This window comes from Giraffa tippelskirchi, chromosome 6 (assembly GCF_054371585.1).
Source record: "Giraffa tippelskirchi isolate mGirTip1 chromosome 6, T2T-mGirTip1v1.2.pri, whole genome shotgun sequence".
NCBI classification, from domain to species: domain Eukaryota; kingdom Metazoa; phylum Chordata; class Mammalia; order Artiodactyla; family Giraffidae; genus Giraffa; species Giraffa tippelskirchi.
Window position 1 is genome coordinate 166,311,839 of NC_137280.1, and position 272,326 is coordinate 166,584,164.

The 272,326-nt window shown below is 40.0% G+C and overlaps 4 protein-coding genes, 3 long non-coding RNA genes and 1 pseudogene across 12 annotated transcripts; 6 read left to right on the plus strand and 2 right to left on the minus strand.

Annotated features, from left to right (window-relative positions):
* The first annotated feature begins 630 nt into the window (after positions 1 to 630).
* Positions 631 to 43,463, plus strand: ERAP2 (endoplasmic reticulum aminopeptidase 2). Of its 2 annotated transcripts, XR_014056248.1 has the most exons (19): positions 631 to 658; positions 2,671 to 3,358; positions 7,587 to 7,725; positions 11,260 to 11,394; positions 13,415 to 13,535; positions 18,315 to 18,469; positions 21,379 to 21,492; positions 22,571 to 22,702; positions 22,920 to 23,051; positions 25,473 to 25,541; positions 26,565 to 26,740; positions 29,237 to 29,316; positions 30,309 to 30,492; positions 34,616 to 34,772; positions 35,258 to 35,442; positions 38,283 to 38,444; positions 38,949 to 39,089; positions 41,356 to 41,437; positions 42,128 to 43,463. XR_014056248.1 is itself a non-coding variant. In XM_081498845.1 (18 exons), exons 2-18 carry the CDS (start codon positions 2,748 to 2,750, stop codon positions 42,269 to 42,271), a joined length of 2,850 nt encoding a protein of 949 aa, XP_081354971.1. In that variant the 5' UTR covers positions 631 to 658; positions 2,671 to 2,747; the 3' UTR covers positions 42,272 to 43,463. The 2 variants fall into 2 exon arrangements, 1 of the variants encoding a protein (XP_081354971.1); XM_081498845.1 differs by lacking the exon at positions 25,473 to 25,541.
* Positions 43,464 to 44,883: 1,420 nt separating this feature from the next.
* On the plus strand, positions 44,884 to 47,670 carry LOC145509624 (uncharacterized). Its single transcript, XR_014056249.1, has 2 exons — positions 44,884 to 46,130; positions 46,829 to 47,670. It is a non-coding gene; the product is annotated as an uncharacterized LOC145509624 (long non-coding RNA).
* Positions 47,671 to 55,725: 8,055 nt separating this feature from the next.
* Positions 55,726 to 153,037, plus strand: LNPEP (leucyl and cystinyl aminopeptidase). 4 transcript variants are annotated; one of them, XM_081498848.1, is made up of 18 exons: positions 55,726 to 56,568; positions 99,745 to 100,585; positions 105,128 to 105,266; positions 106,792 to 106,923; positions 116,535 to 116,655; positions 117,346 to 117,500; positions 119,132 to 119,245; positions 120,841 to 120,975; positions 127,223 to 127,354; positions 129,847 to 130,007; positions 131,582 to 131,670; positions 138,133 to 138,316; positions 138,997 to 139,153; positions 144,478 to 144,662; positions 146,632 to 146,793; positions 148,555 to 148,695; positions 149,566 to 149,647; positions 150,220 to 153,037. In XM_081498848.1, the coding sequence occupies exons 2-18, from the start codon at positions 99,768 to 99,770 to the stop codon at positions 150,349 to 150,351; spliced, it is 3,039 nt and encodes a 1,012-aa protein (XP_081354974.1). In that variant the 5' UTR covers positions 55,726 to 56,568; positions 99,745 to 99,767; the 3' UTR covers positions 150,352 to 153,037. The 4 variants fall into 4 exon arrangements, with proteins under 4 accessions (XP_081354974.1, XP_081354976.1, XP_081354972.1 ...); XM_081498850.1 differs by lacking the exon at positions 55,726 to 56,568 and adding an exon at positions 57,064 to 58,101; XM_081498846.1 differs by lacking the exon at positions 55,726 to 56,568 and adding an exon at positions 57,064 to 57,173.
* A 13,708-nt stretch (positions 153,038 to 166,745) lies between these two features.
* Positions 166,746 to 167,554, minus strand: LOC145510939 (FUN14 domain-containing protein 1 pseudogene; annotated as a pseudogene).
* Positions 167,555 to 185,786: 18,232 nt separating this feature from the next.
* Positions 185,787 to 207,367, plus strand: LOC145509626 (2'-5'-oligoadenylate synthase 1-like). Of its 2 annotated transcripts, XM_081498852.1 has the most exons (9): positions 185,787 to 185,969; positions 186,756 to 186,942; positions 189,408 to 189,598; positions 192,001 to 192,161; positions 197,154 to 197,278; positions 201,969 to 202,158; positions 205,525 to 205,734; positions 206,432 to 206,593; positions 207,280 to 207,367. In XM_081498852.1, exons 1-8 carry the CDS (start codon positions 185,811 to 185,813, stop codon positions 206,586 to 206,588), a joined length of 1,380 nt encoding a protein of 459 aa, XP_081354978.1. In that variant the 5' UTR covers positions 185,787 to 185,810; the 3' UTR covers positions 206,589 to 206,593; positions 207,280 to 207,367. The 2 variants fall into 2 exon arrangements, with proteins under 2 accessions (XP_081354978.1, XP_081354977.1); XM_081498851.1 differs by lacking the exon at positions 207,280 to 207,367 and having other exon boundaries at positions 206,432 to 206,761.
* Positions 207,368 to 214,650: 7,283 nt separating this feature from the next.
* LIX1 (limb and CNS expressed 1) lies at positions 214,651 to 266,831 on the minus strand. The gene is made up of 6 exons (XM_081498853.1): positions 266,480 to 266,831; positions 245,752 to 245,915; positions 230,133 to 230,273; positions 226,985 to 227,080; positions 218,039 to 218,116; positions 214,651 to 215,814 (listed from the first exon to the last, which is right to left on the minus strand). The coding sequence occupies exons 1-6, from the start codon at positions 266,559 to 266,561 to the stop codon at positions 215,527 to 215,529; spliced, it is 849 nt and encodes a 282-aa protein (XP_081354979.1). The 5' UTR covers positions 266,562 to 266,831; the 3' UTR covers positions 214,651 to 215,526.
* Positions 222,192 to 236,633, plus strand: LOC145509628 (uncharacterized). The gene is made up of 5 exons (XR_014056250.1): positions 222,192 to 222,617; positions 223,387 to 223,556; positions 232,347 to 232,512; positions 233,216 to 233,516; positions 233,854 to 236,633. It is a non-coding gene; the product is annotated as an uncharacterized LOC145509628 (long non-coding RNA).
* LOC145509629 (uncharacterized) lies at positions 260,730 to 261,262 on the plus strand. Its single transcript, XR_014056251.1, has 2 exons — positions 260,730 to 260,771; positions 261,134 to 261,262. It is a non-coding gene; the product is annotated as an uncharacterized LOC145509629 (long non-coding RNA).
* Positions 266,832 to 272,326: the final 5,495 nt, after the last annotated feature.

Here is a 272,326-nt window from a genome sequence, read left to right on the forward strand (position 1 = left end):
TTTTCCAAGTGGATGGACAAAGGTCAGATTTCACAGTGATATGGTGTGGAGAAATTAACTGAGAACAGAGTCAGTCCGGCTCTCCTGCCGCACGCTCTCACGGCCTCATACCTTATATCCTGTAAACAGCAATACTGCTGACCTTGGTAGCACTGGGCCTGCGTGCCTCTTTGGCCACGGGCCACTTCTGTCTGTCTTAGTATATCAACATTCTTTGAAGACTCGCTGTTGCTGTTGCTACTGCTGCCGCCCGGAGAAAATAAACATGTGTGCGCTCCCCACAGCTCCTGAGTCTTCTTCAAACGTCCCCAGTCATGCCTTATCTACCCCGCGTTCAGTGAACAGTGTGAGTGGCAAGACATACGGACACACCACAGGGAGGAATTCAACACTGTGTCTTAAAATAACCCAGCATCAGAACAAAACAAAACTAGGTTCTGAAGGTTTTACACCTGGGGACACAGGACTGGGGGAGATAAAACAGCAGGAGCAGCAGCCACTGGGATGCTGGAGTCCTACCTGGCCTTCCTGTGGTCTGACTTTTACTCTGAAGCAGCTTGCTCATTGCAGTTATGCAAAGTTTTGAATCCTGCCGGAACAGAAAGTGAAAGCAGAAATAAGTTCCCCTCCATTCAAATCTGCAACGACGTGGATTGAGGTAACACAGCAACATTTCTCTTGAATCTGTCTTAAAATCCTCATCTTTCAGTGAGAATAATGACCTGAACTGAAGGTATAAAGCTTCTGTATTGAGGAGCTCTTGTAATCTAAGCCGGGGATAAGGTGGATGTATCTGGTACTACTGTTTTAGAACGAATGTGTAGTTAGGATGAGATTTAAGAGTCCATTTGACTGACTCACTCTCTCTTGGAGATTCTCTTAGCTTTTCCCAAATGTTTGCTGCAGTTCTTGGATCTTCTATCTCCAGGTATTTTGTTCAATGCAGCAAAGCGCCATATAAGGGAAACTTCACTGACAAACGGGCCAAGAGCTGTATTTCAGCCCTGATTCGGCTTCAGACTTCCTGTTTGATTCTAGGAGAGACAGTCACCCTCAGTTTCTTTATCTGGACACTGAGATCTCTTACTAGCCAGCCTTTAAAATTCTTACCAGTTCTAAAGTTAAAGGCCACATGAGTAAATATTGAGGCCTTTCTCTCTTCTCTTACCAAAAAAGAAACATATAAATCTATATACTTTTCCTTTGGTGTGTCTGCTACACGTGGGCGAGAGGCCCCATAATTTAGGCCAGAGAATGTGTTATGATAATCACGATAACTTAATGTTTAACATTCATTACATGCTTTGTTTGCTAGTTGCTGTGCTGTACCAAATTCTTCATGTGAATTATTTCACTTAATTCTTCCAATGTTAGTGTAAATCATTACACTATTTTACAGGTGAGGAAACTGATGCTAAAAAAAATCAGAAAATTTGCCCAAGATCATTCAGCATAAGTACGATGATGCTAGAATTGGAAATCTCGCACTCTGATTCCCAGGCCTGGGACCTAACAAACAAGTTATTTCAACTTTTTAAATCATCAGAAATTCAAGCTAATTGACCAGTTATGGTTTTATGTATCAGAGGCCCTTGAAACATTGGGATTTGGTAGCGATAATTTAATGCTTGTCTAAAAAAGAGGGGATAAGTGTTGTTATTCAACCATATTTAACCATTATTTTCTTTGCTTCTTCAATAATATTTGTTGATCTGCATTAATATTGCAAATTGCAGTAACTCTTTAGACAATTAATTCAAGAGAATATGTTACTGATTTGAAAAAAGGAAATGGAAAGAGAGCCATTCATGGGTTTAAGGTGAGGCAGGGAGGAGGTAAACAGAGGCAGATGGCAGGGTGGGTGTCAGAACTGAATACCTAAAATACAACGTATATTGTTTGTCCTTATTTTATGTGTTTTGTAGTGTTACCCTTCTAATGAGAAGAAATTGCCTTAGTTTTATTTACAGAGGCAGTGAGTTCAATTTGATCTGTGTTTTCAAAGGTAGCCTGTGATGAAGACCAAAGTAACTTAACATTAGTTAATAACTTAGTAATTAGCTAATAACTTAATAATCAGTTTGATTATTATAAATCAAAGCTTATTTCCATGGCTTTTTGATATATTGGAAATAAACTGAAATAAAAGCTTAGCTTTAACAGCATTCTGTATACCAGCAACTATAGAACAGGGCCATTCAGCCAACAGTATTTATCAAAAGAGGTGAACTTCAATGCCATTAATAATAGTAATATCTAGTATCCCAAGAATATTGAATATTCTTCGTGACTTATTAAGACGAAATAGAGACACCTATGCAGTTTACTTTCAGATGTCCAGATACACTCATGAAATGATGTGGGCAAATGTTAAAAACGTTCAGCATGCAATGAATTTACACACCTACCATCTCTTCATTGCACAGAAATGCAGAGGGGATTCCACAGATGCGATTTTAAGGCAGAGTCTTATCATTTGAGTTCTAAAAATGTTTATTTGTAATAACCAGATGATAGCTCACTTTCTACTTTATTTTGTGGAGATTTGGCCTCATTATGACAAAGTAGATTTTCCCCTTTCACATATATCCTTTTGTTGTTTTAAGGTTTTATTTATGAGTTGAAATGTTTTTATTTTCATGCTATACATGTTTTTTTTTTTCTTTCTAGATTTAATCTGTTTATTGAAACATATTGTTCGGATCCTGAGTGACCTAAGTGGAGCCAACACAGTGCTCTAGAGAACTATGAGATTTAGCCTGAACATTCGTCTTCCTGATTTAGTATTCTATTCCTCTGTCATGGCTAATTCATGCAGAAAACTAATATTTAATATTTACATAGGATTTTACTGCTCAGTAGTCATCATGCCCCAAATATGTATTTGTTCTCAGTTCACAAGTTCACCTATTGATCAGTTCAATAAGGACCCTGAGGCTTTTCCAGTAGCCACCAATGGGGAAATATTTCCTTGGCATGAGCTAAGGCTCCCCACTGTGGTCATTCCCCTCCACTATGACCTTCTCATTCACCCAAATCTCACCTCCCTGGACTTCGTTGCATCTGAGAAGATTGAAGTCTTGGTTCGAGATGCTACCCAGTTCATCGTCTTGCACAGCAAAGATCTTGAAATATTAAATGCCTCTCTTCAGTCAGAGGAGGATGTGAGATACAGGAAACCAGGGGAAAGGCTAACTGTTTTGAGTTATCCTGCTCATCAGCAAATTGCCCTGCTGGTTCCAGAGAAACTTAGAGCTGACCTGAGATACTCCGTGGCTATTGACTTCCAGGCCAAGCTAGCTGATGGTTTTGAAGGCTTTTATAAAAGCACGTACAGAACTCTTGGTGGTGAAACAAGGTAAGCGGTAGCTCCAGTTATTCATCGTCTTTTGTAATACTTTCCTTACGGGTTATGTCTCTACCAGGAGCATGCTTTAGTAATCATTTATGAAAAGTCAAAAAAACCTGGGAAACTCAGAAGGAGAAGCTCTGCCATTCCTAAAGTAAATCACAATAAAGATGAAAAGACAGAATGCAGAGGCATAAATTGCTAGAGGGAAAATAACCAAGAGGAAAGGCCAGTATATGACTATGACAAGATTGACATGCTTCTCTGCTAGGGGAAATGATCAGTGTAGAGAGAGCTAAAGTATGGAAGTCTTCTCAAAGGAGGTGAGCCTTTATCTGAGACCAAAAGGAAATATGCATAAGATTTGGGTTGGGAGGGAGGAAGTGAGATCATGTACTTTGCCCAGAAACAACATAACTCAGATCCAGGAGGCAGGGACAATTCAGTTTGGAGAACAGAGAAATATGATCTATTCCATCAGCTCATACTGAGCACATGCTATGTGCCAGGCACCATTCCAGGCACTGAGTGTATAGTAGTGAGATATAGACTAGGAGTTTGGAATAATTCAGCTGAGTGGTCAGAGAAGTTCTTGCTATGGAGGAAGTATATTTAAACTGAGATCTGAACTTTTTTTTTTAAAGGAGACAATCCTGAAGACACCTTAAGTGCACAGTGTTCCCAGGAAAGGCATCAGCAAGTGCAAAGTCTGTAAGGTGGGAGTAATTGAGAGATGAAGGCCAGCGTGAGGGAGAGAAGTAGAGGAGAGAGAGGTCAGATCAGGTAGAGACTTAGAGCCTCTTATTTTAGGCTTCGACTCAGGGACCATGGGAAGTCACTGTGGAGTTCTGATATGATGTATGCTTTATGAAGATAACATGTATGTTGATGGTAGATTATAGGGAGGAAAATGTAGAAGCAAACTGGTCTTTCAGGAGGTCATTGCAGTTGTTCAGGTCATAAAGGATGTTGGTTTGGACTGGCTGGTAGTGCTGCTTATGAAATAATTGAATTTGGCATTTGTTCCGAAGGGTAAAACAGAATTTGCTGACACTGGTTATGTAAGGCAAGAGGAATCAAGGATGCTTCACAGGGGGGATGACTGGGATATCTAGGGCTAGGGTCCATCTCAGGGGTAAAAAGGAGTCTGGTTTCGGTGTTATCCTCTTTTTATCAGTTGCTTTCAATTGCCAATTTGAGAAACCCCAGTATGATGGCTTTGGCACACAGGGGGAGGGGGGTGTCTTTCTCATGCAACAAGAAATCCAGAAGCAGGGCCTCCCAGGTTTGCTCCAGAGCTCACTAATGTTATCCAAGACCTAGACTCCTTTTAACTTTCTGCTTAGCCACCTTTGGCAGATGACTTTCCTCCTAATACAAGATGATTCCTGCACCTCTAGGCATCAGGTTCACATTCCAGGCAGGAAAACGGGGAAATGGGAAAGAGAAAAATGCTAAAAGAAACATTCCAGTCGAGTCTGACACCTTTTCCCAAGCTTTCTCATCCAATAATATCCATTAGATCAGAACGAGTCATGTGCCCACCAAGCTGCAAGAGAATCTGGAGATACCATTCTTTTATCCAGAGACAATGCCTTCCTGAAGAAAATCAGGATTCCACTGAAACTGAAGAAGGGGAATGGGTATTGGTAGGTGATTTGAGCAGCGCAGTGTCTCCTCTGCCCTTCCCTACCCCGGGTGCTCACTGCCCTCTGGGACTCACGCACGCACCCCACAGCCCCCAGCACGCCACTGAGCACAGCCCTTCCCCAGCCCCCTCTTTGTCTCCCCTTGCGAATGTGTTCCCCTCATTGTATCCTCAGTTCTCAGAGGCCTGTTCTCAGGTCTGGCCCAGTATTGGACAGGAAAATTATAAACTTCTCACTGAGGCACCACAGGACTAGTGATGATCTATTTCACTCTCTCAACTGATAAAACCTCCACCTAAAGGAAATACATTTTAAGGATATCATTTAGGGAGAGGAGGGAGACTGGAGAGTGTAGTTGTTTAGAGTAGGAGCTTGAAAAGTAACTACTTTCCAGCATGTCTCTCATAATTAACTGAAGGCCATTTCCAACTCTTCCTATGATCAGTTTGTCAGCTCTCTTCACATTCAGTTACCTAGAAGGTCTTAACATGCAGGATGATTTGCAGGACAATGTCAATGGAATTTTATGACCTCTCTGTCTCTCTTTTTCTCATTTACACACATATGCACACACACACAACTTAAAATGCAAAAATAATTCAGTCGATTGTAATTCTTTGAGAAGCGGAAAGTCACTGCTTTGCATGCAGCACTAAAATTAATTGTGTAAATAGCAAAGAAAATCTTAAACTTTTGACTTTTCCAGTGGTAGACTTTCTAAGCCAAAATTTCACATTAATAAAAATTATTCTAGGTACTTGGGATTCCTTTAAACGTGTAGGGCCTGCTACCAAATCCAAGTAACATCAAGGCCCCAGATAAGACACTTAGATCCCCAGCCTTACTTTTCCGGTCTGAAGTAGAGAATTAAACTGAGGTGAAAATTATCCTAGCAGCTCCTCTTTTTTACCCTCCTGGTCCTTCTCACCCTTTCTCTGTCCCTAGAGATTTTCCGTTCTGCCCTCCTCCTCCAGTGGAAGTATGCTCTCTAGGTTTGCTTCCTAATTAAAGTCTTCAAGTCCAAAGAATAAATTTGTAACTATATCATTTCAAACATCTTCAAGGTGATGGGGTATAGAGGTTTCCCAGGGTATCTACCTACCTGGTATAGTTTGAAGACTGGAGCTACTTTGCTGGCAAGTAGAGAGAGCTAGAAGCGTCTAAGGGGAGCTTGGGTCCTCCAGGAAGTACTGTAGCCCAGCTCTTTCCTCTAATAGGAGGAAAGCTGGAGATGTAGTTTCCATTCAGAGCTGCCCAGGGATGAAGCTAAAGCTGGCACCTGGCCTGACTTCTTCCTCTTCCCTGTCCTGCTTCCTCTCCTTCCTGTCTCTTTGGCAGCATGTTCTCATAAATCAGGGTCTGCTTCTTGGGAACACAACCTAAGACATCACTCATCACAAGTATTCAAATGACTGATTAAGACCCACCCAGGTTTAGTGATGATACTAAACTACTAACTTCTAATCAATTTTGAAGTCAAATTGAGCATACCTATTGAGAGGGTAACAGGCAGGAAGGTCAGGGTCTCCAAAAGGAGGAAATAGGCTGCAAGTGTCAGACATTTTTTTATCTCTCTCTTAAGCAGCAGGAGGAAATAAACTACAAGTGTTAGATTTTTTTTTCCCTTCTCTATACAAATTTAAAAAGAGGTTTCTTTTAAAATTCTGTGTTGCCATAATGACACCTGGTTCCACCTGAACTTAACTTTTCTCAAACCTTGAGCTAACCAATGCATTTTTCTTATGGAAATGTTTGTCTTAAGCTGTGTTAATGAACTATGTATTTACCCTAGACTCTGTCTTCAAGTTGGTTCCACCTGAGACTCAGAACCAACTTGACAAACCAGTAAGTTTTTCTCATACAATTGCTCTCCTAATCTATGTCAATGAAACCATGTATTTGCTTGGAAGCCTGCCTTTCAAGATTTCATGGCCTGGGATGACTCACCTTGTGCCAATGTTATCTCAAAATGCACGTTGTGGGTGAGGGGCCTGGTGTCACTCTGAGTTTTGAGACGTTTCCTTTCTCTAATTAGCAGCCTGCTGATAGCTATATAACATCCAGCTAAAGACTAGCAGAGGGGCACTCTTTCTGCCCACTTCTGATGTCAATGTCAGAAGCTTTCTCTATCTCTTTCATACTTCAATAAAACTTTATTACACAAAAACTCTGAGCGATCAAGCCTCGTCACTGGCCCCAGCTTGAATTCCTCTCCTCCAGAGGCCAAGAATCCTGGTATCTTTCATGGCTCAGCAACAACCTTTCACTATCTCAGCAATTTGTCAACACTAGGTAAGGATCCTAGTAAAGTCACTTAAGTTCTCAGAGCCTCAATAACCTTATCTGCCATAAATATAAAGACAATCATGTAAATAGAGTGCCTAGCACAGTGCATTATTATGATTGGCAGCTGCTAAACAAATTTTACCTTCATTTTCTTCAAAAACTAAGAGTCACTAAGATTATAGTTTGAGAAATCAAACATATCACTTTGAGGTTTGATAAGCTGTGTTCTGAAGATAAAATTCTTTCCCTTTCTTTTATGATTTCACGTGTGTATTCCGGCTGGAATGTACTTCTTTTCATAGAACGATTGCAGTAACGGATTTTGAGCCAACCGAGGCACGAATGGCTTTCCCTTGTTTTGATGAACCTTTGTTCAAAGCCAACTTTTCAATCAAGATAAGAAGAGAGAGCAGACATATTGCCCTCTCCAACATGCCAAAGGTATTGCCACTTTCAGAAACTTTGGGAAATTGTTCTCAAAATGAACTTTGGCCTTTGTTGTGTTTTAATATTTGCTTTGTTTGCAGGACTTAAGCCATTAATTTTTTTTACTCCATCTACATATTGCATAATAACTCCAATCCATCTATATTTTAAAATCATTCTATTTGGGCATTGTTACATAAGAAACTTTTTGTTTTAAAGAAAGTGATTTATATTTTACTTGTGTTTATATGGAAGCAGTGTTCTTTTAAATCAGTGTTACTTGGCCAGTGATGAAATTCAGAATCACCCAGAACAGCGCTTCTCAAACTTTAATGTTCAGATGAATCATCTGAAGATCTTGTTAAAATTCTGGTTCTGATTCAGTTGGCCTTGCTGTGAGGCTCAAAATTCTGCCTTTTAATGGCAAGCTCCCAGGTGGTACCACTGCTACTGGTCCAGGCACCACATTTGGAGTAGTAAGGATCTAGAGAATGTACCACCGGCCCATCCTGCAAATTCTGATCTAGGAGTCTGTGATAGAACTTAGAAATCTTTTTAAGTTCCATGAGTAGTCCTTAAAATTATTTATGAAAATGATTTGAAAATCAGATGAAAAGTTACAAACTTTTTAATTGAAAGAGACCTCCAAACACTTTTATTTGGCTCATATTTATGCTCAAAATGCAGAGACTCTGAATGACACAGTAGACCCTTGAGCCTTATTTGATATTTCATCACTAATGATGTACTTGCCTTTTTTGCTGTTGAACGAAATGTGAAATATTTCTCCATTGCTACCTAGAAAGTTGGATAAAAATAGAGGCCCTCTTGACAGTGCTTCAGGAGGATGAGCTCAGAAGCAGCCAGATCATCATAACCCAGCCAGTGACTCCAGCCCATTTTCCTCTCTGCCCTCTTCAGTGACCATCTTCTGTGGATAAAGTGGGAAAATGAGTCCATAAGCTAGAAACTGAATTTCCCCCAGATTTCTGTTTAACACTGGAAAAGTTTTTGCTTTGAAATGCTTGCAGAGCAGATCAAGGGGGAAAGTAACACACTCCATATGACATATATCCCACCTTTTTTTTTTTTCATGATCATGCAGACAGCAATTTAATTAGCCTACTCACTTTCAGGTAAAAAGGATTTGCTGCTTAACTCCAAGTATTCTTTTTAATGGAATGTTCATTTAAGGGCCATTCAGTCTGTTTCCTGGCAGCTTTTTATTAATATAATTTTTCACATGAATCATCATGGAGGATAAGGTAAAAATACAGTTAGTAATGTCTTTTAATTATATTGTGATGCAAACATAAATTGTCATTTTGTTATAATAGAATTTCAGCTTTCTGAAATGTTCAGAAATGTTGTCTCATATTTAAGAAAAATAAGTGAAAAATTTTAAAATATTTTATATAATCCTTGAACTTTGCATTGCTTCAGTTGACTGGGCCAGTTCTCTGGATCATGGCTCTTTCAGCAAACACTGGCTTAACTTTCTGCTCCATATTGACATGCCCTACCCAGGCTTCCATGGTTATCCAAAAAGAAAAAAAGAGAGAGCTGAAGTAAAGCTATGATCATACTCTTTAGATAATACCTGTGGCACTTAAGGTGGGGTTGTGGACTGGTGAGAAGCAACACATAATAAGTTCTCAGTTGGTTTATTTTAGAAGGAAAGAATACAGGTTAAGAATATAAGAAAGTGAGGCAGTCAGCCAAGTGCTACGAGAGGCAGCGTATATCTTTGGGGCATTCCTTTGTCCCCTTCATTCCTTAAGGGAACACATACCTGTTAGTGACACTTGCTATGTAAGGAGAATCCTGTGGAAATTGAGAAAACAGCTAAATCCTTCTCTAGCAACAAGTGTGTTATACTTGGAGCTTACATCACCATCCTGGAGGAACTTACGCTAACACCGCAAACACTTCTATTTAAGGCAATGCTAATCTACATGGGTGACTCCAGGCTCCTGAACCAAATTCAGCCTCCGTGGGCTACATCTTTACCTGGGAGAAGGAGATAAATCAGAGGGAATGCCCCCCTGCCTCCTCACCAGCTCTGCCAGCAGCTCTCCAGTGTCACAGACCCATTTCTCCATGGTCCCACAACCTTCCCTCTTCCTCACCTCACCCATCTACACACTTGACTAAATAGTTTTGCTGCTGAGCTTGGTCAGAGGACCACAATGACAGTGTCCCCTCCTCAGCCCCTACCATAACCTCTCCTCTGCTAGGAGTATGTACCCAGAGAACTATGGTTCAATCCGACTCCTTACAAAGGAGATTGTTTTTGGACAAAATTAACTTTCAGATACAGGTGAAACTTAAAGCCCTATATACACTACCACCTTTTCTAGGGTACTTGGTCAGTGTTTCCTACTTTATTGGAACTTAGGGATTGAATTTTCGATAGAATTTTGTAGAATCAAATTCCATAGAATTTAATAGCCCAAACATTTGTCATTGACATAGGCTGGGCAGTTTGTGATAATCCTTCAGGCTATTTTATTTCTCGCCAAAGCAAACTGCAGTTTTATACAAACACACAAAATATGCTTAATAATCTGTGGTTAGCACTGCTGCAACCCTGATGCCTTAAATGGAGGTTGGAGAGGGTGAGCAACAAGCCAGTCGAAGACTTGTTACCAATTTGAAGAAAGTGATATTTTCAGATAACAGGATCTGTGTCCTTTCAGAATTTAGGGGCATTATACCATGGTGAAGACTATCTCTGGAACCAGCTATCTGGATCAAATAAAGATAGAATTCAGTAATTACTCAGTGAATTTGATGGATGCAGCTGACCAGTCTATAGACTAAAAACTTTTTACTTCCTCAGTAGATAGGCAGAAGCTTAAATTACTAATGACCTCCTTGGCCTGACTGCTTTCATGGCTGAATCAATGAAGCAAAGATAAAATAAGACTATGACTCAAGCTGTCACACAGCAAGTGCCAGAATGAGCAATATCTTTGGAGTCACATAGCCACATCGTCCTACCGTGAAACTAGCCGTGTGATCTTGGGCAATCAGTTAACATTTCTGAGACTCTGTCTCTTCACCTGTGAAATTATACCTACCTCATACACAAATAATAGGAGAATCAAAAGATGATACGAAACATCCAGCACAGTTCTGCTTCCCATTTCCTTCTGCAACAGAGATTTTATTTATTATATAACAAAGGGAAGGGGACTATTCTCTGGCACTTTTGCTTAGAAGTGCAAATGTTGAATTGATGCCAGTGTTCGAGATGATTGCATTTCAAGAATATGGAACCATCTAAGATATTTCTATGCTTTCAAGCAACAAAATAGGCATCACTTTCAGATCCCTAAAGTAGCACATTGTGTCTTCGAGGAAGTCTGGAGATAAAAGAAATAGAGGGAGGCGAAACCACAGAATGTTGTGAAGAGTCCTCTAATCTATAAGGGCATCACACGTCCTTCAGAGCATTAAGCTCTTCTCTAACTTATATAGCCTACGTCGTAGGCATTCTTGTAAAATGCTCCAGTTTTCAAATATCGATTCTTTCCCTTCCTGTAGGTTAAGACGATTGAACTTGAAGGAGGCCTCTTGGAAGATCATTTTGAAACTACTGTAAAAATGAGTACCTACCTTGTAGCCTACATAGTTTGTGATTTCACCTCTGTGAGTGGTACAACCTCATCAGGGGTCAAGGTGAGTTTGAGTTCTCATTTCATACACAGTGCAGAATAGTGTCCTGAAGGCAATGAGCTGTTCTTTAAAATTTCCCCCCTTATTATCAAAATATCATGCTTATTTTAAAAAATGGAGAGAGATAAAAAATAAAATAACCTGTGAGCATTACGGGGTCATGTCCTGGTATATTCCAAGTATTTTCTGTAAGTCTGTCAGTATACGAGTATATATAATAACAGTAGATACTGTATAAATCTATATATACTTTTTACAAATAATATGCAATTATTTTACCTCACCATAATATGCTATAAAAATCAAATGGCATTAAGTATTTTTCTATGATATTAATGATTGTATAGTATTGTACTCTAATGCATAGAGGTACCATATGGATTTTTTAATCAGCATCTTATTCTAGGACATTTACATTGTTTCCAATTGTTTTCTATAATTTTATTTCCTTAATGAAAGGAGGTCTTCATCATTTTTAGAGTGTTTGTTGTTTACAAAAAGTTACAATACCCAATAATTGGGGCTTCCCAGGTGGTGCAGCAGTCAAGAATCCACCTGCCAATGCAGGAGACACAAGAGACGCGGGAGGAGACACAAGAGACGCGGGCTCAACTCCTGGGTTGGCAACACCTCCTGGAGAAGGAAATGGCAGCCCACTCCAGTATTCTTGCCTGGAGAATTCCATGGGCAGAGGAGCCTGGTGGGGGTCGCAAAGAGTCAGACAGGACTGAGTAACTGAGCACAAACACTCACAATAATTATCTGACAAAGTTTTGTGAATATCAATGAAAACATGAAAAATAAAAAAGAACTCCTTACCCTGAGGAATTGTTAAGACACAAAAATATATTCAAAGAGCCATAAAATAGTGCTTATGAAAAAAAGCAATAAAACATCAATTACAATTTCCATACATACTAGACCTATGGATATGCAGATATATATAATCAGCATCGTGTCTACATACATCGTTGCACACAGATATATATGTAGATAGATATAGGTGTGTGTGTGAGGTCAGACTGCACTGTACTTTAGGGGACAGGGTCCTGTCAGTTTCCTTGGACTCACACCCCAGCTCTACAATTTTCCATTTGTGTGACTTGAAGCAAGTTATTTAATCTCCAGGTGTTTTCATTGCTTCATTCCTAACATGAAGAAAATAGCTCCTATTTCAGGAGATGGTTGAGAGGACTAAGTTAGATTTTATGAGTTTTACAAGTGTACATTTAGCACAGTGCCTGGTAAGGTACTGTGGCCATTAATATATCTTTCTTATAAAATTTCTGAGGGATTTCAGTTAATTCAGAGCAAGAAGGCAGATTATTAAATGAAAGCAATACTGTACTTGAAACCCAAGAAAACTGGAATCTAACTTTATTTTTTCCACTTACTAGCTAGTAGTTCGGAGAAGGCAATGGCAACCCACTCCAGTGTTCTTGCCTGGAGAATCCCATGGACGGCGGAGCCTGGTGGGCTGCCGTCTATGGGGTCGCACAGAGTCGGACACGACTGAAGCGACGCAGCAGCAGCAGCAGCAGCTAGTAGTTACTGTGCAGGGAGTCAGTGAACCTATTTGGTCATTTTTGAGTTTAAAGAAAACACAACAGAGGGTGGTTCCAGCAGTTCATGAAGGGCTTTTCCACCTAATACAATTGTGTTTTATTGACACTCTTTTGGTGGTCATCATTTCGGAAAGCTAATTCTCAGGCGCTAGAATACATGACAGTGATGAACTGAAGTGAACTCTCATGATGTAATGGGTTTATATAGCTTGAAATGTACAGATTAACACCTAGGGAATATACTGTAACAGAAAGTACAGGATTATTTATCGTTTTCAAGAGTGACTTTTTCTTTAATACTTTACAGAACATCTTACCCCCTGTTGACAACATGTTTAACGGTATCTCAATACTTTCTTGAAAAATACAGTCTCCATTTTGGGGTGAAAGTTGTTAGGAATGGAGTCATGCCAAGGAGTTGTCATTCAAAGATCATTCTTCTCACCAACATTTCCCAGGTGTCCATCTATGCATCCCCAGACAAATGGAGTCAAACACATTATGCTTTGGAAGCATCACTGAAGCTGCTGGACTTTTATGAAAATTACTTTAATATCCACTATCCACTCCCCAAACTGGGTAGGTTCAAATTCTAAATCATTGTCTTTATTTTTAGAATTTGCTTTGATTTCATCCCTCTTTATATGTGATTAAAATGAGCACTGAGGAACTTCAGTTAGCCCAGAGAGCAGTAATTTATGCCTGAGAGATGTCTTTGAGTGTAGAAAATAAAGTATTTATGAGAAGCCCAAGTACTTGGGTTCATTTTTCTATTCTTTTATCAGGTTTAATATTAAAATATCTACATGTCATATTAGATTTAAATGGATGAATTTTCTGGAGCATATATTTCCTTCTATACCATATTCATACAAGACTAGCAATCTTTTATAAAAGTTGCCAAAGGTTTATGTAAATAGCTGAAAACTGTCCCTCCATCTGTTATCTACAGAGTTTCTGAGGCTGGAAGATAAGACTGTGGCACAGACATTTAAAAAAAAAAAAAGAGAGAGAGATTTTGAGGAAATAGATAATATGAATGTGATAGTAGCTTATTTTTATATGAGAGGTTACAAATAGCCTATCTTTGTTGGTTTCCATTTTCTATCTTAAAAAATAAAAACTGTGATTTTTATGATGTTGCAGAATATATAAAAACACTGACAAATTTTATGACTTATATAGATTAATTTTTAGAGTTCCTGACAGTGACAAAACATTGTTTTCCTTTGGGACTTTATAACACACACCTTATCATGTCCTTCCTCCCCTTTCCTGACCAACTTCATACAGTTTTTCTTAAAGAATTAAAGGACTATCAGAAGATATCTCCAGGGGCTTATTCCCATAGTTCCTGAGTCTCATGGTATCATTATAGTGCAGGTTCTATATACCCTTTAGTACAGACATACTAAATCAGGTTAACCACAGTCCACTGCTGTCCTCTAAGTCAAAAATCAAGGAAAGATCAAATAACAGCCATCAACAATCCTAAGTTGTTCTTGAAAAATGCAACCTTGAAGACCATATGAAGTGAATGCATTTAAAATAAAGTTAACTGAAAGGAAGCATGCAGCTTAAGAAAAAGTGGAGCAGATATATTTAGCAAACAGAATTCAGCAACACATCAAAAAGCTCATACACCATGATCAAGTTGGGTTAATTCCAGGGATGCAAGGATTCTTCAATATATGCGAATCAGTCAGTATGATACACCATATTAACACATTGAAAGATGAAAGCCATATGATCATCTCAATAGATGCAGAAAAGGCCTTTGACAAAATTCAACACCTATTTGTGATTAAAACTCTTCAAAAAATGGGCATAGAAGGAACTTACCTCAACATAGTAAAGGCCATATATGATAAGCCTACAACAAACACTATTCTCAATGGTAAAAAACTGAAAGCACTCCCCCTAAGATCAGGAACAAGACAAGGGTGTCCACTTTGGCCACTATTATTCAACATAGTTCTGGAAGTCCTAGCTACAGCAATCAGAGAAGAAAAAGAAATAAAAGGAATCCAGATCTGAAAAGAAGAAGTAAAGCTCTCACTCTTTGCTGATGACATGATGCTATACATAGAAAACCCTAAAGATAGTATCAGAAAATTACTAGAGCTAATCAGTGAATTTAGCAAAGTTGCAGGCTACAAAATCAATACACAGAAATCACTTGCATTTCTATATACTAACAATGAAAAATCAGAAAGAACAATTAAGGAATCAATCCCATTCACCATTGCAACAAAGAGAATTAAATATCTAGGAAGAAACTTACCTAAGAAGATGAAAGAACTGTACACAGAAAATTAGAAGACACTAGTGAAAGAAATCAAAGATGATATAAACAGATGGAGAGACATTCCATGTTCCTGGGTAGGGAGAATAAATATTGTGAAAATGACTATACTACCAAATGCAATCTACAGATTCAATGCGATCCCTATCAAATTGCCAATGGCATTTTTCACAGAACTAGAACAAAAAATTTCACAATTTATATGGAAACACAAGAGACCCCCAATAGCCAAAGCAGTCTTGAGAAAGAAGAATGGAGCTGGAGGAATCAAGCTTCTTGACTTCAGGTTATACTACAAAGCTACAGTCATCAAGACAGTATCGTACTAGCACAAAAACAGAAATATAGACCAATGGAAAAAGATAGGAAGCCCAGAACTAAACCCATGCACCTATGAGTACCTTATTTTTGACAAAGGAAACAAGAATATACGATGGGGCAAAGACAGCCTCTTCAATAAATGGTGCTGGGAAACTGAACAGCTACGTGTAAAAGAACAAAATTAGAACACTTCCTAACACCATACACAAAGATAAACTCAAAATGGATTAAAGACCTAAGTGTAAGACCAGAAACTATAAAACTCTTAGAGGAAAACATAGGCAAAACACTTGATGACATAAATCAAAGCAAGATCCTCTATGACCCACCTCCTAGAGAAACGGAAATAAAAACAAAAGTAAACAAGTGGGACTTGATTAAACTTAAAAGCTTTTGCACAGTAAAGGAGACTATAAGCAAGGTGAAAAGAAAACCCTCAGAATGGGAGAAAACAGTAGCAAATGAAACAACTGACAAAGGATTAATTTCCAAAATATACAAGCAGCTCATACAACTCAATACCAGAAAAACAAACAACCCAATCAAAAAGTGGGAAAAAGACCTAAACAGATGTTTCTCCAAAGACATACAGATGGCTAACAAACACATGAAAAGATGCTTAACATCACTCATTATTAGAGAAATGCAAATCAAAACTACAATGAGATATCACCTTATACTGGTCAGAATGGCCCTCATCAAAAAGTCTACAAACAATTAATGCTGGAAAGGGTGTGAAGAAAAGGGAATACTCCTGCACTGTTGGTGGGAATGTAAATTGATACAGCCACTGTGGAAGACAGTGTGGAGATTCCTTAAAAAACTAGGAATAAAACCACCATATGACCCAGCAATCCCACTCCTAGGCATATACCCTGAGGAAACCAAAATTGAAAGAGACACACATAACTCAATGTTCATTGCAGCACTATTTACAATAGCTAGAACATGGAAGCAGCCTGGATGTCCATTGACAGATGAATGGATAAAGAAGTTGTGGTACATATACACAATGGAATATTACTCAGCCATAAAAAGGAACACATTTGAGTCAGTTCTAATGAGGTGGATGAACCTGGAACCTGTTATAGAGAGTGAAGTGAGTCAGAAAGAGAAAGATAAATACCGTATTCTAACACATATATATGGAATCTAGAAAAATGGTACTGAAGAACTTATTTACAGGGCAACAATAGAGAAACAGACATAGAGAATAGACTTATGGATATGGGGAGAGGGGAGGAGAGGATGAGATGTATGGAAAGAGTAACATGGAAACTTACATTACCATATGTAAAATAGATAGCAAAGGGGAATTTGCTGTATGGCTCAGGAAGCTCAAACAGGGGCTCTGCATCAACCTAGAAGGGTGGGATGGGGAGGCAGAGGGGAGTGAGGTTCAAAAGGGAGGGGATATATGTATAACTACGGCTGTTTCATGTTGAAGTTTGACAGAAAACAGCAAAATTCTATAAAGCAATTTTCCTTCAGTAAACAATAAATTAAAAAAAAAGAAAAAGTAGAGCAGATATAAACATTTCTAATGGCTTTGGGAAATAATATAACTAATATAAAATTACTGATGCAATTTACAAAAGGACTCATTCCCATATTTGAAGTGCTAATGAATACTAATCCTGATTAGTGCTAGTTTACTTTTTGATTGCATTACACATATTTGCTTTTATCCACTAGAATTAAGCAATACTAATTCCAGACAATGAAATTTCAAGCCAAGTGACTTGATTTATTTCAAATTATTATTGTTTTTTTAATTACCTGGCTTTTCAGCCAAAGAACAGTATTTTTTCCAATATGACCTGGCAGAATAAAAAGATTAAATATTAGCCAGAAGTTTTCTAATCAACATGAAGTCATTGGCAAAGGGTGTATATATATATATATATACTTTCACATAGACATGATATAAATTAATATACATTAATTAAGCTCCGGGAGTCAGTGATGGACGTGGAAGCCTGGTGTGCTGCAGTCCATGTGGCAGCCAAGAATCAGACATGACTGAGCAACTGAACTGAACTGAACTGAATATACATTATATCTGAGGTTCTTAAAGATGATTAAATTTTACATTTTTTCTCTAAAATTTTGTCAAGAAGTAGAGGAAATATTAACAGTGAAAAGGAAATTGAGGTCGGAAAGAACCGATGCCTACAGTTTTTTCCCTTTACTGTCTTAGAAGGACACTTAGAGGCTGTATGTGCTTGAAATATTGACTATAGAGATGCTTCTAAACGATGTTCTCCTGAAATTAAAAATCCCTTATTTTCTCTTTTTTATAGAAATGAGTTCATTATATGTTTTGTTGAATCCAAATATTTTAGAAATCATTTGATACCTTATATTTTCAAAGTCTTTCTGTAATACTAATATAAAATACAATATGAGTGTTTTAAAATGTATTATTTTCTCAGCAGTAATGCACCTAAGTAATTTCACAGTTTAGTTTTAGGAAACAATGGTTATGTCACTAGGCTACTTCACCTACAAATAAACCTTTACCAATAAATTTTATTCTGCTTGATGATGGATACTGATTATTTTCAGCAACTACAAGACACCATATCAATGTTAAGAAAAAAAGATACTCAGTGTTTTCAGAATGTCTGCTTATATATACTGAAAAGATCATAACATATTTAAGAAGGAAGCAAATCCCACTTCTGGTGTAGGAGCCGTAATGATTAAGTATAGTTGTTCTTATTTCTTAGATCTCATTGCCATTCCTGACTTTGCAAGTGGAGCCATGGAAAACTGGGGCCTCATCACGTACAGAGAGACATCGCTGCTCTTTGACCCCAAGACCTCTTCTACCTCTGATAAACTGTGGGTCACCAAGGTCATAGCCCATGAACTAGCTCACCAGGTACCTGGCTCTCACGACATTCTCTTAGTGTCTGTTCCAAAAAGCATTATGCAGAACACCCCCAATATTCCCCAAACAATGTAAAATCATGTCATTTTATTTCCAGGGGGAACCTTATGGATCATCAAACCAAATACTATATGTCAAGTAGCAGAATGTTCAATCTCTAGACTATGGGTCTCATACAAGAATTTTATCACAGGAGAACTGGCCACTATGTCCTCTAAAACCTTTCAAGGCAAAGCCTCCAAATGTTTTTTAGTAAAGAAGGGTGAAGATCATTCAGGTACACAGGGCACAGTATTAGAAACCTCTACAAATAGGGATTTTTATTATTTCCCCTTAGACCCTCTAATACAGTGGCATTCCAGTCTAGGGCAAAATCAAGCTCCCTTCAATTGGAATTTGTGATTATTTGGCCATAATGAAGTATTTCAAGTCCATGTACTCCCAGGCTACTGACCCTGGATGCACTACCTATCTCTCTAAACTTCAGTGTCCTCATCTATAAATTGAAGTTCATAATAGCTCCTGCTTCTTGAATCTGTTGTGGGGATTACAGATAAGTGTCTGTGTCTGTCACATAGTAGGTACTCAGCAACTGTTAGCTATTAACAATAGTGACAGTGACCACCACTGCTACCATTTCTTACAGAATAAGATTTCCAAGGCCTGTCTATCAATCCGGTATCACATACAATTATGAGACAGTAAAGTTAGCTCTTCAGATATCAGACACTTTTTTCATTCTGTTTTATTTCTGAAGGTTCTCTATTATGCAGTGAATTACTAAAGACACTGGAAATTCTCTTTCACCATATAGGCACATATCATTCAGTTGTAGAAACTGGTAAAATCGCTTATTTTTTAACTTTTAACTTTACCCTTTATCATGACCATAGTAATAAGAGGGTTGCTTGTTTGTTTTAAGCAGCAAATGAAGAACCCAGAGCCACGCTCAGCACTGTACTTTGAGAACATATGAACAGCTTCCTCTGGTTTAGCATCTCCCCTCCGGCTCATCTTAGGGGTTTGGATTATTAGTCACTGGAAGCTTTAAAGCACTTAACTGAGTCTGGGATTCCTCATTTGCTACCCAGTGTTCATAGGGAAATAAGCAGAGAGCTCTCCTTTTGAGGCTCCATGCTGCCGTAAGGCCTTCCTTTGAAAGCTTCTCTTGCATGAAGACACAGAGTCCAGGGCTGAAGCAGCAGACCCCACTGGAGTTTCTGCCGTGACTATTTTGTCTTCCCGTTAATCTCCATCTGGCTGTGTCAGCCCCCCGCATAAAGCCATGGCAAAGACTCTCAAGGCTGGGTTAGTCAAGGAGCCACAGCGTGTCATATAAGGCCCAGATATCCCAGCTCCCCGCCACCTATCCAGTCTCTTCTCTGAATGACACCTTCAGCATCAGCCATCCCAGATGACCTGCCATTACCTCGACAGACCCAGGTCGTGTCAATTCTCTGTGCTTTTGTTCCTGCTACCTGACCTGCTTAGAGCACACCCCAATTCCTACATTCCTGGGGACCACTTATAAGACTCAGGAAGTGAATCATTTCCCAGTTATCCTACACACTCTCTCAGCGAAACTGACTTTTTCCTTCTGGAATCCCCACTGCCTCTTGTACAGATATAAATCATAGTGCCAATAACATTTTATTGCATGTATATGTCTACTGGTTGACTTCCATCACCTGTATTAAGGTAGTGGCTCTACTACATACATCTTTGCATTTCTCCTGTATAGCCAGGTTCTTTGTTTGCTGCTTAAAAAAAGAAAACAACCCTCTTATTACTATGGTCATGATAAAGGATAAAGTTAAAAATTAAAAAATAAGAGATTTTGCCACGGCATAGTGCCAGGAACATAGTAGATTCTCAATAGATATTCACTGAATGAATGAATGAATAAAATACTCTTCCTGAACTGGTGAAATGACCATAACCAGCTTGAACTTCTTGTGTTCATCACTTCTCAAATTGAGAAAATACCCATCATTCCTTCTCACAGATGTCCTTGAGAAGACTGGCGCGCATTTGCAATATGATCTGAAAGTTGTAAGAAAAGGTATAGAGGTTGAGCAGTTTCTAGAAGCTATGGATCTAGTGATTTCTGTTCTATAACTTTAACAAGGCTCTTCTGAATGTTAAAAAATCTCGTTATTTAAGCTTCCAATCCATCTAGAGACTGCACTCTTAGATAAACTAGAGGCACACTAAAACAACAAAGGCCAAATAGGTAAAATATAATAATATGTAAAAAATAACAATATTTAAAATGTGTTACAGATCAAATATAGGTCAACGATAAATTTCTATTTAGCTTATCTTTTTGCATCCTTTTAACTTATATATATTTAAAATCTCAGACTTTCATTCACATTAGTGGCCAAATTGATCCCTGGAAGTAAATTGGGACAGAAATCAACAACTAAATTTGCTCAGTAGTAATATTAGGTAACAATCTGAAAGTCCTAAATGGATTCTTATCCTTTTAAGTACCTGCTACTTAACATAAAAAGATGGCTTCATCAAGAATATTTTGGCTTATATTTCTCCTTAGACCCTCACTGTAAGTCAATGACAAGGTGAGATTATACTTATCATGCAAAATGTCTCATTCTCTTCCTTAATATTAAGTCTAATATCTAGGAAATATAGGGAGGATATAATGGAAGGTAGGGCATTGGAGGCAATGTGGACACAAAAAAATTAAGTGAAACAAGCAAACATGTGATGTTGAGAGGAGAAGGCAGGGAAACCAGTAGAAAGATGCTGTGCAGAGAGAAAAGGGTAACAAAGAGGGAGAAGAGGCCTCAGCTACGAAAAAAGAAATCACCACCTTTTTTTTTTGCTATATTTAATAATTTTTTATATTTGTTTAACACTGAGTTTTTATCTCCCAGTGGTTTGGTAACCTGGTTACAATGGAATGGTGGAATGATATTTGGCTCAAAGAAGGTTTTGCAATGTACATGGAACTTATCTCTCTCAGCATCACATATCCAGAGCTACAATTTGTAAGTCACAACTTTGTATATCATACTATACGTCCTAAGAAATCATTAATTTACTATTATAATTTTTAGAAAATGCCAAAGAGAATATGACATTGTGTTTTTGAATCTGTGGTATTTTCTCTTGTATAAACAGATTGTATCGGTTTGCTAGGGCCGCTGTGACAAAATTCTACAGACTGGGTGGCTTAAGCCAGTTTATTTTCTCACAGATCTGGAGGTTGTCTGGCTTCAAAATTCTCCAAATTGCCAAAAAAAAATATTTCAGGCATTATTCTACATTTATCCAAGAGTCTGTAAGCAATATGTCTGTTTACATAATGAATTCTAAGATGGTGCCTCCCTGATGGCAAAAATGGTAAAGAATCTGCTTGCAATGCAGGAGGCCAGGGTTGGATCCCTGGGTTAGGAAGATTCCCTGGAGAAGGGAATGGCAACCCACTCCAGTATTCTTGCCTGGAGAATCCCATGGACAGGGGAGCCTGGCGGACTATGGTTCATGGGGTCGAAAGTGTCCAACATGACTGAAGCCACTTAGCAAGCACAAAAGGGGTCTGAACAGCACATAACAAGGTAGTGCTGACTAGTAATGGATAATTAGCTCTTTGGGGTAAATATTTGGTCCAGTACGGTTACAGACGGACATGGATTCAAAGTCAGGGTCTTTTTTTTTTTTTTGCTATGTGCTGAGTCTGTGGTTTAATCCAAAAGCTTCATGCATTCTCACTTGTAAAATGTGTACAATGCCTCTTCCTTGCAGAGTGTTGAAAGGACTGCAGGTGAGGAACATAAGAGCCTGACACATAGCACATGCTCACCAAATGGGAACCTTTGTTTTATTTCTGTACCCAGGGACCTTGTTCGTGGTAAACATTCAGGCAGTGTCTGGGGAAATATCACATTCATACCTTTACAAAATTGAGAACTGGTGAAAGGGGACTGTATAAGGGGAAAGACACATTTTGTAAGAAATATTGTTTGAATACTTAACTTCTGAGAATATGTTACTAAACCTAGCATCTTTGCTATTGCTTTGAGTGTCAAATGGAAATTGAAAAAAGAAATGTTCTTTCCTGTTTAGGATGACAATTTTGCGAACACATGTTTTGAAGTAATTAAAAGAGATTCATTAAATTCATCCCATCCTATCTCCAATCAAGCAAAGACTCCTACTCAAATACAGGAAATGTTTAATGACGTTTCCTACAACAAGGTAGGAGATGCTGTGGGCCAGGTAGTAAATGCTCTGCCCTGGGAGAAATATAATGATGCCAGTACATCAACAGTTGTTGGTGCCAGGTTACTTCTGTGTCACTTTTTGTCTTATTTGCTGCTCATTTATCAGACATTACACGTGTTCCATAGCATATAAGCTTCCTTTAAAAACATGTGCTACACTTTACCTTCTTTTTCTTTGTGTTTTTATTTAGGGAGCTTGTATTTTGAATATGCTCAAGGATTTTCTGAGTGAGGAGACATTCAGGAAAGGAATTATTCACTACTTAAAGCAGTTCAGCTATGGCAATGCTAAGAATGATGATCTGTGGCACAGTCTGTCAAATGTAAGTCATCGGTTGGGTTACAGGAGACTGCTGGTAAGCCTAAACAGTGACACGCTAATTATGAAGGCTTATAAATAGTTATATCGTCAGGCAACAGATGTTTATTCCACTTGCCACACTGCCAGGGTTAAGCAGGTAGCACCCTTCTATGTCCTCTGGCACCTTGCTAAACCAAGATGCTGCACTAGCTTAGCCCCCTGCTTCAGTATTTGACCTGCTTCTCTTTGGTTTCCCTCTTCTGGTTAACCCTACATTTTGTCTTCTATCTCCAAATCTTTCATGATTTTGTAATTCCTTCATGTAACTCCTAATCTTCTCTTCCCAAATTTAAGCTTAAACTCTACTTGTTCAACTTTATGTCCCAACCTGTATTCACCCTTCTCCCTCATGCAAGAAATCCTGCTCGTCTGTGTCATCACGCCTTTGTTCCTGGTGCTCTTGCTGCCTGAAGTGTTCTTCCTTCCTTTCAACAACTCAGGTGCTGTCCATCCTTTGGGATCTAGCTGAGGGTTCACCTCCCTCTCGTAGCCAGCTCCAGCACTCATTGCCTTTCTGCTCAATACCTGGAAGTGCACTTATGAATCTGCTCCAGCCAGTGACGTTCTCTTTTATTGGTTTCCATTGATTTAATGATAACAGTAATAATAATAAACAAAATCTGCTTAATAGAAAGAATCATGTCAGGCTCCTAGTATTCTATTGACCCTATAATCATGGTTAAGAGATGGCTAATGATTAATTAAAGAATATACGGTCTCTCTGTCATTGGGATTCGTGTAGGATAGTAGGTAAAAGAAAACATGCGGTCAACTCGGATGCTTCTAATAATTACTCAAATATTTCTAGATTTTCAAATGCAAGGACAGTACTTTTTCATAGAAATAATAAACTGGCAGAGCTTGTACCTGCAAGTAGAAATACCCTAGGGTATTTGTACACAGAAGAAGTCCTCTATTCTTCGTAAGCACTTTTGTCCTAGGGGTAATAATAGTATTGTTCAATATTTGTACAGCACATCATAGTTTAAAAAAATTCATGCGCATTACCTTATTTGATTTTTCTGTACCCTTATTAAGTCTGGATCCTTAAGGTTTAACTGATGTGTGATTTTGTGGTCAAAGAAGCAAATGCAAATAATAAAAATTTCACAGTAGCTCAAAACTTTTACTGACATTTCTTGAAAACCCTAAAGGGGATCAAATACACCATCCTTTGTAATACTTATAAAAAAGGCTCTTTCTTGGGGCTTCCCTGGTGGCTCAGCGGTAAAGAATATACCTGCCAATGCAGGAGACACAGCGTTGATCCCTGATCCGGGAAGATCCCATAAGCTGCGGAGCAACTAAGCCCACGCACCACAACTACTGAGTGTGTGCTCTAGAGCCCAGGAGCTGCAACTACTGAAGCCCAAGGGCCCTAGAGCCTGTGTCCTGAAGCAAGAGAAGCTTCCGCGTGAGAAGCCCACCCACTGCAACTCCGGAGTAGCCCCTGTTCACCGCAGCCAGGGAAAAGCCCGCACAGCAATGCAGACTCAGGACAGCCAAAAAACAAAATTAAATTTTCAAAAAAATCTTAAGAAAATGCTCTTTCTCCATCACCTCCTGCAGGTGATCCAGATGATCTCGTCCCGATTCTCCCTCAGGGTCTCAACAAGCCTTACATTGCTTTTCTCTCCCACCCGTCTCCTTCCCTCCTCCTTTACAAGGATGTATATTTGTGTGTGTGTGTGTGTGTGTGTGTGTGTGTGTGTGTGTGTGTGTGTAGACCTTGTCTGAGCCTTTTTTTCAAAGAGGAAGGATCCATCTTTTGTGCGGTTAATGAGTGGAAAGAGGATTAAAGGATAGCTTTGGCCAAGAATTACAGGATTCTTTTAGGCCGACTGTGTGAACCCTCCTATATTAATTTTTGTCACATCGTGCTTATTACCATCTTATGAAGGTAAGGTAGGCAATCTTAACCCATTTTTTTAAATGGGAAAACTAATGCTAATGGAGAGATTTGTTCAAAATCTTATACGAGTGATGGAGTCGTTACTTAAAATGTCTTCAGACTCAGTGTAGTATTCATTCTCTCAATGATGTCACAACTTCTTCCTAGTTACCGGAGGAGTCTCCCATCTAACCTTCCCCTAAAGGTCCTAAATTCTTAGTTGACCCCCTTCTGATGTCAAATGAAACTGTGGCACGAAAATGATAAATTTCCCAAGATACCTAATTCAGCACGGTGTCACATAATATCAATTAAATATTTAAAAGGGTAAATTTTATGCATTTTTTATGAATTGCTATGCTCATTATCATGTCTAGATGAATTACATTTTCATACACTTATGCTAATAAATGTTTGCATTCATGTCAAATGTTCATTTTAAGCCAACTCTCAGAGGCCAAATGGCATCGCTCTTTTATTTTTGCTTTCTAGAATTGCTTAGAAAGTGACTTTACATCGGGTGGATTTTGTTAGTCTGATTCCAAGAAGACAAGCAACACAGTAAGTAGAAAGAGACTTGGAGGGTGGAAGAGATTTGGCTCCTCTCCAGACCTGGAGTGAGTCTGTAAAGTTGTCCAGCTGCCCCTTTAAATAACTGGAGAGAAGGAAAAACTCCACAATTTTCCTTGAAACAAAGCTGACTGAAGAAGGAACGCTCAGGCCATTAAGGGGAGGGTGATGCTCTTACTACTATATTTTTGTTGTTATAATTCAGCTTTCCCACAATCCCACTGATGGCTAAAAATATCTCAGCTCAAAATTCCTGAGTGGTTATTGCTGCACTGTTATCGTCAGGGCTCTGCAAAATGCCAAACCAAATATGTTAGGTTTGGAAATAGTATGAATGGCTTTCTTGAGGCCTCGTCTTTTTGTTTACTTCTGGGAAGTTATTGGAACATTTTAGGAGAGAGGAAAAAAAAGTCATCATAAAAATAAAAGAAAAGGCAAACTTTTTAAAAAGCATCACGGTAATCCCATTAAGGATGGTTTCTAAAGGAAGATTCAGCATCATGCAGTGATCAGAAACCCGTACTAGAAGCTGTTAATATAAAGCTAGAGGTTTTGTCCTCCACTCCATATACCTCTATTGATATAATATTGTTCTGTTGGAATTTTTTAAAGAGACATTTCTTCGGAAACCACTTCTCTGGATTCCATCGTTAATGAAATGGAGGGGAGTTTTGGTTTTGCTTTGGTGGGTCCTTTTTTTCTTCTGTTTTGAAAGGGAGCAGGAGAGGGGCCCCAGTCTCAAGCCCTTCCTCTTGGCCTTTCTTGCCTGGTATTAACCCTCAAGCTCCCAGACATGTCCCCTCTTCAGATAACTTTCCAGGAGCAGCCCTGGATGGGGAGGGAAGGGGCAGGTCTAGCCCAGGTTCTACATGGCTCCGCTGGGAGACTGCCCGCTCTTCCTGCCCAAGCCACGTCCCTGTCCCTCGCATCCGGCATCCGAGGAGGTCTAAGCATCTGATCTGTCTCTGGTTTCTCGCCTGTGTCTCGGGTTACCAAAGTCACTTGTCATTTCAGCTCGCGTTTCTGCGGGAAAATGTAGAGCTCAAGGAGATGATGGCTACATGGACTCTGCAGAAAGGCATCCCCCTCGTGGTGGTTAAAAGAGAAGGACGTTCCCTCAGACTGCAGCAGGAGCGCTTCTTGTCCGGGGTTTTCAAAGAGGATCCTGAATGGGGGACCCTGCAGGAAAGGTGGTTGCTTTTTGTCTGTCGGTCTAGTTCACCTCATCTCAGTTTACTCACAATTGCATTAGCTTTCTTTCAGCTTCTCTGGCAATTTTACGGGATGCTATTTCTACACGGGACTTATTAGAATGAACTAGCCTTGCTGACAGCCTTAAAGAGCTTCAGGTGACCCAGACTGCTTTGGTGAGCAGCATATTCTTGCTAATCCTGCAGCCACCCTTAGGACCTCAGTTCTGATGCAGAAGGCTGTTAGTTATATTTCTAATATAATATTCCCTGACCATCTACTAGGCTTCTTTGTGCTGTGTGTGCTTAATTGCTCAGTTGTGTCCAACTCTTCACAACCCCATGGACTGTAGTCCTCCAGGCTTCTCTGTCCATGGAATTTTCCAGGCAAGAATACTGGGCCCTAAGAAGTTATGAGACTGACCCATACCTAGGAAGATAAGATGTATGACAGCTATACATCTTATCAGAAAAGGCATTCCCTGTATGTTAAGTCGTGGGCCACCCAGGTGGCGCAGTGGTAAAGACTCCGCCTGCCAATGCTAGAGATGCAGGTTCCATCCCTGGATCAGGAAGATGCCCTGGAGTAGGAAATGGCAACTCGCTCTGGTATTCTTACCTGGAAAATTTCATGGACAGAAGAGCCTGGTGAGTTACAGTCCGTGGGATCGCACAGAAGAGCCTGGCAAGCTACAGTGTGTGGAGTCGCAAAAAGTCAGACATGACTGAGCGCACACACACACGTGTTAGACAAGACCTTCAGCTCCCTTTTCTTTTTTTAGTAAGAGACTATAAATGTAATGTCTTAAAACATGATGTTGTTAGTAATAATAAAAGCAAATCCAGTTACTCTGTTGTCTTGCTCACAAGCCGGTCCTAAGAAAACTTGTTAAAGGTTTTACTAAACTCAAGAAATACAACACTGTCCACCTTCCTCTGATCTCAATCAATAAGATGAATGAGATTAATTTGAAAAGAAATAATCCAAGTGAATCAGTGCGGGCTCTTACAATTATTATTTTTTCTAAAATCTAGGTGTCTAAAAACAGTTCTAGAATTTTTCTGAGAATCAGAAGCAAACTCAAGGCCTTTAACACATAGAATATAACGTTTTCCATTTTGATCTCATCAGATGTCTATTTCCATCCAACAGCAGGCCTTATGCCATTTATCTATGTACACATCCATCCATTTCTCTGTATGCCCTTTTGAAGTCCAAACCTCAGAGAGCTTAAACAATTTGAAACTTGGCAACACAGGCTGGAAAATTTAATGTTTGATTTATTATTGGGAAAGCAGGACTCATAATTCTGCAACTTATCAAAATGTCACAAGAGAGTTCAATAGTGTGAATGGCTCAGAATAACAAGTATCTATGCAGTTATCTGTATTTTTCTTCTATCTGAAGCAGGATTTGGACTTCTCTTATAAAATTATTGCCCTCTGATCCATGCTTATCCAAACTTATGAATTGCTACTCTTTCTCTCTTTACTCCCAGGTGGGTTTATCTGGAAATATCTCTGTCCTTCCAGAGCCAAAACCTATCCATGAATCTTGATCCATTACATCTTAGTGATAGCTGTGTGTCTCTTTTTACCTTTGTGTGTAAATATTTCAACTGCTTTGTTGATTATCGGCACTCTGGGTTGGCAGGTAGATTATTTCTTCTGACCTTTTATTAAATCGGTCTGTGTCTGTTGTCTCTTTTACTATTTTAGGTTTTTCTGAGGATTAATGGGCATATCCTCAGTTACTATTCTTTCTGTTTTATGCCTGTTGGTATTTTCAAGCATCTGATTTTATAGGATTACTATAGCTAATATGGCTTACTATGTTAGAGGAAATGAGCTCTAGAGGCAGCTAGAAATTAGTCAGGAAAAAATAGCTAGTTTCAGTTATTTACCATAGGAAGGCCCTTCCAAAGTAACTGAGGCCTTTTCCTTCAATCTGTTCCGCTTCTCTGCTCTCTCCGGACTTGGCCGAAGAGCAGCTCCTGACGTATTGCTGCTTGCTGACCACTTAGCAGGTGGGGGTTGAATGAGGATAGCTTCAGTGAACAAAAAGATAAGTGGAAGAATCATGCTAGAATAAGATCTTTACCTTTTGGGGTTTCTTTCTATAGCTTTGATTTAGGTATTTGAATTAATATCAGACTGTGAGAATTTTTGGAAATGTGAAAGGAAGATTGATTTTTTTTTTTCCTTTTACTTAGAAGAACACCATCAGTAGGAATTGTGGTGGTATAAAATTTAGACAGTAAATGTCACAGGTAATTGTGACAGAGTTCAACTAGGTATATATTACTGCTCCTTCATAATCATTAAAGAATTTTTGCACACCCAAGGAACCGCTAGTCTTAGCCTGTAAAATTTATAAGGCCACTGATGGTGTGAAGGATGGGCGATTAGGTGTCTTTTATAGCCTCTGAAGCTGATAATGTGGACATTGAAATGGCCATTGATTTAGTCTGTAACAGTCTTTACTTTCTAACATAGGTACCTTTGGCATATCCCAGTGACCTACTCCACGAGCTCCTCTAATGCGATTCACAGACACATTCTGAAATTGAACACAGGTAAAATGAACTAATTAGCCAAAAACACTTTTTAATTCTGAAATTAAATGTATTCTGAGCCATAGGGAGGACAGTGACTGTAGGTCAATCTGACAATGAAAGGTGTATGTTTGTGGAAATTCTCATTTACCTATACATGTGTGTTACTAAAAGAACCCTTTAGCTAGAAAGTCTGGGTTTTTAATTCAGGAGAAAGTTCTCTTGTGTTTTTAGCACTTACAGATGGGTTTCAAGAATTGATGGCATCTGATCTTATGTCTTTTAATACCTACTAATTCAGTGGGAAAAGGTGTACACTTTAGAACTAATTGGCTCTGGATTCAAATCCTGATTCTGTCACCTATTGGATATATGGCCTTAAGAAAATTTTTTAACTCCTGAGCTTCAATTTTCTCATTTATTTTGAGTGAGGACTAAGCCTCAGAGTTTTTGAGAGTATATAGTAATGTTATTTTACCACCTACTGCAATGTCTGAAAGATTAAAAATAATATAATTTTAATTTCTCCCTTAAACAGATCACTGAAATTTCAGAACGTTTCCCCTCATAATCTCATGTTCAACCTGCAGTCCTTATTTTGCCCCATTTATTTGACAATAACTGGACAAACGGACCACCTACTCACATATACATATTTCAACATGCAGCAACTAAACCTTGAGACAAGGCTACCAGTGAATCAAATGAAACTCCAGTCGTGCTCATCACCTGGCTCACTGGGCTCCCGCATGCCTTTCAGACCTGCATAGGCTGCTTTTGAGAACACAGTCATCAGTCCTTTTCCTAGAAATTAGTTTATTTATTAATTTAATAAGATCATTATTCCCAAAATAAGCCATCCAGCAGACTCTGAAAATAAGGATCACCATGAGTCCTCCAGAACTTTGTCTTCCCATTGATTTATTACTAATGATATGAAGAAGAATACTTCTGGAGATAGTCATGATGTGTTCTTTGATGAGGAAATACCTATACCAGTTTTCTCCTCCTAGATACTCTGGATTTATCTGAGAAGACCGACTGGGTGAAATTCAATGTGGACTCAAATGGTTACTACATCGTTCATTATGAGGGACACGGATGGGACGAGCTCATTGCGTTGTTGAATCAGAACCACACACTTCTCAGGCCGAAGGACAGACTAGGTCTGATTCACGATGCGTTTCAGCTAGTAAGGTAATGCAAAACTTCATCTGATTTCGCAGGAAATCTCTGCTCCCTAACCAGATATGTTAGATTTCAAATCAAACATTCAGTGTTGATCATTCATATGATATGGATTTGAATGGAGGTCAAATACTGGCCATGAGGTCAAAGCCTACCCACTGATAAAATATTTTTACTCACCTAATGTTTAAAAATTTAATTCAACATTTCAAAATGTGGAGAAATGTATGTAAAAATCCTGACTTCTGGAATCCCTTAAATAATGAGAAGATTTGGCAACTGTGGGTCTTCGTTCCCACAAGGCAGCCATAGAGGAGGATACAGTGGGCAGATCTTCCTTTAAGCCAGGTCTGCGTTCACCTCTGTACTCAAGTCCTAAATGATACACGAGGGGTGTGCTTCACTCCTTTATGGTAGCTTCCAGACATTTATGCTTTTGACCTCAGGTTTTAAATTTGTTTATGCTAGAAGCTTGCTGTTTCACCAAATACTGACGTAGTCTGTTAGACAAAAGGTATAAATATAGTTATAGTCTTTGTAATTTTAAAATCTGGTGCACAAGCCATTCCTTACTTTGCTCACATCAGGGAAATCAATATGAAATTGGTAGGAAAATTAAGGAAGAATTGACTACTACTGTTTATTCCTCTTTAGACTTTCCTGGAAAGATGCAGTATTTTCTTTCCTTTTTCCTACTTGCCATCAATGGAATAATAGGTAGAATAAATCAAGTCATCAGATCACCAGTGGAAAAAAGTTGGGGATCAGGTGACATAGTATGCTCTGTAAACTTTCCCTATTCTGAGAAATACTGTAATGCACTCATTTGATTCCGTGTGACATATTATTTTCTTTCACATGCTTATTTAGGTCAAATTAAGTTACTTTCAGTAACCAGCAAAACATCTCTGAAGCAGAGCTTCTCTGTACAACAGAATTCCCTAGTTAGAAAAGGGAGAGGATTGGGCGCTTAACCCCCAGCCCCAAAGGTCTCAGGAGTATCATGAGCTATCCTACTTCTGACTGGATGCATGTGAGACCAACTGAGAAGTGGACTATGGTTAGTTGAGGAAGGTTTGTCTGCTCAAAGGAGAAACTCTGAGAAGATTGCAAAGATGGATTAAAAATTTTAAACTAGGCAGAATGAAGAATATTGACAACTCAGAATATGAAAGACAATCTTTCCAGTAGCTGAAAGTCTTTTTTGCTGTTTCTAGCCTGTAAATTTACGGGTACTCTCAATTTAGCAGCAGGAACCCTGCAGTTATTGATGTATCAGTGGAAAAGCAATCATCATTTCTTTACCGACTAGATAGGTTAATGAAGTCCTGAGTACCAATTTTGGCTTGAAACAGGTCAATTATCAATATGTACTACCCCTTCACTTACTGTTTGACCTTTGACAAGCTATTTAACCTTTTAAACCTAAATTTTCTAGTCTTCAAAACTTTTTTAGTCTTTAAAAATCCAGTAATAATAGTGTCTATCATACAAGGTTGTTTTGAGGGTTGCATAAGGTAATGTAGATACAGCACTAAGTATGGTAATAAATGCTCAATAAATGGTAGCTATTAGCATTATTAGTCTTATCTAATATAAATTGTTTAAAAGATCATGTGTTGAATAGGAGGATGAGGTGACAACATAGAAAAATGCATTTCAAATAATGTGAAACTGAAAAGAAAAAGCAGAATGTAAGCTTGAGTTAGCAACTACATGAAAAAAAAATGAGCTAATGGTGAAAAAACAAAAGCAGAAAGAAATATTCCAAAGTGCTATTAATGAATATGTAGGGGTAATGAAATTATGTATTTTTCCCCTTCTTTAATTTCCAATGTCTTGTAATTTGTTTATACTACTTTTATAAGAAAAGTAATTGTATAAGAAAACAATTTTAAAGTCTCATAATAGGTCTAAATTATTTTTTCTTAGTCCTCTGCTTTGGTGATATGTATTTTTTCCTTCCCTGCTTTATGAAATATCTTCTTAAGAGTTTAAGGATATAATCTGTGATCGTATTGAGTTTAGAGACAAAATTTGACCCAGGAATGCATATTCATTTTAACTGAGTTTTCATACTTGTTACTAAATATTTAACACTTGGATCGCCTCTTAGTTGAGTGGAATTAAGATGACAACCATAATTTCCTTACAGGTAAACTATTTTTTTTTATTCCAATACCATAGAAAGAAGTCCCAGATTGTTTCCTCAGGAATAGTTATTTCACAAAGGTACCATTTAGCTGAAATCTTATACAAATAAGTAGATATAGATTTTTTTGTTGGGCTAAAATGTATGCTTATACATAGGTTTAGTCTTTAAGGTAAACAGACATTCAGATAACATTTTGTGCATTAATTGAAGCAGAAGGCAGGTGGTGAGGGGTTGGATTTTTATTAAATAATAACTATATGAAAATGATTCCCTCTTTGATGAGTATTAAGATTAGAGTGTTTTAAGTAGGTAAATATGAGTAAATAATGGCATTTGTCTTAGTAAAAAATAAATTAGGCTGGGCCAAAAAGAAAAAAAGATTAATATAAAGTATTCTTATGTGTTAAACATTCTTTTCAGAATTTTGACCCTAGAATATAATACCTAGTTTTGTCCTGTTGCTTATCCTGTAAGTAGAGTATACTTTATAGTACCGGTAAAGAAATAATATGTCACACTGAATAAAGTGAGTACTTTGCAGTAATTCTCAGAATAGGAAATGTTTCCAATGCATAATACTCCACCTGATCCTTAATATTTTTTCTGTTGGTGACCTTGTGACCTGATTTATTCTACATATTATTCTGTTGATGATAAGTAGAAAGAAGGAAGAAAACAGCTTGTCTTTCCAGGAAAGTCTAAACATAAGCAGTCAATTTCTCCTTAATTTCTCTACCAATTTCATATTGATTTCCCCGGTGTGAGCAATGTAATGAATGGATTGTGTACTAGATTTAACATTTAAAATTGTGAAGGTTGTGACTATATTTATACTTAGCTAGTGCACCATATATTATGACACTTACACGTGTGGGAAGGAATAGTGACATTTTGTGGATTTGTATTTTTAAAAATACAGCAGACTATAAAATCATAGCGCATATGGTCCAGCCCTCTGTCTTCAGATGAAATTTTTAGAAAATTTACTGTAGGTTTGTTTTAAAGCACTATGTCATTGTGACTGAGAAGTGTATAGTCACAACAAAAGTTGGTTCTTTTTAATGCCACTTCTTTCTAGTTTCAGTTCCCTTGTTTTAGATGAGCATTTAAAGTTTTAAAAAAACCCGAAGGAGGTAGGGCATTATATTAATGAAAAATTCAACACAGGGATCTTTGTTCTGGAATCTGTTTCCATATCAAGCTATTATGCTTAATCTGGGAGTTGCGGGCTGGCGAGAATGGGTTATAGAGGCTGCAGGGACACAGGTCTTCTCAGAGACATGAGTGGGCAACCACGTTATGAAGGTGACAGTATAATGACTTACTTCCTCTATAGAAGAGACACTAAAGTTTTGGTACTCAGAATAATAATTTTGTTGTTTGTTCACATTAAAGGAAAATATAGAGAAGACACATCACTTTAGAATCTAAATAGATTCTTTAAAAACAAAGAAAGTCCCTGTTTTGTCCCATTCAGAATAACTGCGGCTTCTCTGTTAGACTCTAGGAAGGGACGTCAAAAAAAAAAAAAAAAAAAGATATGGCACCTGTCCTCAAAATTTCCAAATGCACTTAGAGGAACAATTCAAAACCACAAATTAAGCAATTAGAGAATGACAAATACATGAAAAGTTTGATATTATTTGGTACTACATATTAATATTAGCTGTTTATTTCATTTAGAAAGCTCTTATTTATGTTTAGGCATTATTCTAAGCACTTTGCCTATATTAACTCATTGAATCCTCACAACAGATTTAAAGTAGATACTAACATTATTCCTATTACATAGAGGAGGCAGGTGAAGCTCAGAGGTTAATTTGCCCAAGTCAGTGGGAAAGCTAGGATTTAAACCAAATGGTTTGAATATAATGAGCTGTTTCTGTTATTGTTCTCTGTATCATATTTGTCTTACTACTTAAAATATTGAGAACTGTAAGATATGCACAAACCACTGACGTTTGTTTTATACCTCAGTGCAGGAAGGCTGACCTTAGACAAAGCCCTTGACTTGACTCGCTACCTCCAACATGAAACAAGCATTCCCGCACTTCTCAAAGGTCTGGAATACCTAGAATTGTTTTACCTCATGATGGAAAGAAGGAACATTTCAGATGTTACTGAAAATCTCAAGGTTTGTGTTCCTTTCAGAAAATTCATTAAGTAAAAGACACAGTACCTGGACGATCAATGAGACTTGTTCTATTTTGTGTGAACTCTTGGGGTTAAATCTTGGAGAATCTAAGGAAATTGCCTGGGAGCACAGTCAATACTTAAGTACCTAATGGTTGGATATCCCCTGGTCCTTGTCATCATCACCCTAAGAGCTGGGTACCAGGGTCATAAGCAAACCATGCCTCCCAAGGGGATTTTATCTTACACCAATTGATAGTCCCCTCTCAAATAAGAAATTAAATTGTACTTCTAACGGAGAAACGAACTGTGGTGGGTGGAGACCACATACCAGAAAAAGAGAAGCAAAATGTAGAGATTAGTAGTTCTATGCTTCGGGAAACGTTCATGCAGACTGTTTAGAGTTGAACCCATTAGATGGGTGAGTGAGAGCTGTGTTAAGAACTAAATTTAGCCTCTCTGTAAACCATCCTATCCTTTCTGCAGCATTACCTTCTCCAGTATTTTAAGCCAGTGATTGACACGCAAAGCTGGGTTGACGAGGGCTCTGTTTGGGACAGAATGCTTCGCTCCACTGTCTTGAAGCTGGCCTGTTACCTGAACCATGCTCCTTGCATCCAGAAGGCAACTGAACTCTTCTCTCAGTGGATGGAATCCAGTGGAAAATTAAAGTAAATTTGGACTTCTGTTCTTTGTTCCTTTCACTTTGATGTAAAAGTCTTTGATCATGCAAGACATTAAATCTAAAACCTTTTAGTGAGGATAGAAAAAAAAAACGCTGGGAATTACATATCCTTGTTTCATGCTCCCATATAGTAAGTGCTCAATAGATTTTTGTGGGAAGTGAGGTTTAGTTCCCTGTAGGGAGAAGCTAATAAACATTAGCATGGTTTCAGAAAAACAGCCAGAGGGTGAAAGTGGGGTAGACAAGAGTGGTGCCCGATCTCCAAGAGTAATGCCTTTTAAAGATAAAAAGCAATGTGAAATGTACATGCAGTCAAAACACCAATGATCAATTGATGAAACAAAAAAACAGGTGGTGGGGAGGGAGCTTTGTTCAATGTATTTACTTCCTCATTACCCAATACCATACCACACACACCACATACCACGTCTTAGTCTCAAGCTTCAGCTTAGATAGTAAACTGATGATTTGGGCCATCTAAAGGGTGTGTAAGGTGGCAAAATTGATTTCAGTGGTTGTTGTATTCAGGTAGATGCCCAGTGATCAAATGGATTCTGTTGCAGTTCAGTCTAGCAGCTGTACCCCATAGTATTAAAGACCCCACAATCTTTTCAATGTAAGCCTTGATTTCTGTTCAACAGAAATGATTTTATATTGTTACTATTAAAACTCTGACTTTCAAGGTGGATGTTTTGAGAAATCAAATCTGTATATGAATTAAGGAAAATTCGTTTTTTAGAATAGAAAAAAATGCACAGCTTTAGTACCAGGTAAAGCAATAGTGTCAATTTTTCCTCTGCCAAATTGTTATGAAATGCTATCACAATTTATCTCCATATAACTAAATCTCCATGAGCTTTTTGAAGTCTTTTCTTGACTTCTTATTTTTTTAAAAAGTAATTTGTTTTCTTCTTTTTGGACTTTTTCACTCTTTAGGATTTAGGCCTAAAATCAGTTTCAGAAAAAAAAAATCTTTTAGCTGTATTTTTCTCTTCTTTTTGTTCATGTTTGAATAAACTGTGTGAATGAAGCTAAAATACAAACATTCTGCTGCCCTATAGCACATCAGAATATATTCTGTCTTGATGCTGCTTACAAGAGGAATGATCTTACCTGGAGTAACTCAAGTCCAGTAGATATGATGGTTCAACATGTTGAATAGGATGCTATATCTATGAAAAAATTCTAGGAAAATCTCATTTAAGCTTGTAATCAAGAGTGCATAATCAAATATTGTAGGTTTATTTTTTTAAAGTTTAAGACCATCAGTATTAATCCTTTATAGATTACTTCATTTATTCATGAATTCAGAATATAACGCTTTGCCTGTTGCTTTTGTGCCAGGCACTGCAGTTAGTTCTAAGAATAAGCTAGTGAAAGAAACAATTAGGCGTCCTACCTTCAAGGAACTTACAATTCATTTGTTACCAATTTTTATAAATTTGTACAGTAAAATACACTAAAATAAAAACAATGTGGAGTATAATTTGGTTACTTTTGGTTTTATGATTCAAAGGCTCTTAGGGTATTTATGTACATATAGTACAGTGGATATAGTACAGTTTTAGAATCATAGGTCTAAATCCCATCTCGAAAAAGGCTAATATGTCACCTCGGTGTAAGTTACTTAAATTTTCTGAACTTTATTTTCACTTTTAAAAAATTAGGGTAACTTTTCCATTTCACTGGGTAGCTTTGGCAGTTAAGAAAGTTGTATAGAGATTAGTACAATGTTATGGGCCCTGTATGATAAATGCAAATTTCCTGTCCCATCCTGCTTCTCTGTATTGTGGGTTTTCCAAGCCGTCAATATGGATATTGGCTACTGCTGATCAATTATATTTGGAATTAAAAATCATAACCAAATTAAAATAAAGACTAGTTATTATCCTTTAGGACAATAAAACTTGAAAACCATGGTGTCTTCTTTAGGGGGACAGAAAATAATAATATTGCATCTTATCATTTTACAGAATTATAATATAAATGACTGAACTCTAAACAACTGTGCTAAATCACAATTTTTTATACCTAGTCAGATAGCCCTCAAACAGGCCTACTAGAAAATGTTCCTAATGTGACATTAAAGCAACAAGTAATAAATTAAAGAAAAAATCATGTAGTACCAATACATGCAATTTAGTGACAGAATTCTATATAAACCAGTGCATTTATATTTCAGAAATCACGTCTTTTATTGATTTCATCAACTTCTCATGAAGATTCTCCATGTAGTTTAAATTTTTATGATTATTATTCTTTAAACATTTTATCATCAGTAGGAAAAAACACAAATAATTTGCAAAGTAGTAGTACATAAAATTTTTCCATAAAGAAGGCTGAACACCAAAGAATTGATGCTTTTGAATTCTGGTGCTGGAGAAGACTTGAGAGTCCCTTGGATAGCAAGAAGATCAAACAGTCAATTCTAAAGGAAATCAACCCTGGATATGCATTGGAAGGACTGATGCTGAAGCTGAAGATCCAATACTTTGGCCACCTGATGCAAAAAGCTGACTCACTGGAAAAGACCCTGATGCTGGGAAAGCCTGAGGACAGAGGAGAAGGGGGCAACAGAGCATAAGCTGGTTGGGTGACATCTCTGAATCAATGGACAGGAGTTTGAGCAAACTCGGGGAGATAAGGGACAGGGGAGCCTGGTGTGCTGCAGTCCATGGGTAGCAAAGAGTCAGACACAGCTTAGTGACTGAACAACAACAGGAAATAACTCAAGGGTGATTCTGTTTTAGAATTTAAAGTCATAATAAGAAAAATTAATTTTTTCTTTCATAGAATTTTTTTTCACTTTTGTGCTTAACATTACAGTATCTCAACAGATGTTTTAAAGATTGTGTATTCCATGGGCGCTCAAACAACGGCAGGATGGAATTACCTTTTAGAGCAATATGAACTGTCATTGTCAGGTGCTGAAAAAAACAAAATTCTGTATGCATTGTCAACCAGCAAACATCAGGAAAAGTTAATGAAGTAAGTGAATTTAAATTGTTAAAAGTAAACTTATACATATGCAGGAAAGTTACTACAATTCAGCCATCAATTTCAAAGGCATATAATAATAATTAAATCAGGATTTGAACCATTTTGAATTTTTTCCAAAATCCATGTATTGACAAAATGCACATAGTGAAAACAGATGTTCCTTAATCATGTGATTTATACTAAGCAAATAGCTATGTTTTACTTTCAGAATCTTGGAGGAAAATTATTATTATTAAAAAATACATTTTTGTGTATAAGATGCTAATTGAAGTTTACTGAAATAATAAGTGAAAAAAATTACTTCTAGAAAAAAGTAAAAGTTTAACTGGAATATTAAAAATGTTAGCCGGTAGAGAGTTTATTACTGTTTTTGGTACATTTCACTTTTGTTGTGCCTCTTTCTCTCTGATGCTTTTAATATACTGATAACCTGAGTTAATTTCCATTATAGAACACATGCCATGAAAAATTAAGTGATCTTTGTTTCTTCAGGTTAATTGAACTAGGAATGGAAGGAAGGGTTATCAAGACACAGGACTTGGCAGCTCTTCTTCTTGCGATTGCCAGAAATCCAAAGGGGCAGCAACTAGCCTGGAATTTTGTAAAAGAAAATTGGACCCATCTCCTTAAAAAGTTGGTATTTGTTTATATCCTAATAGCTCAGTTGGTAAAGAATCCGCCTGCAATGCAGAGACCTGGGTTCAATCCCTGGGTGGGGAAGATCCCCTGGAGAAGGGATAGGCTACCTAACCCAGTATTCTTGGGCTTCCCTGGTGGCTCAGCTGGTAAAGAATCTACCTGCAATGCGGGAAACCTGGGTTTGATCCCTGGATTGGGAAGATCTCCTGGAGAAGGGAAAGGGTACCCACTCCAGTGTTCTGGCCTGGAAAGTTCCATGGACTGTATAGTGCATGGGGTTGCAGAGTCAGACACGACTGAGTGACTTTCACAGTGTATTCTTCCACCCAGATATTTCAGTTGCCTAAAACCAAGTGTAATCAGATGCTTCCTAAAGCATATGAATCACACTATTTTTACTCAAATGGTTTGATGAAATGTGTCAATTTTAAAACTCACTAGCCCTCTGTCCAGGTAAAAGGGAGAGGAATGAAAAGAAGGGGATGGGAAAAACAGATTTCTGTTACTCATCTCAGGCAATGAAGAATTGCTGGGAACAACTAAGAGCTGAGTTAAATCCAGTCATCGGCCCCCTTCCCTTTTCCCTTCTGGCTCTCTCCCTAGCCCAGAAGAATGCAATGAAGCCACATATAGTACAGCAAAACATTTCATTTACTTTGTTAATAGGGTTTTGTTCTGGGGGAAAAAAACTTCAGAAAGTTTGAAGATAACTAATCCCTACCTCCAGTTCCCTTGGAGAGGTACAAACACAGTGGAGAGCTTGGAGGCAATAGAAGAAATTAATCAGAAGTGTCTGGGGCGCTCCCCTCCAAAGCTAGATAGGTTACGAGTCTTTTCTGGGGTTTCAACCTTTGGGAGAACTATAGCTCACTGCAGTATGCTCCTGGCCCTAAAATAGTCCCGGAAAAAAAGCAATAATGATGAGATTTCCTCGAAATGTACAGGATGGCATTGCTTTCTCTCACAACAGACCCTCTGCTAAGGTGCTCAACCATTCCTCATCCAAATCCAAAATGTCACTTATTAAGTCTATGGAAAATACCCTAAATGAAATAGCTGTGCAGTTTGCTTATTTTTGTGTCATTTAGCATGTCTGATGTCAGTCATCCTCAGTTCCTCATCCCTCTCATTTCTTAGTCATAAAGGACTCAGAGTTCCCACCGATAGCTTTTTGTGAGCAAAAAGCACGTTTCTACCCCCTTCCAGACCTTAAAGGGGTTGACATCCACTTGAGACCAAATTAGTTAGAAACTGTTTTTTTAAAAACAAGAAACACTTTCCTTAAACACCCTACTGGAACCACTGGTTTTGTTGTTTGCGTGACTCTCCATTCCCTCCTGGAATGATCAGATTTCTCTGCAATGCTGTAGATTTATTTTGTAACTGGAAATTAGTCTCCTCTCTGACCATGTGCAGAGCCTAGACTTGGAAGCATGTCTGAGATGTATCTGTGCTCCGCTTTACAGTATGAATCCCTTTGACCTGTGGCCAAATTCTCTCTGTAAGACACAGGGGTAAAGGATGCCATCTGTGGCTTTGAACGAGAGTTCCACCAACAATTCCCCAATAAATGCGATGTTTAAACACAGTGGTGTCCAAAATGAGTTGGGGAAGTTTGCGAGACAATGCCTTGGAGTGCAAGAAGAAAATATTACTACATGTATTATTTCTTACTTATGCTCTTGAGTTTTCCTTTTTACCTTTAAGGTAGTAGTAGTAGTAGTTCAGTTGCTCAGTCGTGTCCGACTCTTTGCGACCCCATGAACTGCAGCACGCCGGGTCTCCCTGTCCATCACCAACTCCTGGAGTTTACCCAAACTCATGTCCATTGAGTCTGTGATGCCATCTAACCATCTCATCCTCTGTCATCCTCTTCGTTAGTACGTGCATACAATTCATAAATAAAAATATGTATATTAGGAAATTCTTGGTCAAAAAATTTTGTTGATGGGATGCATGATCAAAAACTGTAGGGTGCTGCTTTGAATATGAACTTAAATTTAAGCATAAACATTTGTCACATTTCCTAAAAAAGCTTTATCTAAATTTTAATCTTATGGTCGAATTTGATAAATTTCACAGCTTTCAGATTTTACCAGATACATATGAGCTATTCTTGTGGTAATTGATAGTATCCATTGTAATGTACAGGTTTATCATACAATTACTAATGTTACATAGTTTAAATATATATAGCATGTTATAATCATAAGGTCATTGTTCCTATTACTTACATCTAAGAAATTCCTTTTATTTTCAGATTCGAGTTGGGCTCATTCCCCATAAGAATGATCGTCTCTGGCACAACATCTCATTTTTCTTCCAAGGATGAGTTGCAGGAGGTTTGTGACTATTGCCAACAATTTAAAAATAAATGTTCAAGTTATAGAATTGAAAGTAAATTTAGATGCAATCTGGTTTTAAGTTGTTATTTTATTAAAAGAAAATAAGTTGTTTGTCCAATGTCACATAGCAAGTAAATGGAAGAGACAGAACTAATGTTCATAGCATTCAAAATTAAAATTACACTTGAGGGATGAGTCCTTTTGTATTCTTTAGTTTACATTGTATCATCACTTGAGAGATTATATCGAAGTTTGAAAGAGTGCTTGAAGGTCTTTTTAACAATATTACTCTTTATGGTAGTTCTAGTAACCTCTTTTTAAAAAGCATTCTTGTGTTTTACATTGTCTTTCCACAATAAATCTTGAATTTATGTATCTTTAAAGCAAATTCAGAACTTAAATCACAGATCACTTCCTACTTTATGAACCTGACTCAATCTCTTACCTTTTTTTACCTACAGTATGCTTACTTGTAAGATTTGTCATTCCTGTCTTGCTTTACCTATTGTTTGAAGATAAAGTGAAATAATTACACCCCAAAAAGAGATGAAGAAAATAACTTTTCAGAGGTTGACAGAGAAATGCTTGCACCTGTGTTTGTATAAACTGCAAGCTGTTTTGAAAGCCTTTGAAAGAGAAAGTGTTTTATGAACCATATCAGTAATTCTTTTCTTGCTTTTTTTTCAGGTGAAACTGTTCTTTGAATCTCTTAAGGCCCAAGGATCACATCTAGATATATTTCAAGTTATTCTGGAAGCCATATCCAAAAATATTAAGTGGCTGGAGAAGAACCTTCCCACCCTGAGGAAATGGCTACTGATTAGTATTTAAATGGTCAATAGAAACAGCACATCAGATGCTGTGTCTACATGAAGTGGGCAAAGCTCAAGCCAATGTTCCAGATAGTTTAACCAGTAAGAAGCCTGAGGAAGTCAGCCTACGCAGCTGCCTGTGCTGAGCTATCACTTCTAGCTGACAGACATATGATGCTGGGGTGGAGCCCCAGTAGCCTATTTTAAAGTAAACCTCCTGAATAATGGAGATATGTGGAGATAGAGATAGAAATAGCTGCCGCAACACAGACTGTCTACACTGCCCCATTTTAGGCCACTACTATTTTGCTTCTTTGATGCTTTTTAAGCCTTGCATAGTATCCTGGAGTTTTCCCAACCAGCTTACTTCCAAGGAAACATAACCAGTCTGCAAAAAAAAAAAAATCTTTCTTTCACATCTGTCCATCTCCTCAACCTTCTGCTCTTTCTGCTGCTGCTGCTGCTAAGTCGCTGCAGTCGTGTCCGACTCTGTGCGGCCCCAGAGACGGCAGCCCACCAGGCTCCCCCGTCCTTGGGATTCTCTAGGCAAGAACATTGGAGTAGGTTGCCATTTCCTTCTCCAATGCATGAAAGTGAAAAGTGAAAAGTGAAAGTGAAGTTGCTCAGTTGTGCTGACTCTTATCGACCCCATGGACTGCAGCCTACCAGGGTTCTCCGTCTCTCTCAGCTCAGCTTGAATAGTTTATTTATTTTTTATCATTCATGTAAAATCTCAATCAAATTATGAAGCATATGGATCAGGAAAACAGACTGATCGCCAGATCGCAGGTTATTACAAACTAGACGTCAGGGTTTATCAAGGAAGCAAGGAGGGCCTTTTGGCTTGAGCCTCACATTCATGAAGAGCCTCAAAAGTAGACTTCTGAGGTCATCTCTAAATGAAGTTAAATCCGGAGTCACAGTGGTACAGGAGAGAAAGATGACACCATCCCACTTTAACCCATGCCCTGTTGCATTTGTAATAAATCTTTTGAAAATTGCAGAGTTAGATCATACTATTGGATCTATTTTGGCTTAAATATATTTTGTATACATTTTGGCTTAATTTGATGTAAATATTTAAACATATTACTATATTTTGTAAGCCAGTTTTGGCATTTCTTCTCATTTTAAGGAAATCTCCATCTTTGAAATTGTTTGACTTAATTGTTTGACTAAGGTATTAGAAATAAAACATCACTCTAAATAAAGGTAGTACATTTATTAAATTCATGATCCATGTATAAGTCAGTATAAATTGTAATAAGTTCTTGAAAGATTTGAATCAATACACAGATTACTGGCTTATCTTGGTTATCAAAGAAGGATGGGATTATTTGGGTGGGAATAGGGTGGCAGGGTGTTATCCAATCCCTTTTAAAGTAGTATCATAAAGGTCTGTAGACCTTTCTCTACTGCCACAGTCAGAGACAGGATACATTTTAGATGGACGTGGGCGTGACCCGATACATAATTTCTTGGAGTCTCTCAAGCATCTTGGACTCTAGACTGAGACTTCTCCGGTGGCTCAGAAGGTAAAGCGTCTGCCTACGATGCGGGAGACCCGGGTTCAATCCCTGGGTCAGGAAGATCTCCTGGAGAAGGATGGCAACTCACTCCAGTATTCTTGCCGGGAGAATCCCACGGATGGAGGAACCTGGTAGTCCATGGGGTTGCAAAGAGTCGGACACAACTGAGTGACTTCACTTTCACCCTGAATGACCAAACAAGTCATGAAAAGGTTATATACAATATCATGAATAATGATGGAGTGGCCAGACCCAATTTTACCAGGCTTCCCTGACTCCCCACAGAGGCACAGGGAAAATTTTGTGGTTTCTGAAGCCCACTCAGAGTGAAAACCTTCCAGATCAGGGGAGCCCAGAGCAATGGCTTGTTCCCTTTTAGGGTTTATGTCAGAGAGAATAGGTCTTTCAGCCCTCAAGAGTCCAACTCACTACCATGATATGAATTTCTTTACCTACTTCATGTACCTACTTCTGCATTTAACTCTTTGCTATGTCGCTGGGTCTATTTGAAGTTTCAGAAAAGCAAGCCTGGCAAGGAAATTCCTGGAGAGATCTTAATTTTCTAAGGGAAGTTCTTAGGTTTGTTTTGTTTTTTGGAATTTTTTTTTGGCAGGTAAAAGGGTTATTCTGTTTCAAGCTATAAGGAGAGCCTCTATATAGTCACAGGACCTAGTTTTCTACTTAAACATTAATGTCTATGAAATACAAGATTGTTTATAGTGGCCACATGTACACTCTGCAACAAAATACCCCTTTATCTGAATTCATTATGACCTTATTTCCATTTGACCATGTCACTATTTTTCATTCTACACGTAATTACATTTACAGACTTTCAATCAACCATCTGTTGTCTGCTTGCTAAAACCTTAATCTTATCAGTCATTACTCCAAGTCCTAAAGAAAAAAAGACTGAAAGGGATTATGAAAGAAGTAGATTTGCTGGATTTGAAGTGTATTTATATTTTACATAATCTAATATTTTAATAGGTAATGCCAAGTTGTTTTCCTGAAAGGGGGTGTTAATTCACTTTCTTCTTACCCTTATATTCTTACTTGTCAGTGTCAAATGGTAATTTTTTTGTGTCTAGTAATCCTTTCCATAGTAAAGGACAGTTTCTCCAGCTACTTACATAGCTATGCCACTGGTTTCTTTTGGTTTGTATTTGCTTTGCGCATCTTCTTGAACCCTGTTTGAATTTTTCTGTATGCTTTAGTTTCATATGAGTCGTTTGTAAACAGCCTACACCAGAATTTTGTTTTCTATTATGTTCCCTAACATAAGCCTGGCTGGCTCTAGCTTCAACCTCAATCCCCTCCACTCTCAAAGCCTTGAAAACTGAAACTTTAGCCCTCAAGGTTAACATCGGCTTCAGCCTTCTGCTAACCCAGGTTTCCAGCTTTCACTTATTTTATAGACGACTATTCTCCACTACTTTTCAGGAGACCAATGCACTCAAATAATTTGAAAAAATCTATTTCATTTTACAGTTTTAGTTATTTTTAGCAAGAAGGTTAGTCAGGGTACCTATTCCAGCATATTCCCAGAAACTGTTATAACTTTTTTTGAATATACAAATGCCTAACACTTACATGAGAGGCTCCTTAGGGTGGAAATTGGTTTGTGGTATTGATTGTGTAATACCGATTTCTCAGAAATGATGTTATGGTGTGCCTAATCATGTATCAAACTTAAGTTAGCAGTATAAACAGACTGTTCAGGATTTAAATCAGGAAAATTTTCCAATATTCATTGAAAAGAAATGGTTAGAAAGTCTGAGAAATGCAGACTTAACAAGATAGGAAAACATTTCTGTCTCAATCACTTCTGCAAACTTTACTTTGCAACTGTAATTTCAAGATCTTTTGCTAATTTGTTTTCCTTCCTCCCAAAGTCCTTTTCTTCTACCATACTCCCAGATAAGTTCAGATAACCAGTTTTCTATTCTCAGTACATGACTCATTAATTCTCATCTTTAGGTATTTACACACATGACTTCCCACGCTTCAAAGTTCTTATCTTCCTCTTTTGAATTATACCCTATTTCTTGTTTTCAATACAATATTTTGGGTTCATGCCTCTGTAAGGAGTTCCCATGTTAATACCACCTGGCATGTCCCTCTAGTCGTCCAGTCCTCAGTTATAATCACAAATTTCATTTTAAAGTAGGCAAAGCAAATTGTCTATGAAAAGACTTAAAAGATATAAAGAATATTATTTCTCAGTTTTAGAACCATGCAATCTGCTATGTGCTCAGACGCTCAGTCATGTGTGACTCTTTGAGATCCCATGAACTGTAGCCCACCAGGCTCCTCTGTCCATGGAACTCCCCAAGCAATAATATTGGAGTGGGATGCCATTTCCTCCTCCAGGGGATCTTCCTGACCCAGGGATCCAACCCGGGTCTCCTGCATTGGCAGGCATATTCTTTACCATTAGTGCCCCCTGAAGAGCCCCTTTAGCACAGTACTCTCTTTTAAAAACCATTTTCTAGTAAACCAGTGAGTTAGGAAATCCTAACTCATTTCTAATATTTTGAGTTGGAGTTGGAATAAGGATAAATAGAACACTCTAAAAATTTAATATGGAAAAATGTGGGGAAAGGGGGTGGGGGAACTTTTTCTGAAAGAGAAATAGTTGTCTCCATGGTATAAGGCTGCTGATATGAAATTATATTTTCTTAATATCTCCAGATGTAGAGTCAAAGAGTAAAAGCAGGAATCTTAGAAGAACAAGCAGAGTTTTTTAGCTGGTAAGGGGTAAACAAGCAGAGATATGTCAACTGATAAGGATTAAAGAAAAGCTCTGGTCTGACATAAGTATGCATAATCTATGTGATCCAGACAGTTCGAACCCATCGGAGTCAGACCCTATGTCCTTAGTGAGTTAATTCAAGTCACACTCAGGGACTGAATTAGGTCACTTAAGCAGCAATGAATAAAAGTGAAAGTGAAAGTCGCTCAGTCATGTCGTGCTCTGAGACCCCATGGACTGTAGCCCACCAAGCTCCTTTGTCCAAGGGATTCTCCAGGCAAGAATACTGGAGTGGGTTGCCATTTCCTTCTCCAGGGGATCTTCCCAACCCAGGGATTGAACCCAGGTCTCCGTTATTGCAGGCAGATTCTTTACCATCTGAGCCACCAGGGAAGCAATTAAAGGTTTGTATTTAGGTTTGTATTTGTTTATTCTTGTTCTCAGTTCAGTTCAGTCGCTCAGTCGTGTCCAATTCTTTGCAACCCCATGGACTGTAGCACAACAGGCCTCCCTGTCCATCACCAACTCCCGGAGTTTGCTCAAACTCATGTCCATTGAGTCAGTGATGCCATCCAACCGTCTCATCCTCTGCCGTCCCCTTCTCCTCCCACCTTCAATCTTTCCCAGTATCAGGGTCTTTTCAAATGAGTCAGTTCTTCTTCTAGAAGAAGAAGTAAGTTTTGATACTACTGATAAAAGCACAGTCTTAAAAATAATGCTTTATATTCTAGAAATACCATTGCCAGGTAGGAAAAGCATGTTATTCACCTACTTTCAGTTGACTGTTTCTCTGGGAAGCCAAACTATTTGGATTTTAAGTCCAAGGGAGGTGGTGTTGGCTCCACCACCTCACTGAGGACCTAGAAAGAAATAACACCTTCAGTACTGACCTTGCAAAGCCAAATCTAAGTGCTGCCTAAAAAGGGAAACTCATGGATTTTTTTTTTTTTTCCAAAAATACATCCCTCCTTATCTAGCAGTTCTTCTATAATTTCACAATTACAGATTCATCCCTTTCGGTTAATGGAAGTTAAAATATTAAATTGTAATTCATTAATCATGTTTTAGTGTGACTTCTTAAAAGATTTTTTTTAATATGGATCATTGTTAAAGTCTTTATTGAATTTGTCACAATATTGCTTCTATTTTATGTCTTGATTTTTCCACTGGGAGATATGTGGGATCTTAGCTTCCTGACTAGGGGTCAAACCCACAACCTGTACATTGGAAGGTAAAGTCTTAACCGCTGGACCACCAAGGAAGTCCCTTGATTTTGTTTTTTAAAAATTAATATTTATTTCTTTATAGCTAACTGGCTAAAGGGCTGTAAGGATAGAAGACCCTCAAGCTGGAAGAGGATTGGGGCAGTGGTTTCTGGAATGAAAGCAATACACCCAGAAAGGACTGTTTGGGTAGGAAGCTCCGGAGGGCAGTATCTGTTACTTTTTTATGGATACTGTATACAGAGGGCATTTGATACATATGTATTGACTATGTGAAGCAGCACCTTGAAGTGAGAAGGAAAATAGAAAATGAGACCTCAGAGAACTCAGAGACAAGCCCACTTGGCAATTTTGCCTCAGAGGCTCCTGCTGGTACATGATTGTATAGTTGTGCATCATGTATTATGCATTGTGAATGAATCCCGTGTGCTGGTCCTGATTGTAAAGCCTTAAAAGCAAAACCTTAGCTCCTGTTTTGTTTTCGGCTCTCTTTGGTCTCTGCACACCACGGGCTTCCCACAAACAATGCTGACTGAATGATAGCCTGTGCAGGCAACCGTCAGCCACGGGGAGGGAGGAGGCATCTGAGTCAGCCTAGAGCCAGCCAAGACCTGCGGCCAAGTGTCATTTTCTGCATAAATATTACAGGACCTTCTCCTGGTCAAAAACAAACAAAAACCTGAAGGACACATTCTACAGGAATGAACCAGAGGCACGCGTCTGTTTCAGCACAGCTGTAAGAAATAAAGGAAAACAAAAATCAGTATCTTCAGAAGTGTAAACACCTCCCTAGAAAGAGTAAGTCGTTCAAAAATTCCTGCAGGAGATCATCTCTAAAAAGATTTTTTTATATCCTCTGACTTTTAGGGCCTGTGCTCGGTTTTCACAGCTGGAGTAGGGCCTACCATCTCTGCCCCAGAGAGGCCTCTTCTGTTGCCGGAATTACGTATCAACTCGACACCAAAAACTTGGTTTTCTCAGGACACCGTTATTTTAAATTATTAGGTTAAAATATGTCAGTGCCAAAAAAATTGGTTTGCTCTTGCAGTATACTTTGTGAGTCTAATCTTTCATTTTTTCACGCAATGTACATGGAATTAAAGTTTCACAGTTCACATTTAATAATAATAGCAAATACCTCTTTGGTGCTTATTTTGTGCCAGTCTCTGCCTGAAAGCATTTTCAGTGTGTCAGTTCATCTTTTCCTCACAATAACCTTAAGAGGACGGTAGTTGTCCTTAGTTTGCAAGGAGAAAATGAAACCCTGGGATGTTAAGCAACTTGCTCCAGTCAGAGGCAGTAGTTTTTGGTTTATTTACAGAACTGTGCACTTCTCAACATGGTCAATTTTAAGAGCATTTTCATCACCCCCAGGAGGAATCTGTACCCATTAGAAGTCACTTCCTTCCTCTCTTCACTCTTAGGCAATAACTAATCTTTTTTTTTTTCTCTATAGACTTGCCTAGTCTGGACATTTAAAAACAAAAAACCAAATAACGCAATATATGATGTTCTGTATCTGGCTTCTTTGATGGACATTTGGGTTGTTCACACTTTTTGGCTATTTTGAATAATGCTCCTATGACCATAGTCTTCCCTGGTAGCTCAGTTGGTAAAGAATCTGCCTGCAATGCAGGAGACCTGGGTTGGATTCCTGGATAGGAAAGATCCCCTGGAGAAGGAAAAGGCTACCCGCTCCAGTATTCTGGCCTGGAGAATTTCATGGACTACAGTCCATGGGGTTGCAAAGAGTCGGACACAACTGAGTGAATTTCACTTTCCTATGACCATTCATTTACCAGTTTTTGTATGAGCATAAATTTTCAGTTCTTCTGGGTACATAACCAGGAGTGAAATTGCTGGATCATATGGCAACTCCATGTTTAATCTTTGGAGGAACTACCAGACTATTTTTCAACACATAATTTCCACCAGCAGTATATGAGCTTCCAATTTCTCTACATCTTTGTCAACATTTACTAGTATCTGGCTTCTTGGTTCTAGCCATCCTATGCCTATGTCTAGCCATAGCATGAAAGGGTACCTCATTATGGTTTGTATTTGCATTTCTCTCATGGATGATAATATTGAACTTTTTCATGTGTTTATTGGCCTTTTATGTATCTTCTTTGGAGAAGTGTATATTCAGATATTTTTCCCGTTTTTAGTTAGATTATTTGTCCTTTATTACTTAGTTGTAAGAGCTGTTTATATATTCTAGATGCAAGTCCCTTGTGAAGTATATGCTTTGCAAAAATTGCCTTCCATTATTTGGGTGTCTTTTCACTTCTTTGGACGCTGTCCTTGGAAGACAAATTTGTCTTCACCCTTGTTTTATTTCCATTAGAAAGATGCTGTTATGAAGAGTTAAACTGTGTCCTCCCAAAATTCATATGCTGAACCATACCCCCCCCATACCTCAGAATGTGACTTTATTTGGAAATAGGGCCAGAAATGTACTTAGAAAAGAAAGAAAGTGAAGTCGCTCAGTTGTGTCTGACTCTTTGCGACCCCATGGACTGTAGCCTACCAGCCTCCTCCATCCATGGAATTTTCCAAGCAAGAGGACTGGAGTATGTCCCCATTTCCTTCTCCAGGGGATCTTCCCGACCCAGCGATCCAACTTGGGTCTCCTGCAGACGCTTTTACCATCCGAGCCACCAGGGAAGCCCAGGGAAGTAATTAGTTAAGATGAGGTCCTGTTGGAGTAGGATGGACCCCTGCTTCTATCTGACGAGTGTCCTTATTAAAGGGGGCAAAATGGACACAGACAGGCAACAGGGTGAAGGCCTTGTGAAGCCTGGAACTTTACTGTCGTAAGTCAAGGAACCACCAGGAACTAGAAGAGAGCCCTGGAACATATCTTTCCCTGGTGACTTCAGAGGGAACGTGGCCCTACAGACACCCCGATGTTGGGCTTCCAACCTCCAGAACTATGAGACAACAACTTTCTGTTATTCCAGTCACTTGGATTATGGTTTGTTTGTTTGTTTGTTTTTTTCCACAGCAGCCTTAGAAAGCTAATACAAATGCCTAAGACTTATTTTTCCATTTTGGTAGTTACTTTCATGTCAGCCCCCTTGTGGCTCAGATGGTAAAGAGTCTGCCTGCAAAGCAGGAGACCTGGGTTTGATCCCTGGGTCGAGAAGATCCCCTGGAGAAGGAAGTGGCAACCCACTCCAGTAATCTTGCCTGGAAAATCCCGTGGATGGAGGAGCCTGGCAGGTACAGTCCATGGGGTTGCAAAGAGTCAGACACGATTGAGCGACTTCACTTTCACTTTCTTTTTCACTTTTCGTGTCAAAATTCAAGATTTAATAATATAACATTTCTAGGTTTGAGATCCTAGTTATATTGATCAGTCATATGAAAAATTACATTGAATTGGGCTCTATCTTTACATTTCTTATACAAGTATCTTAGGGTTTTGAAAAAAATCAAAATATTTGGCTCTTAGCTACCTAAGCAGACCTTATGCTTTTCAGATTTAAGCTTAACAAAGGGAATCATTGTAAAGACTCTTAGTAAAATAAGAAGGTGACACTATAAAATTAAAATTTCTCTTTTCTATTAGAAGTTATTGTATTCCATAGATATTAATTTCTGTTTTAGATTTTCTCCCTTTTTTGTAGTTCTTGTCTTAATGACAAAATAACTATGTGAATTAATCTCTTTAAGAATAAAACACCCTTTAAGTATTTTCTTAGATTACAGCTTATTATTTCTTGCTTGTTAGAAACAAGCTATTGTATTTTGAAATGTTTTTCAATTATTTCTATCTGATTATAAATATAAGGTGGCTACTTTTGATGACAAGGTAATCAATCAAATATAATACAAATAGATTAGGGAACTTGATTCAAATGTCAGAAGGATCTTGCCAAGTAGTGTAGCTACAATGGTGAACAATATTGACAAAGGAGCTTGGAACAGGATTTGAAAAGACAGAGTGATACTCCTTTTCTGATTGAGCAGCTAGATGGCTATGTGATTATGGGCAAATCAGTCTCCTTCTGAACTTCTCAGTTACCCCACATACATTATGACTTAGATTCCTTTGGGTCTAAAGACATTCAGGAGCACTGAAGTCCTGATATTTGTGTTTGTGTGTATGCTTGTAGTTTTGAAGTGGGGGGGGGCGTGGGGATGCTATTATTGAGCTATATCACATTAAAAAGATACAGGATTAAATACCAAAAATTATTAAAATATATCAATATTCATAACATTGGGTAGACATTTAGATTGCGTACCTAACGTTTTGGTTCGCTTAATATCTTTTTCCTTTCTGAATAAGAAAAATGAGTTTGTTCGAGTGCCCCCTTCGTCCCCCATATGAAATAAGGGAAGTGATCCTAGACCCTACTTTGTCTAGACACCAATCACAGGAACTTTATTTTCATTTCCAGAGACTGGCTTAGAAATGTACACAATACAGTTTTGGCAAATGAAACCTAAGAAGAATTCTAGTAGGGTATTTCTTAGAAAAGTTTCTTTGTTCTTAAGAAAGAGACATCAAGAGAAAGGTTCTTTCTTCTTCCCCTGCCACAGCCACCTTGTTAACTAAATGGCCCCCATTCTCTCAGAAAACTGCTCAGAGAGTACACAGAGGTGCACGAGCAAGAAATTGGGTTTTTGATGAGGTTGGGAGCTCTGACTGGAGATTGCCTTTATTTCTTCACTTGTTATATGAGATGGTAAATGTCCTTATTCTTCAAACTAGTTTAATTCAGCATATTGTTTTTTGTAGTCCAAAGCATCTGCACTAGTATATGACTGCTCCTTCTTGATAACCTTTTACTTCATTTGGCTGAATCATTTTGCTAAACTCTAAGCTATAAAAGGGCTTCACTGGTGACTAGATGGTAAAGAATCTGCCTGCAATCTTTACTGCCTGGAAACCTGGGTTCGATCCCTGGGTTGGGAAGATCCCCGGAGAACAGAATGGCTACCCACTCTAGTATTCTTGCCCGGGGAGTTCCATGAACAGAGGGGCAGTCCATGGGGTCACGAAGAGTTGGACACCACTGAGCGACTAAGCACGTATGCTATACAAAGGCTTCCCAGCTGGCTCAGTGGTAAACAATCTGCCTGCCAATGCAGGCGGCACAGGTTCAATCCCTGTTAAGGGAAGGTCCCCTGGAGAAGGAAATGGCAACCCATTCCGGCATTCTCGCCTGGGAAATCTCATGGACAGAGTAGCCTGGGAGGCTACAGTCCATGGGGTCAGCTGGACGTGACTGAACGACTGAGCACGCGCACACAAGGTACGAAAGAACTCTGCTGGATACTTATTCTGCTTCCCTCTGTGCTCTAAACATTTCTCAACTTGCTATAACTTCAAACATCATAATTGATGCAGGGTATGTGTGCTGCAAACGGGTACTGGAGTAATGAGATATTGACTCCTCCAGTCCTTAAAGTGACCGGAAACTTCATGGTGGTCATCTGTGTCCTGGCAGCAAGTCGTATCCACCATTTATTCAAGAAGTGAATACATACCATTTTCAAATACGTACACTGAATTAGTGTATTTTAATTGTCTATTTCAAAGCCATTAGAAAGCTTATTTAAGAACCCTAAACCTACATCTGACGTGGACTCTCAGTAAATTATATGGGAGTATCAATTAAACAGTGAAATAGTCATCCAGTAGCTTGAAGTTAGCTTTATTTTTCTTTAATTCATGTCCATTCCATGGAGTATTGTCATTGACCTTAATTTCCCTGTGGGACTCAGGAAGAAACAGAAATCTCCCGAGTTTTGTCTGCTGCCTGTGAGTAAATCCTCTAACCTCTTAGACTTCAATTCCCTCATCTGTTCAACAAGGCTGGGATTTGCTGTCCATGGCATAAGAAGCGTGTTATTTTGATGAAAAAAAGTTCCTATTTTCATTGATTAGCAAGTTTGTTGCTTCTTTATAAATAAACACTGTTTGTTATTCAAGGAGCTCATATTTTCCTTTCATGCTATTTATTATACATTATAATTAGCCCTCCAAATTTTTGGCTTTCAAATGTTAAATAGACATCAAGGATTCTGAAAAGAGTAAATGAGTATAGTCACACTATCTCTTCTGATAGCGAATAGTTACTTCATAATAATTTAAAGCATTATGCCCATAGCTAAAGAGGAAGTTCTGTGTGGGAGGATGGGAGGAGGTTAGAGACTGAAACATAATGGGTTTCGGCAGTGAATCTGTGAAACTGTGTTCCCTCGGAAAGGCTTTATGAAGTGAAATGTAAAATAGTATCCAAAAAGTAAAAACCCAGACTAAAACAAAACAAAATTCATTTTTATTCTTTTGAGGGTAGATAGGATTCTAAAACATTTTGATTTTCTTTACTTTTGTATCTCCAATACAAACCCACAAATCTTTAAATGGTCCTTACGTATTTGTGTGTGTGTCGTGTGTGCATGTGTGTGCCTGCATGTGGGCACACCCACGCCTGGGTAGGAACAGGAGGCAAGAAGTTGGCAAAGGGAAGATAAAGAAGTTATCGGTCTTTATGCCAAAGAAATCACAAAAGATATGATGATCTACCTATATTTGTTAGTGCAATGGTAAAGCATTTTAACAAGTCACTGCAGAATTGACGTATTTAAGACCAAACACAAGGTAATGTGTTTCACACTTAAAAGCATGATAGACTCCAGCTTACAGGTGAGGTGAGGAGATTTAACAAGCTGTGGAGCTGTAAATATCTCTAAGTGCTTTGACTGCAAAAATACCTCCAAAGGAACATGACATGACCCTGACTCACTGGAGAAGACCCTGATGCTGGGAAAGATTGAAGGCTGGAGGAGAAGGGGACAACAGAGGATGAGATAGTTGGGTGGCATCACTACTCAATGGACATGAGTTTGAGCAAGCTCTGGGAGTTGGTGATGGACAGGGAGACCTGGTGTGCTGCAGTCCATGGAGTCTCAAAGAGTCGGACACAACTGAGTGACTGAACTGAACTGAAAATAGAGCCTCCTATCTAAGCAATACAATGTATGAGGTCCTTTTAACAAAATCCAGCACTACAAATACTATATAATATCTGAACACTTATGTACCAGCCCCTGTGGTTCACTTCCTATTTTGGGTTCTGAAATTGACACAGTAGGGGGGGAAGAGGGGTTGCTGAGGAGGCAGCCTGAGGGCTCTGATTATCTTTAACATAATGTCAAGAGAAGAGAGCAGCTTTGAAGTATCAGATGATACAGACCTTCTCTGTACTGATCACAAACGCACCACTCACTATAGAAATGTTCTCTGGAAGGGTTTTCAACATTGCAAGAGAACTAGAACTCTAAACACCGTGGCATCCATTCACAAATCCTAGGGTTTAGGATACAGCCCTTTATGAAGGTAATGACCCTGTCTTCCTGGAGCTTGCATTCTGGAAAGAGAGATTGATAATAGTGAAAGAAGAAACACAAACCCTGATTTAGACAGTGCTGTGAAGATAATAAAGCAGGGCTCAGTCTTTACTCAGCACATCATGTTTGGACCTATTTTCCGTTGGGTGGTCAGGGAAGAGCTCTGCAAAGATGACATTTGAGTTGAGCACTGAAAGACAAGAAGAAACAAGCAGGGAAAAGCACGAGGCAGAAGGAACATGCAACAGGAATGACTGGATGTAACTTGGCGACTTTCAGGAACAGCCAGAAGGGCCTCCGTAGACAAAGCATCGTGAGCACAGGTAGGAGATGAGGTCCCAGAGTTCAGGGAAAGAGTTTCAATTTTATTCCAAGTGTCGTTGGTATCCACACAAGGTTTTAAAGCGGAAGTGGGCGATTTAATACGATCGACACTTTAAAATGAAACATTGCAAAACACAATAATTGCAGGCAGCTTTTACTTTTTCGAAACCCAATTTCTAAATTCCCACTAGGGTCAAACAGCGCCGCGGCCGTCCCCGTTTGCCTAGGCTGTTTGCGCTCGCTTCCAGCTTGTTTGCACGCGACGCCCTGCTGTTGACAGCCTCGGAGGAGAGCCTGTGACAGTTGGCAGGCGCCGTGAGGCGTCGTGGGAGCCAAGTTGCTGCTGGGGCCAGGGCTGCGCTGGGGGAAGGAGGGAAGAGGGACGGGAGGCGGTGGCCGCGCCCTGGGAGGGCTCCGATCTCCGCGGCGTGGCGGTGATGCGCCTTCTGAGTAAGGGATGAAAAAGCGGGGGGCCCAGACGAGCTTCCCCGGGGCTCACGGCGCCCCCCGGTTTCCATCCCAAAGGTTCGCCGGCCCTGCCCGGGGTTTGACGCCGGAAACAATGATGGCTGAGGGCTGCTGGAGGCCGGGGCGCTGGATGCTGGGCGGCGGGGGCTACCGAGAGAGTTTCCGTTTCTCGGCCCTAGCTCCTCCCGGCCGGGCCGCAGCGGCGACACCCTAGGGGGGTGGGGGGTGGGGGGAGCCTCGCCAGGTGTTGATTTAAGGCTCCGCGGGGCCAGGCCTCTGCCCACATCCTGCGGCGCCAGTTGGCCCCGGCGGATCCAGCACCGCGTTTTGTCATCTGCCTGCACCGAGAGGTAGAGGCGGCGCCCCCAAACCCGCTAGCCCCCCGGGGACAGGACCCCGGGTGCTCGTCCCCGGCGGTCGTCCCCTTTTCAGTCTCCAGGCCACCGATCGCTTGGGACCACTATGCGGCGAGCGAGCAGCCTACGGAGATGACCCAGAGTGCCTGTTCCCTGGAGCCTTGCCGAAGGGAGCTGGACCCCCCCCTCCCGGGGAAACTCGAAGCTTGGGCAGTTAGCCGAGCGCCCTGCACCCGCAGCCTGCTACCTACTCTGCCTTCAGATCTCGGCGCCCGTGGCCACCTCCCAGCCAGGTCTCTGTCCTCACCGAACTATCCGAACCAGCGACCCCAATGGGTCTGCATCCCATCACCCTAACTGAAGGCTCAACAGGGGGGCGTGTGTTTCAGCCTCGTCTGTGGCCTGTGTTTCTCGTCCTGTCTCTGGAATGTCCGCTCCGTAGGGCGATGTGTTACGCTCGTGGTGTCGGGTTCCCGGCGTCTAGAGCCGGGACACCTGCCAGACGCGACAGACCATCCCGTTTGCTTTAAATGGACTGAGCGCGGTTCGGAGCGCTGAACTAGAGAGAGCGAGAGAGCCAGCCGGCCGGCCTTCCTGCCCGGGGCGGGGCTTGTTCTGGACACGCCCCTCCCCAGGCTCTCCCCCTCCCAGGAGCCGCCCCCCTAGATTCCCCGGCTCTCTCTGCAGCCGTCTGCAAAACCCGGAGTGGCGGATCTCAGAGAGGGCGGAGCGGCGCCGCCCCTCGCGGCACCTCCCCGGCAGCCCTGGGCGCCGCGCCGGGCATGCTCAGTGCGCAGGGCCGCTCGGCGCTCTTGGAGGAGGAAGCTCGCGCGCTCCCGCTCTCAGGAGCCGCGGCCCGGGGCAGGGGGGCCGCAAATAATGGAGCCTTTCGCCAATGGTGAGTAGGCGCGGCCGGAGGCAGGCCGGGGGTGGGAGCCGGGCTCTCCCGGGACCCAGAGGGTCGTGGGGAGTCGTGACACGCGAGGGCGAGCTGCAGCCGCCTCCAGCGCAGGTTTCCCGCGAGGGGTTTTGCGGTGGGGTTGGGGGGTGGTGCTGGTGGAAGGGGACCCCGGGGGGGACGGCTGTTGGAGGCTCGGAGGAGGGGGCGGGAGGCGGCGGTCGCCAGGCTCGGGGGTCGGGGGAGGGGGTTGCTGGCGTGAAGGTCAGCGCCACCGCCCGTCCCGGGTGGGGACACCCGGTATCCCGGACACCTCGCTCCTCTGCGCAGCCAGGTGGGCGAGCTGCAAAGTTTGGGCTGCGGTGCGCATTGGAGGGGGGGCGACTGGGAAAGTTGGCGGAGCTTGGGTTTGCCCCGGGTGCAGAGGGGGCTTTGGGGCGGAAGGGGTTAAAGAGCGGTCAAACCCTCAACTTGGGTGGCGCTCCCGGAGCTGTCCCCCTGCCCTTCGGCGAGTTGCTGGGGTGACTTTTCCTGGTAGGGCTGGGCGGGGGGTGGGGGCTTGTTAGGTTAATTCAGTGGAAGGTAGAGAAAAACTTGCAGAAAAGCTGGATCACCCCGGGTAGGCGCCGGGGAGGTTCCATCCCGCATTGCCGCTCTCCCCGTCTGTTGCGGAGGCATTCCGCAGGAGCTTCAAGCTTCCTCTCCCTGGCTCCCAATAAGATCGGTCTTTTAATTTTCAGTCGAGACTCATTAAATATCAAGGGGCCGTCACGGTGATATCGCAATGTGACTTGAGGCGAGAGTCCAAAGCCGGAGCCTGCAGGAGGTTCGGCTAACAGCCACAGCCCTTTACTGACCGAAGGGAGCGAATCCATCCCACCCTCCTTAAAACCGTGGCTTTTGTTTGGACCACAAGTGCCTTGTAGGGGTGAGATGCCTTTCAATTTGCGGTGTTGAGTATATGGATTCCCTTTGGGGGACAGAAAGTAGGAAAACTGCCAGTAAGGGAGAATTCACGCTGAAATGGGAGAGTTCACTCTCCTAGTGGACATCTGTTTTCCTGCGGGTGGTTGGTTACTTAAGGCAGAGAGTTTGTCGCATTAGTAGAAGGCAGAGTCTGCCTCTGTCAGGGTGGGTCACTTGCCACTCGGGAGACAGAGACATTGTCCACTATGTCCCAAACCCGAGCCAGACTTTGTTGTATGCCGTGTTTCATCCCTGGGACTGCGAACTACTAATTATATTCTCCCTGTCCCTAATTCAGAACGCTTTATTCTACTGCCATCTTCCTGTCTGTACTGTTTAATTAGGTTTAATGATGACAGCTTTAATTCTGAATTTTCTCATTGAGGTTCTATTTGTAATTACTGAGGCTCTAAGAGTAGTCTGGTAAAGTTGGCAAAGAAAAATAAGGACGATTTGAGCTAAAAGGAAGCTTAGAGAACATCCAGTACTTTGGTATAAAGTATGTTTAATACAGATTCTTAAATCCTTTCCAGTGAGTATCCTAAGGCTTATCCTGTGTTCTAGGTGGAAAGCTTGGAGCTTCGGTGTTTGTAGGATTTTAAGTGTGAAGTTTCCTCTAAATTAAAAAAACAAACAAAAAACTCCCCTCAACAAGGCTGAGTCACTCATTTGGTTCAGATTATTGCTAGCTGTAATAATCTGATTTGGTGAACCTGTGCCTATAGAATTAAAGTACATTCTCAAGTCTTACAATTGGAGACGTTTCTCCCATCTTAGAATAGTGTTAGATTATGTTCCTCTAGATGTGAATATTTGCAAATTGTCATATTTGGGAGGGCAATGAAAAAGTCCCAGAGAGGAGAATAAAAAAGAAGCAGTGCTTCAACTTTCATGTAGGAAATTGGATTTCTAATCCTTTCCTGTCTTGCAGATTTTCACAGTCTGTGCTGGAGATACTTTAGCAGTGTATCATTTTAGTTAATGTAGTAATTACTCCTTGGAACTTTATCTAGCATCCTTTAGCAAGGGGAATAGAAACTAACATCTAAAGTCAACAAGAAATTGGTTGATTGGTTTAGTCGCTAAGTCGTGTCTGATTCTTTTGTGACCCTGGGGACTGTAGCCTGCCAGGCTCCTCTGTCCATGGGATTTCTCAGGCAAGAATACAAGAGTGGGTTGCCATTTCCTTGTCCAGGGGATCTTCCCGACCCAGGGATCAAACCCTGGTCTCCTAGATGGCAGGCGGATTCTTTATCACTGAGCCACAAGGGAAGCCTAAACAAGAAATTAGGTCCTAGCACTTTGAGGGGCTTTTCGGGTTTAAGGAAGAGTCATTATTTTGGAACTTTTGAAGAATAGCTGTAGAATTTTCCGGTGTCTTCAAACAGGACATGGTATAGTGGAAAGTACATGTATCTTTTTACTTAACCTTTTGAGTGCAAAGAATATGTACATCTAATTCTCTGATAGGTCTCAGTGCTCTGGTGCAGAATATTTCATTACCCATAGAATTTATCATTGGAGGGTTTATCAAGTTTGGCGTGGGCTTTTGTTACACATTCATTCTCTTTTAATAAAATTGTCACCACTTACACTTTGTCATATATCTCTATATGTGGAGAGAGGTGTGAGCGCTTATTGAAAAGTTTCAGTAAGTCGGGGCCATGTATCTTTCGGTTAAAATCTTGTCAGTGATTTCACTCCCTGAAAAGAGGTAAATTTGTAAAGGGGGCAAATTTAGTTTGTTTTGCTAATTTGGTTTTTCAATACTCATCTATTCCAGTTAGGCCTTTTCTGCTTTCCATATTTTCTGTCAAAACTTGCTGCTGATATGGCTCATTTTTCTTGGCCCCTGCTCTCTACCTGCTGATAATGGATTTATTTGATGACCGTCCTATGTTAACCTGTCACTGCTGCAGTCTGTTTAATATGCAGATCTCCAGAAAGGGCTTACAAGGAGAGACATTATTGCCAAGAATTTCCATTTGGCTCAGGAGATATTTTTGGTGTTGCCCTTGGTAGGGACTGCTGACTATTATGCTGAAGACAGGACATCCAGTCTGGCTTTGGATATTTGGTGCCTTTTTTTTTTTTTTCAATGGGGAGAGGAATGTGCTGGACTAGGACTCAAGGTTGGTTTGGTAGTAGCTATTATGTTCTGTTAGGCAGATAGAAGTGAAAGTAGTGATTGTTGTATTACCAAAAACCAACCAAACAAAAAAATAGAAACTCTGTAGGTCTTTTGATAGTTTTACAGTGATTTCCCTGGTGGCTCAGAGGGTAGAGCGGTCTGCCTGCAATGCAGGAGACCCGGATTGGATCCCTGGGTTGGGAAGATCCCCTGGAGAAGAAAATGGCACCCCACTCCAGTACTCTTGCCTGGAGAATCCCACGGACGGAGGAGTCTGGTAGGCTACAGTCTATGGGGTCGCAAAGAGTCAGACATGACTGAGCGACTTCGCTTTCACTAGATTAGGGCGAGTAATTATTTGATGACTACCTAGTTTTATTTGTCCTCACTTGCACATAAGATTAGGGCATTTTAGAATAACTTAAATTTATGTTAAGGAATGTGGATACAGAGCTCACCTTCTGGATCTGATTCAGGAGATCTGAAGTTGGGTCTGGGAATCTACCCTTCATTTTTAGCATACTAAATGTATTCACCAGGAGGGAGCTTTTGAGAACTTTACTAGATAAGCAAATTTCATATGTGTGTGTGTGTGTGTGTCTATTTTTAAATGGTTTCTAGTTTGTGGTATGGCCCAACGTAAATCTCCAGAGGGTGGAAAAGCATTGATATTTTGAAGCCCCAGCACTGAAAACACAATTTAAACACTTTTATTTTTCCCAGAGCCCCCAAGAATCACTTTAATACTACATCCTGGTGTGTAATCAAACAAGGGGGACTTCCCTGTCTTTATAAAACTATTTTTGTTTTCAGATTGGCTACCAAATGAAAGTATTTCCCAACTTCCAAAATGGGAAGTCTGGATAATGAATTAGATGTTCATGAATTATAAGGCAGTATAAAGTTGTGATTTCATCATTTTAATCTTGCAAATAGCAGTTATCCTGTTAGGTATGTGCCTGTGTGTGCTCAGTCATGTCCAGCTCTTTTCAGCCTCATAGCCTGCCAGGTTTCTCTGTCCATGGGATTTCCCAGGCAGGAATACTGGAGTGGGTTGCTATTTCCTACTCCAATCCTGTAGCTATGCGTTTGTTTAAAAAGAAAGTTTTTTTTAGCATCTATCAAAGCTCATCTATGTGAGCTTACTGCATTGTGTTCATGTGTAGTTTTCTTTTGTTCGGAAATAACTTACCACATTGAGAAAAAAAAAAAACCTTTAAAATGGAAGATAATAGTTTACATGATAGGATATAAGTTAAATTCTGCTTTTACATTTCTGTCTTCAATCTTTATTTCAGTTAAGGGAAATAGGAGTATATAGGATTCGAATATTAACATCAGTTAGATGTATAAGGTTGAGGCTGTGACTCAAAACCAGTCCAGTGTTTAACTGGAAAGCAGAGGTGGAAAAGTTCTGTACATGACAACTTCCCCCAAAAGGTATCTTGAGACAAGATAAATATCATATTTTAGAAACTATTAGAACCAGTGATTATTATTTATCTGTAGATGATTCTTGAGAACTTGACTCGAAAGAGACAGAACCAGAAAGATGGGTTATAAGGAAATTATCATATAGAGAAATAAGAAGGGTGATTTCTTTCTCAGGAATCAGGCAGAAACCACTTTTGGAATGCCTATTTACAAGTAGATTTTCTGCTAGGCACAGTTAGCAGAAGCCCCATACACCTGCTATCAGTTAATGCTAACCTGATCCTAAATCAAGATGGCGGAAGAATAGGATGGGAGACCTATTATGATTATACAGTGGAAGTGACAAGGGATTAGATGTGATAGACAGCGTGCCTGAAGAACTATGGACGGAGGTGGTAACATTGTACAGGAGGCGGTAATCAAGACCATCTCCAAGAATAAAAAATGCAAAACAGCAAAATGGTTGTCTGATGAGACCTTACAAATAACTGAGAAAAGAAGAGACGCGAAAGGCAAAAGAGAAAAGGAAAGATATAACCATCTGAATGCAGAGTTCCAAAGAATCGCAAGGAGAGATAAGAAAGCCTTTCTCAGTGATCAGTGCAAAGAAATCAAGGAAAACCATAGAATGAGAAAGAATAGAGATCTCTTCAAGAAAATTAGAGATACCAAGGGAACATTCCATGCAAAGATGAGCACAATAAAGGACAGAAATGGTACGGACCTAACAGAAGCAGAAGATATTCAGAAGAAGTGGCAAGAATTCACAGAAGAACTGTACAAAAAAGATCTTAATGACCCAGACAACCATGATGCTGTGGTCAATTCCTAGAGCCAGACATCCTGGCACGCGAAGTCAAGTGGGCCTTAGGAAGCATCACTACAAACAAAGCAAGTGGAAGTGATGCAATGCCAGTTGAGCTATTTCAAGTCCTAAAAGATGATGCTGTGAAAGTGCTGCACTCAGTATGCCAGCAAATCTGGAAAACTCAGCAGTAGCCACAGGACTGGAAAAGGTCAGTTTTCATTCCAGTCCCAAAGAAAGGCAATGCCAAAGAATGCTCGAGCTACCGCACAATTGCACTCATCTCACACGCTAGTAAAGTAATGCTCAAAATTCTCCAAGCCAGGCTTCAACAGTACGTGAACTGAGAAATTCCATATGTTCAAGCTGGTTTTAGAATAGGCAGAAGAACCAGAGATCAAATTGCTGACATCCACTGAATCATTGAAAAAGCAAGAGAGTTCCAGAAAAACATCTACTTTTGCTTTATTGACTACACCAAAGCCTTTAACTATGTGGGTCACCACAAACTGTGGAAAATTCTGAGAGATGGAAATACCAGACCACCTGACCTGCCTCCTGAGAAATCTGTATGTAGATCAAGAAGCAACAGTTAGAATTGGACATGGAACAACAGACTGGTTCCAAATAGGTAAAGGAGTACATCAAGGCTGTATATTGTCACCCTGCTTATTTAACTTGTATGCAGAGTACATCATGTGAAATGCCGGGCTGGATGAAGCATGAGTTGGAGTTAAGATTGCTGAGGGAAATAATCAGTAACCTCAGATATGCAGATGACACCACCCTTAGGGCAGAAAATGAAGAAGAACTAAAGAGCCTCTTGAGGAAAGTGAAAGAGGAAAGTGAAAAAGTTGGCTTACAGGTCAACATTCAGAAAACTAAGATCATGGCATCCGGTCCCATCACTTCATGGCAAATAGTTGGGGAAACAATGGAAACAGTGAAAGACTTTATTTTGGGGGGCTCCAAAATCACTGCAGATGGTGACTGCAGCCATGAAATTAAAAGACACTTGCTTCTTGGAAGAAAAGCTATGACCAACCTAGACAGCATGTTAAAAAGCAGAGACATTACTTTCCCAACAAAGGTCCATCTAGTCAAGGCTATGGTTTTTCCAGTAGTCATGTATGGATGTGAGAGTTGGACTCTAAAGAAAGCTGAGCGCTGAAGAATTGATGTTTTTGAACTGTGGTATTGGAGAAGACTCTTGAGAATCCTTTGGACTGCAAGGATATCCAACCAGTCCATCCTAAAGGAGGTCAGTCCTGGGTGTTCACTGGAAGGACTGATGCTGAAGCTGAAGCTCCAATACTTTGGCCACCTGATGCGAAGAGCTGACTCATTTGAAAAGACCCTGATGCTGGGAAAGATTGAAGGTGGGAGGAGAAGGGGATGACAGAGGATGAGATGGTTGGATGGCATCCCTGACTCGATGGACATGAGTTTGAGTAAGCTCTGGGAGTTGGTGATGGACAGGGAAGCCTGGCGTGCTGCAGTCCATGGGGTTGCAAAGAATCAGACATGACTGCGCAACTGAACTGAACCTCAGTAAGAGAAAAGAAATGGAATAATCTAGTTTTGTTTTCATGCTGATATGAAAACAATAGAATATGAAAGTTAAAAAAACAACAAAACTTGGGACAGTTTTCTAATTATTAAATAAATGAATAAAATGAAAGCCGCTCAGTCGTGTCCCACTCTTTGTGACCCCATGGACTGTAGCCCACCAGGCTCCTCTGACCATGGAATTCTTCAGGCCAGAATACTGAAGAGGGTTGCCATTTCCTTCTCCAGGGGATCTTCCCGACCCAGGAATCGGACCCAGGTCTCTTGCATTGCAGGCAGATTCTTTACCAACTGAGCCACCATGGAAGCTCACATAATTCACTAGTTTTAAACAATGGTTGGAATAAGATTTTAAAAGGCTTTGTTCCCATTTTTTTTTCCCATTTTGGTTTCAGGATTAGATATGGTCTAGATAAGTGATCCAGAGAGCTCTGGTCTAGAGGTAAAGGAGGAGTTACTTTCTCAGGGCAAGAATTCTTAAAGAGATAATTTTTTTTTTTTCTTTAAGATTTCTCTGGAGTCCAAAGAATATTGTGACCATGTTGTCAAAGATCGTATTTTTCTGTGTACGATTGTCTTTATAAACTGTTCATATAACATTTGTCAGCAGTAAGTTTACATTTCTATTGATTAACACTCCTGTTAAGAAACAGAGGCATTCTGACCCTCTCTGTGAAAACATTCAGCGATTGAAATACAGAGAAGTCTAGCCAGAATTACCCCAGAAGTTGGGATGGAGCTGGATCAAGCCTGTAGTTCTTGGCAGTTGAAGTGAGGAGGACAGTGCAGGCATATTCTGTTAATTAGTTACCTCATGTCTTGAAAACGGTAGGAGGCTGAAGCTGGAGCTAATACTACTACACCTTTCCATAATTTTGGTGCCAACCTGAGAAAGTGTTTTTTGTTTTTTTAATTTGAATTCCTGGATTTGTACCTTTTAAGAGTATTCACAGAAAACTAGGAATGAAGAATGAGGAAAATCCTAGAGCCCACGGTAGTTCAGCTCCATTTTTATCTAGTGGTCTTTATAGAGAAGGCTGCTCATCGCCCTGGTATTTCTGTGCAATAGATATGGGTTCCTGTGGCTTTGAAAGAGTAGTCAGGATTCCCCAGTAACCCGATTCACTGTTGTAATCTATTTGTGATTATTCCTGGGAGTGCCTGTAAGACTCTGAATCCAAAGATCTTAAGGGTAAATCGGGACGTAGGAGAATTAGTTGTGAAGATGAACAGTATGTGGAGATTTAAGGTAAGGAGGAATCAAAAAGGCAAAGTGGTCAATACCTTGAGCCTTGCAAGTCTTTGGCTTAGAAATGAATCTCTTCTGGAGAGTAGGACACTCTTGTGTGAGGCTGAAAGACAAGAGTCAGAGTTGGAGAGGTGAAGTAGGTGGATCTGATTGGACAAAAGGAATTGAGGGGAGAGAGGATGAATGGGTTAAGGCTGGCATTTGAGGGCCCTGGAAAGAGATAGAAAACATTTGCCATGAGTTTAATCATACTGTGTATTTTTCTTTCCTAGTCAGAAAAGTCACAGTTGCTTGTAAGTTAGTGCTGTTCACTTTCCTGAATGTTTCAGATCTCAAGAAGAAAAAATTATAAAGAAGGCTAGTGACTCATTGACCCACCATGGGTCAATGGTGGCAGTCACTGTTCTTTATTGACTGGTTTTGTTTCACCTTTATACTGATGCTTATGGTAGAACAATGCATCAATTAAAAAAAAAATTCCAACTTTCGCGTCTAAAAAAACTACGAGGAAATCAGTTTCAAATAAAGAAAATTTAGTCTTCCAAGGGAGTTTGAAAAAACGGTGCAGAATCAAGTTCAACTGTCGAAGACCCTCTGAAGTTCTCTTCCTTAATGAATGTCCTCCCAGGCATTTCTGCCACATAGTTCAAGAGTGTGGTCATCAAAACAGAACTCCAGCCAATTGTCTGGACTTCTGTAGATGGCGGGATCAGATAGTCAAGAGTCTTCTCCAGGCCTCTATGCAATTTGGGGAGGCCAAAGCTGGTGATCTGGGAAGAAAGGTGTTTAAGGAGGCTTTCTGATGTTTCTACAAGGGAGAGAGCTTCGTAAGCTGGGAGAACAGGAGAATGGGAAATCCACTGAGAGAGCTGGACCCCTGAGGATTGGGTGTGTTTCTTTGCTCCCTGGATCTCACAAGCAGATGATGGCCAGGGCTGTGCGGTAGCCCTGTTGTCTGTGGTTGTCTGTCCCCAGACAACTGCCTCAGGTGCCATTTGGTGCCATAGAGGAGCTCTCTGGTGGGCAAGAAGGCTTTGGGTCATAGTATTTCTCACAGCTGAAATTGTTATAAGATATAAAATAGTTCTTAGAATATTCATCACCTCAACACCATTTACACCATTTCAGAGTTCTCTTTAACGGAAAAATGGAGTTTAGTGGGAGTGATTAAGGAGAGCTAAGTGTGATTTGAAGATAGAAGTAGTATTACGTTTGTCTAGTTTCTTGTCCCATAATTGTCAAAAGGGTTAAGTAAGGCCACTGGGGCTTGGTGGGAGGAACTAGTGTATCCTAGATATATCCAGATGGTGCCCATAAGATTGGGCTGGTTTCCCCTTATGCTTTTAGCAGTAGTTTCTCTGCTTTTTAAATGCTTAGTGCCTAAAACCTTTTGGGCCATTGGTACTATCCTTTTAGTATGTAGATTTGAAGCCTAGATTAAGAAAACAACTCACAGACTGAGCATAGATAGAGTGTTGAGTGCTTAGGGAAAAAGAAATGCATTCCTGTTTGAAACAGTAGCCTCACTTCCATCAGCATTCATACAGGCTCCCCAGAGGCTTAGTAACTTCGTTTAGAGGAAGCACACAGAAGAATAATTCAGTGTAGGAAGGAAGGTCTGTGTAGGAAGAAAGGTCTTTTCCTTGGAAGGAAAGTTATGACCAACCTAGACAGCATATTAAAAAAGAGAGACGTTACTTTGCCAACAAAGGTCTGTCGAGTCAAAGCTACAGTTTTTCCAGTAGTCATGTATGGATGTGAGAGTTGGACTATAAAGAAAGCTGAGCACTGAAGAATTGATGCTTTTGAATTGTGGTGTTGGAGAAGACTCTTGAGAGTCCCGTGGACAACAAAGACATCCAACCAGTCCATCCTAAAGGAAATCAGTCCTGAGTGTTCATTGAAAGGACTAATGTTGAAGCTGAAACTCCAATACTTTGGCCACCTGATGCGAAGAACTGACTCATTTGAAAAGACCCTGACTCTGGGAAGGATTGAAGGCAGGAGGAGAAGGGGACCACAGAGGATGAGATGGTTGGATGGCATCACCAACTTGATGGACATGAGTTTGAGTAAACTCTGGGAGTTGGTGATAGACAGGGAGGCCTGGCATGCTGCAGTCTATGGGGTCACAAAGAGTCGGACACAACTGAGCGACTGAACTGAACTGAGCTGAGGAAGGAAGGTCTAGTCTGATTTTGGAGATTAGATTAAAAAAACAGAGTATGCTGAGTTAGATAGAAGTAAGCACATGTTCAACTCTGAACTGTGACTGAACTGAACTGAACTGAAGTGTGGCTAGCCTAGAGTATGCTTGTTCATTACATTTGGATGCTGTTGAGATAAAGACTTGAAGAATTCATGCATAGAATCTTTTCTTGGCAGATAATCAAGTGACAGTGACTATTGGTAGAAAAAAATGTGGTTTCAGTTCCTGATTTATGGTTAATCACTATTTTTTTAAAAATAGGTTAATGATAATCAAACTGATCCTCAGTAAGTTGTATTTTCATGGCAAAGTTTTTGTTATAGATTTGGTACTATCATTTATCTTGTGTTTTATCAGTCTGATGGAAAAATATTTCAGAGAAATATCAACAAAATAAGTATTAGTTCAGATTCATCTAAGATCAAATCTAGCAGATTTATTCACCAACTGAGGTATTCTCTAACTCACAGGCAATATTTATAAGAACATTAGAATTCTTTATAAATTTCTTTTGCAGATCTCATGCAGAGATATGCATTCTCTGTTAAATCACTCATAGGTGTTTCTTATGCCTAATGCCATTTTTAAAATAAGGAATTATGCAGTTAATCTTTTTTGAAACAATATCCAGGTAGTTGAAATTAAAAACAGCTTCTTAACTTTAGATCTTATGAGGTTTGTAGCTTTGCCTGAGAGATTAATAAGCATAAATATTTAGTCATCATTGACATTTTCAATTACTTTTTATAGCTAAATCTCTCAAAGAGGTACCCTGAGGGTTGTCAGGGACTGTGGGACCTTTGTTATGAGGAAAGACTTTTGGAAATATTTTGTAAAATAAAGATTATGTTTGATTGGGGAACAAGTTTGATATGAATATAAACATTAGGATAAAATAAGTTAGCCTAGAAAAGGAAAATTAAAAATTAAACTAAAATAATAATATTTTTCCCCACAAAGATATTGTCTAACTTATAAGTGACCAAAATGGCATATCTTTATGTGACTCTGATCATTGTCATAATAATAAATAGAAGGATAAAGGAACTAAATACTCTTTGTAATCTGAACCGTTTGTCTGTGTTTTTAATCCATGGAATATGATGTTGCACTGTTAACTTGATGCTTTTTGGTGTCCTCTAGCCAGAGTTGTTTAACTACATTATTTCCAATGTGGGATTGACAAACATTTTTGAGTGCTGACTTTTCAGTACAACTAAATGGTTATTATTAGAACCTTGTACATTAGTATAAATTTTTTGTTTTCTTTTGGATCTATATTAATGCCACTGTGGATAGCAACCAGAGAAAATAAATGCAGAAATATATAGTACAAAATCTTTGTAGAAGATGAGTTCAGTTCAGTCACTCAGTCGTGTCCGACTCTTTGTGACCCCACGAACAGCAGCACGCCAGGCCTCCCTGTCCATCACCACTCCCGGAGCCCACCCAAACCCATGTCCATTGAGTCGGTGATGCCATCCAACCATCTCATCCTCTGTTGTCCCCTTCTCCTCCTGCCCTCAATCTTTCCCAGCATCAGGGTCTTTTCAAATGAGTCAGCTCTACGCATCAGGTGGCCAAAGTATTGGAGTTTCAGCTTCAACATCAGTCCTTCCAATGATCACCCAGGACTGATCTCCTTTAGGATGGACTGGTTGGATCTCCTTGCAGGCCAAGGGACTCTCAAGAGTCTTCTCCAACACCACAATTCAAAAGCATCAATTCTTCAGTGCTCAGCTTTCTTTATAGTCCAACTCTCACATCCATCCATGACTACTGGAAAAACCATAGCCTTGACCAGATGGACCTTTGTTGACAAAGTAATGTCTCTGCTTTTTAATATGCTGTCTAGGTTGGTCATAACTTTCCTTCCAAGGAGTAAGCGTCTTTTAATTTCATGGCTACAGTCACCATCTGCAGTGATTTTGGAGCCCAGAAAAATAAAGTCAGCCACTGTTTGCACTGTTTCCCCATCTATTTCCCATGAAGTGATGGGACTGGATGCCATGATCTTAGTTTTCTGAATGTTGAGCTTTAAGCCAACTTTTTCCCTCTCCTATTTCACTTTCCTCAAGAGGCTCTTTAGTTCTGCTTCACTTTCTGCCCTAAGGGTGGTGTCATCTGCATATTTGAGGTTACTGATATTTCTCCTGGCAATCTTGATTCCAGCTTGTGCTTCATCCAGCTCTGCATTTCTCATGATGTACTCTGCATATAAGTTAAATGAGCAGGGTGAAAATATACAGACTTGACATACTCCTTTCCCGATTTGGAACCAGTCTTTTGTTCCATGTCCAGTTCTAACTGTTGCTTCTTGACCTGCATACAGATTTCTCAGGAGGCAGGTCAGGTGGTCTGGTATTCCCATCTCTTTCAGAATTTTCCACAGTTTGTTGTGATCCACAGAGTCAAAGGCTTTGGCATAGTCAATAAAGCAAAAGCAGATGTTTTTATGGAACTTTCTTGCTTTTTTGATGATCCAGTAGATGTTGGCAATTTGATCTCTGGTTCTTCTGCCTATTCTAAAACCAGCTTGAACATCTGGAAGTTCACGGTTCACATATTGCTGAAGCCTGGCTTGGAGAATTTTGAGCATTACTTTACTAGCGTGTGAGATGAATGCAATTGTGGGATAGTTTGAGCATTCTTTGGCATTGCCTTTCTTAGGGATTGGAATGAAAACTGACCTTTTCCAGTCCTGTGGCCACTGGTGAGTTTTCCAAATTTACTAACATATTGAGTGCAGCACTTTCACAGCATCATCTTTTAGGATTTGAAATAGCTCAACTGGAATTCTATCACCTCCACTAGCTTTGTTCGTAGTGATGCTTTCTAAGGCCCACTTGACTTCACATTCCAGGATGTCTGGCTCTAGCTGAGTGTGAGTGATCACGCCATTGTGATTATCTGGGTCGTGAAGATCTTTTTTGTACAGTTCTTCTGTGTATTCTTGCCACCTCTTCTTAATATCTTCTGCTTCTGTTAGGTCCATATCATTTCTGTCCTTTATTGAGCCCATCTTTGCATGTAATGTTCCCTTGGTATCTCTAATTTTCTTGAAGAGATCTCTAGTCTTTCCCATTCTGTTGTTTTCCTCTATTTCTTTGCATTGATTGCTGAGGAAGGCTTTCTTATCTCTCCTTGCTATTCTTTGGAGCTCTGTATTCAAATGCGTATATGTTTCCTTTTCTCCCTTGCTTTTCATTTCTCTTCTTTTCTCAGCTATTTGTTAGGCCTCCTCAGACAGCCATTTTGCTTTTTTTGCATTTCTTTTTCTTGGGGATGGTCTTAATCCCTGTCTCCTGTACAATGTCATGAACCTCTGTCCATAGTTCATCAGGCATTCCATCTATTTGTCACTTCCACTGTATAGTCATAAGGGATTTGATTTAGGTCATACCTGAATAGTCTAGTGATTTTCCCCACTTTCTTCAATTTAAGTCTGAATTGGCAATAAGGAGTTCATGATCTGAGCCACAGTCAGCTCCTGGTCTTGTTTTTGCTGACTGTATAGAGCTTCTCCATCTTTGGCTGCAAAGAATATAATCAGTCTGATTTCGTTGTTGACCATCTGGTGATGTCCATGTGTAGAGTCTACTCTTGTGTTGTTGGAAGAGGGTGTTTGCTATGACCAGCGTGTTCTCTTGGCAGAACTCTATTAGCCTTTGCCCTGCTTCATTCTCTACTCCAAGGCCAAATTTGCCTGTTATGCCAGGTGTTTCTTGACTTCCTACTTTTGCATTCCAGTCCCCTATAATGAAAAGGACATCTTTTTTGGGTGTTAGTTCTAAAAGGTCTTGTAGGTCTTCATAGAACTGTTCAACTTCAGCTTCTTCAGCATTACCAATCAGGGCATAGACTTGGATTACCATGATATTGAATGGTTTGCCTTGGAAACCAACAGAGATCATTCTGTCATTTTTGAGATTGCATCCAAGTACTGCATTTCGGACTCTTTTGTTCACCATGATGGCTACTCCATTTCTTCTAAGGGATTCCTGCCCACAATAGTAGATATAATGGTCATCTGAGTTAAATTCACCCATTCCAGTCTGTCTGAGTTCACTGATTCCTAGAATGTCGATGTTCACTCTTGTCATCTCCTGCTTGACCACTTCCTGTTTGCCTTGATTCATGGACCTAACATTCCAGGTTCCTATGCAATATTGCTCTTTACAGCATCAAACCTTGCTTCTATCACCTGTCCCATCCACAACTGGGTGTTGTTTTTGCTTTGGCTGTATCCCTTCATTCTTTCTGGAGTTTTCTCCACTGATCTCCAGTAGCATATTGGGCCCCTACCGACCTGGGGGAAGATGAGTGCTTTGAGCTTAATTCTGTTTTGTTGAAACCAGGTAGTGATGGGGTTCAAACCTACTTAATTATTGTCTTCTCTTTTTTGTTGTTATTTCCTTTTTTTTTTTTTTTCATTTTGGATTTCTTCCTGTTTATATCATGCTAACAGTTTTTCTTCGACTCTTATTTTTATCACCCAAGACTAAAAATATAACAAACCAAAATTAGTTTTCCATGTCTCCTTGCTTCATTCTTCTACTGGGGAGTCATGAGTGGGTCCGAGAAGACTGTGAATGTTTGAGTACAGATTTTCTTGCATACTGTTTTAAGCTGCCTCAATTAACAAGTATTTTTTAAATTTGTGTTTGACACGTCCCTACTTCTCTCTCCCAAAAAAGATAACCCTCTTCCAATAAATACCTTCACCATATGCTCACTTGTTCTAAGCTTTGTTCTTAAAACTGGAGTTAACTATGAATGCAGAATGGTCTCTGCCCTTGAGGAGCTTATATTCTAGAAGAGTTAAATTTTTTTTTTTTAAGGTATACAGATGCACAAATCAGTATGCTCCCTTCAAAAACTTTCAGACTTTGAGAAGGACAGGTCCCATCCCACACCACTTTCCTTAGATACATTTGGTTTTGTAGTTTTATTTTTTCATTTTAGAGATCTCTCCATGAATCTCCCTCATTTTGTAAGACCATTGTGTAGTTTATTTTAATAGTGAAGAGCAGTCAGACCGCTCCTTTCAAATCCTGGCTCCTCCCTCACTATCTCTGTGATTCTTATCTAAGGACGTTACCAAGAGGTTTTAATATCTTTAGATAAAACACTAAAATATGTACAGTAACTCAAAACGTTTTCTCATATTCACTGAAGTTTTAAGATATGGGGGGTTGTTTGGCATATTCCGGGCTGCCCTGGTGGCTCAGCTGGTAAAGAATCTGCCTGCAATGTGGGAGACCTGGGTTTGATCCCTGGGTTGGGGAAATCCCCTGGAGAAGGGAAAGGCTACCTGCTCCAGTATTCTGGTCTGGAGAATTCCATGGAGTACAGAGTCCATGTGGTCGCAAAGAGTCGGACAAGACTGAGCGACTCTCACTTTCACTTGGCATATTCCAGCCAGAGTGAGATTTTGAAAGTTGGGGAACACGTATTTCTTACATCTTGTTTTAGTAACATTAAAGGCTTGAGGCTACTATAGGAGAGGATTCTTTCCAATTCATATTTATTAACAATAATTATGCATTTGTGACACTTTCGGGGAAGTGTTGCCTAAGAATAGAGACCTGTTCATTTCTACGTCCAGTTCAATTTTGGCTTAGGTGTGTTCTTCTGGTTCCTACAGACAAATGTTATACCTAACACCTCATTATTCACACAAGTAGAACTTGTTTCAGTCTTAGGCGTTTTATATATATATATATTAGGTGGGGGTTGAAATAGTGTGGAATTAAAGACCAAAAGGGGTAGTGTTAGCATGAAACTATAGGATAAGGGAACTTCACTTACTGACAATGATGCCTGTATATATCATAGACATCAGGAATGCAAACAAAGATGTCTATAGTTCAATATGTATTTAAGTTCATACCTATGTTGTTATGTATCCTCACAGGAAGCATGCTAAGAAGCTGGTTTTACTAGTGAATTTGTATTTCTGCTAGTGACTGTGACGCTTATTTTACTGTTATTTTTTGCTAACTAACTGTAACTTGGCAGCAGCTTTTGGCTCTGAGAATCTATTTTGAATTATGGCAGTTACCTCCTTGCTTCATCCCTGCCAGGAGTCTCTAGATCTGGTTTTTATTTGTTTTTTTCTTGTAAAGACAATATTTTGAACCTCTGAAACATAAAAGGTAGTGATTTTCATCAAACAGCAAGGTGAAGGATGTAAGAAGTAATACTGTGAGTGTCTGGTGGCCACACGAAAGGACTGCATGGGAACAGACTGGGGGTATTCCTCATTGTGGGCTGTAATTGCCCCTGGGATGCCTCAGGGTTAAGAAGATAGTGTTTTCCCACAGGAGTAAGCTGCCGGAGTCCACGTTTATTTCCCAGGGATGCTCAAAGAAGCATAAGGTATGTTATGAAAGCAGAAGTACCATTTGTTTAGGATTCATTTTCTCAATGGTTTAAAACCACATTTCGAATCCTATGTAAAGAACGTACATGCTTGTTCAGCCAGGAACCATCAGTTACATTTAACAGATAAAAACACAGTTTTCTTGTATTTGGTTCCTACTAGAGTTTGCACCTAATATAGTGTTTCATATGTATTAGTTTAGTAAATGTTAATCTGAAACTAATATTACATCAGACAACCTCTAAAACATTTAGATAAGAACTTTGCTTTGTTTGTGCTCTTCTAATTTAGAGGGTTTTAACAATTTTTTTCAAGTAAAGTTGAATTTCAGTGCCTCTCCTTTTTCTATAAATATCTCTATAACAGAGTAATTTCAAGTGACTTTTTTTTTTGAATATTCTTATCAGTGTTCATTCAGCTTCCCTTTCCACTGAAATGCATTTTGAGCACTTGCTGTGTTTCGGCACTTACTGTGCTTTGCACAGGGAAGATAGTGCCAAATAAGACATAGTCTCTGTGTTTGAGGAAAGACGGTGCTTAGAGGGAGGGAGTCTCTTACTCTGGAGCATTTTCAAAATCAAAATTTAAGACTGATCCAACATTTTCCTCCCTCATCCTTTTCATCTGCCGGGCCTTTCTCATAGCTGGAGAGCTGCTGTTTTGGAGACCAGAGTGCTTCAGTTAAATCAGTTTCTTTTTCTGCAGAGCTGTCGGGCCTGCCGACAGACCTGCCACTGGGGTATTTTGCCCTTCATTAGAGAGCCACTGAAACAATTCCCAAGCCAATTAGATTTGACTTTAAAAAAAAAAAAAAGAGGAATTTCCTGGAATTGGTAAGAGGCATGAACCTGTCTTGCATAAGCCTTCCTGTGACCCTTATGGAAAGCGTAAAGGAGCTGGGACCGTGTCACAGCTGTCAAGCAGTAAAGCCATTGAGAGGTGGGGCTCTCTTAACATAATAGTTAACGGTATGAGTTAGTTACGGTATGAACTGAGATATGAAAGCATGAATTTTAGACCTGCACTAAGCAATAGGAAAAAATGTGGATGTTTCTGTCCCGATACTAATCACAGGAAAAAAAGAAAAAAAAGTAGGCGACATCTTGAGAAGAACAGCACTGAAACATTTCCTTAGTGGCCACATAGCATAAATTATGGTGTGTGAACTGTGCAGACATCTATTCAATGTCTCCTTCCCCCTTAAAAAAATCTCCATTTTCACCCTCTTACTCAGTATATTTATGGAGTGCTTATATGGAAACAGAGTATATAGGCAGGGCACCACAGATGGGGTGTCTTAAATCCCACAGGCTGGGTAGCTTGACAGAAATTTTCTCAGAGTGTGAAGGTTAGGAGTTCAAGGGGAAGGTGCTGGCGTGGTTGGTTTCTGGTGAGAGGCTCTTCCTGGCTCGCAGATGGCGGCCTCCTTGCTGTGTCCTCACGTGGCCTTCCTTTTGCACATACAGAGAGAGCTCTGTGTCTTCCCCTTATACGAACGCCAGTCCTTTCAGCCCTGCTCCTGTGACCTCGTTTCACTTTAATTACCTCCTTGAAGGCCCTATCTCCCAACACATCTCACTGGGGATCCGTGCTCCAGTACAGGAAGCTGGGGCGGCGGGGAAGGGACCGCTCCGTCCATCACTGGCCGCCTTCACTTTGGATAATCTTGGATACCATCAGGTGAAGAAGATTGTGTTTTTTTCACAGGGACAAATTATTAAAGGCTGCATGCCTGCCTGAGGATGCTCAAATGAGCATATATAGTTAAATTCAAGATTTTTTTTTTTTTGGGTCCCAGGAATCCAGGGTGGTCTAAAACCCCATGTCCCTTCCTGCCCTCCTTTGGAGTGATTCAGACCTTCTGTACTTACTTTCCTTACTTGATGTGTTTACTCTGTATGCTTTTTCCAACAGTATACTGAGACTTGCATGCTTGAAGATGCAAGATGTCTGAAGAGTTTGGGGATTTTTTTCTTTATCTTGAAGGCAGTGTTACTCTTCTTAAACTTTTTAGTCTAGGACCCCTTTAATACTCTAAAAAGTTATTGTGGACCCTTAAAAGCTTTTGTTTATGTGGATTATGTCTCTCAGTACTAACTAGGTTAGAGATTAACATAGATTTTTTTAAAAATATTAATATATTTCATAATGACAATGAAAACCTTTTTACATATTAACATAAACAACATTTTTAATTTTCCAAAACAGAAATATTAGTGAGAGGCATTATTTTGCACTGTTGCAAACTTTTTTTAATGTCTGCCATAATAGAATATAACAGGAGTTTTAGATTTGCCTCTGTGTTCAGTGTGTTATATAAAGTGTCATATAGGCTAGGGAAATCTCCACTGTACACTCATGAGAGAATGAGTGTGAACATGGAAATAACATTTGATTATGAACATTTGCCCTTGAAGACCTGCTGAGAGAGTATCAGAAATTCCCAGTGGTACCCGTAGCGCATCTTGAGAACTGTTACTCCACACGTTAAACCTGTCTTTTACAGAGACTGGAGAGAAGTACCTTAGGAACCCACAGAAGGTAGAAAGTGGAGCTGTTGGAATTGGGCAGCGAGTTTCTTAAGATAGATCTAGGTCACAGGAGAAGGAAATGGCCAGCCAGGCATATCGAACAAACCACACATCAGGATGCCTTTGTTATCTGAGTATTCTACAGTCATTTATTTCATCTCCGGATGGTTGTAAGCTCGGGAAGACACAGAATTACTTAAAATTCTTAAGTTAGCTTTAAAAATAATCATTGATTTTTTTAATCTGTTTTGTGTTTATACCTGAAAGATTTTCTTCTTTATTATTAAAAAGTAAAAACAACTTCATCGTTATTTTTTGATGGTTGCCAAACTATGATGTTCTACTTGCAGCAGTCATTTTACATACATTAGTTCCTATGAGACCCATTTATTGAAGTACAGTTGATTTACAATATTGTATGCAGCAAAGTGATTTACGTTATATATGTATACATCAGTTCAGTTCAGTCGCTCAGTTGTGTCTGACTCTTTGCGATCCCATGGACTGCAGCACGCCAGGCCTCCCTGTCCATCACCAACTCCTGGAGTCTACTCAAACTCATGTCCATCGAGTCAGTGATGCCATCCAGCCATCTCATCCTGTCGTCCCCTTCTCCTCCCACCTTCAATCTTTCCCAGCATCAGGGTCTTTTCCAATGAGTCAGTTCTTCACATCAGGTGGCCAAAGTATTGGAGCTTCAGCTTCAGCATCAGTCCTCCCAATGAATATTCAGGACTGATCTCCTTTAGGATGGACTAGTTGGATCTCCTTGCAGTCCAAGGGACGCTCAGGAGTCTTCTCCAACACCACAGTTCAAAAGCATCAATTCTTCAGTGCTCAGCTTTCTTTGTAGTCCAACTCTCACATCCATATATGACTACTGGAAAAACCATAGCTTTGACTAGATGGACCTTTGTCGGCAAAGTAATGTCTCTGCTTTTTAATATGCTGTCTAGGTTTGTCATAACTCTTCTTCCAAGGAGCAGGTGTCTTTTAATATGTATACATACAAACACATATATACACATTTCTGATAATTTTCTCTTATAGGTTATTATAAGACACCGAGTGTCGTTCCCTGTGCCATGCGGTAAATCCTGTAGTTTATCTTGTATTATGTAGTCGTGGGTGTCTCTTAATCCCATACGCCTAATATATCCCTCTCCCCACCTCCCTTTTCCTTTTCAGTAGCCATAAATTCATCTCCTATGTCTGTGAGTCTGTTTCTGATTCGTAAATAGATTCATTTGTATTATTTTTTAGATTCCACATGTAAGTGATATGTAATACTTGTCTTTCTCTGTCTGACTTACTTCACTAAGTATGATGTTCTTCAGATCCATTCATGTTGCTGCAGATGACACTATTTCACTCTTTTTTATGACAAGGTAATATATATGTGTGTGTATGTGTGTGTGTGTATCCACTACATCTTCTTAAACTAGCTGTCTGTTGATGGGCACTCGGGTTTTTAACAAGCTGTCTCTTTCCCAAAACCCTCTGCCTCCAACATACAATAATATGGATGTATCCTTTACCTTCTCAGTCCTTTGGTGAATTCTTAGACTTATTTTAATTTTGATGAATTAAAGGCCTATAAGTTTATAAGTTGAATTATTTTTTTTTCTACTTGTCCTGATCTGTTGAATAATAGAAAATCCTTTGTCCCATGCCTGTCCTGCCATAAAATGATCTAGACCTTTACGAGAACTAGAATCAACTCTCTTTTTCCCTCTGGGTTCTTTGGGGCTGTGAATGACTAGGATTGATAGACTTAAACTGTCTTGCCCTTCAAAAAATATCTGCACCCCTATGTTCATAGCAGCATTATTTATAATTGTGAAGACATGAAAACAAGCTGAATGTTCTTCTGTGGATGAATGGATAAAGAAGTTGTGGAGTGTGTGTGTGCGTGTATATATGTATATAATATGTGTACCTGTATGTATGCGTGTATACACACGCAGTGGAATATTATTCAGCCATAAAAAGAGGACATCCTACAATTTGCAACAATATGAATGGACCTAGAAGCTAAGTGAAAGAAGTCAGAGAAAGACATATTTTGTATGATCTCACTTATATATGGAATATTAAAAAAAAAAAAAACACCCGTGCACAAACTCACATCAAACTCAAAGAGATCAGATTTGTGGCTATCAGAGGTAGGGGTTTTGGGGAGGGGAAGTTGGAGAAAGTGGACAAAAGATACAGACTTCCATTTATAAGGTAAATAAGTACTGTGAATGTAATGTGCAATGTGATGACTGTAGTTAAGACTGCTATATGATATTTGGAAAGTTGTTGAGAGTAGATCGTACGAGTTCTCATCATAAAGAAAAATTTTTTTCTTTTTTATAAATTACATCTACATGAGATGATGGACGTTAAGTAAACCTATCGTGGTAATCATTTCACAATATGTGTAAATCAAAACATCATACTGTACACCTTAAATTTATACAGTGATGTATGCCAATTATTTCTTAATAAAACCCCTGAGTCGGGGGATGGGGGAGAAACTGTCTTCTCTTGCCCTACTCCACAAATAAGACATATGGTGAACTGTGATGAGATGTCACCATGTACACCCTGGCATGTACACGTTAAGTTAAGCCAACTAAACTAGACTTCTGTAAAAGATCCCTCACCCACTCATTCAAAGTACCTTCAAATGCTTACTAACATTATAGAGAATTTAGCCCATCACTGTTTTGGTGTTTATAGTGTCAGGAATATTTTTTAACAGAAGACCTTCATGGTTCCTTTGGGTAAGTGGACAAGAAATAATTGTGGAACAAAGGCTTACAGTGTAGCATGGGAGTGTGCAGTAATTGTTCAAGTGAATAGCCTCTCAGATTGGTCTTTGTATAATTAAAATCAGAGTACTGTAATGGTGCATATTCCAGATACTTGCTGTTATATTTTTTAAACTTAGAGTCAAAGCCAAACAAAATACTCCCCTCCTTCCTAGGCAACCATTGATCTGTTTTCTCTCATTATAGATTAGTTTACATTTTCTAGAATTTTATATACATGGAATTATACAGATTTTACAGAAATGAACTCATGCACTGTTGTTTTAGCCTGGGTTCTTTCACTTAGCGTAATTATTTTGAGACTCATCCAAGTAATATCAGTAGTTCCCTTTTATTTATTTATTTTTGCCTTTTATGGCCTATTTTTATTCATTTTTTATTCCATTTTATGGATATATTATAACTCGTTTATCCGTTCAGGTCTTAATGGACATTTGTTTCCAGTTCGGGGTTAGTGTAAGTCTCCCAGGATTTCTGAAATACAAGTCTTTATGTAGACATTTGTTGTTTCTCTTGGGTAAATACTTAGGATTCGATTGGTTGGGTCTTCTGGTTGCTCTGTTTCAACTTAAGAAACTGCCAACTATTTTCTAAACTGGTTTTACCACTTCACATTTCCATCAGCAGTACATGATAATGCTTATTCTTCACATTCTTGCCAAAATTTAGTGTGACTAACCTTTTAATTTAGCCAATCCGATCAGTATGTAATGATATATCTGTGATTTTAATTGGCCTTCCCTGGTGACTACTGATCGCATGTAGTTGAGCATGTTTGCATGTTTTGGGGGTTTTTTGGCTATTAGTTCATCTTCTTTTGTGAATTGACTATTCAGATCTTTTGCCCACTATTTTGAATTGTAAGAGTTCTTTATGTATTCTAGATACTAATCTATGCAAAGATACAGATGTATTTGTGTAATATATGTAACATATGTATCATATATATTGCACAAACATATATAATAGCTCCATATATATAAAAACACTAAAGACTCTCATTTTCTGGAAATCTATTGTATTTGAATTGTTGTTACTCTATGTGTAATATGTAACTTTTTATTTTCCAGCTAGCTTCAGGCTTTCCTTCACTTTTGGTTCTAGCAGTTTGTATCTTGGCTTGGTTTTCTTTGGACTAAATATTTTTTGATATTCATTGAACCTCTTGAATCTGTAAATTTGTGTCTTTCACCATATTTACAAAGTTTTGGGCTATGGTTTCTTTGGATAATTGTTTTGCCCAAGTTGTTTTTTTTTTTCTGTAATTCTGGGACTCCAGTTACATATGTGTTGTAGGTTCTTTTGTGCCTTTGAGGCACTCCTCACTTTTTTTCTCAATTCTTCTTCTTCTCTCTGTTTCAGATTGAATGATTTCTGTTTACCTGTAAGAAATGTTTACTGTCTGATATGAGAATTGTAATTAATATTGACCTTCAGCAGTAAACAGTGAAACTTGGTTCAATGAATACAACTAAAATATAAGTTTAAAATATATCCTATGGAGTATGATTTGTTGTAAACTTTGTTGTTAATTGAAATGTGTTTTTGAGCAAATTGGCCAAATGATGAGGTATGCGGGTATCATTTCTGATATAGGCACTTTTATCATCCAGGACATTGAGTTCTATTTCCCATCAAGCTTCAATGCACTCATTTTTCCCCAGTGATGACCATATGTTGTGTCTGGTCTTTGTAGAAGACGAGAAAGTAGCAGAATGTATTAGAAATATTTGCATCAAAAGTTGAAAAAAATTTTTAGTAACATTTCATCACTTAGCCAGAAAATGCTTGTATTAGTAATTATACAGATTCTCTCATCCCTAGTTATCATGTTTTACTGTACCAGGATTCAGCTAGTACTACAGGGAAAAAAGGAAATAGCAGATATATTTTTTCAAAAAATCAACTACAATTATGACATGAGAAATTTCTCTAAAAATGTGATTTTTCAGTCATTTCTGATCTGTTTTGTCTGAGATCAGGATGAAACCATGTGGCTCAGTCTTGAGCCACTGTTAGCTTGTCTCTTTCTTTCAATGACTTTTATATTCCTCTTTGGGCTTAAAGTATTGAGAATTCATTTTATTGTAAAATGTAAAAACTCATTTTTAAAAAACATGTTCTCTTTATGCTTTTTAAAGGAAGAAAAGGATATCTAGATTAGAATAATAACTTGTAGCATCTTGTAGACTTTTAGTTGATGAGTACTTGGTCAATGTTAGGATGTTCTATTACCTAAAAAGGACTCATTAAAAAAAAAAAACAACATGTACCACAGTGCAAGAACAAATGACTTCTCAGAGGTTGCTTAACCATTTCCTCTAAGTCTGAGAAAGTGGTTGTTTTCAAAATCACCCAGCTGAATTTGGGTAGAACTAAACTTAGCTGAGCAGTTCTGTGGGTTAAACTCACTTATTGTTTCACTTCCATCTTCCTGTACAGAAGTTAAAGTTTAAAAATTAAAAAAAAAAAAAGAAATCGTTTTGGTTCCAGTCATTTTTACTAGCCAGCTGACTGGACAAAAGTTCATTATTTTCTCTGTAAAACATAATAGGTTTACAGGGTCTCTAAAAAGGCATCACTTCATGGTAAATAGAAGAGGACAAAGTGAAAGCAGTGACAGATTTTATTTGCTTGGCCTCCAAAAGCACTGCTGACAGTGACTGCAACCATGAAATTAAAAGACGCTTGCTTCTTGGAAGAACAGCTATGACAAACCTAGACAGCATATTAAAATGCAGAGACACCACTTTGCTGACAAAAGTCTGTATAATCAAAGCTATGGTTTTTCCAGTAGTCATGTACAGATGTGAGAGTTGGACCATAAAGAAGGCTGAGAGCCAAAGAATTGATGCTTTTGAACTGTGGTGTTGGAGAAGACTCTTGAGAGTCCCTTGGACTGCAAGGAGATCAAACCAGTCCATCCTAAAGGAAATTAACCCTGAATATTCATTGAAAAGACTGATGCTGAGGCTGAAGCTCCAATACTTTGGCCACCTTATGTGAAGAGCCAACTCATCGGAAAAGACCCTGATGCTGGGAAAGATTGAAGGCAAAAGGAGCAGAGGGTGGCAGAGGATGAGATGGTTAGAGAGCATCACTGACTCAGTGGACATGAATTTGAGCAAACTCAAGGAGATAGTGAAGGACAGGGAAGCCTGGCATGCTGCAGGCCATGGGGTCGCAAAGAGTCAGACATGGCTTAGCAACTGAACAACATAAAAGCTTCTACTTTTCTAAAATAGCAATCAATAAAGTTTCAGTAAAATGATCGGACACTGTATTGTATTTGGATAACTTCATAACCATAATAAGCAGGGGGAAGGAGGGAGTCCACCTTATTGCCTGTGATGGAATAGTAACACAGCGAATGTAGTTGGACAAGATCAAACTGTTTTATCGGAGTACCTACTAAGTAATGGCTCAGAGAATTGTGGGAACCGCAGCATGAGTGTCTGACACATTGTGGTAATTGTGTTCATCTCTGAGGCCATCCTGAACCTCAGTTCTTCACCTCTGATCTAGAGGTGACTGTGATCAGAGGCTGTGAAGATATAGGGCCTGTTCCTGCACAAGGGGCTAGTTTAAGTTATCCTGCATGGTGCTGAAGGGTTTAGCTACTGCTGTCGAGGAAAATGGGAGTTTGAAACTCGGTTGTGCCACTTCCAAGCAAGTTCTTTCACCTCCCTGCCTCTTACTTCTTCATCCATAGAATGTTGTGGGGATTAAATTAAATGAGATGACACCTGTAAAATGTTACTTAATACGGAAAACTACTAATTATTCAGCAGTTGCTGTGTGCTAGGCTCTGTTCTAAATATTTTACATGTGTCTCATTTAATTCTCACAACTCAATGAGCTAGATCGCTGTTATTATCTCCATTTGATAGATGAGCAAACTGAGCTTGGAAAGACGAAATAACCTGCTCAAGGTTATACAGGAAGTGACAAAGCAGTCTGGTTCCAGACACATTCTTAACTTCTCAGCTGTTTCCAGCGCATTATTAGCATGTGCTAAACCCCTCAGTGAATGTTGACTTTCATCACCATCATTATTGGTGGAGGTGTTAAAATGGTGGGTGGTGGTTATGAACTTGGTTTTACTTTTTCCAGTATCTCTCCTGGTCTTTTTCTGGGACAGCAGGCAGAGCGTTCTCACATCCACTGATGGAAGGAGTGAGAATCTCCCTCAAGTCAACTGCATCCAGGTCCTTGGTCTTTGTAGGAAAAGCCCACAGCTGCACGCAGGATTTTTGTATAAAGAATGGAAAATGTCCTGAGTATACCAGGTGTTCCATTCTCTCCCTATGTGTCTGAGTTGAAATCGAAAATAACCAAGAGACCCTGCATATGTTCCCATTTCAAAAGTGTCAGAGAATCACAGAACTAGTATGTACAGTATAATCTTTTGTTTTAGGAGGATAAATTAGTCTGTAAGAAGAGTACATCGCAAACATTAATGGTATACTGTGTGGATGATGGGTAACTTAGTCATCTATTGCTACATAATAAATCACAGAACTTAATGGCTTAAAACAGCAACCGTATATTGGCTTATGATTTTGTAGGTCTGCAGTTTGTTCTGGGTTCAGCTGGATGTTTCTTCCACCGTTCTTGCCCGAGGTCACCTGTAGCAGCTGTCATCTGGTAGCTTGATTGGGAGGGAGCTGGAAGATTTAGGATGGCTTCGCTCCCATATCTGGCAGTTAGTGCTGTCTGTTTGCTGGGCTTTTTTTTTTTTTTCATTTGGTTCCTCGTCCACAAGTAGGCTAGCTCAGATTTCTTCTCACGGGGCTCTCCTGGTCAGCAGAAGAGAAATGGTGAGCGCTGTAAGACCTCTTAGAACCTAGGATTGGAAATTTTATAGTGTTGCTTCTGCTGCATTCCATTGCTTAAAACAAGTTACAAGGCCAGTATGGATTGGAGATAAAGTCTCCAATTCCTAATAGGAGGTCCCATGAGAGATTAATAGCAAATTTTATCCTGCTATCCAGATTTCTTGATTTCACTATCTAGGGCCATTTCTAAGACACCTCAACTGTTGATAATTTTCATTAACTTATCACTGTTAGATCTTGACAGGTTAAAACATGATCTGTACATGTTGAAAGGCTTTTCCTGTTTTGTTTTTTTTTACATAGAAAATATAAATATAAAAACATCCAACATACCTTTAATTCCACCTTCCAGAAATAACCACTAATATTTTTATTTACAGTGTATCCAGCCAGATGACTATTTGTTTCAAGTTCTATAACCTGCCTCTTAATACTGTATTTTGAACAGCTTTTCATGTATAAACTAGATTTAAATAATTTTTATGTCTGCATGATATTTTATTGGATGTGAATATACCTATCCCTTGATGTTATGTATGTAAGTTGTTTTCTTTTTCTTACTATGTGAACAAGACTGCTGTGAACACTATACATATATGTCTGTGCAATTACTCTTAGGAGAAATTCCTCTTGTGGAGTTACTTGTTCCAAGAACGTATTTTAGGCTTTTGTCATGTATTGATGAGACACGATTTTTAAAATTACCTGGTTCATTAGTAAATATTAGCATTGCAGGGCTAGGTTCTTAAGCGTTACAGTAAAATTGTTCTTTAGACATTCACAAGTAAATGCATACATTATGGTTTGTGTTTGGGGAAATGTGTCTGCTCTTGACTGCCAAGGTGAATTCTTAGGTGTGAGACTTAGACTTATACCAATTGCCTTTAACACAATCTCAAACATAATGAATGCTTTTTAAAACCTTGTTAAAAATGGAAACTATAGTAAAGACGACTTCACATTCCTTTAGCACTTCACGTCAAAGTGTGTAAACTTAGTTGCTAATAATGTCTTACTGGCTAAAGCTTTTATTTTGCCTCTGGGACCACTAATTAGAGTTCTACTTCTGTCTTCTTCCATATCTCTGTGCTACCCATGGTGCATCTGTCATTTCCAGGTTCTTTTTTGTTTTTCCAAATGGTTTGAGAACATAAACACTTTGCAGCCTGGGTGTAAACATTTTTCTAGGACAGCCCCCCTCCCCCAATCTTTTTTGTTTTTCCTGCTAATATTTGATTTGGTAGCAGTGTTATTTGGGAGTCACCTTTGTAGGGTCTTCCTGATACATAACTCAGTTTTCATAGAAATACTTTTAAAATTTTTTTTTCATTTAATACTTAATTATTCCATAACCATAATTATAATGTTAACTAGCATAAACTGATTTGGGAACTGACACTAATTCTTGGTAAGAATGCAGCTGCTTTGGTGGAGGCATACGTGCTTGAACCTTGTAGAGAGTAGCCCATTTGTCTCACTGGAAACAATGAGCAATGGTGTTAGAAAATCTTGCAGAGAGGATGGAGAATGTTGCTTAATTTGGAGTTTTGTTAAGTGGGCATAGGTTAAAACAACATCCACGTTGTTTGTTGAGGTAGAAAATGCCCTTTCTTTCCTGAAGGAAATGACTCCTCCCTGAGTTTTTAATTCTTGGTTTTGTTTTTTTTTTAATATTTATTTATTTGGCTGTGTCGTGTCTTAATTGCAACACACGCCTTCCGTTGTAGTGTGCGGGCTTAGTTGCCCTGTGGCATGTGGGATCTTGCCCAACCAGGGATCGAACCTGTGTCCCCTACATCAAAAGGCAAATTCTTAACCTCTGGACCACCAGGGAAGTCCTAATTCTTGTTTTACAATTCTTATGTTAAACTACAGGTGTTTATTTGTTCCTCTTGTTGATCCTCTGCATTAAATTCTCTATCTGAAGCATTTCATGGTGGGATTCTTTATGTGCTGTGTCTCTGTTTGCTTCTCTCCTGGGTCACTGGCATTCTCTGGCAGAATGTCTCCTTTTCCTCTTAGATGTTCTCCTTGATAGATATTTAGAATAATGTGCTTCATAGCTGCAGCGAAACTAGCAAGTAGTTCCTCTTCTTTGCTCCCTTCGCTCTAGCACTGAAATGTTGATTTTTGCTCTTTGGACCACTCAGCTGCACAGAACATAGCAGCTGTGATTAGACTCAGTAAATATAATGCAGTGTAGAATTTGAAAATGGTAGAAAATTTATCAACTCAATGTTTTAGTTTATAAAGTAAAATCATTGCTATGTCATATTGCTGCCTTTTAGGTTATTTCAGCCAGAAAATGTTGGCCATTATATAAGTTTAAATTGCCTTCTTACGAATTGTAACGATCATTGGACATCTGAGCTTTATTGTGTAAGCGCAATTATACCAAATGAGCGTGGCCTTTAGATACACTTAATCCCTAAGGCTATTTCTGGAAGAGTTGTAGTGTCTTTACAATCAAGGCAGCTATTTGGCAAATGTTTTAAGAGGTAGATGACTTAAAATGTAAAACCAGTGTATTAAAATCTCTGGGAATCAGATATAATCATCTAAAGTTATTCTGTTCCACACTGGCTGAAGTCTGCCATGGACATTGCTGTTGCTGAGCCTAAAAGACATCAAGAAGTCAGCATGAGGTTTCTAGACTCTTCTTATTTTATGAGTTTATTTACTAATATCTACTGTAATGACATTTAAGCATCATATTTTATAATAAAGGATGTGAAAGAGGAAATTATATTGGTGGATCTTAAAGAGAAATACTAGCGTGCTTGACTGAAAGGTAGAAGATACATTTATTTGCTGATGAATTTGGAATTCCTACCCTAGTTAGGTAATATATTGTTGTTCAGTCGCTAAGTTGTGTCTGACTCTTTGCAATCCCCTGGACTGTAGCTTGTCAGGCTCCTCTGTCCATGGGATTTCCCAGACAAAAATACCAGGTTGCCATTTCCTTCTCCAAGGTAGTGTATTAGCAGTAGACTATTAATGTAGCATTAAATAATTTTCAAAGTGTTGTTGACCCACTTACCTTATTTGACCCCTATGATAAAGCAGAGAGAGCAGTTATTATTCCCATTTTAACAGTGAGGAAACTGAGGTTCCAACACCCATCAAGTGATGGAGCCAGAATTAGAACCTCCAATTTCTCTTCACTATACTTTATGCCTCCTAAACCACAATTGATTTAAATTATATGCTAGCTTTGAGAAAAGAAGACGAAATGTAGTCTGAAGAATCAGCGTCCAGTAAAAATGAATTGCAATGACTCAGACCTAATAATCACTAAAATAGTACTAAACCCAGCCTCAGAGCAGGTGTTAGGAGAACTTTCTTAACCTCATAGCTAGCATATTAGCCTTGTTTTATTCCAAGCTTCCAGAGAAGGCAATGGCACCCCACTCCAGTACTCTTGCCTGGAAAATCCCATGGACCGAGGAGCCTGGTAGGCTACAGTCCGCGGGGTCGCTAAGAGTCGGACACGACTGAGCGGCTTCACTTTCAGTTTTCCCTTTCATGCGCTGGAGAAGGAAATGGCAACCCACTCCAGTATTCTTGCCTGGAGAATCCTAGGGACGGCGGAGCCTGGTGGGCTGCCGTCTATGGGGTCGCACAGAGTCGGACACGACTGAAGCGACTTAGCAGTAGCATTCCAAGCTTCAGATCTCAAAGATTTTATGAGTGAAAATGAACGTAATCTTCTTTAATTAATACTTCATTTTAATGTGTTGGGTATTGCTACTTTGATTTCAAGTTTATTGCAGGCTTTTGCCCTGGTAGGCAGCAGGCACACAAAGATGAATGAGATAAGAGCCCCTCCCTGGACCAATTATCTAAGTGTGAAGCAAAATTTTAAATTATTGTTTACTGACACAGAAATTCTGTTCTCTATGGGATAAACCAGGCCTGGAAAACTTTCTAAACCGTCTCTTTCTCAACCTCTAATCCTTTGATAGGCAAAAAGTTGCCAGGATTAAAATGTATTTTAGAAAGTATATGTAACAGGTGTTGGAACTCATCCTAAATATGAGAGCTAGATAAGCATGTGTGCACATGTAGTGTGCAAAAGTAGTGTGCACAGCTTCCATCTTCCAGATTTGAGGGCTTCCAGCAGCGTGTAGTTGGAGAGGGTACAGTGACTCATAATTCGGGAATGATTGTTTTGATCTCTCCCTGTAGTCTCTGTAGAACATTGGCAGGGCAGCCAGCGTAATTAACACTGCACAGTATAATTATAAATAAAGCGCTATGGACAGTTGCACCAAGCAAGCATGTCCTGGGTCAGCCTCCAGGTTAGCAGGATTGCTTTAGAATGATGACTAGATAATGTCAAGTTTGCTATAAATCAAGTTGCTTTTCCTAGATTGTCCAAGGAGTTACCATACTGGGGGAAAGTAATATCGGTGGAAGACTCACTGGCTTCACTTTTTCAGGGCTCATTTAAGCATGTTATTATTGCAGTCCTTTTAACCTTTTCACCCTAAGAGAAGAGTTAGGCATCTTAATTTTTATGGTGTACAATACTTTGGCCACCTGATACGAAGAGCTGACTCATTGGAAAAGACCCTGATGCTGGGAAAGATTGAAAGTGGGAGGAGAAGGGGACGGCAGAGGATGAGATGGCTGGATGGCATCACCGACTCAGTGGAGATGAGTTTGGGTAAACTCCGGGAGTTGGTGATGGACAGGGAGGCCTGGCGTGCTGCATACAGTCCATGGGGTCGCAGAGAGTCAGACACGACAGAGAGACGGAATGGAACAGAACTATTTGAGGGAGGGTAGTGGAACGGGTCAGAGTAGGACATTTGTTCCAGCAATAGTTGAATTGATTTTAAAAAGCTGAAAACCTGGGGATTTGAAAAGATTACACTGGACTAGTGTATTAAATGGAGAAGGCAATGGCACTCCACTCCAGTACTCTTGCCTGGAAAATCCCATGGACAGAGGGGCCTGGTGGGCTGCAGTCCATGGGGTCACTAAGAGTCGGACACAACTGAGTGACTTCACTTTCACTTTTCCCTTTCATGCATTGGAGAAGGAAATGGCAACCCACTCCAGTTCTTGCCTGGAGAATCCCAGGGACGGGGGAGCCTGATGGGCTGCCGTCTATGGGGTCGCACAGAGTCGGACACGACTGCAGCGACTTAGCAGCAGCAGCAGCAGCAGTGTATTAAAGAGAGGAGGGGAAAGAGGCTTATGGGCAAGTAGAGCGAGGAAGGTGGGCTACGGGTACAAAGATGAAGTGGCCACACCAGCCGTGCGTGCTTGAGGGAAACTGAGATGTTTGCAACATGCAATGGTCTCACTGTGGGTCAGAGGCGGAGAGGCACTGTGCATGGGGCTGTGTGTGCTTCCAGGATTTGTGGAAGCATCGCTTAACGCCAAGGACCAACTGAGTTTATATATAGTTTTGGCCATCGGGTCACTGAGATTTAGAACCAAAGGTGCTAGCTATGGAGATTCCTTTCACAGAACTGTAACCTGAACTACTGCTAGATGGTTGTGTTTCTGCATAATGAGAGTCAAGGTTGTCATTACCCTAAATGAAGTCAGCACTTTAAATCCAATGCTTAAAAATGAGGCCTCTTTCCCTGCCCCACCCCGCTGTGGCATTTTTCCTATTGAGAAAGTACTCAGCTAAAATTTTAAGTGGAGACTTAAAAAGGGGGTTCACTTTTTAAGAAAAAAATATACAAAAATCTAAATACAGAAACAGATGACTCAAGTATAGTTTTTTGCTTAAGAATTTTTTTTTTTTTTACTTTTGAAGCAATCTTCAGAGTTTTCCTTTAAATGTGTGTGTGTGTGTGTGTGCTCAGGGCTCAGTCGTGTCTGACTCTTTGCGAACCTATGAACTGTAGCCTGTCAGGCTCCTCTGTCCATAGAATTCTCCAGGCAAGAATATTGGAGTAGGTTGCCATTTCCTACTCCAGGGGATTGTCCTGACCCAGGGATCAAACCCACATCTCTTGCATTGTCGGGCAGATTCTTTATCACTGTACCACCTGGGAAGCCCCTTTCTTTAAATAGTAGCTCTTTAATCCATTTTAAATACTTATTTTTACCACCCTACTCCCACATACACAAAAAAACCATTCTCTAGGTTTTTATCTAAGAGGAGGAGTAGAACATAAGTATTTTCTGAATTTAGGTATAACTAGCATTATCACTGGCTAAATAGTTCTGTGTTTTCCAGGTCTTCTTGAAAGAGGGACACGCATAAGACTTGCCGGCTTGTTAAGGAGCACCTCTGTCTCTAGCTCAGGACCCAGTTCTGATCTGTCTCTGTAATGAGCCTAAATAGACTTTTGAGTAGTAAAAACTGCTCTTGGAGATCCAGCAGGACTTGATACATATGGCTTTTTAGGCCAGTTTCTGGGAGAATATGAATTACAGCCAATAACACTGCTTTCTTGCCCTCCACCAGCATGTTTTGTTTGATTTTCTGTTGTTACTCTGTTTTCTGTTTCATTGAGTTCTGCCCTTTATTATTTCTCCTTAGGTTTCTACTTAGGTTTAATTTGCTTCTTTTCCCCCAACTTCTTAAGGGTAGAAACTTAGATCATTGATTTTAAACCTTTTTCTAACATAGCAGTAAATTTCTCTCAATTTTTGATATGTTGTGTTTTTACTTTAAGTATTTTCTAAATTCCTTGTGGTTTATCTTGGACTCATGGATTATTTAGAAGTGTATTTTCTGTTTTCCAGATATCTATCTAGAGATTGTCTGGATTTACTATTACTGGTTTTTTGGTCGGAGAACATAGTCTTTAAAAAAGACTATTTCAGTCTTCTGAAATTTATTGAGATTTATGGCCCAGCATGTGATCCATCTTGGTAAATGACTCATGTATTCTGTAGTTGTTTGGTATGATGTTCTATAAATGTCAATTAGGCCAAATTGGTTGATAGCATCTTTCACATATCCTGTTGCTTTACTTATTTGTTGTCTACTTGGTCTATCGATTATGAAGACAAATGATAAAATCTCCAGTTATAGTTGTGCATGTTTTTGTTTTTCTCTTGAGTTTTGCCATTTTCCGTTTATGAATTTTGAAGCTTTATTATTATGTACATACATATTTAAGAATGGTGTCTTATTCTGATAAATATCTCCCTTTATCATTATAAATTTCATTCTATTTTGTTAGCCTATTTGTCTTTAAATTTTTAATTCATCTCTTATAGACAGTGTATAGTTGAATCTTGCTTTTTTAAATAGAATATGACAGTCTCTGCCCTTTTGTTGGATGTTTAACCCATTAATAGTTTATGTAATTATTTATGTAATTGAGTTTAAGTCTACCATTTTGCCATTGTTTTCATTTGTCCCTTTTGTTTCTTTCTCTTCTAATGCCTTCTTTTGGGTTAATTGGCTATTTTTTAATATTTCATTTTATTTACTCTATTGGTTTCTTTGCTATGCATGTTTTAAGTTTTTTTTTCATTTATTATTCTAGGGCTAATAATATGCAACCTTAACTTTTTAAAGTCTGTTTATAGTCAGAATTGCATCACTTCACATTTTACACCTGACTTTTCTCATTTCCTACTTCACACCTCCAACCCCTCACTTGACACATCCATTTCATCTTCTCAATTCACAAATGTAATTTAACTCTCCTTATTCACCCTCTCCATTTTTCATGCTCTTGTTGTCATATCTTTTCTTTCTGTTCAAAACTATTTGCCTGTTATTCTTGTTTAAAACAGTCTTTTAAGGAAACTTTAAGAAAAATAAAAAATATAAACCTACTTTTGAGTAAGTTATTCATCATTTTTGGTATCCTCCTTTCCTTCCTGAAGACCTGAATTTCCATATGGTATTGTTTCCCTCCATCCTGAAGAACATTTTTTTATAATTTCTTGTAGTACAGATCTGCTTGAGAAGAACTTTGTCAGCTTTCATTTTATTTGAAAACAAGTTTATCTTGTTTTTGAAGGATTTTTCACTGGATAGAGAATTCTGAGTGGAATTTTTTTTTTATTCTAGCCCTTTAAAAGTGTTGTTCTGTCATCTTCTGGTCCCCATTGTTGTGATGAGAAGTTAGTGTTCTTTGCAGTATTTTTCTCCTGTATATAACATATTGTTTTGGGGTCCCTTTAATGATTTTCTCTTTATCTTCGATTTTCAGCAGTTCATCCATGATTAAGCTAGATATGATTTTCTTTGTATTTATTGTCTTAGGAATTTGATGAGCTCTTTGGATATGATAAAAATAGTGTTTTCATCAAACAATACGATTTTAACAGTTATTTCTTCAGATATCTTTTCTGCTTTTATTCTCATGGTCTTCTTTTGGGGCTCCTGTTACATATTACTATGTAATTACATAGTCTATTACATATGTGTTAGACTGATACTATCCCACAAATGTCTGATGCTGTGTTCATTTCTCTGCACCTCTTTTTTCTTTTCTCCTTATTCCTCAAATTTGTAATTGGCAGTCATCTGTCAAGTTCATAGACTCGTTCTTCTGCTATCTCAAATCCACTATTAAGTCTATTCAGTGACCTATATTTGAAATGGATAACCAGCTAGCACATGCAATTCCGCTCAATGTCATGTGGCAGCCTGGATGGGAGGGGAGTTTGGGGGAGACTGGATACATGTATGCCTATGGCCAAGTTGCTCCACTGTTCAACTTAAACTATCACAGCGTTGTTAATTGGATATACTGATACAAAATTAAAAGTTGAAAAAAATGTCTATTCAATGACTTTTTCATTTTAGTTATTGAACCTTTCAGTCCTAGAATTTCCATTTCTTTTTTCTCCCATTTGGTTCTTTTTTCTAGTTTTGATTTTTCTGAGATTCCCATTTGTTCATATATTCTTTTCTGTTGTTGTTTTTAAACACAATTTCCTTGACTTTTTGAGACATATTTATAAAGCTGATCTAAAGTTTTTACCCACTTTAGATACTGTATTTTTAAAAAATGGCTTTGTAGGGTGTTGATTTTTGTTTTAGTAGGCAGTTTAGTTATTGACTGATCTTCTTGCATAGGCTTAGCTTTATATTTTGCCATGGCTGATCTGCGGACATCTCAAGGTTTTTCCTCAGGCCCCTTTACCTTAGCAAGACTCATCCTCCAAATTCTGTTTCTGCTGTGGATTCTATTAGGGCTTAGTTTTAGACTTTGTTAGCGTGTGTCTAGAGTAGGCGTTATCCTGGGGTAATGTTTTTACTCCTAAAGCGAAGCTTTCCTAGTGTTTCATGCCCAGAGTGTTAATGAGTTCTCTTTGTTTGGACTGGGTTAGACTGGCAGTGTTTCCCTTAAGTTGCCTGACCTCTCGTATTTCTGTTAACCTTAATACAGCCACTCTTTTGTAAGCCCTGTGTAGTTACATGTCCGGCATTGGTTAAAGACTCTCAGGAAACCCTTACACAAACTTCTGTGGTCTCCCCTCTGTGTATCTCCCTCCTCCCCAGGACCCTATCTCTGCCTCCCAGCCCTGCTCTGCTTGGACTCCAGCTCACTGCCCTACAGTCAGGAAAATGCCCCCAAGGCAGAGCACCAAGCAGGTGTGGCCTGATGACCCTTTCCTTCTCTCAGAGGTCACATTCTTGCCCCGTCTCTTAGCTGGTACCTGAAAATAGTTGCATCGTTTCATCCAGTTGTTTATGAGAGGAGGAAAGGTCTGGGACCAATTACTCTGTCATACTGGAAGTGGAGGTCTCCCACGGCGTTTTTGCATGCATTGAAGTCAAATTTAGGGTAGCATGAAAGGGCAAGATAAATCTTAGTCGGTCTTGGAACCAAATAGGTAAAGTGAGCTTACGGTGCTCATGAACTGAGTCATTTCTCTCTGATCTTCCCACCTCCCACCCCTAATTATCCATTCACGTGTCTTCTGTCTTCTCAAGGGAGACAAGGAGGGTGAGGGGAACGGAAGAGAGAATGACCTTACTTGGATCCTGCATCCTGGGCTGTGACCTTGGGCCTGTCAACTGAAAAATTAAATGCAGTTTGTGAAAATGCACTGTTATCAGTGGTAAAAGTAAGAATGCATGCTGGACTCACTGTTTCATGACACTGCTTATACCTTGCGGGATAAGCACACAGATGTTACCAGAAAAAGGGACTGCTTAAAACTTCTTCCAAACTTGTATACAGTGCTAATGACTGCCCTTCAATGGTGAGATAATGATATACCTAAACTCGTGACTTAAAGTGGCCTTGTGGTTAATAGGAAGAGCTTTTCTTTGAGTGTGTTCGGGGGGTTGGGTAATGTTTTGCCAGATTAGGCTTGTATAGAAGAATCACTTTTTTGTTATAAATTCTGGTCTTTTTATTTTCTTTTTCACCTTAAACTTCTTTAAAATGAAACCTCTTTTTGATAGAAAAGGAACGCTCTTTAGAGAAATAGTTACTTCAGTTGATAATTAGCTATCTTTTCAGAAGTTGAATGGTTTCCATTTGGAAATGATCTAGAAGATATAAATGCTGTCTCACACATGGAGCTTTTCCCTCTATTTAAATATGTCATAAGGGCCTCAGAAGAAGAAGAATCCTTTATTGTTAGGGCCTAGTTTGAATATTGCAAGTTGCTATAGTACCTAATTGAATATACCAATTCTTGTATCTGCCCAACAAGACTTATTTAGATTAGGTTTATTCTTTTTTTTTTTTTTTAATAAATTTATTTATTTTAGTTGGGGGCTAAGATTAGGTTTATTCTTTTAACGTTGTTTTGGCTTGTTGATTTGCAAATACATCCTTTGTAACTTCATTTTCTCAGAAAATGTGATAGCAATTTAAAGGGATTAATGTCTGTGGGAAGTTTGCTCCTTTTGTTTGAATCTTTCCCCGTGTCCGTAGCTTTGCTTTCTGTCCTCTTTTCTGAATTGAACACCTCTGTTAATCACTTACTCTCTGTGTATCTTCCCCTTTGTTTCTCACCACATCCTCCCTACATGTTTAACCCTGGATTAACCGTCTGCTCTCCCTTTCTTTTTTTTAAAACAAGTTTTCATTTGTTTTTTATTTTTAATTATGGTAAAATGCACATAACGTGCAAATACACACCTAGGTTATTTCCACGTTAGACACAGGCAGACGAACAAAAGCAAATGGAGTTAACCCTTCTGTATGCCACATTTTCTTTTAGTTTGACCCTGTGTTTTTTTTCTTGGTGCACAGCTGTGTGCCTCAGAAGAACTGCCTGCAGCACTTACTGCCTGGCTTCGTTAACTTTCCATTCTTTCTCTGGGCCACTGAAGTCAGGCTTCTACTTGCCTGGCTCCCCTGAAGCCACCTCGTAAAAAGTCACTGGTTCTTGGGTTGCCACATGTAGCCATCTCTCTTTGGCTTCATTGTACGTGACCTTCCTAAGGCATTTAACACCAGCACTTTCTTCTTCACGAACTTTCCCTTTGCTTTCTGCTGTCCTGATTTTCCTGCCTCTGGTACATTCTTCTCCTCCTCTGCGGCCCCTCTTAAGTGGTGATGCTCTCTGACTCTTATTCCCTTTCACGAGTCTCATCTGTCTGCATGATTTTAATCCTCCCTTAAATAAACACAGCTAATTCTGAAACCTGAGTCTTCCACTCAGATCCTTCTTTTGAGTCCGGGCCCACATAACATAATCTTCGTAACAGACTGACAAAATAGTACTGTTTTCCACATTTAGAGGTGAGGAAATTGAAACTCAGGGGTGTTTGGTAACCTGTTTGAGATCCAGCAGTCAGTGGAAGAGCCAGGATTTGAAGCTCTGTCTTAAAGTGAGGCTTTCAACGCTTTGCATGCATGCGTGCTCAGTCGTGTCTTGACTCTGCGACCCTCTGGACTGCAGGCCACCAGGCTCCTCCGTCCATGGGATTCTCCAGCAAGAATACTGGAGTGGGTTGCCATTTCCTCCTCCAGGGGATCTTCCCGGACCCGGGATCGAACCCCCCTGCGTCTCCTGCATTGGCAGGTGGATGCTTTGCCACTGAGCCACCTGGGAAGCCCCTTTACTGCTATCATGTGCTGTTACTCAAACATCTCCACCTGGCTCTCTGTCAGATAAGTATGCCATGTCCCACACCAAATGCCATCTTGTAACTCTATTCTCGCTGCTCCCTCCCCGCCCCCCTTCACAAAACCAGCAGGGGGCTATGAAACCCGTGTTCTCATCTCAGTAACCAGCATCCTCTCTTCATTATCCAAGCCAGAATGTGCACAGGCAGTTGATATAAACTTCCTTCTGTCTCCATCCTACAGGCCCGTCTCCATCATCCTTCTATCTCCATCATCCAGCCCAACAGAGCATCAGTTCCTGTGTATTCTCACTGTTTAACATGGCTTGTCATCCATCCTTCCCTCTTTTTCACTTCCACTGCTCCTGTCATAATTGTTAACTTTGTATCCACCTGAGTTGCCTGTAATGCTGATAATCCAGCCCATTGCTTCTCATATTACCTGAGCTGGAGAATCAAGTTTCCTTGTTTTTTTTGGTTTTTAATTTTTAATCTGTTGTGGAAATTTTGTATCATATAAAAAATGAATCATGGGAAAATTGAAAAACAAAATATAAGCTCCATTTTTAAGTTACTTAATTTGATAAATATAACATTACTGTCAATCTGCTAAAAAAAGTTTTTAAATATCAATATTCTTCATGTAGCCTATCACAGATGGATAACAAACAGTTTGCAGATTGGTGCTGGTCCACACACAACATCAAGGGGCACCAGTTCGCAGTATCTGATGGAAAGAAATGTCTTCAGTTTTCTTAGATCATAACCACATGGGCCTATGTTGTTTGAAAGCGAAATAGTTCAACTGGGACCCTCTTTGCTTTGGGCTTATAGATAGCTTGTGTATGTGGATTTAAGAAGTTTTAGAAAATTTCCTGTTTCTTTAGGGTCCCTTCTTTAAATATAAAAAAATCCCTTTAGAGCAAGAGGTAGTCATGTGTTACACTCAAATTTTAATGCTGAGATCAAAGTGTACTCACTTAAGAACCCAAAGCAAGGGCTACCTGTAATAAAGGTATTTTTCCTTGGTTTGATATATTTAACTTGATATGATTGTACACACATACAAAAGTTTGCTTCTAATATGCAGTAAAAATATAGCAGAAGAGTTGATGTGTTCTATTTCTGAAAGTTTAAAATTCCACATAAGTATTAATCTGATTGGGTGATAAATAATTAAAGTAAGTTACCTGGATGTTGGCAGGGATCTGACTAAGCCCCAGTCAAAAGATTGGAAGTTAATGAAGTGCAGACAGGAGATGCTAAAATGGTCAGTCTGCAGGATACCCCTTGGCTTTAAACAGGGCATGGCTGATGAATCCAAGACACAAAGACAAAGTTCTCAGGGGATGGACTTCAGGTATGGGAATGCTCTAAATTATTAAGCTGAGATTATACCTACAGTTAGTTTAGGAATTTATTAAATTAAACTGTACTGCTCAGACTCCATAGTTGTCTACATCAGGTCTGAGGGAACACATGGGCAAATGCCTAAGAGAACATAATCATCCATAGGAGGTAAAAAAGTCAGAATGACCTTTTAATGAAAAAGCAAATGAAGCAACTAATCTGCACCACTGTACCAGGTACTTAAAACTGCCACAGGAGGTGGGAGGGGGGTTCAGGATAGGAGGGCACATGTTCACCCAAGGCTGATTCATGTCGATGTATGGCAAAAACCACCACGATATTGTAAGGTAACTATCCTCCAATTAAAATAATTAATTAAATTAAAAAAAAAAAAGAACTACCACAGAAAATTTCTAACCACTGAGATTTTATTAAAAGTTTTACAAAAAAATTTTTGAGTACCATTATAGCAACATTTGCTCTGTTAACGAAGTCTGTGAGTCTCAAACACAATCAGCTATCAAAACAAAACACAATTATGTCACAAGAAGTTGGAGCACTGAAGGATGTTTAGGAGATTAAATTCCCAAAGCAGAATGTTATAACTGTCACCTTTTTTCCATTTCTAGATCATTCATATGAGGTGGGTGGATGGCAGATTGGTGAACCCATACACCTAGAAAGTGATTAAAAGTTTTATTTAAAGAAAACTATAAGAGTAACATCAGTCAGTCAGTTCAGTCGCTCAGTCGTGTCAGACTCTTTGTGACCTCATGCACTGCAGCACGCTTGGCCTCCCTGTCCATCACCAACTCCCGGAGTTTACCCAAACTCATGTCCATTGAGTCGGTGATGCCATCCAACCATTTCATCCTCTGTCATCCCCTTCTCCTCCTGCCCTCAATCTTTCCCAGCATCAGGGTCTTTTCCAATGAGTCAGCTCTTCGCATCAGGTGGCCAAAGTATTGAAGCTTCAGCTTCAACATCAGTCCTTCTAGTGAATGTTCAGGACTGATCTCCTTTAGGATGGACTGGTTGAATCTCCTCGCAGTCCAAGGAACTCTCAAGAGTCTTCTCCAACACCACAGTTCAAAAGCATCAATTCTTCAGCGCTCAGCTTTCTTCACCGTCCAACTCTCACATCCATACATGCTGCTGCTGCTGCTAAGTCACTTCAGTCATGTCCAACTCTATGCGACCCCACAGACGGCAGCCCACCGTCCCTGGGATTTCTCTTTCTCTGCCATCCCTGGGATTCTCCAGGCAAGAACACTGGAGTGGGTTGCCATTTCCTTCTCCAGTGCATGAAAGGAAAAGTGAATGGGAAAGTCACTTAGTTGTGGCCGACTCTTAGCAACCCCATGGACTGCAGCCTACCAAGCTCCTCCGTCCATGGGATTTTCCAGACGAGAGTACTGGAGTGGGTCACCATTGCCTTCTCCACATCCATACATGACTACTGGAAAAACAATAGCCTTGACTAAAAGTAGCATAGCTTTTATAAATTCGGGGATGGAGAGGAGATAGGTAAAGGCAACCTCATGGGTGTCTCTATGCCCCCCCCCCCAAAACTGAAAGAAGCAAGATGAAATGAACATGTAGTTTTGAAAGGTAATAAAGAGAAAGGGAAAAGCAAGAAAATAACTTTTTCTTAATTTACACTGTAGCAAGTTGAGCTGTGGAATAACAGGTGTTCACTAGGTGGACTGGGGTGGGGGAAATGATGACATTGCAGGCAAAGGGACCAGAGAGGGAAACAGACATGGAGCTTGGAGGAGAAGAGCAGCCTGGCTTGTCTCAGATTAGTGAGCAGGCGGGGATGGCCGGAGCATGTGCCGGGATGCCGTGGCCAGTGCTGCCGGGATCTGACCGTGGGGAAGGCTTGGACCAGTGCCGCTCAGACTTCTTGTCACTCAGTCACTAAGTCGTGTCTGACTCTCTGCGACCCCGTGGACTGCAGCACGCCAGACTTCCCTGTTCCCTCGGGACAAGGGCCCAGGTTGTTGGGCAGGAGTGTATTAAGGAAATCAGTATTTAATCTCAGCTGCCTTATTTTTTTTTTTGATACTAGCCTGTGTATTTAGCTTTCTTATTTCATTACTGTGATATGCTGTTACCTATAATTGAGTTTTTAATGGATGATACCGGAATATTATAAGCGTCATCTAATTCAGTAGCTCTGAAATAGAAATAAGTCTTAGTGATTAAAAAAAATCCTTAAGTTAAAATGTGGTCTTGCTAGTAGATATTTTATTATGAGCTTTCTCCCCTAACTCTGTGCCTGGTCCTTATGTTGTTTTTTTTTCTTTTTTAGATCGGCTTCAGCTCCCCAGGAATATGATTGAAAACAGCATGTTTGAGGAAGAACCAGATGTGGTGGATTTAGCCAAAGAGCCCTGTTTACATCCTCTGGAGCCTGATGAGGTGGAGTACGAGCCCCGGGGTTCACGACTGCTCGTGCGGGGTCTTGGCGAGCATGAGCTGGATGAGGACGAAGAGGACTACGAGTCATCCGCAAAGCTGCTGGGCATGTCCTTCATGAACAGGAGCTCGGGCCTCCGAAACAGCGCAGCCGGCTACCGGCAGAGCTCGGAGGGGACTTGCTCAGTGCCCTCTGCCAAGACCATAGTGGTCTGTGCTTTCATCATCGTAGTTGCTGTTTCTATAATCATGGTGATTTACCTACTGCCCAGGTGTACCTTTACCAAAGAAGGCTGCCATAAGAAAAACCGACCCATAGAACTGATTCAGCCTATCGCAACAAACGGAAAGCTGTTTCCGTGGGCCCAAATCAGGCTGCCCACTGCCATTATGCCAGTGCGGTACGAACTGAGTCTCCACCCAAACCTAACCTCGATGACGTTCAGGGGTTCCGTGACGATTTCGCTTCAGGCCCTTCAGGCCACATGGAACATCATCCTTCACAGCACAGGCCACAACATTTCCAGAGTGACTTTTATGACCGCAGTTTCAAGCCAGGAAAAAGAAGTTGACGTCCTGGAGTACCCACTGCATGAACAAATTGCCATTGTTGCCCCCGAGACCCTGCTTGAAGGGCACAATTATACCTTGAAGATCGAGTATTCGGCAAACATATCTAGTTCTTACTATGGGTTTTATGGCATCTCCTACACAGACGAAAATAGTGAGAAAAAGTATGTAGCCCTCTTCAGTGATTGTGCTTCTTTGCTCTCTGATGACTTCTGCAGTATGGATCTCTTTGCCCACATCAGTGACATTGACCGCAATTATTTTTTTTGTTTGTTTTTTAAGAGATTAGGTACAAAATAATAGAATGGTGATTTGAAAGACTGTGCTGTAGCTCAGATGGTAAAGAATCTACCTGCAATGCAGGAGACCCGGGTTTGATCCCTGGATTGGGAAGATCCCCTGGAGAAGGGAATGGCAACCCACTCCAGGATTCTTGCCTGGAGAATCCTATGGACAGAGGAGCCTGGTGGGCTACAGTCCATGGGGTCACAAAGAGTCAGACACAACCAAGCAACTATCATTACTACCACGACTCTTTCTCTCAAAGCCCTGAGCATGTATCATGACATATATGTCATGTGTCAAGGTGGAGGTAGGGGCATGCTGATGGAAGGCAATGGCTAAAGATTATATCAGTTACATTCTCAGTTACAAGAACTTACATTATCTTGAGCTTTTCGTATCTTATGAATCTAGTTTCTGTCTCCTTATAAGGTTTCTATGGGAAGCAGAGTGAAGAATATGGATTATCCCTTAAGACTTATTTTGCTATTATGTGGAACTTTTAGGAGGTGCTTACCAAGATAGAGAAAGGAAGCATGAAGAAGTGCTGTAAACTTACATATATATAAATATATCATTTTTAGCACCTTTAATTTTTGCTGGTTTATTTATTTATTTTTTTTTTAGTGCCACTCTATTTTGGATTTCTGATGGAAATTTTAAAAAAGACATTTTAGAGAGATTTTAATTTTAAAAAAGGGACTTAAAAACATAAAATTCCTAGACTCCCCATTTAGACCACATATTTTGTTCTTTGGTGTGCTGCAGCCCAGTGGGATCACAAAGAGTCAGACACGCCTGGGAGACTGAACAACAACAACATTCTGTTGTTTAACCTTAGTATTCATAGATATAGCTTGAATTTCTGGAAAGATGCAGTGTACAGGTACATACAGGTTATTCTTCAGTAGCAATAATGTCAGTTCTCTTACATGTCCAAATTCCTTGTCAGATCTGCCTAATACTTTGGAGCATTCTCTCATATTCTTTTGCAAACCAGTATGTGAATTACTGATGCTGGCCATTTGGTAATGTATGTTGATATGTTGAGAAGAATAGATGAATATTTTAAATCTAAAGTGTTTTGATCCTTCTTAAATAGAGAAAGAGATAAGCAAAATCTGTACTCCTATTCAGATAAGTAATTTTTCCCTTTCCTCTTAATGTAACATTTTAAAAATAAAAGGCCTACTGGCTCTCACTGTGAGATCTGACATGAAAAGCAAATTTAAATTGCAATGGTAGCTTGGGGCTTCTTGGCTTTACTTCTCCTTCTATAATCTCCATCATCCTCTAGGAATTATAGGATATATATAGAAACAATGTTCTTAGTATGTGACAAATCTTTGAATAAATCCGCTAGTCATCTTTTCCGTTCAGATTATTGCCATTGGGTTCTCTTGGGCCTGCCTATATGTAATGGGAAGAGTGGTGGTTTGGGATATTGTCACTTGTTGACTCTTGCTATGGGCTGGATTGAGTGGTGGAAAATGCTAGAGAAGTGGAAGACAGAATCTTACAATTAAGAAATAGAGTATTTTCTCAAACTCTGCTCTTACAGAAAACATATATAAATTTATTTACTTACCTGATTCAATAAAATGAATACCCCACCTAATTGTATATTTTGATGGAAGATAGAAGTTTAGAAGATTATTTATACCTTTCAAGGGATCTGAAAACTATCATTCAAAACAAATAAAGTAACTAAGGGATATATTCCTTATTGATTGGAAAATCAAAGTGTGTATAAATGTCAAATGTACTGACACTGCTTGTGGTAGAGGAACTTCACCTGTTTCATCTATGAGGTGGAGATGGTTAGTGACCTTGCAGTTAAATCTAGAAGTTGATGATGATAGACTTAAGGTTCTAGATAACAAACTGATACTAAACAAACTAGCAAAGAAATTGAGGGTGGGGATGTGTTGTATTTCTTTGTCCTTCCATCTCTCAGTGTCATTTTCTTGAACTCTTGAAGCATCTTCTTAACTAGACCTCTGACCTCTAATCCAACCACGACTCTCCCCCTTTGCTTTCCCGCATCTTCCACACTGGCTGCCAGACTAGCTCTAGACGCACAGACCTGACCATGTTGGTCTTTGGCTTATGATTCTTCAGCAGTTGCTCATTTTCAAGACGACTTAGTTCAATTTCTTTCAAGACCTGGTATTTTTGGTAATTTTTTCTGTTTCTCACAGCCCTTACCTGCCTTCGTGAACTTCGTGTTCACTTTCCTGGATTCTAGTGATAGTGGTAGCCCACATTTACTTGAGAACTGAAGTCCTAGAAACTGGTGCAAGCATGGTCTGTGTTTAGTTTTTTTATCCTGTCAAACTCACGAAGGGGTAGAAATGATATTTTATTCACTTTTCAGATGAGGAAGCAGAGGGACATGAAATAACTCATTCAGCATCTTTTGACTAGCAAGTAGCAGAGGGGAATTCAAATCCAGTCATTTTAACTACAAAGACCACATATTCTTAACCACTGTGGTACCCTGCCTCCTTCTTCACCCCTTCACACCTCTCTACCCATTGTTATCACCAAGTGCTTAGGATTCTTTTACCTGCTGCTGCTGCTGCCGCTAAGTCGCTTCAGTCGTGTCCGACTCCGTGCGACTCCATAGACGGCAGCCCACCAGGCTCCGCAGTCCCTGGGATTCTCCAGGCAAGAACACTGGAGTGGGTTGCCATTTCCTTCTCCAGTGCATGAAAGGGAAAAGTAAAAGTGAAGCCGCTCTTTTACCTGACCCTCAGCTAATTCATAACTGTCGTCAGTGCTGCTGGAGGTGGTGCTCAAACTGCAGCTAGTATTTCTGAAAGCAAATGCAGTCACTGATGAAAGAACAAGCTTTGTGGTATTCAGCTTAGATTGTAATTATCATCAAGCAGCAGCCTTCTCAAAGGGACTTTTATGTAAGAGAGTTGTTATTGGATCTCTTTTAACATCTCTTTTAAGATCTTTTTGGTCTTAGAACATTATAATCCAGTTTTTATCCAAAATGATGGTCCAAGTAGACTCTCATTTGAATAGTATGAATGTCATCAAACTTTATCCCCTGGTCCCTTGCGGCCCTCTTCCAAAATGTTCTGTTAACTGGGTAAGAATTTGGGAGCTGAGTGAAGAGAGAGAATGTTAGAAACATGTTTCAATTGTTTCATGTATGTTGATTGCTATCATTCTTGCAGTTTGCTCTAAGAAGAAATAGTTATTTGGGCAGGAAAGAAGAGTTATGACTGTCTAGTATTTGTAACAGACATCTGTGTAGGACTTTATGGCATAAATGTGGTTGTTATTATGTATCAAAATAGAATTTTAAAATAGAATCAACACCCCTAAATGTTTGGTAAGGGATCCTATGTCAATCCTGGTTTAACAAATAAGGATATGGGACGTAGGTCACTCATTTGCTTAAGTCACATGGCTAGTAAGTTGCAGAGTTTGGGTCTTCTGCCTTTAAATCTTACACTCTTTTCCTCTTGCCTTTTAAAAGTATCAGTAGAAACTAAGCCATAAGGAAGTAAGGCCATCATCTCCAAAGCAGTGGTTGTCTAAGCACCATATTGACTATATTGACTGGTAGCTGATTCATGCACACCAGTACCATGTTTGTCCTGATTGCTCTAGGGCCATGTTTGGATGATTTCCCAAATGCAGATCTACTTTATTCTTCTGCTGAATTAAAAATCTACGTTTCTCGTCTATTTATGCTTTTCTACCAACCTTTAATTGAGGACTTACAGTTAAATTCTCAAGTGGTATAGCTGTGTTGTAGGAGAGGGAGGAAAAATTTTGATTCACTTCTGAAGACAGTCAAGAACACCAGCATACTGTCAGATGCCTAGTTTTTTTCAGTCTTTGTTCTAGTGCAGATTGTGAGTTTGAGGTTTAGTGTTACGCAGTCATAGTCTGTACAAACAAATAAGGGCAATGGACGAACTTCTTTCACACTATTCTTTGCTCAGAAACCTTTTTAAGACCTCGGTGGCCAGCTGTCGCCTACCTCTGTGGCTTCGTCTCCAGCCACATCGGATGTCCACCCCAGTCCCTGAACGTGCACTGCTCCGTCCCACCTCGTGCTTTCTGCTCTTTCTAGACTATACCCTCTTCCCTCTCTACCTTTTCACACAGTCCTCAGTTTTAAAGGCCCTCTTCATATTTTGTCAACAGTTTTCTTACAGTGTTTCTACCACTAGGCAGAATTCCTGCCCTTTGTTTCCACTACTTTGTTCTCACCATTAGGACATGATTTACAGCCTGAAAACTTTCTGTCTATTGTATAACCTCTGCCTCTCCCAGTTGATTGCAAATCCTTTAATGCCTGGACTTGTATGATATTTATCTTGTATCCCTAGAACTTGGCAAGGTGCCTTGAATAGTAGGTGCTCAATAACTGTTGGATGGATTTGCATTCGTTTTAGGTACTTTGCGGCAACTCAGTTTGAACCCTTGGCAGCAAGATCTGCTTTTCCTTGTTTTGATGAGCCAGCATTTAAAGCCACATTTGTCATCAGGATCAAAAGAGATGAGCAATACACTGCTTTATCAAATATGCCTAAGGTACTGTTCTGGTCCTTGAAGGTAAAATTTTTTGAGTGGGTCTCTTTCTTTGTTATGAATACTTGGATTCTTCTTTGCCACACCATTGAGAATGATTAAAATCATATACCCTCTTATTCTTTCTTAAAACGGTTTAATGAAAGTAAAATATGTATTGGAATCAGTTGTGAAGTCAGCCTGAGAAGCACTTAAGGCAAGAGAAAGACTGGATGTGGAAATGCATGGGCAGGAAATATGAAGTGTGTGCTATGTACTAAAGTTCTGTAAATATTAATACTATGAACTACTACTAAAGAGACAATGATATTTTTGGAGACATGGTGAATTTGCTATTCTAAACTGTGATATTTGATAAGTGTTGAATCATGACTGATCTTGATGTTTTACTGTTTATTGAAAAATTGATATTGTGACATGGAGGTTTAACAACAAGAACATGGATGTCTTTCTTGGCTGTGAGCTCTGCCTGGGAGGTAGTGGGAGTGAAACCAGGCAGAATTGTTTTTACACTGAACAGAACTCAGAGGTCCTTTTGTTACCTGGTGGCTCAGACGGTAAAGAATCTGCCTGCAATGCTACAGACCTGGGTTCAATCCCTGGGTCTGGAAGATCCCCTGGAGAAGGGGATGGCAACCCACTCCAGTATTCTTGCCTGGAAAATCCCATGGACAGAGAAGCCTGGTGGGCTACAGTCCATGGGGTTGCAAAGAGTCGGACTTGACTGAGCAGCTAACACTTGGTACTCCCGAGAGCTGTATGCAGCCAGATGGGAGCTTCTCAGAACCCCTGTGGCTGGGGGTGGGGGTTAGGGAGGGGCAGCAACATCTAACGATTGTAGAGTCAGCCCTTGAGTCCAGAAGAGGACATGGTCTGTCCTTCAACAAGGATGTCACTTCAGCAGCTCTACTCCTCACCTTACTGTTCACCTTAATCTTTCTCTAAGAGAGACTGAGTGCTTACTTGCCTAGGAACCCAAAAACATATTTTAAATTCATGGTTGGAAAATCCTGCAGGGTTGCACACATTCCCTCATCTCGTGTCTACTGCAGACTTCTCACCTTTGATCCCGTAGCCTTCTGGTGGTCACCAGCACAGTCCTTTAAGAAGCCATTTCAGGTCATTTGGAGGGATTAACCAGCTGTGGCTCCTCCTCGTGTGAATGTATTATTTTTGTAGCAGTAGAATGGAGTATTCTCAGATCATAAGGGAGGATTTTTGTCTTTGGTGGTGTTTTAAAGGGGGCACACAGAGGCACTGTCACTGTCTCTAACTTACATTTATTTAAAGCCATCTGAAACTAAGAGCTTCTTCAGGATTTTTCTGTGCTCAGTTTGTCCTCAAGATGAAGGATTGTAGAGCAGCCTGAGGCTGAGATCCGTACCGTTTAGAAACCTGTGCTAAGAAATGAAAATAGGCCAGCATCTTCGCTACTTATTTCCTATTTGAATTTTCAGTTGCCCAGTTTGTATGTCACTGTCACGTGTCCCCATAGTTACAGAACTGTCATTTTCCCGTTTGCTTGTAGAAGTCATCAGTCATGATGGAAGATGGACTTGTGCAGGATGAGTTTTTTGAGAGTGTGAAGATGAGCACTTACCTGGTTGCTTTCATTGTGGGGGAGATGAAGAATCTGAGTCAGGACGTAAATGGAACCCTGGTACGTATGTCATCATGGTAGTTGTCTTAAAAACCTGTTTATCCTTTCATGATATCTGGCAACTGCTTTATGAAGAAAAACAAGCTTTTGATTCACCACTCTGACATTTTATACCAGGACTGTTACTTTTACTTAGTTGTTATTTACTATTTGAATACCTAAAAAATCAATGATTTTTAAGTTCCTTTGAATTTTACTTTGTTAAGAGAATTTCGGTAAGGCAATATATAACGGCAATAAAGCCTCTAGAACTGTGCTGTACAGTATGGTGATCACTGGTTTTATGTGACTGTTTAGATTTAAAATAAGTGACAGCATTGTGGTTGGATAGGGACGTTCCTGGTGGCTCAGATGGTAAAGAATTGCCTGCAATGTGGAAGACCTGGGTTTGATCCCTGGGTTGGGAGGATCTCCTGGAGAAGGGAATGGCTACTCCAGTATTCTTGCCTGGAGGATTCCATGGACAGAAGAGCCTGGAGTGTTACAGTCTGTGGGATCACAAAGAATCGGACAAACACACACATAATGGCTTGATAAGATGTCCCTCATTCATCCCCGTCTGCTCCCCCACCCCAGGAACAACAATTTGGCATCTCTCTATGGACAAAAGTGCCCTTGTTGAAGATGTGGGGTCTAGCACTATATGCCTAAGAACCTGGGAGGAGCCTTGCCCTCTCATGCATTAGGTCTCGGCATACAGACCTCAGTTCTGCTGTGGACCCCGTTGTGGCCCACACAATTACTGTAGTCCCTTTTGCTGTGGTCTGGGAGCTCTGTAAAACAATCTTAGACAATCATGCTTGGATAATAGAGACTTTGTGGAAGTCCAAATTTCTAGCAGAAAAGTTCTAGTACACTTTTGGAACAAAACATACGAGTTTAGATGCATTAGAGAGAACAATTAGTAAAGACCAGATAAGGCGACTGCTATTTCAGATGTGAAGACCGTAATGCAACAATTTAAGGAAACACAATACCACCAAAGGATCACAGTAATCTTCTAGTAACTGATACCAAAGATGTGGAAATCTGCCATTTACTCAATAAAGAATTCAGAATAGCTATTCCAAGGAAACTATGAACTACAGGAAGATAGAAAAAGGCAATTTGATTAAATCAAGAAACAATACATGAACAAAATGAGAAGTTTAACAAAGACATTGGAATCATTAAAAAAAGATTCTCGGTCTGAAAAATACAATGAATGAAATGAAAATTGCAATACAGAGCATCAACAGCAGAATGGATCAAGCAAGAAAAAGAATTTGTGACTTAGAAGACAGGAAGTTTTATATTATCTGGTCAGAACAAAGGAAAAAGAGTGAAGAAAGCCTGCATGATTTGTGGGACACCATCAGAAGAAACAGTTTGTGAATTATTGGAGTTTCAGAGGAGAACATAACAAGCAGTGGGCAGAAAGTTACATAAAAAAATAATTGCTGAAAATTTACCAAATCTGGAGAGAAATTTGGATATCCAAATCAGCGAAGCTTATAGCATACCAAAAACCTCTGAAAAAGGAAAGGGAAGGAAAAAAAACTGCCAACCAAAATACTCTGTCCAGCAAAGTTATTCTGCAGAAATGAGGGAGTGAGAAAGACTTTTCCATATGGAAAAAAGGCAGAGAGAGCCCCTTACCACTAGACCTGCCTTACAAGAACTGCTGAAAGGAGTGCTTCCAGCTGAATTGAATGGACACTACTTAGTAACATGAAAACATGAAAATGTAGAACACACTGGAAAAGGTAATCATACAGTAAAATCCAGAATGCTCTAAAAGTGTAATGTAGTGGTATATTTATTATATGGTATGTATCAAAAGCAGTTCTAATAGAGAAATTTAGATTGGTAAATGCCTACACCATGTAAAAAGAAAAATCTCAAATAAACAACTTAACTTTGTACCTTAAGAAACTAGAGAAAAGAATAACAATCTAAGCCCAAAGTTAGCAGAAGGAAGGAAATAAACAAAGATCAGAGCAGATAAATGAAATAGATACAAGAAGAGGAGAAAAGGTAAAACTGAGAGTTGGATTTTAGAAAGATAAATGAAATTGACAAACTTTTAGCTCGACTAACTAATAAAAACAAGCCTCAAAATCAGAAATGAAAAGGAGACATTACACTTGATACAGAAATGCAATGAATCATAAGAGCCTACTATGAATAATTATAGGCCAAGAAACTGGATAATCTAGGAAAAATGGACACATTCCTAGGAATATACAGTCTACCAAGACTAAATCATGAAGACTTAAAAAAAAAAATCAACAGATTAGTGAAGAGAGATTCAATCAATAATCAAAAACATCCCAACAAAGAAAAGCCCGGGATCGAATCAGTTTCTCTGGTGAATTCTATTAAATGATTTTTTTAAAAAAATCTATAGATTCAATGCAATAGAATTCCAATGTAATTTTTCACAGAAATTGAAAAAATCCTAAAATTTGTATGGAACCACAGAGACCTCAAATAGAGGAATTTTGAGAAAAAAGAACAAAACTGAAGGTATCACACTTTCTGATTTCAAGCTATATACTACAAAAATAAAGTAACCAAAATCTTATGTATGGTATTCAAAGGAGTGTGATACTGGGATAAAATTAGACACACAGACCAATGGAACAGAATCAAGAAGCCAAAAGTAAACTCCTGCAAATATGGTCAACTAATATTAGACAAGAGAGTCAAAAATACTCACTGGGAAAATGGTAGTCTCAATAAATAGTGCTGGGAAAACTGGATCATCACATCCAGAAGAATGAGAGTGGATCCTTATCTCTCACCACTCACAAAAATTAACTGGAGATGAATTAAAGACTTAACCATAGATCTGAAAGTGTAAAACTCCTAGAAGAAAACATAAAGAAAAAGCTCCATGACGTGGGTCTTGGCAATCATTTTTTTGTATATGACACCAAAGCACATTCAACAAAAGCCAAAATCAACAAGTGGGAATATCTCAAACTGAAAAGCTTGTGTACTGCAAAAGAAACAGCAAAACAAAAAGGTAACCTGTGGAATGGAGGAAAATATCAGATATCATATATCTGATAGGGCTTCCCTGGTATCTCAGCTGGTAAAGAATCCGTGCAATGCAGGAGACCCCAGTTCTATTCCTGGGTGGGGAAAATCCCCTGGGGAAGGGATAGGCTACCCACTCCAGTATTCTTGGGCTTCCCTGGTGGCTCAGGTGGTAAAGAATCTGCCTGCAATGTGGGGGACCTGGGTTCGACCCCTGGGTTGGGAAGATCCCCTGAAGAAGGGAACAGCTACCCACTCCAGTATTCTGGCCTGGAGAATTCCATGAACTGTATAGTCTATGGGGTCGCAAAGAGTGGGACACGACCGAGCAACTTTCACTTTCAACACTTTCAGTATATCAGGTAAGGGGTTAATATTCAAAAAATATAAGGAACTCATAGAGCTCAGTGGAAAAAATACAAATGATCTGGTTAAAAAATGAGCAGAGTTTTCCAAAGAAGATATGCAGATGACCAACAGGTGTATGAAAAGGTGCTCAGCATCACTAATAGGAAGGAAAATGCAAATCTAAACCTCAGTGAGATACCACCTCACACCTGCTAGAATGTCTGCCATCAAAAACAGATGACAGACATTTCTCCAAAGAAAACATACGGATGGCTCACAAACACATGAAAAGATGCTCAACATCACTCGTTATCAGAGAAATGCAAATCAAAACCACAATGAGGTACCATCTCACGCCAGTCAGAATGGCTGCTATCAAAAAGTTCGCAAATAATAAATGCTGGAGAGGGTGTGGAGAAAAGGGAACCCTCTTACACTGTTGGTGGGAATGGAAACTAGTACAGCCACTATGGAGAACAGTGTGGAGGTTCCTTAAAAAACTGGAAATAGAACTGCCATATGACCCAGCAATCCCACTGCTGGGTATACACACCGAGGAAACCAGAATTGAAAGAGACATGTATACCCCAATGTTCATCGCATCACTGTTTACAATAGCCAGGACATGGAAGCAACCTAGATGTCCATCAGCAGACGAATGGATAAGGAAGCTGTGGTACATATACACAATGGAATATTACTCAGCTATTAAAAAGAACACATTTGAGTCAGTGCTTAAGTTGCTTCTGCTGCTGCTGCTAAATTGCTTCAGTCGTGTCCAACTCTATGCGACCCCATAGATGGCAGCCCACCAGGCTCTGCCGTCCCTGGGATTCTCCAGGCAAGAATACTGGAGTGGGTTGCCATTTCCTTCTCCAATGCATGAAAGTGAAAAGTGAAAGTGAATTCACTCAGTCGTGTCCGACTCTTCGCGACCCCACGGACTGCAGCCTACCAGGCTCCTCCATCCATGGGATTCTCCAGGCAAGAATACTGGAGTTGCCATGCCCTCCTCCAGGGGATCTTCCTGACCTAGGGATCGAACCCACATCTCTTATGTCTCCTGCATTGGCAGGTGGGTTCTTTACCACTAGCACCACCTGGGAAGCCCCATATACCTATATATACACATATATATGTATGTGTGTATGTATACATTGTCTACAGCAGTTGAATCTTGAACAACACGGGTTTGAACTGCACAAGTCCACTTATTGTGGATTTTTTTCAATAGTAAATATTGTAGTACTACACGACCCACAGTTGTTTGAACCTTTGCTGCAGAAGACTGACTGTAAGTTATACTCAGTTATACTACCTGGAGGGTTGTTACCCCTCACTCCATTATTGTTCAAGGGTCAATTGGAAAGAGAGAGTAGTTTAGGTGACTTTTTTGCTTTTTATTTACATGTTTTTGGAAGCAACTTGGTTAAACTTGGACCCTGGCGTCTGCCTGAGCTCAGATCTCTCTATACAGCTTTCTAGCTGTATGCCCTTGGGCGGACTACTCTGCAGTTCTCTAAACCTCACCTTCCACAACTCGAATACCTTATTGTCTATAATTAGCATGCCCTCTCAAGGATGAAAATTTTTTAATTCCTATAAAATCTTCAGTTCCTGGCAGATAGTAATGCACAGAGGAAGTACCCCTCTCTTTTTTTCTATATGCAAATATATTGTAAACTCTTCTGTATGTTTGTAAATACAAATAATCTTTATAATTTTTAATGCTACCCAGAAGTAAATGTAGTTTTAAGAAATTGATGTGAAATGGAGAAGAATCTAGCATGTGCAGAGTTATACTGTGTGCTGGAAGTTGCCTTGAGTTTTTATTTATAAACACCTTTTTATTTTATAAATCAAATGAGGGGAAGGCATTAGCCTTATATTGCTGATGAGGAAACAGTGTCCCAGAGAGGTTAAGTAATGGACCTAAGATTACATAGTGAATGCGTGTGTGCATGCCAAGTCTCTTCAGTCATGTCCAACTCTTTGCGACCCCATGGACTGTGGCTTGCTAGGCTCCTCTATCCATGGGATTTTCCAGGCAAGAATACTGGAGTGGGTAGTCATTTCTTCCTCAAGGGGATCGTCCTCACCCAGGGATCAAACCCACGTCTCCTGCAGCTCCTGCATTGCAGGCAGATTCTTTATCGCTGAGCCAGAGGGGAATCTCCTTGAATCAATGGTAGGATTTACTGTCTACCACAATATGCTTCTCCTTACACCAAATGGCATCAAGAATTTCTGTAGGTATGGTGATTAGAAATTCAGACTTAGAGTCTAATAAAGGATTTTTGTCCCACTAAAATGTTGCAGTCTCTAGGCTATGTTCTATTTTGGAGTGTTTGACATTAGGCCTATTTCATAGGATTCCAGAATAGGGCAGTAGAGCTTTATTGACTAACGTCAGTCTCACCAAATAGCTGAAATTGTGAAAGTGTGTCCTGTTCAGTGATAAAGACTACGATGTTGTCAAAGACCTATAGAAAGAGGAACATTTGTTTTATCAGTTCTCCCCATTCTCCAGTGTTCCTTAACCCTCTGTCTGCCTTCAGAAATGCCAGAATTGCCTAGAAAATTCTAGACCAGTTTTGAAATGCACTGCCTTGAGGTTTATCACTTTGCCTTGAGGTTTTTGTTTTGTTTTTGCCATTGCCTCATTTTGTTTTTACCACAGACCAGTCTCATTTGTAGACTCAGAATCCATTGGTGGTTAGTCAGATGTAGACACTATGTCTCTTTAACATTCAAACAGAACCTTCAGCAGTATTATCCCTGTGAAGTTATCTTATTCAGTCAGAAACATGACCTCATTCCAAATCTCCACTAACAACATTTCCTCAAGTAGACTTCCAGCAACTAAGGACATTATACATAATTTATATCATTCTCCCAAAGTCCCAAGTCCCATCTAACCAGTTTTTCTGGATAGACTTCATTCTGGTAGGTTTTTTAAGACATTTATGCTTTTTGTGTGTGTAGTCAGCTGTCTGTTTAGGAAAGCTGGTATTTTTCAGGCAACTTAGTATTGGAAAATTCCAATATTCTCTATTTTCTATCTTTGTGAATCTTACAGGCCATGTTATTGTTCTTTTGGGAGGATGAGGTTTGGTTCTGGTTTTACTTTTATTTGATTTTTGCTTCTTATTAAATTAAGGAGCAGAGTAAGTGAAACCTAACCATCTGTTATTCCTCAGTCTTAACCCTTTTCTCTGAGAGCTGACGAGCCTTTACAGACATTTTTTGTGTGTTTTATAAATCTCCTAGGTCTTAGCAAGAGATCTTGCAGGAAAGTTTTAAGATGTAAGTCTTAAAGCCTGAGCACCGGTTGACTTGCCTTTATCAGTATTTAGCGTACTCTTACCAAGGGTGGAGGACTTGCAGATGGCTCCATGGTAAAGAATCTGCCTGCCAATGCAGGAGATGTGGGTTCGATCCTTGGGTCAGGAAGATCCCCTGGAATAGGCAATGACAAGCTTCTGCAGTATTCTTGCCTGGGAAATTTATGGACAGAGGAGCCTGGTGGGCTACAATCCATGGGGTCACAAAGAGTCAGACACGACTTAGCACACACGCATTCTACCAAGCACGGAGTGCTGGTCAAAACTCCTTTGTTGAACTAGATTGTTCTCTTGGTTTATTTCTACTACTTCTATTGCTCTTAAAACAAGCATGATACTTATAATGACCTGATGATTTATCACTAGTGAGGATTCATAGCACTTTTTTTTTTTTAAAGGAAGAGAAATAGAAGGAAGGAGAAAATACCCAACCCCTTTTTTCCCCTAGTCACTGTATTCCAGAAATGGGACCAAGTGGATCCTTTGGTCAGATTTCAGTTTCATATGAACTTCCTTTTTTCTCCCTTTACTTTTCCTCTGATGAAAGGTGCCTTCACACGTAGAGATGGGAGTGCCAAATGGTGTGTGTGTCAAAAAGGATGTTTGAGGAGGAATCTGGAGTATGTGGGTGGTGATTCTATTAGAACAGCATCTTCTAGATGATTGCATTGACTCCATAAAATATGTATGTCTGAAAAGAACAGGCAGAAGTAATAAAGACGAGTCTCAGATTCCAGGTGATCTTGGTACAGTCATTTATCGTGGTAGTTAGATTTAAAAAGACTATTTCAGACTTGTGTGTGGTGTGCACATGCATGCACTAACACATCAGAGGGGGAATCATGCAGGAAGTGTGCACGTTCCTTTGGCAGGTGGTGACTGAATTCAATAAACTGTGGTCACAGCCCTGTACCAAGGATGCAGATGTTTGAGTGCTGGGCTGGTGAAGTACAAACTTGGCCACATAATGTGAGATTACATTTCTTCTTAATTACCTTAAGAAAGAAACTTATTTTAAATGAGCTAACCTCAGTCCTAACACTTCATTCTTCCTATAACTTGTGCCACAAACACTCTGCTCACACGTGTTTTAGGCCACTTCTGATGGGACCCTTATTTATAATAATGATAATAGCTACTCTTTATTGAACACTTGTTTTCTGTCAGCTGCTATCCTAAGTTCTATATGTATTAGTTCATTTAAGGTGGGGATGGGAGCTAGTTTTATCACCCTTTTATAGATAAGGAGATTGAGGTTAACGAACCTCCTCAAGTTCACACAACTAGCAGAGATTGGAACCTGGCAGTCTAACTACAGAGCCTGTACATTTAGTTTTGTTGTTTGTTTACTTAAAATTTTTTCTTTAATTTTTATGCCATGTAACCTCCATGTTTCTATAATTAATGCATATGTTCTATAGACTAAGGCCCCACATAAAGACAACTGTGGCTGAAATTATGACATCTTAGAAACTGTTGACTGTTTTTCAGTGCTTTAATGAAAGACTATTTTTAGTCATTATTTTAATTTGTGATTAGAGTTCACCAATGTATTTTTTACAAATGCTCAATTATTCAATAGGTCTCCTTTTCCCACCTGCCAAGATCTTTATTTTTGAGGTTTTTATCTTCTACTATGTCTTGTCCATATTCTGCTTTACCAACTTGAGTACAGAGGACTTCTTTCTTTCAATAAATTGAAAACAGTAAATATTGTTTAAAAACCTATTAATATTGTTAAAAAACCTATTACTTTCAATGTAATTGCTTATATTTTGCCTTTTGATGCTCGCTGATAAGGCAGGTACAGTCAGTAAAACCGAATGTGTAACTTACACATGTAACTTACACACTTAATCAGAAAAGAAAGAATAACAATTTAAGTAATGTGGGCAGTTGCATCTTCCCTGCTGCTTATGCCCTGTATTCATGGGCGTGAATCCTGTTATCCTTTTACTTCGTGTTTTTTTTTTTTTTTTAATTTTTTTAAAGTGTGTATCTTTATTTTTTCAATTAAAGTTTTTGTTTTGTACTGGCATGTAGCTGATTAACAACGCTGTGGTGGTTTCAGGTGGACAGCAAAGGGACTCAGCCATACATATATACCTGTATCCCGTCTCCCCCAAACTCCCCTCCCATCCAGGCTGCCACATAACACTGAGCAGGATTCCCTGTGCTCTACAGTAGAGCCTTGTTGATCAGCCGTTTAAATACAGCAGTGTTAGTCACCGTGAGCCACTCAGCGAGTGTTTTTCACTTTGCTGGGTACAAGCCAACAACGTGAAAAAAAAAAGTAAGCAGATCCAAGGCTGAAAGAAAACCTGGCTGTGCCATGCTTACTGAAAGAGAATGTGTTGCCTTCTCGTAGGTTTGCTAAGGGCAGTTTCAACAAGTGTGCCATTTCTGTCTCAGGTGTTTATGTTAGAAATAATTCTCTTGTAAGCTGTGACTTCTCTGCACTGCATGCCTGCAAGATGCCAGGCACTATGTTAGGTACTAAAAAGACGAAAATTTAGTTTTGCCCTTCAAATAATTCACAGTTTGACAGCTCCCAGACAAGGAAGGGCAACTGTAGGTAATGGGGAGGAAGAGAAGAGTATCACGGAATTAAACAGGCAGATGTTTATAATTGCTATATGAAACAAAATTGTTTGAATATGATGTTAGCCTTTTTAAAAAAAAAAGGAATCAGTAAGTGTTTTGAACATTGTTGTATGTATGGAAATGACTTGCTAAATCCTATAGGGGTTAAAAGAACTATAAGCAAGAATTTCTGGCCTGAAAAATCTCTCATACTTCTATGTAGTTCTCATGTATGCTAATCTTGACAGTGTTCACTTGATATCATGCCATTTTAATTGTACCCATCCTTACATCATACCTGTTCCCTTTCAGGTTTCTGTATATGCTGTCCCAGAAAAGATTGGTCAAGTTCACCATGCCTTGGAAACAACTGTGAAGCTTCTTGAGTTTTATCAAAACTACTTTGAAATTCAATACCCACTAAAGAAATTGGGTAAGAATCAAACAGTGCCTCCGATTTCATTACCAATATAACCTAGATTTAGGTTGCAGATTTCTTTAGAAAGAACTTTTGCCCAAGTTATTTCAAAGGGAAACCAAGAGACCCTGTTAATTGTTTGCTTTAAGAATTGTTTGTATTTGTTAAGATTATTTAGATTCCACGGGTATGTCTGAGTGTGTAGCTTAAAGGGTTTAGAAGTTTACGGGACTATTTCAAAGGTGCTGTATAAGTGGGGATTTGCTTAGGGCTTAACCTAGAGTTAGACTAATTCCGATTTCCTAAGAAATCCCTAATTCAAATAATAATAGGAGTAATGAGAGCTCAGGAAAGCAAGAATATTTCAGTGTCATTCAACAGAGTGCTGATTTTAGCTGGAAGAGCGTTGGCCCTGCCTTCTGTCCTCCTTGTTCTGGAAAGTTCTTCACTGTGAAGGAATTCGATCTCTCCTTTCTTGCTAAGGGACAGAGCAACAGTGACTCTAAAGGGGGTTGATCAGATCTTCTCAGCTGACAGGTAGGTGAGGAGCATATGGGCTAGAAAGTTTCCTTGCTCTAGGAGTATGCAAAATGAACTTACTGATACAGTGAACTTACCGACAGACCGGTGGGTAAAATCCTTGGATTTAGCTAGAGAGTGCCTTAGATGGGGGAAAGTTGACCACTTCTTTCCTGTTATATCCAGACTTGGTGGCTATTCCTGACTTTGAAGCAGGCGCAATGGAAAACTGGGGTTTGCTCACCTTCCGAGAAGAGACCCTTCTGTACGATAATAATACTTCTTCGGTGGCAGATAGAAAGCTGGTTACTAAAATCATCGCTCACGAGCTGGCCCATCAGGTATTGGCAACCGAGGCTGTTATATCTCACACCTGTGGTCTGTTTCATGTCCTGGAGTTTGAGAGTACATTTAGATGCTAATAATAATTGAGCTTTATATTAGAGTATTGCCTTCTTTGATAATACAATGGTGCTTTTTTTTTTTTAACACAAACTTAAATTTTTGGATAAAAATGTTATCTAACAGTTTTTATAGAACTTTACAGTTTATAAAGTATTTTGACATCCATTATCTCTCTTAGGTTTTATAACTCGGTGGGGAAGAAAGCTTTCCCTGAGTTGCACGCCTCCTCTCCTTGGATTATAGTGGTCAGGACTAGATTTACCGTTTTGTCTCCTGCTAAAAACTGGGTTCTTAATTTGGGAGCGGGAAGGTACCCAGTATGACGTAGAGAAAAGGAAGGAAACTTATATGGGTACATGACCCTCGCTCTTTCTTCTCTAGTACCTGGTCCCTCTCGTGCCCTCGCTGTGGTGGTCATCAGGGTGGGGTACAGCCGGGGCTGTCACGACGGCGGGAGGATGTCGACAAAAGTGCGACGCGCTCTGGCCGGTTGACTGTCTACCTCAGTCACAGTCCGCAGCGCGCCGGCCCTTATGAGGACTTGGTGACAGGCTGGCTTATGAAGCGTATGCTTATTGACTCTTACAGTTAGGCATGTGGACAAACTGTCTTTTAGGGGATCTGCTCTAGGTCTGTTATTCCTGGGGCTGGCCATCACCACGGCAGGAGTGTTTCCCTTGTACTTCTTTACGTCTTAGAAGTCATCTTCTTCTGAAACAGGTTTTAAGATAGTAATCTTTGAGAATATGCTTTTATGATTCTCCATAGTGCTTTCTTTCAGTACCTAATAACCTTACCATTTTGCTGATGGTTTGAGCCGAGCCCTTGGCCACAGTGACGGAACTGCATGCACACTTTTTATTGACCATGCTTTATTTCAGGGATTTTTGAGATGCATTTTTTTAGGGGTGTCTCGTCTTCTTTTTCCTTCTTCTTACTACTTCATGGAAAAAAGCCATTTAAAAGTCTTTCTGATTTTATTTACTTGTATGCATGCCAAATTTCTTAGGGAATGTTGTTTGAATTCTGTTCTGAATCATGTAAATACTCAATGTGGGTGATTGAGGAGAAACACGCAGTCCAGGCTCTCTGATTATCAGGAACATCCCTCACGTGGACGTTCATTTTTTGGTTGTCGTAATGGTTGTAGATACAATGGAAAATAATATTATTAATTTGATATTAGAAAGTAGAGGAATTTATCAAGGAAATCTTACTTTTAGCGAAATGACTAAATACAGTTTTTGTCTACCTAGTATACAGCATGTATGTTAAATTAATAAATAAGCCAGTTCTCTTTCTTGTTTGTTTTATTTAAGGTAAAATGTTGAATTTATCATTTTACTTTAAAAGTGAATTTATTCAATGTATACAGTTTTACTTTGAAAGTAAATTTATATTACAAATACAATTTATTTGTAAGACTTGAAAGTTGAATACAGTTTAACTACAGTAAGTATACTTTTAAGTAATTGTAATCTGGTTATAGGTGATTAATCTGACAATTCAATTATTAGAAGATTCTTGAGAATGTGAAGTTGGTTAGCTGTTTGTTCTTTCCCCACAGTGGTTTGGCAATCTGGTAACAATGCAGTGGTGGAATGATGTATGGCTAAATGAAGGTTTTGCTACATTCATGGAGTATTTCTCTTTGGAAAAAATATTCGGAGAGCTCTCCAGTGTAAGTACACTGTTTGTTAGGCCTATTGTGAATGCCAGGAAGAAAAATAGTCCAATCATACTGGATATGTATTTTCCATGCATTTGGAGCAATGAAAATATTTCTAGAAAAATACAATAAAGCTGACCCTTGTTACTGATCTCTATACCTCTTGAGATTTGACAGTGAAGATTGTGCTTTTAGTTACCGATGTATTTCAGAAAGCGGAAATTATGTGAAACTACTTTATACTTTGTCATTAAGATGAACATTTTAAATTGCTTTGCTAAATTTTATGTTTAATAGATGTGGCCCTTCTGCTTTAAGGAATTTAAATAGAGTTGAAAAGCATTTTTTTTTTTTTTTTTTGCAAAACAAAACTTTTTATCCTACTTATAGAGAAGAAATTAAGACATTTTGTGCCAATGCTATTATCACTGTGATCATTCTTACAACAGTGATACACAAGTTGACACAGACAAATAATTTGCTCTTTTTAGGTCCAAACCACATTTTGTGCCCGTTTCAAAGACATGGAACCCCATTCTATTTCAGAGAGCATGATAATGTTGTTACTGTGTTCTTAGACTCTCCGGAGATGTTTCTTCTCCTTAGAGAGATTTGGACATACTAGGTCGTCTATGGGAGGAGGGCATGGCAACCCACTCCAGAATTCTTGCCTGGAGAATCCCCATGGACAGAGGAGCCTGGCGGGCTACAGTCCATAGGGTCGCAATGAGTCAGATACGACTGAGCAACTAAGCACACAGCACAGGTCGTATATGACAGAATTGCCGGATAATTCAATCAGTAAATGGAAGAGTATAAGGATCCCTTCCTACTGTAGAATTCTGTGACTTTCCATTAAGCTTCTTGACTGTATGATCCAGAATTGCTTCGAAAGACGAGTACTCTCAGAGCTTTCAGTTTGAAATTTTTGTGTAGGGCCTATTCAGAGATTTCAGATGGTAAAATGAACTCGGTTTAAGCTAGAATATTAATAAGCAAGGTACTGTAAATCTGGGTTTGGTTAATTAAACAAAGAGATATACAGTTTCACCACTTGGTGGTGCCCAGAATGTTTAAAAGCTTTTAGTGTATATTCTAGAGGAACTCGTCTGCTGAACTCGCAGACTTCTTTCTGTTTAAGACTTATATTTTACTTAAGAATAACCTCAGCTAAGGGAAATGTATATTATCTCAATAGAAAAGCTGGATTATGTATGAGAAATCAACTTAAGAGCAGTTCCCTTTTTTTTTTAAATTTCAAATTTTATTTTACAAATATTCACTAGCCATTTTTAAATAATCATTTGAATATCTGGATTTAGCATTTGTTTGCATTAGTAATAAATTCTTAATTTCTCCTTGTGCTGTTATTTAGGAAACACTGTTTGTTTATGGAGGTTATAATTTTATTTTCAAATTTAAGGAATATGCATAAAGGTCACATTCTTCCTACATCTTCAACAGGTTATTTCTAAAGTTTAGTGAAGCTAGTTGATTTTTTTTATAATGACCTTAAACAGTAATTAGTCTAATTCCTATTGATAATTACTATGCTTGCCTGTATTGAATACTGTTCATAGTTTCTTGTTCTGTTTCATTTTTTGTAGTATGAAGATTTCTTAGATGCTCAATTTAAAACCATGAGAAAAGATTCCTTGAATTCATCCCATCCAATATCATCATCATCTGTTCAGTCTTCGGAACAGATTGAAGAAATGTTTGATTCTCTTTCCTATTTTAAGGTATTGCCATGCACAAAAAGTACCTGGAGTAGGTTACAAATTAATTTCATATGTAAGCAAGGTGCCTGATTTATATTATTTTAAAGATTAAACAAGTATTATTTTCAATTTTCCTGTTAAACTTTAAGATGTTTGCTTCTATTTAAATCTTGGTCTTAACTTCATCTAGGTTTTTCTTTCTTTCTCTGTCTCTTAAGTTCTCTAACTAGTATTCTGGCCAGTTAACCAGATCTTATAGTAATACATCTTTTAAAGTTGGATCACTGTCCAGATCTGCAGCTAGAATATATCCAGGGGAAGGCTCTAAGCCTTTGGCTGTGTTATTCAGGACTGAAGTGTGTTCCAAAGTCAGAATTGCCAAAACAGGTAAGCAAAAGGAGATTTTCAAGAATCGAAGATTCTGTTGTAGAATTAGAAACACAGACTCCAGGTATGGAGGTAAAGCAAAAACAGAAATTTAAAGACCTGATTAGGATCATCATAAGTCAGAGAACAGGAGGGGGTGGGTATCATATTTGTGTAGGGAAGGAGGGCTGAATTTTATAGCTTACTTGCCTCCTTAGTCTGGCTACCAGATTACAATCAATAAATTGAATTCCCATCCTGAACAGAGAAGAAGATATACAAAGCATATGAGTTACAGTTCACATCATCAAGAAACTCAGAGTTCAGGTAGGGAGTACTTGTGAAGCAGTAAGAAAGAATATGTGCTAAGGGAATGGTACAGGGTATTTTTGCCTGGGATCATGGAGAGAAATTTCTTGGAAGAACATGGAGACTAAATAATAGGAAGAACATATAGGTAAAGAGCAATGGGAACAATAAAATAGGGCAAGAATGGCACGATGAGGTCTGCAAAAAAGAGTCAGTAATACTAATGGGCAGGGAATTTTTGTTTAGGGAGTAAATGTTTGCAGTGGAAGCCACATGTGGGGTAGGGAAAGATGAGAAAGGTAGGTTGGGGCTCAGTTGTAGAAGGTCCTGAATGCCATCAGGACTCTGGACTTTTTCTATAATCAGTGGGAAGCTTTAAAAGGTTTTTAAATATACACAATGGAATATTACTCAGCCATTAAAAAAAAATACATTTGAATCGGTTCTACTGAGATGGATGAAACTGGAGCCCATTATACAGAGTGAAGTAAGCCAGAAAGAAAAACAACAATACAGTATACTAATGCATATATATGGAATTTGAAAGATGGTAACGATAACCCTATATGCGAGACAGAATAAGAGACACAGATGCATACAACAGACTTATGGACTCTGAGGGAGAAGGTGAGGGTGGGACGTTCTGGGAGAATAGCATTGAAACATGTATATTATCATATGTGAAACAGAACACCATTCCATGTTCGATGCATGAGACAAGGGCTCAGGGCCAGGGCAATGGGATGACCCAGAGGGATGGGATGGGGAGGGAGGAGGGTAGGGGGTCCAGGAAGGGGAACACATGTAAACCCATGGCTGATTCATGTCAATGTATGGCAAAAACTATTACAATATTGTAAGTAATTAGCCCCCAACTAAAATAAATAAATTCATTAAAAAAAAATGTAAAAAAAAAAAGGTTTTTAAATAGAGGAATGGCTTTGAGATTCAAGTGACTAGGAAAATTAACTTGCTTCAGTTTACAAAATAGATTTAAGTGGAGAGAGACCTAAAATCAGGAAATTGCTGCTGAAGTCGAAGCATGAAATGGTAAAAGTTTAAAATTAGGAGTGGTAGTAAGAGTGGAAGGAAACTGATGGGTGTGAAAAAAAAAACCCCGGCGGAGGGAAATGCTTAAAGGACTTAGTGATAGGTCAAAGCAGGTGAAGAAGGAGGCAGAAATGTTTTCCAGGTTCAAGCCTGACTGGCAGGGAGAATGGTAGTACTGTTATTAAGTGAGGAAATCAGGAGTTCAGTTAGCTGTATGAAATATATTCCAATTAGAGCTACTGCTATGGGTTGTGATTTTTAAAGCCCATACTGGACCTACCAATAAAGAAAATTTTACAACTTGCAGTTCTTTTCTTACACAGAACAGTTATTTCAGGATCTCTTGTTATAGAGCTCTTTCTTTCTCTGACCCCCGCCCTCCAAACCTAGAATTCAGTGTCTTCTGAGCATGTCGCTTCCATAACATACCTTATGCCTGTCAATATGGTAGGTACTTATTTCAGAATTAGGAATCTGGCAAGTATCCCATCCATAGAATTGAGAAAAATAGTTCACTGGATAATTTACCATTATTGTGTGTAAGAAGAAGTGTCAGTGTTTGACAGTAAGGCATGTGTTTGGCAGACATATTCTATTTGATCTTCATAATCTTTAAGCCTAATTCTGATGCATGTTGCCTTGTGATAATTCAGTCATTTATCAAATTATACAAGTACCCACCACCTACCTGGTGTTTTCCTAGGAACCAGGAATAGATCAGGAAAGAAGGTGGACTATGTTGCTTGTACCACGGAGCTTCCATTTCAGGGGTCAGAGATAGGGACATACATAATACAAATGAATGAAAGATACTGTGTTTGGTGGTTAGTGCAAATATGAAAATGAAGCACAGTAAGGAAAATGAGAATGACAAGGGAAATGCTGCTTTGTATAAGATGGCTGGGGAAGACCACTGATAAGGTGATATTTGAATACCATCTGGAGGAACGAGGCATGTGGACTTCTAGGGGGAAATTGTTCCAGGCAGAGGGTATCAGTGCACAGGGCTTGTGTGCAGACATCAGTTAGCGTAGTAGGCCTGAGACTGCTATCCTTAGAAAGGCATTATTGTGAGGCTCGACCTTGGCTAATTTCTGGCAAATTGGATTTGGGGAGAGTTCTCACCATTCCCTGATAAGAATGACTCACTGTGCCCACACTGTTTGTGCAAACAGTGTGGTTTATGGTAAATATCTGCTTTCCTTCTGGGAGTCTGGAATTTTGGTCCTTGCTAGGCAGAAGATACTTGTGTGACTAGCCTCCAGTAAAAATCATGGGTACCGAGTCTCCAAGGAACTCCCGATAGCCAATATTTCATATGTGTTGTCACAACTTGTCGCTTGGAGAATAGCGCATCCTGCAGAGGACTTTGGGAAGCTTGTACTTGCTCGCCCCATGAGATTTTTCCCTTAGCTGATTTAGCTTCATGTCCTTTCACAGTAATATAAATCATGGTGGTGAATATGACTGTATACTCAGTCCTGGTCCTGTGAGTCCCTCTACCATGTCATCACATCTGGGACTTGTTTTGGGGACCCACACAACTTGAGATGAAGATTGGTTGGCATGTTTAAGCACCAGCAAGGAGCCAAGGTGTCTGGAGAGGAATAAACGCAAAGGAAAGTAGTAGATGAGGTGAGAAGGATTATAAGGGACCAGATCATTGTAGATCATCTTATTAGATTTGGTAAGGACCTTGATTTTATGCACAGTGGAATGAAAGCCATCTGAAGAGAGGAGTACCATAGTATGATTTATTTATTTATTTTTGGAATAAGCCTTCAGCATCACATGGAATCAAGGTGACTATTTAGGAGGTTGTTGTAATAGACCAGTAGCGAGGAAATGGTGGCATGGACAAAGGTGATAGCAGTGAACCCGATAAGCCATGTTTGGTTTTGAAATGTGTTGTAAAGTTTAGTCCAGTAGAATTTGCTAATGGAGTAGATGTCGAGTTAAGAGAGGAGTCGAGGATGACTTCAAAATTTTTGCCTGAACAGCTGGAAAAATGGAGTTTTTATTTGTTCAAATGAGAATATTGGAAGAGTATATTTAGGGCAATAAGGGAAAAAAAGGTCAATTTTTGAGTAAGTTGAAGGTGCATAAGTGGAAATAGTAGGCGTGTAATTGGATATAAGTCTGGAATTGAAGCAAAGTCTGGTTAGATATATAAATTTGGGGGTCATGTAAAACCCCTGCGGCTGAGAAGATCAACAAGGAAGTGACTTTAGAGAAGAAAAAAAGTCTGAAGATTAAATGCCAGGGACACTAAAAGTTAGTCCTTGAGAAGATAAGGAGGATGCAGCAAAAGAGACAGAGAGGGATGGCCAGTGCACAGGGACATGCCAAAGCCAAGAGCAGAATGACTTTCACAGAGGAGTGAGTGACCCGTCATTATCAAATGCTACTCATGGGTGAGCCTGAGAATGGACATTGGTTTGACACTGTAAGGTTCACCAGTGGCCTTCATAAAACCACTTCCCGTGGAACGATGATGGTTGGAAGATGGCTCAAGAGAAAATGAAAACAGAGCAGACGAACATGAATGCAGACAGCTCTTTTGAAGAATTGACTTCCCAAAGGAGGAACAAGAAATACGGTGGTAACTGGAGGAGGCGGGAGGTTAAGGAAAGGAAGCACATCTTTTGTTTGTTTAAAATGAGAACTGCTGGGTGGTTGCTGTTGTTTTTCTAATAGAGTGTTACTGGTGTTACAGTAGAGAGGAAAAGTTAGTGACGCAGAAGAGAAGGGGAACTGTTGGGAACAGGAATGACTATTTAAATTTAGAAAACAAGTACCACTGAAGTGTGATACAGAAATAAGAGAGTAATAGATGGAGAACAGTGTGGAGATTCCTTAAAAAACTGGGAATAGAACTGCCATATGACCCAGCAATCCCACTGCTGGGTATACACACCGAGGAAACCAGAATTGAAAGAGACGCGTGTACCCCAATGTTCATCGCAGCACTGTTTACAATAGCCAGAACATGGAAGCAACCTAGATGTCCATCAGCAGACGAATGGATAAGGAAGCTGTGGTACATATACACAATGGAATATTACTCAGCCATTAAAAAAAATACATTTGAATCGGTTCTACTGAGATGGATGAAACTGGAGCCCATTATACAGAGTGAAGTAAGCCAGAAAGAAAAACAACAATACAGTATACTAATGCATATATATGGAATTTGAAAGATGGTAACGATAACCCTATATGCGAGACAGAATAAGAGACACAGATGCATAGAACAATTTTATGGACTCTGAGGGAGAAGGTGAGGGTGGGACGTTCTGGGAGAATAGCATTGAAACATGTATATTATCATATGTGAAACAGAACACCATTCCATGTTCGATGCATGAGACAGGGGCTCAGGGCCGGGGCAGTGGGATGACCCGGAGGGATGGGATGGGGAGGGAGGTGGGAGGGGGGTCCAGGAAGGGGAACACATGTGGACCCATGGCTGATTCATGTCAATGTATGGCAAAAGCTATTACAATATTGTAAAGTAATTAGCCCCCAACTAAAATAAATAAATTTATAAAAAAGAAAAAAAAAAGAAATAAGAGAGTAATAGGTATTAAGTTCAGTTATATGTACTTAGTAATCTTGATGACTTAACATTGCTATATTTTCATGAGAAATTCATTCATTCAGAAATTTTTTGCATTTGAGTGCTTTCTATGTAGTAGGCATTATTTTAGTTATAGGAGTTGAGCTCCTAGCTTCAGTTTTTCCCTAAATTAGCTTACAGTCTAGAAGAGGAAATAAATACATCTCTATAGCAGATACAGGAAGTGTGATATAAATTGCTTTTGAATGTGGAGGAGGCGATTGCTGTTTTAAAATTGGGGATGGTGACATGCATCATAATATAGTGTGGCCTTAATAGTTCCACGTCTGACTCTGAATTATTAGTGTGCGCTTACTACCTATATACACATTCATAAGTTCCGAACATATTTGAAGTGACTGCAAGAAAAAGAGAGATCTTGTTTACTTCAGAAACATGACACCTTAAAACTGGAAATTAACATACTCTCTAGCAAAGAGACTTTTGAGAGTTCAGCTTCTTTATTGTCTCCAGCAGTGTGCCCGTGAAGTCAGCTTGAAGTCGACTTCAAGCATGGGCGGGTAGGGGTGGGGATGCCACAGAAAATCCGGCAATTTTTAAAGTTAAAAATCTATGTATAAACACTTAACTTTGTAACACTGAAACATTAAGTAATTAATAGACCACACAAAATGGCTCACAGAAGAATTAGTGCACGTAGGCATTTTTCTTTTTCAACTTCTTTAAAATAATTTTTAAAGAATTAATTCTTTCTAAAATTCTTTAAAATAGTTTTTAAGACAATTTGACTATAGTCCACAACTGGTTACAGGAAGCTAAATAACAGCAAATTATAACTGGGTTATGAAAGTTATTTGCTTAGAATGATTGTATTTTGAATTTTAAGTTCTTCTTTCTATAAATCTACTGTAGTCTATTATTTTCCTCCCTTTTTCACTTTTCTCTTTTTCTTTTTTGGAATAGGGAGCTTCCCTATTGTTGATGCTGAAAACTTACCTTAGTGAAGATATATTTCAGCACGCCATTATTCTTTACCTGCATAATCATAGCTATACGTCCATTGACAGTGATGACCTGTGGGATAGTTTTAATGAGGTAAGTGACCTGGATATTTTATTTAGCTCTTGAAGTAAGAAGAGAGGGGTTCTTATATTTAATATTTTTGTCAGGTATGTAAATAAGCTATGGTACCAAGGACAGTTTTTAAGAGAAAGAGGAATGGAACTTAGTATATAAATGTTTATGAATAAGATCACAGAATTAAAAGTCATGAAATGGAAGTACTGGGCTTAATTACCAAAAAAAAATTGGGTGAGGCCTTGTGTAAGCACCTTTAGTCTGTACCTTAGTCTCTATTCCTACCTTGTAGGAAAGTTCTCTTTTCTGATGTTTTTGCCATTTTTCTACCTTCCATTCATGATTTTTTTGCTCGATACTTTGCCCTGTGAACCCTCCTGTCTTTGGTGGCCATACCCCACTAAAGTGTTATGGATGACATGTCACAGTCTGGCGACCATAGCTGAGTTCTGCCCTTGGATCATTTTGCTGCTTGGATTGGTTGTGCCTACAGATTCTAACAAGCAGTGTCATTAGTTTGAAGTTATGCTTCGTAAGGGTGCCTGACCCCAGCTTGCATCACACGCACACATACTGACTGCGTAGCCTTTACAAGCCTTTGAATTTGTTACCCTCATCTAGATCGATGGTTTTTCATGTTTTAGAAGATCACAGACATATCTGAACATTTGATGAAAGTTATGGACATATTCCCCCCAAAATCCACAGAGATGCAAAGTGTCACACACAGTTTCAAAGTTTTCTGGATTCTGGGTGAAGAACCCCTGCTCTGAAGCTTTTCCGTGTGCTCTCTTTGCTTCCTTGCCTTATCTGAAACTTGGCACCTTCTAGCTGATAGCCCTTTTCCCAGAAGATGTATCCTCCCTACTCTCTCAGTTCTGTTTGAGAAGAAGGATCAATCCTTATCACCTAAGAGTTGCTTCTAAATCATCATTTTTCTTCTTGTCATGTAGTAGCATTTCAACTGAAAGCCACATTATTTACTCTGTACTCAATGTATTATCTCCTGCCAGTTAGAATATATTTCTGCCTTCTTCACTGACTTCAGCTTTTGCATCGTGGTGCTTTCCTATCCTGACCTAGCCCCTGGTATTATCCTCACATGTTTCAGCCCCACCATCATATTATGCACTGGCCGCTTCATTTCAGTTCTGTTTCAAAGACCCAGAAGTGCCTTGCTTTGGGGCAGGTTTGTTTTCTTCCCAACCCCTTGTCCAGAAAGAAATAGATCAGACCCATTGAACATGTAAGGTTAGTATCACAGTGCATTTAGGAAGATTTACTCCATCCTTTTTGGCTTTAAATAAATAGCTATACATCGACTGAAGTAAGGCCTATCATGTGAAAGCAAAAGGGAAGTCGCTCAGTTGTGGCCGACTCTTTGCGACCCCATGGACTGTAGCCTGCCAGGCTCCTCCATCCATGGGATTTTCCAGGCAAGAGTACTGGAGTGGGTTGCCATTTCCTTCTCCAGAAGGCCTGTCATAGTGGCGTGATATTACCAAATGATCATACCATTTTAAGTACTTGATGATTTGAGTTGCTTGCAATCTGAATCCATATGTAATCTAGAAAAATAATTTGAATCATAAATTTAACTCACCTGCTTCAAAGAGATGCTTCAAAAATTGTTTCTTAATCATTAATACCAGATGTCTTAGGGACAGTAAGCTTTAGAGGGCCTGTGAACCTCTGACACTGGATTCTAGATTTTATAGATTAATTCATGTATTTTGTGGGTAAAGGGCTATGTGTCTAGGAAAAATGTTCACCCCTGTTTTCTGGAGAGGCCTAAAGTCCAGGCAGCTGACCTGTTATATTTCACTCCTCTGCAGCGACTGCTGCTCCCACTTGGAGTCCCTCTCACAGGATGAACTCTTAAAAAGATGAGCTTTACCATTTGTAATGGGCTTCCCTGATGGCTTAGATGGTAAAGAATCCGCCTGCAGTGCGGGAGATCTGGGTTCGATCCCTGGGTTGGGAAGATTCTCCTGGAGAAGGGAAAGGCTACCCACTCCAGTATTCTGGCCTGGAGAATTCCATGGACTGTACAATCCATGGTGTCACAAAGAGTCGGACACAACTAAGTGACTTTCACTTTCACACCATTTTGTAAAAGCAGAGGGTCTGGGGAATAAAGAGAACTCTGGACCTAGCTGACTAACAGGATTTAGTAGTGTTTCTGATTTCTCGCCTATGTATCCTTAGTCAAACCTTCTAAACAGAATTGTGACCTAAAGGAGTGCTTATACCTTCTTAGGGATTTTAATGTACCTGTAGTTGGTTTATAGCATCTGTGCTGCCTTTCCAGCATGTGCTGCCTCTCACTCTCTTTAGTTATCACTTATTTCTAGTCCAGGTTACTTTCTTTTTAGCAATTGCTCATTTACCTAGAGTAGAAATGTAAATTCAACTCAGCATTGGTGCATCGTGGTAGAGAAAGCGGGAAAGATACTATAAACTTTTTAGACTCTTTCTCTGAGAAAAATAATCTATTCTTCTTTCTGTAGCTCACAAACAAAACACTAGATGTAAAGAAAATGATGAAAACGTGGACCCTGCAGAAAGGATTTCCTTTAGTGACTGTTCAGAGAAAAGGAAAGCAAATTCTTGTACAACAGGAAAGATTCTCTTTAAATTTTAAGCCTGAAATTCAGCCTTCAGATGCAAGGTGAGAACCCACTGTCTCTCCTGCTATCTCTTTAATCCCAAAAAAGGGCAGTGCCAAAGAATGTGCAAACTACTGTACAGCTGCATTCATTTCACATGCTAGTAAGGTGATGCTCAAAATCCTTCAAGCCGGGCTTCAGCAGTACATGAACCGAGAACTTCCAGATGTACTAGCTGCATTTAGAAAACACAGAAGAACCAGAGATCAAATTGCCAATATTCATTGGCTCATAGGGAAGAAAAGGGAATTCCAGAAAAACATCTACTTCTGCTTCATTGACTAAGTGAAAGCCTTTGACTGTGTGGATCACAACAAACTGTGAAAATTCTTAAGAGATGGGAATACCAGACCACCTTTCCTATCTCCTGAGAAACCTGTATGCAGGTCAAGAAGCAACAGTTAGAACCTTACATGGAAAAACTGACTGGTTCAAAATTGGGAAAGGAGTACAACAAGGCTGTATGTTGTCACCTTGTTTATTTAACTTATATGCAGAATATGTTGCCTGAAATGCCAGGCTAAATGAATCCCAAGCTGGAATCAAGATTAGTGGGGAAAATATCAACAACTTTATATATGCAGATGACACCATTCTAATGGCAGAAAATGGAGAGGAACTAAAGAGCCTCTTGATGGGGGTGAAAGAGGAAAGTGAAAAAGCTGGCTTAAAACTCAACATTCAAAAAATTAAGATCATGGCATCTGCTCCCATCACTTCATGGCAAATAGATGGGGCAAACGTGGAAGCAGTGACAGATTTTATTTTCTTGGGCTCCAAAATCACTGTGGATGGTGACTGCAGCCATGAAATTAAAAAAAACAAACAAAAAAAACACTTGCTCCTTGGAGGGAAAGCTATGACAATGCTGGATAGCACATCAAAAAGCAAAGACATTTACTTAGCTGACCAAGGTCCATATAGTCAAAGCTTTGGTTTTTCCAGTAGTCATGTACAGATGTGAGAGTTGGACCATAAAGAAGGCTGAGGACCAAAAAAATCGATGCTTTTGAACTGTGGTGTTGGAAAAGACTCTTGAGAGTCCCTTGGACTGCAAGGAGATCCAATCAGTCCATCCTAAAGGAAATCAGTCCTGAGTATTCATTGGAAGGACTAGTACTGAAGCCGAAGCTCCAATACTTTGGCCACCTGATGTGAAGAGCCAACTCATTAGAAAAGACCCTGATGCTGGGAAAGATTGAAAGCAAAAGGAGAAGGGGGCAACAGAGGATGAGATGGTTAGATAGCATCACTAACTCAATGGACAGGAACAAACTCCAGGAGACAGTGAAGGACAGGGAAGCCTGGTGTGCTGCAGTCCATGGGGTCACAGCATCAGACACAACCTAGTGACTGAACAGCCACAACTAATCTCTTTTGCACCCTCAGGTTAGAGTGTTTTTAAATGTTTTGTAATCATAAGTTCTTAGAAAACCTAACAAGATTATACCTTTCTGGGAATAAGTTGAAAAATATCACCTTCCTGCCAAAAAAGAAACCACTCAACAAAGTATGTGTAACTGACTGAAGTATTGGAAAGAGTTAATAATCTTCCTGTGTTTTCTTTTTATTACAGCTCTCTGTGGCATATCCCACTATCCTACGTCACTGATGGAAGAAATTACTCCAAGCATCGATCAGTATCATTACTGGACAAGAAATCAGGTTTGACTCTTCTAACACTTTTCTGATAAAAAATTAGAAAGAGCATATTTTCTAAAAATATAACCAGGCAGCAGAAAGGAGATGACACTTTTCCAGTGTGCATAGCTCTGTGAGCTGATTCTATGAGACACCTACAGAAAGTGTGACTAAAGTGAGATTGATTCTGTATGCAACATCATACATAAAACTGGTCTTTCTTAATCATGTGAAATAAGGTATGAAAAACTGCACTGAATGTGCTAGCAGTTGCTGTAGAAAATAGCAAATGCTGTGTTTTTGTATCCGAGATAAACATTTTATGTTACAAAGTAAGTAGAAGATGAGTTTCCAAAGGATACTCTGGTGTCCACTTTCTATGGTTTGGGCTGGGGCCGCTACTTTTTATAAGCACCCTAGATGATTCTTAGGCATGACAGAGGTTGATTCATGATGCAGAGTTGTAGTAAATAGTTACTACAAAATGTCCTGTAGACATAGTATACATTTTTTGATAATGAGAAAATAGGACAGGAAAGTATGATTGTGGAGGGTGATAATCAAATGTACAGATTGTATATGCAGACTCACAAGGGGTCTATAAAAAGAAATTGAAATGTAGTTTCTGACCATCTGTTAAATACCATTGAGTGCCACACCATGTAGCGCCTTAATTTACATCCTGAAAACATGAGGCTCTTGCATTCTGCAGGAGCCATTAGCGATACTTGAGATTCACGGAAAGGGAAAATTTCTTGTTTGAATTTGGATCTGGTGTTCAGCCCTCTATCGTTGAGAGGGAAGTATAGCTTAGTGATGATATGACTTTGGAGCCAGATTGCTTGGTTCAGTCATATGATTTTAGGTGAGTTATTGACCTCTCTAAGTCTTTTTCCCTGAGCTATAGAATGGAGAGAGTAATAGTACTAAAGTTATAGTGTTATGATGTAGTTCATTTAGTTCATGTTAGGATTTAGTTCATTTATATGAAGCACCGAGAATAATGCCTGGCACATGTTATGTCCTATAGAAGTGTTGGTTATCATTATTAATGTTACTAATGAAAAAAATAATTTTTAAGCATAACATATCCACATTACGTAAAATCCAGAAGATGGAAAACAAATTTTATTACTCTCTTGTAACTACTCTGATGACTATTTCTTTCTAGTAATTTTTTAAAAATATTTTTGTACTTGGTCAATGCTGTGTACATATGATTTGTTTTAATATCTTAACTTTTTTTTAACTTTCACTAATTGACATAATCTTTAATTACTGTTGGACACTTGATTTACCATTTGTATCTATTTAAAAAATGCCTCAATAAAATCTGAGTTTTTAAATGCTTTCCCATTATATGAACTTTTTCATAAGAATGCTTCTCAAAAATGACAACTGTATTATCTTTTGTGGTTTAATATGTATTTCCAAGTTGCTCTTCTTTTGCGTGGTAATAACTCATAAGGCCAATTGAACTATATGAGCATACCAGTTACATTTCAGTCTAACTGGAGTGTTACAGTAATCATTTATTTAAAACATTAGGTACAATTGATGATGTCATATCTTTGATTAACACAGCATAGCTAGAGGTGCAAGAAATTCCTGCCTTCTTTGATAAAAACAAAACCTCATTCTTTCAGTGGGTCTTGCAAGGAGTCTCTGACCTAAGAGAGAACAAATAATCCCATCTTGTATTTTTGAAAGAGACCAATACGGAAATTTTGCAAACCTCTCAATAGTATATAAGTTTTTGGTGGTATCAGAAATAACTGGACAATAAGAAATCTGCTTTTATTTTAGCCTTTTACTTTTTTGGCTCAGTTCATATGTCAACTTTTTAAACTCTTTCTGAGATTCACACCCCAAAGTCATGCCCATATTTTCCTGCTGTAACCTTTTCTTTTTAAGCACTCTCTTCTTCCACTGCACAAAAATTGTTTCAGCAGCTCAAGCATGCTGTGCTTCCTCTTGCCTCCCTGGTTTTATTCCTATTCACTCTTCAGATCTCAGCTCATCCACTGATTGTGCTAAGGAGCCCTCCCTCATCCCAAGACAGGTTAGATGCCTCCCTTATGTGTTTTAATGATATTTTCTACTTTTCTACTTTTAATATACTGTGGTTGTTTAGTCCCTAAGTCATGTCTGACTCTTTCTTGACCCCTGGGACTATAGCCCGCCGGGCTCTTTTGTCCCAAAAGAGGCAAGAATACTGGAGTGGGTTGCAATGTCCTACTTTAGAGGATCTTCCTGACTCAGGGATGGAACTCTTTCTTGTCTCCTGCATTGGTGGGCGGATTCTTGACAACTGAGCCACTTACTTATATCTGTCCCCACAGGAGATGTATCCCCACAAGTCACTTAGCAGTCCTGGCCCCCTGTAGGCACATAAAAACTTATTGAATAAATACATTTTAGTTTATAATGAAGTGACTCAATTTCAAATGTCACTGTGAAAAGCTCTAGGAACAGAGCATTCAAAGCTGGGTGAAATGGCAACTTCTGTCTCTCTTCATTTGAAAATATTCTTAGTAAAGGAGAATTTATGAAATGCACTATAATGTGGCTGGTTTAATCTCGAGGTGGAACTGAGGCAATATAATGACGAAAGCAGTGTCTGCTACTTCCTCTTCTCAGCCGTGTTATTTACCTTACTGCTGCTGCAGTTTTAATTCCTGGAGTTCAGGTTTTGAAAGTCCACACTGCAAATGTCTGTCCTCACAAATGGCGTTTGACCCTGAGAACACTTGAGTTTTCTTGGTTTCCTGATGCTCCTGTGAAGAACCAAGTTTGGTTTCACTGAATTTTAGTCTTTTCTCAAAAGAAATGTAGCACAGATGATGACTACAGAGGCTTATTTTATGCCGTTATGACATTAGTACAATGTGTTAACTTGGTGGTTTGTTAAATCCGTAGTCTGTTTCCATGAGTTCTAATGCCAGGGTTTCTGGGTTAGTCCCTTAGTTCAGTAAAATGTAGAAGTTATATGTGGTCAATATTTTGGTCACTTTCCTCCCATGTACACTGATTTTGAATGGTTAATAGTTTTTGTGCATAAGAAGGGCTGAAACGGGACTGTTTTTCTAAACCACCTATTGAGGAAATTACACCAAAGTGTCCCCTTGTTCCTTCTCTTCCTTCCCCTCCCCCACCCTTACCTCCCCCTTTCTTCCATTTTTATATTCAAACCTAATCTCTTTCACTAGAGGAAATTTTTATATTAAATCTAACTTAGAGCATTCATGTTTCTAAAAGGATATCACTGTGCCATAAACACTTTTCTGAAACTAAAGGACATGGCACTGAAATGAAAGGCAGTTGAAAAAAAGGAGGAAGGGCATATAGTTAGGATAGGATATTTATCATGTGTTATTCTCCGCGCTTGCCTTTTTCCCCTAATAAACTAAAGGGGAAGAGAGGGGTATTGGAGAAAGTGGAATGCTTTTGAACAGGAGGGGATGTAGTTCAACCGTGTGCATCATGCTAGCCCTCTGGAGCAAGCCATACAGGAAATTTTGCAGCTTTGTAGTAAAAACATATTTTTTGTTTCTGTGCTTTAATGTTTCTTTATAAAACAGTAGTTGATTTTCATAACTCATTGACAAGTGTTTTTTTTTTTTAAATCACTATTAAATTACTTAATCTGGGCTTCTGCCATTTAACATCAGAGTTACTCTTTTTTTTTTTACTACTCAATGGACTGTGAAAATTGAACTGTTAATCTGTTAATGATTATAATAAATTAAAAACATATGAAAGTAGCTTCATCCACATTTGAGCTGCAGGATGTAGTTACCTCCCTTGTGGGCAAAGCTGTTATTTTTTTTTTTTTTTTTTGATACCTGTGGTTTTAAGGTCCTCTATTGTGGATCATTCAGAAGACCTGAAAGAGACTAATATGTTGATTCTTTACATGATGACTCTCCTCTCTATGCTGTTGGCTGCACTGTTTCATATTCTGTCATCAAAATGACAGTAATAATTTCAAGTACACTCCCAGCTGTGTTCCTCCTCTCTGCCATCTGGACTTGGCTAGGTTTACAAGACAGCGAGTTGCTTATCATCCAAGAGACTCTGTATTTCAATATTTTCCTATTTCCATCCAGTGGGAAAATTGCCATGCTTATCATTCCTTGCCTCCTGTTTTGGGAAAGGGAGATTTGAAGCTCTTCGGTTCTTTTTCCCAAGGTCCTTTCTTGATAAAAGCCCTGTAGGAAATTGTTTGGTGACCTAGAGACTGTTGATATTTTTGCACTAGCTACTGATAAAGTTAATTTCATTAGTCATAGGTTTGTTAAAAATATATCCATTTGGAGCAGCTACTCTTACCAACGCAAATATTTCTTGCAACTGTATTCTGCTTTAGAAAAGGAATAAACCCGATTAATGTGATTAATCTATTCCACCTGTTGCTATATCAGCAATAAAACAAATTAGTATGAATTTTTTTTAATGAAAAAGACTGATTAACTGATATGTTAAGACATGATCAGAACATAAGTCTTTACATCTTAAAAATCTCTGACAGTCTCAGAATTAGAGTAACTAAGGTATTAAGAAAATCTGGTAAATTTAAATAATTCATGCTTTTGAAGTTGATCAGTCCTAGATTTCAGGTACTAAAAGGTTTAAATGTGTTTCCAAAGCATTTTATATGTAAAAACCCTCATATATAATTATTGTGATAGTAAAAATTTTAAAACAGCCTAAATATTTCCAAATAGAAGATTGGTTAAACTGGGGTATGTCACAAAATAAAATATCCTTAAAATTTTGAATCCTGCATATGAAGGCAGTGGGAAAATGGTAGGAAATGGAATGTGATATGTGAAAAAGCAGCATAATATAATGTATCAAATAATGTACATAGATCCAGTATATTAAATATTAATCCAGTTAAAATGTGTATAGGAAAAATCTTGGTAGGAAATATACCCATGATGCTTATATTGTTTGAGTTTAGATGATTTTTCTTATCTCTACTCCTAAACTGTGTTCCCCACTTTAAAGTGGGGAAGAAAACTTAAATCATAAACAGCTGCAAACCTTATTTAGATTTGTTTGAAACCACTTAATCGTTTTTTGGATACGTTTTCTGATTCAAAAAACGTGACATAATCGTTTTTTTCATTCATTCAATACACCAAGTAACTCTTGAGTACCTGCTAGGAACATTGTTCTAGGTACTGAGAGATTAGCAGTAAATAAAGTAACGCTCGTGGTGTTTATAAACTAATAAATATTAAACCTTAAGATGCTTAGAAGCACACTCTTAACTATTGTTTTAAATTCACGTCTTCATTGCCAACTTTAAAGGACATTCCTGGTTAGTAATTTTAAAGGTTGCAGTCAACTTTTGTAGTAATATTTTTAAGGTTGCATTTTTTAGCTTCTTATTAATCGTGCATTAATTGAAGTCATTCCATATAAATTTCTAACAGTTCTGTCAGCATTAAGATGTAACGGTAGGGGTCCACAAAGTACACTATCAGCTTTCTATTATTTTAACTCAATTATTTCTTATTTGTGCCTAATGAGACATCCGTCCTTCCCTAATGTTTATCTTGCTATCTTTGAATTATGTGACTTTTTAAAATGGCTTCGAGTGTCCTTTCTTTGTTAACATAAGCAAAGACAAAAGGCTGAGAAGGAACACATTTTATATACTAAATAATTTCCTTATTCTTCCCCTGTGCCACACCCTGCACACACTCCCAGCCTGAACTTGGGAGCCAGTTCAGTGCATGGATACCATGCACACTTTCTCTCTGGACCTTGAACACTTAAGAGTCCCTCTTTAACCTGGCTCATAATACCTATGTATCCTAAAGTCTCAACAGTGATGTCATTTCTCCCAAGAAATGTCTCCTAACCTTCCCTGGGGGGTGAGGCATTTCTACCCTGTTCTTCTACAGAATGCCACATTTTCTTTTTCCATCAACAGCATTTGTATGACACCCTACTCACCTGGTTACATTGGATTGTAACATCCAGGAGAGCAGGCACATGTACCTTGTTTACCATTAAGTAAAGACTTGCTAAGTGGATGGGTGGTGATCTTTGTTAACATGAACATGACTGCCCTGGGAGGCAGACATTCAGTTTCTCAGTAGAAATAATGTAAATATTTTTAAATATAAAATAATATATAACAGTATTATATTAATTATATACAATATATATTATATAATATAGTATAATTATAATTATATATGATATAAATTATACTATATTATATAATTATGTATTATATATGATAATTATATATAAATAATTATATGATTATATATCAATTATACATAATATATATTATATATTATATTATACATTATAATATAATATTTTATTATATTATTATAATATTATTATGAAATAATAACATAATATTTTTAACTATAAAAATAATACCATATTCACTTCAAAACACAGTATTCACTTAATACTTTTCTTCTATCCTCTCTCTCATTTTTTGGTCTGTATTAGGGGTCATCAATCTCACAGAAGAAGTGCAGTGGATCAAGGTCAATACAAACATGACTGGCTATTACATTGTCCATTACGCAGATGACAACTGGGAAGCGCTGATCAAACAGCTGAAAATAAATCCTTATGTGCTGAGTGACAAAGATCGAGCCAACCTCATCAACAACATCTTTGAACTTGCAGGGTAGAGTATGCTTGGCTTGGGTCTAATTTTGTTTCATTTTTTTTTTTTTTTAATTGCTTTCTGATTCAAATCCTCTTTCTGCCACCTGATCAATATAAGTAACTAATGATAACTAAAATTGGCGTGCTTCATCATTTCTCATCTAAAATGTTATGGTACTTTTCCTGACTCAGTAGGCAATTTACAGGTAACTTACAGAACAAAGAACTGAGCTGTTGTTCGTCTTTCTCCTGAAAGGTGTCTTTAACCTTGAGTCGCACACATGAACTTAAAGATATTTAGTCTAACTTTACAGAATATCGGGCCTCTCTGGTGGCTCAGATGGTTAAAGAATCTACCTGCAGTGTGGGAGACCTGGGTTTGATCCCTGGGTTGGAAAGATCCCCTGGAGAAGGAAATGGCTATCCACTCCAATATCCTTGCCTGGATAATTCCATGGACAGAGGAGCCTGGCAGACTACAGTCCATGGGGTTGCAAAGAGTCAGACACGACTGAGCGACTTTCATTTCACTTCACTGAAGACTATGGAGCCACAGAATACCTACCACTCAAAGCTTAAATTTTAGGTCTTCAGGATCCCCGCTCCCCCATCTAGCCATAGTTTCTCTCTCAGCATGTGTACTTTTTTGGCATATTTACTTCTCTGGCATATTTACTTTTTTGTTCTTTTACCCATTAGCCTAGGCAAGGTATCTCTTCAGAGAGCTTTCGATCTGATTGATTATCTTAGAAATGAGACCTACACTGCACCCATCTCTGAAGCCCTGTTCCAGACAGAACTCATCTATAACCTGCTTGACAAACTCGGGCACGTGGACCTGGCCTCGAGACTGGTGGTAAGTCTGCCTTTTTGCCAAGTTCTCTCTGTTGCTTGCCTTTACTGTTGTTATTCATGTTCCGTTCAGCAGTCATAGACCGAAAAAGCAGTTATATTCCATTTTCATCACTTTCCTGGTGCTGAAATCTTAACTTTGAATCAACATGTCATTTCTTACCATGAGGAGTTGATAAAGGGTTAGCATGATGTATTCTTGTCTGAATATCAACGTATATAGACTTATGACACTGCTTTTGAAATGAGGTCACGTGAAAAGAAAAATTTCTCTGTTCAACTCTTGGTTTATTTTCATATAATGAATGCTTGGAATAGGCCCTTTTGCAAAGTAGGGCTCCCCATTAATTTCCTGGTGGTCATTATAAAATGACAGCTATGTTTGTACTGAGAATATTTGGTTTTGGGGGTCCTCACTGATAACTGTCTTATTAAGGATGGCGATGCTGGTTAATACAAGTTTCTGTGCAAAGCACCACCAGTATTGGAGATTGTTTTACCTTTTTTAAAACCAATTGCCTGGTCTTAACAGTTGTTATTTTAGACACTTTTGGTATGAAATTTTGACTGTGTGTTTAAAAGTTTGAGAAGGAGTGACAAATTCTTTGTCTTATCTAATTCTCTGAATCACATTCAGACAACAAGGTTTGCTTTACCAACTAGTCAGGTTTTCCAAAGACCAGGCAAAAGGCAGCTCTCAGGAAGAAGGTGATGGGCCAGGAATTAGAATAAGTCTTTTAGAATTCTGGCATCCTCACTGGTAAAAGGAAGGGGCTGGGTTGCACCTTAAAAAAAAAACAAACAAAATCCTCTTTTCTGCTGTCCTACTGTGCATCCCCGTGGCGATTTTTGTCTTGGCATGATTCTCAGTGAAGGGGGCTGGGGGTGGGGTGGGGTACAGGGCAGGGGGCCATACAGAGCTTGAAAAGCCCCTTCCTTACAAGTTTCTGATCTGACCTACAAGGAGCCACCCCTGCTCCCTACCCGTAAGTAAGATGCTTCAGTTAGATGATTTCTGAGGTAGCTTCTGATTACCAAGATTTTTGTCATTCTTCTATTTCATAAGGCTTTCAACTGCCAGCCTTAATAAAAACCAGCACCTGGAATGTGACCTGGCCCATAGTGATGCTCAGTAAATGTGGAAAGCATGAATGAGTGGGACATACAGAGACAAGTGCATTTCAGCGCTTACTGTATCCCGCACACCGTGCTTAATGCTCAATGCCGATAACCTCGTTTAACCCTCGCACAGCAGCAGATATTTCTGCCCTCATTAACACAGATGAGGAGACTGAATAACTTCCCCAAAGTCACTTACCTCGTGAATGATGAAGCTGAAGACTCAGACCCAGATCACTTTCACGGCAGACCCTCCTCTTTGTGTTATGTGGCTGTATTTTAATTTGTGTTCTAGCTTGTCATCTATCAGAGAATACCCTTTTATTGGAAGAATCACAGCTGTTTCTTGCTATATTTTCCCCCTTTTTTACACTGATATTTTAAATTAAAACAGTTTGAAGGCTTGGTGAACCTCATGATGACAAAAGTCACTCTTCTGCCTGCCTCTCTCCATTGATCTGTTGAAGGCCTGGTGTCAGGAGGCATTTGATACTTAATTCAGGCTGTCCCTGTGCTGAAAGCACAGATGCTGAACTCAATTCCAGCAGTTAGATCTTTTGACTGTCTTCCTGCTGTGACAGTCTCCTCACTCTGCATCTTCATCTCAAATGATTTCCAGTTTGCCAGGCAGGTATGTGTTTATTCAGGATGTGGCGGAACATACCAGTCCATGGGACTGGGGGTTAGAGAATTGGAACAGGAGGCTTAGTGTGTGTTTATGAGACCTTTACCATTGTAGGTTGTCATGCACTTGACTGGCATGACAGTTAAAAGTTATGATGAGTTAAGAGTTATGACAGTTAAAAGTCATGATGGCTTTAATTCAGGAACGAGAAACTATCTCTTTAAAATTCTAGTTCTGATCTTAGGGCATTCGAGTAGGATCAAAATTCTCAAAATATGAAACGTGACCCACTGTAGATGAGATTGGAATGGCAGAACTTTCTGAGACCTCAGATCCAATCACCAAGTAGTATTTGTGATTAAGACAGTCTAATTAATTTTTTAAGTTAGTGTCACCAGAGCATTGTGTGCATTTATTGGTCATTTTGTCATTTAGGCTACACAGACCCATATAACACATACTACCTATATATCACATTTTGTGATGTCTGCTGTGATATGTGATGGGTAGAGTCTGGAGGCATATTTGAATTGTGTCAAACTGTTCACATCTGATGCTAAAATCTGATCTCAGCCACATTCCTGTTTCTTCACTTATAACTCTGTCATTCTTTTACATATGAGGAATTGGTGGGATAAACCTTTTGTAATAAAAGCTGACACTTCACTTTTAAGAAGCTCAGTTGACCCAAGAAAGAACTCCCTGGGAACATCAGTGTAAAATTAAAGCAGTAAATCAAAATGTAATAAATAACCTAAGTGCCAGCATCTTGCCCTGTTTTATTTTTAAAGTCATTTTGTGTCATTGTTGTTGCATTTGACTGCATGTACATACATTGTGTGACTCATCAATTTATTCCCTCTCCCTACCATCTCGATTTTATGAAATCAGAGGATTGAATTCTGATGCTTAATGAGATTTCAAAAAATTAATATAGAACAAAGGAAAACAGGTTGAATTTTACTTATAAAAGGGAAAGATAATTCGAAGCACTTGCTGTGGTCTATTAACATTAAAAATATAACCTCAATTACTTACAAAAATATTCTATGATTGAAATTTTCTAAAAGCAGAACTCTTATTTTTTAAATAAAGTCTTTTACTCTTTTATGTTATCATTTGAATTTTCTTTTTTCTTGGCTGCACTGCATAGCTTGCTGGACCTTAGTTCCCCAATCAGGGCTCAAATCTGGGGTCTGGCGGTGCAAGTGTTGAGTCCTAAGCACTGGAACACCAGGGAGTTCCCCTGAAATATATTTAAAAATCAACAATTTGGGGACTTCCCCTTGATTCTTGGGTACGGGCCGTAAGTAAGAAAGTTACACCCCATAACTGCAATGGAGTAAATGCCCAGGAATTGGCTACAGCATCACTTGAAGAGGTTCCCCTCGCTTCCAGTATTTTGAAGTGCCATTTTCCCCACTGCTTTCTTTGTTTTAGTATAAACTCTCAAGGGTGGTTGCCATTTTTCTCCACTGAGTATTTTGTTGTTGTTGTTAAAGGTTTTGCAAGTATGGGAGGTTTCTTTTCTGTCTCTCGTCCTTCCTTTGTTTCTGTTTGACAGTTATGAGTAGCTCGTAACTCTTTCATCTGTAATAATGCTATCATGACACCGCTGAGAAGGTCAGGCCAGGGGAAGACAGCGCTGGCCGATGTACACGGGCACCCCGCAGGGGCTCCTGCACTGCTCTTAGCTTCCTTGCACCGCTGGTCAGCATGGCAAGGAGTTTTTCCCACCACTTCACATCCTCCCAGTGACTGGCAAGCCTGTGCACATCCCACAAGGCGTCTGTTCTCTGTCTCATTGCCTTTGAAGCAAGCAAACAGAAGGGAATTGCCCTGTTAGCACAAACTTCGCATCCTTCTTATACAGATGCTTTTCTCCCCATTCTCATAGTCAGCTCCACAAGAGACTTACTCAGACCGCAGAGAAGGGTCTGCTGAGAAAAACGGCCTCAGCAGTTTAAAACTCTCCGACTAGGATTCATTTTAAGTATCGACAGAGGCACTCTAGAGGAATATTACGCCCTGTGAAGAATTTGAACTGATTTGGAGGGCGTTGAAGAGGCTTTGTACACAGTCATCTGTAGCTTGAAATAAGACTGGTTGTGGCAGTGTTCCAGGACCAGTTGCAGAAAACCCTCTTGTGCCGAGAACACTGCAGGATGGGATGTCTGTAAACTGGTTTCATTTTGACCCTCCTCATTTGTTGCCATGAAAGATATCTAAAAAATACCTGTAAGCATTTTTACATTAGAATTTTGGTTCCTTTCAGTGACATTCACAAATGCATATTTTACATGATAATTCTTAAAGTTGCCTGTGCCCTCTTTTCCTCGCCTCCACCACAGCTTGGAGTATGGAAACAGTTCCATATATTATGAACAGCTTTCATGCTTTTGTCGTGGGAAGAGATGATAAATAAGAGCTCTGTTGGTTTCTTAAAACCATTGTTGTTGTTATTGTTTTAGTAAATAGCTAAGTCGTGTCTAATTTTTTTTCGACTCCATAGACTGTAGCCCGCCAGGCTCCTCTGTCCATGGGATTTCCCAGCCAAGAATACTGGAGTGGGTTGCCGTTTCCTTCTCCAGGGGATCTTCCCGACCCAGGGGTAGAATCCATGTCTCTGCATTGGCAGGTGGATTCTTTACCAGTGAGCCACAAGGAAGCCTTAATACCATAAATACATATTTAAGAATGAGATCTCATTCAGAAGTAATTATAACAATGGACTTTAATTGTAGATGATTTTACTGAATAAATGGTAATTTTCTTAAGTGTGATAAAGTATTGTGGTTACATAGGAGAATGTCCTTATTTCTGAGAATTGCATGCTAAATTATTTATAAATGGAATCTCATGATATCTGTAACTTGCTTTCACATGCTTGAACTAAAACCAGAAAAACCAAGTGTGTGTATATTTGTGTTATACACAGATGTAAGAGTGTTAACAAAACAGTGAATCTAACATACCATTATTCATTTTACTATTCTTGTGGCTTTTCTGTAGACTTGAAAATTTTTAAATAAAAAATTAGGGAAGGAGAATAAATAACTTACAAACAACTGTTCTTCCCTGCAGGCCTCATTTTCTTAATTTGATTAATTTGTTATAGCATCAAGCTAGATGATACTTTAAATATTCCTTTAATAATGCATTCAGAAAGTGCATTTTTCTCTCATTGCTTAATGGATTTATGGATGCTAAAGTCACTAGGTCAGGAAGTTTCAGCTTTCTTCCAGCAGTGGTTATAGATAATACTTCTTGGCAGGAAAGCAACTTCTAGCTGAGTATACACAGAAGAAAGGTTCCCTACTGTACAAAGTCACTAATTCTTTCTGTCCTATGTCATTAAGTCCACCTTGGCTGTAGGAACCTTATTTATAGCCTTAGTGATATTGAATTGTTTTATCCCAACCATATGTGAGTTTCATATGTCAGTTGTTATTTAAATGAGTAATATCTATGTCCCTCCTTTTTTTTTCTCTTTGGGTGAATGTAGGAAAAAAAGAGATCTTGTCCTGATTTTTCTGGTTGCCCTCATTGTTATTCCTCTGTTATAATCCATTCTGTCTCTCTAGAACAAGGTATTTAAATTGCTTCAAAGCCAAATCCAACAGCAGACTTGGACTGACGAGGGCACTCCATCTACCCGAGAGCTCCGGTCGGTCTTGCTGGACTTTGCTTGCACCCACAGCCTGGAGAACTGCAGCGCTGCTGCCTTGAAGCTGTTTAATGACTGGGTGGCATCCAATGGAACTCAGAGGTGATGTGTGCTTCCCTCTTGCTCTTGTGGGCCCCACATCATGTAGTGAAACCAGGATCTTTATGTCCTGAATCATAAAGGTTATAAAGCCGAGCGTTAATATAGACAAACTCTATGTACCTGATTCTCAAACCAGACTGTTGTTTTCATTGTGATAAAATCCATATAGACTTTAGTATCTTAACAATTTTTAAGTGTGCAGTTCAGTAGCGTAAGTGTATTCACATGGTTGTGCAACAAATCTCCAGAACTTTTTCACCTTGCAAAATTGAACAAGACAACTGCTCCCCATTTTCTCCTCGCCCCAGCCCTTGGCAGCCAAGGGATTCTGTAAGAGTTTTACTGCTCTAAGTACCTCATATAAGTGAAATCATACAGAAAGTGTCTTTTTGTGACTGGCTTTCAGTTCAGTCATTCAGTCATGTCCAACTCTTTGCAACCCCAGAGGCTGCAGCACCCCAGGATTCCCTGTCCATCACCAACTCCTGGAGCTTGCTCAAACTCATGTCCATTGAGTTGGTGATGCCATCCAGCCATCTCATCCTCTGTCATCTCCTTCTCCTCCTGCCTTCAATCTTTCCCTACATCAGGGGCTTTTCCAATGAGTCAGTTCTTCACATCAGGTGGCCAAAGTATTGGAGTTTCAGCTTCAGCATCAGTCCTTCCAATGAACACCCAGGACTGATCTCCTTTAGGATGGACTGGTTGGATCTCCTTGTAGTCCAAGGGACTCTCAAGAGTCTTCTCCAACACCCCAGTTCAAAAGCATCAATTCTTCGGCATTCAGCTTTCTTTATAGTCCAACTCTCACATCCATACATGACTACTGGAAAAACCATAGCTTTGACTATATGGACCTTTGTTGGCAAAGTAATGTCTCTGCTTTTTAATATGTTGTCTAGGTTGACCATAGACAACCTAATAATGTCCTCAAGATTCATCCATGTTGTAGCATACATCAGAATATCGTTTCTTTTTAAGGCTGAGTAACCCACTGGATGTATATACCATGTTTTGTTTTTTCTCTTCATCCATGAATAGACATTTAGGTTGCTTCCACCTTCTGCCTCCTGTGAATAATGCTGCTATAAACATAGGTGTACAAATACCTCTTTGAGACCTGCTTCAGGTCTTTCATATGTATACCCAGAAGTGGTATTGCTGGGTCATGTGGTAGTTCTATATCTAATTTTATAAGAATCCCCGTAATGTTTTCCAGAAGGGCCCCACTGCTTTCCATTCCTACCAGCAGTGAACAAGAGTTTCAGTTTCTCCACATCCTTGACAACACTTATTCTCTGGGCTTTTGATAGCCGTCCTCCTAGTAGCTTGAGACATCAAACAGGTCTCTCTTAATTTAGGAATAAAACAGCAGGTGGCATTAGCAGTTGGTAGAAATCTTTGTTACGATGATTGGTTTTCCCCGGGTTTCTTACTGGGTATATGGGAAAAGATTCAAACACCAGGTGGAGACTTGGGGGAAGGTATTGGGGTAACCTGTTGAAGCCCTCTCCAGCTCTGAGATCTTAACTAAGACAGAAAACTGTGCTCCTACCCCTGTTCTTGCCCCTCCTGCTACATTTGCTGATAGATTTCTACCATGGGGCTTATCACGCTGTGCTACGATGTCTGTTGATCATTCTGTACTTGGTGATGGCCCATGAGCTTCCCAGCGCGTACTGACTGTCTCATTCTTCTCCCCTACTCACAGCATCCAGCCAGCTGCCTGCCTGGTTCTTTGTGGGTGAACAGTAAATAATGACTGTTTTGAATTACTATGCTTTTTAGTCACATCACTAGGAAAGGAGCAGCCACTGGATAAATCATTTTACTGACAGTTAATTATACAGTGAAGACTCTTCATTATTACCTGCTCAGTCCCCCAAAGCACTGCCCCTAGTCAGTTCCTTGCCTCTGTATTCAGGGTTTTTTTTCTGGTTGTTCTCACATCGGACCACCTCTCTTACAGCCTGCCTACAGATGTCATGACGACCGTGTTCAAGGTTGGCGCAAAAACTGAGGGAGGCTGGTCATTCCTCTTAAGCAAATACGTCTCTCTAGGCTCTGAAGCAGAGAAGAATAAAATACTCGAAGCTCTTGCCAGTTCAGAGGATGTACGGAAGCTTTACTGGTATGAAACCACCAACGGAATATGATCTATAGAAACCAAAAGCATAAGAGCACAGAGCCCCTCGGCAGGGGGATCCCCCTTTTCCTCCCTTTGCTCACAGGCCGGGCCTGACCTGGGCAATGGGGTGAGGAGACCCCCCGTGCAGGGTTTCATCTCAGGGACCGGACCTGTCTCCACAGGCGACAGCGCTATGCCCAGAAGGAACTGGAGATGCCAAGAGTCACAGCCCTGCTTTCTTCTTAAATATGTCTTCCTCCCCTTGGCACGCTGTCTTTAATTCCACACTTAGCGCTTCCTTCTTTCTGGGCAAAGGCACGGTTCTGTCCCAGCTGTCTCTTTGAAAATGCAGACACTTCAGGAAAAGGTACTATGTAAAAGCTTACAGGTTACACCGTCAGGTGAATCGGCCAGACTTTTTAATTACTCAGCTGACAAAGACCTGGGAATGGCAGCCTCGTGAGGAAAGAGGCAGTGAGAAGGTCTCCCAACAGGAAGAACAGGGGAAAGGCTCTGAGTCGCCAAGAGAGACTGAAGCGTCTTGAAAGTCAGTGCCCGGAAAGGGGTGGAGGGAGGCGCTGGGGTCTTGTTGCTTCTCTTGTACAATTTTGCTCAGATAAATCATAACAGTGTCCCAGAGATGTCCTCAGCAGCTGCCCAGACCCACTTTCCAAAGGATACACTGTAAGTGGTCATTTTCTTGAAAGTAGTAGCCAGGCTCTGACCCAAGCAGAGAAAAGGCTTTGTTTTTAAATTTGTTTTAAAATAATTTTGTTTGAGACTAGGAATATGCTGATAAATTTCCACTCTAAAGTCTTTAAACAGTACCTAAGAAATGGAGTAACCCATAAAATGATCTCGTTTGATCCCTCACTTGTGATCTTATCCTCTTCTCTGTTAACACTGTCAGTCCTGGTCTGTGTACTTAATGCTTTACTCTATGCCCAGTGTTTTGTGACATTCATTTTAGTGAATGATCAGTCCTTGAGATTTGCCACAAAGCCTGCTCCCTTTTTTTTATAGCTGTCTATTATTCCATAGTATGGCTCTATCACAGTTTATTCAACCCATCATGTCTTGATGAGCAGTTGGGGTTTTCTTCCTGTTAAAAATATTGCTGCATTCTTTTAGGGGTATGTGTGTTCTCATATAAGCAGATATTATCACATAGTAAATGCTATTTTCAAATGCCTAACTTTTATATTTATTATCAATAGCTGTGTCCCTGGGGTAATTATAAAACCTCAGCTTCTTAAACTATAAAATGAGGATAGATAGTAATGACCTATTTCAAACATTGTTATTCAGTAATTTAGAACATTGTCTAGTACACATATCAGTATCAATTTATTGAGTGCATCCTGAAAATTATCTTCATTTTTATATGACAGCCTTGTTTAAAAGTAATAAGATACCTCCCTACTCAGAGTTTTTAACAGAAAAAAAACAGTACCAGTTTGCAGAATTTTAATAACTTCTACTGGCAATTATATCCTAAATGTCCTTTCTTCCCCCTAAATGTCCTTGTTACGTCAAGAACAATTTATTACTATGTAACAGTATATTTGTGTGTTTATCTCATTGGTTTTTCCTTCATTTAGAAACATGACAAGTTTTCACTGTTAATGAAGCTTAGACGGAACCAAAACTTGTATCTCTTGAATTGCCACCGGGCTTTAATTAGGAGACCGGTATTATTTTAAATTCAGTCGTCACTTCATCATGAATAATTATTTTGGAAGCTCAGTCTGCTCTGCTCTCCAGGTTAATGAAAAAGAGCCTCGATGGAGATCTCATCCGAACACAGAAGCTGTCGTTTATCATTAGAACGGTGGCCCGCCATTTTCCTGGACACTTACTGGCATGGGATTTTGTCAAAGAGAACTGGAGTAAGCTTGTACAGAAGTAAGTTTCTCAGAGAATTACTAATTTTCAGTATTCGCAAGCCTTGCATCTGAAAGCAGTCCCCAGGGTTGTATTGGTTCAGAAGAGTCACGCTTTGCCGTGAGAGGAAGAATGCTTCAGTGATAGTTGAACCAACACAGAAATAAGTCACGTTTGTAAACAACATTCCGTAACACGAGTCAATTTAACAGTGGTGTTTTGCTTAAGTAATAGTACTAATCAAGCTCAACCTTGCTCCGCACCAGCTCACTTGGCTTGAGTGAGTGAAGTCGCTCAGTCATGTCTGACTCTTTGCGACCCCATGGACTGTAGCCTACCAGGCTCCTCAGTCCATGGAATTTTCCAGGCAAGAGTACTGGAGTGGGTTGCCACTTCCTTCTCCAAGTGATCTTCCCGACCCAGGGATCTGAACCCGGGTCTCCCACATTGCAAGCAGACGCTTTACTATCTGAGCCACCAGGGAAGCCAACTCACTTGGCTTGGCCACGGACTATTTCAGAGTAGCTGTTTAGGTTCATGTGTTGAAAACACCTCCTCATTGCCAAGGGATCGTTTACAAACTCAGACCCAGCTCAACAGCACAAGTCGCTCATTTTTCCCTTTTAAATCAGTAATGACACCTTCTGGGTGTATGATGCCGTTTTTGAGGCAAACATGGGCTGTTAATTTCTCTGGATCTCCTGCCTACTGGGAGAGGTGCGTGGGGGGTGACTCCCGATGCACAAGCCCCCCATCCCGAGGAGCAGGACTCCGCTCTGCCTCGGGCATGTGGAGTTTACAATAAGCATGTCCTTTACACTCAGGAACTTGTCTTACCAGCAGCTGACTCATTCTTTTTTGCCTTTTGCCCTTACCTTTGTGTTTCTTCAGGTTCCATCTGGGGTCCTATACCATACAAAGTATCGTTGCTGGATCAACTCACCTGTTTTCAACAAAGGCACATTTATCTGAGGTTGGTTGTATCAAATGCTGTTCGGGGAGATTAGGCCATCCCTTTGCCCTCAGGGTGCTCAGTTTAAATCCGATGGTGGTCTCTCCTGTGAAGCCCTGTCCTTTCTCTCTGCCTTCATCAACGCTAATGATCCTGCGCTGGGATTATTTCTAAAGGGTGGATATACAGCAAGGAGGAAAAAGTTCTCCTTCCATTCTCAACAGTATTCCATTGTCTCCCATCTGATATAGACGATTTTTTGAATTAAGATCAACGGATGCCAAGTTTATTTTTAATTGGCGATTAGACTGTTTTTGAAGCTTTCCGTTCAGAGGGTAAAATTAGGTCCCAGGCCTAACTTTAGACTTGACCTTATTTACTGTTACTTGGCCTTTCCACACACCCCTCCCCCGACCCCACCGCCACTTGAAATTTGAAAAATTCATCCTTGTGGGAGTAAGGGGAATTCCTTTATAAAACAGCTTCACATCAGCACAACCATCACTAAGTTAAAGCTTATTTGAAAAGGATATTCAAAGCTGCGGTATGCCATTCTTTTCTTCTTTTGAGATACTTCTGTGTGCAACTTACAGGTCCAGGCATTCTTTGAAAATCAGTCAGAGGCCACCTTTCGACTTCGCTGTGTCCAGGAGGCTTTGGAAGTCATTCAGCTGAACATGCAGTGGGTGGATAAGAATCTCAAAACCCTGACATACTGGCTGTAGCATGCACACCTGTACCTCATCACCCATTCAGAGAGCTTGTTAACTGGGCCTCTGCTGCTTTTGCAAAAGCCAAGGTGAAACCAGGATCGCTGCTGAGTTGTTTGCACTCTTAGGAGTTCTAGTTTGCTCAGGGCCAGTCTGTATTTTTTTCATCTGTCTTTTCTGAAATGTCTTTGGGCAGTGTGTAGTTATTTATTACCAAATTATATTCACCTGTATGCCAACCATCTACAAAAACAATGGGTAATTTTTCTACTTTGAAGATGTTCAAACGGGAAAAAAAAAAATCTGTTTTGCAATTCTGTTCTCAGTTTCTGGCTAAATGTTGACACCATGAAATAAGGAAAGGGCTACCATGGGAGCCACCATCTTTGCAGGCTGCTGGTTGGTTAGCCATTTGTTGCTTCTTGTTGATAGATGTTATTTGAATGTGGTTCCAAGTTAGCATCAAAAAAGTACGGTAATGAAGTCATCAAATCATGCAGCTGTAGAGAACTGACCTCAGGTGTGCAGATCTACTTTGGGGGTTTTGAATAATCCTTTTCTCTTCTGGAAAAAGTTTATAACTATTATATTTTTTTCTGAAGAACAGTCAGGTGCTACAGAATTTTTAAATTTTTGTTGTAAAGCTAAATAACAAGGCCAAAAGATTAAATTTTCCAAATATTTAACACCTTCTTTTTCATCTTTCAGGAGAATATTTCAAACTGAGTTAGCGTTAATTATTTTACTTATGAATTCCGGTATTCTCCAAATCTCTGTACACCTTTATCACTCCCTGCCATAGATATCCCTTGTGTTATAAATAAGTATTTCTGCATTTATGGCATTTTTTTAAATACTGGTGTCTCTTATCATGACTTTCTTACTAAGAATACAGTTTGTTTAAGTTGCTTTTTGGCATGATACATCACAGACACTTTCTCTTAATCATACCCATTGGGTGGTTTTCATTTTATATGATAGAGTTGCATATTAGAAGTATATTTTAAAATAGGGCCTTTGAGAAATTGAACATTTTTATTTGAAGTTCACCATAGTACCTTAAAGGAATAAAGAGAATGTGGATAGGAATAACTTGATTTAGGTTTATTTTAATATGGTGGGCTTTGAATTTTTTCTACTGTCAGAAACAGTACTTTTCTTTAGTTGAAAAATCAAAGTTTTCTTTTGTAAAGGCCAAACAGATTATAGGGAATGGCCAAGGAAAGAAAGAAAGTATCCAAAACTATATGGCAATTTTACTCCTTCTAAAGGGGAAATACTGTACTTGAATTTTTTGAGCTATGCAGACTTATACCTAGATTGTTGTGTTTCTTTGATTCTTAGGAGAAAAGCATTCTTCCTAGTATTTATTGTACTTTCTATTTTGCTTGAAAACACCTACGTATGTAAAAAGGGTATTTACCCATTTTTCAGTACTTAAAACACTCCACTGAATCAGACAATGGGAAAGGTCACCTTTTTTTTATTCAGCAGGTATCAAGTGAGAATATATGGAATTATGTATAAAATTTTATTTTATGAAAATATTTTTATATGGCAAAATTGAAAAGACTAGCAATAGAAATTAAAGATAACCTTCTTTTAGCCCTAGTGTGTTTTCTCCCAATTTAGTGTTTTCTAAACAGCACTTACCTCTCTATTTTAGAGTAGAAAATACTATTATCTGAGAATCACAGAATCATCTGAAGGTGTTTTTTTGAAACTAGGGTGATTGTAGGTCTTCTTTATTCCTCTTGTGCTTCAGTAAATGAACGATAATTTCGTCGATATTTGAAAGTGTGTTTTTATATTTTTAGAGTGGGGAAAAATACTAAAATTTTGGAGGATTTTTTTTGTTGCTGGGTTTGTTTTTTTTAAACCATATTACTAAAGTCCACTTGGATACAGAGTTTAAACTTTGCTACTTCTCAAAATCATTTAAGATTCTTCCGTTTTACCTGCCCATCTTCACATTGTTCCTGTAATGTATGTTAGCTCTGCATATGGCATATCTTGTCTTGAATTATATCATTCTTTCCTGTGAGTGTGTGCGTCAGGAAGCAGGGTGGGGGTTGTTATAATTAAAACTTTTATCAAAACATGGGCTACAAAGGAGGTAACTCAAAATCCATTTCTATCTTTGTACTCAAAAGCCATTCATTCCCATAATACCAGATCCATACCAATTGTATTTTTCATTTATGGGCCTCACCTCAGATTTGCCTGTGAAATTCCACACTTTTTTAATGTCATGCTATCCCATCTATACAGGGCTTCCAAAACCAACTCTCAAGTCAGGAGTATAAGGTTAAATAAGGGGTAGACCATGCAGTATAATAAGTATTGTTGGAGCTTTTGAAGTTTTTTCCCCCCGAATTTTATTTCACCACTGTATTTCTGAGAAGCACAGCAGTTCTTTGTTATATGAGCACATACATCCATGACACAATTCAGTACTGTCTGACAGTGTTACATTCATTGCAGAGAGAGAGTCGACTTGAATTAATAAAAAGGCACATCATACTATATTATTAGGAAAGGCAAAATTGGAAATCTGGAACTGTAGAAGAAAAGCTTAGGCTTTGCAAATCTGAAAGGCTACGAAACTAGAAACCCAAGGAGTTCAGTTTGTTGATACCTAATCGCTTGTTAATACCAACTGATTAGATATATTAAACTGAAGTAGTGTCAGCAGCTACCATAAGCTTGTGCCTTGCTCCATCTTCTTTGATATAAATCTCTTTTAAGTGAAATTGTGTTGTTCGCCACTGTTCTGGTGTTCATGAACTTTCTCACTGTCGCAGGTCCCACTTAACACTAATGTTCTTCACCATTTGTGTTTTCACGTGTACTTTAGCCCCTGTGGGAACAGAGCTGTCAGAAGAGTTCTGGGTATATAGAGGGTACTGAGCCACATCAGTCTCGCTGGGGGCAGAACAGAACCCTTTCTGAACACTGGAAAGGAAGAAATGAAAGTTAAGTGCTGAGTTTGTTGGATGACAGATAGCCTGTTCCTGAGTTGGCTTTTGAGCATCTACTCGATCTAATGCACATGGAACAATAATCTGTAGTCAGCTGGCTGAATATTCACATAATCCCCGTGTATGTCATGGGGGTGCAGGGAAGGTGTATGCATCTCAGGAGATGTGCAGACAGCAATTTCTGGGCTGAGTTCGCAAAACATAGACCTGAATTTCATAGGTATGATGTAGTTCTTCTCCCCTTTGCCTTTTAAAAAAAAAAAATTGGAATTAACTCTTTTCTTCCTCCCTTACATCCCCATTTGTATTTTTAAAAGGCTGTGTTCACTTTTGCTGGGTTTTGCTTTCTTTTATTTTGTGCTTCATTCTCTTCATTGGCAACTAAGTACCAAATGAAAAGTGGAAGTCCCAAAGGATGATAAGCCCCCTCTTCTCCCCTTCCCTTGTTGCCTGCGTGGGCAATAGCTCATAGAATAGTTGATTGATTTCTTTGAGTGGTTCTTTGCGGGTATATACTTTTTAAATGTATGCATGTGTTTTGATGTTTTTATATTCTTTCATCTTAGTACAGTTTATCCTGATGAAAAGTGAAAGAGACATTGTCCTGTGAAAATCTCTTCTAGTCTTTCAATTTTCCTGCCTGGGCAATAGCTACAGAGTAGTTACTCAATTTCCTTCTTTGGAAGGAGATGGTCATAGTGGGAGAAGAGTAGAGTATGTTCTTTTTAAAATGTGTCTAAATGTGTTTGCCACTGTTTTGTGGATGTTTGATTTTGCATTTCCTTCACCCTCCACACGGCTAAATAGAGATCTAATGAAACGTGAAGGTCCCAAAGTTTGACGGATGTCTTATCTACCCCTCTCCTTATTGCCTGTATGGACGTAACTGAATAGTTGCAGTTTCTGTTGTTCTGATCTAGTCTGTTCTTGAGGGCAGGGATGCGGGAGGGTTGTATATTCTTTTTTTCAAGTGTATATAAATGTTATGCTACTTTTTAATATTTCATTTTAGGTGTGTTCCTTTGCATGAATGCATATGTACTTAATGAAACCAGAGATTCAGAGTATGACAGATCTCCTCTTCCCTTTTCCTTACTGCCTTTTTGGGCAGCAGCTAGAGTAGTTTTTGTTTTGTGAGGTGGGAGACAGTGGGGTATGTACTTAATGTATATAAATAAATCTATAACACTGTATTATAACTAATCATTTCGTACTACGTCCTTCCCGTAGGACGTGAAAGTACCTAATGAGACGTGGAGGTCCACATGTATGACAATCTCCTCTTGACCCCTTCCCGTGTTGCCTGAGAGGGCAATGGCTAGTCGAGTAGTTGATTAGTTTCAGGGGCTCTTTTGTGGGTATTAGGGTAAATGCTTTTAAAATATATACTCATGTTTTTATTTCCTTATTATAGTATTTCATTTGGTACCCAGCCCTTCACTTGGGGGCTTCCCTGATGGCTCAGCCGGTAAAGAATCTGCCTGCAATGCAGGAGACCTGGGTTCGATCCCTGGGTTAAGGTCCCCTGGAGTGTGGAATGGCTCCCCACTCCAGTAGTCTGGCCTAGAGAATTCCATGGACAGAGAAGCCTGGCAGGCTACAGTCCACAGGGTTGCAAAGAGTTGGACACGACTGAGTGACTCTCACTCACTCCTCTCCTTCACTTGGACTGGTAGGTTGCTAATGAACCACAGAGTTCTGGATATAAAGCAATCTTCTCTCCCTTCCCTTTTTATCCATGTAGTCAATAATTTTAAAGTAGTTTGGGCTTTTAGAATTTTTGGGGGGGGCTGGGGAGGGACTGAGGCAGGATGTATTCTTTTGAAATCTGTATATATTCAGTGCCTGTTTCTACATCAAGTTATTCCATTTTGTACTTATCCCTTGCTTGGATGTGTAGGTACCTAACGAGATGTGGAGGTATGGATGTAGGAAAATCTTCTGTCTTCCGCTTTGCTTGTTGCCTCTGTGGGTAATAGTTTTAGGGCAGCCTAGATGATTTTTACCTCTATCACTCCCTTGCCTGGGAGCGTAGGAATATGTACTTTTTAAAATGTATATAAATGTTTGTGTTCCTTTTTTTTCTTTTACTTCAATTTTGTACCTAAACCTTTCCATGGGATTCTTAGGTACATGATGAAAATTAAGGTTCATTCTATGAAAAAAATCTCTTTTCCCCTTCCCCTGTTGCCTGTCTAGGCAATGACTAGTAGTGTAGTTGTTTGAAGAATTTTTTGCAGGGCGCAGAGCGGTGAGGGTTTTCTGGGTTTGCTTGTGTGTGTGTATAAACGTTTGCTGCATTTATTTGTGCTTTCACTTCAAGCCTAGTGTCTTTTTTTGACTTCTAAATATCAAATATAATGCAGAGGCCCAGACTGAGGTGTAATAAATCTTTCCCCCCTTCCCCTGTAGCCTGTGTATACCGGTAATATAGGAGTACTTGAGGATTTGGTTTTGCTGTTGTTTGTTTTTGAGGTTTTTTAATGGAGGATGAGCTTGTTAGGCAAGATACATAAATTTTTCAATGTATACAAATGTTTTTGCCTCTCTTGGTGTTCATTTCATCTTGAATCCAGTCTTTTGCATGACTCTTTAGGAACTTAATGCAAGTTGAGACTGATTCTATGAAAAATCTCCCTACTGCCTTTGCCTCACTAGGCAGTGGAAGAAGAATAGGGGTTTGGCTTCTGTTTTTGGAGAGGTAGGGATGGGAGAGGTCTGAGTGTGTGTGTGTGTGTGTGTACATATATATATACTTTTTTAATGTATAAATGTTTGCTACATTTTGTGTGTTATTTCATTTAGTACCCAGTCCTTTGCTGGGATCTGTAGTTACATAATGAAACATGGAGGTCCAGATGTATGATAAATCTCCTCTACTCCCTTCCCTGACTGCCTACATGGGCAATAGTTCAACAGTTTAGGAATCTTTTTTTTTTAGAGAGAGGAATTATTGGGTGGGTAGTAGTTAGTGGGAAGGGATGGGGTATGCCCTTTTTAAAAGTGTATATAAATGTTTCCATGTTCCTGATTTTATACCTAGTCCTTTGGGTGGATGTCAAGGTACCAAATGCAAATTGAGGAGAAGTGTATGACAACCTCCCCTTCTCCCCTTCCTCTTGTTGCCTGTGTGGTAACAGCAAGTAGAAGAGTTGTATGTTGTTTGCTTGTTTTATAGAGATTTCTATTTGTGGCAGGGGAATATTCTTAATACATATGAATGTTTTCATTTGTTGTTTTGTGTTTAGTCCTTTACATGGCTATGCAGGGAGCTAATGAAAATTGACTCTCCTGGATGAACAGGTGACTTTATTCCTCTCCCACATATTTGCTCCTTCAGCTGGAGCCAGTGTCATTACTATTTTGTGGCAATTTTTATTCTCTCAGATATGTGCCTTTAAAGTTGTAAGTGTCTACATGCACATATATGATTTGCTTCTTTTGCTCCCCCATTATTTTGCTTTAATAGTTAGTCCCTTGCAGGGCTCTGAGTGTATCTAACAAAAAAATGTCCCACCAGGTCCCTGCCATGTGACCTAAAGGTGTAGCACTGAGGTGCTATAACTAACGGCACCAGGCATGTAGCCCGTAAGATGGGAGAAGACATTTGGATACGGTTGTGAGAGCTAATCACATCCAGCCTGTCTCAGGTTGACTCACACTGAATGAAATGGTAAGAAGGGAGGACCCTGTACTTTGGCAATTCCAGAAAGTCAAAAAGACAATACTTCAGGTGTGGTTAAAGATTTTTGCTATTCATCTCTCAGCAGCACTCATTCAAACTCATTTGAAGACCCTTAAGAGTAGCTCCTTTCTGAGGCCTGGATTCTGACTCAGTTAGCTACAGTTCCATTAGTAACATATTCTTCTGTACTCGGTAGAAATCATTTTGGGTTTTGGAGCGCATCTTTTTGAGTTATTGCCATCATTCTAGTAAATGACAACATGGACCCCAAAACTGATCCAAGAAGAATCAGGGTGGCAAGCCCTTCATCTCGCAACACCTTGCACGTGGCAGGGCGAGCTGGCCCTTTCCTCCCCAGAGCTCTTCTGCATGGCTGCATCTGTCATCTGTCATCTGCTACTTCTCCACTAGCTGAACCATTCCTGTTCATTTTTCCTTTTTGTCTTCAGTGCTTGCCCTGTTAGATGTTATCTTCAAGTGTCCTCGGAAATGTAAGCCCATGTTGCCCCTTTAGCTCTGTGTCTTTGCATGCATTTCATACATCTAGACCTGTGTGTTAACTTTCAGCATTCTTCAGTCATATTTCACATTGACTGTTCATCCACCACATGGTAAATGTTACGACTCCATATTTATCTGTCACTAAGAAAATGCATGTGGAAAGTCCATCCATCCCTCTCTTCCCTCCCTCCGAGCTTCTGAGCACTGTTTTTTTGTTCTGCAATTTATAACCAATCTAATGCTGAAGATTTGCCATACTGTTATTTTTAGAAACATTGAATGATATAGGACTCCTAGAAAATTTGCAAAGAGACGTTATTCACCATATCAGACTCTCAGGTTCTAGTGATGAAAAATTTGCTTATACTTTGCTGTTACTTATACCTGCTGCTGAATGGAAAATAAAAGTTTATTCATGCCACATTTAACTTTGACCATAAATAAAAGGGAGCATCTTTTTGGAGTTAGTCATGGTCATCTTTAGCGGTATTTCTCAACAGTTCTTAATTTGAAATACTTCAAAGTAAGTAAAGGTCAGGGCTTAGCTGAATGAAATGCTCCAGACTTGAACTATAGAAAGCATCAGTATAGTAACATATTCCTGTGTATAAAGTGACAATTACAGCATAATTGGAACATTTGCATTAATCAACAAACTCACATTGAGACAAAACTTAATCTTACAGCTTTCTTGATTAAAGCCAAGTGTTCCATGTTGCTGTGAATAGTCTCTCAAACACTTTGAAAAGTAATTACTTCAAAACTTGTAAAGGTATCACATTTTTGTATTTAAACACTTATAGAGATCTCCAATTTCTTGAATCTGAGCTTGTGGGTAGAATTCTAAATTTGTATCATAATCTTGTCTTTTGTGAAAGATTTTGAAAATAGTATGTATATATATAATATTATATATGCAAATTGTGTTTTGTCACTTGTAAAGGGAAAAGGCTTATTTTTCTTTATACTTCTGATACCTTGTTTTGCATATGACCAGCACTGACTGAAAGGCATGTGTACCTGCAAACACTGTTGCTTTTTTTGTGAAATAAAAATAAAAGTATTTAAATATAAATATTATGTAGACCATTTTCATTTTTAAAAAGTACATATAAAGTGGTTTATCATCTCAGCTGTACCAGAACAGGAACCGTATTCACTGTCTTTCGCAGCGTTTCCTATCTCACCAGTGCTCCAGTATCTTTACTGTGTGTAACTCAAGGGTTCCCAAACTCACTATTGCCATGTTGGACTGTCCTGGGTATTGTATGATTATCACCAACATCCCTGGTCTCTAATGCAAATAGCAACTCCCCTACCCCCAGTGAGACAACCAAAAATGTCTCCAGACACTGCTAAACACTCACTGGGGTATAGTGGGGTTCAAGTTATCAGTGGATACACTCCATGTAGGGCAATTTTTATTTTTAGAATGAAATGATTCTTATAAATACACAGGTCACTTGAGTAGCCATTTGGTCAGATCTACAATAAGAAGTTCCTTGTTTTGATTCCCATAAATACTCTTGAGAGAGAACTGAGAATATCTTAGGCTCTCAGGTGTTGGAATTAGAACCAGTATTCTTCTATATAGATTGTTAGCACTTAAAGTTAGGCATTTTAAGGCAAATCGAGTTTGGGGTAAAAGAATTGAGACTATTTCTGGGCATAAAAAAAATACACATTGAAGCAATACACTTTTAAAATATCACCAGAACTTACCTGGGGGTCCAGTAGTTCAGACGCTGCATGTCCACTGCAGAGCCACGGGTTCAGTCCCTGGTTGGGGAACTAAGATCCCGCATGCCGCAGGGTGCTGGCTTCTAAAGAAAAAAAAGGACAAAAGTTTAAAAAAAATTATTACCATTAATAGTATATTAGGGGGATGCTCTTAGAAGTTAAAGATTTTGCTCAGAAGCTACTAGTTCAATTTCTGATACTCTGTTCACAGAGATGTACAGTAAAAATTGAAATAAAACCCATTATAAATATATTGGGTTGCCCAACAAGCCCAACAGGTTTGAAAAACTTGAACAAACTTTTTGGCTAACCCTATAGAAAAAATGTTTTTATTTCAGTGGAATTTATAGATGTTAACTGACATAAATGCATAATCTATAAGTTGAGAATTGTTTTATTTGAGGACTACAGTCCAGGAAGGCAGCCTCTCAGTTCTGACAACCTGTTCCAAAAAGGTAAGGGAGGGGCCAGGATATATAGGAGTTTTTGCATTTTTGCTGAAAATATGTGGTTGAATATCAAACAGTTACTGTGAATTACACACACAAAAGACATCAAGTTAAGAGATTTTAGTGACTTTCTATATATGGAAAGAATCTGGGCTCACTGAAATTCCTTTGATATGTATTTTATCTAGGGCTAGGATCCTGTTTTTCTCATTTCTGAATTACCCTCAGGGTACACTGTTGGGGGCAGGTGCAGCGGCTGAGGGCTTGATGGTGGGGCTAATTCATTGATTATTGAAATGACAGGCAACTTTTTTGTCCATAGCACCTCCTTGAAGTCATAAATTAGATCAAGGTTTGGGAGACATTTCATGACCAATTTTCCCATAGCACTAGGAATTATGACCCAGGAAAATTTTCCCTTGTTGCTTCCCATTTCTACAGTTGCACCATTACACTTATTCTGGGTACAGTTACATTTGATCAACTGCCTCAAGACATTCAGCCATCATTAGTTTTGTCAGAGGATGGGTTACACATTGGATAATGCAATAGAAAACTATCTTCCCAGCCCAGGGATCGAACCCAGGTCTCCCACATGGCAGGTGGATTCTTTACTATCTGAGCCACCAGGGAAGCCCATCTTATAGACAGGATATGAGTAAATACAGCTAGTATCATTAATAAAATCATAGTGTAGCAGGTAGAGACAAGGCATAAATAGTTGGAGAAACAGGACAGATTAAAACAATAATTGGTGTAACTGGATGTGATCTGGTCACAATAAGTCATCAAGTCTACAGGGGAGGCAGGTGGAGAAGAAAAATTCTGAAGGGATCAAGGAGAGATAAATCATACCTTTTGTAAATGAAGATAGCAATTACCAACTTGTTGCAGGTCAAAACATAAGAAAGGCTTTCTGAAAAAGATTAAAAGACACTGTTTTAGAAAAAAAGTCATAAAATTATAAATCATTTATTGCTCATAATTCCTGTTGATCTGGGTGAAGTCAGGTTTTCCATTAGAGTTCTGTAATTTCTTACCCATTGTAGTAGTATGATCTAAAAGTCATCAGAAACTTGTTTGTCCAAAAGTCCTTTTTATGAATCTTCTTGAGGATCTTTATAAAAATATCTGAGTAAAATGATGACTATCTATTAATATAAGTGACTAAAGACTTAAAATGGCATGGTTAAATTAAAAAATCTGATTATAATGCAGTTGACAAGAAACTTGGTTATTTCTATGACATACAGCATTTTAAGATAACTAGAATTATGACTTTATAACATACCAGGACGTACCAGAATTTTAGATCTTGGTACATCTATATTAATGATATCTACCCATATAAGAAAATTTTACCACCACATATTTGACCGTAGTTCCCATGTAATATACCCAATAAATTCATTTAGTTTAGTATCTGTCTTTGGAATATTTCAGGGGCCCTTTGAAGCATCCCAAAGTTAGCTACATGTCGGAAGAATTTTGGTTAGAATTTCACTTAGACAAGTTTGTAAGAGACATCAAAGTTTTAAAACACTATCAGATCATTAAAACACTATCAAATAAAATCATAGGTCACTGAAACAATACTTATTCATCCGAAGAGACAAAAGATTTTTAAGGTAAATACAGATCATTTAGAAGACAAATAAACTCATAATCCTGTATCAAAAGTAGCCTAACATTTCTAGAAAGCTTTTTCCTCTTAACAGAAAAGGGAACTCCAGCCCTGCACCCATCTACCTTCAATTACAAAGTTCACTTCCCTAATTAAATTTAATCCAATCTCAGCCTAGTCATGTCCAAAACTGTTCTCAGTCCTCCCTTTCCACAAACTTTCCACAACTTTCTGTACCTATTTATTCTTTATTTTTCTTTAGCATTTAGAATTAATCAGCTTTAGGGCAAAAATCTCTTTTCCCTTAGCACAATACATTTCCATTCCTCATACCTTCTTTTGCTGAAAACACACATCCTACTTACCTTGCATACTAAAATATTTCCTTTATTTCCAGTAGCTTTACTTACATATTTTAATTAGAATTCCCAATCCTTAAACACCTTGGTTTCTAGTGAAAACTAAGAAGCAAGCCATTATGAACACACCAGTATTTCTTGATTGGTAAACTTAGGCACCTATTCTATAACCTCTAGAAACATGCGCTTTCTCATAGAGTATCTCTCCTCAATGTGCTACAAGATGTGTCTAATAACCAAAATCTTTAGTTTTCAGCAATTAATGTTCCAGGATTTTATCTTACTTGAAATAATCTGGATATTCAGTGAATTCCACCATTTAACTTAGTGAAGTTCTAAAGTTTCAAGTTACCAACAATCTGGAGAAACTATTTTAGGTACATCCAAAACAGTATTCCTAAAGAGTTCACCAGAAAACTCTTATTTATATTTTATAACTTACAAAAATAATACACCAGGTTAATTCTGCTTGCTGATAAACTTTGCAACAGACATAATGAATTTACTGACCTGCAAAACACCTAGGGACAATAAAAATGAGATATGTCTATTGGTTAAACCAACAAGCTTAAGCTAGCTTTAATACCAGATATTAGTATTTCCTAGATTACATGAACCTAAAATTCTATCTGGCCAGTTTTCTTCATACTTAGAAATATTTAATTTGCAAGCACTTACTTTTAAGTAAATTAGAGCTCTTTTATAAATTTTGGGAATACTATCTGGAGATAGAGGCATATGTATAATTTGCACAGACATAAACAGACATAACTAGAGATCTTAGACCTTTAAAACTTCAGTTATGAGTCAGGAATTACAATATAAACTTACTAGTTTATAACAGTGAAATAAGTTTATTTACTCAGATGATTAAGGCTTTACTATTTGTGGAAAAGACTTAAGATTTGTATTTGTCTATGACAGACCCTTAATGAAGCTGTGAATTTGCTTTTGCTGAGGGAGATTTTTTCAGAGGTTTGAGTTTAAAAAGTCCTCCTCCCCCTCCCCCCTTTTTCCCTTTGGTTTCAGATTCCATCTGATTGAGGTAATCAGGCTCAGTCTCAAGTCACTGTGGACTGTACTTAAATTTTTGATTCTTTGAGATTTGCTAGACAGTTGCTTTTAACTCTCCTAAGAACCGATTTGCCACCTAAATGGTATAAAAAGATCGATTTGTCCAGCTACATTTTCTTTAGTTTTTTCTTTTTTTTTTTTTTTTAATGAATAAGAAGATTTCCAAATACACTGAAAATCAGGAATTCCATATTCTAAAATTCTAGGGTTCAGTTTGTCAGGGCTTCCAAAGTTTGCACAAGGTATTCAACAAAGACCCTCTTTCTGAGGGTACAAGTCAAACTCAGAGCAAAAAAAACTATTATTGTTTTTATTAACCCCAGAATATTAGCTCCCCGTTTTTAATATTTTGTGGGCTTAGGTAACACTACTAGTTGCCTTTAGTATGTTGGCAGAGAAGGCAATGGCACCCCACTCCAGTCCTCTTGCCTGGAAAATCCCATGGACGGAGAAGCCCGGTAGGCTGCAGTCCATGGTGTCGCGCAGAGTCAGACACGACTGAGCGACTTCACTTTCACTTTTCACTTTCACGCATTGCAGAAGGAAATGGCAACCCACTCCAGTGTTCTTGCCTGGAGAATCCCAGGGACGGCGGAGCCTGGTGGGCAGCCGTCTGTGGGGTCGCACAGAGTCGGACACGACCGAAGTGACTTAGCAGCAGCAGTAGGGGTAGATGTATATGCCCCATCTTAAAGTAGGCAGGGGACACATTCCCCAGTGAGATACAATGTCTATCACACAATCTAATTAGGCACAGGAGATGTAACCATGTCATATAAAGCCCATGGAAATGTACCAATTTTTAGAAACTTTCATCTCAGTTTTATACCTTTAACTTCAGTTTTCAATAGGACCCCATCATCAACAAGCCTTGGTCTTACTAGGAGTCCCAGAACCTTTCCTTTTTATCCTCCAGCTATTTTATTTACTTTTGTAAAAAGGCTTTGGGGCTCCCAGCGAGGAGCTGAGCCAGGGGACTCAGGCCTTTTTAATCTTTTAACTTGATTAGTTGGCCTAACGTTGCCACAAGCAATTGCTGGTCAGGGATCTCAGTGTAATTTTTCCCAGTCTGTTAAATATATATGTACTGTTTAAGGTAAATAGAGTAGACTTGGTTGGGGCCCTTCAAGGTTAAACGGAACAAAGGGACCCCTTATTGGTCCCCCACACTAGGTAGTATTGTATCAAACCTTTGTTTTAATCCTATTAATACCTGTTTTATCTACCCCATTTCTTGAGAACTACCTGAAGATTTTTTTTTTAATCTTTTTGGAACAAGTCCCTTTAAAATGTCCACCTTGTTAGCAAGAAGTCTTTAGACTTTCCATCGGCTTCTTACTTCCCTGTTAATCTAATTAACCATCTCATGTTTTATTAGCAACTGTAAGACTCACTGAGAGGAAGTCTAGACCACAAAAAATGTTTCCCAAACTTTTGCTTATTTTAAACTAAGGGAGTTTCTAGGTTATATACGTGTGTGTGTGTATCTGTGTGGGTGTGGGTGTGTCTGTCTGTCTCCAGTGTTCTTGCTGGCTTGCTGGGAAGTCCCACGGACAGAGGAGCCTGGTGGGCTGCAGTCCATGGGGTCACAAAGAGTTGGACAGACTGAGCACTCACACACAAACACATATATGTGAAACCTTCTAATTTCCACACCTCCCCCGCTGCCCAGCAAAGGTACCAATAAAAAGCTGTTTAAAATGAGAGCTGTCTAAATATTTGCCAATTTAAAACCTTCTCCAATTTAAAGGGTCCATCACCTGGCCACTGATAAGTAGTATCTTTGTAGCAACTCACACCAAGAAGATGCAAGACGTGTTCCCACGAGGGAGTGCTAAACATGTAGCCTTCACAACATCTACAAAGATTACTGCCCCAAAGTCTAAGAAAGTGAGGGGCCATCACTGCATAGGAGGCAAAATGAAGTAGAAGATGACCGAGGGCGGGGGCCCTTATGACGACTGTCCTTGAGAGCTGGCACAGCCAGACAAAAGGACAGCTCGGGATTCCAGTCTGTTCAACTGGCTGCCAAATGTACACCAAATGTGTGCCTTCTGGATGAGAGACCCAGGTCTCAAACCAGAGCAGGCTGGGACAGGAGATTGCAAGGAGGGATGCCTAAGTTCAGGTGGAATGTTTACATCTCAAACACACAGGGAGAGAAAAGCAAGTCCTTCCTAGAAAGGCTTTTGTTACTTTAAGGACAGAATTGTGAAAAGGTGTTTTATCCAGCCGGATTTTCTCTAGCTGCGCACACACACAAAAATTCATTCTGTAACCTCAAAAGAATCTCAGTTTGGCCATCTTAAGGGCAAGATTTCCTTTAATCTCCTGTTAAGTACTGGAAGTTTAAGTTCTGTATGTACATATTAAATCTTCCCAATGTCTTTCAACAGAGGATAAGCCAGGTACCTCTTCTTGCAAGTAAGGTTCTAAGAAAACCTGCTCCTTGGTTTAGGAGGAGGAGAAAAACTCCTCCTTAAGGGAGGAGTTTAACCACCACCAAATAAAACTTAGTATCTTGCTTCTTGGAAGGAAAGCTATGACCAACCTAGACAACCTATTAAAGAGCAGAGACATCACTTTGCCAACAAAGGTCCATATAGTCAAAGCTATGATTTTTCCAGTAGTCATGTATGGATGTGAGAGTTGGACCATAAAGAAGGCTGTGTGTGTGTATGTTCGTCACTCAGTCGTTTCCAACTGTTTGTGACCCCATGGACTGTAACCTGCCAGACTCCTCTGTCCGTGAAGTTCTCCAGGCAAGAATACTAGAGTGTGTTGCCATGCCCTTCTCCAGGGTATCTTCCTGACCCAGGGATTGAGTGTGTGTCTCCTGCATTGTAGGCAGATTCTTCACTGTCTGAGCTACAAAGGAAGTCCAAAGAAGGCTGAGTGCTAAAGAATTGATGCTTTCAAATTGTGATGCTAGAGAAGACACTTCAGAGTCCCCTGGACTGCTAGGAGATCAAACCAGTCAATCCTAAAGGAGATCAGTCCTGGGTGTTCATTGGAAAGACTGATGCTGAAGCTCCCACACTTAGGCCATGTGATGTCAAGAGCCAGCTCTGGAAAAGACCCTGATACTGGGAAAGATTGAGGGCAGAAGGAGAACAGGGCAGCAGAGGATGAGATGGTTAGAGAGCATCACCAACTCAACGGTCATGAATCAAAAAAAAAAAAATAGTGGAGCACAGGGGCCCTGGAGTGCTCCAGTCCCTGAAGTCACGAAGAGTCGGACATAACTTAGTGACTGAACAGCAACAACAAAATCTCACCAGCTAATAACCAGGTATCTGAGACCTAAGAAAGACTCACCTAAACTCATCTGGACTTTTTGAGGAAGGGCAAACAGGATCGAGCGGGCTTCTGCTGATGGCAAAGCTCCCGCTCCTTGTAGAGTTCCAGTGAGCGAGAGAAGTCTGTTCTGGATCCCTTTGTTGGTTGCCAAAACTGTCAACTGGAAAATCACACACACACACACGCACACACACAACCTAAAAATTTAGAACTATATTTTGTACTGAGGACTGGAGCCTGGGAAGGCCTCCCCTCAGAAAGCTCTGAGGGACTATTCAGAGGGAAAGAGGGGACAGGATATATAGGAGTTTTGCTTTGTTTCTTTTTGTTAAATAAAATAATACTGGTGAATATATCCAACAGATTATTTTTTACCTCTCCATATCTACATCCAATAGTAGTGTTTTATAGGCAAATTTTAAACAAACACAAATTTTTTAAAAATAATGAAAGCCATGTTTTGCTAAGGGATACCATTATATATATATATATATACATACCCTATAGGTTATTTTACAGCAGATACTTGTCTGCCAAATTTCAGATGGCAAAATGCTAAGCAGTGAGCTTGGTACTGTCCAGCTGTTTCCTGTCATGCATCCTGGAGAATCTGTCAGTGTGTAATGTGGAGACCACCTTGTCACCACCAAGTCTCTTCTCAGAGGTAGACTCCACTGTGATAGAACATTCATCTTCTTAAGATGCAAGACCCAGCAAAAAGCCTCCCACAGATCCACTGGATATCACAACAGTCTGTCTGACAAATTCTGTCGCTTCTTCTATTATGTTATTGATTTCGGGTGCTGCCTTATTTGCTCGTTTCTTCATCCGTCTTTTTGCCTTGTTTACATCTCTTCCAGTCGATCTGCACACAGCCACCGTGACCGGCAATCTGAAGGAGAAGAAAGCCACCACCTCCTGCAGATGCTGCAGGTTTCTGAACTTTCTGGAACAAAAATCCCACACACCAGCCACTCACTCCACCCATGACAATCTGGGTGGCTACTGAGTATTTTTCTACGATAGGTCCGGAGCTGTGGCCGAACACTCAATTCCACCAGTGTTGTCTTCTGGCATACTCAGTTAAATCCAACACTTCGTAAGAATCACCGTCACTGTCATATTCTTGGGGAGGGAGGTTCCGGGTCGCCACGATGCTGCTGGCGGTTGTACTGAGGTGGTCCCTACCCGCCGGCCTCTCCCCTGTACTTTAAAAACTGCCCTGGGCCCAGGTGGAAGTCTATGGTAGGAGTTATCGCTGAAAAAACATTCTAGTCAAACATCAAAAGATTACTACTGATCACACACAAAAGACATCTTCAAGTGAATGATTTTAGTGCTTTTCTATGAATGGGAAGATGCAAGATTCTAGACCAAGTGAAATTATTTCTTTGATAGGCATCTTAAACACCCAGGGCCAATATCCTGTTTTTCTCCATTCTAAATTCCCCTCAGGGTGTACCATCAGGGGCAGCTGCAGTGGCTGATGGCTTGATGGTGGACATCATTTGTTGTTTACTGAAATGGCAGGCAATGCTTTTTGGTCCACATTTTCAATATTTCAGAATGTTTAGAATTAATGGCACAGAAGAGTTTCATTAGGCATATTTTCTTTTATGCTTTACTTGTTGAATTCTTATCACAATCCATCCCCACAAAAAAAAAAACACACAAAAGCATCCAGCATGTACTGAAACTTGTGTGTGAAATGAACATTTGATTCACATAGTATACAGGGGTGTCAATTAACAGAGAAAAACATTCTTTAAATTATTATTACAGCCCACCCTCTAAGTCCAACAACCGGTTATATGCTTCCAAGGCTTGATGTTTTATTCTTCACTTTTATTATGTTCCTTCATGAATGGAGATCTGATCATACAACCAAAGTCCAGTTGACATAAATGTACTTTGGAGCCCCCTGTGATTTTTGGTGTTGGGTGAGCAGAATTATAATCAGGACAACTTCTTACATGTATAAATAACAACCTTCACTCTTGTTCTCCACTCATTTTTCTACAGGGAGAACATAATGAACAACATAATGGCAGAGTTATCAAAATTGATACTTGGTGGTGTCAATATGTTGCTTATTCCAGTGCCATTTGTATACAAGCCAAGTAAGGGAAATTGGAAGACTTGTTTCACGCTTTCTGATGTTGTTGCTCTTCTACGTGAATGTGGCTGATCCTTGGGTGTTTCATGCAAGATTGCACACTGGCTGGCTTCTGAGTTTAGTGGTTGTTTTTACCTTCATTTTCTTTGCCTCTCAGGCCTTTGGAATTTTTAATTTGAATAAAATTATTAGAATATTACTATTATTACATAATAACAAAAGTCAATGTGTTCTAGAAATTTAAAGTACTTGAAAGGGTGTAGAGCAAAGACTGGCATCAATCAGGATTGGAAGTGATTCTTGATTCAAGCATTTCCCACTTGTCACTTAATTCCTATTAATCTCTATTTTCTCCATTAATAAAATAGGCATACTATCTACTTTTCAGGCTTGTTAGCATTAAATAAAATACCTATGAAGTACCTAGCATATTACAGGTATCACAATGACAGTAAATATCAATTGCTATTGTTAAAACTGCCAGCTGCTTTCTGAAGCATATGGATGTTAAAATCATTACATATGGAAATGAGGTGGTTTTTTTCTAATTGAGTAAGGTTACTTCAGTTAGGAAAGTTACTTTAGTCTAATCTTTTTTATAAATTTAAGCCTTAAATTTGCAAATGTATTTTTGTTTGAGAGGTACTATATATTAGAAAAAGCATGCTGGTATGAATCTAAAAATCAATTACAGAGAGAAAAATGGGAAAAGCACAAACTTATGGAGAATAAACAGCATGCTACTAAAAAAAAAAAAAGTGGGTCATTGAAGGAATCAAAGAGGAAATCAGAAAATACCTGAAGACAAATGAAAATGAAAACACATCTTTCCAAAAATTTATGAGATGCAGCAAAAGTGGTTCTGAAGAGGGACGTTTATAGCAATACAGACCTATCTCAAGAAAACAAGAAAAAATCTCAATTAACCTCATCTTCAAAAGAATAATAAGCAAAGCCCAAAGTCAACAGAGGGAAGGAAATAACAATCAAAGAGTATAAATAAAGCAGAGACCAGAAAAACAATAGGAAATATCAACAGAGGACGCTAAGACACAGCCTGAAACTGCACTGACTCAATGGCGATGGAGTCCAGTGGGCCCCCCATGTGGAGATCAGAGGGGATCAGGTCCTTCCCCCCAGAGTGAGGCCCAGTCAGAGGAGGCAGGGCAGAAGGAAGGGAGGAGAAGGGAAATCAGGTATGTCGGTTATCTCTAGGCACGGGTGTTCTGGCTTTATCAAAAGAAATCATCAGACAAGATGGTGGAGTAGCAGGACTTGAGTCCACCTCCTCTCATGAAAACACCAAAATCATAGCCAACTTCTGAACAACCACTGAGAAAAACAGACTCAAACCTACCAGAAAAGATATTCTTTATCCAAAGGCAAAGTAGAAGCCACTACATTCTATAGCCAAAAAGTTGGGGTACTTTCATGGTATAATCAAATCCCATACCCACCAGGTGGGAGACCACCCCAACCTGGAAAATAATTATAACCCAGAGATTCCCCCCCAGGAGTGACAGCTCTGAGCCCCATGTCAGGCTACACAGTCTAGGTGGGTCAGTCATTGGGAAAAGGAGTCCCCAGAGCATTTGACTTGGATGGTCACCGGGGCTTGAGTCCACAGGAAGTGGGGGACCAGGGACTCCACTCTTGGGGAGCACACACAAGGTTTCACACACACTGGGACCCAGGGCAAAGCAGTGACTCGAGGGGTCTGGGCCAGACCCGCCTGCAGGTCTTGAGGGTCTCCTGGGGAGGCAGCTGTGGCTCACTGTGGGGACAAGGACACTCAGGGAATACTCATTCATGAGCTCTCCCAGAAGTCACCGTTTTGGGACTGAGACTTGGCCCCAACCAACAGCCATTTGCGGCAACATGGATGGATATCCGGATTATCATACTAAGTGAAGGAAGCCAGAGGAAGCCAAATACCATATGATATCAGTTATATGTGGAATCTAAAAAAATTTTTAAAAGTACAAATAAACTTATGTACAAAACAGAAATAAATAGACCCCCAGACATAGAAAACAAACTTATGGTGACCAAAGGGGAAAGGTGCAGGGGAGAGATAAATTAAGAGTTTGAGATTAAAACTTCTGTACACACTATTGCTGCTGCTGCTAAGTCACTTCAGTCATGTCTGACTCTGTGCGACCCCATAGACGGCAGCCCACCAGGCTCCGCCATCCCTGGGATTCTCCAGGCAAGAACACTGGAGTGGGTTGCCATTTCCTTCTCCAATGCATGAAAGTGAAAAGTGAAAGTGAAGTTGCTCAGTTGTGTCCGACTCCTAGTGACCCCATGGACTGCAGCCTACCAGGGTCCTCTGTCCGTGGGATTGCCCAGGCAAGAGTACTGGAGTGGGGTGCCATTGCCTTCTCCCCTGTACACACTACTACATATGAAATATATACCCGGGAATTCCGTCACAGTCCAGTGGTTGGGACTCCACACTCTCACTGCCCAGGGCCTTGGTTCAGTCCCTGGTCAGTGAACTAAGATCCCACATGCCATACTGTGTGGTCACAAAAGTAACTTTTTTAAGTTAATTAATTAATTTAATTAGACAACCAGCAAGGACCTGCTGCATGGCACAAGTATATATATACTCCATATTTTATAATAACCTATAAGGAAAAAGAATCTGAAAAAATATATATGTGTGTATAATAATCACTTTGCTGTATACCTGAAACTAATACAACATTGTAAATCAACTATACTTCCACAAAATACCAAAAACACCATTTCACTCGTATATGTGTGTGTGTGTGTGTATCAAAGTATATACTGTGAAAAAAAATTTTTTTAAGGAAACCATCCCACATGGTTGGTGGGAATGTAAATTGGTACAGCTATTATGGGAAATAGTATGGGGGTTCTCAAAAAGTTAAAAATAGAACTATAATTCAGCAATTCTACTGCAGGATTAATGGGAAAACACTAATTTGAAAAGATACATGTACCCTAATGTTCATAGCAACATTATTTACAATAGCTAAAATATGGAAGCAACGTAAGTGTCCATCAACAAGTAAATGACAAAGATGCAGCATGTATATATAGATATACAATGAAATATTAGTCGTAAAAAAGAATGAAGTTCTGCCATTTGCAACAATGTTGATGGACCTAAAGAGTATTACGCTTAATGAAGTAGGTCAGAGAAAGACAAATACAGAATGTTATCAGAAAATAGAATCTGAAAATATATAGTAGTATAATATTGTTAATCAACTACACTTCAGTAAGAAACCGAAAAGCATGAAAGTTATATAGTTTTCACAACTGAAATATCATTCACAGGGTCACTGAATTTGAGCAACTATAAATAAGTATGCAATAAAATCCTGATGGTTGACTAAGTTGCAGTGAAGCTACATAGGAAAATAGACCTGGTGCTTCACTAGTGCTCTCAATTAATACTCTTTTCTGCCTTTTCTCTCAATTTATTTTCCTTAAACACGCAAGTCTCATTTTTAACTAGGAAACGTTACATATAACTTACAGCCTAAGAGAGAAATTAGCCAAATTTTTTAAGATCTGTTAGTGCTTGAAGGAACATTGCATATGACCTAGGATAACTCCTTTTTGACAGATAAAGTAATGGTGCCAGTAATGGCACTTATGCCTTATCTGAGACCCCCATCACGTACCATTATGTGCTAAATTTATGTGTTTAAATTAGAAACTGTTTGTGTCACCTTTGAGACAAATGTACAATTGCCTGCAGGATGCTGTCTCGTTGGAGACAAGTGTATTAGAATTTACTATTGAGAGGAGGCTTTTCATTATTTTAATGGGAAGCTAAATTAGGCTGTTCTAGTATTTTAACTTTGCAACTTGATGTGAACCATCCAAACACTGTGATCTCAAAGGAATAGCCCTTCGTTTCCATGAAGTGGTTGCATGGAAACAATCTCTCAGGGTGAAGATACAAATGCGAGGGTGGTGTCAGACTGACTTCTCTCAGCACCAAAGGAGAGAGCAGGGAGGAAGGGGGTTGGTTAGCCACAAGTGAGGGGCCAAGTGCCGTACTGGTTGATGAACTGGATGGATGGATGGATCATGCACATACTCTACGTGTGTTCAACGACTACAGGTAGAAGGTGACAATGAAGGATTTTCCTAGACTGGCGTGAGGTCAGCCCAAGCTGGGCCTTCTGTCTCAGGGCGGGGTGGGAAACACAGGCTCCTAGACCATAGGGGGGGGTGGGGGGGTGGGGGTGGGGGGTGGGGGGAAACACAGGCTCGTAGACCATAGGGGTGTGTGGGGGGGGGTGGGGGGAAACACAGGCTCCTAGACCATAGGGGTGTGTGTGGGGGGGGTGGGGGTGGGGGGTGGTGGGAAACACAGGCTCCTAGACCATAGGGGGGGGTGGGGGGGTGGGGGTGGGGGGTGGGGGGAAACACAGGCTCCTAGACCATAGGGGTGTGTGGGGGGGGGTGGGGGTGGGGGGTGGTGGGAAACACAGGCTCCTAGACCATAGGGGTGTGTGTGGGGGGGTGGGGGGTGGGGGGAAACACAGGCTCCTAGACCATAGGGGGGGGGTGTGTGTGAGTGTGTGTGTGTGTCTGTGTGTGAGTGTGTGTGTGTCTGTGTGTGTGTGTGTCTGTGTGTGTGTGTCTGTGTGTGTGTGTCTGTGTGTGTCTGTGTCTGTGTGTGTCTGTGTGTGTGTGTGTGTGTGTGTGTACGTGCGCTTGTACGCTCAGTCTCTCAGTCATGTCCAACTCTTTGCAGCCCATGGACTGTAGCCCACCAGGCTCCTCCATGGAATTCTCCAGGCAAGAATACTGGAGTGGGTTGCCATTTCCTGCTCCAGGGGATCTTTCTGACCATGGGTGAATAGCCTGCTGGCTTTTTTCTACATTTTGACAGACCTCCTCATATTGCCAGAAGGACAGGATCTTCAAGAAGTTCATAGTCATGGGAAAAGAGACAATATTAAAGTTTTCAAACTCAGAAAGAGAAAAACAGATGTTATTAACATATTAGCATATTAACACATCTGTGTGAAATCTAGAAAAATGGTACAGGTGAACCTATTTTCAGGGCAGGAACAGAGAGGCAGACAGAGAACAGACGTGCGGATACAGGGGGGAAGGGGAGGGCGGGACGAACTGGGAGATTAGGTCTGACAGGTAAACAGTACCATGTGTAAGACGGATGGCTAGAGGGAAGCTGCTGTATAGCACAGGGAGCTCAGCTCAGGACTCTGTGATGACCCAGGGGGACGGGCTGCAGTGGTCGGTAGGGAGGTTCAAGAAGGAGTGCGTGTGTATGCACGGCTGGTTCACGTCACTATACAGCAGAAACGCGACATTGTAAAGCAATTAATGTTGTTGTTCAGTTGCCCAGTCGTGTCCAACTCTTTGCGACCCCGTGAACCGCAGCACTTCTACTCCAATTAAAAAAACAAATCACCTACTTCACACATTTAGTCTTTGTTTAGGAGGATATAACCTGGATGTCCGTTGCCCCTTTCCTTTTCCGAGTCCGCGCCTGTAGTCTTTTCCTGCCTCGAGCTGACCTGCACTCAAAGCGCAGCACCTCTTCAAGGTGACTTCCCAGAAAACTCATTGGAGCCAGAGCATTGCTGAGTGATGGAGCTTTTCCAGGATTCCACAAGCGAGTCTGAGAGGGAAGAAGTTACTCTCACATGCCACAGCAGGCAACTTCATCCTCACTCGCTGTCTCTCTCTTCACGGCCTCTTCCTTACCTGGTCATTTCTGGGGTAATTGTTTTCACTTATCATCTTCATCCAAAGCACCTATGCACGCACGTGTGCATACACACACAGGCCTTGGGGACTGCTCACTCTTGCTCCTAGACATCCCCCAGAACTTGGCATGTCTCTGCCCTCCGTAGCATTGTGCCTCAGCATCTGCATTCAGCGCACAAGGCCAAGTCCATCAGGAGCTCAAGGAAGCTAATGGCCTGTCATTAGCCGCTGGCATCCCATGTGAAAGGGCTGGTCTGTGGCTTTTTGCACTCTGGACAGACGCCTTGCAGTCTCAACCCTTCCTCCCAGCAGCTGATCAACTATTTAAAACAAACACGTTGTTCTTATAAAAGGAAACTCTAGCTACTTCTTTGGACCGGGAACGGATTTCTTCCTAGTTTTTTTCTAGGCTAGCCATGAAAACTGGCTTATAATAGCGGAGCACACCCTGACTCTGTGTGAGACAAAGCAGCCACAAATTGCACTGGCAGAAAGAGGAAGCCAGGCCATACTTTTAACATGCTTCTCATGGATCATTTCAATAAATATTTATAATCATCTACTATGCTCCAGCCCCCACCCTAGGTGGGTACATGAGGCCTGACCGTGTAATATGAGCAGCTGGCTGCAGCTGGGAGGATGCCACCTGGGTCTTATAAACACGGCCTGCGTGGTGGGTGGTAAATAGTTAAGGGCACTCAGGTTCACGAGGAACTGAAGTGAGGGGTGTCGCAGTGGGAGGTTTTAAGCTCCGAGGCTGGATGCACCCGCAGCACTCATATAACAGCAACTGTGCTGAGTGGGGTGAGGTTGGGGGACACTCATTCCCCAGCCAACATTCTTCTGAGGCTCATTTGGGGGTGCAACGTGAGAAGCATCTCTCTGGACGCTGTTGAAGCGCCTGCATTGAATGCCTTGTGTCCCATGGTGAGAACCAAAGACTGCTCTGATCTGTGCTGAGTAACCACACAGGTATTCATCCCTAGGGGTGTTCCAAGCAAAGGACAAGAGGTGGGAAGTTAATTGCCTATTTCAGTTTCATGCTGCTGCTGGTAAGTCACTTCAGTCGTGTCCGACTCTGTGTGACCCCATAGACGGCAGCTCACCAGGCTTCGCCGTCCCTAGGATTCTCCAGGCAAGAATACTGGAGTGGGTTGCCATTTCCTTCTCCAGTGCATGAAAGGGAAAAGTGAAAGTGAAGTCGCTCAGTCGTGTCCGACTCTTAGCGACCCCATGGACTGTAGCCTACCAGGCTCCTCTGTCCATGGGATTTTCCAGGCAAGAGTACTGGAGTGGGGTGCCATTGCCTTCTCCGTCAGTTTCATGCTAGGTTCCTCTAAATTCTAATTAGCAATAAAAGAGCCTTGCTCCCCTCAACCTAAGTTGTAAGGGTGCTTTCTGGTCGGAGTTCCGCAGTGTAGCTGAGCAAGAATAAGGAGAGTGTTTCAATATAAACTTATAAAGCAAGTAGTCTTGACTTACATCTACGTTCATTAGCACGGAGATGATCTATAGCTGCCTATAATTGAGAACCCACAGATGAATTCCCACAGTATGATTAATTAAATACGCTACACAGAAAAGGTATCATCTCCTTGGCTTCTAGAGGAGAGGCATTGCCTCAGCCTCAGTTATTCTAATTACCACCCTCTAGCCTGGGTTCCTTGGTGGCTCAAGTGGGTAAAGAACCCACCTGCCAATGCTAGGAGATGCGGGTTCGATCCCTGGTTCAGGAAGATCCCCTGGAGAAGGAAATGGCTACCCACTCCAGTATTCTTGTCGGGAGATCCCATGGACAGAGGAGCCTGGCAGGCTACAGTCCAAGGGGCCAAAAGTAAGGGTTGGACATGACTTAGTGACTAAACAACAAACCTCTAGCCTCAGTGATTCAGAGCACGAGTTCTGATCTTGGACCTCTCCAAGATCCTCACCTTCAGTGGGGGGGCAGTCTGCAGTAACCTTTTAGAATATGGGTGGGATGCAGCCTCAGCTGGCTGGTGGGGGAACTCTGGTGGCTTCTATCCTAGCCTAGCGCTCACCAGGTGTGACCAGGAACAGTCTGGGTAGACTTGTCTGTCCCCAACTGACTTAGAATCCACACAACTCTCATGGGACAAACCCCAGATTTTCACAGAGCCTAGAGGAACTTCGGATGAAAATTGAAGGAATCCTGGAAAATGTGCTCCTTGTGAGAGGACATTGGGGAAAACTAGTCTCAGATGGAGTGGCCAAAACTGAAGTGCTTCCCTCTGTATTCTGGGATGGGTGGTTAGCTAGCTCCAAAGGACATCCCATACCATCCTGTGAAGTGGCCAAGCACAGCTGTGGTCCAATAAAGGCAGCCAAGAAATCTGACAACCAAGAAAAACGCTGAGCTGTCCCAAGCAGGACCTGCTGCAGAAGGGGTTCTGGAAGGTGGTGCTTTTCCAGGGCAGCAGCATCTCCCCAGGAGGAGGAGCCACCTCATCCCAGAGGTGGAAAAGAGCTGCCAGGGGTCCTCCCCAGGGTCCGTGAGACAAGGGCCCTCGCGGGGGAGGCAGGAAGAGAGCTGGCCCTCAGAAGTGTTCGGGTGTGGCACTGATAGGGAGATGGTTGTAGACGGTTGTCCCGACTGAGCCCATGAGCCCATAGTACAGACTGTTGGAATGAGGTTCCAAGCAACATCACCTGAGTGGACAGACAGAACTGCCTCTCGGCCTCCTCGACCTATAGCTGCTCCATGGAAATGGCCTTTCAGTCTACCAGGCCAGTTTGGCAAACAGGCAGAAAAACATAGGGGGTGCACTCAGACAACATTAGTAAGAGAGATGGGTATTTGGGTATACTGGGCACCAGACTTCAGTGGGAATGCAGTCTGGCAAATATTCCCTGTATCACTTTTGTAGCTTCAGTCTTCATACTGCTCGTTTAAGGTGATGTTTTAGAGACAGGTGTTTCATTATTTAGAATACTGAACTCAGAGATGCTCCGAACATACGGACAGTCCACCTGTGCAGATCCTCTTAGAAAGGAGGAAGCGTCTCTGGGGCAGTGGAACCTCTCTTTTGCTTCATGCAGGCCAGCCATTGACTGGTGATCAGGTTGAGAGAAACAGGTGGGTCATAGTTTCTAGGTAGAACAAGTGTATGGGGCTGCTTAGGTACTCAAATCCTTGTGTATTCTTATCTTATTCCTTTACCTACTGTTGATTTTTAATTTCTAGCCCTAGCAAAATAATAGAGGCAGAAGATACAATAGGAGAGGCAGAAGAAAACTATAATCCAATATCCTTTATACATAGAAATGCAAAAATCTTACACTGAATATTAGCAAACTGAATCTAACAACATATATGAAGGATTATACATCATGACCAAGCAGTATTTATTCCAGGATTCAAAGGTTGGTGTAACATTCTGAAATTAACCCAAATCATTAACACATCACAGAAAAAAATAAAAACATGATCATCTCATCAGATGTTGGAAAAAAAGTGACGAAACCTTAACAAAAACCAACACACTTTCATGATAACAGCACAGAATAAATTGAGAATAGAGGAGAACTTCAACCTGCTAAAAGGTTTCTATGAAACTGATAAATACCACATTTAAAAGATTTTCTCCGAAGATCAGGAAAACAACAAAGATGTCTACTCTCACTACTGCTATCCAATGTTACAGGTGAAGATGAACCCAGGGCAATTGGACAAGATTAATCAAGTCAATGATTAATTTAAAAAACATAGTAAAAACATCCAGATTAGAAAAGAAATCAAACTATCTCTATTGCAGATGATAAGCAAAACATGTAAAAAAAATTAGTGAGCTTAAAAGGTTGAACATTTACAAAAGTCAGTTGTATTTCTAAACACTAACAATGAACAATCCAAAGATGAAATTATGACACCAACTGCATATACAATAACATCAAGAAAACTAAAATACTTCAGAATAAAAAAACCCAAAAAAGTTCAAGATTTGTACACTGAAAACTATAAAACACTGCTGAAAGAAATTAAGATAGAGACAATACTGTTAAGATGTCAATACTCCTCAAATTAATCTAGAGATAGAACTTCTGTTCAATCAGAATCCCAGCCGGCTTCTTTATTAAAATTGATAGGTTGATCTAAAATTCAATGGAAATTCAAGGAACCTGGAATAGTCAAAAACAATCTTGAAGGGAGGACAGATTTGGAGAGCTAACATGTACAATTTCAAAACCAGCTACAAACATGGTACAGGCATAAGGACAGACGTGTAGATCAATGGAATAAAATTAAACCTAGAAATAAACCTATACATTTATGATCAGTTGATTTGCCAAGAATGCCAGGACAATTCAATGGAGAAAAGTTAGTCTCTATTCAACACATTGTGCCAGAACAACTGGATACCATATGTAAAAAATGAATTTTGACCACTAACTCACACCACCCTATATAAAAATTATCAAAATATATTTAAAGACCTAAATATAAGTGCTAAAACTATTAAACTCTTAGAATAAACATAGGTGTAAATATTTATGACCTCGTTTTACTTAACCAGGCTCATTTTGCCCAAAGTGCATGAGATGCCAAGGTTTGCAGCAAAGGTTTATTCACAAGGCAGCTGAGCAAGGAAATGGGAAAACTAATCTCAGAGCCACCTCCCTGAAGGCAAGGGTGCAGGTATTTATGGGATAAAGAATAAAATATTGTAAATCAACTATACCTCAATAAAAAAAGTTTTAAAAAAGAAGAAAGCAGCAGGGCTCTCTGAAGCACAGGGAGTGTGATGAAAGGTGATTGGAAAAAGGTGTGGTAATGGTTGTTCTGAGCAGACCTAGCTAAGCTACAGGCCTCTGCACTTTCCAAAATGGAGCCACTCACCTGAAACTATAAAACTCCTAGAAAAGGACAGAGGTGGAACACTCTTTGACATAACTTATAGCAATATATTTTTTTGAATCTGTCTCCTAAGGCAAAGAAATTAAAACAAAAATAGACAACAGAAATCCAATTAAATTTAAAAGCTTTTCCACAGCAAAGGAAACCATCAACAAAATTAAAGGACAACCTACCAAATGTAGGCAATATTTTCAAATAATATGACTGTTAAGAAGTTAATATCTGAAATATTTCAACAGCTCAAACCAACCAGTATAAAAAAAGAAAACTCAATTAAAAAATGGACCGAAGACTTGAATAGCTGTTTCCCAAAAAAAGACATACAGATGGCCAACAGGCACATGAAATATTCATCATTAATCAGAGAAATGCAAATCAAAACCACAATGAGCCATCACCTCACACCTGTCAGAATAGTTAATATCAGCAAGTCTACAAACAACACGTGGAGAGAAGTAAACCCTTATACACTCACTGCTGGTGGGGTTAGAAATTGGTGCAGCCACTGTGGAAAACAGTTTGGAGATCTCTCAAAACACTAAAATTAAAACTACCATATGAGGAGAAGGAAATGGCAACCCACTCCAGTATTCTTGCCTGGAGAATCCCATGGATGAAGGAGCCTGGTGGGCTGCCGTCTATGGGGTCGCACAGAGTTGGACACGACTGAAGCGACTTAGCAGCAGCACCAGCGTTCTTGCCTGGAGAATCCCAGGGACTGGGGAGCCTGGTGAGCTGCCGTCTATGGGGTCGCACAGAGTCGGACACGACTGAAGCGACTTAGCAGCAGCAGCATGCTTCAGTTTAAAAGAATTTTTTTTTAATAAAAGAGACTTTTAGATTTTATACTCTTAAAAAAAAAAAACTACCATATGATACAGCAATTCCACTCCCGTGTATATGTAAAAAAACAAGACAAAAAACCCAACTACTTGAAGAATATACACGCACCCTAATATTCAGAGCAGCAATAGCCAGGGTATGGAAGCAATTTAAGATGAATGGATAAAGATGTGATGCGTGTACGTATGTGCTGTGCTTAGTCATGTCCAACTCTTTGTGACCCCATGCGCTATAGCCTCCCAGGCTCCTCTAGCCATGGGATTTCCCAGGCAAGCAGACTGGAGCAGGTGGCCATTTCCTACTCCAGGGGATCTTCCCAAGCCAAGGATCGAATCCACATCTCTTACATCTCCTGCACTGGCAGGTAGATTATTTTACCACTTGTGTCACTGGGAAGCGCCACTGGGAAGTACATGTATCTGTATAAATACACACAGTGTATATATACACACACACACATGCCATACATATACACACAATGGAATATTACTCAGCCACAAAAAAGAATGAAATTCTACCATTTCCAACAAGATGAGCCTACAGAGTATTAGCCTTAATGAAATAAGTAAGAGAAAGGCAAATACTGTATATTATCATGTATGCGGAATCTAAAACCAGAGCCCAGGCAAACTCCTGGCAGGGTTGAAAGGAAGACAGCATTCCTCTCTCTCTGAGCCTTCAGAGAAGGGGCAGTGGGCATTGGGAGTAGGGTCAGGAGGAGGCAATGAAAGAGCAGCACTGCTGTCACCCACCTTTGCATTAGAATCAAGGAGAACAGGTTTCTTCCACTTTCCATTCTGCTGGGCCATAACTTTCCATATTCTTCGTGCAGGTTGATTCTGATAAATGACCATACATAAGGCATTCCTTCCCATTTTTCTTCCTGTTTCCAAAATAAATCCAGTTGCAAAGTTGTACTGTAATTGAAGGTCATTTTTCTGAGTCTAAAGGGTGTTTGCGCTATGCAAGGGTATCAAAAAACACCATCTTTTTCTTTTCCATAGATTCAAACTTAAAGTCATCCAATTTTGGAGAATGGGGCCTAGAGGGCTGCAAGGGGGAACTGAATTAGCATTTCTCATTTTGCAATGGGGGAAAAAAAACCACTCATTTTGTTTCTAGATGGTTGCTGCAAAGAAATCTTTCTTAGAGTACATGTTATAGTCATCAAGAAGCTCACTCTCCAAAAGTCAGCCCTTAACACTTCAGACAGTTGGACATAGATAAGAAAAGAAAGATAAAAAATCACAGCCCTGGGCCTTTAACCCGGATGTGGAATGCTTCTGCAGCTGTAAACTTTTAAACTGTCTGTCAGAATCCAGCAAGGTGGGCCTCCAACCCACCATCTGGGCGGGACTGCCAATGAAGGCACAGGTGTGTCTCTTTAACAAGATTACTCATCCAAAACACGTCTTCCAAACCCCAAACTCCAAAACCATTTCTTCACTGCAAAACAAAGCTAAACTCTGAAGGTTGGTGGCACCTGGCTGGGGAAATCAGGAGGACAGTTGCTGGAACAAATCGACTATGTAGTTGCTTGGACTCTCGATACCCACAAGGAGCCAAGGAACCACAGAGGAAAGGTGTGTCTGGACTTACCTTCTGGCTGGGTCACCAAACCTGTCACTGAACCAGGTACTATCTTGTTCTACTCAACACACACCAAGGCAAAACTCTGAGACACCGTCCTTGGGTGCTAAGTCTCTTCAGTTCGCAGCAGAGTATTTATTTGCAAGGCAGCTAAGACTGAAAAACAAACCTCAAACTGCGCTCCCTGGAAGGCAAGAGGCAAGGTATTTGGGGAATAAACAGCGGTCTGAGGGGAGCTCTGAGGCATTGGGGTGCACAGAATGGAGAAAGACGATTGGAAAAAGATCCGGTGGTTATAGTTAGGCGCAGGAGTAGTTCTCTACCGGTGTAGTTCTGCGCAGGCGTAACTAGGCTATATGGTCTTCTGCTCGGCTCAGAGATGGAAGTGCTTAACAGGATCTGAAGCTCATCAAAAGGTCACTAATCAAACAACAACAACAAATAAGGTCACTAAGCATGCACACTTGTGCATTCCCAGTTGGAGGATGGATCGTCCTGTTCAGTCTTAACCAGCTCAACTCCAACTAGATACAACTGACTTCAAGATTCTGGAAAATAACTCAAACCACATATTGCTTAGGCTACCTATTGCTTGGAGGACAAGCAAGTCTTTTGTGAAAGTGAGTGAAAGTCGCTCAGTCGTGTCCGACTCTTTGTGACCCCATGGACTGTATAGTCCCTGAATTTCTCCAGGCCAGAATACTGGAGTGGGTAGTCTTTTCCCTTCTCCAGGGGATCTTCCCAACCCAGGGATCGAACTGGGGTCTTCTACACTGCAGGCAGATTCTTTACCAACTGAGCTATGAGGGAAAGCCAACCTTGATTAGGTAAGGGGGTGAAAGGAATTTGACTGGTTATGCACGGTTTCCCCTGGCTTAGGCAATGGTTGTTTTTTTTTTATTCCCCACCGTATCACACCAAAAGCACAAGCAATATAAGAAAAAATAGCTTTGAGTTCATAAGAATTTAAAACCTAAAAAAATATTATATATTTGGCTGTGCCAGGTTTTAGTTTGCAGCACGTGGGACCTTAGTTTGCAGCATGGAAACTCTTAGTTATGGCGTGTGGGATCTAGTTCCCTGACCAGGGATGGAACTCGGGTCACCTGCATTGGGAGCTCAGTCTTGCCACTTTGGACCAACAGGGAAGTCCCAGAATTTAAAACTTTTGTGCATCAAAGGACACTATCAAGAAATGAAGGGACAAACCGCAGAATGGCACAGAATTTTCAAATCATATATCTGATAAGAGTTTGATTTTCAAACTATAAAGAATGCATACAGTTCAACAATAGAAAGACAAATAATCCCATTTTAAAATGAGCAAAGTATCTAAATAGCCATTTCTCTAAGGAAGATATACAAATAGTCAATAAGTACACGACAAGCCATTCAGCAGCATTAGTCATTTAGGAAATGCAAATCAGAATGCAATTAGATACCACTTCATAGTTGTAATTTGTAAAATATGGAGAACAGTTTGGCTGTTCCTCAAAGAGTTCAATATAGAGTTATCCTGGGACTTAGCAATTTCACTCTCAGCTATCCAAGAATTCAAAACGCATATTCATACAAAAACCTGTAGATGAAAGCATGAATGTTCATAGCAGTATTATTCATAATACTATGAATATAATTATTCATAATAGCTAAAAAGTAGAAACAACCCAAATTTCCATTAATTTGTGGATTAAAAAACAAAACGAGTGGTATATCCATGCAATAGAATAGTAGTTGTCTGTGAAAATGAATGAAGTACTGGTACCTGTTACAACATGGGTGAACTTTGAAAACATTATGCTAAGTAAAAGAAGGGTGGAGAGACAGCTCATGGAGGAAACCTAGAAGTTCCACCATTTTCCTCATTCTTTGACTCTTCTGATCGTGGACAGAAAGCGTGTGCTGGGAAGCTCTGTTTGATATACTTTCATTTCTGTAAACCACAAATGCCCAGCATTGCCTCAGCACCCCTTAGAGAACTTGGCACATAGAATTGAGTCAAGGGTCTGCCTGCGTTCACTGTATCTCACTCCAGGTTGATTGGACCAGAAATGAACACCTCGTGTAGGGCAACCATCACAGTGTGGGCAGATCCAATCAAGTTCTGCCAACTTCACGACCTTGGGTCTTACAGGGACTCAATCCATTCATTCAGAGGAGATTTCGGGCTGGATAAGAAGCTGATTTTCAAGGTGGTCTCTGAGGTAGTGATAGAGTAACCAACGTGTCCCAATTTGCCTGAGAATTTCCTGACTTTGGCACTGAAAATGCTGCATAACAGGGACCCCCTTACTCTTAGGCAACCTTGGTGGTTGGTCACCCATGAATGTTCCACAAATTGTTGTTTACCTTCACTATGTTCAATATTCTCTAGTTTTATTCTATTTGTTTTTTTTAAGTGCTGCCATGAACCACTAAATTGCTTTCACATCTTCCTTATGTGACAGGACCCGTGCTGTTCTCAGTGGAAACAGCATCTGTTCAGCAGCAGATCACCCAGCAACTCCAAATTTGTTTGACACAAAGTCCCCAAAGCCCACTAAGCACCAAAGTTTTTGTAAGGAGTGATGAAGGTGAAAGAGGAGAGTGAAAAAGTTGGCTTAAGGCTCAACGTTCAGAAAACTAAGATCATGGCATCTGGTCCCATCACTTCATGGGAAATAGGTGGGGAAACAGTGGAAACAGTGTCAGACTTTAGTTTTTGGGCTCCAAAATCACTGCTGATGGTGATTGCAACCATGAAATTAAAAGACGCTTACTCCTTGGAAGGAAGGTTATGGCCAACCTAGATAGCATATTTAAAAGCAGAGACATTACTTTGCCAACAAAAGTCCATCTAGTCAAGGCTATGGTTTTTCCAGTGGTCATGTATGGATGTGAGAGTTGGACGGTGAAGAAAGCTGAGCGCCACAGAATTGATGCTTTTGAACTGTGGTGTTGGAGAAGACTCTTGAGAGTCCCTTGGACTGCAAGGAGATCCAATCAATCCATCCTAAAAGAGATCAGTCCTGGGTGTTCATTGGAAGGTCTGATGTTGAAGCTGAAACTCCAATACTTTGGCCACCTCATGCGAAGGGTTGACTCATTGGAAAAGACCCTAATGCTGGGTAGGATTGGGGGCGGGAGGAGAAGGGGACGACAGAGGATGAGATGGTTGGATGGCATCACTGACTCGATGGACATGGGTTTGGGTGGACTCCGGGAGTTGGTGATGGACACGGAGGCCTGGCGTGCTGCAATTCATGGGGTCGCAAAGAGTTGGACACGACTGAGCGACTGAACTGAACTGAATACATTTTGTTTTTCTTCCACCTTATACAGATACATTTTGCATTCGTTTCCATTCCTGATTGAACTTTAGAGCTACAATGTGGTGGGTAAGAAAGAATGTCCTCCGCCACCCCGCCAAAGATGTCCAAATCTTAATCTCAGGAAGCTCTGAGTTTATTACCTTACAAGGCAGAGGAGAGTTAAGTTTGCAGATAGCATTAAGGCTGTTGATAGCAGACCTTAAAATGGGAAGATTATCCTGGATTATCCAGTTGAGACCAATGGAGCCACAAGGGTCCTTAAGAGGGGGAGAAAACCGATCAGAATGGTTGGATGTGAACAGGATCCCACCAGCTTTTGCTGGATTTTGCTGGCTTTGAAGATGGAGGAAGGGGCCCCACCTGCCGAGGAATGTGGGTCACCCTCTAGGAAGTGGGTCTTACCCAAGAGCCTCTGGAAAGGAATGCAGCCTGATTTTAGCCCCACGTGACCCATGTCAGCCTTCTGGTCTATGGAAAAGTAAGCGAGTAATGTTATATGCTTAAGCCATTAAAGCTTGTGATAATTTGTTACAGTAGCAGCTTCAAAATAATCTGAGTGCACTTAGAAATATTTAATCTAACCACTTGCTAAGAAACCGGTAACTACAAATCCCACAATGCTTACCTTTGAGGAAGGAGCTCTAAGCTTCAGACAAGTTAGTACAAATGCAAGTCGAATTACTTAGCAACAAGAGTATAAACAGCTTCAGAAGCAGCCAGGTGGAGAATAGAATCGCCCACATCTTCCAGACTGTGTCTCTTGGTACAAACTTCTGCATTTTTTTTTTAACTACTTTACTTTAAAAAAGAACAGAGTTAATTTGAAAGACATATAGAAATCATCACTCATGATAATTTTCTCATTTATGGGAATTCATTGAGCGATAAAACTTGAAGAAACGATGCCTCTTAGAGAGTCCCTGAGTAAAGATAATATCTAAATCCACAGTTAACATCTCTTAGATCATAGATTTGTTTGAAACACTTTTTCGAAAAATGTACTTGTATACCTACACACACAGCTTTTCACTTGGTTTTGTTGGCTTTACAGCCTCCTTAATGTTTATCAACTCGAGTTACAACAGCTGGATTAAATGACTATTTTCATGATATCATATTTGATATCAGTGAGGAATAAACTTCTTGGAAAACATTCATCCGATAGAGCACAAATTAGCACACTAGAAACAATATTATCTTTATTCTGGTTAACTCTGAGGGACTGGATTTTCTTCAAAGGGCTGATCTTCTTGCTTTGTCGTCAACAGGATCTAAATCCGATACTTCACTGGGAAAGGATGTGGGCTCTTAAATCCTACAACTGTGAGCGCTGCGGGAGTGACTTTATCAGTGGCAGGGCTCTGAAGTATCACTTTCAACAGAAGCATCTTGGAAAAGTTCACCGTGAAGAATGTGACCAAGAAGTCCTGAGGGAGAAACTTCAAGGTCGCAGTGAGGTACAGTGAGTAAAAGTGAGGGGGCGGGGGGCGGGGGGGAGAACCTCCTCCTCTTCCTAAAATGTTCATGCTTTGTGTTTGTCGTTTTGTTTTCTTCATTTGCTCATGAAGATTTATTAACAGAAAACCGAAAGGTAAAACTCGTGGCCACAGGCCACAGGTCAGATGCAGTGGTTAAAGCTGTGTGTCTCAGTCTTCTCGGCTCTGAACCACCCGTCTTGCAGAGCTGCTGTGAAGGGCACTCGGTAGAATTCCCTGGACCCAGGCATTATGCCCAGAGCAGGCGCTATTGTAATTATTATTCCAAAGCACTTATGTGGGGATGGAGTCCTTGCAACGCTAGAATTTTCCACTTTTAATGTGGCCTTAGAGATAGACTAATTGACTTCCCTTCCCTCCTTTCCCCTCCCCCACTTTACAAATGAAGGATCAAAGACCCAGTTAGGGTGAGTGATTAGCCCAGGGCCTGCAAAAGTAAACATCAGAAAAAGAACTGGGCTCTCATTCTTCCGATTTTATAAAACATAAACTAGTGCTTTTTACAAAATACTTTTTTCAGCAGTATGGTTCTCATGGTTCATTGCTTTATTAATCTACAGCAGTTTTCCATCTGTGTCAAAAAAAAAACAAAAACCCAAACTAATGGACTTTGCTATGTTTTAAGAACATAGAATGAGAATTCTCTGTGCCCATGAATGGGAGCATTTAGTGAGAAGCCAAATGAAAACCAGCAGATCTCTGAAATAGCTCTTATAATTCCTGGGTTAAGTATTTACTTTTTCTCAGTCTACACGTGACAGGTCAACCATGGAGACTCACAAGCTACACTGGGAAAATCTAGAAGAAAGGAATATAAAATATATGGCTACAAAAATATCAAAAACATGTAGGATGTGTTCTAGACGCTTTGGAACAGTCCTTAGTCGGGAGAACCACGAAATACAAGAGCATCACTTTACAGCCCGCAAAAGAGGTAACCGAGAGATGCCCGGTGCTTTCCCTGTATGGATGTTCACGCAGCATAGAAACCGTCTTGTGGCTTCCCTACGTCAGAGCATTACAGGCTGTTTCCAAGAATGGCAAATAGAGAAGGGAGAGGGTGGAGCTAGTATATACTTGAGATTGTATACTCTTGGGGCGTGCATGTATGCTAAGTCACTTCAGTCTTGCCCGACTCTGTGACCCTAAGGACTGTAGCGAGCTAGGCTCCTCTGTCCATAGGATTCTTCAGGCAAGAATACTGGAGTGGGTTGCCATTCCCTCCTCCAGGGGGTCTTCCTGATGCAGGGATCGAACCTATGTCTCTTAGGTCTCCTGCATTGGCAGGCGGGTTCTTTACCACTAGTGCCACCTGGGAAGCCCCCACTCTTGGGGGCGGGGGATAATTCTGTAGAGCCACATTGGAGGAGGAAGCTGGGAAACTGCGGCGCTGTGCAAAGAGACAACTCAGAAGCGGCAACAATGGGACAGAATGTCAGGATCCAAGCGGGAGTCAGATTACGGTCTGTCCATCAGAAATTACCACAAAACTAAGGTGACACACCTTTTGCTCTCATGTTTGTGGTTCTGTCCCCTAAAGTAACTGGTGGTTGCTGCTCTATGAAAGTCTTTTAATAAGTTAAATAATTTTTTTCCGGGAAACAATAATTGGCTCTAAATATAAAATAGTCACTGAAAAGTGACCAGTTTTTGGTGAAATGTCCATAAAAGGAATGATAACTATGTTTCAAACAAAGGAATCAAAATGTACAAAAACCAAAAACCCCCCAATCTGTTAATTTGGCATAATTGATGAAATTTAAACAAGGGGCTGTGTGTCCTTTGAGCGTTGGTGTAAAATTTATTGTTTGGTCCTATGTTCTGATTTACAGTGTGATTTCTTCTGTGATCTGTGACTCTTTTGAAGTGTGTGTTTTTAAAACTTTCAAATATGGGATATGTTAGTTATTTTGTTACTGATTTCTCATTTAATTGCACTTTGGTCAGAGAATGTAATCTATGTGACATCAGTTCTCTGATAAGTGTTGAGTTTTATCTATAGCTGAGTATATATTCAATTTCTGTGAAACTTCCATATGTGCTTGAAAGGAAAGGGTCAGTTGAAAGTTCATTTCCAGAAAGGATTAATGAATTCTTCTTCAAGGCATTTGCCAGAGGCCTCTCTAAAAGTGATTCTCCATGAGAATATGAATTTGTTATGTAAACCTCAATAAGAGCCAGTTTATTATTGCAAATTCTCTGGGATTTTTTTGGTGTGTGTATGATCTATCCTGATGTCTTAAGCAGTAAATAATCCACCTGCCAATGCAGCAGACACAAGAGATGGGGGGCAAGATCCCCTGGAGGAGGAAATGGCAACCCATTCCAGTATTCTTGCCTGGAAAATTCCATGGACAGAGGAGCCTGGTGGACTATAGTCCATGGGGTCGTGAAGAGTCAAACACAACTGGGCACGCACACACTATGATCTATCAAGTGCAAATTTATGAAATTTTCTGAGCTGTTGAAAGGGATCAGGACATGCCATCTCAAAATGTGCCAATTCAGCATATTGATTATTTTGAACTTCCCAGCGTCAGGATCTTTTCCAATGAGCTGACTCTTCCCATAAGGTGGCTGAAGTATTGGAGCTTCAGAATACCGGAGTCTGATTCTTTGTAGTCTTCATTTCTTTTCTGGAAAGGACTCTGTGCACATTAAAAATAAATAAATAAGATCAATAAAATCTGTATGCTTTTCCTTTGGTTAATAAGTCCATTGTCAGTTTAGCTCACATGCCCCATTTACTGAACTTAAGAGTTCAGCTATTCGGTTCCTTCCTGAGAAGCGTGTGGCCAGTCTGGTCAGCATTTCTGTCTTCAAACACAAACACACACATCCACTAGCGCACACCCCTCCAATGTCCTCATTGTAAAAAATGTACTATCTCTTGATTTCTAGATGTTGACTCAGTTTCTCCATTGTGAAAACACTGTGCAGGTCTGAAGCAGACGTTCCACAGGTAGAATTTGGCCTCTGGGCTGGCAGTTTAAGACCTTTAGAATAGATGGCTTAACTTAGATTTCTTTAGCCTGGGATCATTTTATTGAAACTTGATAACATGCATGTTTTCCATTTAGAAACTTAAAGTGATTTATGAATCGGGGCAAAGACCTTTTCCTGACAGAAGAATGGATATCTCAATTTATTCTCAGAGAAATTCAGCCATTTCTCTGTTGAGACTTAGGGTTAACATGCCGGCTAATTCCAGGGGGAGTGAACTTGGCTGGTTCCCCTCACACCCTACCAGCAGAGAGGGTAGGACTCCCTGTGACCCAACAAGGCAGTCCTGGAAATTAACTAGACATAACTTGCATACAAAATTAGATGCTTGTGTTAGACACACACACATCCATTTCTGTGCAGCGAATGTCAAATGTTGATCCTTTCTCTATGAAGCCCAAATGTCCACAGGATTTTCACCTCATAATATGTTGGAGTGTAAAGGTCCCCAAGAGCTACAGAGATTTGCAGACCGAAAAATCTGCCCTGCCTCTGGTTCTCAAAGAGCTGCCTGTGCAGCTGAGATCGGTGCCCTGCTCCAGCTGATCCAGGCTTCCTTTCCGGTGCCGGCCTCCCGAGTGATCCAGGTAATCTGAGCCCCCAGCCCGCAGGCTGGACCACGCAGCCCTAAGGAAGCCATTCCTTTCTCCTGGAGGTGATGGACATCAGTTGGACAGGGCCACGTGTTCAAAGGCCAGCCTCACCTTCTGTAGCGGCTGTAAGAGGCCTGCTAGGAGCCCTCTGAAATGCCAGGGCAGGCTGCCGGCTAGCGGGGCAGGCATTCAACCATGTGACAGGTGGAACCCATTAAAGTTGGCAGTTTTTGCCCAAGGGGCAAAAGTGCCTTTATGTTGGCAGGGCCAAGGACTTAGCTCTCACTAGACCGACGCATTTAAATGCTTGAGGGAATTTCAGGCAAAGGAGGTACGCCTGTCCCTCAGAGCACTGTTTCATGCCTCAGCAACCTGCCTATGGAAGTAATTAGGTGCTGTCTTGATGGACTTCCTCTCAACCTAAAGACAGTTCACTGTGTCTGGGAACAGTTGTCCGCAGAGCGCAGGGTCATTCTGAGAAAATTGCCTTGAAGGAAAATACCCTGAACACAATGAAGGGATCCAAGCAACAACGATGGTGTGGTTTCCCTTCTATCATTATTATTTGTAATGTTAGTATCACCACTACATACTATCTAATCAGTGCTTAGAGGAAAAAAAATACAGGATATAGTTCTGAGGGCATTTTTTCTTACCATTTTTCCATTTCTTCATTTTAAAGTGCACACATGATTGTTATGAAAGTATCTTTAAGCCTTGTTTATTTAAAATAAAAATATTAACTTTTAATGTAACAATAGCAAAGATGATTTAAGAGTATGATTAAATGCTACCTAATATAACGGTAGGAAAAGCCTGAATGTGAAACAGCGTATTTTCTTCTACAGAAATAAAGCATGATCGCAGAGCTAGAAATTGGGAGTCAGAGTTCTATTCCAGTCCCACAAGGTTCTGGCTGAAAACAAGGGCAAGTGGTCAACTAAGTTGTGAAATTGCTGTGCCCTATATTCCATTCTTGGAGACTGACTGTACATGTTAGCACACTACAATCTCTCTGGTTAAAGCAGCACTAAAAACTACATTTCCCATGTTCCTTTGCCACTATGACAAAATGGGTTTCCTCAATTAGTTGCACTTCCATAAGACTGAGTCCAGAACTGAATTAAGTCAGAATAAAGTCAGGCAGGCACAGGATATTTTAGTTAGTCCAGATGCAGCAGGTACAGGATGAGAGTTCTGGCAATGACTTCCTGTCTCTGGATTTATAGTAGGGCAGGCATTTCTGGGATTGCAGAGGCAGCTTCTTGATTCTTAGATGTCAACTAAGGCATATAATCCTAGAGCCAGCAGTTGCCATAACAGCTTTCAGAACAGGCTCTATAGCACAGGAAGCTCAGCTCAGTGCTCTGTGATGTCCCACATGGGTGGATGGGGATGGTGGGGGGGAGGTCACAGAGGGAGGGGGTGTATGTATACATTTGGCTGATTCACATCATTGCACTGCAGACACTAACACAACATTGTAAAGCAATTATACTCCAAGAAAAAAGAAAAGGTTGGCTAGGTCAGTGCCAAGAAGAAAATTGGCACATTGCTGCTTGCCTGAGCGAGCCACTCGGTGCCTGATGGAATGGGCTGTTGGCAGTCCTTAAGAAATTAACATACAATAAATGGCAGAGGACTCAGAGCTTTAGAATGTTTTCTAACTTCTTGAGAGATTGTGCTGTCACAGTCTGTTGAGAGGTTGCTTTTACCTTGTGGATGTAACGTCTCCCAAATCATAGGTTACAGCTTCTTTTACTGCTAAAGAGCTTCCTTTGGGAACTTGCAAGCTAAAGTTTTCCTTGAGTGCTAAGTAGAGCAAGGCTGTGCTGCTAATTTAAGTTTTGACTTTTATAAAATTATATTTAGTTAGATTTGCAATAAGTACTCATTTATTATAATGGCAGAATACTTTATTAAACTCATTGGCGATCTATTTAGAAATATAGCAAACAAACGCCCTCCAGAAGCACCAGTCACTTAAGGCTCTAACTGGCAGGAATGGTTTGTTTCAGAGCACCTAGGTACCACATATACTAGCAGTGAATTTAATTCCCACCTTTGTGGACTCCTCACAATCGCGTGTCTCTCAAGCAGGAAGTCTGAGAACTTCTAGCTATGTCTTCATAAGGATTTTCAGACTTTTTCTGCAAATTCTGCTTTCTTCCCATAACTGAACCTGAGTTCAGTTGTGAACCATCTACCATGTGGTCTCAGTAGATCATGGTAGATGACTTTCTTCTCCTGTCTTTTTTTTTGTTTCCTAAGGTGAGGGAAGATAAAGTAGCACATATTTAAGCTATTCACAGTGTTAACTGACCCTAAAAAATGCTACAGCCAGAGATCTGCACTTCCCTCAAGGTTAGCTGAGCTTTTGCCCTTTGTCTTCACAGGGTGGTTCTTACGTGAAAGGGACTGACACCCAAGGATGCTCGGAGATTGACATCGTGCTGCTCAGTGAGGTGTTTGCCGGTGTGAAGCATTTCAAAAAACAACTGAGAGAAGGGTTGGAGACTCTGAGAGAAAACTTGAAGCGCACTGCATACGGGAACAGGTCTGGGTGAATGAATTCTTCATTTCAAAGGTGGAAAAGACTGCCAGAGGAAACTCTTAGCACAGGAGACCACTACTGAGTAGTGTTACTTATATAAGTGAACATTAAATTCTTGGGAGAAAACTTGGAGAGATTGCCCCAGGGGCTTTTTTTTTTTTTAAAGACTTCTAGCTAAACTTTCAAGGAAATTCATGAATTTGAGATCCTATGATTTAAGGACTAATTATATCTTCTCCAATGCACCTTTATTCAATTTCCATCTCTTAGCTGAAATCTGACCCTGAGGAATGCAAACAGGAAGGCCTGAGAAAGGTGCCTCCAAGAAGGAAGAATCTTTGGAGACATATTTGTCTGATAAACATTCCCTTCAGCAATGTCCTGGGGTCATTTGCTGAAGTGGCTTTGCTGACATTACACAAAAGCGTGCCTCAGTGTCGAATTAGCCAGCTAGTCAGAACTTTTTTTTTTTTTGGTGAGTTACAAAAAGAAGGAAGAAAAAACCTTGACATGTTGCTATTTATTTTTCTATTTCAGTTTTACATCTTCTGCTATTTTATTCACTCTAATGAATTGTGGATGAAAAAAAAAATGCAAAAAACTATGTTGTAAACCGAGTAAAACATTTTTGGGGGAGAAAAATAGACCAGGCTATGTGCCACTTCAATCCTAAAATAAGATCCATGTTTTAAAACAACGTCCCAGAACTGTTTATTAATTTAAATAATAGATTCATTACCAAGCCCTTGCTTCAAATTAGTATAGAGAACTAGTTTGAATGTGTCCTTTAATGAAAAACACTACCTTTAGGAATACCAAACACCTACTAAATTGTGGTAGTCAGCAAAGACGTCAGATGGATGGCATGTTGGTGACTATAACGCAGCACGCTGGGGCTGAAAAGGCAAAAAGGGAAATGATGGAGTTTCACATACGATTACACTTTGAACAGGGAAAGACCACCTTTAAGAAAAGAAAAAAAAAAAGAAGAAATAGGAGAATGTGTTTTTCATTTTTACCCATTGCTTCTTCCAAGTTTTCCCCATTAAATTTGTAAACTATAGGTTACATTATATCATTGTTATTATTATTTATCAAAACAGGACAGTTAAAGTACTAGCAAGGCACATTAAAAATAAGAGTTGGGGTATACCCTTTCCCTGGTGACATTTGGAATCAAAATCTTTGTCCTTCATTCTTATGTCCTAATTCTATACTCCCTGCCCTCTCAACATCAAAGACCCTAATTGATGAGCTCTCCCTAATTCCTTTTCCTCTCCTCTGGATCTCAGGCAGGCACCCTTCTCCTGGACAAAATATGCTTGAAGCTTTTATTTTGTTAGATTTCTAAAATGAATTTTGAAGTAGAACCCATGAAAAAGAGCAGCTCTGAAAACCTTCATTTACTTGCTCTAATTGTTCCTGAAAACAAGCAAGCTTGTTTTCTAAGCTCTGTTCCTTCTATTCTTTCAACTCATTAAATAATTTAATTGAAAAGCCTTTAAAGTTGAACGGAATTCCCAGGTAACCACCATTCTTTCCTTCACGTTTATTAAATGCCTATTCTTTTTCTCAGAGTGATTTTTCAAGGGGCTGTGATGGTTTTAGTTCAGCCCAGAATATACCTTCTCCCCTATTTTGTTTTGCTGAACAATTTTGGCCAAAAAAAGGAGCATATTTGCAGGCAGAATGAGACTTTAAGGCAGACTGAGTGGAAAGGATTGTGAAGTCAGGAAAGGAGGTAGATTGTCCAGGGAGTTCCCTTGTACTAATATCTGTATGCAGCAGTCGCTTTTTCTGGCTTTATTCTCTGCTTTTCACAGCAACCAAGACCATACCATGATTCACTTGAAGGGCAAATTGAATTAAAAATGGAAAAGAAGCAGATATGTGAGTCTGACAGTCGGTTTTGACTCCCACCCACTGAGAGAGTAAAAACGTTTATTGTTTGAGTTGATACCTGGTTTTTGGTGATATATTGTTTGTTGCTGTTATTTTTAAGGCTATTCAGTTACTTTATTTTGAAAGATGAGTGTGAGAAAAGCCTTTCTTGTCCTTTGGAACAAGTCCACATCTTAACCTACCAGTAACAGCAACTGTTCTATGTCAGTCATTTTCTGGGCCCTGCTTATGAATGAAACCTCAGGAGACTTGCCTCATAAGCCCAACGTACTAGAAATCATTTATGTGCCAGAGGCACTGGGCTCCTCTCTGCATACACTGGTGTGTTTATTATTGAAAACCACAATGGAGAAACATATTCTGAGCTTTTAATGAGACACTGCTGTAAAAAATGCATATGTCTATAACTCGTAAGTTATGTCTGTGATTGGGATTTCTGTCCATTAGCTGTTATTTCTAATTGCTTTGATTTAGAGATCTTAGAAAAATAAGAAGCTCTCTTTATATTATCAACTCAGATAACTTAAGACCCTTCTCTGATACATGATCCTTTTAAAGCCACATGACAGGACAGAGTTGTTCTGACAAAACATGGCCAAGACAAAACACGTTGATGGACTAGGCTGAAATAAAGTGGAGAGTGGCATATATATCATCTGAGGACTCATGACCAAGCGATGCTAGGATCCATGTCCCATTTCCACTGATATTAATAGCAAAAATATTTTGAGATACTCAAAATATTGGATGGTAAGTTTCATGTAAATTAGCCTAGGATAGTACTGACATTCTCATTAATCTTGACCCATTCTAAAAGTGATCTGAACTCCCCAATTGATTCAATACCTCGTTTAAGCCCTCTGGCCCCCACAAGAGTAAACTTTACCCACATAGGACAGTGTCTACCAAACACAGAGTTATTATATTGAGCATAGCAAAATCTGCCTCTAAATTATGATAGGAGTGTTAGGCTACTGGTTTATTTAATTCCTTTTCACCCTCCCTAACTGAGAGAGAAGGATATACTCATGATAATAATGATTTAACATATTCCTTTGGTGGTGTGTGTATGTGCTCAGTTATGTCCGACTCTTTGCAACCCCATGGACTGCAGCCCACCAGGCCCTCTGTCCATGGGATTTTCCCGGCAAGAATGCTGGAGTGGGTTGCCACTTCCTCTTCTAGGGGATCTTCCCGACCCAGGGATCGAACTTGCGTCTCCTGTGTCTCCTGCATGGGCAGGTGGATTCTACCACTTGAGCTACCTTCACGTTCTTGACATTTAGAGAAAAGTGCTGAGGGGTTTTAAAATTTCAGAAATCTCTGTTCAATTTAAATGAAAGGACATTATATATGCAATTTTTTTTTTTCATTTTGGATGATGCCTTTTGGCTTGTCTTTCAGGTCACTAATTCTCTTCTGCTATGTGTAATTTTTGCTGAATTTTTCTATAAATCTAAAGTTCAATTATTTTTTCGGTTCTATAATTTCCATTTTTTAATATATAGAAAATCTAACTCTGGTTTAATTTTTCATCTTTTTGTCTCCCTTTGCTGTCTATTCCTCTGTTCACTGAACATATTAATCAGTTAAAATCCTCATCTATTTATGCCAATATTTGGATCACCTGTAGGGTCAGTTTCTACAGTTTGGTTTTCTTCTTAGCTTAACATCTTATGGCCCTGTCCCTTAGAATTTCTAGTGATTTGAAATTTCATTTCTTGTGATTTAAAGATTAAAACCAGGGCCCTGTGCATTAAACATCTTAGATGCTTCAGCTGATGGTCTCTTTTTCCGGAGAGGTGTATCCTTTCCTCACCAAATGGATAGAATAAGAGTTGATCACCCAGGTCACACCCCCAAGCTCATCGAATAAGACAATTTGGAGATGAGCCAAGGCATCAGTACTTCTTAAGGACCTCCAGCTGTTTCCAACGTGCAGCTGAGTTCCTCAGTGTTACAGTCGAGTAGCTTCACCAAGTCCTCTCCTCTAACCTTTGTCTCCACAGTCCCCAAGACTAAACCCTGATGCATGTTGCCTCAGCCTGAAGAGACTATCTACACCTCCGCTCAACTTTTCAAGACATTTGGCTTCATTTCATAACCATACCTGTCCCAGGCATCCTCAGAATTCAGCAAAAGTTTGGAGGGAAAAGCAGGTCATATCTTGAGTTCAATTCTCCACCCTTCCTTTCTCATCATGCTTGTGATTTCCAAGTCTTTGCATTGCTTCAGCCCCATCAGCTTGACAAAGTTCTAAGTTGTTTCTTGAACCCCCAAAACTTCTCTTTGTCCAACGTCTTTATTTTCAGCTTCTTGTCTATTTCCCAAATCGGCATATGTCCCCAGGAAACAAGGCAGCAGGCTATGAGTCCATCTCTCCACAATCTACTGCCCCAGGCCTCACTAAATCCTGACCTTTCTAGCGTCAGCAACCCTCCAATACCTCTGAAACACACATACATGTAATTTTTTAAATTCAGTTTTCCAGTTGTTCCCAATGAGCATTGGTTGACTGTTAACTATTCCATTATACTCAGGAATAGAAGTCTAGTTCTCTTATTTCATTTAATCATACTCATAATTAACAGTATCTTATGCCCCAATCCATGTTTAGATAATAATTCATTTACAAATTATTCATCATCTACTATGTGTCAGATAGGAGGGACAGAACAGTGAATAAAACAAACAGTTCCTGCCTTTGTGCACCTTATACCCCCATGTGAGAGAAATAAACAAGTAATACAATGCCAAGTGGTAATTAAATACTATTAAGAAACATAAAGCAGGGTAGGGAGATCAGGAATAGGGAAGGAGTTCTTGTTTTAATGGATGGCCAGGAAAGGCCAAATAGGGCAGGAAAGACCTGAATGAAGCCGGAATCCAGCTGTGTGAATTATCTGAGTTAATTGTAGTCCAGAGAGAGGAACAGAAATTGCAAAGGTCCAGGGAAGGGAACACCCGTGGCATGTTCAAGAAAGGGCCAAGGGAGCAGCAAGGCTAGAAGTAGGTGAAGGATGGTCAAAAATCGTCTCATTTTTCTCTTTTCATTCTCTAATCATTCATACAATGTCATGCTCCTTTTCTAAGGATACTAATGGGAAGGAGAACATCACTGTCTTTAAGATTCAGTTTTTTCTGTACTGAAAGTCTTCACAGCCATTCCTTTGAGATCATGGCCTACTATGATGTCCTGGGGCCTACACCTTCCACAGGTAAGGTTTATTTGTTTGGTTTCACAAGAAACCTTTAAAATGGCTATTGATTTAATATGTATTTATGGGGGACTGGCCACATCCAGATACAGTACTGAGCTAGGCTTCTGGCAGAACTGAATTGCTTACTGGTTTTGGAAGTCACTTTTTTTGTTTTTGCTCCAGTGTATTAACACCAATCATCCTTATGCTACCAGTTTTTAAGAAGTAGGATCGAGTATTAACTAGTTGTCCAGTATAACAGGGGCCTTCCAAGGTGGTGCTGGGGGTAAAGAACCCACCTACCAAAGTAGGAGACATAAGAGACTTGGGTTCGATCCCTGGGTTGGGAAGATCGCCTGGAGGAGGGCATGGCAACCCCTCCAGCATCATTGCCTAGAGAATCCCATGGACGAAGGAGCCTGGTGGGCTGCAGTCCACAGGGTCACAAAAAGTCAGACACAACTGAAACGACTTAGCATGCACGCCAGTATAATAGAGTGGAAAAAGAACACAGAACAAGTTTGGACTTGGCCTGCAAGGAGCTGCTTTTTATTTATTTATTTATTTTTTAAATTGAAGGATAATTGCTTTATAGAATTCTGTCGGTTTCTACCAAATATTGATATGAATCGGCCATAGGTATATGAACGTTCCCTCTCTCTTGAACCTCCCTCCCTAAGATTTTGTGGTATCTAGAGTGAGATATGAAGCATAACCACTGATCATACTCATAAAAGGGGGGCGAGAGTATCTCCATTTTAGGCAAAAATATGAGGGCCCTATTATGGATTGGGTGTTTGTGTGCCCCAAAACTCACACTTGGGAGCCCTACCCCCTGATGTGATCGTATTAAGAGGTGAGGCCTTTGAGAGGTGTCAACAATTAGGTTTAGATGACATCATGGGGCTGCGGCCCCAGTGATGGGATTCATGCCTCTTGTTAGAAGAGACACCAGAACTTCCTCTCTCAACCACATGGACAGGGAGTGAGAAGGTAGCCTTCTCCATCTCCAAGGTAAGCCAGGAAGAAGGCTCTCACCAGGAACCAAATTTTCCAGCTCCTTGATCTTGGACTTCTCAGCCTCCAAAACTATGAGAAAATAAATTATTTCTGTTGTTTAAGCCACCCAGTCTGTGGTATCTTTGTTTTAGTAGCCCAGTCAGAGTCTCAGATGACTAAGGGGTTTATATAGATGTAAATGTAGCCTCTAGAAAACTTGGGGCTTGAGTATAAGTGTCTGCTTGACTGAAACATTTGTATATTCTCTGCAGGGCAAAATGCAGAATGGAAAAGGCCATAGCAATTTGTGATCCCTGCTCTGGCTTAGCAGCAGGTATCAAATATGTTCATTGATCTATTGATTCATATACTCCATTCAACCATCATTTCTGGAATACCTACCGCGTACCATGAAATACTTAACAATGAATTCCGTAGGAGCTCAACATTTTTGCTCTTTGGGGGCTCACATTTGGTAGAGGAGAGGTTCATGAGCCACTAATCCTTAAGTATTTCCTCCCTATCTCTGTGTCTTTGTACTATGTATCTCCTGATAAATGTTTCTTGTCCCATCCTACGCTCAGCTTTGAAGGTTTCTCCTTACCCTTCAAGACCTGGTGCATCTCTGGTGAACTTCCCTCCCTCATCAGTCCTTTCTGGACCGGCCTCTTCTGCATTCCCATGGAGTCCCCCGTGGTTTGCTGCTGGACCATGATCCACTTATATTGCCATTGTGCATGGCTTTGGTTTCCCATTGCATTTGGAGGTCTTTGACGATAACGTTTGCATTTGCACCTGAAGTGAAAGTGAAAGTCGCTCAGGTGTGTCCAACTCTTTGCGACCCCATGGACTACACAGTCCAGGGAATTCTCCAGGCCAGAATACTTGAGTGGGTAGCCTATCCCTTCTCCAGGGGATCTTCCCAACCCAGGAATCGAACTGGGGTCTCCTGCATTGCAGGCAGATTCTTTACCAACTGAGATATCAGGGAAGCCCACATTTGTGCCTAGAACTTTATTATTCAATAAATATGTATTGGAAAAGGGAATGAATGAGCATAACATCGATCCTACCCTTTCTCAGCCAGACTCCAGTGGGATATGTTGACTTTCTTTTTTTTAATTAGTTTATTTATCTATTTTTTAATTTTACAATATTGTATTGGTTTTGCCAAATATTGACATGAATCCACCATGGGTGTACATGTGTTCCCCTTCCAGAACCCTCCTCCCTCCTCCCTCCCCATCCCATCCCTCCGGGTCATCCTGGTGTACCAGCCCCGAGCACCCTGTATCATGCATTGAACTATGTTGACTTTCTTAATCTGGTTCTTTATTTATCAGCACTGTTGGACAATGTGCTGCTCATATTAAAATTCTGTTGTGCTATAATTTGTCAATACTTATGTTCTGCATGCCTACCATGTTCTAGGAACTGTGTTAGGCCTGGGGGCACAAATATGAATAAGACATAGTTGACTTTATAGTCTGGAGGGCCTTACAGTCTGGAGACACACAAATAGGTCATTTTATTATAATATCATCTACATGGGGCAGAGGTAAGGAGAACTCTGAGATAAGAAGGGCTCCTAGGAAGGAGGGTGTGAATTCAGCCCAACCTGAGTTTTTAGTAACCCTCTGATAATCTTCCTGAACCTATGATATTTTTTAAGTGTTGTAATTTATCCCACACCAATTACATGATGTATATAATTCTCATTGCCTTAAGATTAATCTGATAAATGAACCTGCACAAGAAACCTGAAAAGAAGCTATTTTCCCAGTTTGAATATTTAAAAACTGAGCCTTAGAAAATTTAAGAAACTTGCCCACATTTATGTAGTTAGTAAATGCAAGAACTGGGATGAAAATCCAGGTCTCTCTCATTGTGTAGGCCCTGTGTAGACTGACATGACATCAAAGTTATACAATAGAGGGTACATACTGGGCTTGAAGCCAAATCTCAACTCTATTTCATATTATCTATGTGAACTTAGGTAAGTCATGAGAAACTCGGAAGCCTTGCTTTTCATCTATAAACTGAGATAAGAAAGTTACCTCAAGGATAGTTGTAAGAATTAAAATATGAGATTTAATTTCAAATCAGATAGCATGCAATTGTGTTTAGCTCAATGAATATTTATTAAGAAAAGATACTTCCTTCTCCTAAGGAGAAGGCCGATGAAGTTCTCGTGTTTGTGTAAAATGCTTTTTTTTCTTGTGTGCAGACTTCAAAAGCACAACTGTTAGCCATCTCTTGGGTAGTCTTGAGAATCTGAGTTTATATCAGTAGCTCTGAAGCTAGAATGTCTCCCGGTGGAGCATAAGTATATTTTTACTCTGGCTTCTAATTCCCCTGAGTTCTTGAGCACAGTTGTGTGAAATGAATTTTTAAAAGACTGAAATTATTATGTAACCCTTCTTCTCTCCACTGATGATGCGGAATGGGTTTGACAGGAGATGAGCAATTCAGAGAAGTCCTAGGATTCCAGGGAATTTTAATGGGCGGCTAAATGTTGCCAATAATTATCAGAGCAAGACTCAGATGATCACGTTAAATTCTCACAGGCATCTTAATATTATTTCTTGCACATCTCACATATATGCTAGACAATTAATAGTTTGCCCCTTCTGCCACAATGAAGCCCAAAGCCATGAGGTTTGATAAGGATGTGGTTGACAGTATTTCTGTTCCAGATATGATTCTCAGATCAGCAGTAACAGCATCACTTAAGAACTTGTTAGACATACAGAATCTTGGGCACCACCTTAGACCTAAGGTGCATTAGGAAAAAAATTATAGTCAACTTATCTGAGACACTAAGGTTTCTAAAGAAGGTAACTATATGGTGTTTTTAATTAGCTTCTGCTACTGCTGCTAAGTCGCTTCAGTCGTGTCCGACTCTGTGCGACCCCATAGACTGCAGCCCACCGGGGTCCCCCATCCCTGGGATTCTCCAGGCAAGAACACCGCTAGTTTTGTGTCTAATTGGGAAAATTGAAGTAGATTATGATAAAAGATACTGGACACATATATCATACAATTAGAATAAGCACAACCTGACTTAATGATGTTTTATGAGATTTTATGATGTTTTATGAGTAGTAATAAGATATAGATGTTTATTTGGTCATGCTTGCTATTTAATCTAGTCTTCCTCTCTCATTAATGTAGTGCTAACTGCCACAGATTGTTTTCAATTTGACCGAAATGCATCTTTTAAAGTCATCTCTATTTTTGTAAATATAATCAACTCCTTCAAGTATCCAGGTAGTAGACTCTCTTCTGAAAATATATATGCAGATAATAACCACTGAGATAATTAAACAGAAGAGATTGTATAGGTTCTTGTGCACAGAGCATAATGATATTTAGTTTATATGCTGGATGATATTTGCAAACAGTAATGAAATTTGTTTCTGAGAAATAAACTTCCTCTGCTGATAGAAAATTTTTCTCCTCAGATGAGAAAGATTTTCCTGCACTAGCATTTGCTCCGTTTGAACTGCTCCGGCACCATAATGTCGAAGTTTTCTCTTTGAATCACTTGGGTAAACTGTAATAACGCTCCTAAATACAGAAGTGGTTTTGTTTTAAACGCTTAAGTTCTACCTACTCAGAGTAGCATAGCTCGTTGGTACCACGGGAAACCAGGTGAGGAAAGGAGGGAGAAAGTCTCACAGTTGTCTTTGTTCCCTGGTGTTAACAGATTTAAAACTTCACCTTTACGGCAAGCTATACCTCTGTAAGGACAGCGACGAGGCCCAGCTGTGTGCCTTGGCCCTTTTACCGCAGCAAGTGGATTTCGTCAAGGCATCTGTCGTAAGGGTGAAGGAGCTCATTCGTTTAATGATACATTGGTTCAAGACATCATTTGCCAGCCCCACCGAAGAGAACAAGTATGTAACGAGAACATGGGTCCCCTGTGCGCCTTTCGATTTTCATGTTCCTTTTCTCTGTTCTTTCAGGTCCTACCTCTTTCTTTGGTAGGCAGAGCGAATACGTGTAGAGAGGGAAAGAGAGAGAGAGAAAGGAGATAGAGAGGGAATGAGGTGTGTTATAAAATATGGGACATCTGTCTTCCATTGTTTCAAGTATAACATAATGGTTTGGCTTCCCTGGTGGCTCAGACGGTAAAGCATCTGTCTACAATGCGGGAGACCGGGGTTCGATCCCTGGGTTGGGAAGATCCCCTGGAGAAGGAAATGGCACCCCACTCCAGTACTCTTGTCTGGAAAATCCCATGGACAGAGGAGTCTGGCGGGCTACAGTCCATGGGGTCGCAGAGAGTGGGACACGACTGAGCGACTTCGCTTTCACCTTCAAAGAATAGAACCCAAAATATTCAGTGGCATAACGAAGTGGGTCTCTGCAAGGAAGGAAGGCACAGCAGAGGAAAGGGGAAACTGTTAGCATGATCTGAATGAGTCCTTCAGCGCTCACACTTGGTGTTCCTTCCACTGTAGCCAATTCTAACAGAGCAGAGTTGTCCTCTGTGGAGATGGGCCTCCTCAAAAGTTGATGATGTGTCTGTTTTAGTATTTTTCCCTCACTTTGGTAGCAACAGACTATAGTGTATAAGTGTATAGTAAAGGGATGTGAGGGAGACCCAGATACTGGTTTAAGTACTTTAAGATAAACTTTTGAAAAACAGAGAACTAGAATATAGTTGTATGAATTCTCCATTTGGCAGTAATAGCAGAGACAGGGGGTTTAGGATAACATATTTACATATGGCCATTTTCTACACAGAATAAATCTTCTTCATATTTATATTAAGTTGTTAATAATCTTGATTTGTTCATCTGAATCACATACCCTGTTTACTCTGTATGTTTCTCTGTTTAATATCGATGATAACATTAGGCAGTTTGTTAAAACATACATTACTCCTGTGTCATTTCCACCTATCTCTATGCATCTCTAACCTTCCTATATATTTTTTTTCTCTTTTGGTTGAGTAAAAATTTACTAGTGAAATAGAAAAAACTAGAGAAAACAGAAAAAAAAGAAATAAACTTTCTTGCCTTGAGGAGATTCTTGGTCAGATGACAAGCCTGGTTTTGAAATCTAACAATTTTTTTTTTGGTAGTGGAGAGCATTTATAGGTCTGCAAGAAGAAACTTATCTATTAATGTAACAGAAAAATCATTCTAAGATTTTAAAAGGTGGTATTGTGGGGAATTTGGAGCACATATGTTCCAATACGATAATTGGTTTTCTATTTTGGGAAAGTAATCTGGCAATGTGTATTAAGTATTTATTATGTGTTAAGGATTTTAAAATATTTGAACCATTTGTCAACTTAATTCCCCTCTGAGTGAAAAAAAAAAGGTAAAAGTCAGAAGTAAAGAAATATTTCTTGTTATTTGGTTTTAAAAGAAGAGTTGAGGCCATTTATATTAAAATATCATTAAAAAAGAGGATGCAAAATAAAGATTTTTAAAAGAGAGGTCAGAAATGCTTAGATAAACTACTCTTATAGAAAATAAATCACATAAAAAATTGATTTGTATAAGCATATTCAGAATAGTGAAATTCATAGAACATTCATTTCAGAATAATGAAAATTGGGAAGGAAAATTTCCCTGAGGTGCAAGTAAATTTATCATATAACTTTGATGAACTACTATTCAAGAAAAGTTTGGGAAACATGGAAACATTTACATGAAACAATTTTAAATGACTAAAATAGGATACAAAATAATATGAACACATATCAGAGCTATATAAATATATATGTAATAAGGCTATAAAAATGTGAAGTAAATAGTTCAATGCTTATTAAGTCTCCCCCCACTCCCACGATATTTTCTGTCATAAAATGTGAAGAGAATCTCCTGTTTGAGTAACTGTCAACCATGACTGACTTTGGGCACTTGGGAGCATCAGTAGAAATGGATTTTAAATCTTGTGTCCATTGTTGTCAACCCCTGAGGGAAAATCACAGGAACTGAGCTACTGATCAGCTGAAATCTGACTCACTATTCATTACCAGGAGAAGAGGTTTTGTCTGCTTTTAGTTTTTTCTATTTCTTTCATTAAGGTAAAAACAAATGTTTAATGTAATAGTAGGAAAATGCTACTCTGTTTCCCCTAAATTCTATTAGAGGGAAAATTTTGCATGATTTTATAATATATCTTCAAAAGATATTTCTATGGCTAACGAATGCCAAGGTAGTAAAAACACATATTTGGAAATCAACCACCATGAAATCCTAAAATTCTCATGTTGGGTGTTTTCATGTTTGGTTGATTTGGTTGATTTTCTGATGTTTGGTTGATTAAGTTTGTTAATCAACTTTCATTTTTTTCCTGGTATATAAACTACAGTTTAAAAGACTTAATGTAAAACAAGCAAACAAGTTTCTTTCTTCATCCTCAATCCCCAACTCCCAACAATGTGTTTAGAGCATATTCTCCAAGTTTGTTTTTTATGTATGCTTAATTTTTTAAAATGTATTTGCTGTTTATTGTTTTAAATTTTTTTTCAGTTAATCTATATTGTATCTTTAAATCTGCACATTGTGAGCTACTTTGCTTCTTGTAGAGGACAACGCTTCTAAAATAGAATGTGAGGTTCAAATACGAGCCTCATATGCAATATGATATATTCTAGTAGCCACATTAAAAAGGTAAATAGTAATAGGCAAAATTAATTTTAATATTTACCCGGTATATCCAAAATGTTATCTTTACAATATGAAATCAATGAAAAAATGACTCATATATTTTACATTATTTATATTTCTTGAAAATACACTTGCCAAATGCTCATATCCACATATGGCTTGTGGCTGCCATCTTGGACAGTGCAGTAGGACATGTACCATGAAATCATCTAATTAGTCCCCTACTGGTGAACATTCCAATATTTACTATTTCAAACAATAAAATAAAAAACATGCTTTTGTTTATATCTGTCTTTGAGTACTTGTAGATGTTTCTACAGAGTGAATTCATAGAAGTGAAAAATGCTAGGTCAAAAGGATGGAACAGGTCAAATTTTAATAGAATTGACTCCAAAAAATACTTTATTAATTTAGAGTCTCACCAATAGAGTGTTCATCTCCTCACAAATTCACCAATGTTGGACATTATAATTCCTGCTTTTCGCCAATCTGATTGATGGAAATATTGTTATTATTTGGTAAGTAGTGAGATTGAGAATGAAATTTCTTCCTCTGTTAATTGCCTTTAGAGCTGAGATTTTTCTCATAACTGAATCAACTTGTCTTCACTTTCTGGGTTCATTCTGTGTCTAGATTTCGGAGACTTCCCTCCTCTTACTCGGTGGAGCTCCTCACCATATACATCTGGGAACGGGCGGAGAAGCCCCTGTCCTTCAGCCTGGTGCAGGGAATGAGGGCAGTCCTCAAACTTCTGGTTCAATATGCAGATATCGACGTGGTTTGGCACAGACACTATCATCGCAAGTTCCCCATTTTTGTGGAAGTTAACCAGAAGCGCACAAGGTAACTATTTATCTTCCCTACCCCCTTAGGATATAGGAAATGGGTTTGTCATCAAGGAAGGAAGTCTGGAGCAAAGAGTAGCTTTCATGGGATTCAGTGTAAATGAGACGGCCCTGATTACCACAGAGTCATTTCCTTTAATTGCCTCTCACAGAACTTTAATTCTAAAGTGCGAATTAAGAGGAATTTGAGCAAAACAAATAGAATGTGGTTGTAGACAACAAGTGAAGTGGAAATGGAAGGCCTAATCCAGGGAGGACCGACTTCCTCAGGTGGGAAGGGAAAATGAGTAGGAGTCAGGGTTGGTGGGGCAGAACCAAGAGGCTGTTTTCCAGCAGGCGTGGTTGGTCCTCCCATGGTTCCCAGAGATTCCTTTTCTTAACAGAATTCCATCCTTAACTCCGCCATTCCCCTCTTCTACCAGTGTGGCTTCTCTGGTGGTTCAGATGGTAAAGAATCCGCCTGCAATGCAGGAGACCTGGGTTCAATCCCTGAGTTGGGAAGATCCCCCGGAGGAGGGCATGGCAACCCACTCTAGGATTCTGGCCTGGAGAATCCCTTGGACAGAGGAGCCTGGAGGGCTGCAGTCCATGGGGTCGCAAAGAGGCAAACACGACTAAGCACACAGCACAACCGTCCGGCAAATTGAAACTGGTTTAGCAATGGAGAGTGGGAGGTTTGTTTTGCTTTGTTTTAGGCCATTCATTCTAGACCCTGTAAATCCTACTGTCAACGTGTGTGACACCTGCAATGCCTGGGATGAAGTTGCCCATGTGGCGAAACTCAGCCTACGGAAGCCTCTCTTCAGCGGAGTGAGAGCTGAGCCCCCCTGGCTTTTCACAGATGCCTGGTAAACTGGGTGAGGAGCTGCTTACTGTCCTTGCATTTCTATGGAGAAATAAAAAGGGTTCAAAACATATTGCCAAGAAGAACACTCTGGATGAAAGGCAATGTGCAGAAAATGTGTCTAAATTTAATTCACCACTTTAGTGAACCCGATCTTTAATAAACATCACTTAAGATCAAAGGATCTGCCTCAGCCTTTAAGAGAATTGAATTCCCCTCCCCCATTTTTTGGATTCACTTGCTTTGGTGGCCTTGTGACCAAAAACATTCAAAAAAAATCCAAGTGTCGACAGTAGACAAATAAATAAAATCCCCAGATCCATTGAGAGAGGATTAACTGAAAGGGTAAAATAGCTCCCATTTTTTAGTTTTAGTTCTTGAAAGTTTCAGGTTGACTTTTGTTTTTTAATATTTTATTTTTATTTATTTGGCTGCATCAGTCTTAGTGGTGGCATGAGGGACCTTTCTTGCAGCATGCAGGCTCTGTAGCTGTGGCATGTAATATCTTAGTTCCCTGACCAGGGCTCCAACCTGAGTCCCCTGAATTGGAAGGCAGATTTTTTAACCCCTGGACCACCAGGGAAGTCCCTCCTGTTAACTTTTCAATTCTGACAATCGGGTATTTCCCTGGGTCACCTGCATTTTCAGATTTTCACTAAGAAAACCTGCTCCCACTAAGTACTGCCTATTTACTTCCAGACATCATCCAGCTAATCACTACATGGAAATATGGAAAATCTGAGAGATACACAAGGGATTGCCTCAGAATAAATTGTTTCCAAAAGCATTTTATGGCTACCTGCGTCATAACTCCCGGGTCAGAGTGGAGCCGTACTTAGAGTTCGCACATTGCTCAACCATGAGTTGGGTAAGCAAACTCTCCAGGCTATTGCACTGTCCAGTTTTGCCACAACTGTTTTTCATTGTTGGGATCCACTGTTTTCTTTTTTATTAAAAGCATTAGCAGCCACTGATAATGAAAGCCAGGGCCCACCAGAAATAGACCAGAGGAAGTTTCCTGACTCCCCAGCATAGCAACAATTCATCAGCACTGAAGATATATGAAGTGTGACTGCAGAGTAATGCCAGTGATTAGGCTTCTCCACACAACAGAACTCTTTACATACAAATGAGCACCATTCCCTCAGGCCAGTCCTCAGAGAATCTGTATGCTTACTGCAGTGATGTGATTGGTCTGGAAACACTTTTACATTTCCCCTTCAGAGGGAAAATGTTCTTTTGAACATCTTTAATGGTGACAAAAGTTGTCCTTTGAGGATGAATTTGATTTTTGGAAATGGTACAATATATTCAGAGTGAACATCTGGTCTACCCAGAATCCTGTTCCCCAACTAGTAGTTGGAGAGACGGCATTTCTTCTCTTGTTTACTCTGTCTCTGAAGTCTCTTGAGGAGAAACAGTTTCAAAAGTGTCTTGGGAAATGGCCACATTTTCCCTGTGTTCATATCTGAACCCATATTTACCTGAGGTGACTATGGCTCCCCAACCTGGTCCAAGTCATGGAGGTGGAATTGCTTCATCACTAGTTCTAGGCAGGCAGACCTGAGACTTAGGTGACTGAGTCAACTGAAACACCACTTTGGCCCTCAGTTCTGGATTCACCACTGCCGGGAAGGGAGTTTCTCACTCTGCTACGATGTAAGAATGAAACTGCTGGCCACCATCTTGCTGCTCCAAAGGGAGAGAGCCTTGCTAAAAACAGAGCCAACACAAAAGAAAGGAGATTTGAGAAATGAGTAGTGACGCAAATGAATGTGCACACATGTACACATCTGTATAGTGAGAGAGATCAAGTACTGGTTTATGCTCCTGGATCCAGACGTACTTGGAGCAAACACTGTCCCAGGACTCGTTTGTGTCAGTAAACTCCCCTTTTCGAGCCAATGGACTCCCCTTTTGGCTAGTAGGTTTGATTTGGGTTTCTGCCTTGCTGTAGGTGTGCATGCTAAGTCGCTTCAGTTGTGTCCAGCTCTTTGTGACCCCATGGACTGTAGCCCGCCAGGCTCCTCTGTCCATGGGATTCTCTGGAGTGGGTTGCCATGCCCTCCTCCAGGGGATTTTCCCCACTTAGGAATCGAACCTGTGTCTCCTGCTTTGCAGGTGGATTCTTTACCACTGAGCCACTGGGTAATCCTGACTAATTAGTGAATGAACAGAGCCAGGTCTGTGAAGGAATTAACTGATCAAGCAAGGAGTAAGAGAGGCTGCTGCTGCTGCTAAGTCACTTCAGTCGTGTCCGACTCTGTGTGACCCCATAGACGGCAGCCCACCAGGCTCCGCCATCCCTGGGATTCTCCAGACAAGAATACTGGAGTGGGTTGCCATTTCCTTCTCCAGTGCATGAATGGGAAAAGTGAAAGTGAAGTCGCTCAGTCGTGTCCGACTCTTAGCGACCCCATGGACTGCAGCCTACCAGGCTCCTCCATCCATGGGATTTTCCAGGCAAGAGTACTGGAATGGGGTGCCATTGCCTTCTCCGAGTAAGAGAGGCACCAGGGCACAATAACAAACATTCAATGAATGTTCCTCGAGTAGAAATTCGGACTCAACTATTAGTCCTAATACCTGCTAAGTATTTACTGAAATAAACTAGTCTGTTCAGGATGGTAAGGTGCTTTCTGCTGAGAAAAGAAACTGATTTTATTCCTTTGCTCACATGGACTTACAGGGCTATTCCCACAGAGGCGTTCATGACAGAAATGTCTTTGGCAAAGACAGTGCGCTTGAGCATTGTCAACTTACGTTATTAGTTTCCCAAGGTGATTAATTTTTAAAGAGGTAACATTTATTTGAGATTATGAATTCTATCTGTAAACAAAGAATTCTATTTCCCTCTGTGGTCATACCTCCTGTGGAACATGAGAACACAGGAATTTCTGTGGAGGGGAGGAAAAACAGGAGGGTTAGGACATAATACGTAAATTTGTTGCAGATTTGGGAAGGACTCCTGACTGATGTGAGAGCTCACATTGGAGTGGAAGGGGCAATGAGTGGGCAGAAATCTAACTCTCTTGCTGGTTCTAGGTCTAGTTTTCTCAGCAGTTATTTCTGTTGCTTCTATTTCTTTTGTTTTGCCTCATGTCAGTTTTCTTGGTCTCTTCTCAGGAGGAAAAGTCCAGGTAAATCTGGAGTCATTTTGCTCTGAAATTAGTAAAGTGAGATTTCTTTGGTTGCAAAGTGTATGATCCAGTCAGATAAAGAGTAAGTGAATTTACCGCAGGGGGTGTGGGCCAGCCGCTCTTCCTGTTTCCTCGTGGGCCTCATTGTCGCACCTTCAACTTGTGTTTTTGCCTCTTTTTGCATCTGCTGTCTACACCGACCACCTTCTTCTCTTCCTAGTGACCAGCTTCCTCTGTTAACGCATCATTCCTTCTTCCTCATCCCTTCAAACTGCACAGCACTCATTGACCTGACTCTTCCAATTTCAGCTCCCATCTCGAACTGGCAAATTCCTTCCATGTTTCTTGGTTCACATTCCTGAGGGGGATGGACTGATCAGTCCAGTTTGCAGTTTTGAGCCAGATTACCCAGAAGCACTGGCTAGCTATGGGGCATCCATGATCAGGATGGGGCAAAGCCATGGGGGCGTCCAATGAGGACACCAGGGAAGTAGGAAACTGTCGGGGTGGGAGAGTGCAGCTCCACATCCGGTGCCTGGTCTTTCTCTGCAGGACTTGCAGAGAGGCTTAGTAGCTGCTGTTTTTAGGTCATCCAATGTTCCTATTTCTAGTGATGCCAGTTAGAAATTTTCAAAGTGTTTGTAGGATAGGCAGGAAGAAAAGCACTTCTTCAGTAAGTCAGCATATAGAAGAAACCATGATTGGAAGAAGAAACAGGGATGGCAAGGGGTGGGGTATTGTCAAGCTAATCTTGCGGTGGGGTAGGGAGCAAAGAGAAAACAAAGGGACTCTCTGGAGAACCAGTTTGAGATGAAGAAATATGCCCTAGGGAGATTTCAGTAATATGCCTGAGACCCACAGCTGTCTCCTTTATTCTACTCTCCCCTGCCTACAACCTAGAGCCAGATTATGTCCCATAGATCCATTTATAAGTTACCCTGTTGTTTATATGGGGTATCCCAGGTGGCACAGTTGGTAAAGAATCTGCCTGCCGATGCAAGAGACACAGGTTTGATCCCTGGCTCGGGAAGATCCCCCAGTGCTCTTGCCTGGGAAATCCTGTGGACTGAGAAGCCTGGTGGGCTACAGTCCATGGGGTTGCAAAGAGTCGGACACGACTGAGCATGCATGTATACTGCATATATATATTTGTTTACATAGGCTCGTCTGGGAAACTTGCCATCATTTATGACCCTGCTCCTGTGGGAAAATGCATCGTTAGGATTGAATAACTGAATTACAAATGGACTTGTGAAACATGCTTGCTGCTAAAATTGGGAACTGCCTATAAATAGATAGCAATCCAGGATTTTCACTTGGGAACCAACGATCACTAGAGAATCAGCAGCTCTCAGGAAAAACTTCTGCTTCCCTTTCCCACAACTTACTTTGCACCAACAGAGAATGTGCTACCAGGGTTCGGTGAGGTTTAAAGAAATGACTTTAACCATAATCTAATAGAAGATTTTCATGGTTTCCAGTATAGGGATTAAAGCTAATTCCAAATGTTGGAGCCAAAGTGTTAAAAAGAGTGGGAGCTACTCTTTGGGGAGAGAAAAGGCAGCTAGCCCTTCTGCTTCTCTCTAGCTTCCAGAGTAAAGAGGCAAACCTCCCCTGTCCTCCTTTATTCCTTTCTGTGCTCTCCACCAAGAGGCTGATTATGTTAGGCCAAGGCTGTGCTGCCTACTAAAGAACGTGCTAAGTAGCTCTTGGCCTGCTGCTGCTGCTAAGTCGCTTCAGTCGTGTCCAACTCTGTGCAACCCCATAGACGGCCGCCCACCAGCCTCCCCCGTCCCTGGGATTCTCCAGGCAAGAACACTGGAGTGGGTTGCCATTTCCTTCTCCAATGCGTGAAAGTGAAAAGTGACAGTGAAGTTGCTCAGTCGTGTCCGACTCGTAGTGACTCTTGGCTCCTCCATCCATGAGATTTTCCAGGCAAGAGTACTGGAGTGGGGTGCCATTGCCTTCTCCGAGCTCTTGGCCAAAAGAACTCAAATTTAAATGTGATCAGAAGCACCTGGTGAAGTGGTAAATAATCCAGACTCTTCTCCTGGAATTTGGTTAGCAGGTCTGGGCGTGGACCAGGAACTTGTATTTTTAAAAGATGATTCTGGTGCAGGTAGTTTGTGTGTCATATTTGAGAAAAAGCCTGGACCTGGAACAGAATCTGGCTCTCCTGCTAAGATAAGGTGTGTGTGTGAACACACACTTGCCCTTGCTTTAATTCTGGGCTCCAGGAAAGCCTCTTGCCCAAGCAAAAGGTTTTGCTCCTACCTAGATCAGAAGAGCTCAATGTTTTTAATTTGCGGCCAGTGCCAAGTTAAGCAATGGCTCCCACTAGTTAGGCCGCAGGCCTTTGAGCCAGAACTTCCTGGGTAGAACTGTGGTTCTCAAACTTATTGCACACTGGAACTACCTGGGACCTCTAAAAAATACTGATGGCTGGGTCCCACTTCCAGAGAGTCTGATTTCATTGATCTGGGGATAGTCTGAATAGCTAGAATCTATTAAATCTCCTTGAATATTTCTAATGTGAACCAAAGTTGAGAACTACTGTGGTAGGGAAAATAATTTTCATTTCCCTGGAGCCCTGGATAAAAATAATCTTAATATTCACTCTTTAACATGGTGGGCACCATAGAAGAAATCTCGAGTTTTGCATTTCTGCAAGGTAAAACAAAACAAAAATCAACAATATATAAGAGCTAATGTCTTAAATACTCTTTATCTATAAACATAGTCAAGGGTAATAAAAATATTCTTAGTCTGGCTTCTTTTGTCATTTGGCAAGAAAGAAACGCATGGCATAATATAACTGAGAACCCTCTAAAGTATTTCAGAGATAAAGTCAACTACAACAGTGCTCCTGATGTCAAAAACTTTCTCTAAAGAAATTGAAAGGTGTTTCGCTTTTATGTTTTCTTTCTTGTTTTCCTGAGACCTAGCTGATCAGATTTATCGTTTATGTAGGTACAGCATTTCAAGAATATCTATGGCTTGATTCTTTTCCTTTTCTAGAAATAGGTGAATGAATGTAACAGCAAACATATTGAACAAATGGACAACCAAATTCTGATTAGAGGAACAACAACTTTATTAAATCTGTAATATTTTGATATGTTCATACAAGTTAAGTGAATAAATTTCTTTAAGTGTTTTTTTTTCATAACAATCTGGGGTATTTGGGTTTTGTGAAAATTAAGCTATCTCTTGTCACAAATCAGTGCAATTCTGTATTTAAGGATGATGACATTTGTCTCAGAGATAGGTTAATGGGACTATGTCTGAGTTAGGTTGGAGCCCTGCTGAAAAGTTTAAGAAACTGAGAGTAGATATGCAAAAATGAAGAGTTCTAAACTGGGGGTTCTTGGACAGAGCAATGAATGGATGTTGGGGAGGTTCACATACACTCTGAAACAGTCTGGGTAATTTTGAATGTAATTGTTTCATTCTGCTTTCCTAGGATAAGGTCCATAGCTTCTATCAGATTCTCAAAGAATTTATAACCACAAAATGTTAGAACCCAGGGTTCTATATATTAAAGTAGAGAATCCTCCACTCCAGGCCCATTCAACACAGTGTGTTATTGAGAACAAGATAAAGAAAATGAAAAATAATAATAATAGTCTACTTTGCTCTTCCACCCTGCTTGTCATCTCAGGGCCAGAATTACAGATGTTTATGTGATACACCAACAGACATTAGGTCTTAGCTGATACCGATTTGTGATAAATGAACATCAAAGAGAGTGGCAAAGATTCTGACTTTCGCTTGTTTTGCTGAGACTCCCACACCATGGCAGGAAGAGTGGGCAGTGTAGACCAGCCAGGAAAAGTTGATAGCAGCCAGGCCAGAGCCCCTGCTTCCAGTGTACGGAACGAGTGTAGTTTTTCTAATTGCCGGGCAGAGACTACATTTAATATTTTCTAGCTGATTACTGTTCCTGCATCTAGTTAGATAGCATCAGCTTGAGGTGGTCATTGTTAAAGATGGCAAATGTAGTACAGATGTTACCTACATTTCATCACACTTAACATGGGAAGCTGTAGCTTTTCTGAAATAATAAAGAGTAATGACTGTAAGAAAACATTAAGTAGGAAATGATTTAATTTCAAAATGTATTCACTTACAGATATTAATTCTAATTTCTATTTGGGAATTTCTTCTAGGTGACATTTAGCCTCATTATGGGGAGAGATGTGATTTTTTTTGTTAAAACAATATTTTATAAAATGTATCTAATATTATATAGTATTAACTCTGCAAGACATTTGAGTAGGGAAAGTAGATAGCTAAATTTTTCCCTGGGTGAGAAATATGATGTGTGAAGTTAATTTTTATTAATAAGGCTACTTCCAAAATACATGCTCAGCATACAGTTTCATGGGGATTCAAGGAGTGACAATTAGCGTTGTAGATATTTAGATATGAAGTTACAAGTATCACATTGTTGTAAACATTAGTGTAATTATAATGGTTTCAGCTTTCATGAAAGTTAATGTGTATTTGCCTAAACAGGAAGAAAAGGAAATCTTATTGAAAATTGAGAAAACTCTTTTTCTTAAATTTGACTTATTGGAGTAATGCAAGATAATCCATCCCATGCTAAAAATAAGGAACTATTTATAAATGTTCAAAATTGGCACTGCTACCATTCTTAAATTTGAGTGACGAAGAACCATAAAAATTGGTTTGTATTTGCTTTTGGTTTTCTAATCAGTTGATTGACCCCAAGCCATTTTAAAAGAGAGATGGCAATGTTTTATCCCTCCTTTAAAGAAGAGTCCAATAATTTAAACTGAGAAGTGACACTACGTTTGAGCTACTGGTGGCTTAAGTTCTTGAACAACAACAAAGACAATTAGTAATTCCTTTTCTCTAAGGCAGGAGAAACAAATCAAATGTAAATATAAGTACTGTTAAATGCTAATGATTTTTCAAAATGTTTTAATCTTAGAAATGCCAGTAACTGTCCCCATTATAGATATATGACTGAGGTGGCAGACATGAAAATAAAGCAGTTCATCTATTTGCAAATTAAAAATACACATGACTGATTGAGGACTCACAAAAACTGGATATTAATTCTTCTTGAGGAAAACAAGCGAGGGTGCTATCCTGGGTGACATTTATCCCCATATGGAAGAGTGGACTTTAAAAAAAAAATTTATTACAATGACATTTTAAGCCACATTACATTTATATAGTACTTTCATACCATTACCACTTAAAAATCTTTGATAGTGGGACATCCAGATAAAATCCCCACTGAAGTTTTATGTTACACCTAGTGGAGTGTAAATGATCTTGCAGCTGACAAAGCTTAAGAAGAAACTCCGACCCCTGGATATTTTTTAAAATAATCCATATTGTTTATTTAATCCCAAGTATTTTTTAATTACTATCATGCTACTTTCCCTAATCCTGGCTGGTGTTCTTTTTGGAGTTGCTACACTGGTCCTTTTTTTAAAACAACATACGTAATCCAGCAAAGCACATGTCAGCCAGGCTTCAGGTTGAAGCCAGGCCTGGAAAATATTTTCCAAAGAATCCCATCTTTATCCTTTCGGTCTGAAGTGGAACTATTGAGAATGAGATGGGGAAATTGCATTGAGGGGGACATTGGGTCCTATAAGGGTCCTACTACTCTTGAGATACTGTGAATGGAATAAGTGAGGAGAGTTACTACTGCCTTCACACAGCATCTAGAAGCGCTAAAGCCTCTGATGACCAAACTTCTCCATGAGCTTCCTAATGGGAGAGTCCGGCTTCTGCCCACCTTGGGGGCGGCTGGGACCTGGTCTTGCTAGTGATAGCCACAAAGGGCCGTGAGGCTCAGCTGATCGTCACTGGGTGAAGAAGTGTCAGGATCACTGTAAATCTGCGTCAGGGCTAAACTCAGGATCTCTTTCTTTTCTTTGTAAAACCGTAGTTCTTGTCCTGCTTTCCTGGCTTCCTCCAGCTCCCTCAGGGCCATTCGCAGCTCTTGGGAGAGAATTCCCGGAGACTCCCGCTCTTTCATGATCCAGTCTAGGGCCATGTGGCTGCGCATCTTTTCATCCAGGGAATACTGGGAATAGTAGGAGATGACTTCCTGGGAACCAAGAGACAAGGTCCAGAGCATCAGTAAAGAGCAACAAAAGTACCTAGGCCTCCACCCTCCACCCCACCACACAAACACCCATGGGGGTTCTACTGACAACCAAACCTGTCTGATGTTCACGAACTGAAGCCCAATCCCAGGACATACCTCTTAAAAGTAGAAATGGCTTCAGTTGGTACACAAAGTAAAGGTCACTCCAAGTTGAATCAAAATACTGCCACCAGGAATGACCTAATATTGTTCACAGAACAGAGCTCTAACCTCACTGGAAAATATATGTTCCTTTGAAACTGCATTCTTACAACAATTAGTATGAGCTTTACCTCATTTATTTATAACCCTTCTGCCCAACATTAGTTCCTTTGGCAAGATAGAGGGAAACAACTATATAGAAGGATTTGGGCAGAACTGGGTTTGGCCACACCCATTGCAGAAAACAGGAAGCTTTGAAACAGGACAAGACATAGACACCAGGAGAGTCAACTTCCTAACTGCTGTGTTGTTAGCATAAGGAAGATGACAGACCAAATGGTTCATAGTAACTATGAGAAGGACTTTAAAAATTATGGAATATAGGCATTATCATCACTGATATCATAACGGTAACTTTCTGTGCATTGTCTCTTACTTTCTGCAGACAATGCAAAATTAGTCACTATCTTCCAATTCTCATGTTTAAAATTTGCCAGTACATTGTAATGTCATGAATAAGTTTGATGAATGCTTTTTAAGAAGACCTTGTTGAGTGGATGCGTTGCTTATTTTTATTTTCAAGAACATATGGTATTTATTTATGACCTTAACAAATTAAAAACAATCACGGAAAAGTGTTTGTAACCAACTCGGCATGTTTCAAAGGCTTTTTATGAAATCAAAGGAAAAGAAAAAAATAGCCAAAGCCATTGTCAGCTACTCATTTCTTTTCCATCTTTGACATTTTGAAAGCCAGGCTTTCTAGGCAAAGAACAACTAAAAACTCCTGGGGCAGCAGTGCATGGAAAACTTTTACATCTGCCCTCATCTTGCTGACTAGTAGAGGCTTTGCTCTTCATACAACTTCCTGTTAGCAAATTCTCAAAAATAAACTACTATCCTTGAAATCTAGTGGGATAAAGGAAGAATAAATCTGAAGTGATAGTAGATGAGAACCATTAAGTGTATGGGAAGGGGTTTGCCTTTGCCACCAAAAAAGCGGGCAGGGTGCTTTTCATAGATAGCAAAGAAATGGTGAGACCCCGTCTCTGAAAAATAAAGAAGAAACTTCCAAACCCCAAAACTGAAGTGACTGAAAAACAAAAAATTGAAGTTATAGGAAACAAAAAAAAAATTGAAGTGATGGAAATACCATGTTTCCCACCTTTATAATCAGTTCTGTTGCCCACCGGTAACATTTGGTGGGGGTGAGAAAAATCCTCCTGCTACAAATACCTACCTGTTCTCGGTGAGGAGGTTTGGAGGTGGTGTGGACTCACATTTCTTTCTGCTTTGAGGAGTGGAAGAGGGGCACACTACCTGGAGTAGATGCTGTATCTGACTTAGGAACTAAGTCTGTCTGAGTGATCCCTCCATTCTAGCATTCAGTACAGGTATCTAGATCAGTCCTATGGCCAGCCAACATTCTTAGTGTGTGTATGTGGTCAGTCCCTGATGCAACTGGACTGATAGATCTAGATCTAAATCTAGATAGATATATCAGATATATATATATATATATATATGTACATATATATGTTAGTATACTTATATATGTTGCACATATAGATATATGCACATAAATGCACATAAAATTATATATACTTATGTATGTTAGTGTGTGTGTGTGTGTATATATATATATACATATATATGTATGTTAGTATATATATACTTCCCTGGTGGCTCAGACAGTGAAGTATCTGTCTGCAATGAGGGAGATCTGGGTTTGATCCTTGGGTTGGGAAGATCCCCTGGAGAAGGGCATGGCGACCCACTCCAGTATTCTTGCCTGGAGAATCCCATGGACAGAGGAGCCTGGCGGGCTACAGTCCAGAGGGTCTCAAAGAGTCGGACACAATGGAGTGACTAAGCGTAGCACACATATATACATATATCCTCTGCTCTTAATTAATAAGGAACTAAACAGAGAAAAATTCAAATAAGGAACCTCAGTGGAAGATGATCAGCGATCTGCTCAGTCCATACAATACAAACCTGCTTTTTATTGGAAAAATCTCACCTGTCGGGAACATTTTGTTTCACGAAGGGCTTTGAGGCTTCCATTCCAGTGCAATAGTTGGAAAATGGTCATAAGCTCCTATAAAACCCAAATGTTTGTCATTAGTCTCAAAGCAGAAATGTGAAAGAAAGTGCCTCACTGATTGCTGAAGAGGTCATAACTCTAATCCCCAACTATATTGGGGAAATGGAATATACAATACTGTCAGAACACTTTGAGAGTTTTCAAATACCACAGTCATAGGCTTCCGGAGCGTTTTTCCTTCCCTCCTCTGTTTTATCTATATTTGGCATGAACTATTAAATAATGGGCAAATACCTCTCAACAGTGTAAACACATATGCTGTAACAATTTTACACGCAGGAAGTTATATAAATATACCAGCACACCTTCGAATAATGTGTAGGCAAGGCTATTCATTGTATCATTTTTAAAAAATTGCCTGAGACTGGCAATGTTTTAAATGTTCATTTTTAAAGGAATGGTTAAATGAAATGGTCACAAAAAGGAATGGTTAAATCCTGAGGTGTAGCAGAATATAGCACTCCCAAATATGCAACTTTGGTATATTGATTATTTTGAGGTGTAACTACTTAAAAAACCACGAACAGAGGAAGAAGCTTTCTCTGAACTCCCCTTATCTCCCGAAAGACAGATCCTCCAAAAGGAACTTAATTGTCTAAAACTCTTCTCCAGGAGTTTCATCAACCAGGGAATACTGACGCTTATCACAGAAGTAGAAAGTGAGGCCCACTCCACGTTCAGCCAAACTTTGTCATTATCATATCTCCTATCTATTCTTCTAAGGATCAATTCACCTTTCTTAAAGATTATCTATTCTCTCCTAAGGGGCTTCCCTGGTGGCTCAGCAGTAAAGGATCTGCCGCCAATGCCGGAGACCTAAGAGACACGGGTTCGACCCCTGGGTCGTAAAGATCCCCTGGAGGAGGAAATGGCAACCCATTCAAGTATGCTTGCCTGGGAAATCCCATGAACAGAGGAGCCAGGTGGAGCCTGGTGGGCTATAGTCCGTGGGTTTCAAAGATTCAGACATGACTGAGCAACTGGGCAGGCGCACATGCGCTTTCCTGAGAGGCCTACACCCCTTCTCCCTTCCGTACTAAGATGGTATTTAGCCACCTGATGGAGGTCCTCATTTTTCCCTGGGTATCTCTCACACATATATGAGGTGTACTTCTGTCTTTCTCTTCTTAATCTGCCTTTCATGACAGGAGTCTCAGCTAAGAATTCAGAAGGATAAAAAGAAAATGATTCTTCCTCCCTTACAACACAATCATCCTACCAAATACAATGCAATCACAAAGGGTGAGAAGGCTCTCTCATTCTAATATAAAGAGTCTCTGTGAGGTGTTGTTAAAAGCAAGGTGTCCAACACATATACTGTGTGCTACTACTTGATTAAAAAAGAATTAGAAGATGCTTATAAATGTTTGCTTATAAATGCCTAGAAGAGTTCTGATAAGATACAAAAGAATCTGGGAACATGAGTCGCCTCTGGGGAGAAAAATGGAGGGAGACTTTCCTCTGACACTCGTTTGTATCTTTTGAGCTTTCAACCATGTGACAATATGACATACGAAAATAATTTAAATTTTTAAAAATTCAGGCCAAAAAATAAATATAGAGCATAAAATGGGCAAACTACAGAAACTGTAAAATACCCCTGAGTTTATAAATTCAGTCAAGAAAATGCCCTAAAATATGAACAGTAAAGATGAATTGACATTAAACCCACCCACAGTTTTCACGTTCAACAGCCAGGGCTAAGCACAGCATTTAGCCTTTCTATCAGCATCACTCTTTCCCTGCATGATATCAAGGGCAAGCTAACATGAATTCAACATACGGAATATTTTGTTTTTCCAATCTGATTAGGATTAGCAATCTTCCATTGAAGTTACCTGCAATTTTTTTTTTCTTTCTTTTTTGATCAGAGAAACATCTACCAAGGATTAGTGGTAGTACACACGACAGCCACATAACTATTGGAAAATAACAATACAGTTAAGGAACTTCCTGGTCATGAAACAAGTTTTGAAAGCTTAACATCTGAACAGATGTCTTATGCCCATTCAAAAAAAAAAGTGGTCTTTTACTGTCTTTATGTCTGCTTGCTCTGGAAAATGTTTTCACTACGAAATCTGGAGATATAAGCTCAGTTTGAGATTACAGTTATCTTAAAATTATGAGGTAAAATTTAAAGAGATAAGATCATCAGAACAAATATTCTCATGTCTAAACTTCTCATGTCTGAATAGCACTATTCTCATGTTTAAATTGCCATTAGAATGTAATGCTTTTCTTCTTTTCGGTTTGGGATTTTGTGTAGGTATTACTACACAGTAAGCACCACAAGAACACACAATGTTAGTCTCTTGGTTATATCTGACTCTTTGCAACCTTATGGACCATAGCCCGCCAGGTCCCTCTGTCCATGGAATTCTCCAGGCAAGAACACAGGAGTGGGTTGCCATTCCCTTCTCCAGGGGATGTTCCCGACACAGGGACCAAACTCGGGTCTCCCACACTGCAGGCAGATACTGTCTGAGCTACCAGGGAAGCCCAAGAACAGAGATCTTGGTAAAAGCAAAACCATGTGTTTCCGTTAATTACAATAGGACATGGACACCAGCTGAGGCACACACTGACCCCACGTCTGCCCAGGGTTCTGGGTCCAGTGCCAGGGGAACTCACCCTTCTTATGACTCCTCTGCATTTGTCTCTGCTCCCATACAGATTTCCACTCTGTCACATCACCATGCTACTTTGGGAAACTGAGAGTCTTTTGTTCCCTAACCAAATCCATAATCTAATCTGGCTCCCTCCACTATGCCTTTTATCAAGATAACCCCAGTGGCTGAGGAAGGTAAACTTGTGTTGCCCTCCTCGCTATACCCCCAGGCCTACTCACTGAATGTTTTGCAGACATTAAAAAAATGGATAGGAATGCTCTTTAGGTTCTGATATGAAGTAGTCTCCATGGTGTTACAGGAGGGACAATATTGACAAATGTTTTACGTTTTATTGTAAGACTCCTCTTAGATTTTATATTTTATTGTGTATGTCCATTTCCTTAAAGAAGAAAATGAATGCCACTCCACTCCTTTCCTTATCTTGCAATCTTCATGTAATGTCGACAACCCAGAAAGATGTATTGAGTTTATTCTGTGGCATCAGTAACCCTCCTGGCATCGTCCTTGCATCCGTGTGGCCCAGTTTAAGGAACAACCTATTGCTAACAGAGCTCTTAATTCCATCCTCTGACAACTGTCGCCTTCATAATATATTTTTCCTCCAACGTCCTCTAAGCTTTCGTTCCTATCTGTATGCCAAGCCCCTCGTCCAGATAAATTTCTGTTGTGTTGCTCAGCAACCCTCCTAACACTGTGGAACCCACAATTCTGTAAACAGAACTGGAAATCTTTCTCATATCCCTTGGCAACCTACCCCTCTCATAAAACTTCCCTACTGAGACTTGGACTGTTTTCGCCTGCAGGAGGAGGATTATCCTCCTCACCCACTCTGGTTTGTCTAAATTTCTATCCTATCATCAAGCAGTTGTTTCCTCTGCAGTAACACAACTGCCTCTTCTTCACTGCAGCTCTTGTTCCTAAATCCCCCAGGAAAGATAACCTTCTTTCTACCTTCTCACGTTGTGTCCTGATCTATAGTGCTTGCCCTCCTCTCTGGAGATAACGAATCTTACCATCGTCATATGAAGTATATGGAAATATTTCCACATTCTCCCTGTCCCATTTCTTTATTTCCCCTCACATGACCAAGAATTGATGCTTTTGAACTGTGGTGTTGGAGAAGACTCTTGAGAGTCCCTTGGACTACAAGGAGATCCAACCAGTCCCTCCTAAAGGAGATCAGTCCTGTATATTCATTGGAAGGACTGATGTTGAGCTGAAACTCCAATACTTTGGCCACCTGATGCAAAGAGCTGACTCACTTGAAAAGACCCCGATGCTGGGAAAGATTGAAGGCGGGAGAAGAAGGGGACGACAGAGGATGAGATGGTTGGATGGCATCACCAACTCAATGGGCATGAGTTTGAGTAAACTCCGGGAGTTGGTGATGGACAGGGAGGCCTGGTGTGCTGCAGTCCACGGGGTCGCCAAGAGTCAGACATGACTGAACGACTGAACTGAACTGAACTGACATGACCAAGTTCACTATCTTCAGATCTTCCTGAAGCTGTGTGAACCCTGGCTCAACCCCAGGAAATCCTTGCGTGCTTCTCATTGATTCCACTGGAAATCCTTGCATTATGAAAGACTGGCAAGGAGAGGGTGGCCGTGGGCTTCTGTGAGGACTCCTTTCCTAGTTTTCCCATGACTCCTCACTGCCTGGTCTTCTCAGCCTTGTTTCCTACTTGTTGAAGCCCTATTGTTTTGAATGAAGTCTGTTTGGTGGGCTGTCTGTCCTGCTTCTTCCTCACTGAAGTCTTTGCACCGTATTTGTCACATGGGCTGATCTAGAAGCCTGGCTCCTCTGCATGGGCTGACAGATAAACAAGAAGCTGGCCTAGAGGTGGAGTTGAGACTGGGGCCAGGTGAGTGACGCAAGACTTACGGTGAGTTGTACAAGTTCAGGGTCTTTTATTTAAAATCCTATCTTTATTTAAAATTTGGATGTTCTGTTTGTCATAGATTTTTGCACATTTATTTTGAGTTTTAAGCGTATTGCATTATGATATTATTTGCCTTGATTACTGCATTTTTTGATGCTCTTTTAAATTTTGTACCCCAGTTGAATGCTTGACTCTTCTTACCCTAGTCTGGGCTCTTCTGGGGATCTTGTCTCAGGGACAAGGGCAGTTTCACGAGCTTGTGATCTGTGCAGTCACTCAGGCTTTGAGCTTGGTTTAGCGCTTTACTATCTTTAAATTCATAGTAATTTTTGAACAAAAGGCCTTAAACTTTCCTCTTGCACCAGGCCCCATAAAGTATGCAGCCAGTTCCCTTTACCAAGTATTAGTTGCTCAGTTGTGTCTGACTCTTTGTGACCCCATAGACTGTAGCCCACCAAGCTCCTCTAGCCATGGAATTCTCCAGGCTAGAATACTGGAGTGGGAAGCTATTTCCTTCTCCAGGGGATCTTCCCGACCCAGAGATCGAACCTGGGTCTCCTGCACTGCAGGCAGATTCTTTACCATCTGAGCCACAGGGAGGCCCCATAAGTAAATTCGAAATCAAATGGTGAATCGAATCCTGTGTTTTCTTTCTCTTCAGGAACATTGCAGTTGTAGCTTTCATTCTGCAGCTTTTCTGGTTCACGTTGTCATTCATTCAATCTAAACCAACAACGGTCTGTCCTCACAGAGATTCCCGGTGTTGCCACCTCAAGAAACAATGTGTGGCCTCCCAGCTACTTCGCAGGGAGAAAATGTACACTGCTTCTCTCTGGAACTCTATCTGGGAGACTGGCTTGGTTCTGTGATTCATCAGAAATAAGAAAAACAAACAGTGTAAATGGAGAACTTGAAAAACAGGTGGGCACCATCTCCCCACCCAAGAGAATGGATTTAAGAGGAAATTTGTTTATGGGATGAGGTTTTAAAAGGCGACCTGGAGAATTTAGCAAAGATGTAAATAAACAGCTCGTCTTTGGATTGCATTAGGGCTTCAGAATAAATATATTAACCAGCTTCAGTCAAAGTCTGCCTTGAATCTGACCTTGACAAGACCCAGTGGCTAGAGCTGCCACCATCCCACCCCCACAAACATGAGGCAGTTTTCTCTACAGAGAGAGGCAAGGCTACCTTAAACAGGCACCCCAGCCTCCCGCCCACGAAGTGAAGGTAAGCAGAAGCCTATCAGGTTTCTTCTGAGCTCTGCCTCCTTAACGGCCCCCCTGGAAAGCCGGAGCACAGTCAGGAGACGCCAGTCTTGTTTTCAGACTGTAGAGTCATCCGTAGCTAGATATACACACACATCTATGACCCACCAGGGGTACTGAATGGCTGTGCTGACTGCAAACAGCCCAGGCCTGTGGTCAATTCCCATTATGCGCAGAAACAAGTTGATGCATTTAACCCAGGCCACGGAGGAATGTGTAGGAAACCAGCAGGCAATCTGGGGCTGGAGGAAGGAAGAGGGATGTACTTCATGGCCCTCCCTGTGGGTTGCCAGCATCCCTACTGGGAGGAGGGAGTTTGGATTTTTCCTGCCCTCACGTCTTCCTCTACCTCTGTCTCTCATCCAGCACCCAGCCTCCATTATGAGAATTTATGAAGCATTTCCACAATATGAGTCAAATTATTATTTCACATATTTAAATACCTTACCACGCAGACCACACAGAAAACATGCGGCCCATAGCAAGGCAATTAAAAAAAAAAAAAGGTATTACTAAAAGGTGGTTGAGTACAGCCTTTCTTAGTACTTGGACAGAATTTAAAAATTAAAAAAAAAAAATCTTGCCTTCCCTGTATTTGGCAGACTAACCCACTGCATTAAAAAAAATCATTCTTGATTTTTCTGAAAATAGTTACTAAATCCTATACAAGCTACCATGTTCTTGGCCAGGCAACGTTCATTCTGTAATAAAAAAAAAAGTACAATATTCTTCTGTCAGAGAGAGAGGAGGAATTAAAATAAATGATTTCTTTCTTAGGGAATCATTGTGCTAAATGCTTTATAAATGTCACATTGTGTAAGTCCCACAAAAAGTCTACACAATGGACATTGTGATTCTTATTTTGTAGATGAGAAACACTGAATCTCAGAATGGCGGAGTTCCCAGGCTTGGCCCTTGGATCTGTGTGATTTTTTTTAGCATGTGTTCCCTCTCTTGTGTCATGCGCCTCCCTTTTATGCTTCCTCTGTTTGACTTTAGATTGTTATGGGATATAAAAAAGGACTTGTGCTAGTTTCACTCTTGTATTCTATAGCAGGGCTTCCCTCATAGCTCAGTCGGCAAAGAATCTGCCTGCAATGCAGGAGACCCAAGGTCCTGAAACATTTAGTGCTGGGAAGCTACCTTGTCCTCATCTGAAGACTTTAGGTTAGGTAAAGCTGTCAAGGGAATCCATCCGGTAGCCTCTGGCATTTCAAGTAAAGCAGTTCTTCTTCAGAAATATATATACTATCAGTTGTCATTTTTTACTGAGCATTTACCATATGCCAGGAACCGTTCTGAACTCCCTATGCAGCCTCGTTTAATCTTCACAATGGCACAGTGAGGTAGCACTGCTATTATTGCTACTCTTATTCTTTCTGATTTATGTACAAATGAGGAAACAGATTTAGAGGTGAGCAGCTGAACCCACTCCCCAGCTAGGGCTGAGAACCACTGGCTGCTGCAAGCCGCTGTCTATACCAGAAGGTGAGCTTCAAGGTCTTTTGCAAACCAAGACAAGCAACATCAAAGGTCAGTGGGACCACAACTGCTTAAGGAGAAGTCTGGATGACTGAGATCTTCCTAGGAAAGGATGAAAAAAGAGCATTTTTGCTTCAATCAAACAAGCTGCTGCTGCTAAGTCGCTTCAGTCGAGTCCGACTCTGTGCGACCCCACAGATGGCAGCCCACCAGGCTCCGCCGTCCCTGGGATTCTCCAGGCAAGAATGCTGGAGTGGGTTGCCATTTCCTTCTCCAGTGCATGAACAGGAAAAGTGAAAGTGAAGTCGCTCAGTCATGTCTGACTCTTAGCGACCCCATGGACTGTAGCCTACCAGGCGCCTCCATCCATGAGATTTCCCAGGCAAGAGTACTGGAGTGGGGTGCCATTGCCTTCTCCAAATCAAACAAGAGTGGTGAGTAAAATTAATGAATTTTAAAATGGGCAGGACGGACATATCCACTTGAGAAGTGGCTGTGGCCTTGTAGTCAGGAAAAGAGTTTGAAAGGTACCAAAGATGGTATTTGAAAGCTGGCTTTAGGGTTCAGCTATACCACCACTGTAAATTATACCACGATGAACATATTTGTCCATAAAACTTTATATTCTGATTGCTTCTTGGAATCTAACCTAAAATAATAGAAATCTTGGAGGTAAAGTCTCCTTATTATAACACTGCATATTGATTCTTAGTAGCATTGATGTATATGGATGGTCAACTGTATTCAAATTTAATTTTTTAGAGAGCATACTTTTCATTCTCAACCACTATTGAATTTTTGTGTCTAGCCCAATATAGGATAATAGTCAAAATGTGAACTCAGAAATCAGACTGCCTGGGTCTGAGCCCAGGCTGTGCCATTTACTAAGCTGTATGACATACTTCCTTCAGTGATGACTTGGGTATAATAAATACTCACACGTTTATTGTGAAGGTTAAATTATGGTAAGACTTGTTAAACGCTTAGCACAGTGCCAGACAAGGTAAGCATCCAGTGAGTGTAAGCCATTCTTCTTCTTACTACTAATATAATTAATTTACAAATAACAGGTAATATAGTTCCTTAACTCTGTTATTGCTTGTCAGCAGTGGAATGAAAACAGCTACAGCTTGCTGAATTTTTTGATTTAGTTAATGATAGGAGATGGAAGATCTTGTTTAACAAAAAATACCATAACAGAGGGGGAAATTGTTTAATATCCATTGCAGTCATCTTCATCTATAACTTCTGAAAACTAAGAACCAAATGGTCATGACCAATATGTCAAGCTGTTTGATTTGATTTAAAGGGGAGCTTTATACTGAAAAGCTGGTAAAGTGTTAATAGGGTCATAAGATGGTAATGTTCCCTACCTGTTTCTTAGCTTAAGTTTTCTACTTTCCTTGAAGAAGCAAAGATGGTGCCTTGTTGACTGGTTTGTTTTAGCCTATTGCAGTGCTGCTAAAAGAGAGTTACAGTGCTGGATTCTAAGAGGGTTAAATTAAAATGACCAAAATAAACAAAGAGCTGTTCGTGATAAGACTGGCATTCCCCCAGGCTTCTAGGAGCTGTGTAGCAAAATAAACATGTGGCAGGTACCTGAAACTCTAGCATGGTCTTCCCCATGTTTGACTCCAACATGTAGTGATAGGCTCCGATGCTGGTGCTCGGGTCATCTGCGTCATCCAAAGTGCCCTTGGGAAGGAAGCAGAAAAGGAAAGTATCACGGATTCTTCCTTCTCTTCTTTGGGGGTCATGAATGAATCCTGCAACCCCACGGTGAAACTCCTGTGGTTCTAACCCTTCAGGTATGCATCTTACAACCATCTCCAGCTGATTTGGGATAAAAGCCTTAATCCCACCATCTCTCAGAGTGAAGAGGATTTTGAAGTCAACTTGAATCTAGCTTTTCATTAGAATGTTAACTGATTATATACTCAAAAAGAATAATTATACTAAAGCAGAAATTCCCATATCTCTATAGAGTTTTTGTTGGTAGTGGCATTAATGCCACCCTAATGAGCAGCCATGAAATAAAAAGATGCCTACTCCTTGGAAGGAAAGTTATGACCAACCTAGACAGCATATTAAAAAGCAGAGACATTACTTTGTCAACAAAGGTCCATCTAGTCAAGGCTATGGTTTTTCCAGTAGTCACGTATGGATGTGAGAGTTGGACTATAAAGAGGGCTGAGCGCATAAGAATTGATGCTTTTGAACTGTGGTGTTGGAGAAGACTCTTGAGAGTCCCTTGGAGTGCAAGGAGATCCAACCAGTCCATCCTAAAGGAGATAAGTCCTGAATATTCATTGAAAGGACTGATGTTGAAGCTGAAACTCCAATCCTTTGGCCACCTGATGTGAAGAACTGACTCATTTGAAAAGACCCTGATGCTGGGAAAGATTGAGGGCAGGAGGAGAAGGGGACGACAGAGGATGAGACGGTTGCATGGCATCACTGACTCAATGGACATGGGTTTGGGTGGACTCTGGCAGTTGGTGATGGACAGGGAGGCCTGGCGTGCTGCGGTTTATGGGGTCGCAGAGAGTCGGACACGACTGAGCGACTGAACTGAACTGAACTGAATGAGTGGTTGCCCTTCGAGGCTGTTTTCATCCATTATTGAAATCTTGAAATGCTGACTTGCTTTATAAGATTCTAGTGATCACCAAGCAAATTATGTAACTAACAGGGAAAAAAATTCTCCAGTTTTATGGACCATTCATATTTTACCACCATGATACTTTTTTTTTAATTTATTTTTTAATTTGAAGGTTCAAGAGAGAGGGGACATATGTACACCTATGGCTGATTCACATTGATGTTTGACGACCGTGATTCTCAATAGGAGCTTTTCACCTTCACTCCAGGTGTTTAACCTGGAGACATGGATTTTGGTTTATATTTTTTCAATTCTGGACCACTTAATTTTTAAGAAACACGGTGGGTGGGTGATGAGAAAAAAATGAAATTCCCCTTCAATATTTGGTTATGGGGAGTGGCAATAAAAAGTTAACATGAGCTCTGGAATGGCATTGGGGCCTGCCCTTCAATATCCCATGGCCTTGGATTCCTGGAAAGGTGGGCAATGGCTTTGTGAGACTGAACAAACAACTGCCAGCATCAGATAGCCGCAAATTTATAGCTTTTGAATGCAATAACATTAACACACTACTGCCGAAATATTTATGTTGGCTTTTTAAATATCCCAGAGGAAATCCATCCAGAAGCCTATGAACCATATATATTCTCCTTCCTTAGAAATTTCCATGAAAAAAAATGATAAATTACATTTACACTGAGGACCCCTCCCTGCTCCTGAGTAAATTCCACGCATATAAATCAGGCATCATTTTCCTAACTTCTCTTCCTCAAAGGCACTTGAAATTTACAGGGCAGAAAAAGAAAGGCCTCCTTTCATCCTCAGAGCAGAGACAGACCAGAGCTCCCTGAAGTCTCTCTGCCAGGACAACCACTCTCAGCCCCTGCCTCTCTCCCCTCATTGCTTCTCTGTGTGATAAGAGCATTTATGAGGGGGGGAGGCAGCAAAAAAAGGTCACAGCTGGTGTGATAATGTCACCTTCGTTATCAGCAGCTTCTCCAGAAAGACAGAACCTCGACTTGCATAGTCAGGTTAAGGGAATCAGGGAATGAACCTCTCAGCTAGGGTTGATCCATGCTAAAGGCAGAGCAAGAGGTAGCTTATCTCTTTGGTAATGCCCTTTGGTTTCTGCACTTTAAGGACACATAGGGAGACGCCTGCCCCAGTTGAGACCCAAGGCTTCCTCTGTGGTGAAAATGGTTTATAGTTTGGAGGTACAAGGATCAGGAGCACCAGATAATTCATGGGGCAAATAATCTACTCCTAGATTGGCGAGAAAATGTCCTGTCTAAATTTCTAAGACACAGTTTGGCTCTTAAAGCACTTTGCATTTAATTACATCTATTATAGAAATTTCCAGAGCTCTTGGAATAAAGTAATCGATATTAAGTGTGATAACTCTAACATCTAACAAATATTGGGCATACAGCTTTTCTCATAGCTAAGCAGTTAGTGGGCTTCTCTTGTGGCTTAGCTGGTAAAGAATCCGCCTGCAATGTGGGAGACCTGGGTTCGATCCCTGGGTTGGGAAGATCCCCTGGAGAAGGGAAAAGCTACCCACTCCAGTATTCTGGCCTGGAGAATTCCATGGACTGTAGAGTCCATGGGGTCGCTGCCAAGAGTCAGACACAACTGAGCTACTTTCACTTAACTTCACTTCAAGCAGTTAGTATTTTCTTAAAAACTCAGATTGCAGGATCTCATGCTGGCTGGGGAACTGGTACTTTTAATAAGCACTTCAGATAATTTTTATGATTAGTCAAGTTTGGGAAAAACTGAACTTCTTTATGTCTTGGTATTCAACTGCATGCATCCTCAAGCCCTAAAAGAATCAGTGCTCCTCAAACAGCAAACACCCAAATAAACAAATCAAGATGGATAATTCAATCCATTTTGATAGACAGCTTGATTAATTGTGATCCAGGAAGGCTAAAGAAACTTGCTGAGACATGGATAGGGAGCCAGCCCCAATATCATGATTTTCAATCTAAGTGCTCTTTTTGCTGAAAATTAATAATTTAATGGGCTAAAAAAAAAAACCCTGCACAGTTCTTAAAGAACTTGTCCACATTAGCATCTCCCAAGATTCAAAGGCCTCAGTACTCTCAGTACAGCCAGCTCCCCGCTTCCCTGGTGGGTACTCACACTGGTGGAGGCAACCGCTTCCTGCACACTCTCCATAATGAATTCCTTGGTGATCCTGCGAGAGGGCAGCTCATTGAAGAGGGAGTTGATTAGGGCCACTTTAGCTGCATCCCGTCTGGCCTCAGCTCTACTTAAGCAGCACTTAAGAAGGGAAGGAGAAAAGAGTCATTAAAGAATCCGGCATCTCATCATTTCGCCCCAACTCAATGGGTCTCTGGACATTTATTTCTATTTATACATTTACTGTCTGCATCTATTCTTCCATACCAATTGCTAATCCCCTTGATGATCATGCAGACTTTCTTGCAGCCCCAGAGCCCATGCAAATGTCTTGGTTACTCTTCAAATGTTTTAGTCTTATTTCACAGTCACTGAATGCATACTATGTACGAGAGGCTTTCACACTCTGTTAATAAATAATAACGAAAGTAATAATGGCAACTGTTCTGTGCTCAGTGATTGCACTCTTTACCAGGGCCCTCCTCAAATCTTTATTTCAGAGAAAAGAAAGGAAGGAACGAAGGAAAATGGGAGACACGTTTAACACAATGATTAAAAACATATATTCTGGAGTCAGACTCCTTGGGTTCTGATTCCAACTCTGGAACTTCCTAGCTGAAAAACCAGGGACAAACTAGTCTTTCTGTGCCTCAATTTCCTCCTCTCTAAATGGAAATAATAGTGGTCCCTGTGTCGTAGGGTTGAGCATAGGCTCAATTCATTAATATACCCAGCACGTGGTAACACTCTATGAGAGTTCCTCAGGCTTATGTTTTTTAACCTTCAGGTTAGGACCAAGTGGCTGCTGTGAAAAATGGCTTGGGTTTTTTCTCCTTAGTGTTGGATGGCAATCTATAAGCCTTTCAGGTAGCTTCAGGCAGCAAAGCCCTTCAAGCTTTAGACCTCTCTCAAGGTTTAGGCCACCTGCATTATCTCAAGGTTTAGGCCACCTGCATTAAACCAGGGGTGTGGAGACTGGGAGAGGTGTCTTTGCAATATGGATTTGGCTGGAAATTTACAGGATACTGAATTCTGAGTCAGCAGTCTTTCACTAAAGCTTGGGTACCACCTCTTCCAGGAAACCTTCCCTGACCATTCCCAATTGCAGGCTGGGAGGACCAGCATCCATAAGAGGCACACACCACACTGAAGTGTAATTGTCCACTAGTGCTCTGCCGCCCAACCCCAGGCTGTGAGCAACCCAAGGGCGGAGTCTTTGACTTAATCAACTCTCCGTCTTTGCACCTGCAACATAGTTTGTTGAATGAATAATTGAATATAGCCTAGGGAATTGAAAGCACCGATCACTAAAGCGCCTGACAAAGTATTTAAGAAATTAAGAGAATTTAAGATATACACTTATTCTTACTAATTTTAAAAAGTCCCATTTCAATATACCCTTTATTGTATTCATAATCCAGTAATAGAAAAATATACTAATATGTGAATTGCAGAGGGGAAAATTGGCCTTTTAGTTCAGGCTCTCTGAGAGTACTAGTTTTGCCGGAGTGTAGGATATGTTTATTATTCTTTGGAAAATCAGTTCCCTGTTAAAAAGCAAACAAAGTTTTTGCAAATATTACCTGACATCTGTAAAAGCAGCTCATTTTAATAAGAATTTGCTGTATGAAACATATAATAATGCCGTTGGGGTTTTAGAATTTAGAGAATTAGATTCAGATCTGGGCACTCTTACGAAACTTTATATAACTTTCTATCTAAATAATAGCAATTTAAACCATCTTTCATAGAGCGAGACCTAGTAAACACTACTTAGATAAAAGAAGCTATCTATTTTAAATAAGACCAGCTAAGTACTAGATCAAAGGCGCCACATACATTTACAACCAAATGGCACTGCTTCTGAGATCAAAGTGCTGCAGGGCTGAGAGAACAGAAAGAGCCTTTACCCAGAAAGCATGGAAAAGGACTCCGAGACTTAACCAGTATCGAGATTTTTAAAGCAGACACATGTCTTTACTTATTTGATTGTTTCAATGTACAGAATCTTTGGTTAAAATGGGGGAGAAAGTGTACCAATTAATAAGTACATAAAATAAAATAAATTCTGAGCCATCAAAGGCTTTCCTTGCTATTGTTCTTTGCATTTCTGAAAGACAAGTACTTCAAAATGTCTATAATGTTAACCAGCCGCTTTCTTTTAAATTTTGGAGCTACAAATCCGAGCCAGTAAAGCTGCATATTTTTCTTTAGGGATCTTGGGAACTCTCAAACCATAAGGACCTGTGTTTGGACAAGAAATTTGGCCAAAAGCAATCTACTTGGCAAATCTAAATCAGAGTGTGGATTCTGCTGTAAGAACAGGCACTGTGAGAGTTACCATCAAACAGTGGGAAACGCTGCAAGAAAATAAAATATGGTAAGTGACAGGACATTTTATTGATGTGTCCAAACTGGTCGTCAAAGACATCATTTGGGAAGTGAATGAAGTATGATGTTATTTCAAAGCAACTTCCTGCTGGAATTGGACTCCCCAGGTTGTATGGTTTATTCTTGCTGTTTGTCAGCCAGACCCCAATCATAAATACAGATTTGTAAACCATGACTTATCCGCTAACCATTCTTACTTGTTAACACAGACAACTTCTGTCCTTTGCGCTTTGTGAAAGTGCAGAGCCGGAATACTTAATAGTCAAGATTTTACTAAAGTCAGCTGCGGATTTCTTTAGCATGTGGAGCCACATGTTTTTCAAGTGGCTAGAAGACCCCACTCAGACATTTATCTTGATGCATAGATGCCTTTCATTTGCCGGTAGATTATAAACCACTATAATCATTTCAAAGCCTCTCAGCTCTAAAATTAAAGCCAAAAAAAAAAAAAAAAAGGAGCATCTGTGGCATTGCTCAGGAAAACTATTTAAAGGTGGGGTAGCCAGCTTCTGAGAAAACCCCCAGCGATCTCTCCCTCCTGGTATTCACACACGTGTGCAGTCTCCTCCCATACTGTCCAGGGTTGGTCTGTGTAACCAACAGAATACAGCAGAAGCCATGGTATGTCACTTTTGATTTTAGGTTATAAAAGGCACTGTGGTCCTTCTTGGTCACACTTGCTTTCTCTCTAGGAAGAGTCAGCTGCTGTGTTGTGAGGAGTCCTACTGAAAGGTACACATGCTAAGGATCTAACTCCTACTGCCAAGAGCCTTCTAAGGGAGATTGGAAGCTGATCTTCCAGACCCCATCAAGCCTTTAGATGACTGTGGCTCCAGGCTTGACTGCAACCTCTGGGAGACCCTGGGCCAGAACTACCCAACTAAGCGCCTTCCAGATCCCCAATCCTCAGAAACAGTGTGAGACAATGAGAAGTTTTGAGGCAATCTGTTACCCAGCCACAAACAGCTAACACAGAAGCTTTGCTCCCATCAGGTAATTGGGAACTCCTTCAGCCCACCCTTGAGGTCTGTCTGTCTTAGTCGCTCAGTCGTGTCCGACTCATTGTGACCCCAGGGATGGTAGCCTACCAGGCTTCTCTGTCCATGGGATTTTCCAGGCAAGAATCTTGGAGTGGGCTGCCATTCCCTTGAGGCAGAGCTCACTAATAGTAATCCTTGTTGCTGAGTGTTGAGCTAAGCAATCCTAGGTGGTGCTAGTGGTAAGAACCCACCTACCAATGCAGGAGACATTAGAGATGAGGGTTTGATCCCTGGGTCCGGAAGATCCCCTGGAGGAGGAAATGGCAACTCACTCCAATATTCTTGCCTAGGAAATCTCATGGAGAGAGGAGCCTGGCAGGCTATCGTCCACGGGGTCCCAAGAGGTGGACACGACTGAAGTGATGTGGCATGTATGCACAAGCTAAGTGTTTTATGTCGATTGTCACATTTAGTTATCACCACAATCCTGTAAGGTTTATTTTATTGTGACCCTTACTTTGCCCTTGAGAACACAGAGGTTCCATAGCCCAAGGTCATACAACTTAAAAAATTATCAAAGCAGGATTAAAACCCCTGTCAGACTTGAGAGCCCAGATTTTTAACCACAACACTATTCTGCTTGTCACAGAAATGGTCACCCACCTTGGAATAGAGAAGAGATATAATTTGGCTAAAGTTTCCCAGCATTCCCCAAATCAGCATAGATAGTACTTTAGCCCAAGCTAAATACTTGGTACTCCGTGGATCGTTTTGACATAAGATTCCAAGAATGTTTCCTCCCATTCCCACATGATGAACTCAACTTCTTTTAAAAGAAAAGGCCAAGGAAGAAGCAGTGTAGTGTCTCAAGAAACTGCTCAGTGATGAAGGCACGTGCTAAAAATTATGTTAATATCATCTTCTCTCCTATGTCCTTTTGGTTCTTTTCTTCACCTGGACTGTAGGGATAAGGAAGATGGAGAAAGACCAGCCGTGACTAGAACAGGAGATCAACTGTCAGCCCCTGTTAGAATTTTCTTGTGCTGTCTGGAATTGTTCCCTTGGTTAAGAATGGAGCCAAGAGACTTCAGAGTTTTACCACACAAATTTTAAGGGTTTTACCTCAACAACTTTAAGATATATTTGGTAACCCTTCAAGAGCAAGAAGTCATTTAAATTAAACTTCTCCAGCTCCACCAGATGAGAAATTCTCCCAAGACCAGCTCCTTCTGGCTCTTTATTTTATTTTGGATGTGAGATCATTGGCAAGCTACTAGGAGCCCACAGGGTATGTTATAAAGACCATTGCTAAGCCTTGGCCAGCAGTCCAACCCAAAAATTCGATGCCTTTAGTTTTCATGGTAAGATCACCTGGGGAACTTGATAACATGCACATTCCCAGTCAGCGTCTCTTCAGATGGACCGCAGTGGGGGTCTGCATTTTCACAAGCTTTCCAGGTGATTCTGGGGCAGGTGGATCTAGGACTATCCTTAGAGGAATGTTGCTCTAGCTTCTGTTAGTTCTGTATCTCATTTCTAATCAGCAGAGGCAGAACCAGGTTTTGTGGGACCTGAAGCTTCCACAGTTTGAGGGATTTTGTATGAGAAAAACAATAAGAAATCACACATTTTAAAAACTGGCCTGTAAATTTGAAGTAACTTATGCAGCAGAAGTTTCACTGGTTTCATGGTTGAAAGGGAGAACAGTCTCTGGTCACCACCATATGTAGAGTTTTCCCCTTCACACCAACTAATTCTCTTATGCCAGCTGGGCATGCTACAGTGTAACCCAGTTCTGAAACTGTCCACCTGGAGATAGGATCAGATTCCACAGATGGCTCTGTCCTACCAGATGACCCCACTTCAGACACCAATCACACAAGTCCAGGTTGTCCCCTGTGTTTCTGACCAAACTGCTAAAAATGACAGATTCCTACAACTGCTTCCTCAGCATCCATCATTTGCTAGAACAATTCAGAGAACTCATAAAAATTAGTTACCTACTAGATTATTGATTTGTTACAAAAGGACACAACTCAGGAAAAGTAAAAGATGCATAGAGTGAGGTGTGTGTGGAGTCCCTCCATGCCTTCTCCAGGCAAACCACCCTCCCAGCACCACCAACCTAGAAAGCTCTCTAAATCCCACCATTTAGGACTTGTATGGAGGCTTCATAACATAAGTGTGATTGTTGAACTCTTTGGCCACGGGTGCATAAATCAATCTTCAGCTCCTCTCCCTTATCAGATCAGAGTTTGGGGCTGAAAATTCTAACCTTCTCATCATACGGTTGATTCTCCTAGCAACCAGGCCCCATCACTAGGAGCTTCCCCAAAATCCACTTCATTAACATGAACTCAGGTGTGATATAACCCTTTATTTGTTATGAATACTAAAAGATACCTTTATCACTCTTATCACTTAGGAAATCCTAGGGGTGTCAGGGGCTGTTGGGCAGGAGCCAAACCAAATACATATGTCATTATGAATCTCAATATTGCAATAGTATATCTACCTCTGCTAACATGAAGCAGCCTAATTTCTCACTAGAGAAATTACTTTTACACAAAAGTTAGGGACAGCAGCATTCAGGTTGGAAAAAAAAACTGTTTATGACTGTTCTTCTAAAATTAAGCCTTTAAGAAGTATATAGGCACTTCTAACTTAACTGAAGTCTCAATATTCCTTTTTACTCAGCAGTTCTTATTTCTTCATAATAATTTTCCATGTGTCATACTATACAACAGAAAAATTAAACCAAGATTTATTTGTGGGTCAGTGGGCTGTCCTGAAATAAAATGGTAGTTAGTCCATTTTTTAGGATGTACAGCAATTTTTAAAATTCATTGAAATAAAATTTTAGCAGTCATGTACATATTATAAACATAGAAATGCCTAATAAGATACTAGTTTTATTGTTAATTATTGATAACAATAAAAATTGAAATTATTATAAGTGCATTACTACTCATAGAAACATTTTCCAGCCAGGATGACACAGTTTATATTCTGAATATTAACTTTCCTAGTATTCCTCATTTTATTAACAGTTTTTCCCGTGCTTTGTATTAGAACATGTATTGAGTAACTGTTTCTGGATACTAATATTTTTCTGTCCATACACCCCAACTATAGGGCTTTTGAAAGAAAGTCTGTGGAAAGATATCAATGTAAGTGACTTTTCTCCATCTTAAACAATAGACTTTTTCAAATTTTTTGCATTTACATTTTAAAGACATCAAGAAAAATAAAAGTGTGCAGGTCCCTAATCAACTTAGGTACACTTTATTCTGTGCCTACCAGTAGTAGCTGAGGAGCTGAAAAGTGGTCAGTAAGGAGCAAGGTTTTTTGAAAAAGACCCGTCATGGATTATACATTTGACAGACTGTGTCTACATGTAGCCTCAAAACTGAAGATGCCATCTTCTCTGAGGCCAACAGCAGGTCAGTGTTTAGTGGCATTTGCTCAATAGCACATCGGACCCAAGGGGCTCTCCCAAGCTGGGATTTTGCAGGTGGCAAAACCAAATAAATGGACTCTGTGCGAGGTGAGAATTCTTGCCCAGATTCTTTAGGCTGCCAAGCCTGTCATTCAGGTGGTGTGGGGCATTTGCTGGTGTGACTCGGAGTCCAAGTCTCAGCAAGCGACTTGCAGAGTTTGCGCGGATGGCCTGCCAGCTCTGGACAGTGTCACCAACACCTCGGTTTCATCCTGACAGCAAGCCATCAGCACAAAGAATGCCACACAAACCAGACCCTGATGCTAATTGTCCCCCGCTCAGTTCTTTAAGACCTTGACTGCCCTGGTCTAAGCATGAACATGTGCATGTGTTCCAATTGATCTAACTGTAGATATATTAGCTTTTTTTTTTTCCTTTCCAGATGGTGACGAGAAAAAGGGCAACCGTTGAGACTCAGTCACCCAAGTTAATATGGTGTCTCTTCCCCCGTAGGTCAGGCTGGCTGTAAATAGATTGGGAACAATTTGGAGCTCTGTGTGTGCTGGGAATGGGGGGTGGTCTTTGCTAGGTGTGGGGGAGGGGGCTGGTCTGGGAGTCCAATTTTCAGGGAAAACTCACCCAGTTCCTGTCAACTGAAAGAAACGTTTCATGCACATGGTGGGTCAGAATGTTATTTTTATAATATAAACCACCTGGCCTCCTCCTCGTTTACCTCTGCCGCAAATGCTATTCTACACACATACCTAGACCCAGGTCCCTGGTAACTATTACAAAACCATGTTGTGTTTTGCTCCTTGAGGTTTGTTTGTTTTTTTTCTTTTCCCTTTTTTCTCTTCTTCTTCTTCTTTTTTTTTTTTCAAGTTAAGGTGAAGACAAGATGGATTGATCAGGGCTCAAAGTTTTGGTTTATTTTTACAATTGCTTTGATGTAAAAGGACTTGGCTCTGATTGTGTGGAGAGAGGTTGCAGGGATGGGGTGGGGAAAGGTGCAGTCAGCCTTTCTTCCTCACTCAGCAACTCCTAAGACTGTGAGCATCTTCCTAAAGTTTATCAGCAAAGGCTGGGGAACCCCTCTGGAGATTGTCCCAAGTCTATTTACCTGGAGCCTTTCCCCAAGCATTATCTTTCACTATATGTGGAGGTTCTATTAGGAACGGCAATATGTGAATATCTCTGTTTACTTTGCTTGATGAAAAAATAAATAAATAAAGTTAGCAAAGAGTTCTGGGTAATAACCAGTTCTCATTAAAACAATACACACTTCCAGTTTCCCAGGCAAGCCATTAAAGCCTGGATCATTAGCTGACATATGACTTTCAAATGAGAAGGGGTTTTAACTAATCTTCCTATCTTTGAGTCTCATTAGTTGCCAAACAGGATGCTTTCCTGTGGAGATTTCTACCAGGAAATACCTCCTTTAGAAGTTAAGTTGCATTGCATAGCATGTTGTGCATCTGCGTCAAGGTATACAAATCTAGTGACAGAGAAGAGGTCATGGCTGATTTCAAATAGCAATAGTTGACATTAAAACAGCATTAGTGCAAGGCAGTAGTCTCAATTTTATGGTAGGAACTAAATCTTTCTTTGGAGCATGGAATGTTAAGGCTAGGCCTTATTTGATAATCAGTAAAAAAAGAACATTACAATTCCATTTAGCCATGACTATGAATTAATCAAATTTTCTCCTAGTCCTTCTCTCTTGGGAAAAACTTAATTTTATAAACTTAGTTCATTGTGATTTAACACTTTAAAACAAAAAGAAGAATAATGCAACCTATGAAAGTCTAAAACATGTTTTATATCTGATAGTAAATTGCGTTATTGCCTTAAAAATGTTGTTCAGTCGCTATCATGTCCAACTCTGTGACCCCGTGGACTGTAGCATGCCAGGCTTCCTGTTCTTCACTATCTCCCAGAGTTTGCTCAGACTCATGCTTGTTCAGTCACCGATGTCACCCAACCATCTCATTCTCTGTTGCCCTCTTCTCCTCTGTCCTCAATCTTTCCCAGCATCAGGGTTTTTTTCCAATGAGTCAGCTCTTCGCATCACGTGGCCAAAGTACTGGAGCTTCAGCATCAGTCCTTCCGATGAATATTCAGGGTTGATTTCCTTTAGGATTGACTGGTTTGTTCTCCTTCCTGTCCAAGAGACTCTCAAGAGTCTTCTCCAGCACCACAATTCGAAAGCATCAACTCTTTGGCACTTAGCCTTCTTTACGGGTGGTGGCATGGAGGAAAGCACATGTTCTAGAGTCAGGGGAGGACTTGAATCCTAGTCCTGATGATGTAGAAGTATGCTTGTAGGTGCTCCATTTACTCTTTTTGAGCCTTAATTTCATCATATATACTTTTGGGGAGGTGTGTGGAGTAGAGATACTATAGGCCTAAAAATAACTAAAACAAATGAAACACACCTATCCTTCTTTTGGGTAGTGTGTACCTTGGAAAAGTAGTTTTTCCAGGTGATTGGCTGTAGAAAAGTAGTCTTTCCAGGCAAAGGCTTTGGTGTGAAAACCAACTGGCATTAAAATGGAAGGCCTCTTAGAGACAGTGCTTTGGAAGAAGCTTGTCTGCTCTTGAGTGTTTTCCCACTTACTTCTCCCAACTGTGTGACCTTGTTACACAATGCCAAATACTGGTTGAAAATGAAAAGAAAAGAAAAAAATCAATCAACATGTTTTTATGGAAACATTAAATGTATCAATTTTACGTGGTGCTTGGCATGATACAAAAAGCCCAAGTACCACAAAATAGGTGAAAGAAAAGTATGGTACTACAGTGAATTAGCGTTCTAGACTTCAAATAAATTAAACTATCACATCAGTGTTTTAGCCAGGGAATACATTTTTTATACAATCAAAACTCATATACATGAGTAATCACATGGTCTAGTATTATACTCAAAAGAATTTTTACTTTTTATTCCAAATAAGAATAAAATTCACTAACCCAGATCATTCTAACAGACTATAGGGAAGACCATGTCACTGGCTTGAAAACAAAAACTTGAATCACAAAACTTTTAATCAAAATATAAAATAAGAGAAAATACTCAATTAAGTTCCCCTTTTGGATTTGGAAACAAAAACAGCTGCTGAAACAATGAGTGACTTTCCTTCTGAGTTCATCAAGAGGGGAGCCAGACGTTGAGCTGATGGCTCTTGTGTTGCTCTTATTGTAAAAGATGGGAATTATTGCAAGTTTTCATGGTCATGATATGTGGCTAGGGAAGGATTAACTGCCTAGACAAAAATGGCATGGAGAGAACACATCCAAAATGCATTAATTCATACTTAATGCCTGCAGCATTAGAAGATAGTTTCTTAAATAAAAGACAATAAGCACTAATGTGTTTCAGTATAACTTTCTAAAAGAAAAATAGTAACAATAGATCATTTTATTTATTGTTTAGAAATTAAAAAACAAATCATATTTTCACTTCTCTTTTTCTGTACCAAAGTAGTTTATGAAGGCATGGTTAAAAGGCAGATTTATGGTTGATTTATCTTCCTCTGGCTCTCTGTTTTTTGGGGGGGTTGTGCCATCAAAACTAACTGCTGCTGCTGCTAAGTCGCTTCAGTCATGTCTGACTCTGTGCAACCCCATGGACGGCAGCCCATCAGGCTTCCCCCGTCCCTGGGATTCTCCAGGCAAGAACGCTGGAGTGGGTTGCCATTGCCTTCTCCGCAAAACTAACTGAAAATTCTTCAATTAGTCTTCTTGGACACAAGCCTCCCATTTACTTCAGTGGGAGGCTTCTTTGCATAAAACCAGTGGTTTGTGTCCACCAGAGCCTTTTGACTGCTTTCCTTTGATTAATCAGAAGACTAAGCTCAGCCTGAATACCGCTTTTCTAAAGAATGAATGGGTGTAATCTCTTAGAGCTTTCATGAACCAGAAGGATTAATCCTGCAATCCAGTCCCATACTCCACTGCAAGCATTTTCAATTACTTGGCACCATTGGAGGTGACGTCCACGGCTCAGTAAGAAGGCTACTGCTGGCATAATGATTTCTCCATGTCCCAGCACATGGTATTGGCGTTAATAATCCATCGTGAAATGATTTGCAATGCACAAGGGTGACATTTGATTATGTGAGAGGCATTGCAGGAATGAGCATGTAGGCTCTCACGGACCAACTGCTGGCAAAAATATGATGAAATGTTATGTGGTGAAAACAGTGTTTAAGATGGTTTCTGAACAAACCAAGAAAAGTGTAAGGACATTGCTTTTGCAGAAATTTTCTTTGTCTCTTTTTCTCTTTTTTCCTTCCTGGTTTTACTTTCTCAAATCACATTTTTGGGGGCCAAATGGGTTAAGATTTGGCAGCCAATAACCCAAGCACATTTTCAAAACATATTTGATTCAGGAAATTCTGGATCTTTTAAAGCAAGGATGTTAACAATCCTCCTGAGAACCTTAAAATATGATGGTTTAAACATAAGGAAAAGGAAACCCTGAAATGATCAGAGAAATCACCAAGAGGCCACCTTGCTGAAGAGTTCAGTTTTTAAAATTTTGTTTCCTATTTTTTAGAGACCACAAGGAGGATGGTAAATTTACTACATATGGAAAGTCTTACCATTTGGGATAGAAATTTATGGGATTATTGGGAAATTCATAGTTCTCAAGGTAGCAAATACAAAAACAAAACATTAAAATTTCTTAGGCTTACATCCTCTAGATCCATTCACAGATCTGTCAAATGTATTATATTCTAAGTACATTATAATAAATGCAGTTATTACATATGAATAAACATAACACATCCCTGGGTGTGAGTATGGCCAAATCTTGGTTATGTGAGATTGTGGGTAGAGGAAAAGTTACTTTGCATAAATGAAATTCAGAGAAAATTAGAAGGTTTTTTTTAAAATCAATAAGTTCAAATTAATCCACTTTACAAACTAATCACAGACAGGAACACAATAATATCAGCTGATTTTAATGTTACTGATTTTTCCTTCCTAGCCCACCATCTTGCAGAGTTAGGTGAAATACCTTAGTTGATGTATTATGTTGTATATAATAGTATATACTGTTTTGTATATCAGTCAATAGTGATAATATTCTAAAAAAGGACAAATATAAACTTCATTGATTTTTTGGATTTGTTATTCATCATTTAGCTATTCATTCAACTTCCCTAGTGGTTCAGATGGTAAAGAATCTGCCTGCAATGCAGGAGACCTGAGTTTGATTCCTGGATTGGGAAGACCCTTGGAGAAGTGAATGGCTACCCACTCCAGTATTCTTGTCTGGAGAATTCCATGGACAGGGGAGCCTGGTTGGGCTACAGTTCATGAGGTTGCAAACAGTCGGACATGACTGAGCAACTATCACTTTTTTCCTTTTCAACAACGTTTATTAGGCACTTACTATATGCAAAACAAAGTACTTGACATTTTAGAGATATAAGGATACAGACTCTGTCCCTGAGGCACTTACATTTTATTATAGAGACAGAACATGAACAGAAGTAGCTGTTGTTGCTATGTAGTCACTAAGTCATGCCCCACTCCTTTGTGACCCTATGGACTGTAGCCCACCAGGCCCTGCTGTCCATGGGATTTTCCAGGCAAGAACACTGGAGTGGGTTGCCATTTCCTTCTCCAAGGGATCTTCCTGACCCAGGGATTGAACTCAAGTCTCCTGCATTGTAGGCAGATTCTCTATCGCTGAGCCTACAGGGAAGCCCCATAAGTAGCGTAAGGTAAAAAGCATTAAATACTAGAAGAGAAACAAGGATAACTGCTTTGGAAAATCAGAGGAGGTAGAGACTTCTAACAGTAAGATTCAGGGAAAATTCATGGAGAACATGATATCTGAGTGAAGTCTGGGAAGATAGGCAGGGTTTAGACATGAAGAGAAAGTGGCAATAGCATTTCATAAGTAGGTCACACTCACCAATGTCTTTCTTCTTTATCTTTTCAAAGACATAGTTTTTGATTTTGTTGATCAGGTTTGCCAGTTTTGGCCCTATTTCGTATCAGATCCCCCAAAGGTATCCTGCATATAAATCCAACCTACCTTAAAACAAAACAAAATCCCCCGAAACAGTGAAATCAATGACAAAAGTCCTTTGATCCATAAACAGAATGGTGTCCCTACGTCTGATACAGTCACAGAACTGTGTGACTTTTGTTATGAACATGCTTGGAGTATGGTGGGCCATTTCAATATGAAAATCTGTGCTTTTTTAACGCAAAGAAATTTTCTTTGTATTTATTTGTATTAATACAATTATTCTTTGTATTTATTTCTTAGTATTTATTTCGTCCCCTTATTTCCTTTGTCTCTTTCTAGAACTCTAATTAGATTAATGTTTACCTCCAGGATTAGTCCCATGTTTCCTGTCCTGTCTTTTTTCCATCTCTTTGTCTTTTGTTCTAAGTTCCAGAGAATTTACTTTGTTATTTAGTTTTTACTTTGTTATCCTTTATCAGTTTGGCTGTGATCTATGTCTATTCATCTATTTACTCACTTTTTTTAATTGTTCTAATCTGGCGATCACATTTTAAATTTCCTGTTTCCCTCTTGCTTCTTTTTTCATAGCTATTTTAGGGATACTTATCTTTTCATAATTTTCTGAAGATACTTTTTGTAACACTCTTTTAGGTTCTCTGCTGTTTGAATTGTTTCTGTTCTTTTATTTGCTTGCCTTTTTTCTTTTGCTTTTCTTCAAATGTTTGGTGATCTTTAGTCCTTTGACATTCATGGACAAAAAAATAAAATCCAGATTCATTTAAGCAGCTGGCAAGACCTTGCTCTGTGGCTGAGTAGGTCTGTTTTCTTAGGAGGCCTCCCCTGAATGGAAGCCTGACGCAAGCTCTGTATGAGTGGGCAGCCTTCACCTTGAATGCTCAGTGATAGGCCTGCAGGCTCACCAGGATTCGAGAATCCTCTCCTCAGTTGCTGCCTTCCTTTCCCCTCCCCTGTCACTCATTCATGCCTAAGTGTCTAGGGTTACATCAAGTTCTGTTCTAAAGCTTCTAGACTACTTTCAAATCATCCTCATCAGGCAATTCACTTTCACTAGTCAGAGGTAAAAATCTACTGCTGACCACAGCTCAGGGCAGAAGAAGGCAAGACCCCACTGGCTGGCAGTGTCAGAGGTTTTGAAAGCAGTTCTTTAAAATTACCCCATGTTACTGTCAGAGTAAGTCTTCTGAAACACTCTTGAATATATCTTGCACCTGCTCGGAATCTTTCAAGGGTTTTGATTTTATATAGAATAAAACGTATTCTTCGTTGCAAAGCACGAAGACACTTACAGCTTGAGGTGAGAGCCTAACCATCTTCTCCTACCATTTCCCTGCCACCGACACACTTAGGCTCCTCACATTCCAAAAATGCCTGTGGGTCTCTCATTCCATGCCTGTGAACACTCTGTTCACTAGGCTGAGAATGTCATCTTGCCTTCACCAACTGGGAAAGATGCCCAGAATTGCACATCTCCGTTTGTGATTGCTTCCTGTGAATTCTTTTTGGACTTTCCCTAGGCAGACGTAGGTTTGTAGGTCTATTTATTAAACTACATCTTCCCTTCACTCCACAAAGGATTTGAGATAATATAAAACACATACATAGTAACCGGATGAAATAAAATGAGTGAGGCACACCGATTTCAAAGGGAGAGTAAAGGTAGAAATATAAATAATATCAAGTATGAGATTAATCCTAAAAATTACATGATGCAAAGTTTTATAGATTTATACTACAAAGAGATACACTGAAATCTTGCCTCTGAGCTTCTTAGTTGTCAAAGCTAGAGCGGAAGTTGAGTTCTTCTGAGCTTCACATTGTCCATAAACTATAATTGAGGCATTTTTGCCAGCTATTGAAAATTAAGAAAGTTTACTGCACCAAAGGGCTATTTACAAAGGTGATTGGTAAACTGAGAAGTTCTTATCTTTATGCCTTCATTGACCCTTGAATATAATGATGTAATTACTATAACTTTTTTTGTACATTTCTTTCCTCAAAGTGGCCCAGTGCTTGATATTTCCTAGTCACTCAATAGTATTTGTTGCACACACTGGATAATCAGATGCTGGCTGTTTGTGGGAACAGGGGTACAGCTAGAAATGTATCATTATTTATACCCCTTTCATAAACATAATAAAAAATTAACCAACTGAAAGGATCTTTATACTAATGATCAGAACAATACTTGGAATACCTCTATAACCACATAAACTCATTGCATGTATATCTCATATGACTCCCAACCAACCCCATGGGTATTATTCCCTATCTCAAAATCAGGGAAATAGATAAATGTTTCCCCATGGTCTACAGGTATTCAGAGCAGAACTTGGGATTAGCACAGGTGCCTGAACCCAGCTTGAACCCAGCGCTGTGATTCTCAACCTTTGCTGAAGGTTCATGCTCAGGTGTGTAGTAGATTGATTACTATTTGATTACAAATTTCATGAACATGAAGACTTTCTACTGAAGGAAAGGCCCTGATGGAAGGACTTTGCCCAAGTTCCTTTGTTCTTTAAGGCTTATTCCAGAATGTTTGAGGGAAAAGGCAGCAGCTATCAAGCAAATAAAATGCTATAAAATTCATTTTCCACAAAGCAATATCAGGGGATAGCACCCTAATTAAAAAGTACTCAATTTAAAAACCAGAACCTCTGACCAATTTTTCTCTTATTTAATGGAATATGGCACAACTTTTTTTTATTACAGCCAAGAAAACTTATGATGTTACCATTTGATAAAAAGGCTTACTCTATTTTATCTCAATCCGCTTTCACTGATCAGTTTATGGTTTCTTACCTGAAAATTGCCAAAACAACTTCCTCCTGGGAGGGTCACATAACTCACGTAGGGTGGTCCAGGAGACGGCAGTGACTCGTAGACCACCACACCTTCACTCGGGAACGCAGCCCTCTGCTGCTGCTTGCTTTCCCAAAATTCCTGTAACATCGACACAACATTCACTGAAAAAGACAAGAAAAATAATCAGTAATTAAGGGTGGACTTACCCTGGCAAAAACAATATTTTATGTGTGAGTTGGATCGTGTAACATGTCATTTCCAGTGTAAGGAAAACAGAGTATGTGTATGTTCTGGTGGGGTGGGGGTGGGGTGCTTTCAGATGTGAAAGAGGCAAATACTATTTAACACAAATGTGTTTAATTTTTCATGAGCATGGCTGAAGGGCTTTGGCACCATAATTCTAATGACATTGTGACATGTTAGAATTACAATTTATTTTTTGATATAAAACTTAAAACTCTCTACCTTCTTTGAAAATTTTCCTTAAAAATTCTGTCCAGAGCTATGATTGTCCATGAATCCCATTTCTCATAGATCCTTAGACCTACAAAGTGAAAGCTAAATTCAAAGGTAAAAATGCAAGCAATGAAACTTTCATTGGAACTCACCTATTTTAAGATTTAAGAGGAGAAATGCAGAAAGAAGAAAACTCTTTCATGCTCCTCTCTACCCTAATCTAAAGGAGAATGAAAGCAATTGTGTAATAAGCAAGAGGATGGGGGAGTGGGGGGTACCAAAAAAAAAAACGGAAAGTGAAACTAATAACATGGAAACCTTGTTAAGGACCACGTCTGTTAGATGACTTCAGAAAACATAGTAATGGCTACAGCCATGTGTTTTGGATTAAATGACCTGTGATAGCCTGCAGAAGTTCCAGATCAAATTAGGTTGGTTTGTTTATCCTCTACTGCAAATTGAATTGTGGAAATTAACAAGGATAATAGAATTGTAGAGGCAAAGGAGACCCTATAGGTCATGCAGGCGAAACTCTGCTTGATGCAGGAATTCCTTGCTCCACTGACAGCTGCTCATCTGGCCTAATTCTGAACATGTGGAAGGACCTGGTACTTGGTACATCTTAAGGTGGACCATCTCAAATGCTAATGGCTTTAACTATAAAAAGGTCCTTTTGGGGAGTGAGCTGGAATCTGCATTCCTATAAGGTTCCTGCAAGCGGGCTATTTCTCATTTCTGGGACTCTGACCTCAGAGAAGTTAATCCCCATCTTCACAAGACAACCCACTACGTACTTGAAGGTGGCATAGGAAATATGTCGTTTTTGCCTATCTGGCATTTGCTTTTCCTCTTTGTAGGAATAGCATAAAAGCTTTCTTTAAAGAACCACCTTTCTTTCACTCATGTCTTCTCCAGGGCTGAAGGATGGATATTACATCAAAGTCAAGTCACTTAGGGTCAATAATTTTTGTTAGGAATGGTGGAAGCCTGGATTCTCCTTTTTCACTAGATTGTTGGGGGTATAGGAGAGAAGTGTGGTGCTGCCCAAGCAAGGGGGAAATCACAGCTGAAAAGAAAGCCAACATAGAGAAGGGCAGAACCAAGGGACAGGGAAAGAAAGATTAAGTTCTCATGTCATAGTCTGAGCTCCTGAGCCAACACAACTGCTTTTTCCTTAAGCCATTTTGAATTGGTGTCTCTCACTTGTATATGAAAGAATACTAAGGTAGAAAGCTCTCAGGTTTCCTCAAGTTCTAGATTAAATAGCTTTTTTCTTTCAAACATTCTTTGTGTAGTATGATGTCTAGGCCCTTTGATATCCTCCTGATATATTTCTGAATATATGTGCTTCAAAATGCAGGGCTTTGTTATTTTGTAGGAAGTCAGGAGAGTCACAGTTTGACCTGGAGGCAAAAATATTTCACAACCACCTTCTAAGCTGTTGAATAGAGCACCTGGCTCTTTCACTTCATTCTTAGGTCACCGATCAGCTTCCAACTTTACAGGGCATAGTTCAGGAAAATTATTGAGATGCCTAAGGAATTGGATGTCTGTATATATTTAAGAACTGCAGTTTTTAGTATTTGAGATGTGTTTTGGGAAATAAACCGGGAAATATAAGACTGTCGGGGGGGATAATTGAATTAACCAATAAAATGTATGCTGATTGGTCAAGGTAAGCTTGGTAATTGCAGACGTTTTTCATTCATTCAAAAATATTTGAAGTGATATTTTCTACCAGTTGACGTCACTCAGAATAGAACTTTTATTTCCTAAGTAGTATTTCTGCTCCCTATCTCCCACTCCCTCCCATGTCCAGGAAAACAAGTATTTTTTGAGCCAGCTGATCCGTCTTTCTACTTGTAGGTGACCTCCAGAATTCAGCAGTAATGTCTTGAAGATTAAAGCAGTGATGTCTTGAAGCCTAAAACCAAAACCAGCGGTCTGTTGCTCTGATAGTCAGCAAGGGCCATTAGGCTGCTATTTTAAGTTAGTTCATTGCTGAATGATGTTCAGCTAAGACCTGAAGTAAGAAGATGAAGACTCATACTTATCTAGGTAAAATGAACACAAAAATTTTGGCATGTAAAACTGTGTAGATTAGAGTTCAAAGTACGTACTAAGTAAAATTTATGGAGGAATAAAAGTAGCAGTTTTTAGATCTTTTATTCTGCAACTTTGAAGGATTTCTTTGATGGTCTTATGTATGTCATCACCTCTGAAGAGTGCAACATATGTACATGCACACACACAAGTCATCTTTCTATCTCTATCTCCTCTTGTCGACTGGAAAACCAGATAAATGGAGTGCAGAGGGAAGAGGGGCAGCTTGTTGTTTGGAATTTCCAAGATCAGCATATCTGAAGATGCTTTATTTATGAAACACACACTTCTTTATTTTTTTGAAGTAGTAACAACAAGGTTCATGGACAGCGTCAAAGAAAGAAAACGGAGCAAAGGGTCAAGGATGCTGAAGAAAACCACCCTAATTTAAGGAAAGGTCTGGTGACACAGTTTAGACTACAGCTGCAGCTGTACCTTCAGGGACCAGCCAGTGATCCTGCCTTTCACGTTACAAACTTAGGCCACTAAGCATGCAATATCTCTCCTTACATCTAGGGACCCATCTGCTCATGTGCTCAGCTCCACCTTGTTCCCTTCATTCTGGCATGAATTTGTGTTGCTTCTTCTGGGCATTGTTCTATTAGTCATTCTCTTGACCTTCTATTTTTATTTTTATTTTTATTTATTTATTTTTTTTTGACCTTCTATTTTTAAATGTTTCTTCTCCTCACTGCTTCTCAGCAGCCATACTTATGCCCAAGACAACAATAATGAATAATCAATCAAAAGAAGTACTTGACCTTGGGTCTACTTTTGGCTGCTAGTTATTAAAATTTTCTCAATATAGCCCAGGCTGCTGGAAAGAATATTCTGTATTACTCTCTCTGCTTCCTTATCTTCCATTCATTTTTAACCCACCACAATCTGGCGTTCTGCTATATTAAGCTACTGAAACAACTCTGGCAAATATCACTGATTCTAACTTTCAGTCCACATTTATTTGACCTCTAACTGCATTTGATACAGCTGATAAATTTCTTCTAGAAGGTCTCATATCCCTAGCCTTTTCTGACTGTATTCTCCCTGTTTCTATCATTCCTTCTGAGTCATTTTGATGGGTCTCTTTTCCTCTGCTCACCCGTCACAGTGTTTTGCATGAGAGTCTTGTCTTCGCCTTTTCTTGCTTTACTCTATTGTTCTTGAATGACAGAACCTATTTCCATTAATCCATCTGCCATAATGTATGCCAATGGTTACATTCTCCTGTAACTTCAGCTTTGTTAATAGATACTTCCATTTGTTTGTCACTTGGACTTCCCTGGTGGCTCAGACAGGAAAGTGTCTGCCTACAATGTGGGAGATCCGGGTTCAATCCCTGGGTCGGGAAGATCTCCTGGAGAAGGAAGTGGCAACCCACTCCAGACTCTTTCCTGGAAAATCCCATGGATGGAGGAGCCTGGTAGGCTACAATCCATGGGGTTGCAAAGAGTCAGACATCATGAACAACTTCACTTTCTTTCTTTTTTTCTAAATTCAACATATTCCCCAAACTCAACTTATTTTCTTTTCCATAAACTACTTAAAAAGTGATATTATCACCTACCCAGTCACACAAATCAGATAACTGATAGAACTTTCAACTTAATTTCCTCTTTCCAGACCTAATAAATGCTAGAGGTATGTCACTTCCATATGCCTATGTCTGTGATAGTCACTGCTTCCTCTCAGTTAATACTGCCATTGCTTCATGGGTTCACCTGTCACTGTACACACCTCAGTACCCTCCTGACTCCAGTCACCCTCCCATCTAACCCACCCTCAGCTGTTTCCAGGTAATCTTTCTGAACCTTGTGGTTGATTAAATCACTCCCATCTTAAAATCTTTCCGTGAGTCCCTCATTACCTGCAGAGCAAATACCTCCTTGGCAAGTCATAGAAGGCCCTATGTCTTGATACTCTTTCTCATTCCAAACTTCTCTCCTCAAATCAAATCCCAGGCCCCTCTCTCTCTCATGCTTTTTATGCTACTAGCAAGCCCCTTACTTCTATTTGCCCTCTTGAATGCCTTTCCATTCTCTGTCATCTTCCTGGCTGGCACCTACTCATTTTTTTTTTTTTTTTTAAAGATCTACCTCCAGCAATAGCTTCTTAAAAATGAAAACAAACCCAAAATAATCTCTAAACCCTTCCCGTGGAAACTGCAGTTCTCTGAGAGATAGCATGGATATCACGTGGGGACTTGTTAGAAATGCAGGGTCTCAGGCTCCACCCCAGGCCTACTGAACCAGAGTCTACATTTTTAACAAGATTCTCAGGCAATCTGATGCACATTATAGTTGGAGAAGCCCGCAGGTGGGGTAGGAAGAAGTTGCTCTTCTTGTCTCCCTTACCACATGCCTATTATATGTCAGGTATTAGGCATTTTCTCATTTAATTCTTGCAACACCTTCTAGAAATAGGTATTATCATCCACAACTTAGAGATAAGAAGTTAAGATGATCAGGGTACAGTCCAGTCACACAGCTATTAACTCTCAGCCTTGGGATTTTTAACTTAGTTTGGTCTGGATGTATAGTCTAGCTCTTTGTTCATCCTGAGCCGCTCCTAATTGTAATGGAATTTAAGTTGTTTTCATGTGTGTCTACATCTGTTAGAAGGATTTTAGAAGCATAATAAATATTGATTGAATAACTGATGCCATTAAAGGTATGCAAGATATGCTGCTTTTGTGAAACTGTTGGTAGGCAAGGTATAGGGGACTCTGCACAAGAATTACTTCACCTACCATTTTCTATGGACCATTTTTCTGATGCTTGTCTTTGGCAGTCAAACAAAGCAAAGGGTTAATATTTGTATTTTTCCATACACATGATATGATACCTTTTCAGCTTGGAACTGTCACAGTGAAAGGCAGTCCGTGTCATGTGAACCGGTGTCCTGGTCAACTTTCAGCCAATACTCTGCTCTGGCTTAAAGCAACACTGAAAACACCCAACAGTCATGGGCTGATGAAGTCTCACATTCCAGTCCCTCCTTTCAAGGAAAAATGACTGAAGAAGAGACCACAAGAGGAACAAGAGCAAATGACAAAAGACCGAGGAAGGCCTGGGACCGGTTTCCTGGGAAGAGAGGCATGAACACAAGCCAAGGTCAAGTCTCTCTGCCTGATTGTGCCTTCCACCTCAGGATCAGGGGGCTATAGTCTGGGACACGTATTTTTTTGGCTATGCATTATTTCTCCCAAAGTTTAATGAAATTCTTTTTTAAGAGTTTCTACATTGTTTCCTTTAGCGAAAGGAAAAGGGCTTTTATTCATAAGCCAGAACAAAATACACTAATCATTCACAGGGAGTCTAGACACCAGACAGGAGAGAAGGAGTGAATCCTGAGCTGGAGATTCAGAGAAATCAGATGGGTAACAACCTGGCTGATGCTGGAGTCAGGACAAGTTGAGCCACCCTCTAACTTCAGGGTTTAACACTCATAGGCCATCCATAGGTCTTGCCTTTGTCAAGGCAACTGTGTTTAACTGGAAAAATTACTATACAGAAATAGAATATCAAATGGCTCAGGCTGGGGGTATGAGAGGAAGTAGAAGGAGAGAATTATTGGGGAGATCCTAGGAATGATAGCATGAAATCCAGTTCCTTTTTGTGACTTCTAACAGATTATAACATATGAGAGTAAAAAAAAAACAAAAACAAAAACAAATTAACCCCTGAATTGACTTTGCACATCAGACTTCTTAATCCACTCGACTGCTCCACATTGCTTTCTCAGACACATGTAATAGACCCTGTTCTGGACTAAATATTTGTGTCTCTCACACATTCATATGCTGAAGCTCTAACTCACAATATGATGGTATTAGAAGGTGGGGACTCAGAGAGATGATCAGGTTTAGATGAGATTATGAGGGTTAGATGTAAACTAATAACTCAGTTGGTAAAGAATACGCCTTTAATGCAGGAGACCCTGGTTAGATTCCTGGGTCCAGAAGATCCCCTGGAGAAGGGATAGGCTACCCATTCCAGTATTCTTGGGCATCCTGTGTGGCTCAGCTGATAAAGAATCCGCCTGCAATGAGGGAGATCTGGGTTTGATCCCTGGGTTGTGAAGATCCCCTGGAGAAGGGAAAGGCTACCCACTCCAGTATTCTGGCCTGGAGAATTCCATGGACTATACTGTCCATGAGGTGGCAAAGATCTTCAGGGCAAATAGATGGAGACACAGTGGAAACAGTGACAGACTTTATTTTGGGGGGCTCCAAAATCACTGTAGATAGTGACTGCAGCCATGAAATTAAAAGATGCTTACTCCTTGGAAGGAAAGTTATGACCAACCTAGACAGCATATTAAAAAGCAGAGACATTACTTTGCCAACAAAAGTCTGTCTAGTCAAGGCTATGGTTTTTCCAGTGGTCATGTATGGATATGAGAGTTGGACTCTAAAGAAAGCTGAGCGCCAAAGATTTGATGCTTTTGAACTGTGGTGTTGGAGAAGACTCTTGAGAGTCCCTTGGACTGCAAGGAGATCCAACCAGTCCATCCTAAAGGAAATCAGTCCTGAATGTTCATTGGAAGGACTGATGTTGAAGCTTTGGCCACTTGATGTGAAGAGCTGACTCATTTGAAAAGACCCTGATGCTGGGAAAGATTGAAGGCGAGAGGAGAAGGGAACAACAGAGGATGAGATGTTTGGATGCCATCACCAACTCAATGCACATGAGTTTGAGTAAGCTCTGGGAGTTGATGATGGACAGGGAGGCCTGGAGTGCTGCAGTCCATAGGGTCACAAAGAGTCGGACATAACTGAGCGACTGAACTGAACTGATGAGGGTTAGAGCCCCACGATGGGACTGGTGTCTTTTTAAGAGCAGAAGGAGACACCACAGTTTCTTCTCTCAGTCTTGTGAGGACACAGCAAGAAGGCAGCCCTCTGTAAACCAGGAAGAGGGCTCTCACCAAAACGCTGATTCTGCCAGCAACTTGATCTTGGATCTGTGAGAAATACTATTACATTTCTGTTGTTTAAGCCACCCAGTCTGTGGTATTTTGTTCCAGCAGCTCAAACTGACTAAGACAAACCTCTTCAGTGGTTTTGAATACTTATTTATCAATAAGAAGACAATTTGCTATGCAGTTGATAGGCATTATTGTGGGTACTTTCTTTCTCACTGTGTTTTGAAATTTGAACATGAGAGTCTCCAAAGGAGTGACTAGATCTCCAAGCAAGTCTTTCATTACGTGAGGTTTCCCCCTCCCTCCAGCTTTCTTTCTGATTCTAAAGTTCAGCATTAAAGCTTCACAGAAGGCAGTTGATCAATGAAGACATCCAACAATGTGGAATACCTTAACTGTCCAACCTTTGACCCTTTCTAGCAGAAAGCCCCAATTAGCTTCAGCAAAGGCAGTGACTTCACTTGCCCTTGAACACATACTGCATGTTTTTTTTCCGCTGTGCTTTGGTTCAAGTCCTCCTTCCTACCCTGAGTGTTGTTTCTGCCTCTCCTATCTAGCCATCCAATTTACCATCAAATTTCAGAGGAAATGCCACCTCCTCCATCATGCCTTACTCCTTGATTCCAGCCCACATGAATGGCCTTTCCCGTACTCTTATTCCATCAGTGGCCCTGTGTCTTAGCACTTAATCTCCTATAAACCATGCTAATAAAATGGATGTGGTGCTCCTGGCCAAATTTATCAAGTCAGACTTGGCTGGGCTTACTTCTGGCCAGAGGAATGAAATGCCTTGCAACAACAATTCATCTTATAGAGAAGAGTTGTATGTTATATACCTCACAGCAGATTGTGATTCCAGAGGACAGGAACTCTGGTTCATTCTTCTCTGAATCCTCCTTGGTATCTAGCACAGGCCTGTTCATCTAGAAGCAGTTGCTGAATTCATGGACTTGAAAAAACACTACATATCTGAACCATGCAATTGAATGAACATACAGAAGAGAGATGGAAGTACTACGATTCATGGAGAGATCAAGACTTCCTTCTAGAATAGTAGATTTCTTATTTGAACCACTATGGTGCCCACACAGCATAGATGTGGTGGTAGCCATATCTCAGCTGGAGATGGTTGAGTAGGTGCAGGAAGATGAAGCCTGGGTAGGATGATTGCTAGCTGCTTGCCAGCTAGGGCTTTACTTTCATGATAACTAGGGCTTATGGCACCCCACTTCAGTACTCTTGCCTGGAAAATCCCATGGATGGAGGAGCCTGGTAGGCTACAGTCCATGGGGTCGCTAAGAGTCGGACACAACTGAGAGACTTCACTTTCACTTTTCCCTTTCATGCACTGGAGAGGGAAATGGCAACCCACTCCAGTATTCTTGCCTGGAGAATCCTAGGGATGGTGGAGCCTGGTGGGCTGCCGTCTGTGGGGTCGCACAGAGTCGGACATGACTGAAGCGACTTAGCAGCAGCATGGCTGTCCTGAACAGAGATCTAAGCACTTTTGTCTTAAAGTGCCAGTTCTCCATTTATGTTGACTGCCTGGAGCATAGTGTTGAAAAGGATGTGAAAGTAGTCTCTGGGATCAGTGGAACAGAACACCACAATAAACCACCAATGAGGCCCTGGTCTATCTGGGGACCCTGACCTTGACAGCATAAAAAAAAAAAAAGGTCAAAATAGGCCTTTGCACATAAAGATTTACAGTTTGATTGCAGAAATAATGAATTAATAATTTGTTAACAAAATATTAGACTGCTACATTGTATAACAGAAATGATTTTAAGGTAATATTTAGAGCTCTAAAATTTATGGCACAATAACTAAGTACACTTAAGGGGAAAAGTAGATAAATGTGGACTGAAAAGAACAGAAAAAATTATGCAGAGGAGGAGAGCCTAAGCTGAACCTCCTCAGAAAAATGAGATTTAGACCAGGATGGGGAAGGGGGTAGAAACTATGCTCCCAAAAAAGTGAGAGTGGCGTTTGACAAAAAGAGTAGGAAAAATAGTAATGCCTCAGTGGAGGAATTGTGTGTGGGAGTGATAGGAAAGTACGCCATGAAGAAGGGGGTACAATTTGATAAGCAACAGGGCAAGGGGACTTTGCTTCTTTTAATAATTGGAAATTAATTCTATTGTTCTGGTGCTCCAGCCTTATGCAAGTGGGTGAGAAAGGCAGGGACACAGATTTCCTTGTCCTTGGTCTTTGAGGTGCTGTGCTGTCTGTAGAGGCTCCATTCATGAAAAAAAAGGGCACAAATATATGCAGAGAATGTGTGGTTGCTCTTATGCATCTGGGTGAGCCCAGGAAAAATGCTTCTCTGGTAGGAGCTTGGGCAGAAAAATCTACAAGGAGTGGGTAGGAGATGGAGCAAGCAGAGTGCTCCTTTGGCAACCTGGAAGAAAGGAGAATGAAGCCTCTCAGAGGGCTTTTATCCTAAAAATTTAGATCTTGTCATTTCCATAGATTGGACGTGATGGAGATGCCAACAGGGACACATGACCTATGTGTTCACATGGGAATTCTGAGATTCAGAAGATGTAAATGTGCCATGGATTATAGAGTTTGTTACAGGAGAGTCCTCAAGTAGAGGTTTTGGTTCAAACACAATGAAATGCGTACTGCATCTTTTCTCTCCATGTTTTATCAATAGGCAGGCAGTTTATTTAGGTAGTTAAGAGCATGGACTCTGGAGCCAAAATGCCCGGGTCTGAATCCGGTCTCTCCTGTGCTGAGATACCTACCGAGTGCCCCTGTTCTATCTGCAAAAGGCAGTATTTACAGGGTTGCTGTAAAGCTTAAAATGGAAAATGCTCAGAATAGAGCTTCACGCATAGTAAGCACTACAGGGTTAGCTATTATTTGTGGCTGGAGAAGGTGAAGGAAGAAAGGAAAGGGCCTGATTATATGCTTGCACATTGCATCTTTGAAACTGACTGTTGCTGGATTGGAAACCATATCATTAAACATTCTCAAAATAGTCTCAAGTCTGAAAATTCTCTAATTGTACACGTTGTGCTATTTAATTTGTGTCTCAGATACGTGAAGAATTCAGAGATGGAAATGAGAAAACTCTTTTAGTATCATTCATTGGTAAAGTCAAAGCTTCATAATAGCCAGAAAATAAAGGGAAGAAATACTACAATGTCTCAAAATCTGGAAACATGGATGTTTGTCCAATTTTTCACTTTCTAATGAATGCTAATGGTAACAGACCTGCTCTTAGGAAAAATTACAGAAAGGAACTCTTATTTCAAATTAATGTTAATAACTCTTATGCTTCGGGAAAGTAGAAACATTATAGTTCATTACCCAGTTCAATTACCTAATATGAGGTAAGTCCTGACTGGAAAGACAGTCATTTGTCAGCAATAAGGGATCTTAAAAGTATGTCATAAATCTATCAGAAAAAAAGAGCCTATTTCTTTATCCCTTACATGAGAAAAAATTCTCACTGGGTAAAAATTTTCTTTGCCAAAAACTAAGACAAATTGGAAAGGCTACCATTTTAGGATAAACCAGTTAGAGGCTTTCAAGATGAGAAATATAGTTTCAAATTGATTCTCTGCCTCCAAACAGATGGATTTATGGTATATAATATTTTAATATAATCTTTAACTATAAATTACTCTTAGCAGGTGATATTTTTAAATAAAATTAACAGCATTTTCTATTCTAGCAATTCAATCACATATACCTTGTTTTTGTAAATGTGATCGCTTAGTTTTGTTGAGGAGAAACAGGAAAAGGACTCCCAAATAATTTAAGGAGCAAGCTCAAGGCATCTTGCCAGTTTGCCATTCATGCAAAATTGGGTTCCTTTAGGTCTTGCGCTTGGCTTGGCAAACACCAGGACACTGACCAGCAGAGCCAGCTGTCTAAACATTTATAACCATTCTCAGGCTTTGACAAGTTTTGATCAGGCTAACGGAATCTTGCTGATACCACTTATGTATCACGTACAACATGTAGGAAACTTGGGCCACGTCTTCTTTTCTGTAGCCACTCTTTCAGAGGTAGCCACAGCCACACACAGAGATGAGACAGCTTAGAGTCTTGCTTTGTTCCCAGCATTACTAGCTTTCTTTTAGTTATTCTCCAGAGCCAATGCCTAACTCCTGCAGCAGTTGGGAAGCTGATCGTATTTCTTCTTTTGTTTCCTTTTTCTTTTCTTCTGATCTGGTCCCTGTTCTCCATCCTGAACACTTTTTCTGAGGGAATTAAGTTCTTTGGGTTGTTTTACAAAATTAACCTCTTGGAAGACTCTCCAAAATATACAAAAAAAAAAAATCACATCATTTTTTTTGCTTTAATTTTCACCTTTAGGATTTAAAATTGACGAGCTATAAATCATTTGGGGGAGAAATTTAAATAACACTTTTTTATTGGAGGATAATTGCTTTACAATGTTGTGTTTCTGACATACAACAACATGAATCAGTCATAATTATATATCTATATCTCTATATATACCTATATCCCCTCCCTTGTGAGCCTCCCTCCCGCCTCCTATCCAGCCCTCTATGTAATCACAGAGCTCCAGGCTGGGCTCCTTGTGCTAAATAAAACTTTTCTTTTTTTTTTAAATATCTTTGGAAGTACAAGGTAACTTTAAGAAGGCAGAAGGGAGAGAATATCAAGAAACAAGATGGAATCACAAACACAAAATAAAAGGTCATTAAATATACCACCGTTAAACGGCAGCACCTGAGCTCCTAAGTGTGGTTTTCACGTACATAATGGTTCAGATGATGTCATCCAGTCGCAAAAGCTACATAGACTAAAAACCTGATGTAATCTATTTAAGCAATTAGGAAGTATATATCTTTCCCATGTACCACTGGGCACTGTATTTGCACTGAACGAAAGAGAAAAACAAATATCCTATATTTATGCAGGTATGTGGGATCTAGAAAAAATAGAACAGAGGGACCTAGTTCCATGGAAGGAATAGAGACACAGACGTAGAGAACAGACATGTGGACACAGCAGGAGAAGGCAAGGGCGGGATGAATTGGTACATCAGGCTTGACATAAACAGACAACCATGTGTAAAATAGCTAGCTAGTGGGAATCTGCAATATAGGATAGGGAGCTCAGCTCGGTGCTCTGTGGTGACCTGGATAGGTGGGATGGGGGTGGGTGGGGATATATGAATACACATAGCTGATTCACTTTGTTGAACCTAACACAACATTGTAAAGCAATTATATGCCAGTTTAAAAAAAGAGAGACTCTGTAGGACTGTTGACTTTAGATAACAACCAAAGATCCAAGAAAACAAAAAACAAACAAACAAAGCAAACACTGTTGCTTTGCTGACCAGTTCTGTTTAGTTAAAATGGTCAAATCTGTGCAAATGTGGCTTTGGGTATGTCACGTACTTTCCCCTGGTATCAGTTCAGTCGCTCAGTCGTGTCCAACTCTTTGTGACCCCATGAATCGCAGCACGCCAGGCCTCCCTGTCCATCACCAACTCCCGGAGTCTATCCAAACCCATGTCCATCAAGTTGGTGATGCCATCCAGCCATCTCATCCTCTGTCGTCCCCTTCTCCTCCTGCCCCTAATCTTCCCAGCATTAGGGTCTTTTCCAATGAGTCAACTCTTCGCATGAGGTGGCCAAAGTATTGGAGTTTCAGCTTCAACATCAGTCCTTCCAATGAACAACCAGGACTGATCTCCTTTAGGATGGACTGGTTGGATCTCCTTGCAGTCCAAGGGACTCTCATGAGTCTTCTCCAAAACCACAGTTCGAAAGCATCAATTCTTCAGCGCTCAGCTTTCTTCACTGTCCAACTCTCACATCCATACACGACTACTGGAAAAACCATAGCCTTGACTAGACGGACCTTTGTTGGCAGAGTAATGTCTCTGCTTTTAAATATGCTATCTAGGTTGGTCATAACCTTCCTTCCAAGGAGTAAGCATCTTTTAATTTTATGGCTGCAATCACCATCAGCAGTGATTTTGGAGCCCCCAAAAATAAAGTCTGACACTGTTTCCACTGTTTCCCCATCTATTTCCCATGAAGTGATGGGACCAGATGCCATAATCTTAGTTTTCTGAATATTGAGCCTTAAGCCAACTTTTTCATTCTCCTCTTTCACTTTCATCAAGAGGCTCTTTAGTTCTTCTTCACTTTCTGCCATAAGGGTGGTGTCATCTGCATATCTGAGGTTATTGATATTTCTCCTGGCCATCTTGATTCCAGCTTGTGTTTCTTCCAGCCCAGCGTTTCTCATGATGTACCCTGCATATAAGTTAAATAAGCAGGGTCTCAGAAACCAAGCCATGCTGTGTGGGGCCTCCCAAGACGGATGGGTCATGGTGGAGAGGTCTGACAGAATGTGGTCCACTGGAGAAGGGCATGGCAAACCACTTCAGTATTCTTGCCTTGAGAACCCCATGAACAGTATGGAAAGGCAAAAAGATAGGACACTGAAAGATGAACTCCCCAGGTCAGTAGGTACCCAATATGCTACTGGAGATCAGTGGAGAAATAACTCCAGAAAGAATGATGGGATGGAGCCAAAGCAAAAACAATACCTAACTGTGGATATGACTGGTGACAGAAGCAAAGTCCGATGCTGTAAAGAGCAATATTGCATAGGAACCTGGAATGTTAGGTCCATGAATCAAGGCAAATTGGAAGTGGTCAAACAGGAGATGGCAAGAGTGAACATCGACATTCTAGGAATCAGCGAACTAAAATGGACTGGAATGGGTGAATTTAACTCAGTTGACCATTATATCCCCTGGTATAGTCATTATAAGCAAGCTATCTGTGACCCTGCCACAGCTATTTAACTGGGTTTTTGTACAAAGCACAGACAGAGTTCAGCCCTAAAGAGCTTGATGTACACAGCCTTTGGTGATTCAGAGTAGAGGGTAGACTGAGAGAATGAAAATAAGAACTGGCGATCTGAGTCACTATGCCAGTATGGTATATGGGATAATTTGGGCTGCTCTACCAGGGCCAGGGGCTTCCCGGGTGGTTCAGACGGTAAAGAATCTGCCTGGAATGCAGGAGACCCGGGTCCGATTCCTGGGTTGGGAAGATCCCCTGGAGAAGGAAATGGCTACCCACTCCAGTATTCTTGCCTGGAGTACCTCATGGAAAGAGGACCCTGGCAGGCTACAGTCCACAGGGTCACAAAGAGTTGGACATGACTGAACATCATCACAATACCAAGGTCAACCTCAGGCAGCGCTCTGGGGAAGTCACCTGAGGTGGCTGTGTTTATTTTCAGAACCTCTTCTTCTTCTGAAGAAGATGATCCCTCCTGTTTCATGGAGCTGTCAACTGAAACCTGTACACAATTAGGCTGTGATTAAGGTGTCAATGGATGATGGCTTAGTAAGTCCCAGGACCAGTTATCTCATCATATTTCACCTGACAATGGGAAAAATCTTCCTCCTTTTTATGAGGGAGAAAACCAGTGAATCAGCAACCAAAAAAGTCTGTTGTACACCTGCTAGGTGCCTGGCCCTGTGAGGGACGCCTCTGGTGGCTACACAGAAGTGCAAGGTATGGCTTTGCCCTCCTGGGACTTGCAACTGAGATGTGGAAAAAACATGCCAGCAAAACTATAACTCATGGGGCAGAGCCCTGTGAGAAAAATGTAAACTACACTATACAGCCCGTAAGTGCCAAAGGAGTGGTGACTAAATGATGGGTTCCCACAGCTGTGTAATGGGATGGGATCAAACTAGGGATCAACTGATTATCATCGCAGAGGAAGAAAAAAAAAAGCAAAACCATAATGCAAACAGGATTCCAAGGACACCAGAGAGAGAATGTAGAAAACTACAGGGAGTGTAATAATTGCCTATTTTGTCATTATTAAACTTTCAGTAAGATTCTTTTTCCCCCTTTTTCTTTTAAAATAGGAGTTTTAAAAACTACCTTGACAGATTAAACTGATGGGAGCATTTGAACATGGAAGAAAAGGAATAAGAGCCTTTGGGGTTAAAATGTCAATATGAAATGTATTCAATAAAGAAGATTCTTTTATGAAAGGCTTCTAAAGTTGTCTTACATTTCTTAAATCAATCTGTAGCACATAATCAGTAGAACCGTATCATTTAAACAGAAAAATCATAACTTAGAAACTCACCCTTGTGCAGCTGTATCCTATTATGGGCTGTAACTTAACACATGAGTTTCAGAAGTTGTTAAAGTTGAGCTCAGGCTAACAAATCTTAACTGTTAAAAAAAAAAGCCTATGGTGAGATGAGACAGCAGACCATGAAGAGGCACCAGACTTGATCACAGGATGGGTGTCAATCGAATTCTTTTGGATTTGTTAAATCTTATTTATATATTAAGAAATAAATGTATTAAGACAGATGTTGCCATTAAGTGGTCAAGAAGCCTCTTCCTTTTTTTCCATTTTGAAAAATTTTCCTCTGCATTGAGACTGTTAGTATTTAAACTCTGCCAAGTGTATCTTTATCGAAAAAAGGAGAAGAGAACGGTGCTTATGCCACAGGTAGCTGAACTGAAATCTGCATTTTTCTCTTGATATAAGTCAAAATAAAAATAGTTGTCTCCTACAATAAAGTAAAACTAACATTTGAATAGGCTTCTTCAGTAGAACAGGTATCCACAGTTTAGATGCTAAAATTATGAGTTCAAATTATTGTAATTAAGATGTAATCATTAATCCAAAATGAGCTAGCAAGAAGTAGAGGTTTTTGTTTTTTATGTTTTAACCATGCTCTTTCCAGCACACTTTCTGTGGTGGAATGCAACGCAATACGTGAAGGGATTTTACTGCACAAGTGCCTTCATCTCTCACTTCCTATTCCATTCCTTTACGTGAAATGCAAAAACCATAAATGTATAATCAAATTTATAGATTTCAGGTAACTATGCTAAAAAGCATGGGGCGGGGAAAATACTTGACTCTTGAGAATTTTTTCTCTCTTGCATTCTATACAGCCAGAATCACGATTACTAAGATATTTTTAATAGGTCTATAGTCTGGTCCAATTTTTCCAAAGGGTAAAAATGTACTTTTTGAAGTATTCACCTAACTGGGATAAATATAAGCTTTCACACAGAAAACTGTCTCCTCAAATGGAAGAGTTAACAAACTTCAAATATGTGAGAAATTTTTCTTCTCATTGTGCAATATTTAGTAAAGGTTCCACCTAATTTGTTTTCATAGCAAAATTTTGGGAAACATGAGTGAAATCTAACACATTACTTTATAAATCAGTGCTAGAAACCAACACATTCTCAGGGCTTCAGTGACAACTAAGATAGTTTGTAACTATCTGTTTGAGAAAGTTTGTCATAATTTTGGCTTTATTTAGTGAAAGTGGTTTCTCCCTATGGGCATGTTTACATTTACAACTCTTGTATCTTGCCTGAATGGGCAAAAGGATTCTTGCTGTAAAAAAGCTGCAATTCTCCCCAACTTAACATCAGGAAGTGTACCTTCAACAGACGTCAATACAGTCTTTCCGCCAATACAACATAACACCCCATGCTTTCAGAACTAATCTAGGATCACTGTTAACTCCAACAGCTCCCTGTTGCCTACACTTGAGTGTGATTCCACCTGCCTTTTCAGCCTTGTCTCCACCTTCCCTGATGCATTGCTCTTGTATTGCCCGATCTGTCTTTCGGCAAACGGTTCTCTCTCCTCAAAAATTCCCTTCTGCTCTCACTCTCCTGTTACACTGCCACTCAGATAAGCATATTTAATGGACTCTCTCCAAACACTCAGAAAGGTCCATTTCAGTCCCACCTCTGTTTTCCTAACAGACACTGCCATGACAGCACAATGTCATGGCAATGTAACTCTTCTGAGAGGCAATGTCTTGTATCGGCTAAAGGTGAGAAATTGGAAGATAGAATTTGAATTCTGGCTCTATCATTTCATTAGGTGTGGCCTTGAGCAGGTCACCTTAAGCTCCAGAAACTTCAGTTCTCTCACTATAAATCACAACAGTACCTACATTATTGACATACTGTGAAGAATAAACATTCTTAGCATAGTGTCTTAATCACAGGATGAGGACTTGACATTCTAGCATTACTAATGATGCATGAAGAAAGATCCCAAAGATGGCAGATAAGCTTATGATGCTCTTGCAATTTGAAGAGTTAACAGGATAGGATCTGAATGTGAAGACATCTTGAAATCAAGGGGGTGGTGACTTCCTTTGGGCAAGCATGTGAGAATCTGTTCAACTATGGCCAACAGATAGTAAGCTTACACACAAACGCTCAAGAAAGCTGACAAAGGCTGCTTTCAGGATAGCTCATCTTTGGTTGTGACGCATGACACAAGAAAAGAAATTGGACGTTGCACAAAGCCAAGAATGGAAGGCAACATGGACATGTGCCTTACTTCCTCTGCAAAGAGATTCTGCTGGGCGGTGTAGACTCCTAGAGATACCTGCTACAAAATGGAGACATTCAGGCAGTGGAGAACAGTCCTGTGTCAGCTTAGATGAACAAATTACAAACCGAGAGCCCACCTCATTTAAAATTTCTTTCCATTATTTTTCATTTGAAATTAGAAATAGAGAAAAGGGGGAAAATGTCATGAAATTCATTTCCTTTCAGGAAAGAAAATAAACAAATTACAACTTTTGTCAGATGAACACCTTGTCTAAAACAAACTAGAGATTTAATGCAATACAAAATGCCACGTGGAGGACCTCCTTGGCTGAGAAAAGCATTCATATTTTATTTCCTTAAATGAATATAACTATCCCCATGTGCATTGGTCTCAGATCAGAAAACTCTCTGGGTACTTTTCCTGACCAACTTGAAGAGAAAATTCAATTTACTCTTGCTTGTTTTTATACAAATTGAAAGCCAAGCGAGGGCAACAAATTAATCAAATGTATCTCTCTTTTATTCTACACTTCAGAAGAATAAAAAGAGAAAAAAAACTATCTTTGCATTTACAGAAGAGAAATTTAGAAAAACACTTTTAGAATGTTATTATTTTTCTATGTTCCTTTGTTCAACTGTGTATAGTTTCAAACATCACTGAACTGGCTTTTCATCTTGTAGGAAAACAAGGTAGTAATTTTTCTTAAGGAGTTGGCAGTGATGTGCTGAAATGCTCAGTTCTTTCCTTCTGGCAAAAAGAGACTGGCCTAGGCTTGGGGGAAAGGAGCCAGGAGTGACTAGAGGAGAGGAGGCTGCTTAGAACCTGCTATTCAAGGTTGATGGTGACTTTTTACAGGCCATGTAAAGCAGGAGTGTGGTGGCAGCAACTTAGGGGTGTGCCAAAGAAAATGAGTCCATGTGCTAAACCCTGGCATATGCATGGTAGGTTGCCAAGGCATGGCATAGGCCCTTGTGAAGTCTGCCTCAGCAAGTAAGTGAACCTGTTCCCGTTTATTCCATGAGGATGGTGAGTGGTTGGATGTTTCGATAACATAAAAATCCCTGGCACAGAAATCTGCCATTTGGCTTACTTTCATTTAGTCATTTTTCAGATTAGAAACACCTGAAGGGAGAGGCTCCGTAGTTAAAATTCACGCCTATTAAGCCATGCGAGCAGTCACAGAGCGGCAGCCCGTTCTAGGGTAAGCAGGCAATGCTCTCTGATTAAATTTAAGTTCCGTGTTAATAAACGAAATGTGTGACACTGCTTTTCTTTGCCGCATAAAAGAGTTTCCACAAAGGCCTAGATGACAGGACAAAAGTTACGTTTTATTTTAACCCTTTTCTATCTTATTTTCTCTGGTAAACCGTAAACAGCTGCCGGGATTTAGTTGGATTCAGAAAGTGGTCCACATAATTTCAGGTGAAATTTCTTAAATTCACAGTGTACTCAGTGAAACAATTTACCTCTATTTCTTTTTACTGTTTCCACTATCCAAATCCTCAGCACAAGATCCCTGGTCCTCTACAATTTATCCCAAGTCTTAGGTCGAGAGCCCTTTTACCCTTCACTAGTGAATTCAGTGTTATTGTAGGAGATACACAGTCTTTCCTTCCCTCTTCACTTAAAAAAACATGCCAAACCTGAATAGATTCCAGGCTAGATGGGAGGAGGTGGGGAGAGAACACAGCTATTGACACATGCTTGAAAATAGCATTTAAAATAAAGCAAGAAAATAAGAAAGCAAGAGAACAAGAGAGAAATAAAGGAAGAAAGAAAAAAGAAAGAGCAGATTTTTCACTTTATGCCTTAGAGGGCAAACTGGTTACAATTTAATTTCTAGGAAGAAAATTTTATAGAATAAAATTGCCTAACATTTCTTCATCACACATATGAGAAATATAAACTAAAAGGACATCTGGAAACAAACATTATTCAGCAATCAGAAAGCAAAAAATCCAAACCATTGATGTTTTGATGGAGACAAACATATGAGATTCCCAAAGAAGAAAGCTGTAACTTATTGAAGTTAAAAAAAAAAAATTCCATATGCATTTTACCTTTTGGGCAGCTCCATAGCAAAGTTCTGTTTCAGAAGCCCTTTGTAATATGAACCCCACTGTAGATAAGATACAAGGCAAAGATAGTCTGTCTTGCAGCAGCAGGAAATCAAATTGGTTCCAGAAACAAAGTTACATGACAAATGGTTTAACAGTATTGCCAGAATTGGAAATCTTGATTGAATTATTTTTCATAATCATTAAAAAAAGATTTTGAAAGAACTCTGCCATGCATAGTTGTTTAGTTTGTGTGTGTGTGTTGGGGGGGACCGTGTTGTTGCAGAGGTGGGAAGACATTTTATTGGCCTTTCAACTAAAGTGTTATCATTTGTTATCAAAATTTAAGAGCTCAGTGGTGATTTATTGTTAACTTTTGTTTGCAACAAAACATTTCAAACACAGTACCTTTTTAACATAACTAATACATGGCATGGAGGACTAAAACAGGTTTAAAAGGGGATATATCTTATTATCGCCTTCAAGTTATTTTTTGTTTCAATCCTAGTACTAATCAGCCTTGAATTATTTTAAAGAGCATCTGGAAAAGTTCATCAAGTCTGAGGCGAATCTTAGACTTTAGGACAGACTTCTAAACGGTTAGCAAGATGTATCATTGAAAAAAATAACCCAGCGACTGATACCCGTAGGTGAAATGAAATCATTCTCCTGACTGAAGTCAGGAACAAGTTAAATACCACTTAGACCACAGCACACGACTACAGAGATTTAGGAGAAAACATACTTAAATAAGATGTGACTAGACATTTAGGACTATTTTCTAAGAAAGTAAAAAAAACTTTTTCCCCTGCGGTACTTACAGTCTTTGAAGACTAGAGCCGGGTCTCTGTGAGGCAAGACTTGGGCAATGATGTGTCTCAGGGATTCCAAGGTTCTGTCCATCTTGTGTCTGCCTGTGCGAGCCTGCTGCACAGTGTCCTCATGCCTGGATTCTTGCAGTCCTGGTCTGAATTTGTGCAGCTCATTGATGCACAGGATTACCAAAGAATCTCTTTTAACATCTGCCAATCAGACATTTCCCAGAATCTAAAGACCCCTCAGGGGGCCCTCCTCCCAGGCTCACTTATCTTTGTTGTATGCTGAGCTAATTAGCTCTAAAGGCTGGCGGACAGGCGGGTTCCCATTGCTTCCTTCTGTTAAACACACCCACCTACAGGCTAGCTGGGGAAGCTCACTAACCATGGGAACAGTCTTCCCCTCCAACCAGATTTTGCCTGAATGGTGCGCCGCTTTCTGACTTCGGTATTTCTTTTGGTCATTCATCTTCCGATGTGCTGTCTTCGGGTACATAGAATCAGGAAGATTATTTCTCAAGAAAGTTTCCTTAGTAGCAAAGGAATTTCCAGCTTCGAATCCGTATAATCTAAACTCTTCTTTGGTGGTAAAGAAGTGCTATAAAGATTGTGGATGTAGCCAGGCTCTAGATCATGCTTTCAGTTTGAATTCAGGAGCATCTCTTTGGGAGCCAAGTGTTTAATGTTTTCATCCACCCAAATTATAGTCACTTTTGATGGCCAGTGGCAAGTAAAATTTCATAGTCTGTCCTTTGGCTTGCTTGGGAACATTTGTTTCCCTCTTTATCCTTCGAGGCAAATCATTCCCAAGATTGATTTGTAATGAATCCTGATATCATTCACTTCTCTTCATGATAACTTTTTATACTAAAAATTCCAGAAGCAAAAATACATGTTTCAAAGAATATAGGTGGTTATGAAAACATCTGAAGAAAACAAAGCTGCTTTTTCTATTGATGTCCTACACTACTCACAACAATATTAAATAGTCTTTTCACAGGAGACATGTCATAGAATTCCACTGCAGTAATAAGGTTTTACACCAGATATAAAAGAACTGATTTCAGTGACTGTAACTTACGTTAGTTGAGGATTATTGAGGACTTCTTTACTTTTATTTAAAATATTTTTCCAGGGTAGGCACAAGAGATTGCTTTCCAATTTTCAGATCCCATAATTATGTTGTACCATATGACTAACTGAATCCAGTCCTTTGAAGACTATATAAAATGTTTTCCATGTGATCAGTTTCTTCAGTTAGTTGGCAGAAGAGGTGGGCTTAATAAAAGGAAACAGAAGGAATGAGGCTAGAATAGTAAGTAATTCCTATTATAAGGACTGTCACTTAGTAAATGCCCACAGGAATATGTGTATACCACAACGGCTGCCCCAGAGTGCTAAGATATTATAAACAAAATCAATTGAAAGAAGTCACACTTCACATTAAGACACAGGTGTACTTTACATGCACTGTAATATGAAATCATCAATGTCCTTGCCATCTAGTTTATAATTCAAGAGAAACTGGATGGCTTGTAGATTAAAAACTATTATATATTGATTGGACATGAAGTATAAATGAATGCAAATATTTTCAGTGTGATAACTGAATTGGAAACATTCCTATTGGAGGAACAGCAACAACAAGTACAGAATTCTCAAAGGAGTGAGACTGATAATCTAAAAGTAGAAAAATTAGAAATGATTAATGCTGGGATTTCAGTCAATAATGGACTTTTTATGGGCTTAAGTTTAATTCCAGTAGTACTTAGAAATATTTTAGATGTGTAAGGTGGTGGAAGGAACACTGAATTTGGTATTAGTAAGATCTGGGATTTGATTTTTGTTATCTGTGTAACTTTGAGGAAGTCACTCATCTTCTTGGGACTTGGAATCCTCATCTAGAAAATTAGGAGTTTGTGCCAGATGCTCTCTGTTAGATCCAACATCTGTGACTCTATGGCTACGTTACAAATGAGCACAAATATTAACATATATTTTCTAAACTTCTGGAAAGTCATAGATTTATCTCCTAAAAGCTAGACTGTTTTCAAACAGATCACTTTTGTTTCCATAGTCAACTTCGTATCCATTCATCAATAAAAAGGGACACATATTCATAGGGTGAAATCAAAGCTACCGTTAATGCTAACTAGGATGAAGGGTAAGCATTTATTAAAACCTGTCTTCAACCTTCAAAAGGTTTTTCTAAAAAGGTAAACTATGAGAATCTGCTTGTTCTTGGTTTTCAGTTGCTAAGTTGTGTCTGAGGCTTTGCAACCCACTGAGTGTAGGCTGCCAGACTCCTCTGTCCAGGGGATTTCCCGGGCGAAAATACTGGAGTGGGTTGCCACTTCCCTCTCCAGAGGATCTTCCTGACCCAGGGATCCATGGATTCTTCACCACTGAGCCACCTGAGAAGCCCGAGCATCTGCTTAGAGAACCCCAAAACAGCTTTGCAAAGACTATTTCAAAAAGAAAAATCATGGTCTCTAATGGGTGATATTTTAAGAAATAAAATTTAAAAAGGGAATTCTAGAAAGGTGGATATACAACATTCCAGTTGGATAGTATAGTTTCTTCTTTTTCATTAGGTCCACTCTGAAGTCTTTGCATAGTCCCCTTTAAGACTTCTCACTTTCCTTAATGCACTATTGTGAAAGTCTAGAAAAACAACTCGGTGGTTTCTCACCATTCTCTCTCTCGGATGCAGAAAGCAGCTGATGAAGACGGAACGGCCTGAGAAACCTCTGTGCTGTGCGCCCGTGTTAGAGGAGGTTCTACAGTTCACACGTTAGATTTCACCATCTCTAGTCATACACCAAAAGCACATTAGTGAAACAGGGTAGAGGACTACGGTTAAAACACAAAATGATGTTTTCATAAATCCTGTTAAGAGTACCACTTAGAAGTATGAGAAATGGCATCCAACTGATATATTCAGTGTTCAAAACTTATCACCCAATGGTAAAAGGGGAAGGCCAGGTGCCACAGCATGTGCTAAGCTCCCAGAGAGGACGGATCATAATACAGATGAGCAATCTTCTTGTTGTTAACTAGCTCATTACAGGTAAAACTGCTAAGGCAGGCCACCAATTAAAAAAAACGGAATAAACGCAGCAAAGAATCATCTGCAGTTAAAACAGGAAGTATCTCCACTATCCTGCTTGTTGTGTCACTCCATGCAGTGCTTGGCCCTGGGGGAAGAAGATGAGGTAAGTGAAACAGGAGAGCTGGTCTGTAGATGAGGCTATAGTGAAGATGGTGGGAATACAGGTCCTGAAAGATGTTAGCACAAGCTATGCAACTCCAAAGAGTCAGTTCAGTTCAGTCGCTCAGTGGTGTCCGACTCTTTGCAACCCCATGGACTGCAGCACGCCAGGCCCCCCTGTCCATCACCAACTCCTGGAGTTTACCCAAACTCATGTCCATTGATGGAGAAGGAAATGGCAACCCACTCCAGTGTTCTTGCCTGGAGAATCCCAGGGACGGAGGAACCTGATGGGCTGCCGTCTATGGGGTCGCACAGAGTTGGACATGACTGAAGCGACTTCGCAACAGCAGCAGCAGCAGCAGCAGCAGCATGTCCATTGAGTTGGTGATGCCATCCAACTATCTCACCCTCTGTCATCCCCTTCTCCTCCTGCCTTCAATCTTTCCCAGCATCAGGGTCTTTTCCAGTGAGTTGGTTCTTTGCATCAGGTGGCCAAAGTATTGGAGTTTCAGCTTCAGCATCAGTCCTTCCAATGAATATTCAGGATTGATCTCCTTTAGGATGGACTGGCTGGATCTCCTGGCAGTAAGTGAGCCTGAGCCAATTTAGGACTATTCAAAACAAAAACAGTGGGAAAAGATTGACAGCAGCTCCTTCCAGATTCCAATGGAGATGTGTAGGGGAACTGGAAGGTCCGAAACGCCGGATTGGCCAAAGAGGGTCAGAGCCCTGTGTAGTGTTGCTGGGGGAATGGGGGAAGGGGAAAAGGGGCAAGGCCAGGAAGAAACTGACTTTGCAGAGGTAATGACTAACGACTGTTCAGTGTCAGCTTTGTTTAGCCTCAACTAGGAAGAGGCCAGTAGGAAGAATGAATGGCTGGTTAGCATCAACTTTGTTTACTTGCAGCTGTGAAGGAACAAGTAAAAGGAATGAAATGGCTGCTCAGTGTTAATTTGTTTACTCTCAACTGGGAAGAGACCAATGAAATGTTTGCATCAAGGAAAGTATTTATGAGAGGGGTCAGTTGGAGAGGCAACTTTAGATTAATAGACAAAAGAAGTTTAAAAACACAGGCCACATGAAAGAACTTTATCTCAGATTATTTGTTCATTGATAGTCTTCTACATTCAGGATATTAAGTATTAATCTGTTAAACTACACGAATAACTAGAAAATCAATTCTCCCATTTACAGATTAAAGGAATGCATATTCTCTCATTTTTATAGAAAATTATGAAAAATGCTTACCTGAAATAACTTCCCGCCCCACTGGACAGAACCACACTAGTGAATTGCCCTTTATCTTTGCCAGGACAGTCAGAGTCAACTCTAAACCAAAACGCACAATGAAAGTAAATCCCTCATTTATCAGCGCCTTATGTTTCAATATATTTGAGGATCCTGAATGAGCCGATGCCGTGCTGATTGTTTTGTGTAACCAAGCACCCAGCCCTATCCTGGTATTTAGTCTCTACAGAGAAGTAAAATTGATTCTTCAAGAAATACTTTAGAGGACAAAGATATCATTGGGGGAAGACTTTGTTAGTTCACAGGTTAACAGTTCCAAGATAAATTCTGAGTTTTTTAAAAAGGTGGAAGAATTTGGATGTTCAAATTTATAAGACTGGAGATGATGATGCCAAACCTTGGGTCATGAAATACGTGTTCTGTGAAAACTGAACTGGCTACTGGCTTGCTGTACTTTGAGCATAATATGTACTTTGAATGAAGAGTTACAAATTTTCTTTTAGCTTGTCTTTAGAGTGAACTTTGCCAGTGGCCTTTACGACAATATTTTATCTTCCAGAAAACTTTATCTGATTATTGGTTCCTCTCCTGCTCCCTGCATTTTCTCATAGGACCCCCACCCCTGCTCCCTCTGCTTCCTGCTGTCCAGGACAAAAGTTTGGGTGTTGGGGAAAAAAACTACGTAAGCTATGGCTATAAAATGATCAGCTGGATCTTAAGAGTTACCTGAATTCCATTTGAGTCTCTGAGCCACTCTGTATAAATGAAGAGATGTGGTCTTCTGTAACAGGCATGCTGGGGGGTGAGAAACACCAGTTTACATGGGCTAACTAGCTACCTTCTTTCTTCTTAATGTAATGCTACACTTCTGGGTATGAATTGCATGAAATGCTTAAAACTTTGCAACAGTGAGCAATTCAAAATGAAAATCTAGACTATGAAAAGAATTAGTTAGTAGATTAAAACAAACCAAGGGAAAATGTTTTTGGCTATGAACAAATGACAAACCTGAGATTAGCTGATGGCAATGTGAGGTTCAAGCAAGCCAGTAATTTCACAGCTCCATATATTTTAGATGAAGCTTCCTGTAAAGACTGCATCATTAGTATACTCTCAATTCAATTCAGGCCACACTTATGGATATGCTTACATTAAGATAAAAGCTTTGTGCCCATCCATTTCACACTGTAAACTATAATTTCCATTTCACTTCCTATGCAGTCACTGCCAGACTGCACTTAGCGTGTGTCCTGCTGACACAGAGGAAACCTTCTTTCTTTCCAAATTTGTTTAAAGAAGCAGGGATAGGAAACTGTATAGAAAGGGGAGCTATTTTTCCACAAATTGAAAACTGGAGAATGATCAGGTTAGAGGGAAATACATTCTCTCAT

Excerpts from the sequence above, each read along its gene's own strand:
- LOC145509626 (XM_081498852.1), top strand. The coding sequence starts at position 185,811 with ATGTGGGCTCTTAAATCCTACAACTGTGAGCGCTGCGGGAGTGACTTT. Across the intron at positions 185,970-186,755 it reads AACTTCAAGGTCGCAGTGAG|TCTACACGTGACAGGTCAAC; the intron begins GTACAGTGAGTA and ends ACTTTTTCTCAG. Across the intron at positions 186,943-189,407 it reads CTTTACAGCCCGCAAAAGAG|CCCAAATGTCCACAGGATTT; the intron begins GTAACCGAGAGA and ends TTCTCTATGAAG.
- ERAP2 (XM_081498845.1), top strand. The coding sequence starts at position 2,748 with ATGAGATTTAGCCTGAACATTCGTCTTCCTGATTTAGTATTCTATTCC. Across the intron at positions 23,052-26,564 it reads TGTGGCACAGTCTGTCAAAT|CTCGCGTTTCTGCGGGAAAA; the intron begins GTAAGTCATCGG and ends TTGTCATTTCAG. Across the intron at positions 35,443-38,282 it reads GAATCCAGTGGAAAATTAAA|TATCTCAACAGATGTTTTAA; the intron begins GTAAATTTGGAC and ends TTAACATTACAG.
- LIX1 (XM_081498853.1), bottom strand. The coding sequence starts at position 266,561 with ATGGACAGAACCTTGGAATCCCTGAGACACATCATTGCCCAAGTCTTG. Across the intron at positions 230,274-245,751 it reads GTTGTTTTGGCAATTTTCAG|TGCTGCTTAAGTAGAGCTGA; the intron begins GTAAGAAACCAT and ends TCCCTTCTTAAG. Across the intron at positions 215,815-218,038 it reads AAACAAAATGTTCCCGACAG|GAAGTCATCTCCTACTATTC; the intron begins GTGAGATTTTTC and ends CTTGGTTCCCAG.
- LNPEP (XM_081498846.1), top strand. Across the intron at positions 106,924-116,534 it reads AGGACGTAAATGGAACCCTG|GTTTCTGTATATGCTGTCCC; the intron begins GTACGTATGTCA and ends GTTCCCTTTCAG. Across the intron at positions 116,656-117,345 it reads ATACCCACTAAAGAAATTGG|ACTTGGTGGCTATTCCTGAC; the intron begins GTAAGAATCAAA and ends TGTTATATCCAG.